Raw genomic sequence first — 288,358 nt, forward strand, 5'->3', positions numbered from 1 at the left:
AAAGTCATTTTCTATAGCAAATCTCTCTTCCCACCTAAGTTCTGGACCAAATAAAAGGAAGTCAGAGTCAGACAGACGGACACCAAAATGCTTTTCTACAAGTGATTACTATTTGACTAATTGCAAATGCTGCCACGATCTCTAATTATGGGTTGACATAATCAGAGTTGACAATTACACGAGACTAAGGAAAAAGTAATCACAATTACAGTTAAACTAAGAGATTGTCAGGCTCTCTCTTACAAATATTTTGCAGTCATCAAAAAAGAATAATCATGTGTGCTGATACAGAATTATCTCCAAGATATTTGTTAAATTGAAAAAGCATGTGTAAATATTTGTGTAAAAAGATATATGTATATATAAATGCATACACATGTATTTGCTTATGTAGGAAACAATATCTCTAAAATTATATAAAGAAAAGAAACCTGTAACAATAGTTACTTCTAGAGAGGGGAATGGATGTCAAGGCAGGGAGGTCAACTAACTCATCACCATACACTCTTTTATGTTTGAATGTGCTGTATAAATGTGTGCATGTGTGTGTGAATGTGTTTGTGTATTTATGTTGAAGCATAGAGAGGTACAATAGTCAATTCCACACCCTACTGAGAATAGAGTTTCAAATTAAGGATTCAAATCTAGTGAAAGTAGACATAGTTATCATTTGAAATTAAAGGGGAAGGAAAGCCAAATGTTATAAGACCTATCCTCAAAATTTTTTAAGTTAATGCTCCCCAATCTAGTTTTGGCCCCAAACACATTGAAGGATCCATATTGTTCAAGAACAGCCACTCCTCTTAAAGGTGAGTCTCAGTTTAGTGCCACATACTTCATAAGTCTGGGACATGTAGCCTTAAACTTGTTCCAGGGGCCATTGGCAGAGAGGGATGGGAGGAGTAGAGCATTCCCAAAAATGTAATCACAGAATGGTTTGCTTTAAAGGAACATATCCTTATAAAACTATTAAACATGCTTTTGAACCATTATTGTTCTGTGTTCCCCTATTATAACTAAGATAATTTTTACATATTATTTCCCCCCCCCAAATATATACATGTTCTGCTTAGTGCCCTCTTGCCAGTTAATGCATTTTGCATTAAAATGCTTCTGATCAGCCTCATCTAAACCCAGCACAGTATCCTGTTTCTTTCCCATCCTAATCTAAAGGGTAGCATACAAAAACCTTGGGGAAGGAGAGGGGTGATACTATCCTTTGGTGATTCTGATACCAAGTCCAATTTAACATCTATACTTACTTATTCAGGCAGCCATTCTTGGTGAATAAATTGTTCAGAATCAAATATCAAACTGGTGGCCCATTGGGTCATTATAGCCTCCTACTTGAGGGGGAAATTAAACTGAATCAAAGGAAAGTTTCACCAGATTCTTCTCAATGTGCTAAAAGGAACAAAAACTACCATAACAATTCTAAGAATTTGTGATCCTAGTATAATACAACATGAGTGAACACTTTATAGAGTGACAATTTCCAAAGATTCCTGTGAGATTTTACTTAAATTTTTTTTTCCTATAAATTTACTAATCACCATTATCAAAAGGAAATTCATGACATAGCTCAATACTAAGAGTCCAGGGAACAAAGTAAGGGCTGGAAATAGTGACCTGGTTTCACTAGAAATTGCAGGAAAGTACTGGTTTATAGGTCACTGTTTTTTTTTGTGCCAGAAATGTCTGACTAAATTAGGTTACATCCTGCAGGCCCTTCACCTGTCTCTCACGTAAATAACATTTCCCAAGGGTATCCTTTCAGCCGTACTCATGACTGGCACAAAGACATTTCAGCCCACATAAATTACCTGTTTTCTGGTTTTGTGAGAAACTTGGTTTCCTCAAATAGTTGTGATACGAAAATTCGCTCAAAGCCAAAGGTGAATGATAAAATAAAATGGGCTCTAAAAGGATACTTCTACATCTAAAATTCAAGAATTCTACGATTCTAGGATATAGTATAAAAATTAATGGAATCTGTTTCACATAAGCAAGCAGATTTAGGATTAGAAGCTTGTCATAACTTGAAGGCAACCCCAAATTTATTTTTAGGCTACATGAATCTTTCAGAGTTCTTGATTTCAAACAATGAAACTCCCTCTAGCTAGTTTAGGCAGAAAAAGGAATTGTATTAAAGATTTTAAGCATTCTTGGAATCTCAGTGAGGGCTAGAGAATAAACCATGGCTGCTCTGAGGCTGGGGGCCATATGAAAGTTACACAGCAGCGTGGTTCCAGGGGGCACGCTATTGCTGCTGTGCCTGGGCACAGACAAGCCAGCTTTTGCCCAGAGTGGTGGACACTGGAAGCTCTGGCTAGAACCTCTGGCAGCATCTCTGGAAGGTAGAGCCTTTCCCTCTATCTGTCATAATGGATTCTGTGAGGTGCCTCACTCACTTCAGCATGGAGGTCTCAATCAGATGGGTCTAATTGGAGGTCTCAATCAGATGGGTCTAAAGTCAGAGAGTTTCTGACTTCTATCTTTGAAGAACAAACTCTCAGAAATCAGGAAACTCTCCAAATATAAAATGGGCTCAAAGGTAATGGGTGGCATTGCCCACTTCAAGTAGTATAACTTCAGTTTCCCCTGGATACCTGGAAAGCCCAGGTCACATCTTCCTGGGGAGTTAATGCCTATGGGCAGACTCTTGACCAGGGCCATATGTAGAATGAAATGGACTGGCAGATAAATTGTTTTCCCATCCTCTCCCCTGATGGGCTGCCTTGAGATGTAGAGTTCATTTGACCTTACTGAACACATCCCATGAGATGGAACATGAGCTATACTTGTTGCCAACAAGAGGCTGACTCAAATTTCCCTCATGTTTGCCCCTTTTCCCTCACTTCTGTTTCCCTAGGAATGTACCTCCCAAAAAAGATGGCAGCACATAAGCCTTTCCTTTAGGCTCTGTTTTCTAAGGGTGTGAAAGCGTCTTACTGCAGATGCAAAGTATTCTTATTAGAGCCTTTGCCTGGTCTCTATGACAAGCTTCAATTATATTTCCTAGAAAACTAGTAATAGAAGCTCATGCCAGTTTGTAAGCCTGCATTTGCCGTAACTGTCATTCATACTAAAAGCCTCTTTTCTACTATCCCTAGTTTTGTCTTATGTGCAAAAAAAGAATTATTCATTGGGGGTTCAGGTTGTGAGAGTGAAGGGTAGATGAATGAACTGGTCAGCTCTCTCAAATTCACTGAGAGTCTCCTAGCTGCTACATCAAATGGCATCATGCTTTGTTATAGTCATGCTGAATTTCTTCTAGTTCCCTAAACAAACTATTGTGCATCTTTTCTCCATGCTCTCCCTCAGGTTTTGTCTCCTGAAAAGTTGTCTTCCTTTCCACTATTACTGCAGCTAACTACGTCTGGTCCTTGAAAACTAAGCTTGGGTGTCAGCTTCTTTAAGGAAGCTCTCCTGAAGCCCCCTCCCACTCTTAATTTATAATAAACTGCATATTCCTATAATACCCTGTACATTGTATTTATGTGGGCCAAACTGGACTTCAGCTATTGGTCTATTGACCTGTCTTCCCTAACAAGATAGCTGCTTGAGAGCAAGGACCATGCCCCATTTGGCTCTGTAGCCCTAGCAGCTAGCACTGTAACTGGCACATAATGATCATCTAATTAAAAGCTGTTTGGATGAATAAACAATGTTTATGGAATAACTGAACTACACCAGTCAGGGTTCCTGTGCCATGTTGTGGCAGTGGCTAAAAAAAAAAAAATCTATTTGGCCGGGCGCAGTGGCTTATGCCTGTAATCCCAGCACTTTGGGAGGCTGAGGGGTGGATCATGAGGTCAGGAGATCGAGACCATCCTGACTAAGATGGTGAAACCTGTCTGTACTAAAAAAACATACAAAAAAATTACCCAGGTGTGGTGGTGGGCGCCTGTGGTCCCAGCTATTGGGGAGGCTGAGGCAGGAGAATGGCGGAGCTTGCAGTGAGCCGAGATCATGCCACTGCACTCCAGCCTGGGCAACAGAGCAAGACTCTATCTCAAAAAAAATAAAATAAAATAAAATAATAAAATGAAAATAAAATAAAAAATCCATCCAAGTCCCTCCCTGGATTGAAGAGCTGTTTCATCCTTCCACCCATCTATGAGATACAGTCAGTAACTACACTGAGCCATCCCAGTTGAAAAATCCTGTAATTTCCCTAGGAAAGAAGAACACCCCATGAAAGGGCTCAACGTCATGTTTTTGGTTGATTCCTGAGTGAGGATGATTTTAAAAAAATTACTATTGAAAAAAAATAAGTGAAATGAATATACCTAGGACTTGCCTTATAGACGACCAGTGTTTTTGTCATCTCCACCTCACTTCACCAATGGAACAAAAACAGTTATTAAGAAATGACATTTAACTGTTCCCATATTTAGAAGTTCTCTGTCACCTATATCTGAAGCTGATCCTCATTTCAAATACTTGTCCAAATATGTCCTAATTTTTAGTTTATAAAATATATACTCATTTATTTATTCATGGATCCATCTAACAAATTCAAATTGGTGCCTAAGATGGGCTGTCTCAGGCATAGATATACAATAGTAAATGGAACAAACATCATCTTTTGTGGAGTTTGCATTCGAATGGGGGAGGAGTATAAACATTATAATCTGTATTCAGGAAGTCTTTCCTTCAACAAATATTTATTAAGTGCACCTATGGACTCCATGCTGAATAGCAGAGATACGGGGTGCCCCATGGAGGTTGTTCTCTAGGAGGGAAAGGATATTAATCAAATCATCGCACAAATAGATAATGAATTATGACAACTGTTATAAAGGAAAAAAAATCAGATTAGATGGGATCCAAATCTAGATGTGGGTGGAGGTGGCCAAAAAACGCTTCCCTAGGAACTGACATTCGAATTGTGTCAGGAAGGATTGTGACTAATAAGATAAAGGGAGGGTTAGAGGCTCCCTCCAGACATAACCATTAATACAGGCTAAGGGATGTTGGCACGTTATAAGAGCTAAAAAAGCCCAGGGTAGCTAGAGAACCAGGAAAGATGGAGAGAGAAGCAGGAAAAGTGGTCAGGAACCATATCATGCAGGCTTTTACAGGTCATTTAAGAAGTCTGTTCAAATATATTAGGGAATAACTAATTACAGAAGGCTGAATGAGATTGCAGGTAAAAATTAGTTCATGAATTTCAAAGTTGCTAGTGTCTACTGATTTGATTTATATTCTGGTATAAGTAATTGAGGTGTTTTTTAAAAAAACTATTTGTATCACATAGAAATTGGTAGCATTAAAAACCATTCTAACCATTTTTGCTAAAAATAATTATTAGATTTAGTATAAAATTTTGGGAACAATCCATTTAAGAAACTAAATGTCAGTTGACTATATTTGTGAGTCTTAATATGAAAGTAAATGTTTTTATTTATCTGCCAGGATTTCAAGTGGTTTGCACTTACTTCTATTACTGATATATTATAACAAGAACATTCTAATTTTCATGCATAAAAGACGAAAATATTTTTTTCTTTTGGAAAGAATCAAATATGAACTGTATGTTTTCTACTGTTGCTCAGATGACATCTGGTGGATAAAAACTGAAATGCAATTTTATACAGTTTAAGAAAGGTGAGATTCTTAAATTCCATTGGTAGGAAGTCATTAAAGAAGTCAAGCCTTATTGATTGATGATTAATTTTGCTTATATTTTTGACATCCTATTATTCTCAGTAAGTAGAAATTGTGATATGAGGTTTGATGGAAAGAACACTTCAGTGCTCTAGTAGATTTGGTAGACTTTGGGTCCTGCTCAAACCTCTGGCAATAAGTAGCTAAATGGCCTGATTTAATTTTGTTTAGGACATTTTAAAGTGAGTAAACAGATTAGCTACAGATGGGACAAGAATCAGATTAATATCTGACTTCTCAGTGACAATAGTAAATGGAAAAAAACAAGAGAACAATATCTTAAATATTCCGAAGGGAATTTTTACTCTGTCTAAAGTTCTCAGCTGAGCCAAACTCTCCAACAGATGTAAAAATAAAGGCATTTTCAGGCATGCGTGGGTATGCAAGTTAACCTTGCATGAATTCTCTTTGAAAGGATTACTATTTAAAATGCTATCTTTATCATTTACTCAATTGTCAAATGTTTCTACTTAGGGAAAGTGTGTGTGTTCCATTAAGTATTTATCAGAACATGTCCCTCACTGTTACTGATTTTTCCTGAAACTTTCTGGGTTTTTTGTTTGTTTGTTTGTTTTTGTTTTTTACTTTTTATTACAAGTTATAGACCAGCTTGTCTACCTAAAATATTTGTTTTTGTTGTATTCTTTCACATACTCAAAAACCATAACAGTGAGCAGGCAGGCAAAGTCCTTTCCAGAATGGAGCTTACATTTCAGGTTTTGGTTTTTTTTTTTTAACTATGTCAAATTGGGTCTTTATTTCTATTATGTTTTCTAACTGCTTTTTTGTACAGATGAAGATGATTCATTTTTGCACACTAATTTTGTACCCATCAGTTCCACAAGTTCTCATATTGTTCACAACACATGTATAACTGAGTATCTTGGGATTTCCAGGTATACAATGATCTGTAAATAGTGATATTGTACCACTCTTCCAATGTTTATAACTCTTATGTCTTTGTCTTGTCTAATTGCATTGGTTAAGCCTCCAGAACTACACCAAATAATAGTGATGACTGTAGATACAATTGTCTTGCTGTTTATTTTAATGGCAATGCTTTTAGTGTTTCCTCATTGAGCAGACTGCTGGCTTTTGGGAAATATCCATCTTTCCTCTTTTATTGGGATTTTTTAAAAAATCAAGAATGGATGTTGAGATCTATTGGATGCCTTTTCAGCATATTTGGAGAAAATCATGCGTAATTTTTTTCTTTTTTAATCACTTTTATCAGGGAAAATTCAGTTGCAAACAACAGAAAGGGGTTTAATACAGGGAATTGGCTGCATGTAAATCAGTAGAAAGCTGGAAGAGCAGGCTGTCTAGTAGTAGCTCCCGGAACCGTACTGCAAAACTGGCCCCACCCAGGGATCTGCCCCCTCTGTCATAGTCAGGAGGTCATGCTCCCATCCCACAGTTCGTGAGCATGTCATCTTAAGGTGATCTAGGAATGAGAGTCTGCCACCACAATTCTTAGCTCCAGGAACACACCTTCTTATCTTTCACCTCTGGATCAGAAAACCGATAAAAGGACTACCAGTCCAGAGTCTCACTGTGTCTGCTACAAGCTACCCCAGCAAAATGGCTGCCTCAGGTGCCACCAATTGTATTCTGAAAACAAGTTTCACACAAATGCATCTATCTGATTCTCAAACGTAATTCACATTGAAGACCCTGGCTGCAAGGGAGCCTGGGAAATGAAGATTCTGAACTTTCCAGCCTTTATGGTATAGGATGGCATACAAAAGAGAGATTGGGGTAGATACTGAATGAACCAGGTTACTGTACCTAACCACTTATTAAAATAGTGAATAATGTTAAATCATTCTTGAGACCATAGGGAAAAAATTCTTTTTCCCTTAATTATTTTAAGGTACTGCTGGATTCTGTTTGCTAAAACTTTGGTGAACATTTTAAAATCAGTATTCATAAGTGATTTTTGTGCTGTCAGTTTCTGGTAACAAGCATATGCTACTTTTGTTAATAGAATTTGGAAGCCTTCCTCTTATGCCTCTGCTCTGGAACAATTTAAAAAGCATTAGATGCCAGGCACAGTGGCTCACGCCTATAATCCCAGCACTTTTGGAGGCTGAGGCAGGTGGATTGCTTGAGGCCCGGAGTTTGAGACCATCCTGAACAACATAAGGAGACCCCATCTTTACAAAAAAAAAAAAAAAAATTAAGAAATAGCTAGACATAGTGGGGCAGTGCTTATAGTCCTAGCTACTCAGGAGGCTGAGGTGGGAAGATCGCTTAAGCCTAGGAGTTCAAGGCTGCAGTGAGCTGTGATCATGCCCTTGCACTCTAGCCTGGGTGACACAGCAAGATCCTGTCTCAGAAACAAACAAACAAAAAATAGCATTAGAGCCTATTTATTTCTTCCATAAAGATTTTGTAAGATTAGCCTGTGAAGCCCTCTGAGCCAGATGCTCTTTGGAAGCCTACCTCCTTAACAACTCTTTTCTTTTTTTCTTGTACATTTAATGTTTAATGTTTAGATTTTTAATTCACTAATTTCAATAAATCATATTTTCTTAGAAAAAGGATTAATTTTACCTAAATGTTCAAATTTATTTGCAGGCAGTGAAGGGAAATAGGCTCCTATGATTATTTTATTTTCCTTTGTATCTTTTTATTATGTATTTTTGTGCTTTCTTAATTTTATTCTTGACCAGGTTAGCTAGTAATTTATCCATCTTAATTTGTTAAATTTATTCATTGGGATTACCATTTCTTTTAGTTTGATTTTATTATTTTCTTTTCTAATTCATTTTTCCTTATCTCCTTTTTGGTAGCTGTTTTTTCCCTCCATATTTTTTAGCTGGGTAGTTAATTCATTTGCTTTTATTCTTTTGTATTTATTTATTTTATTTTATTTATTTATTTATTTATGACAGAGTCTCGCTCTTCTTTGCCCAGGCTGGAATGCAGTGGCGCGATCTTGGCTCACTGCAAGCTCTGCCTCCCGGGTTCACACCGTTCTCCTGCCTCAGCCTCCCGAGTAGCTGGGACTACAGGCACCCCCCACCATGCCAGGTGAATTTTTTTCTTTGTACTTTTTAGTAGAGATGGGGTTTCACCATGTTAACCAGGATAGTCTCGATCTCCTGACCTCATGATCCACCCGCCTCGGCCTCCCAAAGTGCTGGGATTACAGATGTGAGCCACTGCGCCCAGCCTCTTTTTTATTTACTGCAATTATTTATTGCAATTATTGAAAACCACTGTTTCTTCTGAGGGTTGCTTTAATTGTATTCCATGGATATTAGTATGTAGTGTTATCAATGTTTTCTAATTTAGCTGCAATTTTAGTTTTGATATCATCTTTGACTCTAGAGTTTTAAGAGAGTTTTAAAATTCCAGGTAATAGGGTCTTTTTGTCTTCTCAGTTGATTTGCTTTGTGATCAATGAAATATATGTGCATTATTTCTGCTTTTTGGCATTTACTGAGGATTTGGGGCCTAAATTTTTGTGAAAGCGTTAAAAAAGAAGGTATAATCCTTGTTTTCAGTGCACAGAGTCAATATGTGTCAATTAGACCTACCTTATAAAACATATCATTTAGTCTACTCTATATTGAAACCCCATTCTTTATACCCTTCTTCAGGTAGTCTCCCCACAGCCACCTTAAAGAAGAAGATCAGCGATTCTGTGACAGATGTCTAACAGCTATAGCTCCAACCTCTGCCAAGGGAGTGAATACTCCTGCCTCCAATATTAAGAACCAAACCTTGCAGACATATTGATAGGAAGAGAAAAAAATCAACAAGTCATTACGTCTCATTCATTTACACTGACTGGCAGCCAGGTCAAGCACCTGCTTGGATTTGCATATTTATACAAAAACAAACCTCCCCAACTACATGCACTTTTTTGCTTTCTCTTTTGATTCCAGCAAGGTTTCCACCAGGCATTTTCCTCAGACTGACCTGTAATACCCTAAGAAGTCTCAACATGGCCTGCTTCCATGCCCAAATCAGGGTGGGACATCCACTTCTTTGTTGTAGGCAAACTGGTTTGGTATCCGCAGTCTTAATGCTTAGTAACAGCCTAATGTTAGTTGATTTTCCTTCCAACATGAACAAGCTATAAGATGTTTCTGTGCTCCAGGTCACACCCATCACTAGACATTTCCTTTTCGTTATATTTTATAGGTACCAGGTAATGTTAAACTAACAGTATCAGTTGGGATGATTATATCTCAGACTATGTATAACAAAAATCCAAAAGCAGTGGTTGAAAAAATAGTTAATTGCTTTTCTCACATAAAAAGCAGATTAGAGGTAGTCAGTACAGCTGTTAAAATTCGTACATGATAATTGTGAAAAATTCCCAACATTACCTAAGTCCTAACCATCCACTGATGTTTTATCATTTCTTGAAGTACATTTCTTACCTTCTATATTCTTGAAGTACATTTCTTACCTTCTATATTTATTTACACCAAAAGGAGATAATAAGTGTTAATAAGAATGTTTGACACGTAACAGGCAACCAAAAGTAGGAATTATTATTTTTAAAATAAATGTTTAGACTTTTTCCTTTTATTATACCTGCCCTCAAACTATCTTATCTTAACAGCTACACTTGAAGATTCACTGTAGTTGCTGCAGTTACAGTTGCTAAAGAATCCATCTTTTAGGCCCATCCTCGGGGAACTATAGTGTATTAGAGAGTGTCTGCTTAGGGAACTCTAACATTACCAAAGAATTGTAAAATAGAAGCCAAATGATTGGGAATTCTTTAAATAACTTTCTGTTTTTCATATCCAGAAATATAGTTTAAACAACAGAATATTCTATATGGAAATAGTGAAAAGTTGATAGAAGACGTCCAACTGTTTTTACCTGAGAGAGAGAATTGTGGAGGGAGCTTCACTCTACAGGTAACATTGCTTAGCTTGCATTGTGATTTCACTAGTCAGTGAAAAAAAATTTATTCCTGCCTTGCCCATTTATACTGGTGAATTCTAGAGGGCACTGTAAAATCATCCATTTGTTGGTGTATTTGAAAGATTAATACAAATATTTTGTTATAATTAAGCCTTATTTAAAAATCCAGTCCCCAGGCATACGAAGACATTTGATTTTGTGTAACGCTCTGGAACAATTCCACCCATTTTCAGCATATTATTCTGCGAACTTAGAATGAATCAAAACTGTCTCACCATCTGTTCAATTTGCAATAGTGATCCTTATGTAAAACATTTGAAAATCACTAGTTGCAACACTGGGCAACAAGTTCATTAATTGGGTTGAACTCGTTTGGTTATAATTGGAAAGTAGCCTCTTTTTTCCTCTTACTGATCGCTTTTTAAACTTAATCTGATAGCTATCTCTTCCCTCTCTCAGACAGTATCTTAGGTGGAGCCCATATATTTTCTGATGACCTTGACTACTACTCATTTTCAGATATTGAAACGTCAGCGTTGCCTAAATCACAACCATCATATCATGTCCAACGTAAAGCTTTTCCTTATTCCTGACCCAGAATCAGTAACCAGCAGAGGAGAAGAGAGGTAGAGTCTCTCCTTTCACTCTCCTTGACCTACCCACTTTCTGCATTCAACACACTGCTACTGAATACTTCAGGGTCAAGGAAGGTTGCTAATGAAAAGTCAGGAATTGGTGACAGTAAATATAGAGTTTTTTGTTTTTGTTTTTTTTTTTTTTTTCAAAAAGTTGACAATGAAATGGAATAGAAAAAATAGAAGGCTGTGACTTGACTCACATATTGGTCATGAAACAATATTGAGTTATATGGTGCAGATGAGAGCCAGGCCTAAATAAAGTGATTCTAAAATGTTGAAACTACAAGACTGGGCAAAGGCATACCAGAATAAATGTAAACAAAAAGGAATCACCAGACAGTGCTTTTAAATATAAGACTGAATTCATGGCAAAAATAATTAAACAGGAAGTATACTTTACAATAACAACAGGTGTAATCCACAATGAAAATCTAAGTTATATATTCTATACCCTAAATAACACAGCATCAATATTCATTAGAAGGACTACAGGAGATACAAGAAGAAAAAAATAGAAACATAAGTATCAGGAGACTAAGACAGGTTAAGAATTCAAAAAATTAAGTGAAGATTGAGAGGGAATACAATGATGTGCAGTAAAACTGACTATAAAATATTTTCAAATAGTATTTTAATAACAAGTAGACTTAGAGGAAAAATAGGCTTGCACCCAAGCCTATATTTATGAACCTTATGAACCAAGAAACAAGAAAAAGACAGGTTGGTATGGCAGGCAATGCTAGCAACTAACCCACTCATCCTCATAATAACCCCAATAAAGTATATTTTCAGGATGCTTCATAGCTAGGGTTGGCTGTGTGATTCAGTTATAGTAAATGATACCTAAGTGGAAGGCATTGGGTAGGAAGGACTTCTAGGAAAGCTTTTTTAAACGTGGCAGGTCCACCGTCATCCTCCTTTTGCTCTTTGCCTTTGTAGCAACAAACTGTAGATGTCCTGCCTCTGAGTTCACCCATCCACACTGACAGCCTCCACCTGTGTCCATGCTGCTCCGCTTCTTGACCTAACAGTTTTCTCTAGAAGCTTGTTTAGTCATTGTATGGCAGCCTATAATGCTGGTGTTTAATGTCCCCACAGCAACGCTCAACCAGTGAGGTTTGGGATTTGGTAGACAGATAACTCAGCTTTCCCACCCCTTAGTAGGGAAACTCTAAGGAATGTCCTATAAGATTCCTCAGAGGTCCCCAGCTGGAGTGAGGCCCAGTTGCCCACAGCAGTAACCACTAAAACACTCTCTGTTGGCTTTTCTCCCTTTCCTATTTCACTTTGTCGACACTGTCACTTGGCTTCCTGAGATCACTTCCCAAACTACCTACCTCCTGTACCCAAGTCCTTGTCTCATGATCTAATTTCATGGGAAACCAAACTATGACAGCCCTTTTCCTTCTTCCTGTCTAGAATGTAAGTCTGAGGATTGGATAGAAAGAGATAGAATGATATCTATTTTCAGAGAGTATATACTATAAATGGAAACCCTAAGATAATGATTCTAAAAATAATACCAAAATTAAGAAAAGTGATCAAAGTAGCAATAAAGAAAAGTGATTGTCTTTATATATTCAAAGAAAAATAAGCTAGAAGATATAAAGGAAGGGCAAATCCAGCTTACAGTTGCAATAAACATTGTTAAACTCAAGAAAAAAGAGAAAATCTTTAATTTTCAAAGATGCAAAAGTGGACTTGAACAAATGTAAACAAATGTAAATATGCTTTGTTCATGGATAGGACAACTGCACCTCATACATATGTTAATTCTTTCCAAGTTAATCAATTTAATATGATTCCAATGAAAATGCCAAGCTTTTGTCCCCAAAGTAGACTATTGATTCAAAGTTTCTATGGAAAATGAGCAAGCAGGGAAAGCTAAGAAAACTCTGGGAAAGAAGAACAATGAGAGAAACTAGTCCAATAAGCTATTAAAACATTTCATAAAGTCCTTACAATTTAAAAAGTATCTATTCGTTAATACATAAGTAGACAGATACAATGGTAGAGGAGATTAGAAAATTCAGAAGAAATAGGACAATTATATATGAAAAGTTAAGTGACATCAAAAATTACCATTGAACATATACTTTTAAAGAATAATGTTGAAATAACTAGATAATCATTTGGGTAAAAGTAAAAATTGGGTCCATATCTCACACTGAATATCAGAATGAAATCCAAATAATCCAGATATCTAAATGTGAAAGGTGAAATCACAGAATAAAACAGGAATTCACTTCATTATAAACTTAGAGTGAGAAATGCCTTTCTAGAGATGATTACAAATCCAAAAGCATTGAAAAAAATAATAAAAGACTGACAAATTTAACTACATAAAAATAAAAAGAATTTGTTCAAAGCAAAAAAAGGAAAAGTAATAAAACAAATTTAAAACTTGAAAGAAATATTTGCAATTTATAACACAAAGTATATCATAAGCTCCTAAATAATAAACAGCTCTTAAAAACTGAGAAGAAAGGTACTAAATACCAGTTGAGAAAAGATGTAAAGAGACAGTTAAAAAAAAAAAAAAAAGCAAGCAATTGTCCTTAAACTTCTGAAAAAGGCTGACTTTCCTTATAATAACATATAGGCATACAGACATCCCTCAGAAATATTGCAGGAAATATTACACACAAATTTGAGGTTTCCAAGTGCATATAAAAGTTATGTTTACACTATATTGTAGTCTATTAATTGTGTAATAACATTACATCTAAAAAAGCAATGTATATACCTTAATTTTAAAGTACTTCATTGCTAAAAATGCTAACAATCATCTAAGACTTCAGTGAATCATAATATTTTTTTGTTAATGGTCTTACCTGTATGTTGATGGTGGCTGCTGAAGATTGTGGAGGCTGTGGCAATTTCATAAAATAAGTCAACGAAAGTTTGCCACCTCAGTTGATTCTTCCTTTCACAGAAGATTTCTCTGTAGCATTCTATGCTTTTTGATAGCATTTTACTCAGAGTGAAACTTCTTCCAAAATTAAAGATGGAAGAATGGTCAATTGGTGGAGTAGTCAGAATACACACAATATTTATTAAGTTCAACATGCTTCATCTTGCCCCAAAACAATTAAAATAGTAACGTCAAAAGTCATTGGTCACAGATCACCATAATAGGAAACAAGTTTGAAATAGTGTGAGAATATTTTGAGAAATACCATCACGTTACCAAAACGTGACACCAAGATGTAGTGAAAACACACTGTTGGAAAAATGGCGCCAATAGATTTGCTTGACACAGGATTGCCACAAACCTTCAATCTGTAAAAAATGCAGTGCCTGCAAAGCACAATAAAGTGGAGCACAATAAAAACAGGTATGCCCATATTAAAATTACTGAGAGATACCATTTTTCATCTCTTCAGATTTTCAAAAATCCAACAACTTAAATACTAAGATCGCAAGTAATAAAGAAGCAAGCACCCTCACACATTGTAAGTGGGAGTGCAATATGATACAACTCCTATGGAGAGGAATTTAGCAATATCTAACTAGGTTGCATTAGCATTTAACCTTTGACCTAGCTATTCTACTGAAGATAATCACTTTCCCAAATATGAAATACTTATGAATCATCACTTGCAACAACAAAAGATTAGAAATCACATAAATATCTATTAGCAGATGACTGGCTGAATAAAATAATGGAGGATTATGCATTTAATTTTTAAAATTTAGGAAAATTTCTGGGAACTGACACGAAGCAAGTCCCAGTATATATTGTTAAGCAAAAATTTCAAGGTGCAGAGTATAATATATGTGGTATCAGTTGAATCGTGTCCTCAAAAGAGATATGCTGAAGTCCTAATCCCTGGTACCTACGAATGTGACCTGATTTGAAAACTGGGTCTTTCCAAATGTAATCAAGTTAAAATGGGGTCATACTGCATTAGAATGGGCCCTAAACCAGTGACTGGTATTCTTATAAGAGGAAAGTTTGGACACAGAGACACAGATATGTGTTGTGCAATGGTGGAGGTAGAAATTGGAGTAATGCTTCTACAAGCCAAGGAGTCTCAAGATTGCTGGCAATCATCGGAAGCTAGAAGAGGAGCATGGAACAGATTTTCCTACTAAGCCCCCATGAAGAAACCAGACCTGCCAACACCTTGGTTTTGAACTTCTGGCCTCCTACATTATGAGAGAATAAATTTCTGTTGTTATAAACCACCCAGTTTATGGCACTTCGTTATGCAGCCCTAGAACACTAATATAATATGCTAGATGTTTTTGTAAGAAAAAAAAATAATAAAAATGTATTTGTCTATTTACCTTTTTTTGTTTTGTAAATGAAACATTAAAGAACCAGAAATTAATACAATTATTTACCATAGAGGATTAGTTGAAAGGGCATGGAGAGGATATGTTGGGGAGTAAGACTTCTTTAAACATACCTTGTCATAAAGTTTTGACTTTATGCATGTTATACATAATTTACGTATTTTTAAAAAAGTAAATTAAAAGAAAACAAAACAAAAAAGGAAACACTGAAATTGAACACATATGTAATCAAAAGAACTGAAATATATATCAAATTGATTACACAGCACATAGAGAAAAGGGTGATTTCAGAAAACTTTTGAACACAGTACTACTCTAGATATCCTATGCAGGATATACTCTAAAAACAATAGGAAGTGCAAAATGATCTTAGACTTCAGTTTATGTTTAGTGGTAGTATTAAAATTGTAAAAGACCACTCAACTCAAATCGTTGGTTGACTTATTTTTTTCTGAGGCTGCAAGATAATTCTGGACTAACAATTATAGGAATTCAGACAGCGCTATAGTAACAGGGCTCATTTGGATAAAAGGTAATACAAAAATTAAAGAAGTTTTACCTTCTCAATACACCCAGGCAACTTACTTCCTCCTACTTCACACAGGGGTGGGGAGGTGGGGCCAGCCATCTCCTCCCTCCAAATCTCCCAACTACCTTGTGCTGCAACCCACGTGTGCAGGACTCTCCAGCCTCCCCATAGTCCCCACCCACGACCTCCCTGTGTCAGAAACGTCTGTGCTTCTATCAAAGACCAAATCTCCCACTTAGGCTCTGGACTCTTATCAGTCTGACTCTCAAGAGGGTCTGACTGCCTCTCTCCTGCAGCATCAAACTTCTGTCTCCACTAGATAATTCCCAGCAGCATGAAAAACTCCTTCTAGTAGTCCCCACCTTGAAACACAACACAACAACGAAGACCCTCTTTGATCACACATCCTCCCCCAGCTACCACTTCATTTCTCTGATCACCTGCACCACAAAATCGATCAAAATCACGGCGAAAAGGCACTATTTCTACCTCGTCATCTCCATTATCTCCTCAATGCAGTCAGCCAGGCTTTGGTATCCCCACCTCACAAGCCCATGGCCTCCCTGTTGCCAAATGCAACCATCATTTCTTTGTTACCCCTTCATTCAGCCTCTAGGCAGTGAACCACACAGCTTTCTCCTCCTCCTCCTCTTCCTTCTTTCTTCTTCTTATTTCTTATTATTTCTTCTCCTCCTCCTTCTCCTCCTCCTCCTCCTCTACCTTCTCCTCCTCCTTCTCCTTCTTTTTTCCTTCTTCCTTCTTTTTTTTTTGAGAGGAAGTCTCACTCTGTCACCAGGCTGGAGTGCAGTGACAGGATCTCAGCTCACTGCAACCTCCGACTCCCAGGTTCAAGCGATTCTCCTGCCTCAGCCTCCTGCGTAGCTGGGACTACAGGCACGTGCCACCACACCCAGCTAATTTTTGTATTTTTAGTAGAGACGGGGTTTCAACATATTGGCCAGGATGGTCTCGATCTCCTGACCTCGTGATCCGCCCACTTTGGCCTCCCAAAGTGCTGGGATTACAGGCGTGAGCCACCGCACCTGGCCTCTTCTTCAAAAGCTTCCCTCCGCAGACTTCCGGTTTTCCTCCCTTCTCACAGATCTCTCCATCTCGGTCCCCTTCTCTTGTTCGTGGTCACCTTCTTGGAGTGTCCTAGGCTTAGTTCTCAGACTTCAATTTATACTTACCCTGGGTGAGCTCATTCAGTCTTATTTCAAATATTTTCTATAGGAAGGCCAAATTCATATATTTAGCTCTCTCTCTCGTGGGCCCCAGAGGCATTTATCCAGCTACCTGTTTAATATTTCTACCAGGATGGTCTCTGGAGTCAGGCTGTCTAGATAGGTATCCTACCCTCTACTTGTGCGGCCATGTGATCCTTAACTTTATCACCGAAATGGAGATGATAATAGTACCTACTTCATGAAGCTATTTGTGAGAATTAAATGCAAAAGTGCACATAAAGCACTTATAACAGTGCTGGCACAAAGGAATTGCTCAATAAATACCTATTTGTTTACTTGTTTAAACTCTGCACTAGAAGTGAGAGGAGGAAACTTACCTATGTGTCTAATTCAACAAAATTCCCAAGGCCTAGAACAGTGCCTGACATATGATAGGAGATCCATATTGACTGACTGAATGAATCGATTTCTGTAAAGGGGGAAAAGGTAGTACCTACAGAAATCAGCTCAATTGCCACAGGTTGTCTTGACTGGAAGCGTCATCTGTGGCTTTTTTCCAACTTTCCAGCACTGTATTTTTGGAATCTGTCTTCTCATTGACCAAGTCCTAGGAATGCAACTGTGGCATTCCTGCCTCTGATATCTGGTTCTGTGGAGCATGCTGGGTATTTTTCTTTAAAAATGTAAAATATGATTTATTGTTAGATCTCATTGATAATGTTTTTTCATTTAGACTCAGTCTCAGCAGCGCTAAGTAGAAACCTAGAAAGCGGATATATACTAGGCAAAAAATATATATATTGACTACAACACGGATAAAATGTAAGGACGATGTAAGACAATGAATTTTCTTGACAGGTATGGGACTGAGCTGGCAGAGTCGGTTAAGTGCCCAAAGGGTGTACAAATACGCGACAGGGCAGAGCACAGCCCCTGCCCCGCCCCCACACCCGCCCGCCCCAGCACCCCAGACCCGCCCCAGCACCCCAGACCCGCCCCTCCCCTACATCCCTGCTCCGCCCGGCACCCTGCCCCTCCCTCGCCCCGCCCCTCCCCGCCTGAATCCCGGGCCGAATCTCGCATCTCGGCCCCGCCCTGCACCCCAGTCCCGCCCCTCCCGCACCCCCACACCCCTGCACCCCAGCGTCTCAGCCCCGCCCTGCATCCCGACCCCGCCCTACGTCTCGTCCCCGCCCTGCATCCCGGCCAAGCCCGCAGCGCAGGGAGCGGTCTGCAGAGGCCGGGGTGCGCCGGCCACGAATCCCCAGGCACCGGTGGCTGCCGCGGCCCGAGCAGCTCGGCGGGTAAACATGGCCGCACTGACGACGGTTGTGGTAGCGGCTGCGGCCACCGCGGTAGCCGGGGCTGTGGCAGGGGCGGGCGTGGCCACTGGGACCGGCGTGGGAGCAACGCCAGCGCCTCAACAGGTAAATCCGGGAGAACAGAGAGCTGCTGTGGCGGCAGGCGTGGGGTCGAGGGGCTGCAGGCCCTGTCTGAACAGGTGCCTGCTGCAGCGCCAGCGGGAGGCGGGAGGCGCGGCGTTCGCCTCCCCTGCTCGGGGCCTGGCACGCGCCGGGCGTTGCTCTTTGTTGGCTTGTGCGTTTAACAGCTTTTGCAGAGCCGCCTCCATGTGGTTTCGGAGTCGAGGAAGACCTGGGTGGGAACCCGGCTCTGCCGCTTCCTAGCCGCGTGATAAGAACATATGCTCTCGGAGACTCACTTTCTTCTCTAAAAATTGGGAATAGTAACATGCACCTCCCGAGCTTTGGATTAACGTTATGTCTGGGGAGCCCCTGGCACAGTGCTTGGTTGGAGGGGGACTTTGTGTTCAGTAATTGGTGGCAGCTGTGTTACTGTACCGGCGCTGGGAACACAAGGAGAAAGACAATATGGGATGATCGGAGGCAGAGGTGTTTCCAGTGATCGGCTTAGGACCCTTTCTAGGTGGTGAGGACCAGGTATCTTTGTTCAGATGTTATCAGCTCAACGAGACTTTCCATGATCTCCCTCAACTGAATCCCCTTACGCGGCACACCCAGTCCCTGTTTCTGGTTTTGTTTTTCCCCATAGCACTTAGTACCATATATTACATTACATATTTTATTTCTATTGTTTATATTTGTTCTCACACCCCTCACCCTCCCTCGCACCCCCATGAGAATGTAAGCTCCATGAGGGCAGAAAGTATTGGAAATTTTATTCCCAGCACCAAGAACTATGCCTGTTGTGTAGTGCCTGGAACATAGTATGCACTTACTAAATAATTTGTGGATCAATATAAACCTGAAGGAAGGCTGTCAGGAGCTGAGGACGGGTTCCATCTTTTTCCTCCTTTAAGGAAATACAGTGTCTTTACTTGTAGACCTTCAGGAAATTCCACCTACGGAAAATTTTCTCACACATCCTCTATAATTCTCTTTATTATTCTAACTCTGGCCCAAGTATCTCAGGAAAAAAATAAAATATATAAAAATACATAAAGTATTTTTAAGTATTATGCTTAAAAAAATGTGTGACCCCATGTTGCTGGGTTTCTCCATCATTTGTTCTCTAAATTCTTGTAGCAATGTCTTATCTTCTGATCTGCATTTCTTGCAAGTTGCCTGATGTTGTTATTGGTGCACACTTTTGTGGTGTTTGCCTCCTCAGGGGTTGGATCAGATCACCTGTGGAGCTCTTTCAGCCATTTTATCAATCACCTAAAGGATATCTAGCAATGTTTGGAGACATATTTAGCTGTCAGAGTGGGGAGCAGGGGGGTGTTGAGGGGCTGCTAGCATCTAATGGATAGATGTCAGAGAACAGCCACCTACAACAAAAAATCATCTGGTCCAAAAGTCAGTAGGGCTGAGATTGAGAACCATGGTGTATACTTTCTTACCACTTTAGTAGGGAAAGCAGAGCCTCATTGTTGAGAATCTACCTCAGCATAATTAGGTAGAATTCTTCACGTGTGTTTGGGCTTTTTTTTAAAACAACAACAACAATAAAAAAAAAAAAAAAAAAAAACAGAATTACTGCATGCTATATTGTGATAATGTTTAGGAGTTTACATGTTATCCATCTTTATACTTCCCCCAGCATACCACACACACATACCTATACACACAAATTCTACAGCCTGACACTGAACTTGAATATTTGTCATATGATTAAATGAACAAATATTCCTACTGACTTTAACACTGAAACCAGCTAGTATTTTCTTGAGAAGAGATAATTTTCCTGATGGCAATCTCATGATACTAGAGATGTCTACCAAAATATCTAAAGTTCCTGTCAGCTAGGGCTTCTGTAACAAAATACTACAGACTTGGTGGCTAAAACAACAAAAGTTTATTTTCTCACAGTTCTAGAAGCTAGAAGTTCAAGATCAAGTTGCCCTTAGGGTTTCTGGTGAGGCCTCTCTTCCTGGCCTGTAGGCAGCCACCTTCTCACTGTGGCCTGACATAGTCTTTTCTCTCTTACAAGAGGAGAGAAAGAGATCTCTGGCATCTCTTCTTATAGGGTCACCAGTTCTATCAAATTAGGTCCCTACCTTAATGACCTCGTTTAACCTAAAGGCCCCATCTCCCGATAGAGTTATTTGGGGATCAGACCTTCTACATAGGAATTTTGAGGGAACACAATTCAGTCCATCACAGTTTCTTTAAATTACTTTGGAGTAATTATCTCTGAAGTTTTGAAACTATTTTATATTGTATTTTATTTTACAATATCCTCAGGGCGTGGAATCTCATAAATTCCTCACTTACTATGAAAAGTGTGTTACTTTTCTATCTATGCTTTTTAGTATTTGTATATTATTTATTCATAACCCTCTTAGCTATTCCCTTTCAAATCTGAAGACCACAAATTTCTATCCACCTCTCCAATGTTATTTCCCTCTTGTTTCCAGTTGTTCCCTTGATTATTGTAGTTGCTGAATTATGACTTTTTTGAAGTATCTCTAACAGCATCACATTAGTGTGATGCTGGTTTTATACCAGCTTAAGACCCTGTCTTCTGTTTTGTTTCTAAGGACCTTCCCTCTGATGACCTGAATTTTATGTTCCTTGGCTGCCTGAAATAACCCTTCAATAATAACTGTTTTCACCTGTGACTGTGTAATCTTACATAGTAAAAGGGACTTTGCAGATGTGATTAAGATAAATTAAATATCTTAATTATCTGAGTGGACCTGGTGTAATCACAAAGGTCCTTATTAGAGAGACGTGGGAAGATCAGAGTCAGAAGTAGGCGATGTGATGATGGAAGGAAGAGGATGGAGTGATGTGAGGAAGGGGCCATTAGCCAAGGAATGAAGGTGGCTCTAGATGCTGGAAAAAAAAGGTAAGAGGGTGGATTCTTCCCTGAAGCTTCCAGAAGGAATGTAGCCCTATTAACACCTTTGTTTTAATTAACATTATTTTAAATTGACAAATCATAATTATATACTTTATGGGGTTCAATATGATGTTTTGATATGTGTATACAATTTAGAATGATTAAACCAGGCTAATAATTAACATATATATCACCTCACTTATTTTTTCTGGTGAAACATTTGAAATTTATTCTGTTGTTTTGAGACACACAATAATATTATTATTGACTATGGTTAACCTACTGTACAGTAGATCTCAAAATATTCCTCCTGTCTATCTGAAACTTTGCACCATTTGACCAACTCCCTATTTCTTTCCTTGCCCTTCCCACCAGCCTCTGGCAACTGTTGTTCTACTCTGTATTAGATTCCATGTGCAGTCTAAGTAAGATTATACAGGATTTGCATCTCTGTGTCTGGCTTGTTTCACTTACCATAATGTCCTCCAGGTTCACACTTTGATTTTAGACTAGACCTCCAGAACTATAAGGGAATAAATTTCTGTTGTTTAAGCCACTGCATTTGTGGTAAACTAACTTGTGGTGAGTTCATTACAGCAGCAATAGGAGACACCAGGAAAGACCTAAGAAAGCTCTCAGTCCTCATCCTTGTTTGGCTTTGAAGCACTGTGCTGGCAGAAAGTAAAGACTAAGGTAGGGTTGTAAACTGCCTGCCTGCATGTAGGAGGTATGCTTCAGCATGCATACAGACCCCCTTTCCCAAAGGTAGCAAATGCTAGGACACACAGTGGTTCAATGCATCTAAGGAAATCTTTGACCAATTATTGGCTGACAACTGAACTAACCAACCAGAGATTTCACTGCCATACCTGACAAAGACTACAGACTTTACAGAATTCATTTAGGAGTGACCAAACAAACAGCAACAAAACAAACCCTGGTAAGGGGAGAAAATCTCATTTTTAGAGTTGTCACATTATATTATTTTATATGTCCAGTCTTTAACAAAATTATGAAACATGGCAAGAAGGTATGGTTCACACATGGGGAAAACAGTAAAAAGGAACTGTTTCTGAGTAATACTGGCTATTGGACATATTAGACAAAGACTTCAAAACAGTTATTTAAATATGTTCAAAGAACTAAAGGAAACTATGTCTAAAGAACTAAGAGAAAATGTGGGAATGAGGTCTCATCAAATAGAAATCTTTAAAGAAATCAAACACTTAAAAAAGAATCAAGTAGAAATTCTGGAGTTAAAAAATGCAGGAACTTCAAATGAAAACGTCGCTAGAGAGACTCAACACCAGAGTTGAGCTGGCAGAAGAAAGCATCAGCAAACTTGAAGATAGGTCAATTCAGATTATCCAGACTGAAGAACAGAGAGAAGAAAAGAATGAAGAAAAATGAACAGAGTCTGAGATCTGTGAGATACCATTAAGCATACTACCATGTGCATAATGAGAGTCCCAGAAAGAAAGAGAGAAAAAAGGAGGAAAATAGATATTTGAGGAAATAAAACAGAAGACTTCACAAGTTTGATGAAAAACATTAACCTACATATGGATGGAGCTCAATGAACTCTAAATAGAATAAACTCATAGAAATTCATGTCTAGACACATCATAATAAACATACCAATAAATATAGACAAAAAGTCTTGAAAGCACCAAGAAAGAAGCAATTCATTACATATAAGGAATTCCTCAATAAGATTAACAGCTGATTTCACATCAGAAACCATGGACACCAAAAGGCAGAGGGATGACATAAAATAGAAAAAGACTGCCAGCCAGTTGTTCTTTGTACAGCAAAATTATTCTATAAGAATGAAGGAGAATTTAAGACATACTGAGGCAAACAAAAGCCAACATAATTTATCATTAGCATAATTGCCCTACATTAAAAGGAGTCCTTCAAGCTAAAATAAAAGGACACTAGACAGTAACTTAAATCCACATGAAGAATAATGTGAATAGAGTACTGCAAATATATAGGTAAATATGAAAGTCAGCATAAATGTATTTTTGTTTGTAACAAATGTTTTTCAGAAAATAAAGGAGGAAGGAATATTTTAATGAACATTTCTCATTCTGTAAGGCCATTATTACCCTGATACCAAAATCAAACAAAAACATCACACACACACACAAAAATACAGAGTAGTATCTGTTATAAATACAGATGTAAAAATAACAAAATACTAGCAAACATATCTAAAAACATGAAAAGGATTATGCACCATGATCAATTGCAATTTATTCCACACATGCAATGTTGGTTTAATATATGAAAATCAACTAATATATTACAACATATTAATAGAATAAAGGGCAAAACCACATCATCCCAATAGAAGCAGAAAAGCAATTGACAAAATCCAACACCCTTTCATGAAGATAGATCAACTCAGATTTTCCAGTCAACAAACTGTCAATAGAAGAGAACTTTCTCAACCTGATAGCAGCATCATTAAGTAACATATTGTGTAATGATAAAATATGGAAAGCTGTCTCCATATGATCAGGAACAAGAAAAAATTATCCACTCTTACCACTTTACTCACTGAAAGTTCTAACTAGGGCAATTAGGCAAGAAGAGGAAATAAAAAGCATTCATATTGGAAAGGAAGATGTAACATGATACTTACTCACAGATGACCTAATATGTATTAAAAATTCTAAGGAATCCACACACACACACACAAAAACTTACTAGAAAACTAATAAGTATAGCAAGGTTGCAGAATACAAGATCAATATACAAAAGTCAGTTGTATTTCTATACACTAGCAATGGACAATTCAAAAATGAAATTAAGAAAAAAATACCATTTATAATAGTATCACAAAGATTAAAATACATAGGGATGAATTTAACAAAAGAAGCATAAAACTTATGCTCTAAAACCTATAAAAATTATTCAAAAAAATTAAAGGAGACGTATATAAATGAATACTTACTGTTTATGATTTTGAAGACTTCATTTTATTAAGATGGCAATACTCCCAAATTGATTTACAGATTCAGTGCAATCTCTATAAAGATCTTAGCTGCCTTTTAAAAATTATTTTGAAGAAATGTACATGCTGATCTTAAAATTAATATGGAAAATGCAAGGCACCCAAAATAGCCAAAACAGTCTTGAAAAAGAAAAACAAAGTTGAAGGACTTAAACTTGTTAATTTCAGAATTTACCTTCAAAGCCACAGTAATCAAACTGTGGTACTGGCATAGGGATAGACAATAGACATATAGATCAGTGAAAGACAAGACATAAACCCACAGATTTATGGGCAGTTGATTTTCAAAGGGGTGCCAAGACAATTCAGTAAGAAAAGAACAGTCGGCCGGGTGCGGTGGCCCAGGCCTGTAATCCCAGCACTTTGGGAGGCCGAGACGGGCAGATCACGAGGTCAGGAGATCGAGACCATCCTGCCTAACGCAGTGAAACCCCGTCTCTACTAAAAAATACAAAAAAACTATCTGGGCGAGGTGGCGGGCGCTTGTAGTCCCAGCTACTCAGGAGGCTGAGGCAGGAGAATGGCGTAAACCCGGGAGGCAGAGCTTGCAGTGAGCTGAGATCTGGCCACTGCACTCCAGCCTGGGTGACAGAGCGAGCCTCCGTCTCAAAAAAAAAAAAAAAAAAAGAAAAGAACAGTCTTTTCAACAAATGTTTGGACAATTGAATAACCACTTACAGAAGCTGAACTACCTCACACCATATTTTAACGTATCTAATCTGATCAAAGACCAAATGTAGGTCTAAAAACTCTTAGAATAAAACACAGGCATGAGTCTTCATGACCTTTGGTCAATCAGTAGTTTCCCCTGTATGACACCTAAAGCACAAGCAGCCAAAGACCAAATAGATACGTTGGATTCCATCAAAATTCAAAACCTTTTGTGCTTCAGGCCAGGTGCAGTGGTTCATGCCTGTAATCCCAGCACTTTGGGAGGCCCAGGCGGGCAGATGACTTGAGGCCAGTTCGAGACCAGCCCGGCCAACATTGCAAAACCCTACCCCTACTAAAAATACAAAAATTAGCCATGCGTGATGGTATGTGCTTGTGGTCCTAGCTACTCAGGAGGCTGAGGCAGGAGGATCACTTGAACCGGGGAGGTGGAGGTAGAGGTTGCAGTGAGCCGGGATTACGCCGCTGCAAAAGAACATTATTAAGAAAGTTAAGAGATAAGTCATAGAATGTGAGAAAATGCTTGCAAATTATATGTTGATAAGGTTCTTACATCTAAAATATATGTTGAACAAAGTTACAACAAATTTAGTTCAATTTAGATCGAATAGGCTTTTATTTGCAATTCATGAATTGGGGCAGCATCCCATTCTATAAAATAGGTAAGAATTTCCACAGGGCATGACAGAATAGTGGGTTCTCTAAAGTAGGAAAAAAAAACCCAGAAACAATAGAAAAAAGTGGGGATCTCAGCCACTGAGGTGGCAGAAGGATTGGCAACAGCCAGGTAGCCCGGCTCCATAGAGGCTGGCACACCAGGGCTTGTACGCACTGAGCACCGGACAGGCGCCTTTCCTGCTGACAAGAAGCCCAACTGGAAGGTCAGCCCAGCAGAAGGGGAAGTGAAGGAAGAGCCCAAGAGGAGATTCGTGCAATTGTCATCTAAACCTGCTCCTACAAAAGCAGAAATGAAGCCAAAAAAGGCAGTCATGAAAGGATAAATCTTCAGACACAAAATGAAAACCAAAGGCAAAAGGGGAGCAAAAGGAAAACTGACCAAAGTGGCTAACCAAGAAACTAAAGAAGACTTACTGCAGAAAACAAAGAAACTAAAACCAAGGAGAGTCCTGCCTTCGATGAAGGCTGAGGGAAAGAAGCCAAGTCTGTCTGGCAATAAAATGAGTTTGGTTAAAAAAAAAAAAAAAAAGCCAAGTCCTGTTAATATCATCTACTGTGTTTTAGTAGTCCCTGTCTCCCTCCTTATACAATCCAGAGGAATATTTTTATCAACTATCTTGTAAATGCAAGTTTTTTAGTCACTCAGGGAACATTTTTAAGAAGGAGGGAATCCCACCTCATCCTATTTTTTAAGTGTAAATGCTTTAAGAGGTGAAATCATTCACTGGTTGTTTATTTTTTGGTACAACCAGATAATAGTGTGGAATATTGAATTACGGCAGGCTTTGACTGTCTTGAGTGTCAGCTTAACATTCTGTAGATGGGGGTTAGTTCTTATATCCTCTAATACTAAGCATACTAAATGACAATATGGAGTCACGGTCCTGCATTTAATGTCTTGAACATTTTAAATTACTTCCATTCCCGTGTTATTTTTTAGTAGAATTGTTTCCTTATAAAAACCACTCTTTGATCATGGCTTTCCCCGTCAGAATTGTGTGCACTCTGTGACACCTTTGGTTATGGTAGTCCTATATTTTCCTGATAACATTGTTAGTGTGTTGTGAAAGATTGAAAATTAGAGTATGTAGTGTATATAGTATTAAATTGTAAGTTGCTGGGATGTATTTAACAGCTTAACAACACGTGAAGATACTGGTACTTGATCGCCTCTTAAGGAAAATTTCCCTACATGTTTAAGCTGGAAAGTCATTGGAATAACTTCTCAAAGTACATGGTGGCTGGGTGCGGTGGCTAACGCCTGTAATCCCAGTACTTTGGGAGGCCGAGGCAGGCAGATCACCTGAGTTCAGGAGTTTGAGACCAGCCTGGCCAACATGGCAAAACCCTGTCTCTACTAAAATACAAAAATTAGCCAGACATGGTTGTGGGTGCCTGTAATCCCAGCTACTCAGGAGGCTGAGGCAGGAGAATCGCTTCAACTTGGGAGGCGGAGGTTGCAGTGAGCCAAGATGGCACCAATGCATTCCAGCCTGGATGACAAGAGCAAAACTCCATCTGCGGGGGGTGGGGTGGGAAAAACATGGCATTTTAGATTTTTGGTACTTATGTTAAAAATTGTTTGCAAATTGAAATGTGTGTGTACTGATTTTCAACACAACAATAAAATCTCAATTATGAAAGAATATTTCGAAGAAAAAAGAAAAAAGCAGATTGGAGTTGAGCACAGTAGCATGTGCCTATAGTCTCAACTACTCAGGAGGCTGAGACAGGAGGATCATTTGAGCCCAGGAGTCCAACCTGGGCAACATAAGAAGACCCCAACCACTTTAATTTAAAAAAAAAGAAAAGAAAAGAAAGAAAGAAAGAAAAAAGAAAGAGAATTGGTTAACATCAGTTTACTTCAGGTAACTTATGAAGGTAAAAGCAGAGAGGCTTTTCTTATTACTCAGACTCAGGTTGACTGGACCCTTTCTGATTGGTTGCTGTGCATCTCTTGTTTTCAGGAAAAATTGCTCAATTGGGGAAATCTACCTATTTCCTCAAAGTTTCATTTTGATCATGTGGGACTTAGCATGAGTGACTGTTTTTATTTTGTCTGGTCTGTTGGGGCCTACTGCAGGAGCTCTGTTCAAAACAATAGCCTCCCGTAAAAGTTGAGTAACATATGTAAATAACTGTTAAAATTCAACAATAAATGGACAAATAACCAAATTGTTTAAAAGGGAAAGGATTTAAGTAGACATTCCTTAAAATAAGAGGCCAATAAGCACATGAAAAAAATGCTCAACATCGTTAGTCATTATGGACTAGTCAGAACCACTGTGAGAAATCACTTCATACCCATTAAGATGACTGTAATAAATAAGACAGATAATAACAGTTATTGGTGAGTTTGTGGAGAAATTGAAACCCCCATACATTACTGGTGGGAATGTAAAATGGTGCAGCCACTGTGGAAAACAGTCCGGCAATTCTTTAAAAAGTTTAAAACTTTTGGGCTTCAAAGGCATTATCAAGAAAGTGAAAAGACAACTCAGAAAACGGGGGGGAAATATTTACAAATCATATCTAATAAGGGACTTTTACATCCAGTTTATAAAGAATGCTTCCAACTCAACAATAAAAGGGCAATCCTTTTGTTGTTGTTGTTGTTATTGTTGAGACAGCGTGTTGCCCTGTCCCAGGTTGGAGTGCAGTTTTGTGGTCATGGCTTGCTGCAGCCTTGATCGCCTGGACTCAAGTGATCCTCCCACCTCAGCCTCCTGAGGTGGCCTCCTGGTAGCCTCATACCACCATGCCTGGCCTAATTTTTTTTTTTTTTAATTTTTATACAGACAAGATCTTGCTATGTTGCCCAGTCTGGTCTCAAACTCCTGAGCTCAAGCTGTTCTCCCACCTTGGCCTCCCAAAGTGCTGAAACTAGAGGCATGAGCCAGCAGGCCCCGCTATGCCACCCAATTTTTTAAAATGGGAAAGTAAAAAAAAAAAAAAAAATAGTTACTTTATGATCCAGAAATTCTGCTGCTAGGTATATAATGAAGAGAATTGAAAACATATATTCACATTAAAACATGTACACAAATGTTCAGATTAATTTGGCCAAATAATGGAAACAGCCCAATTGTCCATCAGCTAGCGACTGATGAGTAGATAAACAAAATGTAGTAGACCCATATAATGGAGTATTATGCAGCCGTAAGAAGGAATGGAGTATTGATTCATGGTACAACATGGATGAATCTTGAAAACATCACGTGAAGTGAAAGAAGTCAGACAAGGCTACACATTGTACAAGCCCATTTATATAAATTCTCCAGAATATGCAAATCCATAGTCAGAAAGTAGATTAATGGTTGCCAGGAGCTGGAAGGAAGGGGAATGGGAGTGACTTCTAATAGGTATGAGGTTTCTTTTTGGTATGATGAAAATATTCTGAAACTGGATAGTCATGATGGTTGCACAACTTTGTGAATGCACTAAAAACTAATGAATTGTACATTTCAAACAGACATATTTTATGGTATGTGAATTACATTTTGACTTAAAATATATTTCCTAGATTTAGATTTACTACTTTATTCTTTTTTGTTCCTGGAAATGTAAAGCCTTGTTTCCTTTTCCCCTCATCCCCCACAACCCATTTTTGTTGCTCAGCAATCCTTCTTGGTGATACCTCCAAAATATATTGAGTCTTCTTTTATTTTCGATCAGCCCAGTAGTCCTGGACACTGTCATTCCTTGTCTCTATAGCTGTACTAGGCACCTCATTGATCCTCCTGCTTCCAATCTTGCCTCACTGCACCCCCACACCTCCCATTAATTTATTCTCCAAAAAAAAAATAGCCAGAAAATTGTTCTTAAAGAATTAAATGTATCATGGCATTTCCCTGCTCAAAACTCTTCAATAAAATCCAGACCCCCTAGGTGACCTAAAATGCCTGTATGATCTGGCACGTACCTGCCTCTCTACTTTCATCTCCTACCAAGATCGCACCATTACTAATCTCATGTCACAATTGGCCTTTCTCTGCTTGAACTCAACGAAGTCTTTCATGCTCTAGGGCTTTTGCACATGTAGATCCCTTTGCTTAGAACACACTTTCCTACTGCTCCTGTCATGGCTGCCTTCATTCTTCCTTAAAGTCATCCCCTCAAATAGACCTGTGACCATTGTAACTGAAAAAGCAAACCCTTGCTCCGCTTTCTCCATCTGAGCCCTAATATTTATTTTCTTAATAGCACTTATTGCAGCTGGTGGAGTTTTCATTTTATTGCTTGTTTACTCTTCTCTCTTTAAATCTGTTTTTCCTCACTAGACCTTCAGACAGGGGCCATATTATTATAGATCATGATTGTTACCCTAGTGTCTAATGCAGCCCATGTCACTTCGTAGTGTTCAATACATACTTATTAAATGACCAACTGAATGAATTAGATTATTTTGCAAATAATCCTGGGATATTTAACCTTTCTTACTCAGTGTAGCATTTTAAGATAGACATTCCTTCATTTGATAGATATTCCTTCTTCCACAAATGTACTTCTAAGAGTTAAATAAGATTGGCCACAAAATTATCCTTCAAGAAACTCAACTATTGACATTTTATCTCTCTGAAAAAATTCCACATTTATGTTTTACTATTTTCATTACTGTTAAGTTTTTCTTGTTCTCAATGCAGAGTGATGGCTGTTTTAGTACTTCAGGTGGAATTCGTCCTTTTCATCTTCAAAACTGGAAGCAGAAAGTTAATCAGACTAAGAAAGCAGAATTCATACGCACAGCAGAAAAATTTAAGAATCAGTAAGTATAAGAATATTATCTTCAAATAACATTACTAGCCATTTCATAATGGACAATAAAAAATTAATTCTACTCTACCCTACCTAGTCTCACATTAAGTTATAAAATTGTAATCACTAGCCTGTCAAATATAACAAGAGAAAGATGAGAGGTATGAAATGGACAAATAATAGGCTATTTAATATAAAGTTAATTGTAAGTAGAGTAATTTCAGTTTTATTTTTACAATTTTGAATCTGTGTATTTCAAGGGAAACAAAATAGCTGTTTCTTTAGATTTTGTATAACAAATAACAGACAATCTATTTTCACTAAACGCCTGGTAAATGTTTTTGAGGAAGTGAATAGTTTTTGTGTTTTTTTATTATGTATGTATGAAAGTGTTTTATAAATGACAAACATAATATATTTAAATTGTTCTTCTTCCTATTTTACAAATGAGGATGTTGAGGATCATAGAGGATAAACATCTTTCCATAGGTTACATGCTTAATAAATGGTATCTGAGGGACTCCTAGGCTGGCTCCAGCCATTCTGAAAGCCGTCATTCTTACTAACCAGTGCTGTTCACCAGCAAGGCTGTTTGAATACGTGGGTGTGATCTCACTAAGGAAGACAGTGAATCATTTTAATGAAAAGTCAGTACTCTTACTTTTTTTTTTTTTTTTTTTTTTTTTTGAGTGGCTTTTTAATTGATCTCACTTCCTTGGTTTCTGCCCCTTTCAGATCCATTCTGCCCATTATGACCAAGCTATTTGAGAAACTTCCATTTATTTAAAATTTTCAATATATATGAACTTCTTCTTTAAACAACCAGTGATATTTATTGAATGTTCAATGTTGTCAGCAGTACCAGCATATGATAAATATGAGGAATGTTAAAAAAAAATTGGAACTCAAGGCACCTCACTCTACCCTACAGTTGAGAGCTTTATCAAAACATTGCTTTGAACCTACATAGTATCAATTTGCCAAAGAACATGAGAAAAGGAGCCTATTGTAAGGAATGGTCTCTGGATCAGAATTGGTGGCAGTTCTCTATTTAGAAATTCTACCAATGAAAAAGTGTACTGTTAGAATTTTGAAAAGCTATACCATATTGTTGCTTTTGGAGATTGAATTCTCCTTGCGTTTATACAATACTTTTGTCTTTTTCCCCAACTTTATTGAGGTGTAACTGACAAATAAAAATTGTATATATGTTGGCCGGGCGCGGTGGCTCAAGCCTGTAATCCCAGCACTTTGGGAGGCCGAGACGGGCGGATCACGAGGTCAGGAGATCGAGACCATCCTGGCTAACACGGTGAAACCCCGTCTCCACTAAAAAAAAAATACAAAAAACTAGCCGGGCGAGGTGGCGGGCGCCTGTAGTCCCAGCTACTCGGGAGGCTGAGGCAGGAGAATGGCGGGAACCAGGGAGGCGGAGCTTGCAGTGAGCTGAGATCCGGCCACAGCACTCCAGCCTGGGCGACAGAGCGAGACTCCGTCTCAAAAAAAAAAAAAAAAAAAAAAAAAAAAAAAATTGTATATATTTAATGTCTACAGTGTGATGTCTGGATGTACATATACATTGCAGAATGATTACTACAATCAAGCTAATTAACATATCCATCACTTCACACAGTTACCTTGTGTGTGTGTGAAGGGTTGAGAATATTTAATATCAGTGTTCTTAGAAAAGTGAGCTGAGATTTTCATTATGTTAAGTGAAATAAGCCATACACAGAAAGAGAGACAATGCATGATCTCATTTATATGTGGAATCTTAAAAAAGTCAAACTCAGAAATAGAGAATAGAATGGTGATTACCAAAAGTCTGGGGGTGATGAGGTGGGAGTGGGGATAATGGGGCGATGTTGGTGAAAGGGTACAAGTTATAAAATAGAAAAGACCTGGAGACCTAATGTACAGCATGGTGACTGTAGTTAATAATAATGTATTGTATACTTGAAGTTGTTAATACCTATATCTTTAGTATTCAGAATTTGAAAAAAATACAATTATTTAAAATTTCCAAGATGCATTACTCTAGATAGAAGTAGATTCTAGGTTAGAGGTTCCGTTTTATGTTTCTTTCTAGATAATGTCCACCAAATGGTTAATATCCATAGATACAGCAACCAGTGTGTTTTACAGTTCTGAGAAGGCTTCTTCATCTGTTTTAAGGCATTGGAAAAACTCACTAAAGGAATATTAGAAAAACTCATTTTAAGAGTGTTTCTATCTAACAATTCACATAAACACAAAGGAAAAACCACTATCTATAATATCATTTGGTTTTATTTTTAGAATAGGTAATATATTTACATGGTTCAAAAATCAAAATATATCAAAGGGTACCCAGTGGAAAGTCTCAGTTTTACTCTTGATCCAAGCCACCCAGTTCCTTTCCATTCAGTTAACCCACTAGTTTTGGTTTCTTATATATCCTTCCACAGATATTTTATGTGTTTATAAAGAAATATAAATATATATTCAGATTTTTCCTTTTTTGTATAAATGGTAGCATACTGTCCACATTGCTCTGCATCTTGTTTTTTTTTTTTTTTTTTTTTTTTCTTAAGTGTATATCTTAGATAACAAGGAATTGTAGAATTTGCTAGGCACAATAATGGCATTATAGTTAGGTAAGTCAAATATCTGTACTCTCTCGAGGCACACACAAAAGTTTGTTGGGGCGAAATTGCGTAATGTAATGGATTTACTTGAAAATACTTAAGCTAAGCTAAGCAAAGCAAAGGTAGATGTAATGGATTTACTTGAAAATACTTAAACTAAGCAAAGCAAAGATAGATGGATAGATGAAATGAGAGGTAAAACTACTGAATCAGGGTGAGATAAAAGGCATATCATATGATGGGGGTCAATTTACCATTCTGTCCTTTTGAATATGTCTAACATTTTCCTACAAAAACTTTGTTATAAAAAGAGGTTATCTTGGAGATCTTTTTCTGTCAGTACATAGAACAGAATACCACTGTATCATATTCCAGTGTATAAATGTAATATGATTTATTAACCTGCCCATATTTATGGATGTTTAGGTTATATTCAATCTTTTTTAAATAACAAACAGTGCTGCAATTAATTACTATCCCCACATAGGTCAACATTATTTGTTTTTGAGTATATCTTCAGGATAAATTCCTGAAAGGAAATACTGGGTCAGAGATAAATGAATTTGCAATGTGATAAATATTGCTAAATTGCCCTCCGTAGACAACAGTTCCATCAACAATGTGTGAGAAGACATGTTTTCTCACAGTTTTGTCAACAAAATATATTAAATTTGTGATTTTTTTGCTGATATGATAGGTGTGCAGTGTCACTGTGATAATTTTAATTTGCGTTTCTTCTATTGAGGAGGTTGAGCATGTTTTCATTTTTGTCAACTTGTCTCCATTAATTAACATATTTTAAATATCCTTATAGGTTAATATTTCTAATCCCGGAAAATGGAAAGTAAGTTGAGTTTGTCATGAACTAAAAACTGTTGAGTGATATAAAGTTGTAGCATATCCCATGTCCATGGCAGACGTTTCTTTTTATCATAGTAATTTTCCCCATCTGCAACCAGAGCCTAGGTGAACTTCCCAGCCCTCAGCACAGGACTCCATATCTGTCCTCAGTCCATTAGAGTTGCCATGTGGGACTGAAATCTATTTGATATCTTTATCTACCCATTACTTCTTCTCACAAACAATAGAAGTTACCTAAACACACATGCTAAGACATGATCCCCTCAGCCTTTGGAGCAGTGCGGTGGGCTCTGGGGCAGTCTCATCTGTCTACCCCCATGTGTCTTATGAATATTAAATTTTTCTCTATGGGCGGTCAGACGCTGTGGCTCATGCCTGTAATCCCAGCACTTTGGGAGGCCAAGGCGGGAAAATTACTTGAGGTCAGGAGTTTGAGACTAGCCTGGCCAACATGGTGAAACTCTGTCTCCACGAAAAATACAAAAATTAGCCAGGCATGGTGGTGGGTGCCTTTAGTCCCAGCTACTCAGGAGGCTGAGGCAGTGGAATTGCTTGAACCAGGGAGGCGGAGGTTACAGTGAGCTGAGATCTCACCACTGCACTCCAGCCTGGGTAACAGAGTGAGACTCCATCTCAAAAAAAAAATTATCTATGTGTGGCAAAGTGGAAAAGATTGGGAAACTGGTATAGTTGCCTCTCAGGTTGTGTGAATTAAGTCAATGGCCAGAGATGCTCCACCACTTATTAAATCCAAGATTAGTGGAGAAATATTCACATTAATTTCCACCTTCTGGGAGAAAGAAACACGTTAAGAAAATTAATTTTTTCTGGGCATGATGGCTCACGCACTTTGGGAGGCTGAGGTGGGCAGATCACTTGAGCTCAGGAGTTCAAGACCAGTTGGGGCAACATGGCAAAACCCTGTATCTACCAAAAAAAAAAAAAAATTAGCAGGGCATGGTGATGCGCCCCTGTAGTCCCTGCTACTCAGGAGACTGAGGTTGGAGGATTGCTTGAGCCAGGGAGGTCAAGGCTGCCGTGAGCTAAGATGGTACCGTGGCACTCCAGCCTGGGTGACAGAGCCAGACCTTGTCTCAAAAAAAAAATAAAAATAAAAATGTAATTTGAAAATTAATTTCTTTGCCCAATCAAAAAAGTTTCTCAGTAGTGCTTTATTTTGTTTTTGTTTTCTCTTAGGGTGCAAACTAACAACGAGAACTTACTGGTAGATAGACTAAATCCAAGGGGCAGAGACGTGCTGAAAGAAGCTCTGAAGTAAATGTAGACAGTAGTCATTAAATACACGAAATTTCGTGTCTTTGTAGATGGTTAGTCTCTTGAAGTTTTAGTTGTATTAATAATATTAATAACTTGCATTTCCATAGTATACTTGTACTGTACAGAGATGTCCCACATATATTATCTCATTTGATGTGAATAATAGACCTATTAGATAGTGGAGAGCTGTTATTATTCACATTTTAGTGATGAGGAGGTTCATACTGGGAGAGGTTAACCATCTCGGCTAAGGTTACAAAATTAATAGCATCTACTATTGAAAGCAGTCATCAGCAGTAATGGCCATTTTCAGGCTCCAGTGAGATTGAGTTTGAATCAATAATCAAAAGCTTATGCATTTTCAAAGCAAATGTATATCCACATTTTCTTAAATTGTCATTTTATGATTGAAATAGCAGTTCAAATTGTAGCTGTTTTTGATTGAAATTAACTCTTCCAGCAATTATTTTGACTAATGTTTTGACTCCTTAGCCATATTAACCAAAGTAATTATTTTTATTCTATACATGAATTAATCCAAATGTAAAATACTGATTATCAAGTGTCTTCATATTTTAAGCTATTAAAAATGTATTTAAATTATATTTATACTATTTGTTTTTTTTCCTAAAGAGTAATTAACATGGAAAAAGATAAACACAGTCATTTCTACAACCAAAAAAGTGACTTCAGAATTGAGCATAGTATGCTAGAAGAATTGGAAAATAAATTAATTAACAGCAGGAAAACAGAAAGTAAGTTGAGTTTCTGATGAACTAAAAACTGTTGAGCGATATAAAGTTGTAGTTTTACCCTGTGCTTTTTCTTTGTGCTTTGACCGTGTTGTGTTCTCTATAGAGTCAGTTCTGTATTAACTGTGTTATATTCTCTATATTTTATTTGGTAAAATTTGTCTTTTAGGGACGTGTGTTTATTCTTTCAGGTCACTGTTTAGTCATACTAACTGGATTGTTTTCTGTTGTATATTTCTTCAAATTTAACAAGAAAAAGAGGATTTGGGGGATTTTTTTGGTTGACAAACCAGCAAATGCTATTATAATTTTTTAAAAGCAGAGTGATTTCTGGGCTGTCTGATGTTAGCTCATTACCCTGGCATTGTTGACTGAGCCCTGGATTCAGTAAGCATCAACAGATTCAAAGCTATAATTAGTAGTTGTATGAAGTGATCAAGTCAAATAATTGCATAAACCTGAGTTTCCTTGTCTACATTCTAAAACTTGTACCTCAGGAGAGCCGTACTGTGCATCTGATGAGATAATATATAAAAACGCACCTTATAGATAGATTGTACATGACTATGTTCTTTTGTTTGTTATGCATATTAATCATTGTCAATAGTGTACTAAATGTTACCTTTAAAGAATTCTGAGAATGCTTGTTTCATTGTAGTGTTAGATTCTGTATGTTGTAAAATCTTTATAATAAAAAAGCTGCTTAGCATTTCTTAAAGGAAAAATAATGGTTATCAAATAAGTAAGCTTTATAAAATATTAAGCCTTACTGTGAAGAGATGAGACTGCTCATGATACTCCCTTATCATCAATTAAAATAAATTCCTAGTGATTTTTTCTTTCAGAATATAAGGTTACACCATTTTTTAAAAGAAAATATTACACTACTTTAAAAAGTTATCCTTTGCCAAGCAGTGGCAGGAGTAATTTTCCTTCTTTTATTGGAATGACAGCAGGACCTAATATAAACACCAGATTTCTAGTTATCTCTTCTCTTTGATACATTGAAAAACCTAGACACCCCTGATTCAATATGTCTTTATTTCCCTCAGTTATTTTGTAGACAACCGGGAGGCTGATTTTTCTATGTCTCAGTAATGCCAATAAGTAAAATTTTGTGCAAATTTTAGTTCACTTGATTTTCCCTTTATTATGGCAACTTGATTTGTACCAATCTATTTCCCTTTGTTCTACAGTTTTGCTCTTATTTAGTAACACTTTATGTTTTTCCTGTCTAGGAGAGTAAAGAATGCTTGTCTTAGTATAAAGGTAGAGAACTTTTCCCTTCATATAGTACAGCTAAGCAGTAGAAATACCTATTCCTTACCTCAAATATCATGCCGCAATTTTAGCCTGCATTTATGTCATACTGTACTTCAATGATTTGTCTATATAGCCAAATGAATAAATAAAATAAAAAGATTATCAGCCCTGTAGTGATATTTTGGTAGCTGATCAAACTAAAGCTAAAATAAAACAATAAAAAACACTTTCCTAAGTACTAGAGAAGTTTCTTGACCTAAAGTTCAACAGTAAGACCCTACAAAGTAAATTACAAAAAGTTTCTGCCTTTATGGAATTCTTGAATTTTAATGAAAAACACGGAACAAGCCAAAGTTATCATATACATATTAAGAGGTTTATTTTGGATATTCACACTGACTGCAAACCTATACGTAAACTTTTTCCTAAAAAATAATTACTTGTAAGGACTTTTATACAGAGCCTTTGATGCTTCTTGCTCATTTGTGGAAAAGTTGCAAAAACAAAAAAGAGGAGGGTGCATAAAGTACCCTAAGATGATAAAATAATAATATTACTATTATAGGAATGTGAATGTTTTGACATTAGCCTAGTAATTTAGTAAATATTAAAGTAAGATTAATCCTTCAGAAAAGAAAATATGAAAGAAGAATCCTTTATGCTGATAAAGATGATTTGAAAACATCGTTGAGACTCTCACTTACGTTTTAGGCTTTATTGTGGGCCTAATATTTTACTCCAGGCTGGTCCTTTGGTTGAGCTTGGCAACCTGTGGCACAGTATACCACTGAATGATACCCGAGGCACCTTCTCAGGGCCGTGACAGTGATATCAATGAGTATCACCTGCCCCTTTCCTAGAGGATTTGGTTGGATGAAATTAATTCTCAATGGGAAATTTCTCAGTATTCACAGAATTAGCTAGATAGTTTTAATATTCCCACAATACAGTTAACACAAAATTCTATTTCCATAAATTATAACAAATTAAAAAGAAATGAAACACTATTAAAGAACAAAACAATGTTGAAACTGCTAATATTTACATCTAAAACAATGTCCAATAACTCAATCTACACAGAGGGGGAGAAAAAGACATTTCCTTAGCACAGGTTATAGTAAGACTTAACCCATTATGCTTTTCAATATTGGAAGATATCGAAAAATGCTTTATTTAGAGCAAAGGTACTTAAAGTATTAATGTTTTGACATAAATAATTATCTTTTGTTCTTTATTTAATTGCTCTAGGCTTTTACTAACAGTGATCAGTCTTACATGTAGAATCCTGAATTATAACCACATTTGTCACAGAATTATTTTCAAGGGCATACTTCTTCCTTATAGGAGCAAAAATCCAGCAACAATTGGCCAAAATACATAACAATGTAAAGAAACTGCAGCATCAGTTAAAAGATGTGAAGCCTACACCTGATTGTAAGTAAATTTAAATATTATAATCTTTCTTACGTGTTAGTATTTTCTATTTGGCATTAATGGAGCTCTACTTTATTGGGTAGGACTTAATAAATTTATTAATGGAGCTAAACTCTATCAGTTAGGCTTTAGTAGGTTTGCAGTGGAGAACTATAATTGGGCATTTCTGTGTATATCCATTAAAGTATTATCAATCCTTACAAATTATAAGGTAGGCAGAAGACATACTAGTGTCATTTACAGGATTGGGAAATCTGTGTTATAGAAAGGTTTAAAAACAGCTAATTAAGGGGAGAAAAGATTGATTTCCTTAATCCTATCCAGTGTTTTCCCTTCATTTGCTTTTTGAAATAATTATCTTTGAGAGGCATTTCTAATGCATAAGGAAAGGTTAAACAGATTTACAACAAATGCTAGTGTTTAGAACAAAATCCCACAAATTATATTCCTACCTCCTTGCTTACTGTAACATTCATTCCTGAGAATCAAAGCAATAAATTAAAGGGCTCAGGGTGTATGGACTTAGGAATCAGGTGTTGTGTCAAACCCTTGATCTTTCATTTGTTAGCTATGTAATTTTAGGCAAGTTACTTGATATCTCTGAGATTTCATTTCCTCAGCTCTAAAATGGAGATAATTATGATATGAGTGTATAGGGAAAAAATCTGTAATCAGAAAAAATTGCAATCATAAAAATTCACTTTTGAGCACAGCTTTCTTATGCCTTAGGCTAAGAAATGTTTTAAAATTAGGGGAACACTCTACTTTTTCTTCCTAATATTTAACTTTTAGCCATATGGGAAAATGACACAAAATAATTCTCCATGTTTCTTTTACAGTTGTTGAGAAGCTCAGAGAAATGATGGAAGAAATTGAAAATGCAATTAACACTTTTAAAGAAGAGCAGAGGTTGATGTACGTTTTAAACTCGTTTTAATATAAAATTATTGACTTTTATTTTTTAATAACTGGCCCCACTAGGTTTTTGTATACAATGCATTCTGTTATTATGTATTCGAGTCTTACACAAAAGCAATATAATATCTTTCTTGTTTTTGGGTTTAGGTGGCTTTTCATATTTAAAGTGAAATTTTGTTCATATTTAGTTACTATAAAATTCCAAATAAGAATTTGAAAGATTGTTTTTATCTCTGAGGAGACCCTTTTAAGGCTTAGATTTATAAATGGTAATAATGTTAAGTGGAGAAGATGATATAAAGAGTCAGGTATCTTAAATTTGATGGAAAATGAAGGGTTAATATGGATTGTCTTCTTATTCAAACTTTATTTTTAAAATTTTAGATATGAAGAGCTAATTAAAGAAGAGAAGACAACTAATAATGAGTTGAGTGCCATATCAAGAAAAATTGACACATGGGCTTTGGGTAATTCAGAAACAGAGAAAGCTTTCAGAGCAATCTCAAGCAAAGTTCCTGTAGACAAAGTAACACCAAGTACTCTTCCAGAAGAGGTACTAGATTTTGAAAAATTCCTTCAGCAAACAGGAGGGCGACAAGGTGGCTGGGATGATTATGATCACCAGAACTTTGTAAAGGTGAGAAACAAACATAAAGGGAAGCCAACATTTATGGAAGAAGTTCTAGAACACCTTCCTGGAAAAACACAAGATGAAGTTCAACAGCATGAGAAATGGTATCAAAAGTTTCTGGCTCTAGAAGAAAGAAAAAAAGAGGTAATAATTACAATAGCTATTATTCATTCTGTGTTTCCATGTCCTAGGCACTGTACTAAACACTTAACATTCATTAACTTTACAGCAATCCCATGAAGTGTGTTTATAGTTCCCCTCCCCCCACAATCTAATAGAAGATGAAACTGAGTCATTGAAGTTAAGTAATTTTGGCCAGGCACAGTGACTTACACCTGTAATCCCAGCACTTTGGGAGGTTAAGGCGGATGGATCGCTTGAGCTCAGGAGATCGAGAGCAGCCTGGGCAACATGGCAAAGCCCCGTCTCTACAAAAAATACAAAAAAATTAGCTTGGCATGGTGGGACCTGTGGTCCCAGCTACTTGGGAAGTGGAGGTGGGAGGATTGCTTGAGCCTAGGAGGTTGAGGCTACAGTGAGCTGTGATTGCACCATCGCACTCTAGCCTGAGCGAGACCTAGTCTCAAGAAAAAATAAACATGAAAAAAGAAAGTTATTTTACCCATTTAATAGAACGACATTTGCACTTCCTCATAGCCAAACATGTGTCCCTCACAAATAACAAAATGGGACAAAAAGCCTCTGATTATGGGTCCAATCCTCTGTATCCACTTCTCAGAAATGTGAGCAATCCAGATCCACTGAGACTTTTGAAAAAAGTCATCTTACCAGCAAAGGCCACATTGTTTTTATGGAAACATCAAGAGGCAGTAGAAAAAAATGCTTTGACTATTAAACATTTCTTTGAGATTTTTAAACTTCAACCATATTGCTGATTTTAAAGACTCAAAATGTTAGCTACCCCAGAAAATAAAACAACACCTGATTGTGGCAGATACCTAAAAATGTCCATTTTTACAAAAATATTACTCTGGCTTTGCATTAGATCAATATTTCTTAACCTTGATACTATTGACATTTGGAGCTAGATAATTCTTTGTTGTGGGGGCCTGTTCTGTGCATTATAGGATGGCATCCCTGGTTTCCAGTGAGTAGATGCTTATAATATCTCCTTAACTGTGATTACCAAAAATGTCTCTAGCCAGATATCCACTGGAGGGGAGAAATAGCCCCTAGTTGAGAACCACAGTAAATCAGAGTCAATTTTTTTTTTTTTTTTTTTTTTTTTTTTTTTGTGGAGTTCAGTGGTGATGAAGTTTGACTTACCTGGTTTAATAAAAAAGTTGTGTTTATTCCATAGATGGCATACGTAAGGAGTATTAAAGAAATAATTGAGTCCATGTTTAGTCTAAAGTTTTAGAGGGAGTAGCTGCATTTTTGTTGTTCTTATCATTCCCTTCCCTCCCTCCAGCAATAAATTGAATGTAGGGAAATTGACTTTTCAGGTTTTAAGAAAAATGTTTGAAACATAAGTCATTTGGGCTTTTTTCCCCAGGATACTGAAAACATGGGATTCTCAAAGTGGTCCCTAGTCCAGCAAAATCAGCATCACCTGGGACCTTATTAGAACTTAGCAGGCTCCAACTCCAGACCTAATTAGAACTGTGAGGGTAGGGCCCAGAAATCTATGCTTTACCATGTCCTCTAGTTTATTCTGCTAATGAAAACCACCTCTTTAGGAAACAGAAACAGACACACTGCTTCTTGTGATAAAAGTAAACCCCTCAGATTCTAGCTTATTCTCCTTGCTCCCATCTGCTCTATTTCCTGGTATTTGATGACTGATATGTCATCAGTTTGATAGGATATGAGCAGGATGTAGGGGTGAGATAGAAGGGTTTGTGAAAGTGGAGGTGCCATTTACTGAAGTAGGGCATGTTGGAGGAAGAAAGGGAAGTTTGGAGGAAAATATCAGGAGTTCAGTTTTAAATCTAGGGAGTTTTAAGATGTTGAGTAGGAAATTTACCATTTTTATCTCCCACTTCCTTTAATATATCATGTGTTGTTAATAAGTGAAGATATTATACTGACATTTTCAGACATGCGCTGAACTTTCTGGCCTGAATGCCCTTGCTTATCTTGTTCTCACTTTCTGGAACCTCCATTCTTTCTTTCCCCCTCCAATCCCAGCTTATCAAAATTGGCGCAGATCAAATGTTGCCTCCTCCTTGCCCACCCAAACATAAGTAGCTTCCCTCAGGATTTCACTAACACTTACACCTTTTATATGATGTGTTGTGGTATGCCAATGTTGAATTTCATCTAGAACAGTGCTGCTCAGACTTGGTCCATGGACTAAATATGGGTTTGCAAACTGTTACTGGTTTACAGTGGGATAAAATAGTTGTACCAGAATTAACTATGCAGTGAACACTATTTAGTTCAGTTGGCTTTTTTTTTCCATAGAAAATTTTCACATTGGAAGAAGCAGTGCATTGATTTGCCTTTTGACACAAATTCCTGATATTTTTGCAGACTGCTATTTTGAGTAGCACTGTACTAGATGGCCTTTGGTGTAGTTTTAATATTGTTTCATTGTTCCTATCACATTGCCTTGTATATAGTATATATACATACCATAAGGATTTATTGAGTAGAATGAATGATACACCATAAGGAAAGATGAGGAAATAGTTTCTTGACTTGGAATATGCCCTAAATGGCATGGAGAAGCCTGCTAGAATTTGAAATAATTTTTACATACCCATATGTAAAGACAGCTCTGTAGCTATTGTGCTGATTTATTTATTTATTTATACATACCTAGGAAGCACCATGTGCCAGATGCTAACTCATTTAATCTTCGTAACAACACTGTTTAAGAAATACTACCTACCACTTTATAGATGAGCAAAATGAGGACAGAGAAGTTTAGTGGCTCATCCAACGCTACACCTAGTAAATGGCAAAGCCAGGATTTGGTCCCAAATAGTCTGGCTTCAGCACTCGTGTTCTTAACCACCTTACTCTTAATTCTTCTGATATTTGACCAGATAAAGATCACTTAGAAAGTATTCTAAGCCTAGAAAGAGAATTTGGAAGCAGAAATGAGATGATTAGAGGAAAGGGATGTTGCCCGTGAAAATAAAAGAAGCAGGTAGGCCCAGCGCGGTGGCTCACACCTGTAATCCCAGCACTTTGGGAGGCCAAGGTGGGTGAATCATCTGAGGTCAGGAGTTCAAGACCAGCCTGGGCAACATGATGAAACACCATCTGTACTAAAAATACAACAAAATCAGCTGGACATGGTGGCTGGGGCCTATAATCCTGGCTTCTTGGGAGGCTGAGACGGGAGAATCTCTTGAACCTGGGAGGCAGAGGTTGCAGTGAGCTGAGATTGTGCGACTGCACTCCAGCCTACGCAATAAGAGCGAAACTCTGTCTCAAAAAAAAAAAAAAAAAAAAAGGTAAAGAGGAGAAGGATAGTTCATGAGTTGTTGTCCTTGTGAACCTGGTGATTAAGAGAGAAAGAGGAAGGCCAAAAGGATAACCCATGATTCACAGTTTTAAGAGACAGTAATTTTTAAAAAACAGAAGTAGAAAAAAATTGCATTGGTTAAAAACAAAACAAAGCTGAAAAACCTAAGCATCCAGCATCCTGCAATCAATATTTTTTCTAGAAAGATGGAATTGATGTATTTGAAAATACTTTTGGCTGTTAAAAAACTTTCTTCTTTTGCTTTCTTTTTTTAAAAACATCATTTAGTCGATTCAGAGTTGGAAAACTAAAAAGCAGCAAAAAAGGGAGGAAATTTTCAAGTTAAACGAAAAGGCAAACAACACACCTATGCTTTTTCATAATAAACAAGAAGATAATCAAAAGCAAAAAGAACAACAAAGAAAGAAACAGAAATTGGCAGTTGAAGCTTGGAAGAAACAGAAAAGTATAGAAATGTCAATGAAATATGCTTCCCACTTAAAAGAAGAGGAAGAGAAAGAGAAAAAACGTCAGAAAGAACGCCAGCGCCAGTTTAAGTTAAAATTACTACTAGAAAGTTATACCCAGCAGAAGAAAGAACAGGAAGAATTTTTGAGGCTTGAAAAGGAGACAAGGGAAAAGGCAGAAAAGGCAGAAAAAAGGAAAACTGCTGCTGATGAAATTTCCAGATTTCAAGAAAGAGTGAGTAAATCTATTTCCTAAATAATTTTTAAATGCTACACATGGAGGTATTACTTCCAAATTCAGTTCAGCAAAAATTGAGTACTTGTATATTGAACCTGTATATAGCATTAGTATACCAAAATGAGTAAGCCATGCTACCTAATTTCTAGTAGGTTATAGTCTAGTGGGAAAGATATGTGGAAGTAGGAGATTCCAGCATAATATGTTAAAGAGTGTGGTGATTGAGGTATGGACAGAGTACTTAGGAGGGAGTATAGGGAGGGACACTACCACAGCTATGAGTGGCAGAGAAAAGGTAATACTTAGGTTGACTCTTGAAGGGAAGGAAAGATGAGGTCCTTCCTAGCAGAGGCAACAGCATGAATAGCAGCTTGAAGGAGTGAAACAGTATGGTTTGTGATGGAAACTATTAACACTTCAATATTCTTAAGGCATTAGGCAGGAGAGGGGAACCAACAGATGATGAGACTAGAAAGGTAGCCATAGGCAAGGCTGAGTGATTTGTCTTCTTTGCCAAACTGCCCGGCTTTACCATACTGATGACTTGCTTATTTGTTCATTTACCCACCATAATGTAGGCTACATGAGGGCATTAGTGGTGTGTTTGCGTTAGTGGTGTGTTTTTTTGAGCATCCCTGTACCCTAGAGTTAAGTGCATTGCAGATACTTGTCTACTTAAAGGAATCGAGATTATTGCTGGGTGATCAAATTAAAGGTGATTTTAGACAAACATATACAAGAAAAATGCTAATAAGGACGCACTGGCAGAATTCATTCCAAAAAGTATTAAGACAAGGAAGGGGACCTTAAAATGAAAAAGCATGCAAATGAGATATAACTTATGAATTGTTATGTGCATCAAAATATATAGCAGCAACATTTGTACAGCAAAAGCTAAGGGAGGTATAAAGAAAAATAACAGACAAAAATACAGACAAAGCACATTAATACTGAAAATTCTAGTTCATTTATTTTAAAAATCTTCCTAAGTAACAAAAGTTCCCATTCCTTCTCATACACCCCCAAAATAAGCAGGACATGTAATAAAAGAAAAAATAAAACCCACAAAACAGAAAATATAAAATAATAAGAGAGATCTGAAATCAGACATACTTGCATTGATGAATGAAAATGGGCTTAACTCACTTATTAAAAGAGAGTTTTAGGTTGAACCTTAAAGTAAAACAAGAGATGCCTAAAATAAAGTAATACAGAAAGGATGTGCATGTGTTAACGTTTATATTCAGAGAAAATAAAGCTCTTAGCCTTTGTTGGAAAGAGTTAATAATGAAGGAATATTGATAGGTAAGGTAATTTAATTTTACTTGTGAACAACTAAATTTTGAACAAATTCTAGTTCAAATGATATCTTAATGCTATGGGTTTTTTTTTTTTTTAAAGGATTTACATAAACTTGAATTGAAAATTCTAGATAGACAGGCAAAGGAAGATGAAAAGGCACAAAAACAAAGAAGACTGGCAAAATTAAAAGAAAAGGTACTCTGCACTGAGATTATTTTTATTGTTATTATCCTATTTCCTTGATTTGTAAGGATACTGACATCAAATCTATTTCCTTTATATCTCATCTTATTTCTATAACATCTACTTTAAATTTCATACTTATTTACATAGTAGCAAGCATAACTTGGTACAATTTAAGCAACCATTATTTGAATTCTGTCATTTTTCTTTCACTCTGAATTATTGTTCCCCCTACTTGTCGTTTAAAAAATTTTTTCTATATGAACCTCTATTTTAGATAATGGCAGCTATGAGCATTGCCTAATCTCTTGTAGTACTCAGAGCTGAAGATGTTGGTGACCCTCATCGATAAAACAGAAGACTTATTGGTAGTTACTTATCCTAAATTTGTTGTCTGGCTATATCACTAGCATACTTAGCTGCATTACATTTCTCTCATAGTAGAAATAGAAAAATAAGAATAGAATAAAATAATAGAACTAAAAGAAATAAACTAACAGTTTATGAATAGATCGATGTAGTCTAAATTTTCCTTTAGCTCTATGAGCCCAATGAGAAGTTTACTGAGGTTATTAATAGTTTTATTAGCCAATATTAACTATGTATTTTAAAACTGCACTAAGCCTTTTACTTACTTACTGGTACAAACTGAGTTTGTATAATTAACTGGTACTATTTTACTTCTGATTACAGGTTGAAAACAATGTTAGTAGAGATCCCTCTAGGCTTTACAAACCCACGAAAGGTTGGGAAGAACGAACCAAAAAGATAGGACCAACAGGCTCTGGGCCACTTCTACATATCCCACATAGGTAAGAAAGAGAATTGGTGTTCATTTAGTAATTTAATTGCTGCATGTTTATATTTTATGCACTTACTGTGTGTAAATTATATTTTTCATATATATGAAAATATATATAATGTATAAGTATATATAATAAATGTTTTTTACCTAAATCTTTTTACATAAATATATAACATATATTTATATAATATATAAGTATATATAATATATATAAATATACATATTTTTCATATATATGAAAAAATATATATACATTTGCCTTTCAGGTCACTTTTATTTAAAAATAAACAGTAGATAAAAGTAAAAGTAGGTCGGGTACAGTGGCTCACGCCTGTAATCCCAGCACTTTGAGAGGCCAAGGAGGGCGGATCACGAGGTCAGGAGTTCGAGACCAGCCTGGCCAACATAGTGAAACCCCATCTCTACTAAAAATACAAAAAAAATTAGCCGGTCATGGTGGTGTGCACCTGTAGTCCCAGCTACTCAGGAGGCCGAAGCAGGAGAATCACTTGAACTTGGAAGGGAGAGGTTATGGTGAGCCGACATTGTGCCACCTGGGTAACAGAGTGAGACTCCATCTCAAAAAAGTAAATAAATCAATAAAGTACAAGTAGTACCCAATGCCCTATTAAATATTACATTCATGTTAGTATATGCCATTTTCTGCCTTTTTCATGTTAATATTTATTTTTATAAGAAGAGTAGTATTGAAAAAGAATGAATGAAAGATTGATAGATTAATAAGTAGATTAACTGATTGGTTTGTCAGTCAATCAGTTTGAGAGCTAGAGCAAGAAATAAATGAGGGTTGCAAACCTACATGCCCGTATGAACCAGACAAACAACACGCAGGGTAGGTTATATATATATTTTAAAGTTAGCATTTAATCAGATAGGGTTTTTTTCTTTTTAATTTCCTATATATTTACAATTGCTTTTCTCTTTTTCTCCTTAGGGCTATTCCAACCTGGAGACAAGGAATACAGAGAAGAGTATGAGATAATGAAATTGCTACTCAGTTGATAAGAATGTTAACATACTAAGTTATACCAGGGAGAAAGTGACTAACCGTGTTCTTTAAATATAAATAGCCTAGTCAGATTGATTATTGTGCTATATTGTGAATTGAGAGGTATTAAGTTTCATGAGGCTTTGTCATTAGTATTCCTGCTTCTACCACGAAGGTATTTAATATATGTGTTGGCCTATTATTGATGTAAAAGTTATTTAAATAAGTTAATGTTACAAACATTATTTAAATACTCAAAACATTTCAAAGAGATTTTGTTTTTGTCATAGCATAGCAAAATAAATTGGAAAAATCATACAATGACATTTTTTAAACCAAAATTTTGTAACTTTTGTAACTTGGAGTTAAGTTAGCTTGAGTAACAAAAAGGTAAAGTGGTTTTTGTTCAGAGTTATGAAATGTTAGTACTTTTTCTATGTTTAACAAATTGGCAGTTTGTCAGTTATGACATTTTTGTGTAATAAATATTTTGTATTTGTTTGAAGCATGCTTTGTTTTGTATAGAGAATATTTATTTTAAAAATATGTCTCTCATATACCCTATTAATTGTATTATTGATATAATCTTTTTGGTTTCCTTCAGCAATCCCAAATTTTCCTTCAGCCCTTCTGGATTGCACACATTTATAAAATCTTCGTGTCTTTCACATCTTCCTGGCTAATGCAGTTTTCTTTTCTGCTTCTGTTTGCCTCAAAATAGGAAAATTCATTGTTCTGAAACATCATCTGAAATAAGTCAGCTTTAGAATACTGTGATTTCTCTTGATAGCACTTAAAATGTTTTAGGTGGGGCATGGTGGCTCATGCCTGTAATCCCAGCACTTTCAGAGGTCAAGGTAGGAGAATTGAGGCCTGGAGTTTGACACTAGCCAGGGCAACACAAGGAGACCCTGCCTCTATGAAAAAAAAATTTAATTAACTGGGTATGGTGACGCACACCTGTAGTCCCAGCTACTTGGGAGGATAAGGTAGGAGGATCACTTGAACCCAGGAATTCCAGGTTGCAGTGAGCTACTATGGCACCACTGCACTCCAGCCTGGGTGAGAGAGTGAGAACCTGTCTCTAAAATGAAGGAAGGAAGGAATGAATGAATAAGATCTTTTAAAGCTGTTAGATTAACATATTTGGTCAAAATAATTAGTTCTTAAATTTCTAAACTTTTATACATGAAAATACAATGTAATTGAATACAGTTCAACTTTTCATATTATAAAATATTCCTTTCTAACTTTAATTTGTTCTCATAGGAAAGATACTATATACATAAAAACATAGGAAATTTATTCCTTACAATTTTTGTCTTAGATAATCTTTATCTTTCATTGTTAATGTGATGAATTTAGGTTAAATGACTCAGAAATGTACTATGAGTAGTGATCAAAATCTTTTCTTATTTTATAGTTAATATTCAAAGTAGATGGCTTCCAAATTTTAGAAACTGAATTCTGATTTGTACAGTTATTGGGGCAGAATGAGAAAATTGACCTAAAAGATCCTTAAACAGGAGTGCTGGTTTTGTTACTTGTTTTCCAAAACTTTTTTGTAATCATTTGAAGTCGTTTAGAGGTAAAATATAGAGGCTGGGCGCAGTGGCTCAGGCTTGTAATCCCAGCACTTTGGAAGGCCAAGGTGGGCGTATCACATGAGGTCAGGAATTCAAGACCAGCCTGGCCAACATGGTAAAACACCATCTCTACTGAAAATACAAAAATTAACCTGGTGTGGTAGTTCACGCCTGTACTCCCAGCTACTTGAGAGGCTGAAGCAGGAGAATCGCCTGGACCTGGAAGGCGGAGGTTGCAGTCAGCTGAGATTGCGCCACTGTACTCCAGCCTGGGCAACAGAGTGAGACTCCATCTCCAAAAATAAATACATAAATAAAATATAGAGCAAGACAAGGGAATTTAAAAGCAGAACTGAGAAGCTACAAGATACAAAAAACGTTTCTTACGTATTGCTTTTTTACGTGTTGCTTTTTGTTGCACGGAAATGCAGCTTTCAAATTCCTGTATCTAAGGTAAGCATTCTGCATGATGTGATTCTTATGGCTTTGTTTTTTGATTTTTTTTTTTAAATAAAGAAAAGTATGGAAGTTCCTCCGAAGAAATCAGTTTTTTTAGCTGAATCTGAAATAAATGATGACTTTATTATATAGATCCTTTACATAAAAGATATAAGATAAACACAAATATCTTCAGTTACAGAGTTCATAGAAGTTACAGGTTCATAAACTAGATGTCAAATAAACATTTCTTTTACTGGTTTAAAAGTACATTAGCTTCTTCTCCCAGAAGACACCAAATCGCGGATGACGCCAGTGCAGCAGGGGGCCTGGGATAGGGAACTGGGGTCGCAGCTGGCCCTGGGATGGGGAACTGGGATCACAGCCATGGAGTGGGTCGGGGCCAGCCACAGAGTTCCCGGAGGCAAGGCCAAGGCCAAGGAGTAGATGCTTGTCATCAAGCTGGGCCGCCTGGTCAAGGACATGAAGATTAAGTCCCTGGAGGCGATCTGTCTCTTCTCCCTACCCATCAAGGAGTCTGTTATCATTGACTTTTTCCTGGGGCCTCTCTCAAGGATGAAGTTTTGAAGACATGCCAGTGCAAAAGCAGACCCGCACCGGCCAATGCACCAGGTTTAAGGTGTTTGTTGCCATCCGGCACAATGGCCACACTGATCTGGGTGTTAAGCTCCAAGGAGGTGGCCACTGCCATCCACAGGGCCATCATCCTGGCCAAGCTCTCCATTGTGCCCATGTGCAGAGGCTACTGGGGGAACAAGATTGGCAAGCCCCACATCATCCCTTGCAAGGTGACAGGCTGCGACGGCTCAGTGCTGGCCCAGGTCATCCCTGCACCCAGGGGCACTGGCATCGTTGGCCCCCATGGCCAAGAAGCTGCTGCTGATGGCTGGTATGGATGACTGCTACACCTCAGTCAAGGGCTGCACTGCCATCCTGCGCAACTTCGCCATGGTCATTTTTGATGCCATCTCTAAGGCCTACAGCAGGCTGACCCCTGACCTCTGGAAGGAGACTGTATTCACCAAGTCTCCCTATCAGGAATTCACTGACCACCTCCTCAAGACCCACACCAGAGTCTCTGTGCAGAGGACCCAGGCTCCAGTGGTGACTACAACATAGGGTTGTACAAGAAAAATAAAGTGAAGTAAGCCCGGAAAAAAAAAAGTACATTAATAAGAAATATAGAAAAAACACTAAGAAGAAATGTTATAAAGTACTCATAATTCCAGGGTAACTTTTACAAAAAAACATACCTACATATTTTTAAATTGTTACAGTCATATAGTACATATTAATTACTATACCATAATTGCATTACACATTTTCGTACATTTCTACATAATTCAGACATCATCATGTAGTGGCTAAATAATATTCAATTATATAGATGTTCTATCATTCCCATTCTGTTATGCATATGCCAAAAATCTTACATGGCTAAAATCACTCATGGAAACCTTTTACCAACCCAGGAGGCATTCTATATTATCTCTCAATGAGTCCCACATCGCAAATTTTTCCTCCAGATTTGGATCAGATTGCTAGTCCTTGAACTGAGAATCAGATGAAATATTTGGCTTCCCTAACTTAAGGGCCATGTTTATTAGAATTAATTTTCTGAGAATGTATAGAGTGTCCATAGCTGATTCCAGTAAGTTAAACGTGTATAAGACTCCACATTGAAAATCTTCAGGTATTTGGGGGTATGTGTGCTAAGTGAGAGATCTTAATTGTAATAACAGTGAAAACTCCAGACTGGGCATACCTGATGGGCAAAGACTGTGAGCTCCGTATTTGTAGGAAAGTACCGAGGACAACCTAGTATCCATCTCTGGCTGTTTGTTAATGCAGTATTTTGTAAAGACATGCAGGAATACCTGTGAATAGGTAGTTAATAGTATCAAAAATTACTCAGAGCACTTTGGATTGTTGAATAAGTGTAAGATTATCCCAGCCCATAGAGTATAAGAATTATGTTTTCTAAGAAAGCTAACAAAACTATATCCAAAATTTTATTAGTTAAGTTGATTACAGGTAACCTAGTTTAGTTCTATTATTGGGTGGATCCCCCCACCCCGCTACCCAGGAATGCCTCATGAACATTTAAAGGGCATAGTATAATGGCTAAAACAACTTAAATCCCAATTTTGGTGGGGGGGGGGGGACTAGAAGCACGTTTAATTTTTTTAGAATGCAGGTAATTGGAGAAGATGTTGGGCTTATTTTGCTGTTGCAGATTGATGCACCATTGATTCTTGATAACACGTTGACTCAAGGAAAGTAAAATCTAGGATTTGTAAAAGCATGACGCAAGCAGTCACACATAGGTATGAATATGCATGTTGTATATGTTGGGGGGCATTATATACAGATTTTTAAGTGATTTCTGGTATCCAGAAAGGATTAGGATTAGGAAAGTCTCTGAACTTTTGTAGTGTCAATAAACATTTATCTCCACTGTTTTGTTTTTGCTTTTTGTTTCGTTTCCCTAACCGTTCGGCTTAAAACTGGCCCTCCAAAAATGAATCTATTAGTAAGTTTATGGTGATCCATCCCCGTTTTCAGATATACCATCCTCAGGTTCTAAAGAGCCAGCATTGTCTCAAAGCGAACTTGATGCTTTTGACCTTGGGCTTCCCAAGATAAAAATTCTGACGGAGGGATATGTGGACTGGATTTTCACAAGCCTGCGAGGTGTTTACAAGCCTCGAGGGCTTTGGGTAGAAATGGCTGGGTCATGCTCTAGCTAAGGAGATATCGGAGAGAGGAAGTGCTGCACAAGACCCAGATGATAGCGGTTTCAAATACTGGCTTAGTCTGCGGCGAGCGCAGGTCCCCTCACCCGGCACCTCCGGGTCAGCCCAGGAGGGTTCTTTCATTCCGCGCGCCAACTGATTCCGGGTCGCGGCGGACGTCGCTTCCGGAGCAGCATGGCGGCCACTGAAGACGAGAGGCTAGCAGGGAACGGTGAGGGGGAGCGGCTGGATTTCTTGCGGGATCGGCACGTGCGATTTTTCCAGCGCTGCCTCCAGGTTTTGCCGGAGCGCTATTCTTCGCTCGAGACAAGCAGGTAACTCGTGGCACAGTCAGCCAGGCTGGCACAAGGCCCGGGCCCCAGCGGAAAGGCGCGGCGGAGTTGGACCGCAAACTGGGCGCCCGAGGGGGACTGCGCCGCCGCCCACCTGGCACTGACTGGTTTCAAGCCGGCTTGAGGTTACTCTCACTCCCCCGCCGTACGGTGGGAAGGTCTGGAAGGCTGTACATCCAGGGCTGTAGAATCTCCAGTTTCCGCCGTTTTCACTTCCCATTATTTTCTGGCAACTCTGAGCTTCTTTTTTACTCCTTCCCATAGCCTGTCGCTTTGCCTCATTACTTCCGAGTGTGAAAGGAAAAGGACAAAGTTTGTCGTCGTATTTTTAGATGAATACTCCTATGCATCGCTGTCCTCTGTAAAGTCATTAACTCTTAATAGAGTGTCTGTATGGTGTTTTATATGTAGGAGCGGCAGAGAACCTCTAAGGTCTTAGAAACTTCATGGGAACTATAAATCTAATGGTAGGCGAAAGAGGTGCGGTGTTGCGTGAAGCAGCCTGTTCAAAGTATTGCAATAGCTGAAGACTGTGATGCGGCAGAGGCTAAGCGACTTCATTTACAGTAGAAGCCGGGGATGAGAAGAAAGGAGAAGGCGATCTTTGCTCCGCAATGCTGTGTTTTGAAGTGAGGCTCAAAAGCTGCTTGAGACTGGATGGGAGGAAAGAGCAGATTGTTTTTGCTGTGTTCTCTCCCCACGTTTTCTAAATTCTGAGTTACTGGTGTATTTTGAACACTATATGACTGGATCAGTTTGGGGAGCTTTGCAGATTACTTCTGCACACTTGGTCAAGAACTATTATGGTAGGTGCTAGAGTACTGCTGAACAAGACAAGCATTTGTATAGATTTCTGTGCTATATGTTAGTGTAGGGTTCATAAGAGTATATAGACAGGCATGTACATAATCCAGATTTCTTTAGAGAGGCCTTCCTTAAACACCCTTCCCAAAGGGACCACTTCCAAGACCACCTTAAATATTATGTATTTATTGGTTTATTTGTTTAATATCTTTTTATTACACTGGATTATAAACTTCACAAAGGTAACATTTTTGTCTATCTTGTTTACCTCTATACTTAGGACTGGGCTGCCCTGTCCAATCTGGTGGCCACTAGCCACATTTTTAATTAAAATTAAAAATTAAGTTACTCTGTTTGCAGTAGCCACCACCCTTCAAGTGCTCAGTTACCATATTGGCCAGTGGCAATTGTTTCTATTTCAACATTTGCAACATCTTAGTTTGCACTAGATCCTTAAATAGTACCTGGTATATGAGAAGCACTAAGAAATATTTGTTGAATAATGTGACCTGAGCCCTGAAGGATGAACAGATTCTTACAAAAGAGTGAAACGTGTGTATTCCTTCCTTCTCCCATAGTTGTTGATTGATTAGCAGAGCCCATACCTTCACTGAGAGATTCAGATTTCCATACCGAAAGATTATGATTGTAGTGATATGAGATGTTTTAAAATGTTGATAAATCATTTATATCTTAATGGGGATTAATTTTATGTGATTCAAAGCGTTTGTATAAAAAGTCTTCCATCCTGTTTTTGTTATTGATACATAATGTACATATTTATCGTATACATACACTGTTTGGATACATGCAGTGTATAAGTCTTGTGAGCTGATTAAATTGTGATTGTTAAACAGTTGAACTTTGCTTGCAGCTATCACTGTAAGTCTGTGATTGCATTTTCAAGGTGCGAATGTGTTTGGCCTGTTCTATAAAATTCCAGCTTGGACAAATCCAAATAGAATAAATGTACTTTGGCATTAAACTGTGTAATTCCGTTCACAGCATAAGTAAAACAGCACAAATTTCTGACTTATTTAACTTCAGTATAAGCATAGGGTCGACACCAAGTGTTACATATTAGGTAACAGATATATAACACCTTAGTGCATTGGTTAAGCAATATTATATCTTTTTTGTCTAATGTTCGTCACATGAATAGAATTTTTACGTCATTTTGGTTTTCTTATAGCCCACATAACTGCATTTAAGATAACTGCATATATCGGTTTCTGTAGTGTTTTTTAAGTTTTTCTCTTTCCTAACTCACAGACTTTATTTTTTTTAGCACTAAGTTCTTTTGTGGTGCATGTGATTCATAACTGACTTTAAAATGCTTGTGAAGAAACTCCAACCTTTTCAGCAAAGGTGACTGGTCACAAAGTTTCTGCTGATTTTTAAGACAAAACAATACATTGGGCAAGCCACAAGTCTTACCTAGTTAATTTCCACAGTCATTCATAGAGTGCCTCCCCGTGTGTCTAGGTACAGGGATACAGTGTTAAACCAATGATTCAAGTGTTCCTCTGTTCATTTGTTTTTACCAATAGGTATGAAAAAGCTGACTTTTGAGAAGGCTAATATCAGACTGGATATTTAGACACTTATTTTCTGATTCACCATTTTGGCAAAATTACTCTTATTTTCCTGTTTCTTTTAGCCTGACCAATAGGAATAATTTTTACTTTTCTAGTGACGATAACTTTATGAAAATAAAAAGTGTATTGTCTATTGTTTCATCAGGGATTTTTCTTTTATATTGACTTCTTAAAATGATAGTTACTAGTTTAGAACTCAAGTGAATATTATATCTTGCATTGGGAGCTTTATCAGTCACCAGGTTTCTTTTATAAGTAGTTTGGGGAGTTTAGTGTGGTTTATGAGTTATTGTTGCCATATGTATTTGGGTAATAGGAATTAGAGTAGTCCTTTTTATTAAGGAACAAATTAGTGACAATTTTCTGTTATTTTTACAGTCAGCTGTTCTAGAAGAAGGGTTTAAGCAGTTAGCTTTTATTTCACAAGGCATTTACAATCTAGCTAGTCTTCGTATTCTCATGTCCCTCTATTTTCCCCTATGTATCCTGTGTTGTAACCTCTCTGCTGCCTCCCATTCTGCAACTACTTTGTTCTTTCATTTCCTCGCTTTTTTTTTTTTTTTTTTTGAGACAGAGTCTCACTCTGTCGCCAGGCTGGAGTGCAGTGGTGCCATCTCTACTTACTGCAACCTCCGCCTCCTGGGACAAGTGATTCTCCTGCCTCAGCCTCCCGAGTAGCTGGGACTACAGGTGTGTGCCACCACGCTCAGCTAATTTTTTGTATTTTGAGTGGAGACGGGGTTTCACCATGTTGGCCAGGATGGTCTGGGTCTCTTGACCTTGTGATCCACCCGCCGCAGTTTCCCAAAGTGCTGGGATTACTGGCATGAGCCACCGCGCCCGTTGCCTTAAATATATCACAGTCTAGCAGTACATCTTTGAAAGTGTAGTGGTCCGAGGCTCTAAGTAATGACTTGTATGTGCTTATAAAAATGCGCATACCTGGGCCCCTTCCCAGACCTTCACTGGTTTCTGTATGGGCCTTGGGAGTCTGCATTATAACAAGCATCTCAGGTGGTTCTAATGCAGGCTAAAGTTAGAGACTGTTTGCCTTATAGTAGAAACAAATACGCAGTTATTACAGCAGTGATTCCCAACTCTAATGGGCATGTGAATCACTTGGGGATCTTGTTAAAATGCAGATTCTGATTGCATAAGCCTGCGTCATTGTATTTTTAGATGAATACTCCTGTGCATCCCTGTCCTCTGTAAAGTTATTGACTTTTAATGGAGTGTCTGTATGGTGTTTTATGTGTAGGAGCAGCAGAGAACCTTTAAGGTCTTAGAAATTTACTTTATGGGAACTATAAATCTAATGGTAGGCAAAAGAGGTGCAGTGTTGCATGAAGCAGTCTATTAAAGTATATTGCAGTAGCTGAGGAGTGTGATGCTGAATGTGAGCTGAAGATGCTGCATTTCTGACAAGTGCCCAGATGATTCTGATATGGCTAATCCCCTGACTACACAAAATGATTGTGATATTCTGAGGGCATTCTGAAAGTACCTAAGTAGCTCAGCCCGAAGAGAGACAGGCACTAGAGAAGGCTTCTTGGAAGAAGTAACCGCAAAGCTAAATCTTAAAGAATGTGTTCCAGTGTTTTGTTGTTGTTGTTGCTGCAAATGGACAATAAGAAGAATAAAGCTGGAGAAGTGAGTGTTGAGCAGAAAACTTCACTTAGTTCTCTAGTAGTGGTTCAGAATGTAAAGGGATGTGGTAGGAATGTAATCTAAAGAGGTAGGCATGCATCAGATCGTGGAAAGCTTTGTGTGCTTATCTAGAAACATGAGTTGGATATCATGTAAGTGACAGGAATAGTCATTTGTATAGCCATATATCACATGGTACAGGACCAGAACCAAGGAGACCGGTGAGGCCACTGATGTGGTACTCCAGGAGAGAGATGCTGAGGGAGTGAAGTAGGGCTAGAGAAGAGGGGATGAAGAAGAAGGAGGAGTCCCAGGATTCTTGAATTGGAACTACCATCTGGTCTGGAGAATAAAAGGCAAAAGGAGCCAGTTGAGAAAGGAAGAAGATGATTTCTATAATAGCACTTAACATGTAACCTCCTTAAGGTTAGGAAGCTTTATTCATTTTTGTCGTGACATCTAATCTCTAGTAGGTGTTCAGTAGATGTTTCTTACTGAAAAATTATGGTAGTAGAAAAACTATTTTACAAGTTAAGTAATTTCACAGATATGTGACTGTACTTAAAAGTATTTACCAGATGAATCAGCCATTGAAAAACAATTGTAAATGAAGAATAATGCTTCAAATTCCAGAATTCGTGCAGTCTTTCAGTCATTTGTTTCGAAGTATTATGGCAGCATCTATGTGCTAGTGTTTTAACTTCATGATTAAGTTTAATATATCCTCTAAGGCTCTCTCTTCAATGACATGGTTATCAATTTTATTTGTGTTATTTCTTAATGTAGATGCTTGTTTATAATTTTAGAACTCTGCAATATGATGTAGCCATAGGCCCATCTGGTATCTAGACATGAATGTAGTCCATTGTTTAAGACACTTGGAGAGACTGGGAAAGGAAGGGGTTGCACCAGAAAGGGTCAGGACAAGTGATCCAAAGTTTGGGAATCTAGTCAACTGTCATAAATTAGTGTTTTCAATATATTCCTTAAATCAGTATGACTAAGTTCTTTTTTCCACTGTCCAGACTATAGACTGTTTTTCATGCTTTTTTTTTTTTTTTTTTTTTTTTTTTTTTGGTGACGGTGTTTCGCTGTTGTTGCCCGGGCTGGTGTGCGATGACACGATCTCAGCTCACTGCAACCTCAACTCACTGTAACCTCCACTTGCCGAGTTCAAGTGAGTCTCCCGCCTCAGCCTCCCTAGTAGCTGAGATTACAGGCACCCGCCACCACGCCTCGCTGACTTTTTGTTTTTTTAGTGGAGATGGAGTTTCACCATGTTGGCCAAGCTTGTCTAGAATTCCTGACCTCAGTTGATCCACCCACCTTGACCTCCCAAAGTGCTGGGATTACAGGAGTGAGCCGCTGTGCCCAGCTTTCTTGTTGTTCTTATTTTATCTTTGGGGTATGTGTGTTCTTAAGCCTGGAATATTTGACATCTTTTGGAGACACTTAGGTTAACCCTCTTGTCTGTGAATTGATTCTTTGGTGAAGCGACTTGATTGGGGGTTGGGGGATGTTAGTTTTTCATCCTTGTAAGATAAACTTCTTATACATATTGTTCAGAGTGGTAGAAGAGGGGTGAACAGAAAGGTATTGCTTGCTTATTTCTACTTCTTAGGCTGCAGACTCAGATTGAGTTCTAGGGAAAAGAAGAAAGAAAGAGAATAAACAGATATTCTCAGAAAGAAGTAATAAAGTAAAAATAACTTCATTGGCTTGATTTTAGGTGCATGTGTTCGCACAATTACCCCTCTATACACCTGTGCTGAGTCAGGTTGCCCAGCAGTTTATTCCCAAGTAGAAGTCATCTAGGAACCATAAAACCCTACATTATATTATTTCTCTCAGAGGCCCGCAGCCCAAAATTCCTTTGTGTTTTTTGTGGCTTGTTTTAATTCTCTTTCTTTCAGTTTTAGGTCTACTTGAGAATTCTGGTGTGATCGGAAGGGGAATGGTTTCCCAGACTATTTTAAAGGGAGGCCAGATATTTGCCCCAAAGTGACTGATTGGTTCTTTCTGCCAAGCGTTTCTGATGGGACCTCTCTTTATAAACATAAGCCATTCACCATAACTCTGTTAATCTCATAAACCTTATGGTCTCAACCTAAGTCTTCATCTATGAGTTGAAAATGCTGGACTTTCAGGAGCCTGTAATAATTAAGTATGCAAGATTTTAAAATACCATCACATGACTGATTTTTTGTATTTGGTACTTACGTATAAATAGTGCGTTCATATCCAGGAGCAAGTAACATGACAAACAGATCATTCAGATAACATATACAGATAAGAGTATGACTTTAAAGCAGGTTTTCTCAACCTCAGCACTATTGACATTTTAGATGAGATAATTCTTGGTTGTATGATGGGCCTGTCCTGTGTGTTGTAGACATTTAGCAGCAGCCCTGGCTTTTACCCACTTGATGCCAGTAACTCCCTTCTCCACTGTGACAACCAAGAATGTTTGATTCTGATGTGTTAACGTTAGGGGCAGTGTTCCCAGTAGAGAACCACTGTTCTAGAACAGTGCTTCTGAAACCTGCCTGCACATTAAAATTACCGGGGAAATTAAGTACAAAAACAAACCCAAAGGGCCCAGACCCCACCTTACACCCATAGATTTGATTGTGAAGTAGGACCTTGATCTCTATGTTATGTTTGTAGTATTTTGGTCGTTTTTAAGCAGATTCTAATGAGCAGCCAGGTTTGAGAAGCACCCCTGTGGAGAACACCATTTTGGGACCTAGACTTCTTGAGTAGTTTTGATTGTCCAGTGTTGAAATTTCAGGTAAATTACTTGAGTTTTTTGGATTTTATTTTCTTCAGTTAGAAAATTAAAGAGATGGACTAGATCATTTCTGAATTTGTTAATTTGGAAAAAAATCCCACCTTGTTTTTACAGCCTTTTGCATAAATTCTCTAACTACATCGCTTTTACTGACAGGAAGATCTTTGTTTTATCCACTATCCGACCTCAAGTCCTTCATGTTTTCCTCCACTTTTGTCTCTGTCTTCTTTTTGTCCTTTTCCTTAATGACGCTTTAATAAACTACATTAGTAGATGCTAATTGTACCTGACTATAAAGATAATCATTCACTTTATATGTTACATCAAACCCAAAAACCCTGTTAGAGCTCTCCAGGAGGGTTAGATATAGTATTGCAGAGCCTTTATTAGTTCAGTAAATATTTGAGTGCATACAAACAAAGTGGACCTTATCTCATGAGACATAATTACCACCAAGGGCAGTGATTTTCAAACTTTGTTGCTATTATGTAGAGGTTTTTCCCATGTCTAAAGTATCATTGTGTTTGGAGAAGCACATTCCTCTGGGGAAAATGGTTACAACCGAGAGTCTGTAGAAAAGGCCTATAGTGTTATAGAGTGTAATTAGATCCTAAAGTCATTGTTACTCCTGTCCCTCCAAATTATGGCAGACCAATGATAATGGCTTCCATGTATTGAGTGCTTATTGTGAGCAGGTAAGCACAATAACTGTATAAGGTATAGTAATGATTGAAATAATTATCAGAAGCTGATTAGAAAAATTTAGGTATCCTCCCCAGAGTCACGTGGTCAGTCTAGTGAAATTGGCCAACTTGGAATTTGAACCCAGGTCATTTGACTGCAGAGTATGAGCTTTGAACTACTGTGCAACACTGCTTTCCACATAAAGGAGTTCCACTGCCCTTAATATAATCCTGATCTTACCTAGGTAAATTACCTTTCTAATTCAGATAGATCTCAGTGTGTTGTTAGGATTAAACTGAGATAATATATGAGAAATGTCCCAGCTCTTTGACTAATACATAGTAATAGTCTCTCAATAATATGTTTCCCAAATATTTATTGTTCTTAAGTGTACCCAAATCTCTTTAGTTTTACTTTTTGTCCTTAAGCTTTGGTTGGAATTAAATTACTTTCTGATATCTCCTCCTGTTATCTGATGGTTGCTAGTCTTTTTCCACCAGGGATCATAGAGATAATTATGCCCTAAAAAAAAAAAAAAAAAAAGAAAGAAAGAAATCACTATTTTCTCATTTCTCCTAAAGTTGGTACAGATTAAACATCCCTAATCGAAAACTCTGAGAGGCTCCAAAATCAGAAATGATTTGAGCACTGACATGATGCCACAAGTGAAAAATTCCACACATAAGTACTGAACACAAACTTTCATGCACAAAATTATTAAACTATTATATAAAATAAGCTTCATGTGTGTAAGATGTATATGAAATTTAAATGAATTTCATATTTAGACTTGGGTCCTGTCCCAGTGGGATATCATCCATTATGTATATGCAAATATTCTAAAATTTAAAAAAATCTGAAATCTGAAACAGTTCTGGTCCCAAGCAATTCAGATAAGGGATACTAAACCTGTAGTACTATTCTGTCTATCTATAGATAATACTATTCTAGATGCATAGGAGAGAAGTAAATTTGTTACATACAGTGGATACCTCAGGGCATTAAGGCTTCATTCTTTCTTAAAATCTTCATTGAAAAAGTTACAGAATAGATCAGGTAGCTCTGCTGTAAAATTTTAGACCAGATAATTTGAAATATTAATTTATTACTATTAGTCATATGAATTGTTAGATTATGGAAGTGATATAACAGTACTCAAGCTATACTAGAGACTGCTTCTCAACATGAAAAGAATTATGTATAACAGATTCTGTGTGTTCAGAGCAATCAGTAAGATACTGATTTTTATATGAAAGTACAGGTTTAGATTTCCAATTTATAGTGTACAGTCTTAGAGGGGGAAGGTTTTGCTCTATAGTTTTTCATTCCACCAAAGAGTGCTCCTCTCTGGGAAAATAGACTGTAAGTACATTTGTATTTTTTTTAAATGTTTTGTATTTTTCAAAACTTATTATAAATCTTTTCCCAAGGAGTCATATTATTTGTTAACAGCTTTGAATTAAGATACTATTCTCATATTCCTCCAGAATTTAATATAAGCTATAAGTATAATTGATCCTGACAAATTAGTGAAAATTGACATTTTCATATATTTCTAAGCCCTGTACTATTTGTACTGATTAGTTGTAGAGAATCCTTTTTTAAATCTACTTTAGCCTTCAGTTTGCTGATATTCTGGCTTTAGTGGGTCATGTTTGTGTCAGTGGGGTAGGACTGGTTTCTTAACTCCCAAATGTCCCCTTTTGAAAAATTGAAACAAAGGCTTGACTGATAATATTAAGTTACAAGAATATATATACACACACACACACATATATATATGCTTTTGTAAGGTGGAAGTATTGTTTAAATTATTGGAAAATTAGAATGATTTTATTATTTTTCTAGACCAGAAAGACTTCAGACTTAAGTGGTTTGATAGTTAAGGTGGAATTTTACATTTTTTTCTTTTAGGTTGACGATTGCATTTTTTGCACTCTCCGGGCTGGATATGTTGGATTCCTTAGATGTGGTGAACAAAGATGATATAATAGAGTGGATTTACTCCCTACAGGTCCTTCCCACAGAAGACAGTGAGTGAGTTTTTAGCATTTTATTTTTAGTGTGACTAGTTGTACCTGACATAACATGCGTTGGACTAGAAAATCTTAGTACTTGTAAACTGTTAACATATTTTATTTATCTGTGATTTCCTTGTAATGCAGCATTGCCATTCTGTTGAAATATAGTACTTAACAAATCTGATCATGATCTCTTAAGAAAACAATTTAGAATTATCTGGAATTTAATAGCGATTCACACTTGTGGCACTGTACTATGCTTTTCCATGTTGATGACTGATTGTTGATTATTTATAGTCAGTATTTATTTTTGATTAGTTCTGTGGCATTAACTCTGTTTTTCATTTCCAACAACTCTTGTCTTTTCAGTGAAAAACTCTTTGCCATCAAAAAGTTTTCTTTCAGTTTCCTGGTTGTTTTCCCTCCAGTGTTTCATTAGCATTTTTAATGGTTTCTTAAAGCTCTTATGTATGCTTCAGTCATTTTTATACTTCATAACACTTTAAAATTTTTTATTAATTGAATTCTCAGAGTTCATAAATTACATAATCAACTACAAATATGTACGTTTTATAAACTGTATTACTCTGTTAAGTATAAAATATCTAAGATAGATATAACTTACACATGTTATATATTCTAACCTTAAAGACATCAAACAAATAAACTCCTAGAACATCATGCTTTTTTTTTTTTTTTTGAGGTGGTCACCACTTACCTGTCTTTAAAGAGTTAGCATTTTGTGGTTCACTGGTTGGAGTAATCATATGTAAATCTCATCCAGTGAACTTTGGAGAAATAATAAGCTAAAACTTTACTTAGAAAGAAAGATTTTCTCTGTTTTACAGATGATCTTGAACATAGTTTGTGGCTATTTTATTCTTGAAGTTCATAGTGTTTGTTTTTATATAATTTTTTAATCTATGCCTGTTTATAAAGTCTTATTAAAAATTGATTAAGCATTTTGAACTAGGTCTATCAGAATTAAATATATAAATACCTAATCACTTTTTTTAACCAGCTCCATGAAAAGCATATATAAGAGTTTGGTCAATAGTTACAGATCTACCATGTTGACGAGTAGGATTTATTGAACTTTCTGCTAAGAGTTCTACTCTTCTAAATCTGTAGAGAAGGGCTGTGATAAGTTGCAAGATATGGTCCTCATTTTCCAGGAGCATGTGGCTGAGGCCACATCTTAGTCCTGGTCACTTGCAAAATAGAAGTCATTTGTTGTTTTCCCTTTTTGCCAGGATGTTTTTTAGTAGTTTAAGGGAAAGCCTGGGATTTTTAAACAGTTAATTATTAGACTGATGTATGGTAGAATTATTACAGATTGTGCTTGGTATTTTTTTTTTAATTATAAGTACATGCTTGGTTTTTAAAGAAATGTATCTTCCATGGTACGGATAGGAAATTATATACATACTATGGCACATAGGAAAAGCTCTGTTCTTGCTGAAATATATTTTTATGTTATTTTTTAATTAAAAATTTACTGAAACTCATACTCCTGAAATAAAATAGCTATTGTCTTTATAGAAAAGGATGGACCATAACATTTAATGAGAGAACTCAAGATGTAGGTTATAGTTTCCAGACCGTTGGTCACTTACTCACCATGCTTCCTACTTTCTGTCTTTTCTTCTGTTTCCCCCCACTTTTAAGGACTATTTGGTGGCTCCATGATTGAGCAATTTTTTGGTCTGTTCTTTAATAAGTGTTTACTTCCCCCATCATTTTATTAGTGAAATGAGTTTTTTATAACACTATTATCTCTCTGTTGTTCTAAAAAGCTACATACTTCTCATTATTTAATCTTGTGTTGTGAGAGATTTGCTGTTATCTGGAGTTTCATATTATCCATAATAATTTTGTTTGTTATGTAATCACCAGAATGGCTAAAAATGAAAAAAGTGGAAAATAACAAGTGTTCACAAAAATGTGGCAAACTGGAACTCTCATTCACTGCCAAAGGAGTTTTACACCTGCTTTGGAAAACTATTTAGTTAAATTTGCTAAAGCTGAACATGTGTATATTCTACGACTCAACAGTTCTAGTGTATACCCAGCAGAAATTAAAACATGTTCCCCAAAAGATATGTTCTAGGATGTTTATAGCAGTATTTTTTATAAGAGCCTAGAACTAGTAATTATACAGACTACCCATCTTCAGTATAATGGATAAAGGATATATTAGCATATTCACACCATGGAAAATGATACAGTAATGGGAATGAACAGTCTACAACTATGTTCAGTTCTTTGAGTGTCACAAGCATGTTTTTGAGAAGAAAGAAGTACATTCTATATTGTTCCATTTTTACAAAATACAAAAGTAACTAAAACCAGTCTGGGCTTTTGGGGAGTACTAGAAGGAAGTGGGAGAGACTTCTGGAGTGCTAGTCATGTATTTTTTCTTGAGCTGAGCACTGGTTATACAGGTGAGTTTATTTTGCAAAAGTTCATGGAGCTTTTTAATTATTATAGGAGTACTTTTTTTATGTTTTTTACACTTCAGGGAAAGTTTAAACATTTTTTGGAGGTAGAGTTGCAGCTCACCACCCCTTTTGAGACCCATCAGAATTATCTTTCCTAGTAAGCTGTCAACTCCATGGACTTCATTGGCTTGAAGCCCATTGCCAGTTTTTTTCTTCAGTCATTACTGCTTAAAAGTTACTTAAAAAATTTTGGCTTCCACCTGAATTGCAAACTTCTGGAAGGCAGATGAGTGAATGTGTCTTCTATTTCTTTTCCCTCTCAGTGCTTAAATCATTGTTGTGTATCAGTAGTTGTTAGACTGTTGAATCACCTTCCCCTTCTCCAACTTTTTTCTGTTCGTCTTTTATATATTTTCTCATTTAGCCTAGGACCTCGTCTGGCTCCTCAAATATTTTCTAATTCGTAAAGCATTTGCAAACTGATAGAATATGCTTTCTGCAACTCATAGGTCTGTATTTGTCCTACTTTGAGATACCACGTAAAATCTAGGCAATTATAATATCTAAAAATGTTAAACAAAACCGGGGGTTATAAAGGAAAAATTTGATAGATTTGACTAAAGAAATATTTAAATACTTTATGTAGTAAAAGATAACAAATAAGTGATGAATTTGCAGAAAATTATGGCATGTATAATATTAACATTGACTATTAAGAATTGTTAAAGATTCAGAAGAAAAAGATACATTGTCCTTTAGAAAATGACAAAATTTATTGAGTAAGTAGTTAACAAAAGAAGTACAGATAGTCAATCAATACATAAAAAGATGATTAACCTTACTAGAAATCAGGAAAATTCAATCAAAACAATGTTACATTATTTTTTTTTTAACCTAACATGTCAGTTTTGCTAAAAGTTGCCAAGAATATGGGAGAGGGAGTACTTTAATATTCTGTTGGGGGGGGGGGGCGGAGCAAGATGGCCGAATAGGAACAGCTCCAGTCTCCAACTCCCAGCGCGAGCGACACAGAAGACCGGTGGTTTCTCCATTTTCAACTGAGGTACTGGGTTCATCTCACTGGGGAGTGCCAGACGATTGGTGCTGGTCAGCTACTACAGCCCGACCAGCGAGAGCTGAAGCAGGGCGAGGCATTGCCTCACCTGGAAAGCGCAAGGGGGAAGGGAATCCCTTTTCCTAGCCAGGGGAACTGAGACACACAACACCTGGAAAATCGGGTAACTCCCACCCCAATACTGCGCTTTAAGCAAACAGGCACACCAGGAGATCATATCCCACACCTGGCCGGGAGGGTCCCACACCCACGGAGCCTCCCTCATTGCTAGCACAGCAGTCTGTGATCTACCGGCAAGGCAGCAGTGAGGCTGGGGGAGGGGCGCCCGCCATTGCTGAGGCTTAAGTAGGTAAACAAAGCTGCTGGGAAGCTCGAACTGGGTGGACCTTACAGCAGCTCAAGGAAACCTGCCTGTCTCTGTAGACTCCACCTCTGGGGACAGGGCACAGTAAACAATAACAAACGCAGCAGAAAGCTCTGTAGACGCAAACGACTCTGTCTGACAGCTTTGAAGAGAGCAGTGGATCTCCCAACACGGAGGTTGAGTTCTGAGAAGGGACAGACTCCCTGCTTAAGTGGGTCCCTGACCCCTGAGTAGCCTAAGTGGGAGACATCCCCCACTAGGGGCAGTCTGACACCCCACACCTCACAGGGTGGAGTACACCCCTGAGAGGAAGCTTCCAAAGCAAGAATAAGACAGGTACACTCGCTGTTCAGAAATATTCTATCTTCTGCAGCCTCTGCTGCTGATACCCAGGCAAACAGGGTCTGGAGTGGACCTCAAGCAATCTCCAACAGACCTACAGCTGAGGGTCCTGACTGTTAGAAGGAAAACTATCAAACAGGAAGAACACCTACACCAAAACCCCATCAGTACATCACCATCATCAAAGACCAGAGGCAGATAAAACCACAAAGATGGGGAAAAAGCAGGGCAGAAAAGCTGGAAATTCAAAAAATAAGAGCGCATCTCCCCCGGCAAAGGAGCGCAGCTCATTGCCAGCAACGGATCAAAGCTGGACGGAGAATGACTTCGACGAGATGAGAGAAGAAGGCTTCAGTCCATCAAATTTCTCAGAGCTAAAGGAGGAATTACGTACCCAGCGCAAAGAAACTAAAAATCTTGAAAAAAAAGTGGAAGAATTGATGGCTAGAGTAATTAATGCAGAGAAGGTCATAAACGAAATGAAGGAGACGAAAACCATGACACGAGAAATACGTGACAAATGCACAAGCTTCAGTAACCGACTCGATCAACTGGAAGAAAGAATGTCAGCGATTGAGGATCAAATGAATGAAATGAAGCGAGAAGAGAAACCAAAAGAAAAAAGAAGAAAAAGAAATGAACAAAGCCTGCAAGAAGTATGGGATTATGTAAAAAGACCCAATCTACGTCTGATTGGGGTGCCTGAAAGTGAGGGGGAAAATGGAACCAAGTTGGAAAACACTCTTCAGGATATCATCCAGGAGAACTTCCCCAACCTAGTAGGGCAGGCCAACATTCAAATCCAGGAAATACAGAGAACGCCACAAAGATACTCCTCGAGAAGAGCAACTCCAAGACACATAATTGCCAGATTCACCAAAGTTGAAATGAAGGAAAAAATCTTAAGGGCAGCCAGAGAGAAAGGTCGGGTTACCCACAAAGGGAAGCCCATCAGACTAACAGCAGATCTCTCGGCAGAAACTCTTCAAGCCAGAAGAGAGTGGGGGCCAATATTCAACATTCTTAAAAGAAAAGAATTTTAAACCCAGAATTTTATATCCAGCCAAACTAAGTTTCATAAGTGAAGGAGAAATAAAATCCTTTACAGATAAGCAAATGCTTAGAGATTTTGTCACCACTAGGCCTGCCTTACAAGAGACCCTGAAGGAAGCACTAAACATGGAAAGGAACAACCGGTACCAGCCATTGCAAAAACATGCCAAAATGTAAAGACCATCAAGGCTAGGAAGAAACTGCATCAACTAACGAGCAAAATAACCAGTTAATATCATAATGGCAGGATCAAGTTCACACATAACAATCTTAACCTTAAATGTAAATGGACTAAATGCTCCAATTAAAAGACACAGACTGGCAAACTGGATAAAGAGTCAAGACCCATCAGTCTGCTGTATTCAGGAGACCCATCTCACACGCAGAGACATACATAGGCTCAAAATAAAGGGATGGAGGAAGATTTACCAAGCAAATGGAGAACACAAAAAAGCGGGGGTTGCAATACTAGTCTCTGATAAAACAGACTTTAAACCATCAAAGATCAAAAGAGACAAAGAAGGACATTACATAATGGTAAAGGGATCAATTCAACAGGAAGAGCTAACTATCCTAAATATATATGCACCCAATACAGGAGCACCCAGATTCATAAAGCAAGTCCTTAGAGACTTACAAAGAGACTTAGACTCCCATACAATAATAATGGGAGACTTCAACACTCCACTGTCAACATTAGACAGATCAACGAGACAGAAAGTTAACAAGGATATCCAGGAATTGAACTCATCTCTGCAGCAAGCAGACCTAATAGACATCTATAGAACTCTCCACCCCAAATCAACAGAATATACATTCTTCTCAGCACCACATCGTACTTACTCCAAAATTGACCATGTAATCGGAAGTAAAGCACTCCTCAGCAAATGTACAAGAACAGAAATTATAACAAACTGTCTCTCAGACCACAGTGCAATCAAATTAGAACTCAGGACTAAGAAACTCAATCACAACCGCTCAACTACATGGAAACTGAACAACCTGCTCCTGAATGACTACTGGGTACATAACGAAATGAAGGCAGAAATAAAGATGTTCTTTGAAACCAATGAGAACCAAGATACAACATACCAGAATCTCTGGGACACATTTAAAGCAGTGTCTAGAGGGAAATTTATAGCACTAAATGCCCACAAGAGAAAGCAGGAAAGATCTAAAATTGACACTCTAACATCGCAATTAAAAGAACTAGAGAAGCAAGAGCAAACACATTCGAAAGCTAGCAGAAGGCAAGAAATAACTAAGATCAGAGCAGAACTGAAGGAGATAGAGACACAAAAAACCCTCCAAAAAATCAATGAATCCAGGAGTTGGTTTTTTGAAAAGATCAACAAAATTGACAGACCACTAGCAAGACTAATAAAGAAGAAAAGAGAGAAGAATCAAATCGACGCAATTAAAAATGATAAAGGGGATATCACCACCGACCCCACAGAAATACAAACTACCATCAGAGAATACTATAAACACCTCTACGCAAATAAACTGGAAAATCTAGAAGAAATGGATAATTTCCTGGACACTTACACTCTTCCAAGACTAAACCAGGAAGAAGTTGAATCCCTGAATAGACCAATAGTAGGCTCTGAAATTGAGGCAATAATTAATAGCCTACCAACCAAAAAAAGTCCAGGACCAGATGGATTCACAGCTGAATTCTACCAGAGGTACAAGGAGGAGCTGGTACCATTCCTTCTGAAACTATTCCAATCAATAGAAAAAGAGGGAATCCTCCCTAACTCATTTTATGAGGCCAACATCATCCTGATACCAAAGCCTGGCAGAGACACAACAAAAAAAGAGAATTTTAGACCAATATCCCTGATGAACATCGATGCAAAAATCCTCAATAAAATACTGGCAAACCGGATTCAGCAGCACATCAAAAAGCTTATCCACCATGATCAAGTGGGCTTCATCCCTGGGATGCAAGGATGGTTCAACATTCGCAAATCAATAAACATAATCCAGCATATAAACAGAACCAAAGACAAGAACCACATCATTATCTCAATAGATGCAGAAAAGGCTTTTGACAAAATTCAACAGCCCTTCATGCTAAAAACGCTCAATAAATTCGGTATTGATGGAACGTACCTCAAAATAATAAGAGCTATTTATGACAAACCCACAGCCAATATCATACTGAATGGGCAAAAACTGGAAAAATTCCCTTTGAAAACTGGCACAAGACAGGGATGCCCTCTCTCACCACTCCTATTCAACATAGTGTTGGAAGTTCTGGCTAGGGCAATCAGGCAAGAGAAAGAAATCAAGGGGATTCAGTTAGGAAAAGAAGAAGTCAAACTGTCCCTGTTTGCAGATGACATGATTGTATATTTAGAAAACCCCATTGTCTCAGCCCAAAATCTCCTTAAGCTGATCAGCAACTTCAGCAAAGTCTCAGGATACAAAATTAATGTGCAAAAATCACAAGCATTCTTATACACCAGTGACAGTCAAACAGAGAGCCAAATCAGGAATGAACTTCCATTCACAATTGCTTCAAAGAGAATAAAATACCTAGGAATCCAACTTACAAGGGATGTAAAGGACCTCTTCAAGGAGAACTACAAACCACTGCTCAGTGAAATAGAAGAGGACACAAACAAATGGAAGAACATACCATGCTCATGGATAGGAAGAATCAATATCGTGAAAATGGCCATACTGCCCAAGGTAATTTATAGATTCAATGCCATCCCCATCAAGCTACCAATGAGCTTCTTCACAGAATTGGAAAAAACTGCTTTAAAGTTCATATGGAACCAAAAAAGAGCCCGCATCTCCAAGACAATCCTAAGTCAAAAGAACAAAGCTAGAGGCATCACGCTACCTGACTTCAAACTATACTACAAGGCTACAGTAACCAAAACAGCATGGTACTGGTACCAAAACAGAGATATAGACCAATGGAACAGAACAGAGTCCTCAGAAATAATACCACACATCTACAGCCATCTGATCTTTGACAAACCTGAGAGAAACAAGAAATGGGGAAAGGATTCCCTATTTAATAAATGGTGCTGGGAAAATTGGCTAGCCATAAGTAGAAAGCTGAAACTGGATCCTTTCCTTACTCCTTATACGAAAATTAATTCAAGATGGATTAGAGAATTAAATGTTAGACCTAATACCATAAAAATCCTAGAGGAAAACCTAGGTAGTACCATTCAGGACATAGGCATGGGCAAAGACTTCATGTCTAAAACACCAAAAGCAACGGCAGCAAAAGCCAAAATTGACAAATGGGATCTCATTAAACTAAAGAGCTTCTGCACAGCAAAAGAAACTACCATCAGAGTGAACAGGCAACCTACAGAATGGGAGAAAATTTTTGCAATCTACTCATCTGACAAAGGGCTAATATCCAGAACCTACAAAGAACTCAAACAAATTTACAAGAAAAAAACAAACAACCCCATCAAAAAGTGGGCAAAGGATATGAACAGACATTTCTCAAAAGAAGACATTCATACAGCCAACAGACACATGAAAAAATGCTCATCATCACTGGCCATCAGAGAAATGCAAATGAAAACCACAATGAGATACCATCTCACACCAGTTAGAATGGCGATCATTCAAAAGTCAGGAAACAACAGGTACTGGAGAGGATGCGGAGAAATAGGAACACTTTTACACTGTTGGTGGGATTGTAAACTAGTTCAACCATTATGGAAAACAGTATGGCGATTCCTCAAGGATCTAGAACTAGATGTACCATATGACCCCGCCATCCCATTACTGGGTATATACCCAAAGGATTATAAATTATGCTGCTATAAAGACACATGCACACGTATGTTTATTGCAGCACTATTCACAATAGCAAAGACTTGGAACCAACCCAAATGTCCATCAGTGACAGATTGGATTAAGAAAATGTGGCACATATACACCATGGAATACTATGCAGCCATAAAAAAGGATGAGTTTGTGTCCTTTGTAGGGACATGGATGCAGCTGGAAACCATCATTCTTAGCAAACTATCACAAGAACAGAAAACCAAACACCGCATGTTCTCACTCATAGGTGGGAACTGAACAATGAGATCACTTGGACTCAGGAAGGGGAACATCACACACCGGGGCCTATCATGGGGAGGGGGGAGGGGGGAGGGATTGCATTGGGAGTTATACCTGATGTAAATGACGAGTTGATGGGTGCAGCACACCAACAAGGCACAGGTATACATATGTAACAAACCTGCACGTTGTGCACATGTACCCTACAACTTAAAGTATAATAATAATAAATTAAAAAATAAAAAATAAAAAATAAAAATAAAAAATAAAAATAAATAAATAAATAAATAAAAATATTCTGTTGCTGGAGGTGAAAATTATTACAGCCTTTTGAAGAGCAGTTTAGCAGTATATATATATATATTTTTGCCCTATCTAACATATTCTCATGTATGCTGTAATGGGTCGAATAGTGGCCCCATAAAGATATATCCACTCAGAACCTCAGAATTTGACCTTATTTGGAATAGTCTTTGCAGAAGTTATTAAGGATCTTGAGATGAGATCATACTAGATTTAGGGTAAGCCCTAAATTCAATGACTGGTGACCTCATAAGTGAAAGGAGAGGGAGATTTGAGACACAGGGGGAAGGCTGGATGAAGAAAGAGTCAGGAATTAGATTCATGAAGCTAAGGAATGCCAAGAGTCCCACAGCCATCAGAAGCTAGGAGGGAAGCACAAATCGAATCAGATCTTCCCTCAGGGTATCCAGAAAAGCAACACTCCCAACACCTTGACTTTGGACTTTGGACTCCAGAACTGTGAGATAATAAATTTCTGTTGTTTTGAAGCATCAAGTTTGTAGTAATTTGTTGCTGACCTCTGGAAACCAATACATGTGCACAAAAATATATGTAGATTTGGTTTGGGCATTGTTTGTTACAGTAACATATTAGAAGCAAAATAAATGTTCATCAGAAGTGAAAGTTACATAAACTATATGGCCCAGTAAAGAATATTATGCAGTAAATAAGGTAGATCTCTATATATATACTGACATGAAACTGTCTATCATATATATTAGGTATGAGTTTTAAATTTCTCTTCAAAGAATCAATATGTCAGTATGTTCAGTTCTTTGCCTCCTACTTTTAAACTTAACTTCCTCATAAAGCAACCTTTTTCCATCACCTGCCCCACCCTGACTCATTCCAATTACCTGCTCCTCCCTGACTCATTCTGATTACCTGCTCCACCCTGACTCATTCTGATCTACCCTGACTCCCGCCAAACCACTCACCGTGTCTCTCTCTTTAAATTAGCCAATCAGAATTAGTTTAGCCTGTTTGGTCTAACTCTAGCCAATAGGGGAACCACACAGCAGCAGGGGCCACGTGCGTCAGGGATAAGAACCCCTTCCCCTCACTTGTCCAAGTATGCACTCACCATTGCTCCATCTGTAAGGGTGTACCCTTCTATAGAAGTAAATCGCCTTGCTGAGAAGAAAAAAGAAAATTCTATATTTGAGTGCTATTTCTTTTGTGGCACCGAAAGTTTACTTATAATATATGTTATTAAATGATAAATTTAAAACATATACAGAGGTGCTTTAACAATCTATGTATGTAAATGTACAGGAAAAACTCAGAAAGGATACATAGAAAATCTTTGTGGAGGGGGAGGTAGGTGGAAACAGAGGTGGGGGATAGCAAGATAAGATACTTTACTGTTTTTCTATGTATCTGAATTGTTTGAATGTTTGCCATAAGTAAATATGTTTCTGTATTTAAAGCTTTAAACTAGAAAAATACTTAACTTCTCTTCAAAACATACAAAAATAAAAACTAAAAGTTCATAGTTATACATAAATACTGGTATTTTTGCTAATGGAAGAAATAAGGCAGTACATTATTTACTATTTTATAATTTTCAAAGCACTGCCAAATACATAACCAGATAGATTTGTTCTTCACCTAATTGGCCTGTCCCAGAAGAGGAAACTGAGAGGCAAAGTGATTCAAAGACCTGCCTGAAACCTCACACAGATGGTAAGAGATAGAATCGGATTGACATCCGGCACTTCTGACTCCAAGTTTCAATGTTGTTTTACTGTTTAAGTATATGGGTCCCTAGTGGAAACAATCGTGTTTGGCATGTAAGGACATTGTGAATATTTAATTAAAATTAACCCTGACCTCCACTTAACTCCAGGATTATAAAGACCCTAGTGATTTCCTAGTAATAAGTGTATGGTGAGACCACTGGAGGATCGGGTCCTTCTCCTTAACTTCAGGAATGAAGTATTAAGGAAACACAAGGGGTTGGGTTGGGAATTGTGTGTGCCCTTCTTTGAGGGCACAACCAGAGAATTTTAGACTTAGAGTGAGGACTGTTACAGTCCATCATTTTACAAATGAGGATATTAAGGTTCAAAGAGATTAATAATTTGTTCTCAGTAATACAGCTAGTTAATGCTAGAGACAAGATTAGAATACAGTTTTCTAGTCCTTTGGATATTTTATTTATATGTGCTGATTCAGGACAATAGGTGTTCTGTTTACCATGCATGTTTTTCTGTGAGGTACAGATTTTTCTCATGGGAACTCGGAGACTGTCTTATAGCTTTAAAGGAAAATCTAGTATCTGTTCCATAATAGATCCCATAAAGTATTAGGATTAAGTGTTTGGAAACATAGATAAGAAAGTTTAATATTAAAGGGTAAAATGTTTAATGCTTTCATTTTTTCAGTGGATTCTTCAGATTGCTCACTTTAAAAAAATAACATGGGGGAAGTAAGTATGGTTTCATGTGGCTAAGTCAAGCATGTTGCATATTTTAAAAATTATAAGTCATCTGTTTTGGGAATATTATAGATCAAGACATTTTGGCAAAAATAGTTTTATAGTGGTCATTTATATATCTAGCTTTCCCAGGTCAGATGTCTGGTAGACGATTCCACAGACCTTTTCACAGTTCAGCTGCAATTCTGAATTCTCAATTTGCTATCTTGTTGAGGGAAATATTTTCAAGTCTCTAATATCTGTGAAAGAATATCTCCTGTCTGCCTTTTCTTTAATTGGTGTAGGTTCAATTCTAAAACAAATATGTGAAATTTGGAAAACAGGTATATTTAAAATTTCTTTTTAGCTATAGAATGTTTCATTTACTTTGTCTGGTACTTTCTTGATATCCTTAAGGAGTTGTGTAAGGCATGTCTTCTTAATAGGAAATTATGTTTCTTGAGATTTATGCGAAATTATTTCTCTATCCATAAAATATAAATGTTCATTTTAAAATCAGAAAGTAGCCACATTCCTCACTTGAATTCTGTTTACTTAAGGCAAAAACTTTTAAAATGAGGATTAGAAAGTTAAGAACATGATCTAATCAGTTTTGAAATATATTTAAGAAGCATAATTATCGTTAACAGTATGGTGATATTTTGGCCCAAGAGCTGTCCTTTATTATACCTAAATATAATTTTGAATGTAATTTTATATTTCACAATACAGTTTATCACTTTTTATGAAAAACAACTCCCCTGATGAAAATAAACCTCTTTATACTCTCAAACTTTTATATTCCATAAGTTTATAACCATTTTTTAAAGAATATCTAAATGTACTGTCTGTCAGTGCTTGACATAAAGTTGGTTTTATGAGCTTAATAGTAAAACACTAAGTTTTAAAATGAGATATAACTCAGTCATCAGGCAAGAGTCAGCTTAATAAATTTCTTCCCTGTGCGAACGTGCAAATAAATGAATTATTCTTCCTTACAGTTGATAACTTTAAATACATTATATTATCTAATAGCATACCTCCTGCATACTTACACATAAACACACACATAGTACATCCATGTACATATTCCCATTTTTGCTACCTCTCTCATCTACCCAGTTTTCATTTTTCTTAAGTAACCTTAATTTTTATGATACACTGCTATCTAAAGTACTTCTGTTTAACAGCATAAACTAGTTTGACTCTATGGTTCTACAAAAGTGGAGAATATATTTACCAAATCAGTAGTTCTTTACTGTGACTATGTGTCAAACAGGGATTGTTTTTCTTTTTAAATACAGTTTTCTAGGCCCTATCTTCATGTTTTTATGCAGGCATGGGAGGGGAGATGCAAGAGGCATCTCTGTTTTTTCAAAATAAGCAGTTGATTCTGATGGCCAGCCAGACCACACAAAGAATTTTCAGTTTGTTTTGCAACTGTTAAATAGGAACACTAGATGGTGCTGTTTGACAACCTGGAAAGAAATTTATGCTGTACCCAGAGTATGCATTCAGTGATAAATTTCCAATGAATTGTGTGTGTATACGTTCTTCATTATCATGAAAAGGTATGCTTACTAGAATTCTAAAGGAAAGCACAAGAGCAGACAAATATTGACAGAAACCACAAAAGAGTACCTAATAAATTTTTTTAAGTGGTGATTTTTTTTGCTTTTTTTTTTTTTGAAATGGAGTATCATTCTGTCGCCCAGGATGGAGTGCAGTGGTGCAATCTTGGCTCACTGCAACCTCCATCTCCCGGGTTCAAGCAATTATTTTGCCTCAGCCTCCCAAGTAGCTGGGACTACAGGCGTATACCACCACACTCGGCTAATTTTAGTACTTTTAATAGAGATGGGGTTTCTCCATGTTGGTCAGGCTGGTCTCGAACTCCTGACCTCAGGTGATCCACCCACCTCGGCCTCCCAAAGTGCTGGGATGACAGATGTGAGCCACTGCGCCCGGCCTAAGTGGTGAAAAATTTTAAGTGGTGAAAATGTTACCTTCTAATGAGCATCATTTTTAAAACATTAGGATTTAAGTGTGTGACTGATAATTCAATTTAGTGAATGAGTAATTTTCTTGATTTCTTAGTTACTTTATCTTAGCTTTCCATAAGAAACAGTAAAACCTCTTACTATAGAATAAAGTATACACTTTAAAATAAATAAAGAATAAACTTTATCCAGCTTTGTAGTCCACAGGTGATTAAGAAGAGGGCAAGAAATATTACATTGTCTTTTCCCTATACTGTGACTGTGGTGCTTAAGATCCAAACACTTTTTACATGACAATATACAGTCTTTCTGGAATAAAAGAAAAAAAGAAAAACATTTTTACTTTAAAAAAACTTTCCTTGATAAGTTGCAACAAAAGCTATTAATTTCTTCCCGTTTCATTTTTGATAAAATATAATTAACTGATTTTGAATGGTTACTGTTTATTAAGCCTTGTTTCACTTTGGTAAGTACAATCTAAACATGTCCTTTAACCTTTACAAGAAGCCTGAAATATATTACTTGCAATGTGTTATTGTTACTAGTTCAAAAATGGAGGGAACTGGCTCAGAGAGGTTGTTACTTGCCTGTAGAACTCATTGATAGGAAGAATAGGATCCTGAGTTTGATTCCAAGTGTCCGTGCCATAATCTCCTAACCTTATATGGTACTTTTCAGTATCGATATTTCTGCTACTTTTCAGAAAAGTTATTTATTTAATCAGGCTAAAAACAGAAGTGAGCAAACGGAAATGTCATTTATTGATTTACCTCTAAGAAAATGAATAAATTCATTTATTTCACTCAGAAGCAGATATTTGATTGAACCACTACTATATGTCTGCCTCTGTGTAAAACGCCTGACAGAATTGTTTAAGTTGGTGGGGGACTCAATAAAGGTGTCCAGTTGCAAGTATAAATTCAGAACTGACAGATGGTATCAGAGCTGTCTTCCATCAAAAGTAGAAATGAGATCACATTTTTATGGAGGACTGTTAGCAAATTAGTAACTTGAAAGGATGCCCTTTAAAAAAGACAATCCCAACAACAAAAAGAGAAAAAAAAAGATTTTAAAAATTTTTAATCAAATAGGAAAATATGCCTTTTGATACTGCCCCTCATCCAACTAGAGAGGGATTAAAAGAAATGATGATAAAAGGATAGGCTGGGTGCAGTGGGCTCATGCCTGTAATCCCAGCACTTTGGGAAGCCAAGACAGGCAGATCTCTTGAGGTCAGGAGTTCGAGACCAGTCTGGCCAACACGATGAAACCCCGTCTCTACTAAAAATACAAAAATTAGCTGGGCATGATAGTGCATGCCTGTAGTCCCAGCTATTCGGGAGGCTGAAGCAGGAGAATTGCTTGCACCTGGGAGGCAAGGTTACAGTGAGCCAAGATCATGTCTCTGCACTCCAGCCTGGGCAACAGAGCAAGACTCTGTCTCAGAAATAAAAAGGATAAAGGAATTCATAACTTGGTAAGAGAAAGATAACTTTTTTTTTTTTTAAGTATGGCATTACGTACAATTTGGAATATAGGGGTTGTGTTAGGTAGAATTCTAAAGATGTTGCCCCAGGATTTCTGTTCCCTGGTAATTCAGTCAAATACTAATCTGGGTACTGCTATCAAGGGACTTTGTAGATGAGAGTTAAAGTTACACTAATCAACTGACCTTAAAATAAAGAGATTATCCCAGGTCACGTGTGTACAGGTGGGCTCAGTAAAATCACATGAGCAGCAGCAGAATGCAGAAATGTTCGTCATGGTATTGCAGAGAAAGGGAGCAGAAGAGAGAAGGGAAAGTCAGAGAGGGTCTAATGGAAAGGATTTGAGTGCCATTGCTACTCTGAGATATGGGGCCCACATATGAGAAATGGCAAGAGAGGATCTAGGAGCAAAAAGGGATACCTACCAGCAAAGAAATGGAGAACTCAGTCACACAACTGCAAGGAAGTTGATTCTGCCAGCATCCTGAATGAGCTTGGAGGCAGATTGTTCCCCCAAAGCCTCCAAGTAAGGAAGGTAGCCCTACCTACACCTTAACTTTAGCCTGATGATGACTGTGTTAGATTTCTGACCTTAACGGAACAGTAAGGCAGTAGGTGTTTTATGTTGCCAAGTTTGTGGTAATACGTTATGGCAACAGTGACTAATACAGAGAACAAAATTCAACCTTATTCATATTATCTCACACCATTAATATTATTTTGTTTATTCCCTTCCTATCTTTGTTGATATGTGCTATTTGCTTAATTATAAACATAATAGTGCACATTTATTTTTGGATCCTACTTTTTTGCTCAACTTGATCAAATACTTTTCTCTGTGTTGCTACATAGTTCTAATGATTATTACTTTTAATAGGAATATAGTATTTCTTTCAGTATATGAGGCATGATATGCTTAACCTGCTGGACTTTTATGGTGCTTCTAGATTTTCACTGTTATTAAACTGAAGTGTGCATTTCTTCTCATACTTGAAATTATTGGAATAGATTCTCAGATATATCATGACTGGGTCAAAAGGATATGAGTGTTTTTGTAACTTCTGTTATATATTGGCAAGTTTTAAGTAGCTTACCAATTTATAAGTCCTTAGGATAAGAGAACCATAATCACTGAAATTATAATCACCATTAGCATCTTTTTATTTTATTTTTATTTTTTTGAGACACAGTTTCACTCTGTCACCCAGGCTGGAGTGCAGTGGCACAATCTTGGCTCACTGCAACCTCCATCTCCCGGATTCAAGCAATTCTCTTGCTTCAGCTTCCCAAGTAGCTGGGATTACAGTCAGGTGCCACCACACCCAGCTACGTTTTGTATTATTAGTATAGATGGGGTTTTACCATGTTGACCAGGCTGGTCCGAACTCCTGACCTCAGATGAGCTACCCTCCTCAGCCTCCCAGAGTCCTGGGATTATAGGTGTGATCTACCAGGCCTGGCTGCTAGTATCTTTTTAAAATACATTTTTTTGCCAGTAGGGAGATGATAATTGGTGGAGAGTTTAAATTTAGTGGTTCCTAATTTGTTCAAAGAATTAATGTATAAACTACTATTTTAAGTATTTTGGGGGGATAAGAAGCTGAAAAAGTATAGTACCTAATGAAGAAGTAGGAGAGTGAAAAACAGTTATAATGAAGTTAGTCATACACAAGTCATAATCTCTTATGAAGGTAGTTCTTCATATCAGAGACTAGACCAACTCAATTTTTTTTTATCAGCAGTGCATTTACAGTCTGCTGATACTGCATTGTTATTTTCAGCATCTATCATACTGATTTTCTAATAGCTATTAAAACCCTAATTATTGTATAGTTGATTGTTCTTTTAAGTTCCCAACTTACATTCCATTGATATCTTGAGAAATGAAAATTTTTAGATAGCAAAAAAGTATGCATAAACATATTTTGATTGAGTCGAGAGAGACTAAGTGCTAACTTACAGTATTCTACATACTTCAAAGCCAAGTGGATTACTGGACTCAGAACGAAGGTCTAGCTAATACAGAAATACAAAGTACATATTTTCTCTACAACTTTATACCTTTAGCTTGCTGCAGTGTAAAGGAGCAGTGAGTTAAAGTAAAAAGACACTAAATGAGTTAAAGTAGAATGACACTAGACCCTATTGTGTTATTAACTGTTACCTTGAACATTCGCTTAACCTCTGAGCTTCTGTTTTCTGTTCTATAGAAAGGGGGATTGAATATGTTGATCATGTAAAAATTGATCTTACAGGAGAATTATGAAAGGACTTTATAGGCCGTGAGGTGGGCTATTAATAAAAGGTACATGATAGAAATCATCATGTTATCTGTGACTCGTATGGAAATTAAATGAGGAAATTCCCATAAGCACCTAGAACGGACCTGGCACGTGGTAAGCATTCAGCATTAGCCAGTATGAAAATGGAGACTAGAATAGTCTGTTTCTGAAAGATTGTGTAATTAAACTGCTTTAGAATCTGTGCAAAAAATAAAGCGTACTTTAAATAAGCACATGCTTTTATTTTCTAGGATCAAATCTAAATCGCTGTGGTTTCCGAGGCTCTTCATACCTGGGTATTCCATTCAATCCATCAAAGGTTGGTTCTGTTTGGGTCAGAAGGAAGCAGAAGGGATGTAGGGATATTTTAGTAAAAGAGGAAGCTAAGAAATTACACAGAAAAAAATAGGCTTCCAGGTTTCAGTGTGGCTAAGTATTATCTAATAATATATATATTATAAACTGAAACCCTTTAAAGGAAGCCTATACCTACTTTAATTCCTCAAAGAAGTGCACTTTCTTCCAGGAAGAATATATGCAGTACATAAACACATAGAAATTTCTATTAATTGTTACAAAAAATTGTCTCAGTATCATGTATCTGTGTGTAAAAGTTATTAGTGATTTCCTGAGTAAAGGAAAGTAGAGCACTGAAGTGTTTTGATACTTGCTCTCTAAGAAGCCAGTAAACTTCACTGTGTTATAGAAAGACTCTACATTTAACTCACATTTCTTAGGAATAAAAGAAAAAGTCCTTCTAAAGGTGGTGATTGAAGACCTAGGTAGTGATTATTTTAATGACTTTTATGAGAATATGCAGAACTTCTTCATGGTTATATCCAAAGGCTTTGATACCAGCACATGCCAATATAAAAACAGTGAGTGTGAAGAGTGAGGAGCTTGCTTTCTTCAAAGGAGCAGACCCAGAAGAAACTTTGTAGGTGTTCCATATGTACACAAAATATCAATATTTTTCTACAGTATAAAGTGGAGAAAAGCATCATTTTTTTCTAAAGAGGCCTCACAACATAGAAACTTTTTCCTTGATGGGGCCAGCCTGCTTATATAATGGTTGTTATTATTTATATTATAATATAATGGTTATAATAATAACCATTGTTGGACTGAGTATATCAAGATTTATATCCACTTGCAAAGTAAATGGAGAGCTACCAGTTTTTCCACAATCAGCTTCAAATTTTTGGAATAAATAGTAGTGATTTTGGAGAAGATGACATACTTTGATAGAGGTACTACTTCAGCTTTCTTCCTCTGTCTTAAGCTGTAAACCAACTTACCTGTGTTAAAGTCATATGTATTTACCAGCAGGACTCCAATTATGCGTGCCTCCTGTATTTAGCAGGGAATGAGAAAACAAAGGATTCAGAAAATTTGTCCCTTTTCATGCCTATCATATTTTCCAACTTAAGCTAGTCCTGAATAAAGGTAATGTCTTCATTTAGTCATAATGAACAGAATATCGTGCCGTTGGTTATGATAACCATTGTATAGTACTATACTATATATAGATGTCTACCTATATTTGTTGCAGTGCTTTAATAACATTACTTTTAAAATATGATCCTTCCCCCAACCGATGCCTGCACCAAAACATTTTCAAAATAACAGGAGTAAAATTGAAGAAGAAACCATTATTGCCCTTGGTTCACAGACTCTCCTGAAACTCCTTTTTGGACCTTCATTCACCTGGACCCTGATATCTTCTAGGCAAGCTAGGTCTCACTTCATGCTGTATTACCTTCATCTGAATTCTGGGTGGTAAAAGAAACTAGATATTCCAAGTGGTATCACATAGAGCTGTCAGAGTGGTGGCCGAGAGTCTAGGAGACAGATTAGGCCAAGAGAATGTGAGGAGGCACATTGGTTTGTCCAGTACAGTATATGAATAAAATATTGTCACTGAGTTTTCTTCTGAAACCACCAAACTATGTATGGACCATTCATTGACTTACCTGATAAATGCTTGGGACCTTCAGTGGCTGTAGAGCACTTTTTGAGAAACTGATGGATCCTCCCACTATTCTCACGATTTCCTTTCACAAATCCTATGCTCTCTATCAAATTTTGTATTGTCCTTAATGTGCACCCCAGAATTTTCTTTCTCTAATTTGCTTTTACTTTTTCTTCTACCTGTAATGCCTCCTCTTCATCTATAGCTGCCCAAGCTCCTCTTTTGCAGAAAAGAATTTCTTTTTAAACCTATGTATCGTTATCCCTCCCTTATGACTGCTCATTACATTTTATTGTAATTATTTGAGTAGACTTACCTTCTGCCCTTAAGGTTAAGGTCCACATTTAATTTATGTTTGGCTTCCCTGCAGTTCTTTTAACATAGCAGGTGTTTACTTTAAGTATCAAAAAGTTAAATATGCAATAGGAATTCTAAGAAGTCAATTGTAAATGTGGAGTAGGATAGCCAGGAGAACTGGAGCTTGAGTTCTGAGGAGGAACTTAGAATGAAAGATGTAAAGGTGGAAATTTGCTTGGTACATTTGTGAGACCATATAAAGAACTGTGTATCTGGCCAGGCACGTGGCTCACACCTGCAGTCCCAGCACTTTGGGAGGCTGAGGAGGATGGATCACTTGATCTCAGGAGTTTGAAACCAGCCTGAGCAACATGACAAAAACCTGGTCTCTACATAAAATACAAAAATTAGCCGGATGTAGTGGCAAGTGCCTGTAGTATCAGCTACTTGGGAGCCTGAGGCAGGGCAGGAGGATTGCTTGAACCTTGGAGGCGGAGGTTGCAGTGAGCTGAGATTTGTGCCACTGCACTCCAGCCTGGGTGACACAGCAAGATCCTATCTTAAAAAAAAAAGTGTGTATCTAAACTTGGGTAGGTGGGGTGGGTTCAGATTATTATAAAAAGAGTAGTGAACACCGTTCACACTCATTCTGTGAGGAGCCACAGAAGGTCAGTATGCAAGAAAATCTTACAGTTAAGTCATGGGTGGTTTCAAGACCCTTGAATCCTGACTCCAAAGAACTAGTGGCCCCTTTGATATTTGCGTTGCACTTAATCATCATTAAGATAACAGCTTTTTAGACAGTAACTTATTTAATCGTCACAATAACCTTGTGAGGTGTAGGTAATAATATCTTCATTTTCTAGAATTAGGAACATTAAGCAAGCCAGTGAGAAATAGAACCAGGATTTTATGCCTTTCAATGATTGTAAAAGTTTACATTTATTATAGAAGGCAGAGGAATTTATTTTAATTGTATCGTTTTTTAGTTTCTTATGTGGTGATCACTACTGTGGTATTTAACTTAAGTTTGTGCTATATAAAATAAGTTTTGTTTCAGAAATCTTTTTTTCTGGAAGGCTATATGCTTTTCTGACTTTATAAGACTTAAATTATAAGTGATAGAGTTGATTATCTCTGTCATTACTTTTAAAATATGATCCTTCCCCCAACCGATGCCTGCACCAAAACATTTTCAAAATAACAGGAGTAAAATTGAAGAAGAAACCATTATTGCCCTTGGTTCACAGACTCTCCTGAAACTCCTTTTTGGACCTTCATTCACCTGGACCCTGATATCTTCTAGGCAAGCTAGGTCTCACTTCATGCTGTATTACCTTCATCTGAATTCTGGGTGGTAAAAGAAACTAGATATTCCAAGTGGTATCACATAGAGCTGTCAGAGTGGTGGCTGAGAATCTAGGAGACAGATTAAGGATTAAGGATGAGGTTTAAGTTATTTAGCCAGATATGGTGGTTTGTGCCTGTTGTAGTCCCGGCTACCCAGGAGGCTGAGGTGGGAGAATCACTTGAGCCCAGGAATTGGAGGCTGCAGTGATCTATGATTGTACCACTGCATTCCAACCTGGGTGACAGATAAGACCCTGTTACTAAAAAAAAAAAAAAAAAAAAAGTAAGAAATAATTTGGTTTACCTGAATATCATCACTACTTCCATAATGCCTGAGGTATCAAAGATTAGGTAGCCTGGAATGTATTCAATCATATTCATGTTGAGATATATATAAAATGGAGATTTGTTTTTCTCAATAAGATGTCTATACAAATCAGTATAAGCCACATTTAATTTTACTATTTACTAAAACCTTATGTCAGATTTCTTAATGAAATAAGTTTTCATATCACTTCATTAATTAGTGCTATATTAATTTTGTATTTAGGCTCCTGGAACAGCTCATCCTTATGATAGTGGCCACATAGCAATGACTTACACTGGCCTTTCATGCTTAGTTATTCTTGGAGACGACTTAAGCCGAGTAAATAAAGAAGCTTGCTTAGCAGGCTTGAGAGCCCTCCAGCTGGAAGATGGGAGGTATGAGTGATTCTTTGTTACTTTTTTTGTAATAAAAAAAATATTTTGGAACTAAAAAATGGATACAATACTATACTAGATCTTTAGAGGATCATACTCTTATTGTTAGAACTCCACCTAAAGCTTACAAGGTACATGATAAAGTGCGTAATCAAAAAAGTGACCCAAGATTTCTTCTGTGAGTGAAAATAAAAATAATTACAATAGCCAAACACTTTTCTCTTCCTTCTTAACAACAATGGGTACATAAATAAATGGTCGAATAATTTCAGGATTGGAATCTAATTTACATTCTAGATGAAAAATTGATATTTTGAAGGACGTATATGTTTAGTCTGAACTTCAGTTCCTTGCTTTATGCTGATTAGGGAAGAAAGGGGTGAACATTGAATATTATATTCCAGAGTAGGTAGGGTAGTTTCTGTGACGTTTTTAAAGGATAAAAAAAAGGAGTTCATATGTTCATTAATATTTGGTGATTCACGTGGTATGTCTACAGATGAATCTTCCTGGAGCTTTAAGGTAGAAAAAGATTTTTAAGTCTGAGAAGGGATAAAGCAGTAGTGAAAAGGCTAAGGAAAAGACTGCAAACAAATCCTGCTGTGCTTTTAACTCTTTGTGTTCCATCTACTAATAGCTCTGTTTTTCTGTCAGTGTTTTCAAAACACTGCTCTTGATGAGGGAAAAATAAATGTAGACAATTAGAATAAATTGACATTAATTGGAAACACTATGAAACTAAATATTTACTTCAGCCTGTACATATATGGCTTATGTCTCAATATTTCAGAGTAGCCTTTGATTATTGGTTCCTTATTCTTGTTTATAAATACATACACAACATAGATTGCTCCTTCTATACAACTAATGTGTAAAATTAAAATACAGTATGATCAATCGATTAAATGGTTATCTGTGTATACATTTAGAAGAAATTTCACGTAGAAAAACTTGGGCTTGGAAATTTCTTACTACTTAGAAATTTCTTACTAAGTGGGTCTTAGGTTTTACCTTTTACATTTTCTGCCATTCTCAAGCCAGTGTACTGCAGCTGTCCCTGGCTGGGAGCAAATAAGCATGTGCTGAGTAAGCATCTGGGAGGGAGTAACATGGTAGTGTGTAAAATGACCAAGAAATCAAAAGTTTGTACTAGAATGATGATTTAGAGAAAGTTTTATATTATTCAAGTTAGTAGTCCTATTCTTTATTGAATAATAAAAGTGGAATAATCAACAGATTTTTCTGTAAGTAAAGACACACAGGAGGTGTTTCTAACCCCCATGCAAAAAAAATCAGAATCCATTGTTAATAGAAAATCATACTGTTGTTATTATTTTCAGTTTTTGTGCAGTACCTGAAGGCAGTGAAAATGACATGCGATTTGTGTACTGTGCTTCCTGTATTTGCTATATGCTCAACAACTGGTCAGGCATGGATATGAAAAAGGCCATCACCTATATTAGAAGAAGTATGGTGAGTTCTATTGATAAAATTGACTATTTAGGTTGTTTTTGCTGGTACATGAGGGCTGTATTATAGTGTATGTCTCATCTCTTCCACCAACAATCTGTAAATGAGAGCATTAAGATTGCTTTTTAGGTAAATTGTGTATCAGACCACAATAAAGAAATGAAGTACAGATTGACTCCTTGACCATTAAAATTTAATATGATTTTATTTAAAGAAGCAGTATCTTTGTAAGAAAGGGATTGATTGACTTAAAAGAAAAAGAAGTAAAATCTGAAAGTCAAATATTGACAGCTTATTCTAGCAGGAGTTAGTAGAGAGTCCTGACAAGCAAACTGGAAGATTATGTTATCTTTGATGAGACTTTTTATTGGCATTAGTAAGGAAAGCTTAGTCTCAGCAGAACTATCCTTTGCTGTACTGTGTCATCTCTGTATAAAAGGAGAAATAAAACTACCGCTTCACAGGTTTATTATTTTCCAAATGAAGTGTTTGATTTTATAGATTATTTTGAGGCTGTTAGAATATTTTAGGCTGTTAATTCAACTTTTCGTAGGCAGTATTTCAAAGTGAAAATGTCTATGAGTTCCTAAGAAGAATGGAGTTGCATTTAAGTGAATGTGTAACTGTGGATCAGATTTTTGTAGAATCTACAGCAGCACAAATTTTATTTTATTTTATTTTATTTTATTCTATTTTTTTTGAGGCGGAGTCTTGCTCTGTCGCCCAGGCTGGAGTGCAGTGGCACTATCTCGGCTCACTGCAAGCTCCGCCTCCTGGGTTCACGCCATTCTCCTGCCTCAGCCTCCCGAGTGGCTGGGACTACAGGCGCCTGCCACCACGCCCGGCTAATTTTTTTCTATTTTTAGTAGAGATGGGGTTTCACCGTGTTAGCCAGGATGGTCTCGATCTCCTGACCTCGTGATCCACCCATCTCGGCCTCCCAAAGTGCTGGGATTACAGGCTTGAACCACCGCGCCCGGCAGCAGCACAAATTTTAAAAAGCCTGTGGATACAGAAAGAAGAGACCATTAAAGGAGTTTTAAGAGGAAAATAGGTTTATGTTTGATAGGAGGGTGGGTGATAAGAATTTTTGGTATGAATGGTACAGAAGTAATACTGGCTTCTCAGTGCATTGTATTTGGAGGTACAGCAAGTTGATTTGCCCTATGTCTGCTCAGTTGGCTAAGATGGCATATGCCAGAGTTTTCTCTGTGAAGTTAATACTTTTCCCTTTGTAATTACTGAATATCTTGTAGTGAGATATCTGGAGACTGTAAATATTCAGTGAGTCCCTAATCAAATTTTTATCCAATAGTGTTGTTAGTATGCATTGAACGTTTTCCAGCTCTCGCATCCTTCCTATAAATATCAGTTAAAATTCTACTGTTTGAAAAAAACTTTCCCTTTGCCTTCATTTATTTATTTACTTGTACTTACTTATTTATATCTCTATGGACTCTAGTTTCTAATTTTATTCAGTGGGTTGTTATCTGTTACTGTCATTATTTTGATGCTCAGATTGCCCCAGATCAGGCCTGGGGGAACCCCTTTAAGTAGGCTCTATGCCCTTTTGACATAGGGCATAGAAGACCTCCTTGCTTTCTGGCACAAGATATTCCAGGTTTATCTTCTACTTTTCCCTCCTTAGCTCTGGAATCAGTCATTTCTTTGAGGAGCCTTGGTTATTCTTGTTGGAGGATAGAGTTTAGAAACTTGAATCTGGGTACTAGGTATGCTCATTGGTATTGAGATGTCATTACTTCTAGGCCTTTTCTCAGGCAGAGATAGAAAATGTATGCATACATAGGCATCCCCTTACAGACACACACAATCTGTATTTCTGTGTCTATTTATGTATCTATATATTAAAACCATGAATATCGTGATGCCTCAAATTTCAGTCTAACACCACAGGGCTCATTTTAACTTTCGTCCTTTCATTTGTGACTCCATTCTCCGAAAGTGACAAGCAATCCCGGTTCCTATTACCCAGAATACATTGGTTCTTTTTGTTTTGAGTCTGAGGGCATATAGTCAGAATACTATATTTAAGAAGTACTTCAGTTACTTATTTTATTTCCCTCCTTTAATATGGTTATGTTATCTGCTTGAAATACAAGTAGGTTATTTGTTTGTCTTTGATTTCCATTTTAGGCTTTTCCTTCACTTTTAGCTCTCTGCTGCCCACAACTTTGACTTTATTTATTTACTTAATATGTGAAAAATTAATTTGGTTCTTAACTTCAGAACTATACAAAAAGATACATACAGAGAAGTATGACTCCTTGCCCCTCACCCTCCCTGTCTTCCACCCTCTTCTTAACTCCCATACTTAACATCTTGTTCCCTGTCACCCTGTAGGTAACCATTCTCATTAGTTTTCAGTTTATCTTTCTTCCATTTCTTACTGATGAGAAGATACGTATATTTTTAATGCTTTTTCTTTCTTCATAAGGTAGCATACCATACTCTTTTTTTGCTGTTTGCTTTTTTCACTTAACAGTATAGCTTGGGAGAAAAAAACACAAAAAACCACCAGTACAATGTGAAAATTACTCCTTATCAGTTCAGAGAGATTTTTCTTTTTTTCTTATAGTTTCCTATTATATTACTCCACTGTGTGAATGCACCATGGTTTTTTTCAGCGATTCTATATTTAGAGCATATATTTTGCAATTACAAATAATGCTGTAATTAATAACTTTCTGCATATATATTTATATATTGTTATAGATACATCTTCAGAGTAAATTTCTGGTAGTGGAATTGCTTGATCAAAAGGTAAATGCATATGTAATTTTATTAGAGATTTCCCATTTTCTCTCCAAAAAGAATAGACCAGTTTGTTTTCCCACCAATATAAGAGAGTGCCTGTTTTCACATAGCCTCACCAGTAAAAAGTGTTATACTTTCTTTGTTTTTACCTTTTTTTCTGGTGGTCAAAAAATGTTATTTCAGTATATTTTTAATTTTGCTCCCCTCCTCTCATGATTTTTCATTTTATTATTTCCTTTATTATGAGTGTAATTGACCATTTTCTTAACTCGAGGGCCATACAAATCCAGACTGCAGGCCAGAGTTAGCCTTTGGGCCATTGCTGACCCCTAGTTCTAGTCCATTATTTTACATTTGCTTTTTTTCTTCTTCTTTTTTTTTTTTTTTTTTAGGAATTCCATTTTAGTGTCTGTTCTTTTTTTTGTCTGACCTTCTTTTCAGCCACTTTCTCTTTGACCTTTTTGACTTATTTATCTCATTTTTATTCTCTTGGCTGTTTTCTGCTTTTTTCAGTGTCCCTTGTTGTATTTTCATTTGAGATTATTCTTCCTTAGTCATCCTGTAATTTAGAATTTATTTCTTATTTTGTCTTTTTCTTCTATTTCTTTTCTAACACTATTTCTCTTTTTATTTCTGTTGTTTGTTCATCTGTTTTTAACTTTTAATTTCCTTTTTTATTTCCAAATGCTTGGTTGAAGATATATATTTGAGTGTGGAGTGCTACATTACAGTTTTCTTCTGATTCATGCCTACTTCTTGGGAGTAGAGGCAGATTTTTATATACTTAGGTGTTTTCATTTCATTTGCTGTGTTTTCATCTCAGAGTTACTTTGTATTGTTAGTAATTTTATGGAGTTTTTTTTTTTTTTTTTCTTAGAAGAATTCCTAGTTTAAGATTGTTCTCTTCATTGTAATGAAGTATGCTTTCTTTAATGGGTGGCTTTTCTTTGTAGCTGGGATTGTTCCATGATTTTTATGGTAGGAAAACGGTTCTCTTTTGTTTCTCAGGTATCTGAATTTTGCTCTTTTGAGTTATCCTTTATTACCTGATTTTCAAAGGGCTTCTCCCTCCGTTTTTAATTTTCTTCAGCAAAATTTGAGCCCTGCCGCCTTGACTTGCACATTCTTTTAAGTGCCTTCCATATAGCCAGTACTGTGTTTGCCAGGCCTCTTTCAGAATAGGCTATCCTCATTTTGCATGATAGTGCCATACTGTGATAACCACACAAGCTGAAATGATACACAGTGATTTTAATCGATGGGAAAAATTATGATTGTTTTGTGACCTTTAAAATTTTTGCCAAAACATTGAAAATTCTTCCTGTCAGTTATAAATGTATAATGTTTTAAATAGTAAAATCAGCATATAGTATACTATAATGTTTTAAATAGTAAAATCAGTATATCGTATACTATAATTTTAAACATTGGAAATACTGAGAATATTGCCCTCTTCTCATTATATAAGTTATAAGATGGAGTCTTTTTTCTGTGTGTAGGCAAATGACCACAATCTAAGCTTCTGTCAGCTTCCAACGTATGTTTTGTGTTTTCAGTGTTGTGAAACCTCTGAGAATTCCTTTTATGTGAAGTTTTTTTTGCCCATAGCAATTCCCTAGAACATCTTCATCTTTTTTTATCACAAGCCCTTCCCTTTCTTATAGATGTTTCACCTTCACTTAGTTCTTCTGACTGTATATCTAGAGTCTCAAACAGCAATATTGTCAACTTCCCGGTAATAGCTATTTCTTCTATAACTCTAATTTTAATTTCATACCCAGTGTTAATGCTTTTTATTTCTTTGCTGCACTTTCATCTTTGTTGGCCAAGCCCCTCTTTCCGTTATGCCTTTTAATAAAACATCATGTGGGTTTATCACTAAGAGACAAAGAGCACAACCACATCTGCTATGTGTGTGTGAACTGAATAACATGTGCAATGACCAGTTCCTAACAGACTTTGAAAAAGGTGGTGTGATTGATAACTGATCATGATGCACATCTCTTATTTATGTAGTCATCTGCAGACTGAAGAGCCAGTAACGGAGTTTTGTACTTTCTGCAATTGCAGTTAATATGCTGCTGTGGTTACTGAAGTTTGTTGTGTACTTAGCTAAACCATGGCAACTGGAATATGTGCATAAGAGAACTGTGCAAAGTGAGAACTGCCTGTATTTCTCATATTTAGGGTGGACTTTCTCTTTTAGGCAGTGATTTTAGATCAGTCTCGGAACTACTGTTAGCTCCCCTCCTCATGATTTTTCATAAATCACCCTTGCTCTCTGCAAAGGTGTGTCAGAGTTGCAATAGATGGCTTGCTGGGATTTGATGTTTCTTTTTCTGTAGACAGGTAATCTGAAGCTTGAGTGTGTCTTCTTGCTTTGCTAAGGTTTGATTTTCAAAGTTTTACTGTTCTTCTGTTTTGATTTTGGAGTGTATGTGGGGAGATTCAAATAATGGTACCCAGTAATGGCTATCATTATTCTCAGTGACCCCAGACTGCCTCAAATAGACTTGTTTCATGTTTATAATGTTCTATCAGTGTGAAATCCTTACATTTTCCTCCAACTCATGCATACTTGCAATGGTAAAGGAGTAAGGTTTGGAGCTTTTATTGAATTGAGATTGAATATGTAGATAACTTTGAACAATCTATTCTCAGAATGTGCCTAGTGTATGCATTTAGTGGTTTGGCTTGGTGAATAAGAAGACAAAATCAGGTGTTTGAAAATGCCTAATTCTATTCTCCATGGGGAAAAACACATATTTTGGAAGATGTAAAGGAGAAATAAAATTAGAAGAGACCACAAACTTAGTGCAATGGCAACTTATTTATTCATTTATTATTATCATTATTATTTCCCTATTAAACTGAACATTGTTTTTCTTTTTCAGTCCTATGACAATGGACTGGCACAGGGAGCTGGACTTGAATCTCATGGTAAGACATCTTAAATAAGTGAACATGTAGTTTTGTTCCCTTAGACAACATCTTGGTGTCTTCAGTATGGAGAACCTCAAAAGTTTTTCTCAACCCTTGGTGCAGCATAATTTTCTTCTTTGTCACTTTCCTGATTCTCTTTTGACGCCATTTTGTATATTTGAAGGCTCTTTGGTCAGTTATCATTCAGGTATTATTCAGGCTGGGATGTTCATATGATATTTTCTAGTAGTCTATTCAGGTGTTAGCTACATGAAAATATCTTGGGATTGTTTCTTACTCTATTGTTAGAAAACAACAGGTTTTCTTTGGCATAACTCTAAAAGGCTAGACCAAATATAGAATATTAAATATGAATGAACAAGTTCATGAAGAAATGAAAATTTTTATTTACCTTCCTTAATAAAATTATTAGTCATAATCATAAAACATTTTGCTGCTTAGCTTATATTTAGTGCAAACATTAATACAGTCTTTTCTTTCGTGTTTTTTTCCACTTTTGGAAGAACTAGAATAATGTGATAGTCACTAAGTTTGTCAGCACATCAATAGCCTGAGTTCTCTCAAGTTGAAATTTCCATTTGGAAATAAATAAGCTTCCATTCTTCTTTTCTAAAAAGGAAGTGGCCAGGTCATGGAGCCTCTCTGAGTGAATTTCAGTTTCCTCCTCATCACAACAGTTTTCTGTATGATTATTTGTTATCTCTATCCCTTTGCTAGCATAATGGAGCAGAAAGAACAGAGCAGTGTTCTGGTCTCGGCCCTGACACCAACTGAGTGACCTTGGCTCCTCACTTAATTTCTCTAAGGGTTTCCTCATCAACAGAGTAGAAAGGATTGTATCTTTCTTTAGGATTGTTGTTAGGATTATAAGAGATGCGGGGAAAAGTGATTTGTAAATCATAAAACCTGTATAAAAAGATATTTCTAATAAATATTCCTTAACCCCATAGCCTTGTATACACTCTGGGATTTTGTCCTATCAAGTATTTCCTCCTCTTCTCACCTCTTCACTCCCTCCTTAAATTTAGGTAGTTGTAGACTATGTGTCTCTAAGGGGTATATAGAACACTGTCCTGGAGTTTCCTCTGAAGCCATACTATAATTATGACACCGTAGTTTTTGTATGTGCCTGAGTCTATGAGATGGAGGGTGGGAGGAGCTGGCTGTAACAATTATGTTATAGTCATCGCCACATGATCAAGAGGGATGTAGTTATAGTTGTACAAAAAGGAAATCTGGTGGCTCTAAGAATTTCTGAGAAGACAGGAACTGGTGTTTAGTGTTGTAGGTGGTATTAATGTACACTCTGGCTGAGGAGTCACCTCACCTGTAATACAGTTGATATTCTTTCCAAGACATTGGGATTATATTCTCTGGAATATGAAACAGAGGGGCTTCCCAAACATGACACTGTCTAATGGGTCCTGTCAGGAAAAAATCTTCCTGAGTTATACAAGTCATGATTTTGAATTGGTATGACTTGAGTAGGCTGTACCCATTAGGATCATTAGTGATGGACTATAGTTCATGCCCTAAAGCTTGTATCTTCCCTCTATCTATAACTTTGGCTTGGTAGATTTGAGGCCTAAAAACCTTAGAGGAAGGCCTTTTAATCAGAGTGTCACAGTGTATTTGTATATCTTAAATAGGTTATTATACCAAAATAGAGCCCCTTCAGCCTTTGGAACAACCAAGCAGCACCTGGGTATCTGGAGTCCCTGGTAAGGTTGTCTCTGTCCAGGAGCGTCTTCCTCAGTATTACAGTATGGCCTACAAATACCAAATATTTTAATTTTCTTTGTGTGCTATGAAGTTAGATAGGCTGGGAAGTGCTACCCTAAAGGATTTTGGTTTAGTTTTCTTTCCCCCTCTCATCACTATCTATACTAGCAAGTGAAACCTCTTTCTAAAAAGTCCTGCAATTTGGCCACCCCATCAAGTCACTGTGTTCTCTCTTTTTCTTTTTTATTGTTACTGTCTTTGGAAAAGTGGTCCAAATGTACTATTCACTTTTCTTCACAAATGACTTGTTCTGTCATTCTCTGTGTAAGCCTTCAGGAACTTAGGAAGTTTGTCTTTGAAAGTCATGAGTGATCTGTATTTCAAATCCAGTATCTTTCTCATTCCTCATCTTATATTTATTGAAGCATTTGAGCTATTAACCTCCCCCCTTCTTTCTTAAAACATCACATTCCACTTATCCTACTTCCTCATGAATTACTTCTGGTTCCTTCACCATCTTTGTTTCTTCCTCTCATTTCTTTACCTCAGTTCAGCTTTCTTTTCTTTTGATAGTTCTTCCTAAATCTCAAGGCTTTTGTATGTGCTGTTCCTTGTATGTAGAATCTTCCTCCATCATCCTCCACCCCCAGCATACACCTGGTTTTCTTTCACATCCTTCAGATCTTGGTTCAAGCTCCTGATTTAAAATTGCAAACCACCCAGATACACCTGCAGTATTTATAATAGAATTCCGAACAAACTACACATACACATCCCATTCTCTAACCCCCTTACTAGATTTATTTTTCTCCATATCACTTATTATTTTATAAATGACCTATGTTTTATCTATTTGTTTTTTGTCTGCTGCTTCTCACTTAAACCTCATGAGAACAGAGATTTTTGCCTGTGTTACACACTGATGTATCCTCTGCACCTGTAACATGCTTGGCACATAGTTGAACAAACTAACAGATGGTTCTTTATTAATTATCTTTGTGTTGATGGCACCCAAAACTGTGTTTCCCAATCTGTACTGTTGCTTCTGTGCTGCATAGCCCCCTTTCCATTTGCTTGCCAGGCATCTTTCTCGATATGACTTCAGTATCTCAAACTGCGTATTTTTAAAACCATCATTCTCCTCTTCAGCCTGTTGTTGCTATTCAGAACTAACATAGATTTATTGATTTTTTAAAATATTTTTTGGCCGAGGGAATCCAGCAATCCAGAATTTTGAGTTTAATTTTAATCTTCTTTTCTATTTTTATTTTTAATTTGCCAGTTACACCAGTTGTCGTCCATAAATTATCAATTTATAATCCCTGATCTACAGACTAAGAGGAAAATAATGTATTTATTAACCAGCTGCTGTGTGCCCACTGCCATCTGATACTTTACATACAGTCTCATTGAATCCTCATATCAACCCTCTGAGAATAGACATTTTTGTTTTAGAACTCAGAGAAGTAAAACCACTATGAGTATTAAAGAATAAAGACTGTAATAGAAATATTTTATACACAATTGTGGAAGAAGCTAAAAGGGGTAATTGGAGGCTCAGGGAAAATCATTGACAAGCCTCCTGAAGCAGTGGCACGGGTGGACAGGTCAGGCCATATAGGGAAATCTAGAAAGCCAGACACAGTCACCTGCCAGATTGTGGATAAGTCTGTGAAGGGCTGGTGCTCCTTCACAGTATGTGGGCCTGACGTAACCAGGGCAAGAGTAAGAAGAATTTGGATGCCAAGTTTATGGGAGAATAAGGGCAAGCTGGACTTAGCACCACTGCCTTTGTTGCTTATCTCCTCTAACCATAACCAGGGTAATGAGTGCTACTTAACTTCCACCTTACAAGTCTCACACAGATTTCTCTAACTTTTGACCACACAGGGAAGTGGATCCTGGGAAACAGAATTCTAGCTTAGCCAAGTTGACACAGTACAAAACCACAATAATTACTGTTATTTCACTCAGAGAAGTCACTTGCTTAGTAGGCTCACATATCAGGTAAGTGTCATAACCCACTTTAAAACCCTGTGCTTGCTCAGTAATCTCGTCCTGCCTGCATTTAAGTCCCTTAGTTTATTTGTCTGTAATCTGATTTCAGTCTAACTTTGTAGACCCACATCTGAGTGACCCCTTCCATGCACTCTAGGTTGTAAGAAAACATACTCTCCAAACATTTATACGTAGTTTTTCACCTCTGGACGTTGCTAATATTCCTTTTCCTTTGCTTGAAATGCTTCCTTTCCACCTGTTTCTGCTTGTTTCTCTTTTCATAACTGTCAAGAGTTTAATCTATCTTTCTATACCTGGTTCCAGGGCTTCCAGTGTCACCTTCTCTGTAAAACATTTCATCATCTTTTGTCCCCCTTAGTTCTGAGCAATATTTCCCTTTTCTGTATTCCCATAATACTTAATTCATGCCATTTTTATGGTACTTACCTCTGTTTATCTTTGCTGGATTGTAAGCTGGTCATTCATGTCTTATTCCATATGCCCTTGTACACTGTACTATTTGATGAATTAGTTATCCTGTATTCCACTTTGCATCTCTTGCTTGGAAAGTTGAATTTGGAAGGTGTATTTCTGTTACAGTTTGTTATTAATTTAGTTTCTTCATGTGCCTTTCTCATTCCCCAATTTAAATATTATTTTATGTGTATATATATATTTTAATTCAACTACTGTTCTCCAACTGTTGCTTAGCTTGGAGCCCATTTTTCATGAAAACTAAACGATATATTTTATCCTTTTAGGCCATGATCATCAAATGTAGTGATTCTCTTTATCCCCATGATTCCCTTAAGATAGTACATGTTGAGTATCCCTTATCCAAAATACTTGAGTCCAGTAGTGTTTTGGATTGTGGAATATTTGCATTATGCTTACCAATTAAGCTTCCCTAATCTAGAAATCAGAAATTTGAAATGTTCCAGTGAACATTTCCTTTGAGTGTCATGCAGGCGCTTAAAAAGTTTCAGATTTGGGAGCATTTCAGATTTCAGAATGTTGGATTAGGGATGCTCGTCTTGTACAGTTTTAGGGTAAAATGTTCCTTTTGTTTTGGAAGAATTGAATTTTCCTGCTTTATTAGAGATAAAACTATTCTCGCTGCCCCCCCTACCCCCGCCAACTGAGGATTCATAATGCAGAAGTTCAGATAAATTAATTTGGTTCCATGATTCTTTTAAAATATCTCTACTTCTTAATTATATAAAGATAAATGTTAAATCTAAATATTCAACGCCCTTGAATTTATATCACTTGGCCAGGTACGGTGGCTCTGCCTGTAATCCCAGCACTTGGGAGGCCGATGTCTGTGGATCACTTGAGATCAGGAGTTCAGGACCAGCCTGGCCAGCATGGTGAAACCCCATCTCTGCTAAAAATACAAAAAAAATTAGCCAAACGTGGTGGCACACATGTGTAATCCTAGCTACTCGGGAGGCAGAGGCACAAGAATCGCTTGAACCCAGGAGGCGGAGGTTGCAGTGAGCTGAGATCACGCCACTGCACTCCAGCCTGTCTCAAAAAAAAAAAAAAAAAATTACTTCATCTTTTTAATATGGTGTTTAATTGTAAAATGATGTGCTTATTTATGTGCCTATTTATTTAGTTTTCTACTTTAGCTATATGATTGTTGACTACCTTAAGTTTCAGAGGACATGGATTCTTTTCTGATAACTTAGTATATACAAGTACTAAGAGAATGTCTAAAACTGAACTGGAAAACCTGTGGGAGCAAAATAAGTTACAACTGTTACACTGTTAAAATATAAGTAGATCATGACATAACAGAGCTGAAGTCAGGAACACCTCCTTTACCCTGCACTTGGTAGAATTGGAGTAGGTTAAGAGAGAGTCTCTATGGTCCCTTCCATCTGTGATGTTTTATGACTGAGGTATTCTGCATATGCTAATTCTCCTTGTAACTGAAGCACATCACGTAGGTGGCAAACTTTTAACCATTTCAGATGAAAATCTTTCTTATTCTTTTATTTGTATTTGCTTCAATATTCTTACTATTATCCTTAAAGTTTTGTTCATACTGTGTCTTCAACTAAGGCCTAATGAACACAGTTTCACCTTTTCTTGATGAACTCAAATCATTATAAAAAAGAACAATTCTAGTATTGTACTTTTAATATAATGATATAATATGCTTGAAGTATTTTGAAGTGTGTACAGATCATTGATCTAATGACATCTAGCCCCAAAAAGATACTCCATTTTAGTTCTTGTGCCTGTTTTTAAATAGTATTTTGTAGTCTACTTCTTATCAAGATGTCACTTCTCTTTTCTTCTTGATTTTATGTCTGCCTTTAACACTCTTCTAACATACTACTATTTTTTTTTTTTTTTGAGACATGGCCTCACTCTGTCGCCCAGGCTGGGGTGCAGTCAAGCGATCCTCCTACTGCCACCTTCCAAGTTGCTAGGACCACAGGTGAACACCACCACGCCTGGCCAGTTTTTTAAATATTTTTTTGTAGCGACGGGGTCTCCTTATATTGCCCAGGCTGGTCTCGAACTCCTGAGCTCAAGCAGTTCTCTCACTTTGGCCTCCCAAAGTGGTGGGATTACAGGCATGAGCCACCATGCCCAGCCTAACATACTACTTTTTATATGGGGTTTTATAACTAGTTTTTTAGAGATTTGTATAAAACAAGAGACTTTAGGAGCAACAGGCTTACCTGTTGGTAAATGAATGTTAGTTTAATCTTAGACTTTGTAAATGTTTCTGGCAACCCAGAGTCCAAACTTCTGTAGTTACTATTTTCAAAATCCATTAGTTTGGACAAAGTAAAGAGTGTTTTTTCTTTGAGTTGTGCCAGCTTGCATTAAGTAGTCTTAATGGGTAGTTTGGAGAGTAATTCTTAATTGCCTCTTTTTACTTTTCGGGAGTTTTAAAGGTTACTTACTGTCTATTAGAGACTTTATATTTAATGATGTAATAACACTTGAAGTCATGACTTGGTTATGAAAGAAAAATTGAAACTAATGAGTCATTTGGAAAGGAAATAAGATTAATAGTTGCTTAATAGAAATTATTTTAAAAGGTTGCCATAAATTTTTTTTAGCTTTTCTTTTGATTCACTCAAGACTAACATAGATGTCCCAGCTAATTCTGAAGATTAAATAGTTCCTAGCTGACAGTAACACTTCTAATATGATAGCTACCTTGAGTTTTCTAGAGGGAATGCTCACCTTTCCTTTGCCAGAGAATACATTCAAGATTTGTAACACCAAAAGGATAGTTAAGGCATGAGATATATTAGGAACAAGACATTTAAATTGCTAAAATTATTAAAAATCACTAAGTGAAGTCAAGTATAAGTGTATTCAAATTGTTTGGAGTTGACAACAAATAGTGCCAGTAAAAAGTGTTGTTTCTTTTCTTACATGGAAAAATACTGACTTTTCATTTCCTGAGGAAAGTACCTTTGTGAGTGTATTAATTAGTTTTCTATCGCTGCTGTAACATTTTGGCACAAATATAGGGGCATAAAGCAACCCAAATTTATTCTCTCCACTTCTGGCCAGAGCTATACATCTGTGACAGCCTGAGCCGAGAATTACAGGGCTCAAATCAAGATGTCAGCAGGGCTGGCTTCTTTCGCCAGCAGTGGCTCCAGGGAAGAATCTGTCCTTTGATTCTTCCCAGCTTCTAGTGGCTGCTGGCATTCCTTGCCTTTGGCTACAACACTCAAATCGCTGGCACCATAGTTGCATTGCCACCTGGCAGTGGTACCCACTGCCACCTCTCTGTTAGTCTGATCTCCTTCTCTCCTCTTGTAATGACTCTTGTGAGTACAATTAGGGCCCACCCAGATAATACTGAATAATCTCCCCATTTCAAGATCATTTAACTTAATCACATTTGCAAAGCCTCTTTCTCCATATAAAGTAACATTCACAGGTTCCAGGGATTAGGACTTAAATATTGGGGAGGCATTATTCAGCCTACGCAGTGGGTATGGATACGTTTTGAAGTAATGCTATGCATCTGCTTTCATATTTGGTTTCTCTCTTTCCTACCACCCCCATCCCCCACCATTCTTTTCTTCCTTAAAATTCTTTTTTTTTTTTTCTTTTTTATATAAGTTCTGGGGTTCAATGCACAACGTGCAGGTTTGTTACATATGTATACATGTGCCATGTTGGTGTGCTGCACCCATTACCTCGTCATTTACATTAGGTATTTCTCCTAATGCTATCCCTCCCCCAGCCCCCCACCCCACGACAGGACCCGGTGTGTAATGTTCCCCTCCCTGTGTCCAAGTGTTCTCATTGTTCAGTTTCCACCTATGAGTGAGAACATGCGGTGTTTGGTTTTCTGTCCTTGCAATAGTTTGCTGAGAATGATGGTTTCCAGCTTCATCCATGTCCCTGCAAAGGACGTGAACTCATCCTTTCTTACGGCTGCATAGTATTCCATGGTGTATATGTGTCACATTTTCTTAATCCAGTCTATCATTGATGGACATTTGGGTTGGTTCCAAGTCTTTGCCATTGTGAATAGTGCTGCAATAAACATACATGTGCATGTGTCTTTATAGCAGCATGATTTATAATCCTTTGGGTATATGCCCAGTAATGGGATGGCTGGGTCAAATGGTATTTCTAATTCTAGATCCTTGAGAAATCACCACACTGTCTTCCACAATGGTTGAACTAGTAAATAGGAACACTTTTACACTGTTGGTGGGACTGTAAACTACTTCCTTAAAATTCTTAAGCTGACTAGTTGTAATATCTGTATATCAGCTTCTAACTTGTTTATGTTATGTGTGAAAACTTGTCTATAGCTTAGGGGTGATGGAACCTCAATTCATCAGCAATATACTGTCTTTAAGGGACTTAAAAATCAGTTTCAGGTGATTGGGTTCTGGACAGGGAGTTAGTAGTCCCAGATTTTAGTTCCAAATCTACCATTAACTGTGTAATTTTAAACAAGTCCCTTAGTCTTGTTCCAAGTCTTACTACTTTTTTTCATAAGTAAAATGTTTCTTATAGCTTTATGTTATTCTCTGTTTTATCAAATATTGAAGACTGGTGTATAGTGGTTATTTTAAAATCTCGTCTTTTAAATTTAAATTTTATTTCACTATTTTCTAGAATTACATAACCACTTTTTCCCCTCGAACATTCTGTACTATTTTCATAAGCATCTAATTTGAAATTTAAAACATTCTGTGGTTTTGATTAACAGGAGGATCTACTTTTTGTGGCATTGCCTCACTGTGTCTGATGGGTAAACTAGAAGAAGTTTTTTCAGAAAAAGAGTTGAACAGAATAAAGAGGTGGTGTATAATGAGGCAACAAAATGGTTATCATGGAAGACCCAATAAGCCTGTAGACACCTGTTATTCTTTTTGGGTGGGAGCAACTCTAAAGGTAAGAGAAATAATAAAAAATGAGAAACCTATATTCTGTGTTCATATAAATTGTGCTAAAAAGTTTTGGTCTTTGTAATGTGTATTAAATATTGTTAGGTTTGGGGTACTGGATTTTCTCTTTTGCTCTGCCAGAGCTAGTTTTTCTATGGTTTTTCCATAGAATTCAGTGATCTCTTGTGCTGCTTGAAAATTTTCATTCTTAGAAAACTCAAGTAACTCAGAACTTGAGTTTTATGCCTACTTATACCTTACATAGAACATATTAAATACTTACTTTCTTGTAGATGTAAGGTAATAAAAAACTTGTAACTGGAACTGACTAGTTCATGTAAATCAGAAATCTGTCTGAAAATGATACCAGTAAAGGTTTTATGGGAAGGTGTTAATCTTAAAAGACAAACCGTGGGTCATTTCTTCAAAAACCATGTAAGGACTTTTTTTTTTTATTTATTTGTTTAAACCTTCTGAAACTCATCAATTGACACGCCAGCACATTTTTTCCCATCTCTATTACCTTTTAATATACCTAATTCTGTAAGGTTACTTAGTCACTAAATACACACAAGTTTTCTCTATTTTAAAGTTGCCTTTTTATCTTTAAGAATTGTCACCTTGTTCTGATATTCTGCAATCTAACAGGAGTCTGTTAGAGGAGTCCATGTTTGTCTTCTCTGTAATATCCTAAATTTTTCTCTTAAAATTTATGTATAAGGTTGAAAAACATTGGGAAAAGAATGATTTAAAATGATGACAGTAGTCTCCCTGTCTCTCCTCACTTGTAGTACTATTTCTCAGGTTCATCATTTCAATTTTTTTTTGACTGTGGGAAATTTCAAGCATATTCAAAAGCAGGGAGAATGGCGTAATGAACACCCATGTGTCCATCAACCATCTCAACAATTATCAACCCAAAGCTACCCTTTCTTTATCTACACTCTAACTAATTCCCTTCCATTCACTGAATTATTTTAAAGCAGATCCCAGATAGCATTTTTTATATTCTTTGGAAATTTTTTAATGTAATATCTAAATGAAAATAACTTTTAAAAAAAAACAGAACCCTAGTGTCATCACATCTGAACAATTAGCCATAATTGTTTATTATCATTAAATATCCAGTGATTTCCTATTGTATCACATATATTTCCTATTGTATCACACCAAGAGGCATGTAATATCCAATTATCTCTCCTTTTAATTAAAGAGCTCCAGAGTTGAAAATATACATAGCACATTATACTTATCACTTTAAACATTTGTAAGTTTGCAATTCACTAGTATTAATTCAATTTACAATGTTGTGTAATCGTCACTACCATGCAAAACTTTCTCATTTTACCCAGCATAAATCCTGTACACATTAAACAATAATTCCCTATTCTTCTTTCCCCTCAGCCTGGTAACCTCTACTCTACTCTCTGTCACTATGAATTTGTGTATTCTAGGTACCTCATATAGGTGAAATCATACAATATTTGTCCTTCTGTTTCTGGCTTATTTCACTTAACATAATGGTTTCAGGATTTATTTATGACATGGCATATGTCAAAATTTCATTTTTTTAATGGCTGAATAATAATATTCCATTGTATATAAATATCACGTTTTCCTTCTTCATTTATCTGTTGATGATCACTTGAGTTGTTTTCACCTTTTGGCCATTGCAGATAATACTGCTAAAAACATGGGTGTATAAATATATTTTCAAATCCCTGCTTTCATTTTTGAGGGGTATTACATGTATATAGAAGTGGAATTGCTGGGTCATATGATAGTTCTTCATTTAACTTTTTCAGGAAATGCCAAACTTTTCCACAGCATCTACAACATTTTATGTTCCCTCTAGCAATGTATGAGAGTCCCAATTTCTCTACATCCTCACCAACATTTGTTTTTTCTGTTTGTTTTATATATAAAATAGCCATTTTTTATATGAAGTGTTATTTCATTGTGGTTTTGATTTGCGGTTTTCTAATGATAATGAGTGTCTTTTTATGTACTTATTGGTCATTTGTATATCTTCTTGGGAGAAATTTCTATTCAAGCCCTTTGCCTATTTTTAAATCTGGTTTCTTTTTTTGTTATAAGGTTGTGGGTGTTCTTCCTATATTCTGGATATTAATCCCTTCTCAGATATATGATTTATAAATGTTTTCTCATTCCTTGAGTTGCCTTTTTACTCTGTTGATGGTGTCCTTTAATGTACAGAAGTTTTTTGATGCAGTCCAATTTTATCTAAATTTTTCTTTTATTGCTTGTGTTGTTGGTGTCATGTCCGTAAAACTATTGCTAAATCCACTGTCATAAAGATTTTCCCCAGTGTTTTCTTCTAATAGTTTTACGGTTTTAGGCCTTAATGTTGTGCCTTTCATCAATTTTGAGTTAATTATTGTATGTGATGTAAGGTAAGATCCAACTTCATTCTTTGACACGTGGATATCTAATTTTCCTAGCACCATTTGTTGAAAAGACTGCCCTTTTCCATTAAATGGTTTTGGCACCCTTGTCAAAAGTCAGTTGACTATATATGTGAGGTTTGTTTCTGGACTTCCTATTTTATTCCGTTGTTCTGTATGGCTGTCTTTGTGCCAGTACTATACTGTTTTTATTACTGTGGCTTTGTAGTAAGTTTCAAAGTCAAGAAGTTTGAAACTTCCAACTTTTCTTTTTCAAGATTGTTTTGACTATTTGGAGCCCCTTTCAATTTGATATGAATCTGGTAATTGAGTTTACCATTCCTGCAAAAAAAGTCTTTTGAAATTTTGATGGGAATTGCATTGAATCTGTAGATCACTTTCGGTAGTAGTGATATCTTGACACTGTTGAGTGTTCCTATCCATGAGCACAGGATGCTTTTCCATTTATACAGGAGGTCTTCAGTTTCTTTCAGCAATGTTTTGTAGTTTTCAACATACAAATCTTTCACTTTTTTATTAAGATTTAATTCTCAGTATTGAATCATTTTAGATGCTGTTGTAAATGAAATTGCTTTCTTAATTTCCTTTTGGATTGTTCATTGCTAGTCTATAGAAACTATCAACTTTTTATAGAATAGTTTTAACAAGCATTAAGGATCATTGCTTAAATCAGTTGTGGCATTAAGAGGTTATAAAACAGTGGTATTCTTTCATTCCATCTCAATTTATTAACTAGCATTGTTTTTTAAAGAAGAATTATTTTACCTTCCCCTGAGATATACTTTGTACAGAGAAGGACAGATAAATACCGAATTCTTTCCCTTAATAGTGTTCAACAAAATGAGTTGGTTCCCTACCATCCCCTCAGCCTTTCCAATGAAATATTAGATTTTAGAGTTTGGGGTTTTTTTGGTTTGTTTCTGTGTTTTTTTTTTGTTTGTTTGTTTGTTTTTTTTGGAGAATCATTGTGAATACATAGATTTTAACATTTTTTAGTCATATGTAATACATATAATATATATTAGTCATATATGACTAAAATATATATATATATAATGCTTAAATTGTCCCATCTTTAGTCGATAGGAACCCTTTCAAGTTGTCCCAAGTCTTTTTTATTTGACGTCAGTAGTCTTTGACAGCTTTCTGAAAGCAACCACTTTTAAACTTTTTAAAAATGTTTTAATTCTTGTGGACATTTCCGTAACTTTAAATCACAGACTAACTTCTTATCACCTTTAGATATTATTGATGATTCCCAACTAAGAGAAATTAAGATTTAGCCTCTCACTTTTCCAACAAATTGTTACTCATTATGTTTAGTTCTGAATCTTTTCCTCATCTTCTACCTTCCAATGCTATATAAGTTACCTTTATTTTTATAATGTCAAGTTAGGAAGCATTCATATTTTTGTTCAGCATTAATAATCACATCTTTCAGGCTTTGCCTATAGGTTGATTCTAAAGTTTGAAAACCAGTAACCAACACTTATTATGATAGTGCAAATATTGTTTATTGCTAAGCCAAGTGTAGTGTTAATATTATCCTTTTTTCATTTTTATTTAATGACCAATGTGCCACTGATGGAAAATGTTCCTAACATCAAGATTCAAAAAAGCCTTTTTCCTTATAGTCTATTAATTAAATCAATGTAAATGAATAAATTTGTTTCTTGTTTGTACTATAACTTTCTTATGAGTTTAGCTTTTCTTTTTGAGAAATAATGCTTCTTCATCAGTCACTAAAAGCTGTGGCTCTCTGGTTCATTGACATATATTAAATTGTTTTGTATCTTCAGAAATTTCTTGATCCCTCTTACCTACTGCACACCTCATCTTGAACTTCACAGTGTTATTTACTTATTTGTATCTTACTTTTATGGAATCTTGAGAGAAAAACCAAGTACATGTCCTAAATCATTAAAAACTATATAGTTTTTTATGTTGCAATCATTTTTGTCTTACCTTTTTCTTTCCTAATTAAAGAGCTATACTTCCTTACTATTTTCAAAACTGTCTCTAGCATCTGGTTAGAAATTTTTGTTTGCTCTTTTTTTAAAAAATATTTTTAGTTCCAATTACTACTAATTTATAACTAATAGCTAAAGAGCTTATCATAAGAGTTAAAATATGGGTAGATAAAATTTACTTTTTAAAATGACTGATTATGTTGAGTGGATTGGAGTTGTCTTTTGAATTTAGCTTAATGTGCTTCAAAGGGTACAGTTGGCCTGATTCAGAAGAAGGAAATAGAGGGTCAAGAAAAGGAGAGTAGATTTGATAAGAAAATAAAAAAGATAATGTGATTGACTCATTTCAAGTGCTCAAGGCCCCGTAGAGTTGGTCTGAGCACCTTAGCTAAAGAAAAGCATATCTAAATGACAAACATCTGAAATTTGAGCCAAAGGTTGATATGAGTTTTGTCATGTCATTTCAGCTTCTAAAAATTTTCCAATACACTAACTTTGAGAAAAATAGAAATTACATCTTATCAACTCAAGATCGCCTTGTAGGGGGATTTGCCAAGTGGCCAGACAGTCATCCAGGTAATTATTTTCTTTGTGAATCCAGAACAACCTTTATTTCCTGAATAGATCTTCAAGCATCTTTATCAGAAAAGGCGTATGATAGAAAATATATCCACAGTTGCAAAGTTACATTAAATATTATTTTTAAAAAGGTATATTGTGTAAGCTTAGCATAGATTTAGGGTATTGGGGAGTATAAAGGAAAGAGTTTATTATCAAGATGCATGGGTATAGTGTGCATTTTTTCCCAAATATTTTACTTAGTAATGTTTTATTTCATTTTCAGCAATAACATAGATGGTCTGAATGGGTCCTTTCCAAAGAAGAGAATTATTTAGCCTATCCAAAACCATTAGGATTATTAGTCATGACTTGAGCTAAGTATAGTAAATTACTCCCGATCCTGAAGGAAATCAATTCTTACTCTTTTCAGAAGTCATTAAATAGACCGGGTGCAGTGGCTCATGCCTGTAACTCCAACACTTTGGGAGGTTGAGGCAGGTAGATCACTTGAGGTCAGGAGTTCAAGACCAGCCTGTTCAACACGTTGAAACCTGACTCTACTACAAATACAAAAATTACCAGGTGTGATGATGCATGCCTGTAGTCCCAGCTATGTGGGAGTCTGAGGCAGGAGAGTCACTTAAACCCAGGAAGCAGAGGTTCCAGTGAACCGAGATTGCACTACTGCCCGCCAGCCTATGTGACAGAGTAAGAGTCTGTCTCAAAAAAAAAAAATCATTAAATAAAATATTTCAAATCCTGAATATGTGTTTCTCACTTCCCATACTCTTGTTCTCCAAATTTCAACAGATTCAGACAATATAAATGGTATGGCACTCAAGGCCCTCCCAAAATTTGGCTCCTCTCCCACCTCTACCATCATTTTGTAGCCTACACCTCACCCGACTTACGTTTTCACCTCCAGCAAAATGACCGAATATACAGCTTCCCTATAAAAATCCATTTAAGAGTGTGTTAAAATAATTTCAAACACTGACACTTGATAAGCAAGTAAAGAATTAGTTACAAATATGAAACTAGACACAAGGAATGATTATTTTTGCCAGTATTGCAATAGAGTCGTGGTTTTTATTATCAACCTAGAAAGTGCCATATCAACGTTCATCTTCCATCACAGAACTGCTATAGTTGGAATGTGTACTTGAATCAGAATATAAATAAGGAGCTCATGAAATCATATTTTTGTATTTGAAATGAGCAGGAATATTTCCTTACACCCCTACTTGCCTGTATTTTCATATAAAACATGCTTCCTAGGCCAGGTGCATTGGCTTCCTGCTGTAATCCCAACACTTTGGGAGGCTAAGGTGGGCGGATCACTTGAGGTCAGGAGTTTGAGACTAGCCTGGACATTTGGTGATGAAACACTGCCTCTACTAAAAATACAATAATTAGCCAGGCCTGGTGGTGAGTGCCTGTAATCCCAGCTACTTGGGAGGCTGGGGCAAAAGAATTGCCTGAACCTGGGAGGCAGAGGTTGCAGTGAGCCAAGATCATGCCCTGCACTCTAGCCTGGGCAACAGAGCAAGAGTACATCTCAAGAAATAAAATGAAGTAAAATAAAATAAAAGACCAGGTGTGGTGGCTCAGGCCTGTAATCCTAGCACTTTGGGAGGCTGATGCAGGTGAATCACTTGAGGTCAGGAATTTGAGACCAGCCTGGCCAACATGGTGAGACCCCGTCTCTACTAAAAATACAAAAAATTAGCCGGGCATTGTGGTGCGCACCTGTAGTCTCACCTACTCAGGAGACTGAGGCAGGAGAATTGCTTGAACCCAGGAGGCAGAGGTTGCAGTGAGCCAAGGTCGTGCCATAGCACTCCAGCTTGGGCGACAGAGCGAGACTATCTCAATCAATCAATCCATAGTAAAACATGCCTTCTTTTTTTTTTTTTTTTTGAGACGGAGTCTGGCTCTGTTGCCCAGGCTGGAGTGCAGTGGCCGGATCTCAGCTCCCTGCAAGCCCCGCCTCCCGAGTTCACGCCATTCTCCTGCCTCAGCCTCCCGAGTAGCTGGGAGTACAGGCGCCCGCCACCTCGCCCGGCTAATTTTTTTTGTATTTTAGTAGAGACGGGGTTTCACCGTGTTAGCCAGGATGGTCTCGATCTCCTGACCTCGTGATCCGTCCGTCTCGGCCTCCCAAAGTGCTGGGATTACAGGCTTGAGCCACCGTGCCCGGCCAAAACATGCCTTCTTAGAGAAAGTGTACATTGCTTTCAAAGTTGTAAGCCAAAGTGTGTTTTCAGAAGTTAATTTCTCAAGAAAAATAATATTTTGAAATTTTTTGTATCTCTAGTGCCTGAAGAAAACTGAGAATTATTTTGGACTTTATTCCATTTTTTCAATCAGTGCGGGTACTGTTTTAACAAATAATGGAAATAGGGAAATGACAATCTCTTAGAAAACATTTCTTATGTAAACATGCTTGAAATATATTCAGTGTTTGCAATAGCTTTTTAAAAAGAAAGTTCTTGAGGCTTTTTCCGGAGAGATCAGTTGCTAACTTTAACATTTGTGTAAATATTTGGATGTACTACTTACTTTTTACAGATACATTACAATGTTTTCAGAGTATGCACTAGAAAGCATCGAAAGTCTTTGCTAAATTGAATTTATATGTAAAGATCTGGTCCCAGAACCTTTACAATCATTTTAACAAGATTCTTTAAGCTTATTCTTGGTTCTAGTAAATTTAGTAGCAAATTTGACACAAAGGGATTTTATATACATTTATGAAAGAAATTTCTAAAGAATGAGCTTTTGTTATGGAATATATATATATTTCAGCATCTAAAGTGCTTTATTATGGAGTAAACGTATTTCCACATGTAAAGTGCTTATACATTGCCACCTACAGATAAAGAGTTTTTTAAAAAAGCAATTTGAGGCTTGAAACAATTGAGTTCTGATCTCATTGGCTGTTACAAAAATCTTTTTGAGAGAAAAATAAGTTTTATTTGTTACTTTACCCAGAGAGATTTTAGTATTACACAGTTCTATTTTATGTTATTATGGATGTATATTTTCTGTTGTAATTTTTCCTAGAAAAGGTTCCTGGTTTCTAGAAAACAGCTTAATGTTGCTTTGTACCCTTTGTAGTTTTAGAATAATTATATGGAATGATGTAATATTACAGGCGAAATCAAATTTATTTTTTATAGTCTGAAAGTCAAAGGAAAGTGAGCCAGAAGAAACCTAAGTATTTTCTGAAAAGGCCTAAAAGGTGATCAACATGGGCCTCTATTAGTGAAATAACGTTTTCACAATGGCATTGAGTAAGCACAACTATTTGTCGTTTCTGTTTTGAAAAAATAAGTGATACTCTTGTAAGTAAAGCTTTTCCTTTAACCCTTTTGACAAAATTTGATGTGGTAAGATGTTTTGAACTTTTTGTTGTTTTGAGACAGGGTCTCATTCTTTTGCCCAGGCTGGAGTGCAGTGATATAATCATACCTCACTGCAGCCTCAACCTCCCTAGGCTTAGGTGAGCCTCCCACCTCAGCCTCCGGAGTAGCGGGAACTACAGGCACACACCACCATACCTGGATAATTTTTGTATTTTTTGTAGAGATGGTGCTTCACCATATTGCCCAGGCTGGTATCAAACTCGTGTGGCTCAAGCAATATACCCTCCTCAGCCTCCAAAGTACTGGGATTACAGGTGTGAGCCACCACACCCAGCCTGTTTTGAACTTTAATAGCTCTTGAGGCCATAAATGTTGGCCAATTCAAAAATAGAAAAAAATTTTTGACTGGTACAAAACTGTCTTTGTAGTGTTCCTATAACTGCAAAGCTCTGAGCTCTTCAGAAGTCTACATAAGACTCCTAGGCAAGAATGACCATGTGATTTCATTGGCCACTTTAATAGAAGAGGATTACTGCCCCCTGAAAGATGGGAAACTAGTGAGCCAGTGCAGAATTATCATGATATGAGCACTCATGTTATTTCAACCAAATAGAATGTGAGTTTGTTTTTATTGTCAGATCAGATATTTTTACGATGACTGACATTACCCTAAATAGGAGGATTAAATATGGCACAGCATTCCAGAATGGATTATTTTTGCGTAAGCTCCTTTTATTTAACACAGTGTTAGGATAGTCCTGCCTATGGTTTAGGAACTTTCAGAGGCAAAACATGGAGCAAGGGGTATTGCAACTTAGATTCAGAGTTTTGTTTTCATTTTAAAGAAAAAAAATTTAATGATACAGCATTGAAGCTACTCATTTCCATGTTCTGTAGTAAGCAAAAAGGGAAACTCCCTCAAGTGAGAAGTCTTACATATGACTGCTGCTCCTCCTGTCTTTTCATCACAGAGGTTCTAGATAGTATCAGCTCTTCAGTTGGAAACTCTTTTCCTTTGTTAATGATATTTTCATGAATAAAATATTTTATTTTGATCATCTGGGTTTTTTTTAAATTGATGTTTGAGACTTTGAGAAAGCAAATATTTTAAAAACTATAGCATTTCTCTAAACTTTTAATGGAGTGATGGGCTGGTAAATATGTAGCTGAAATATTTTGTAGAATGTACAAGTAGGAATACCTGTTATGATGTTTTAAATGCCTTCTTTTCAGATGCTTTGCATGCATACTTTGGGATCTGTGGCCTGTCACTAATGGAGGAAAGTGGAATTTGTAAAGTTCATCCTGCTCTGAATGTAAGCACACGAACTTCTGAACGCCTTCTAGATCTCCATCAAAGCTGGAAAACCAAGGACTCTAAACAATGCTCAGAGAATGTACATATCTCCACATGACTGACTTTAGAATGGGAGGGTGGGGGGATTTGTAGCATAACTGTAGCTCAAGTTTAAAAGCCATGTATAACCAAGTGTGCTCTTTTTTTAAAAGGTAGAGTCTTACAATCAAATCTTCTGCTGATGTCACTTTGGGATATGGTCTTGAGCCAGTAATCTTTGTACTGGGTTTCGAGAAAATCTTTGTTGAAGTTTGAACCACAACTTTGTCGTGGTTCTTAAATGTTTATACTGTATTTCTAAGAAGTTGTTTGAGGCAAATTAACTGTATGTGTGTAGGTTATCTTTTTAAAAACTCTTCAGTGCAAATTGTATCTTATAAAATTGACACGAATTTTCAAAACAAGTTTGCACTTCATATAGCATTGATAATCTTCAGGTGAACACTTAGTGATCATTTAAAAAGCTCACTGCTGATGGTGGAAAATTTGCTTTAATGAATTAAGTATCTGGGATTATTCTTTGAAAACAGATTACCATAATTTTTTTTAAAGAAGAGTGACTTATTTTGTCTTATTCTTAAGTAAAGTGTGCCAATTAAACCTTTGTGGCCTATATAAATGAAATGAATAACTTCACAGTGAGAATAAATAGGTTTAACTAATATGATAGTTTTCTAAAAGGAGATTGTTTGAAGACAACTATTATGTAACTGAGGGAAAAGCAACTTAACTATATGTGATTGTGAATGAGAAAGCTTTGTGCTATGTGGGTCATTTATTTAGACATTGCTGTGGTGAATACCAGTTATGTTTGATTTTATTCTCAAATCATTAGTTGCCTTTTTTTTTCTTTTTTTGCTTTCTAGGAAGAAAACAATCTTTTTTATCTAGAAGGAAAGATACTTTGTGTTTTTATTTTTAGCCTTTTGAATTTTTTAGTTCGTTGCCCCCGGTGTGTTAGCTGCTCTAATTTCAAACTAATGCTTTTCTAATTTTTTTCAAACTAAATAAGTGAAAAATACAAAAACAGAACCATTCAAATAGATTCAGTGGTGCAACTCTCTATACATGGTCATTTTTATTCTCATATTTTCAGGTAAATGAAAGGCAAATGTAACCATTTAGAGGGTAAGAAATAGGGTTTTGTTTTTGTTCATTGTTTTGTTTTCTTAAGTTTATGAACTAGCTAATTATAAAGGAGATAATATAAAAACTCTTCATTAGTAATTAATTAATCAGTAACTCATATCCATTACTTGCTTAGTGACATTCAGAACTATGAGTCTAGTACTGAAATGGGGAAAGAAATCTCTTCACTAAAGGAGTTGGGTTAAGTTAGTCTTGGTGATAATAAATGTTGAAATACAAACATCAGTATAAAAACTGTATTACTGGTATCACTGTTTAGGCATCGTAATATTTTAAATGTTATCTTTTTTTCTAAATTAGAGAAAAAAATGTTGTAAAATAACAGTCCTTCCCAAGGGAAACAGTATGTACTTGGAGAAATGATTCATTTATTATTGGCATGCTTAGTTTTAAACCTGAGTTTGCCAACTGTGTGTTTTTAAATTAGAAATAAAAAAATCTTCTGATGGTGGGGGGAAAAACTAAGCTTACTAACAGATGTTATCCTTCTATGGGTTATTCCAATTGCTACTATTTAAATCCTGGCAGATTAAGACATCCATATCTCAAACTAAGTCATCTCTTAGACATTGGAAGTTGAAGTAGCATATATATAATGGCTTTAGTACTATATAAAAAGCCCAAATTGTTTTTTCTGTATCACCAAGAAAGGTTAGGAGGTAATAAAGGTAGTAACTGTATGACTGTATTCATAAATGTAAGTTACAGGAAAATTCCAATCTAAAAGTATTTCATAAGGCTAAATATTTTCTAACTCCTTATAATTTAATACCGTAAGATTATAAATTTTAGTATGCTTCTAATTGATATACCTGTGGGAGACTTTCTTGTGAAACGTTATGGACTAGTAAATGTTCACATTCCATAGCAACTTAATTGACCAGAAAATAGCAGGCCAGTGTGAATTGTGGAGAAACTATTTCTAACTTTTCTAAATAGTTATTTACAAGAAAAGTATTTATCAATTAAATAAATTATAAGCAATATTTCACATATATACTTTATTCCTTAACAGGAGTGATATAATGAGGGGAAATACGAAGTCTGAAATCTCAAAAAGCTCTATTTTCCTACTCCCTAATTGTCTCCTTCCTGCCCCCTAATTTTGTGGTATTTTTTTTTAGAAAGTAGAAGGAGGAGCTTTGTTTTGAGCATCTGCATACAAATAAGATTAGTCAGATCGTATGGCATAATTTAACCTGTTTATCATTTCAGTGTTTTTAGATTTGATCTATAATATATATGTGTTATTAGATCTTTAAATAGTTATTTGTATTTAATCTAAATTCATATAGAAATCTTGCTGATGGTGGTATATAATTTGAAAACTGTTGGACCTGATCATTTTTGAGGGACAGTTAATGAGGAGGTGCTCTGGAATCAGATGACCTGGGTTTAAATCCCAGATTTGCCAGTTCAGTGGCATGATCTTGGACCCTAACTCTCCCATTGATAAAATAAGGAAAATAGGTAAAACCTAACTCACAGGGTTTAGGATTAAATGAGATAATACAGATAAAGCACTTAGGATAGTACCTGGAATATAGCAAATTTCAAATTATAGGTTCTTTATAATGATCATAAAATTATTTTTCTAATTAAAACCTCTCCTACAACAGAAAGAGGTCTTAACAGTTTAACCTCAGGGAAAATGATGATAACAGTGTTGTTTTCTAATCTCCCCATAAAAATACAGAGCAACTAGGACACTATAGACACTATTACAACACTAGATGACAAGGTAGCTCTATGAACTTCAAAATACAACTAAGTGAGGACAAACCACTGACCCACATAGTTTCAGTATCTGTGGGAGGAAGTAGAAGGAAGGCAGCTGGTTTCTGACAGCTCTGCAAATTGGAGAACTACAACACTGCCCACAGTTTCTCACTACAAAGTGCAGTGGGCCAATCTAAGAACAGACACTGAAACTGGGAAGTGACTACAGAATCCCATTTGCAGATGAATGTTAAAGCAATATAATAAGGTCTGATGACTGCATTAGAGCAGTCTGGGTTTTTTGCTGTGTACGTCTTGAAGCTTATGAGACAAAGCCCAGCACTGAGGACAAACTTCTAGAATTAGAATTCAAATGGGCAGGATGGGTAAAATAGGACAAAAGAAATATCTAGATAAGTATTGGGAAGAAAGGCCAAGATACAGAGACATTATACATATGTATTTTCATATATATACACATATATATATTCTTTTAAATCACTGTGAAAATGGGAGCTCTAAGGCTGTGAAGTCATCCTAGAACCACTCCTCCCACTTAAAAGTACAGAAAAACTCGTTTCAGTTAAGGGGAAAAAAAGAGTGAGTGAGCCAGGATTACAGTCCAACTCCATTCAAAGTTAGTATGAGAAATAATAAATAGATCAACATCCTCACGGACAATGAAAGCACACCAGAAAGACATGACGCAAGACAGATAAAAACCTAATACTTGCCAAAAAATAAAATGCAAATATGACAGGAAATTTATAGTAATTAATGCAATTATCAGTAAAAGGAAAAGGTGAAAATTAACCAAGTACCAAACACTTGGAGTAAAAAGCAAAATAAAGCAGAAGGAAGGAGTTAATAACAATAAAAACAAGAAATAATTACTAGTAGCAAACCAAAACAATAAAGGCAATAAATCCAAGTTGGTGATGGATAGTGCGGGGAGTTGAGTGTGATAAACTACCAGCTAATCTATTTAAGAAAAAAAGGAGGAAGCACAAATACAAAAATTTAAATGACAAGGGGGAAATAGTAAAAGAGGAAATTTGTTTAAATTGACAACTTTGAGCAATTTTACACAATAAATTCGAAAACTTTAGAGAAAAATGCAAATTGCCAAAATGTAGGTCACAACAAACCAGTTGCCATAGAAGAAACAAATAGTTAAAAGTACTCCTTACCAAAGGAAGCATCAAGCCCAGATTGTTTCAAGGGGATTTCTACCAAACCTTTTAAGATTAAATAATCCCATTCTTGCTTAAACAATTCCAGAGACTAGGAAAAGAATCTTGAACCTCAAAGTGCCAAAAAAAAAAAAAAAAGAAAGAAAAAAGAAACTGCTAAATTCATTTTATAAAGTGAATGTAATAGCATTGATTCAAAAACCTGACAAAGATTGTACCAAAAAGAAAATTATAGAGCAATCTCATGAATATTAATAAAAAGTTTTGGCCGGGCGCGGTGGCTCAAGCCTGTAATCCCAGCACTTTGGGAGGCCGAGACAGGCGGATCACGAGGTCAGGAGATCGAAACCATCCTTGCTAACCCGGTGAAACCCCGTCTCTACTAAAAAATACAAAAAAAACTAGCCGGGCGAGGTGGCAGGCGCCTGTAGTCCCAGCTGCTCAGGAGGCTGAGGCAGGAGAATGGCGTGAACCCGGGAGGCGGAGCTTGCAGTGAGCTGAGATTCGGCCACTGCACTCCAGCCTGGGCGACAGAGGGAGACTCCGTCTCAAAAAAAAAAAAAAAAAAAAAAGTTTTAATGATACATTAGCAAACAAATCCAACAGCACTTTCAAAAGGTAATCATGACTAAGTTGGGTTTATTATAAGAATGCAAGGGTAATTCAATACTAGATAATCTATTAATATTCATCATATTAAGAGTTAAGAAATATCTTCATCTTTGCAGAAAAGACATGATAGAATTGAGCACTCACGTTACATATGCTAAGTAGAAATTGATGAATAATTAATTAACATTGTACCTCTACCTAAAAACCAGCATCTTAAATTTCAAAGCAAAAAAGACTTTCCAACTGAAGTCAGGAACAAGACATGCCCACTAACCCCTCTACTACTTAATGTGTTGAGAGTTTTAGCCAATGAAATTAGACAAAATAAAGATGTGAATTGCAAAGGAAGAGTTAAAACTATTTGTAGATATGAATATGTATCTAGAAAGCCCAAAGGAATTTGTTGAAAAACTAAACAATAAAAGAACTTAGTAAAGTAGCTGTTAAATACAATTTACCTACAAATATCAGTAGGCTTCACCAGAAGAAAAACTAAACAATAAAAGAATTTAGTAAAGTAGCTATTAAATACAATTTACATACAAATGTCAGTAGGCTTCACCAGTGCATACTTTGATTCCATTTTGAATCATTTCATTCAAAACAGCATTTATGTATGGTGTCAGAATCAGCACCCCCTTTCAGTCACTACCTCTCTTCCCAGAGGTAAGCACTATCAAAATCACCATCAATTAGTTTTGTCTGTTTTTGAATTTTATATGAGTGGAACCATATAGTATACATTAGTTTTCAACTGGCTTTAACTCAGTAGGAGTGAAAGAGGGTACAAGGGGACTCTGTGGTGCTGGTAATGTTCTGTTTCATGATCTAGGTGCTGGTTACATAGGTGCATTCACCTTATGAATATTTATCAAGCTGTATATGATTTGTGCACTTTTCTGTATGTATAATTATAGCTCAATAAAAATGTTTACTAAAAAGAGTAACAAGACTATACATATATATATATATATATATATATATATGCAAACCTAAACTAGTTAGAAGATACTTGAAGAGAAGACCACCTTTGTGATGGCAAAAGTAAAGAGAAAACTTAATGTGTAAATTTAAGACACATTAAAATCTGTATGAGGAAAACTAAAAAAAAAAATCTCTTGAGTGGCAAATATGTAGATTCCAGCAAATGAAAAGATATATGATATTCTTAGATAGAAAGACAACATCAAAACATGTCTTTCCCCACTTAGGTTTATTTATAAATTCAATGCCATTTCAATAAAAATTATATTGTCCTTTGAGAGAACATACTAGAAAAACCGTGGAAACTGAAAAGAATTAGAGAGGACCAGCCATATCCGACACTAAAACATACTCTAAATCTGCCGTGGCAGAAGCTATCAGAATTTTTAAAAGTGTGCACACTTTTTGGCCCAGATACTCTGTATCTACAGATTTAGCATAAAGAAACATGCAAATAGGCAATGATACATTTTCAAGGATCTCACAGCCACATTTTTGTAATTGTGAAAAGACACTGATTATGATACATTTATGTAACTCAATACTATGCAACTGTTAAAGTATGGATATTGGAAGGCATTCCTAATGTTGAATGAATGAAAAGTTTTGTATTGGCCCTTTAAAAATAGGAAGTTCAATGTAACAGAAGAGGAATTCCAGAAATAGACTCAGTGGCATTTAGAATACAGTAAAGGCAGCATCTCAAGTTGGTGAGAAAATGAACTTTTATGTAAGTGCTATTGAGATTACTGGTGCTTAATTATTCAGATATTTACATTTTTAAAAAATAGGTTATTTCACTTTGAACCTTTTATTTTTAAAATCGACGTTTAGTTTTATAATTTAAAGAAAAGGTGATAGTTCTCTCCCTATCCCAGCCTATACTATACCCACAGCCTATACTTCCTGGAGGTAAACACCACTGTTGCATACATCTTTCAGACCTTTAATCTCTCGGTATACAGAGATATAAAAATAGAGAATATATATTCTTTAAATATCTGTACATTTAAGTATTACTCATCCCAATATGATATATACTTATACAAATAGATATATGTGTGTATACTATACATAAAGATCTGAGGTACTAAATATTCTGTGGTATTTTTTTCATTCAACAGTATATCATGAATGCCTTTCAGTAGCCATACTTTAATAGTTGCGTAGTATTGCATTGCATAAACCTATTAGGTCAGTATAAAAGTAATTGCACTTTTTACCATTTTAATGGCAAATGAGGCACTGATTAAATATAATTGGTGCCTTATTTTTCACAACTATAAAAATACTGCTGTGAGATCCTTGAAAATTGTATAATTGCCCATTTGCATGTTTCTTTAAATTTATAGATAAGAACTACTGGGGCAAAAAGTGTGCACAATTTAAATTTGATTTTTTTTTTTTTTTTTTTTTTTTTTTTGCCAAACTGCTTTTTAAGAAGGTTGTACTAATGCACACTTTTATCTTGGCACTAAGATTTTAAATATGATCAGAAAATAGGTTCCTGATAGTAAAACACTGTCTAATTGTAATAATTGTGGCATTGGAAAAGAGCTTTGTGGCTTAGTTCCTCAAACTCATTTACAAATTATAAATCTGAGCTCCAAATATGAATTAACTCACACAAGATCTTTAGTAATTAGTAGCAGTACTGTAACTAGAGTGCATGTTTTCTGTCTCCAGAAATAACATTCTTTTTATACCACATTTTTTTAACTGAGGTGATCATTCTCCAACCTCTTCTTTCCACGTTTTTCCATGTTTGTTCTAACTTTTCATTAAATATCTTGAGGCTCTAACTAAATTAAGGGTGACCATTAAAAGTCTATGTGGGATTCCTTGAACCAACTGGTAATGCACTACCAGCATATAAGGTGTCCTCATTGAAGCAGTTGGTGATTGGTATGTGGGACCTCACTCAGGTATGTTTGCATCTTCTTGTGAGTATAAATATGTCAAAAAGTTTTCTTAAATTATGAGTGGGAACATGAAAGACATATAATTCACTGGGGAAATTGTGAAAAGGTAAAAGATTATGAATTTAGGCTCAAAGCCAATTTCCCTCTCATTTAATCCTACATGAGCAAGTCAAGGAGTTTGGTAGAGCTTTATGAAATCTCTAAGGAGTGAAGGAACACAATCACTAAAGTCAATTTGATAAAGTGCAGCTAAGTAGTATGCTAACCGATTAATGGATTTTCATCTTGTCATGTAAGTTTCAGCAATTGAGTACCACACTAGAACACCCACAAATGAGATTCTATTACAGAATATCTTTCTTCTACTACAGAACATATTGTAGACAATCATTCAGTGGTTAAACTGTAGAAATAATCAGAAGATGCTTTTCACTTTTATGACTCAATACTTTTTAATATTTCTCATATTAAGAGAAACTTAGGTTATTTACAACTCATAAATGTTGCTGTGAATGTCATTTAGTCACTTAGTTATTTTTATGGGGTTCCTAGAAAGAAATTCCTGTACTAAAGGATTTATGCTTTAAAAATATTGGTAGTTACTGCCAAGAATTGCCATCCAGAAACAGTAGCCATTTATAAACTCAACAACAAGGTATGAGAGTAGCTGTTTCCTCATATCCTTTGCGACACTAGGTTTTATCAAGCTTAAAGTTTTTTCATTCTATGTGGGTGAAAGTGGTATTCCGTTATTGATAATGTGTGGACAATCAAGTTCTAATAAGTCTGGGGGGAGGTTAATTCTTTATATGTGCTGTATGAATTAATGCCAACTGTATGCCTGTGAGAGTGAAATCAGAATAACGTCTGTCCACTAAAGCAGGACTTAGAGCACTAGTTTTCCAAGTGTGGTCTACAGATGGAAACATTAGCATCACCTGGGAACTTGTTAGGAAGTGCAGATTCTCTGGCCGTACCTTAGACCTCCTGAATTAGAAACTTTGGGGGTAGGGTTAGACATTTGTGTTTTAAACAAGCCCTCCAAGTGGTTTTGATGCACACTCAAAGTTGAGAACCAATCACTGATATAGAAAAAGCAACTTGGGTAGAAACAGTAGTCGAGAGCCCCATAATTATTTGCAAATTTATATTTTAAAAAGATAGGATTCTTAACAGTAAGCTCAATATAATTCAACAATGTGATCTTTACTCCTACCCCCCAAAAAGTAATATGATCTTAGTCTGTGGTAGCAGGATCGAAAACATAATAAATGCTCAGATATGAAAAAGAAAATATAACATTTGTTTCCTCAAATGGATTTCATGTTTATTTGCCCATATGTTCGAATATTAAGGGATTGGGGGGAGGCTAAGGAAAAGGGCCATTTGAATGTGTTAGCTAACAATCTGAGTCTCTTCCAATTTCAACAGTGACTTTTTTTCCTGCTACTTGCTGTCTGGGCATATGTGAGTCTTTCTGGGGCATGGGAGGGTCTCTGTTGCACACTGCTGCCCTGGTCTGTTCCCTGGACTGGTGCCTACTAAGGTGTCTGCTACTAGTGTGACTTTTTTTTTTTTTTTTAATTTAAGTTCTAGGGTACATGTGCACAACGTGCAGGTTAGTTACCTATGTATACATGTGCCATGTTGGTGTGCTGCACCCATTTACCTGGTCATTTACATTAGGTATGTCTCTTAATGCTATCCCTTCCCCCTCCCCCCACCCCACAACAGGTCCCAGTGTGTGATGTTCCCCACCCTGTGTCCAAGTGTTCTCATTGTTCAGTTCTCACCTATGAGTGAGAACATGCAGTGTTTAGTTTTCTGTCCTTGGGATAGTTTGCTGAGAATTATGGTTTCTAGCTTCATCCATGTCCCTACAAAGGACATGAACTCATCCTTTTTTATGGCTGCAAAGTATTCCATGGTGTATATGTGTCACGTTTTCTTAATCCAGTCTATCATTGATGGACATTTGGGTTGGTTCCAAGTCTTTGCTATTGTGAATAGTGCCACAATAAACATATGTGTGTATGTGTCTTTATAGCAGCATGATTTATAATCCTTTGGGTATATGCCCAGTAATGGGATGACTGGGTCAAATGATATTTCCAGTTCTAGATCCTTGAGGAATCGCCACACTGTCTTCCACAATGGTTAAACTAATTTACACTCCCACCAACAGTGTAAAAGCGTTCCTGTTTCTCCACATCTTTTCCAGCACCTGTTGTTTACTGACTTTCTAATGATCACCATTCTAACTGGTGTGAGATGATATGTCATTGTGGTTTTGATTTGCATTTCTCTGGTGGCCAGTGACGATGAGCATTTTTTCATGTGTCTGTTGGCTGCATAAATGTCTTCTTTTGAGAAGTGTCTGTTCGTATCTTTTGCCCACTTTTTGATAGGGTTTTTTTTGTTGTTGTTGTTGTTGTAAATTTGTTTAAGTTCTTTGTAGATTCTGGATATTAGCCCTTTGTCAGATGGGTAGATTCTAAAAGTTTTCTCCCATTCTATAGGTTGCCTGTTCACTCTGATGGTAGTTTCTTTTGCTGTGCAGAAGCTCTTTAAATCCCATTTGTCAATTTTGGCTTTTGTTGCCATTGCTTTTGGTGTTTTAGTCATGAAGTTCTTGCCCATGCCTATGGCCTGAATGGTATTGCCTAGCTTTTCTTCTAGAGTTTTTATGGTTTTAGGTCTAACATTTAAGTCTTTAATCCATCTTGAATTAATTTTTGTATATGGTGTAAGGAAGGGATCCAGTTTCAGCTTTCTACATAGGGCTAGCCAGTTTTCCCAGCACAATTTATTAAATAGGGAATCCTTTCCCCATTTCTTGCTTTTGTCAGGGTTGTCAAAGATCAGATGGTTGTATATGTGTGGTATTATTTCTGAGGGCTCTATTCTGTTCCACTGGTCTATTATCTCTGTTTTGGTACCAGTACCATGCTGTTTTGGTTACTGTAGCCTTGTAGTATAGTTTGAAGTCAGGTAGTGTGATGCCTCCAGCTTTGTTCTTTTGACTTAGGATTGTCTTGGCAATGCAGGCTCTTTTTTGGTTCCATATGAAGTTTAAAGTAGTTTTTTCCAATTCTGTGAAGAAAGTCATTGCATGATGGGGATGGCATTGAATCTATAAATTACCTTGGGCAGTATGGCCATTTTCACAATACTGATTCTTCCTATCCATAAGCATGGAATATTTTCCATTTGTTTGTGTCCTCTTTTATTTCGTTGAGCAGTGGTTTGTAGTTCTCCTTGAAGAGGTCCCTCACATCCCTTGTAAGTTATATTCCTAGGTGTTTTATTGTCTTTGCAGCAATTGTGTATGTGAGTTCACTCATGATTTGACTCTCTGTCTGTTATTGGTGTATAGGAATACTTGTGATTTTTGCACATTGATTTTGTATCCTAAGACTTTACTGAAGTTGCTTATCATCTTAGAGGAGATTTTGGGCTGAGATGATGGGGTTTTCTAAATATACAATTGTGTCATCTGCAAATAGGGACAATTTGATTTCCTCTTTTCCTAATTGAATCCCCTTTATTTCTTTCTCTTGCCTGATTGCCCTAGCCAGAACTTCCAACACTGTGTTGAATAGGAATGGTGAGAGAGGGCATCCCTGTCTTGTGCCAGTTTTCAAAGGGAATTTTTCCAGTTTTTGCCCATTCAGTATGATATTGGCTGTGGGTTTGTCATAAATAGCTCTTATTATTTTGAGGTACGTTCCATCAATACCGAATTTATTGAGCATTTTTAGCATGAAGTGCTGTTGAATTTTGTCAAAAGCCTTTTCTGCATCTATTGAGATAATCATGTGGTTCTTGTCTTTGGTTCTGTTTATATGCTGGATTACGTTTATTGATTTGCGTATATTGAACCAGCCTTGCATCCCAGGGATGAAGCCAACTTGATCATGGTGGATAAGCTTTTTGATGTGCTGCTGGATCCGGTTTGCCAGTATTTTATTGAGGATTTTTGCACTGATGTTCATCAGGGATATTGGTCTAAAATTCTCTTTTTTTGTTGTGTCTCTGCCAGGCTTTGGTATCAGGATGATGTTGGCCTCATTAAATGAATTAGGGAGGATTCCCTATTTTTCTACTGATTGGAATAGTTTCAGAAGGGATGGTACCACCTCCTCCTTGTACCTCTGGTAGAATTCGGCTGTGAATCCCTCTGGTCCTGGACTTTTTTTGGTTGGTAGGCTATTATTGCCTCAATTTCCGAACCTCTTATTGGTCTATTCAGGGATTTAGCTTCTTCCTGGTTTAGTCTTGGGAGGATGTATGTGTCCAGGAATTTATCCATTTCTTTCAGATTTTCTAGTTTATTTGCGTAGAGGTGTTTATAGTATTCTCAGATGGTAGTTTGTATTTCTGTGGGCTCAGTGGTGATATCCCCTTTATCATTTTTTATTGTGTCTATTTGATTCTTCTCTCTTTTCTTCTTTATTAGTCTTGCTAGCGGTCTGTCAATTTTGTTGATCTTTTCAAAAAACCACCTCCTGGATTCATTGATTTTTTGGAGGGTTTTTTGTGTCTCTATCTCCTTCAGTTCTGCTCTGATCTTAGTTATTTCTTGCCTTCTGCTAGCCTTTGAATGTGTTTGCTCTTGCTTCTTTAGTTCTTTTAACTGTGATGTTAGGGTGTCAATTTTAGATCTTTCCTGCTTTCTCTTGTGGGCATTTAGTACTATAAATTTCCCTCTAGACACTGCTTTCAGTGTGTCCCAGAGATTCTGGTATGTTGTGTCTTTGTTCTCATTGGTTTCAAAGAACATCTTTATTTCTGCCTTCATTTCGTTATGTACCCAGTAGTCATTCAGGAGCAAGTTGTTCAGTTTCCATGTAGTTGAGTGGTTTTGAGTGAGTTTCTTAATCCTGAGTTCTAATTTGATTACACTGTGGTCTGAGAGACAGTTTGTTATAATTTCTGTTCTTTTCCATTTGCTGAGGAGTCCTTTACTTCCAACAAGGTGGTGAATTTTGGAATAAGTGTGATGTGGTGCTGAGAAGAATGTGTATTGTGTTGATTTGGGGTGGAGAGTTCTGTAGATGTCTATTAGATCCGGTTGGTACAGAGCTGAGTTCAATTCCTGGATATCCTTGTTAACTTTCTGTCTCATTGATCTGTCTAATGTTGACAGTGGGGTGTTAAGTTCTCCCATTATTATTGTGTGGGAGGCTAAGTCTGTTTGTAGGTCTTCGAGGACTTGCTTTATGAATCTGGGTGCTCCTGTATTGGATACATATATATTTAGGATAGTTAGCTCTTCTTCTTGAATTGATCCCTTTACCATTATGTAATGGCCTTCTTTGACTCTTTTGATCTTTGTTGGTTTAGAGTCTGTTTTATCAGAGGCTAGGATTGCAAACACTGCTTTTTTTTTGTTTTCCATTTGCTTGGTAGACCTTCCTCCATCCCTTTATTTTGAGCCTGTGTGTGTCTCTGCACATGAGATGGGTCTCCTGAATACAGCACAATGATGTATTTTGACTCTTTATCCAATTTGCCAGTCTATGTCTTTTAATTGGAGCATTTAGCCCATTTGCATTTAAAGTTAATATTTTTTTATGTGTGAGTTTGATCCTGTCATTATGATGCTAGCTTGTTATTTTGCCTGTTTACTGATGCAGTTTCTTCCTAGCATTGATGGTCTTTACATTTTGACATGTTTTTGCAGTGGCTGGTACTGGTTGTTCCTTTCCATGTTTAGTGCTTCCTTCAGGAGCTCTTGTAAGGCAGGCCTGGTAGTGACAGAATCTCTCAGCATTTGCTTGTCTGTAAAGGATTTTATTTCTCCTCACTTATGAAGCTTAGTTTGGCTGGATATGAAATTCTGGGTTGAAAATTCTTTAGGAATGTTGAATATTGGCCCCCACTGTTTTCTGGCTTGGAGAGTTTCTGCTGAGAGATCTGCTGTTAGTCTGATGACATCCCTTTGTGGGTAACCCGACCTTTCTCTCTGACTGCCCTTAACATTTTTTCCTTCATTTCAACTTTGGTGAATCTGACAATTATGTGTCTTGGAGTTGCTCTTCTCGAGGAGTATCTTTGTGGCGTTCTCTGTATTTCCTGAATTTGAATGTTGACCTGCCTTGCTAGGTTGGGGAAGTTCTCCTGGATAATACCCTGCAGAGTGTTTTCCAGCTTGGTTCCATTCTCCCTGTCACTTTCAGGTATACTAATCAGATGTAGATTTGGTCTTTTCACATGGTCCCATATTTCTTGGAGGCTTTGTTCGTTTCTCTTTGCTGTTTTTTCTCTAAACTTCTCTTCTCACTTCATTTTATTCATTTGGTCTTAAATTACTGATACCCTTTCTTCCACTTGATCGAATTGGCTACTGAAGCTTGTGCATACGTCACGTAGTTCTCCTGCCATGGTTTTCAGCTCCATCAGGTCATTTAAGGTCTCCTCTACGCTGTTAATTCTAGTTAGCTGTTCGTCTAATCTTTTTTCAAGGTTTTTAACTTCTTTTCAATGGGTTTGAACATCCTCCTTTAGCTCAGAGAAGTTTGTTATTACCGATCGTGTGAAGCCTTCTTTTCTCAACTCGTCAAAGTCATTCTTGGTCCAGCTTTGTTCCGTTGCTGGCAAGGAGCTGTGTTCCTTTGGAGGAGAAGAAGTACTCTGATTTTTAGAATTTTCAGCTTTTCTGCTCTGTTTTCTCCCCATCTTTGTGGTTTTATCTACCTTTGGTCTTTGATGATGGTGACGTACAGATGGGGTTTTGGTGTGAATGTCCTTTCTGTTTGTTTGTTTTACTTCTAACAGGACCCTCAGCTGTAGGTCTATTGGACTTTGCTGGAGGTCCATTCTGGACCCTATTTGCCTGGGTGTCACCAGTGGAGGCTGCAGAACAGCAAATATTGCAGAACGCAAATGTTGCTGTCTGATCGTTCCTCTGGAAGCTTCATCTCAGGGGGGCACCCGGCCGTATGAGGTGTCAGTCAGCCCCTACTGGGAGGTGCTTCCCAGTTTGCCTACTCAGGGGTCAGGGACCAACTTAAGGAGACAGTCTGTCCATTCTCAGATCTCAAACTCGGTGCTAGGAGAACCATTACTCTCTTCAAAGCTATGAGACGGGGATGACAGGGATGTTTAAGTCTGCAGAAGTTTCTGCTGCCTTTTGTTAAGCTATGTCCTGCTCCCAGAGGTGGAGTCTACAGAGGTAGGCAGACCTCCTTGAGCTGCGGTGGGCTCCACCCAGTTCGAGCTTCCCAGCCGCTTTGTTTACCCACTAAACCTCAGCAATGGTGAACACCCCTCCCCCAGCCTCGCTGCTGTCTTGCAGTTCCATATCAGACTGCTGTGCTAGCAATGAGCGAGACTTCGTGAGCGTGGGACCCTCCGAGCCAGGTGTGGGATATAATCTCCTGGTATCCTGTTTGCTAAGACTGTTGGAAAAGCAGAGTATTAGGGTGGGAGTGACCCGATTTTCCCAGTGCCCTCTGTCACTGCTTCCCTTGGCTAGGAAAGGGTATTTCCTGACCCCTTGTTCTTCCCTGATGAGGCGATGCCTCTCACTGCTTCGGCTCATGCTCCATGGGCTCCACCCACTGTCCTGCACCCACTGTCCTGCACCCAGTGTCCAACAAGCCCCAGTGAGATGAACCCGGTATCTCAGTTGGAAATGCAGAAATCACCCGTCTTCTGTGTTGCTCACGCTGGGAGCTGAAGGCTGGTTCCTGTTTGGCCATCTTGGAACCACCTCAATAATAATAATTTTAAAAGCAAACTCTTGTTTATTGGTATGTTGCTGGCAGTGTTCTAAGTTTACATAAATTAATAAATTTACCTGAGATTTCAAAACTTTTTATTTTCATTACAATTAGTTTCCATTTATGATGACTCTCAATTCTTATAAATGGAGCAAAAAGATGGACAGAAATCAAAGTGATTGGCACACAATCAAATGTGGAATGAGAACAGTAATATAGCTATGACCTGTAAGGGGGTGTGGTGGTCAGGGCTTTCCAGAGAAACAAGAAAAATAGACATATTTGTACAAAGACAGAAACAGATTTATATAAGAAATTGACTTACACCATTATAACGGCTGAGAAGTCCGATGATCTTCACCTAGTAAGCTACAGACCCAGGAGAGCTGATCTAGGCACCCCATGGCCCAGTCACCTTGATGCATAAAGTTAACCATCACAAGGAGAAAGAGCTTTGAACCTGTCCTGAATTCTAATTCAGGTTCCATCACTAAGTAGCCATGTGATCTTGGCAAAGTTAGTTAACCATTCTAAACCTAGAAACCTGACATCTGTCATCTGGTGTTGGGAGGTTTGTAAGATGGTATATACAAAGTGCCTAGCATTGCTAGGCCCATAATGGACAGTTATGGAAACCTGGCTCCTAATTAAATGTGCCTTCTCTAGCCACTCTAAAGCTTAATTCTGTATGACTGTCTTGAGTCCTTCAGGTGTGGTGGTAGCTGAGAAGAAAGTATGAGAGGAAAACTACAGTAACCCCTTTGATGTGATCCAAATGGCAGAGTGCATTTTCAGTTCAAGTGAATTCCCACTGTATCTCCTAACTTCTTTTAAAACTAAGTAGCTATTCAAAGAGTTTTCTCAAGAGACAAGAAAGTAGGTATTTATATTTAAAAGTATTGTAAGGAGTTAATAGCCCTTTGAGTTACTGATTTAATGGCACCTTATTTAATTAAGGAGTAGAGAAACCCATTGAGAGAGTCACAGATTAGAGCTTATAATTAAAAGATAGCTCCAGGCAAGAATTGCCTTTTTGCCCTGTTATCTCTGCCATACTCCTTGAAATTTATACTTAAACATTATGAAAATGTGTATACCTAGGAAAAAATGAAAGATCAATATCAAAGTTCTTAGTTTAAATAGAGAGACCAAATTCACTCAGGATCTCAGATGTGGTGTTCTTAGACCATGTGGAGACAAGAAAGAGAATAACCAAAATGTAAATAGCTTAGCAGAAGGGTAACCTACATCTGCTGACTAGTCATTACAAACAAAACTATCATGGCCATAATGTAATTTAGTGACCTGAGTCTCTGCAATGAGGTTGTTGCCTGGAAACAATGGGGTTTCACAGCTGGGGGTGACCATAGAAGCTGAGATCTAGTAGTCCCCCCATCTAACAAATGAATTAAAATAAGAAAGATCAAATTCAAAGTCACATGGAAACGGCAGAAATTGGGGACAGAAAAATATCCAGATGTCTGATGCCATATGCATTTCAATATTCAGATAAAAAGCTCTAAAAAGTGGAAAGAGGCTGGGCGTGGTGGCTCGAGCCCATAAGCCAGCACTTTGGGAGGCCGAGGTAGGTGGATTTTAGGCTACAACAATCAATGGATACTGAAACCATCAGGAGAAAGGTTGAGGGAGAACTTAAAAGTGGAAAGCTCAAGCTGCTACCACCTGAATCCACTAATCAATCCTACCATCTCTAAAAGTGACTCAAGACATTGCATGCCTCCTGCTATAATGCAATGTGAGGTACATCTATAAAATATCCTTATCAAAAAAGTTGAGACTGAACCTAGTCAGTCTGATAGATCTAACATCTAAATCAGGGGTGTCCAATCTTTGGCTTGCCAGGGCAACATTGGAATAACTGTCTTGGGCCACACATAAAATATACTGACACTAATGATAGTTTTCTTGGGTTTTACACAGGGATGCCTCTCACACTTCTGTTAACTGGCTGGCCCCTGAAGGCATTTAAGTTAATGTAACAGCTAAATTTTTGAACTGATTATTTCTAAATATCTATCAGCACAATGAAAGGTTAGTTTGATTAGAATCACCTAGTAAATTTATAAAACATACAGATTCCAAGGTTTCACCTCTGAAGCTTTTTATTCAGAAGGCTATGGTGGAGAAAAAAATTTTTTTAAGCTCCGCAGTTAATAGTGATAAGAAGCCAAGTTTAGGAGTCACTATATTAAGAGAAGATGTTTTTATTGAAAACAATTATGAAGTGGGGTTGGTTCAATGTTAGTTATATTGAAAACATTTGTTTGTTTCTTTGTTTGTTTATTTTTTGAGACAGGGTCTTGCTCTGTCGCCCAGGCTGGAGTGCAGTGGTGCAGTCTCATCTCACTGCAACTTTGACCTCCCAGGGTCAAGCAATCCTCTTGCCTCAGCTTCTTAAGCTGGGACCACAGGTACATGCCACAACACTGGCTAAGTTTTTGTATTTTTTGTGGAGACAGAGTTTTGCCATGTTGCTCAGGCTGGTCTCAAAATCCTGGGCTCAAGCAATTCACCCACCTCAGCTTCCCAAAGTGCTTGGATTACAGGCATGAGCTACCATGCCTGGCCAAACATTTATATTTTATCTCTACCTTCCTTATAAATGAAACCTTAAAAAGTAATTTCTAAATGGGAGGATTATAGTATATATGTAGAAAAATGAATTTCAGGAAACACTGCTTTTAAGTCTTTTCAAACAACTTCGGATGTGAGGTAACATTGAATTCATCCTGCTCTTTGTTGCCTGTGTATCTTTGTTTTTTTGTTGTTGCTGTTATTTGTTTTTCCTTTTTGTTTATTTTTGTTTTATAGGTCCTGTGTGATTTATGCTTTAAAGGGGTTCTGTTTTGATGTGTTTGCAGGATTCGTTTCAATTTAGAGCTCCTTTTAGCAGTTCTTTTAGTGGTGGCTTGGTAGTGGCGAATTCTCTCAGCGTTTGTCTGAAAAAGACTATCTTTCCTTCACATATGATGTTTAGTTTAGTTTTGCTGGATACAAAATTCTTGGCTGATAATTGTTTTCCTTGAGGAGGCTGAAGATAGAGCCCCAATCTCTTTTAGCTTGTAGGGTTTCTGCTGAGAAATCTGCTGTTAATCTGATAGGTTTTCCTTTACAGGTTAGCTGATGCTTTTGTCTCACAGCTCTTTTTCTTTCCTTCATCTTAACTTTAGATAACTTGATGACAACGTGCCTAGGCAATGATCTTTTGCAATGAATTTCCCAGGTCTTCTTTGTGGTTCTTGTATTTGGACATCGAGGACTCTAGCAAGGCTGGGGAAGTTTTCCTCAATTATTCCCCCAAATAGGTTTTCCCAACATTTAGATTTCTCTTCTTCAGGAACACCAATTATTCTTAGGTTTGGTCATTTAACATAATCCCAGACTTCTTGGAGGCCTTGTTCATATTTTCTTATTCTTTCTTCTTCGTCTTTGTTGATTGGGTTAATTCTAAGCTCTTTTCTTCAAGCTCTGAATTTCTTTCTTCTACTTGTTCACTTCTATTGCTGAGACGTTTTAGAGCATTTTGCATTTTTTTGTGTGTCCAACATTGCCTACAGTTTTTGTTATATTTTTCTTCATGCTAAGTATCTCCTTGAACATTTCTTCCTTCACTTCTTATATCATTTTCTGGATTTCCTTGCATTGGGCTTTGCCTTTCCCTTTTTTTTTTTTTTTTTTTTTTTTTTTTAATTATACTTTAAGTTCTAGGGTACATGTGCATAACATGCAGGTTTGTTACATATGTATACTTGTGCCATGTTGGTGTGCTGCACCCATCAGCTCGTCATTTACATCAGGTATAACTCCCAATGCAATCCCTCCCCACTCCCTCCTCCCCGTGATAGGCCCCGGTGTGTGATGTTCCCCTTCCAGAGTCCAAGTGATCTCATTGTTCAGTTCCTACCTATGAGTGAGAACATGCAGTGTTTGGTTTTCTGTTGCAATAGTTTGCTGAGAATGATGGTTTCCAGCTGCATCCATGTTCCTATAAAGGACACAAACTCATCCTTTTTTATGGCTGCATAGTATTCCATGGTGTATATTTTCTTAATCCACTCTGTCACTGATGGACATTTGGGTTGATTCCAAGTCTTTGCTATTGTGAATAGTGCCGCAATAAACATACGTGTGCATGTGTCTTTATAGCAGCATGATTTATAATCCTTTGGGTATATACCCAGTAATGGGATGGCTGGGTCATATGGTACTTCTAGTTCTAGATCCTTGAGGAATCGCCATACTGTTTTCCATAATGGTTGAACTAGTTTACAGTCCCACCAACAGTGTAAAAGTTTACAGTCCCACCAACACTGTTCCTATTTCTCCACATCCTCTCCAGCACCTGTTGTTTCCTGACTTTTTAATGATTGCCATTCTAACTGGTGTGAGATGGTATCTCATTGTGGTTTTGATTTGCATTTCTCTGATGGCCAATGATGATAGGCATTTTTTCATGTGTCTGTTGGCTGTATGAATGTCTTCTTTTGAGAAATGTCTGTTCATATCCTTTGCCCACTTTTTGATGGGGTTGTTTGTTTTTTTCTTGTAAATTTGTTTGAGTTCTTTGTAGGTTCTGGATATTAGCCCTTTGTCTGATCAGTAGATTGCAAAAATTTTCTCCCATTCTGTAGGTTGCCTGTTCACTCTGATGGTAATTTCTTTTGCTGTGCAGAAGCTCTTTAGTTTAATGAGATCCCATTTGTCAATTTTGGCTTTTGTTGCTGTTGCTTTTGGTGTTTTAGACATGAAGTCCTTGCCCATGCCTATGTCCTGAATGGTATTACCTAGGTTTTCTTCTAGGGTTTTTATGGGATTAGGTCTAACATTTAAGTCTCTAATCCATGTTGAATTAATTTTCGTATAAGGAGTAAGGAAAGGTTCCAGTTTCAGCTTTCTACTTATGGCTAGCCAATTTTCCCAACACCATTTATTAAATAGGGAATCCTTTCCCCATTTCTTGTTTGTGTCAGGTTTGTCAAAGATCAGATGGCTGTAGATGTGTGGTATTATTTCTGAGGACTCTGTTCTGTTCCATTGGTCTATATCTCTGTTTTGGTACCAGTACCATGCTGTTTTGGTTACTGTAGCTTTGTAGTATAGTTTGAAGTCAGGTAGTGTGATGCCTCCAGCTTTGATCTTTTGACTTAGGATTGTCTTGGAGATGTGGGCTCTTTTTTGGTTCCATATGAACTTTAAAGCAGTTTTTTCCAATTCTGTGAAGAAAGTCACTGGTAGCTTGATGGGGATGGCATTGAATCTATAAATTACCTTGGGCAGTATGGCCATTTTCACGATATTGATTCTTCCTATCCATGACCATGGTATGTTCTTCCATTTGTTTATGTCCTCTTTTATTTCACTGAGCAGTGGTTTGTAGTTCTCCTTGAAGAGGTCCTTTACATCCCTTGTAAGTTGGATTCCTAGGTATTTTATTCTCTTTGAAGCAATTGTGAATGGGAGTTCCTTCATGATTTGACTCTCTGTTTGTCTGTTACTGTGTATAAGAATGCTTGTGATTTTTGCACATTAATTTTGTATCCTGAGACTTTGCTGAAGTTGCTTATCAGCTTAAGGAGATTTTGGGTGGAGTTGGTGGGGTTTCCTAAATATACAATCATGTCATCTGCAAACAGGGACAATTTGACTTCTTCTTTTCCTAACTGAATACCCTTGATTTCTTTCTCTTGCCTGATTGCCCTAGCCAGAACTTCTAATACTATGTTGAATAGGAGTGGTGAGAGAGGGCATCCCTGTCTTGTGCCAGTATTCAAAGGGAATGCTTCTAGTTTTTGCCCATTCAGTATGATATTGGCTGTGGGTTTGTCATAAATAGCTCTTATTATTTTGAGATACATCTCATCAATACCTAGTTTATTGAGTTTTTAGCATGAAGGGCTGTTGAATTTTGTTGAAGGCCTTTTGTGCATCTGTTGAGATAATCATGTGGTTTTTGTCTTTGGTTCTGTTTATATGATGGATTACGTTTATTGATTTGCATATATTGAACCAGCCTTGCATCCCAGGGATGAAGCCAACTTGATCATGGTGGATAAGCTTTTTGATGTGCTGCTGAATCCGGTTTGCCAGTATTTTATTGAGGATTTTTGCACTGATGTTCATCAGGGATATTGGTCTAAAATTCTCTTTTTTTGTTGTATCTCTGCCAGGCTTTGATATCAGGATGATGTTGGCCTCATAAAATGAGTTAGGGAGGATTCCCTCTTTTTCTGTTGATTGGAATAGTTTCAGAAGGGATGGTACCACCTCCTCCTGTACCTCTGGTAGAATTCGGCTGTGAATCCATCTGGTCCTGGACTTTTTTTGGTTGGTAGGCTATTAATTGCCTCAATTTCAGAGCCTGCTATTGGTCTATTCAGGGATTCAGCTTCTTCCTGGTTTAGTCTTGGGAGAGTGTAAGTGTCCAGGAAATTATCCATTTCTTTTAGATTTTCTAGTTTATTTGCGTAGAGGTGTTCATAGTATTCTCTGATGGTAGTTTGTACTTCTGTGGGGTCGGTGGTGATATCCCCTTTATCATTTTTTATTACGTCTATTTAATTCTTCTCTCTTTTCTTCTTTATTAGTCTTGCTAGTGGTCTACCAATTTTGTTGATCTTTTCAAAAAGCCACCTCCTGGATTCATTGATTTTTTGGAGGGTTTTTTGTGTCTCTATCTCCTTCAGTTCTGCTCTGATCTTAGTTATTTCTTGCCTTCTGCTAGCTTTTGAATGTGTTTGCTCTTGCTTCTCTAGTTCTTTTAATTGTGATGTTAGAGTGTCAATTTTAGATCTTTCCGGCTTTCTCTTGTGGGCATTTAGTGCTATAAATTTCCCTCTACACACTGCTTTAAATGTGTCCCAGAGATTCTGGTATGTTGTATCTTTGTTCTCATTGGTTTCAAAGAACATGTTTATTTCTGCCTTCATTTCGTTGTGTACCCAGTAGTCATTCAGGAGCAGGTTATTCAGTTTCCATGTAGTTGAGCAGTTTTGATTGAGTTTCTTAGTTGTGAGTTCTACTTTGATTGCACTGTGGTCTGAGAGACAGTTTGTTATAATTTCTGTTCTTGTACATTTGCTGAGGAGTGCTTTACTTCCAATTATGTGGTCAATTTTGGAATAAGTGTGACGTGGTGCTGAGAAGAATGTATATTCTGTTGATTTGGGGTGGAGAGTTCTGTAGATGTCTATTAGGTCTGCTTGCTGCAGAGATGAGTTCAATTCCTGGATATCCTTGTTTACTTTCTGTCTCGTTGATCTGTCTAATGTTGACAGTGGGGTGTTGAAGTCTCCCATTATTATTGTATGGGAGTCTAAGTCTCTTTGTAAGTCTCTAAGGACTTGCTGTATGAATCTGGGTGCTCCTGTATTGGGTGCATATATATTTAGGATAGTTAGCTCTTCCTGTTGAATTGATCCCTTTACCATTATGTAATGACCTTCTTTGTCTCTTTTGATCTTTGATGGTTTAAAGTCTGTTTTATCAGAGACTAGGATTGCAACCCCTGCTTTTTTTTGTTCTCCATTTGCTTGGTAGATCTTCCTCCATCCCTTTATTTTGAGCCTATGTATGTCTCTGCATGTGAGATGGGTCTTCTGAATACAGGAGACTGATGGGTCTTGACTCTTTATCCAGTTTGCCAGTCTGTGTCTTTTAATTGGAGCATTTATTCCATTTACATTTAAGGATAATATTGTTATGTGTGACCTTGATCCTACCATTATGATATTAACTGGTTATTTTGCTCGTTAGTTGATGCAGTTTCTTCCTAGCCTTGATGGTCTTTACATTTTGGCATGTTTTTGCAATGGCTGGTACCGGTTGTTCCTTTCCATGTTTAGTGCTTCCTTCAGGGTCTCTTGTAAGGCAGGCCTGGTGGTGACAAAATCTCTAAGCATTTGCTTGTCTGTAAAGGATTTTATTTCTCCTTCACTTATGAAACTTAGTTTGGCTGGATATGAAATTCTGGGTTGAAAATTCTTTTCTTTAAGAATGTTGAATATTGGCCCCCACTCTCTTCTGGCTTGGAGAGTTTCTGCCGAGAGATCTGCTGTTAGTCTGATGGGCTTCCCTTTGTGGGTAACCCGACCTTTCTCTCTGGCTGCCCTTAAGATTTTTTCCTTCATTTCAACTTTGGTGAATCTGGCAATTATGTGACTTGGAGTTGCTTTTCTCGAGGAGTATCTTTGTGGCATTCTCTGTATTTCCTGAATTTGAATGTTGGCCTGCTCTACTAGGTTGGGGAAGTTCTCCTGGATGATATCCTGAAGAGTGTTTTCCAACTTGGTTCCATTTTCCCCCTCACTTTCAGGCACCCCAATCAGACGTAGATTTGGTGTTTTTACATAATCCCATACTTCTTGCAGGCTTTGTTCATTTCTTTTTCTTCTTTTTTCTTTTGGTTTCTCTTCTCGCTTCATTTCATTTATTTGATCCTCAATCGCTGATACTCTTTCTTCCAGTTGATCGAGTCGGTTACTGAAGCTTGTGCATTTGTCACGTATTTCTCGTGTCATGGTTTTCATGTCTGTCCGTTCATTTATGGCCTTCTTTGCATTAATTATTCTGGTTATCAATTCTTCCACTCTTTTTTCAAGATTTTTAGTTTCTTTGCACTGGGTGCATAATTCCTCCTTTATCTCTGAGAAGTTTGATGGACTGAAGCCTTCTTCTCTCATCTCATCAAAGTCATTTTCTGTCCAACTTTGATCCGTTGCTGGCGATGAGCTGCGTTCCTTTGGAGTGGGAGATGCGCTCTTATTTTTTGAATTTCCAGCCTCTCTGCCCTGCTTTTTCCCCATCTTTTTGTTTTTATCTGCCTCTGGTCTTTGATGATGGTGACGTACTGATGGGGTTTTGGTGTGGGTGTCCTTCCTGTTTCTTAGTTTTCCTTCTAACAGTCAGGACTCTCAGCTCTAGGTCTGTTGGAGATTTCCTGAGGTCCACTCCAGACCCTGTTTTCCTGGGTGTCAGCAGCAGAGGCTGCAGAAGATAGAATACTGCTGAACAGCAAGTGTATCTGTCTGATTCTTGCTTTGGAAGCTTCCTCTCAGGGGTGTACTCCACCGTGTGAGGTGTGGGGTGTCGGTCTGCCCCTAGTGGAGGATGTCTTCCAGTTAGGCTACTCAGGGGTCAGGGACCCACTTGAGCAGGCAGTCTGTCCATTCTCAGATCTCAACCTCCGTGTTGGGAGATCCACTGCTCTCTTCAAAGCTGTCAGACAGAGTCGCTTGCATTCTGCAGAGGTTTCTGCTGCTTTTTGTTGTTGTTGTTGTTCTTGTTGTTGTTGTTGTTTAGCTGTGCCCTGTCCCCAGAGGTGGAGTCTACAGAGACTGGCAGGCCTCCTTGAACTGCTGTGAACTCCACCCAATTTGATCTTCCCAGGGCTTTGTTTACCTACTTAAGCCTCAGCAATGGTGGGCGCCCCTCCCCCAGCCTCGCTGCTGCTTTGCGGTTAGATCAGATCGCAGACTGCTGTGCTAGCAATGAGGAAGGCTCCGTGGGCGTGGGACCCTCCCGGCCAGGTGTGGGATATAATCTCCTGGTGTGCCCCTTTGCTTAAAGCTCAGTATTGGGGTGGGAGTTACTCGATTTTCCAGGTGTTGTGTGTCTCAGTTCCCCTGGCTAGGAAAAGGGATTCCCTTCCCCTTGCGCTTCCAAGGTGAGAGGACGCCTCGCCCTGCTTCAGCTCTCGCTGGTCGGGCTGCAACAGCTGACCAGCCCCGATTGTCCGGCACTCCCCAGTGAGATGAACCCAATACCTCAGTTGATAATGCAGAAATCACCTGTCTTCTGTGTCGCTCGCGCTGGGAGCTGGAGACTGGAGCTGTTCCTATTCGGCCATCTTGCCTGGCCCCTGGGCTTTGCCTTTTTCTGATGACTCCCTGATTAGCTTGATAACTAACCTCCTGAATTCTTTTTCAGGTAAATCAGGTACATTTTTGGTTTGGATCCATTGCTGATGAGCTAGTGTGATTTTGGGGGGATATTAAAGAGTCATATTAGCAGAGATGTTTTGCCATATTACCAGAGTTGTTTTTCTGGTTCCTCCTTATGTGGGTAGGCTTTGTCAGAGGGAAAGTCTAGAACTGAAGGCTATTGTTCAGATTCTTTTGTCCCATGAGGTATTCCTTTAATGTAGTACTCTTCCCCTTTTCCTGTGGATGTGGCTTCCTGTGAGCTGAGCTGCAGTGATTGTTATCTGTCTTCCAGGTCTAGCCATGCAGCAAGTCTACCCAGCTCCAGGCTGGTACTTGGGGTTGTCTTCACAGAGTCCTGCAATGTGAACTGTCAATAGATCTCTCAGCCATGGATACCAGCACATTATTTGGATGTCTCCTGGGTCCTGCAGGAGCAGTCTATTTTCTTCAGAGGTTCTATGGGTCCTCTCTGGATTTCTGGTTTGTTCTTACAGTCATTCTGGAGCTAAAATTCACTGTGAGAGCCTCTGCATGCTGTTCTGAGTCGGAACTGCAATCTAGTCCTACCCTCCTGTCTGCCATCTATTTTCACTGCAATTTATTGAGATGAAATTTTATGTAAGTCATAGGAGATTGCAAACTGGGTTATGACTGTTGAATGTTTAATACTCATAGTATTTATGGAATAATGCTTCTTCTAGGCTTATAAATTTATAATAGCATAGTGTAAGTTATCAATTAAATGTTGCTAGTCTATACAGCGTGTGTCTGGAATGTGCTTCCCTTCAGTGTTCTATGATATTATAGTTGGGGGAGAGAGAAGGTGGAGAGAGGGGAATCAATGAAGATACTTGACTGCATTTAAAGCAAATGTTTTTCCCTCCAATTCTTTTCATTTTGTAATGCTGCATCTTATATTATGTTTCACTATTGTCTAAAGAGAGGGCAAAAATCAACTGAGGAAACAATTGAAAAAATTCTTACGGGGAATTTTTTTATTTCAAAAATTGATTTCCTTACTAACCAACTGTAGGTAATTTAGCAACCTGGGCTTAAACTTCAGACGTAAAGCCATTAATCTTTTCCCCTTAAACACAGTACAAAAAGAGTCTCAATACTAGATGACCCAGAGGAAAGGGATTATATTACCCAAACCTGCAAGTATTATCATACTTTTCAGTCATTGAGACAGTTCTTTCTTTTTCTTTTTTTTTTTTTTTTGTGTTTTTTAAGTTAAGCCATCATATTAGAAAAAAAATTTAAAACAGAATAAAAGAAGTACTATTGCCTAGAAGATCTCACAGAGCTGACTCTTCTTCCATTCCCCACTTCTCTCCAGAGGCAACACCTGTGAGCAGTTTCTTTTCTAGAAATTGACCTGCTGGTACAATCTCATATGTGTGACTGTGTTCCTACACACATACTTATATACAATGTTAACCTAAAGACCAACTGACTCCACAGAAATTCAAATGTCTTTCATTTGATACAGTCTGACATTTTTCTATTCCAAATATCTATTATAGGTTATTAGGAAAAGAGACCAAGTTAATAATCATTGTCATATTTTGAAAAAGGGCTAAGGAGTGACTTGGCAAAATGACTTATAATCTCATAAAAATAATTAAACAATAATAGCTGAAAGGTCATAGAACAAGAGTTTTATGTTTTAATTCTGCTCCTCCTTTGCTGCCACTGCATGAGAGAATCTTTGGACTTTGAGCCTTGGCAGAGTTGGACTGCTACAGAAACCACCACAGTCTGGCATGAATTAAGTCCCACTGCAGAGGTGAACTGGAGCCAAGATTTCAACCTCCAAATGATTACTGCTGGGGGGAAAAGGCTCTGGGCAATGCTGACAATGAATATCAGCTGCATTGGGTAACTGGGACTGTTTGCACTCCACCCTGCAGCCAAAAAAGCCAATTGTGGTTCTTATAGTACTGACTGGATTATTTGTGTTACGTTGCTTCCCCACTATCTTCACATCATAGAACATGTAGGAAAAAAGTATTGCATTTGTAGGGCACCCACAGTAAACCCAGGAGGCAACTTATATGCAGAATTCACCATCCTGGAAGCTCTAGTTGAATCGTGTCCCAGTTCCTCTCAAGGGCTGAAGGTATGTCTTAGTACATAGAATTCATTTCAGGTAATGGAATTTGTAATTTGTAAATATTTGCTACTTATCACACGGTCTGTAGACCAGCTTTATTGTAGCAGCACATCATCTGGGGCATTTTAGAAAAGCTGACACTCAGGCCCCACGTGAGACCTATCTGTGCTGCCTAGGCTGGAGTGCAGTGGCTGTTTACAGGCATGATCATAGTGTAATAAAGCCTTGAACTCCTGGGCTCAAGCACTCCTCTTGCCTCAGCCTCCTGAGTAGCTGGGACTACAGGTGCAAGCCACTGTGCCCAGCTAGCATCTATATTTTAACAAGTCCCCAAATGAGTCATATGAGCATTAAAATTTAAGAAGTGTTGGTCTACAGGGTAATGTCTACCTCCGTGGCATGCTTTAAAAGACCCTTGGAGATCTATGCCCTACCTGCTCTTCCAGTCTCATCTTTGGTAACTGCCTCTCTCCAACCCAATGATAGTAAAGTATCTAACACCTGAAGGCACTGTACTCTCTACCCTACTGCCTTTGCACAGGTGGTTCTTAGCCTAGAATTAATTCTCTTTACCTGCCCTTTTGAACTCTTACTTATCATTCAACTCTCAATTTAAAAGTCAAGCTTCACCTGCCCCAGCAGATCTAGGCAGAAGGAGCGGCCAGCCCATTATAAAGCCTTCCTTCCTCTTACTTCCTAGTTCTGACTGTGTGCCTTTATTACAGTACTTACCACATTGTACCATAATTCTGTTTGTTCTCTATTTTCCCAAGCAGTCTGTGAGCTCTTGGTGTCAGTATCTTTGATTTACTCATTTTTTAATTTCTAGGAAGTAAACACAGTACATGTTAGATACACAATTCATGCTTCTTGGAGAAATCAGGTAATCTTGTTGGCCATTTCTGCTGGAAAATTACTTCCTCTTAAAAACAATAATGTATATAATATTTATAAGTCATTTCAAAATAATTCTGTTTGTACTCCTCTGATTTGTGGCCAGTTTCACAAAATGCAGGAGAGCATATAAATCCATTTCTTATCACTCAGACCAGATATAAAATCAAGGTCCATCTTTTCAAGATTTAATGTAATTTAATGGTCATTTATATAATAAAGTGATAGCAATGAGACACTAAACCATGTCAAAATAAGTTATGGAAGAAAACATCTTCTGATATGAACACTGTCTAATAAATCGTTGTTCAGTGCTTTTTACCCACCAAAAATGTAGATATTGGGCAGTTGTAGATATTGATCAGTTACTGTCTTTTTTTTTTTTTTTTTTTTTTTTTTTTTAAGATACTAAGAAGTTCTTCCTAATTCCTAGCTAGTCTATGTCCACTTTAAAGATCATGTTCTTGGCCAGGCGTGGTGGCTCATGCCTGTAACCCAACACTTTGGGAGGCTGCAGCAGGCAGATCACCTGAGGTCAGGAGTTCAAGACTAGCCTGACCAACATGGAGAAACCCCGTCTCTACTAAAAATACAAAAAAATTAACTGGGCACGGTGGCACATGCCTATAATCCCAGCTACTCAGGAGGCTGAGGCAGGAGAATCACCTGATCCCAGGATGCAGAGGTTACGGTGAGCCGAGATCGCGCCATTGCACTCCAGCCTGGGCAACGAGAGCGAAACTCCGTCTCAAGAAAAAAAAAATCATGTTCTTGCATTGTATCCTTTTTATTTTTTTGGAGACAGGTACAGGGTCTTGCTCTGTTGCCCCAAGTTGGAGTGCAATGGCATGATCATAGCTCACTGTAACCTCAAACTCCTGGGCTCAAGTACCCCTCCTGGCTTAGCTTTCTCAGTCGTGGAGTATCCTTTTTCTTCCCCAACCATTGTAAACTTACCCCCCAGACTCCACTTTTTAAATCCTTGTCTGGACACTAGGGCCTTTTCATTGTGTTAGGGAGACTCAGAAAAGGAAAATGTTATAAAAGACCAGTTTTCCCTGATGGCTAAACAATTAGTGGTGTAATTTACCAAAGAATTGCAGCCTGCGAGACACAAGGTGCTGAATAAAGCCAAGCAAATAGTTTCTTTACTCTTCTTAGCTTAGGAAAGTGGATATGAAGGGAAGGATGTTAACTGTCTCAGGATATGTTGTGGGCATTTGCCTTTGACAGAAGGACCTCCTAGGATGAGGGAAGGGGAAGTGGTGCTGACAGCAAGCAGGAGAAGAGGACCCAACAGCTGGCTGCTCTTCATCCCTCAGAGAATGGCATGGAAAGAGAGCAAATAATTTCAAAATATCTGGAAAAACATTTAGACAGCACAGACAATTTATTTGGAACCTCCATATCAGGAAATTACTTCTCTAATGCAGTGACTTACTACCGAAAAGAAAGAAAAAAGTCTCTTATGTTTGCAAAATGCACTTTGCACAGTGCCTCAAACTTAGACCTAGCGGTCTAATGAGAATGTGGCTCATTAAATTTCTCAAAGGGAGGAAAGGGACCCAGGAAGTGTCCCCCAGATCTAGTTCACAGCCTAAGGAAAAAATGCCTATGCCTTACTATCAAAGGGTATAAGAAAATAGCATTAATCTCCATTGTCCTGATTAATGATTAATCACTCCTAAAGGTATAAACAGAAAATTTAGGCCCGTTACCACCCTCCTAGGAGTGCCAGCATATTTTACAGTCCACAAAATCCTGCGCAAATCTCCCTTCCCCATTCACACCTCAGAGGCACAAGAGTAAGCCAAGTTATTTGAACCATGATTTTGCTATTCATATATATCGAAGCGCTTTCGTGTTCTCACAAAACTTGAGGCCTTGAAAGTAAGATTTATGCCCTGCCAGGAAAACTGGTTTTAATGTAGTCCCACTACTGCTATTGAGTAAACTCTTCAGAAGAGCCATCAAGTCTTAAGAAATCAGACATAGCAGAGCCCCTACAGAACTAAAACACATTTCCCCCTAACCAGGATTCACCTGCACTTCAGGCTGAGACTTTTTTCCTAGGGCTCAATACCCATCTCCTGCCTGGTGAGGTATCTTTCCTCCCAAGCGCCCTCAACACCTTTTACACATCTGCCATGATACGTAACTTCTTGTACTGAAATTGTCTAATGATATATTTGTCTCTCCCCAATTACACCACACTGTCCTTGAGCAGGAAACAGAATCTTTTTCAGTTTTATTAGGTTTGTGCAAAAGTAATTGCAGTTGTGCACTGCAATTACTTTTGCACCAACATAATAGTTTCCCAGTGCTTACAATACATAGTAGGTGCTAGTTAATATTTTTTGAATGGAATGGAATTGAATTCATCTGAGCCAGTTTCCTGCCCAGCCTGGAATGGCACTGGGACAGGTGCCATACAAGGCTCCACACCCAGCTATGGTGCCATTCTGGTGACCTTTAGTAAGCCATTCCCTATGGGAGATATCATTACTGTACAACCCAGGAATCATAAAAGTTGCCACCTGGATCAGTAGAAACAATAAAAACATATATCCCTTTCTATAAAGTACCCTAAGCTCTTCAGAGGAGAGAAGGATGTGTTTGGTTCAAGGTTTTTACAAAGAAGATGGTATATTAGCCAGCCCAGTAGAATCTCACAAATAGGACAGGACTTTACTACATGGCATATACTTTTTTAAAAAAATAAACTTTTTAATTTAGAAAAGTTTTAGATTTACAGAAAAATTGCAAATATAGTACAGCGAGTTCCCAACCGTTCTGCACCAGTTTCCCTTTCATTGACATCTTACATTAGCATGGTTCATTTGCCACAATTAATGAGCCAATACTGATGCATTATGATTAACTATATTCAGATTTCCTTAGGTTTTACCTGGTGTCCTTTTTCTGTTCCAGGATCCCATCCAGGATACTATGTTACAAATAATTCTCATGTCTCTGCTTGGTGGTGACACTTTCTCAGGTTTTCCTTGTTCTTGATGACTGTGACAGTTTTAAGGAGTGCTGGTCAGGTATTTTGTAGGATGCCCCTCAATTGGGATTTGTTTGAAGCTTTTCTTATATTAGACTACATTATGGGTTTAAGGGAGGAAGATTACGGAAGTAAAAGTCCTGGAGAACTGGCCTTGGAGTCACGAGCCAGAGGCTCTCCTGGGCGTTTGATAGTGAGCTGAGATGAAGGAAGGACCAACCAAAAGAAACAAGCCTCTGGCGTGGAAGACAGAACAACCTGGGTGGCTGATGCAGTGGAAGACATCACCTAAGGGATTTTATTATCTTTTGTGAGTAATGAAAGACTGGCATGTGGAATAACAAGATTGAAATATGACCACAATCAAAGGCACCTGAGCAAAGAAACACACCCAGGCCCTTCTGAGTGGTTGAGCCTTGAAAAGTAAAGGCAGATAGTGGACAGTTTTTAAATACGAGACAAGAGTAGTGGGTGGTGGCTAGGACCATGGAGTCACCTGGCTCTGCCACCTTCCCTCCTAATGACTTTGAGTAGGTCACTCCACCATTTGTGCCTCAGGGTGATTATCTCTAAAAGGCAAATACAACAGTACCTTGCAAAGTTTTGTGAGGATTAAGTAGGATGATATCAGTAAGCACTTAAAATGGTGCCTTGCCTATAATGAGTGCTTAAAAAATATTAGCTGTTATTATTAAATTAAGATGTGAGCAGAGCTCACTGGGGAGTCATCCTAAAGTTAAGACCCAAAGGCTCAGAGGCTTTTAAATAAATTAGCTGGGGGAAAAATAGATTTCTCGAAAAAATTCAGGAAATTTCCCTTTAAAAAAACAAAAAGACTTAGTTACAACCCCTACACACCTGCTGGCAGGTGGAGCCAATCACAGCAGGAGAGGGCAGATGCCTGGAGTTTCTCAGGAGCATGGCTCAGACCTCCTCATGTCTTATCCCACACGATTTAAATTTAGAATCCTATTCAGAGGACAATTAACCAAAACTAAGTATACTGTACTGTCTAGGGTCATGAACTAGAACCAAGCCAACTTGGCCTTTATTGGAACAGTGAACTTGGGACTCCAGCTCTTGAACCAGCCAGCAAATGACCTGTTGACTCAAGCAAGTTTTGACTTGCACCCTCATCTCAGAGCTCTGGTAAGGATTAGAACAACTCAAGTATCCTTACAGAATGACTTGTAATCTGCAAAGTGCTTTTAATTGAGAAGTATGATGTGTTATGTGTTTCGTTATGCTCTTTACCCAGGTCTTTCATCTCTGAAGAAGATGATGGGAAACAAATGTGATTTCTCCTCTTCATACTCCTTTTCTCATTTATTCTGCGGGTGTTATATTATAGGTGGTACAAGTGAATAATAACAATAGAGGATTCACTGAGCCTTTAGTCTGTGTTGGCTACAATTCTAAGCTCTTTACATATATTAACTCATTTAATCCTTGTAACAGGTCTCTGAGTCAATACTGTTACCGGGTCCATTTTTACAGATGAGTAAACTGAGGTATAGAAAAATGAGTTGCTAAAAGTCTCATAGCTATGACATGGCTATATTAGTTGTGACTAGGCTTGGTTGTATGAAAACTCAAATAACATGGTTTAATCAATTAATCAAGTTATAGTTTAATTGTCTCTGGAGTAAATGAAGATAGAAGGTAGGTAGTCAACAGTTGGAATGGAAGCTCCACCATCCTTAGATTCAGGCTCCTCCCTCTTTCCTCTCCAGCCATTTTAGTGAATGACTTCTATCCTCAGGTTCTCCTCAGTAGTCCAAGATGGTGGTTGGATGTCAGGTATCAGAACGGTATTTCAGTTAGAAGGAAAGGAAAGAGAGGGCAATATGGCTCTCCCAGAAGCTGGACATAAAAACTTCCATTGATACCTCATTGGTCAACCCTTTCTGCAAAGAAAGCTGCAAAGCGGCTTTTCCCGTTTTTTTTTAAGTTGGGCACATTTCTCAAAGTTCTGTTACAAAGAAGGAGGAAACGTAAATATTGAACCCATGTACCATAAAATACAGTTTCTTGGACTATAACTGTGGTGTTGGTTGGCAGGTGAAGACATAACTGTGTCACCGTATTTATTTCCCACTAGGAATAGTCATTTCAAAAATATAAATAAGGTGGTGCACATAATTTTAAAAATTAGAACCTTAGTAAAGCTTCCAGGTTTCCCTTAAGCACAATAGATTTATAATTAAGAAAATTCTTTAACTTCATAGTATTTAAATGGTTATTTGAGACTCTTGAATTTAAGAGTAAAGGAAAGGCAAAGTGGTGTTTGAGTAAAATTATTTTTCTCCTTATTTTTATTCTGAAATTTTAATTTGAAGCTTTTCTCCCCACAAGGCATTATTCCCAGGTTTCTCTTTCAAAATATTTAGTACTAAAGCTTTCATTTGTCTTCTAAATAAAACAAGGGAAAACAACATTTGAATTAGATGGTTAGATAGTTTTTAGTTGGATTATAGTATACCAGATTGTGGCTAACACTTTTGACCTCAGTTTCTCCCATTGTAAAGTAAGTATATTTATTCATTTGTTCATTTATTCATTGAGTAAACACTTTTTGGACTCAATATGTGTTAGATATTAATACTTTATATTTGATAGTCATTTTTGTTTCATTGCTAACCAAAAAATGGGATAATATGTAACAAATTATTTAAAGCTTGTTACTCTTACTCAATGAGTAGTTTTACAGTTAAATAAAAAGTGTTTTTTTTAATAAGGATAAACCAAATTTGTCTTAAGAGAATACTGAAAAAGAAAGGTACAATTCCATTTGGAATTACATGAAATTCAAATAGTTCAAATAAGTACGTATCACACTGAGAATATTTTATATTATAAATCTTTAAAGATAAGCATATTGGAAGGAAAACGTCAACAGTTTTCCTTTTCAAGAGTAAACAAATGCCTTGTGAAACACAAAGTTCTCCCCTAGCAAGCTGGTGAAATGCTAAAATAGATATATTTGCAGAAAATATGCTTATCACTTATATTAATGTATCCATATTGTTTCTCTAAGGGAATATTTATAAATATTGCTACTGCATTCCAGAAATGTGTTGAGAAGAAAATCATAGTAGAAGATTCTTCTGCAACAGAAAATATAATAAAAATATTTTCCCTGATAGCATTCAAAACCATGCATGTCACAGTAAATGAAGAGGTATAAATTCAGAAAAAGAGCCTCAGGCTGTGGCTGGGCTGTTGTGGGTTATATTTGGTCTGTTATTAATTCTGATTACCTTCTGACCCTAGACAAGCCTTTCAAACTATTGAGCTCTTCATCTTTGTTTGCCAGAGTGCACAGCCAACAGAGCTGTGGGAGGAAATTCAGAACACCTAGGAGCTGCAGAGCACCAGTCAGAGATGTGCTTAAATGTTGTGGGCATTGGGAAAAGGAGCCACAAAAGTGGTTTGAGTCCTTAAAACAGAGTATATTCACTTCAAATCACAAAAGACACAGAAGCCTCCATATCAAATATGGATTCAGAAAAGAAGTTAATGAAGGAAAGCAGAGTCCATGAGAAGGGAAGCATCAAGAACACCAAGACTTGGAAAAAGATAGCTCTCTAGGAGAAGAATATGGTAGTTATTTTTTTTTTAGGCAGAAAATCAGTTAACAAATACAATTCTCAACATACTTTCCCCTTTGTGGCCTTGATTTTACTCAGAAAAAGGTGATTTAAAAACAAATGACCAGGCGCAGTGCCTCACACCTGTAATCCCAGCACTTTGGGAGGCTGAGGCGGGGGGATCACGAGGTCAGGAGTTTGAGACCAACCTGACCAACATGGTGAAACCCTGTCTCTACTAAAAATACAAAAATTAGCTGGGAGTGGTGGCAGCCATCTGTAATCCCAGCTACTCAGGAGGCTGAGGCAGGAGAACCGCTTGAACCCGGGAGGCAGAGGTTGCAGTGAGCCAAGATCATGCCACTGCACTCCAGCCTGGGTGACACAGTGAGACTCCATCTCAAATAAATAAATAAATGAATAAATAAACAAACAAACAAATCACAGCTCCCCTCCTTGCATTGGCTGATCAGTGTGTAATTTAGGGACAGATGAAAAGATGCCGGCCTCTCTGCCAAGAACTTGTCCTTCCTGCTCCTCAAAGTCAATGTTATTTGTGTGTGTGTGTGTGTGTGTGTGTATAGATGTGTGTATATGTGTGATGTGTATAGACTCCTTTCTTAGCACCTTTTTTCTACTTTGTGAATTTCTTCCCAGATATTTTCCTCTTTTTGGTAGAGCTAGAACAACAGTGCTCAAGCTCTACCAAATACTCAGTTTAATCAATAAGTCAGTAGCATATATTGGTGTTATTAACATTTTAAATTTCAATTTAATGGAGATAAGAGCTGTGCCTTTTATTGAGGAACCCTGGCACAGCCAGACGATTTTTAAAATATGTGTTAGTGGCAAAATAGAAAAATAGACCTGATTTATCATTTTGCTAGAGCCAATGAACTCCATGTTTGATCATCAGACAGTAGCCAACCCTATACTAATTACTACCTCCTAATATACCCTATCTCCTCACTCATTGCCCCTAAAAGTAATACTCGAACTGAATCTGAGATGCTATAAAGTATCCCTCTTCCTCTCTCTAGCTTGCCTCCCTCTATACCCACAAAATAAGCAATCTTCTAAAATAAATAAAGAACAACAGGATGATAGCTCTTAGGGTCAGCCTAATAAGAAACTTCATTTATTTCTGGTTTAGAACATTTCAAAGCAGCAACCAGGAACCTTCAGGATGGTAAAAAACGTTGATGCTTACTTAGCTATGAGGCATTAGGCAGGAGGAGTAATACAAAGTGGATCTTTGCCCCAGGATGATGACTGAGGTATGACTAGAAGGTTCTTCATCCTCTCAAAGAGCAAACTTTTATGGCAGTAACACAACCAGGCATGATGAGAGAAGCAGATCAAAGAAACTAAAAACAGAGAAAGTGATTAAATTATTTATGATGATGATGCAGCTGTATTGATCAGAGGTAGATTTCTCTCTCAACCCTACCTTCCTTGTACCTATAGAAGCTGTCATCACCCGAACAATTTTTGACCTAATGTGAAAGTGTGGGGGTTGATGGAGAGAGAAGTGGGGAGAGGGAGTGGGTGAATAGCTAGTCAGGACCTTAGTTAAGAGAACACTGGTTATCCAATATAGTTCTACCATATCTAATGACAAACAAGCTGATGATCTCCACATATCTCATTTCCTAGGAGAGAAATGGTGTATCATTTCACTGTGTACCCCGCAGGGAAATAAAGGTTCTGCCCTACCTACCAAGATCATATTGCCTTAGCATCAAAAAGCCCAATACGAAATAAAAGCTTTCAAAACACAGCATGTTATTAAAAGGACATTTATATTTTAAAAGTCTTGTTTGTTTACTGTTGAATCTCCATTGCCTGACACTGCCAGGCACACAGTAGGTGGTCACTTATATTTAATGGACTATTTAATGAATGAATACTACTGGCATATTGGGATTCCATAGATCTAGTTGGGATTCAGGCACAGAGGACCATGAAGCCATGTACTCAACAGCCTGACTTAGGAGGCCACTGGCTCCTGTGATAGCCTGGGCTGGCCATCCTAGGCTTCTTCCTGGGCAAAGTTTTGCTTGCTAGAGAAATATCATCCCCTGCGAATGAGGATGGACTTAGGATATGTGCACACTGTTCTAATTCTACCATTTGAGCAACTCTAAGACAAAGAGTGATCCATTGTTGTGACACAAACAATCCCAAAGAATTTTGTGGCTCTCTTTGGGCCAAAGATTGTGTGTAAAAAAAATTTTTTTTTTTTTTTTTTTTTTGAGACGGAGTCTCGCTCTGTCGCCCAGGCTGGAGTGCAGTAGCCTAATCTCAGCTCACTGCAAGCTCCGCCTCCCGGGTTCACGCCATTCTCCTGCCTCAGCCTCCCGAGTAGCTGGGACTACAGGCGCCCGTCACCTCGCCCAGCTAGTTTTTTGTATTTTTTTAGTAGAGACGGGGTTTCACCGTGTTAGCCAGGATGGTCTCGATCTCCTGACCTCGTGATCCGCCCGTCTCAGCCTCCCAAAGTGCTGGGATTACAGGCTTGAGCCACCGCGCCCGGCCTGTGTGTAATAAATTTCTGGAGAAAACACACTGTTAAGGCTGGGCATGGAGGCTCATGCCTGTGATCCCAGCACTTTGGGAGGCCAAGGTTGGAGGAACCAAGGCTCCTGTTTGAGCCCAGGAGTTCAAGACCGGCCTAAGCAACATAGTGAGACCCTTATGTCTACAAAAAAAAGGAAAACTAGCTGGGTGTGGTGGCATGCACCTCTAGTCCCAGCTACTCAGGAAGCTGAGGTGGGAGGACGGCTTGAGCCCAGGAAGTGGAGGTTGCAGTGAGCTATTACTGCACCACCGCACTCAACCTGGGCAATAGAGCAAGACCTTGTCACAAAAAAAAAAAAAAAAAAAAAAAAAAAGGAGAGAGAGAGAGAGAGCAATAATCACTGACGTTTGTAGAATACTTCACCCAACAACAGCAGAATATACACTCTTTTTAAGCACACATGGAATATCATCCAAAATAGGTAATATCCTAGGCCATGGGTTAGTAAATTAGAGCCCAAGGGTCAGCTGCCTAGTTTTTTTTTAAACCATTTTTAAGTGTTCAATTGAGTGGCATTAATTATATTCAAAATGTTGTGCAAACGTTACCACTATCTATACCCAAAACTTTTTTGTCACTCCCAATGTAAACTCTATCCATTAAATAATCCATTCCAGACTCTCTCCAGCCCCTCTACTTTCTGTCTCTATGAGTTTATCTATTCTAGATATTTCATATAAGTGGAACTATACAATATTTATCCTTTTATTTCTGGCTTATTTCACTTAGCATAATGTTTTCAATGTTCATCCATATTGTAGCATATGTTAAAACTTCATTACATGTTATGGCTGAAAAATATTCCATTATATGTATATATATTTTGTTTATCCATCTATTGACAGACACTTGAGTTGTTTCTACCTTTTGATTATTGTGAAAAATGCAGCAATGAATTACAAGTATCTGTTTGAGTCCCTGTTATCAAGTTGTTTGTGTATATAACTAGGAGTGGAATTGCTGAGTCATATGGTAATTCAAAATTCTAAGAATTCTAAGAGGGTTCCAATTTCTCCATATTGTCATTAATACTTGTTATTCTGTTTTTGATTCTAGCCATTCTTGTGAGTATGAGGTAGTATCTTATTGTGGTTTTGATTTGCATTTTCCTAATGACTAATAACGTCGAGCATCTTTTCATGTGCTTATTCAGCTGCCTATTTTCATATATAAATGTTTATTGAAACATGTCCACATTCATTTCTGTACCTATTGTCAATAGTTCCTTTCATCCTGTAACAGCAGAGTTGAGTAGTGATACAGTTTGGATATATATCCCCTCCTGTTAAGATTTGATCCCCAGTGTTGGAGGTGAGGTCTAGTTGGAGCTATTTTGGTAATGGAGATGGATCCTTCATGAATATCTTGGTGCTGTCCTCGTGGTAATGAGTTAAGTTCTTGCTCCATTAGTTCTCATGAGAACGGACTGTTAAAACGAGCATGACATCCCTCTCCTTTCTTTCTTGCTCCCTCTTGCCATGTGACATGCCAGCTTCCCTTCACCTTCTGCCATAAGTGAAATCTTCTTGAAGCCTTACTGGAAGCATATGCTGGCACCATGCTTCCTGTAAAGTCTGCAGAACCATGAACCAAATAAACCTCTTTTCCTTATAAATTATCTAGCCCCAGGTGATCTTTTGTAGCAACACAGACTAAGACAAGTAGTAACAGAAATTATATGGCTTCAAGTCTACAATGTTCATTAATATCTTACCCTTTAAGAAAAACTTGCTGACTTCCACATTAGACTATTGAAAAGCTGAATATATTTTAAAACATTAAAATCATTCAAAGGATGATCTTTGCTCAAAACAGAATTGGATTAGAAATCAATTCTAATTCAAAAATCAATTCTAATAACAAAAATAGAAAATCTAAACGATTTGGAAATTTGAAATAATTTGGAAATTAAACAACACATTTGTAAATAACCCATGGGTCAAAGAAAAAAATCACAATAGGAAATTTTAAAAATATTTCTAACTTAATTTAAAAACATATCAAAAGTTATGGAATATAGCAAACCAATCAGTACTTAATGGTGAAAGAATGAATGCTTTTTCCCCAAGATTGGGAATAAGGCAAGGATGCCCACACTTGCTGCATGCATTCAATGGAGGTTCTACTGGAGGTTCTAACCAGAGCAATAAGGCAAGAAAAATAAAGGCATACAGATTGGAAAGGAAGAAATAAAATTGTCTTTAATTACAGATGATATTATAAGGAATCTGAAAATAAAATCTGGAATTGATAAGTGAATTTTGCCCCATTGTAAAACACAACCTTATGCAAAAATCAGTTGTGTTTCTATATAACAGTAATTAACAATCCAAAAAATGACATTAAGAAGTCAGTTTTATTCACAATAATATTAAAAGGAGTACCTTGCAATATGTAATACAATAAGTACAATATCTGAACACTAAAAGTGATAGAACATTGCTGGAAAAAATTAAAGAAAATCTCAATAAATGAATATTCTAATATTGTAAAACCGGATTATGAGATGGTTTTACAAATCCATAATTTAATAAAAATAACTAAGCAGTACACTGACAATTAGTGAATTTTATGGTATATAAATTGTACCTCAATAAAGCTTATTCAAAAAATAAGATTTTTTTAAAAATGACCTTTTTGAGTACAGTATCAGTCAAATTTTAGGTTTACGTTTTTGAAATAAAAAACTAAGAAAATGTGAGATTTTATTAAAAGTAAGATATTTTAGGTTTCTTCAGTCTCTACCTCTTAAAAAGCTGAACATTCATCATCATAGATTTTTAAATTCAAAACCTTCAAAAATACAATTTATGTGACATCATTAAAAAGAAAACTTGGATTGTGTATTTTGTTGATGTTATTTGTTAAAGCTATTATGTATTATGCTGGTTACCATCAGAAGGAGAAAATATAATGTTGTGAATATAAGTTATACTTATTTCAATAATTGGCATGGCAATAGAGCAGTTGAAGAATTTTCTCCATTTGATGAAAGTTGGCAATTAGCAGATTTTCCACAGCAAGGGACCCTTTAATATTGCTGGTCTTCTCAGTGTGAAAAATTCACACATCACATAATCCCTCTATTAAATAGCTTCCTCTTAGGTGGGAAAGTCCCCTGTGAAGCAGCACCTGTCATGTTAATTTTATACTTATTTTTAGAGAAATATGAATTAACATTTTTCTTAATTTTGGTTCTTTTAGGGAATGAAGTTTTAAATTTGCATGATTTTAATCTTTTTTTTTAGAAGAAAGAGAAATAATAAAGCAACTTTTGACATAGGTACTTTTGTCTGTCCCTCTGTCTTTGAAGTGCATGCATAGAATTTCAGAAGAAATTTAAATGTTGTCTTCATTTTTGTATGCCTATCTTCTTTGAAAGATCTTTAATGCTCCAGAGTGCTCTTCACACAATGACAATAAAGAGTGGTAAATACCACCAGGTATTGGAGTAAATAAATGCTCAGGACCCAACTTACATTTTCTAAAACTCTTGCCCCCACCACTTTCTTGGTCTTGAGTAGGAATCTAGGCAACTGATAAGGATATTTTGCCTGGAATATTTTCTAGTAGCAAGTGATCAGGTGGACAGCCCTTTTTTAACAGCAGTTTTTTCAGGGAGGATAATGGCAGCTAATGCTGCCAGATAGCAAAGGGATCCTCAGATCAGAGATCTTAGGGTTAAGAACAGGAAGGGGTTAGAGACCATTTAGTCAAAAGCAGTCATTTTATAGAAGAGAAAACTGAAACTCTGGAAGTTGAATGGACTCACTCAAGGTTAGTAGAAACTAACAACTTTCTACCTGGTATCTGTCCCCTCTTCTTCCTTACGAACAAATCCTTGATTTTGTTTAGAGTGGCAATGTTCCCAGAACAAAATAATCACCTCCCCAGCCTTCCTTGGAGCTAGGGGTGCATATTACCCATTTCTCACAAAGGTGTAAGTGGAGGTCACTGGATGGGGTTGGGGGAAGCTTTCTAAGGGGTAACAAATGCCTTGTGTGCTTTTTTGTCTCTCTCCCTCCTGCTTGTAATGCAGACATAAGATTAGTTGTTCAGCTCGAACACTGTGGTTTTTAATCAGGTGCCAGAATCCATTCTGGGTGTGAAAAAATGTTCACATTTAGAGCAATATCTCTTTCTGGTAATCCATCAAGTGTTGCTAACAGTAGGCAAGGACCCATTTATGGATGCTACACACCTTAATTGAATTCTACTAGTTTTCCTGTGGATGCAAAGAGTATACACGAAGTTCTACAGAACTTAAGAGGGACAAGAAGCTTCCAGCTGTATATCCAAGAAGGATTATGATTGTGTCTTGCCTCCTACAGAGCCCTAACTGTGAACATCAGCATGTTAACTTTTGCTGCTTGTTCTAAGAGGTTTTCAGCACCAGCTCGTAAAGGAAGGTAACACACTGAAGAAGCAAAGTTCTGGTAGAACAACAGTTACAGAGCAACACTATTGGAGCTTTACGGAGAGGTGTGTTGAAAAAAGACGTGTATACTTCTGGATTTCTGGACCAGAGTGGAGAAGTTAGAAAATGAGAAAAGGAAGAGGCAAAGAAGAAAAACCCCTATGTCTCTTTAAGCCTGCAAAACTTTTATACACTTACCTGTAAAATAGGTCATTTCGACACACCACCCTGCCCACTGTTGCTGAGTGCAACGCAGACTCTGCCAACTTGCTTAAGGAAAGTGGTTTCAAGAACCTTGTAGTAAATCTTATTCGTGTCTAATCTAATTATTGCTGGCAGCGTTTTTCTCTTTTTTTTTTTTTTAAGAAAAAAAAAATCAAGCCTTTAATCGCAAAGACTGCCTAGAGCAGAGTGATAGACTGGGACTGACTTTGTTCAGCCAAGTTTTCTTTTGAAGAGAAGCAAAGATATGGTACAATCTGAGGCCATTTCGGCTGCAGCCTCCTAGGGAAGCTGCTGTTATAAAAAGAAGTACAGAAATATAAGAAGCATGCACTGAACGCTTTAACTCAACCAACGAAACAAATAATTTAAAAAGTGGGCTTGTGGTAACTAAGGGTGAGAGTGTCCAGGAACCTGGCTGACAATTTTTTTTCCTTTTCTTTTCTTTCCTCTTCTTCTTCTTTCTTCTTTTTATTCTTTTTTCTTTTCTTTTTTGTTATTGTTAAGGGAAAGCTGAGTATCAAAAGGATATGGAGATACAATTGGCCTTACACACTTAAGTGTTTAAAATACAGTCCCTGTATTTGTTCTCATCTCAGAAGCGCGGGGCTTGGTCTTTATTACCTATTGGATTTCAGGAAGGCTGACTTGAGATGCACCGTTGCCATTTCCTGGCCTTCACTTATGTATTTATTTATTTTCCGGCGCTGGCAGTCAGCCCCTTTGTTGCGCCTCCTCTGCATTCATTTCTGCCTGCCCTCGCACCTCCAGACAGTGCGATGGGGCTTTTTTCCAGATCTTCGCGCCGAGAGTCCGGGACGGCCAGCCTCCAGGCATGCGATAAAGGCCGGGGAACGTCAACCTGGGGCCGCGCTGGGCACCCGCTTTGTGTGCGCGTTTATTTGTCTCCGCTGCGGTCCGACCGCGGCCGCGACCCCCCGAGGAGGCGGGGCCTCCGCGCGCCCGGCTCCGCCTGGTGAGGGTTTCAAGGCCGCCACCGCCGCCGCCGCCCTCGTTTGTTCCGTTAGATCGCGCAGCCCCGATCGCTGCACCCAGATCCTTAACAAGCCGGGCGAGACTGCCCAGGAGCCCTCGATGGCTTTCATTCCACCCAAGCCCGCTTCTTACTTTCCCCGGCGCTTTCTCACTTTTCCCGGTTAACAGCTTATGGGCGGGGAGCTCGGCAAAACTCAGACTAAAAACAGAAAAAGAGAAAAGAAAAGACAATTTCGATACACCCGCGTCGGTCCTCCAGAGTTTGTGAAGGGGCGTAAACATGTCGGAGTCTGGGGAGATGAGTGAATTTGGCTACATCATGGAATTGCTAGCTAAAGGCAAGGTAAGTGATGGGACGCGGGGCGCCGCGGCCTGGGCCCCCGACTCCGGCACTACCTGGCCTGCCACTGTGGGCGTCCGTGTTCATTCCAGCGCCTGGGAAGGGCGGGAGGCTGGAATCCAGGGGCCGCGCTCGCAGCCCGGGTGTCCCAGCAGCTGCGGAATGCAAAGTAGCCGCCTTTTCTTTATTGCGTGGCATCTCTGAAATAAGCCAAGAGGGGACTTTCGGGCGCTTTGGGGGCCAGCTGGGCAGCAGTAGGGGCTCCCGGACGCCGAAGGGCGAGAGCCCAGCGTCAGAAGATGGAAAGGAGGGCGGGGCGTTGGCCAAGGGGGCGCTCCCCCACGCAACCAGGGCTCCCCAAGCGTGGTGACTTCGAGTGGGTGACCTCGCCTGTCTGGGCGCGGAGCGTGGAGGGAGGGTCCGCCCAGCGAGTGAATAGGCTCGGAGTGTGGCATCGGGGTCAGCCTGCAGTCAGAGCGTGTGGCCGGTAAATAGGGACAGCACCTTCGTTCGCCCTGCCCTGGCCTTTTCAGGCCTCCTTCCAGGTCCTTAGCTTCTGCTGCTCCAGGCCGGGAATATTTAAAGCAGCCTTCTTTTGGTAGGGAGGGGAAGATGCTGGAGGAGCGGGATTTCAGCCCCGCACCTGTCCTGGAGCCTTTAGGAACCCAGGCTGGCGCCGTCGGTGGCGCCCGCGACCACGCCCTCAGCGGGCGGGGTGGTGCCGGGCCTGAGCCGGTGCGGGAGGCTGGGCTCCGCGCTGCGTCCCAGAAATTGCCGGCAGAAGCTCCTAAGTGGTTTGCAGGCGGAACGTGTCGGGAAATACGGAGGCTGCACAGCGCACTGCCCTCCGGGACTCGCAGGCGGAGAGAAGGCGGGAAAGGGCGTCAGCGTTTGCTCTCTGCGCCTGGAGCTTCGAGAAGAGGTGATGGCACAAAGGAGCACTCGACTCCCTGCGCGCGGTTAACAGAAAGGAGGATGATTCTGTAGCTCTGATGTGAGCACCTGAAACCCTGCAGTCCCACACCCCACTAACTCCAACGCCGCCTATATAGCATATGGAGTAGTTTTAGCTTCATGCCGGACAGTCCTACGGCCCCAGGGCTGGTGAGCTGGTTTAATGCATTCTCAGCCTAAAAAGTCCCAAATGAACCGTACGCCTCTCTGAATTCTCTTGTTCTACAGCTACTGAATACGTTCATCAGAAACAGAATATTCATTAACATTTCTAAAGTGGAGCTGTGTCTTGGGCCTCCCCTACCATTTACAACCCCGGGTCAGAAGTACCAATGGAGAACCCTCGTTCCACATTTCTTCCAAGCCCAGGCTCCGTCCTGTACCTCGAGGGGCATTCAGCACACACTGACCAGTGTATCCGAGCTCTTTGTTGCCCCAGCAGCAGCCCCTTGACCACCCTTCGGGCCTAGGGTGCATGTTGCGGTCCACCCTTCCCTCTGAAGAATGAACAGTGGGGATAGAAGTCCCCGAGAAAGAGCTGGCTCTGAGCAAAGAGGCAGGCAGCCAGAGGAGGGCCAGAACCAGGGCCTCTAAAGAGCGAGAGGTGCAGCAGGGCCCCGACTGCCCAGGTCTAGGAAAATGCCTAACAGGGACATCTATTTGGGAATGATGAGGGGCTGGGGGGCAGGGAGGAAAAATGCCTTTGGTTGAACCAAATAAATGGACTACTCTTGATAGGGTGGAGAATAAGATGATAGGTGAATTTCGTCCCATGGTGCTCAGACATTCTTCAAAGTAAACCAGAATTGTATTAGTTGGCTATGCTTTCCTTCAATGACAGACAAATCCTGAAATTCTGAGAGAATAATTTCGGGGTAGGACCCAGGGATTTGCATGTTAAGAACAGCCCAGGTGACCATGAAGCCGACTGATGGATGTCCCATGAACACGAAATGGGGAAGTAGGGCAGAACCATTAAAACTGCTTATAATCAAGTCAGGTAAACAAAAACAAAACCCTCTCAGAATAGCAATGGGTTCATCACAGTATGTTCACTATAATGAAAAAACACTAACTTTCTGGCTTCATTTACTGGATTTCTCTGCTCGCTCTCTCTGCCTCTGTCTTCACTAGGCTTCAGCAATGGGCCTGCAGCAAACACATGAGCATTCCCGGTTGACTTCTAAAGGTGGAAAGGCCCGGCGGGTGTCCCTTTGAAATCTCTGAGGTTGGAAAGCAGTCTCTCCCAAGAAGAACTTAGGACAGTTCCTCTGTCTGTTTTGTGGGCGTTGGAGCGGGAGAGTTGGTCAGGAGTAGCCTCCTAACCATTTCAACCTAAGCTTATTTCCTACCCACGCTCCTCAGGCTCAAATCCTGCCCCACCCTGCAGCCCCAGTCCTAGCCCATTTAAGACCCCTGTTTTTGTGTGTGGTTATACAGGATTTGAACACTGAATATTAACCATGGAATAGCAGACGTTTGAGACTGACTTGCTTTATTTTCCTCTGCGGAGTTAGGTTCCACTTTGTAGTTCGGGTTTGTAATGTAACGAATAATGGGAAACTGGTCTAGTTATGGGAGTTAAAGGAGAGCAGAGGCCTGTAGTTGGCCTGTGCCCCCCTGCCCCACCATCCCTCAAAGTTGAAACCACTGAGTTGACCATCCTCTTAATTTCTCTCACTTTTCCCCCAGATTTGTTTCATCCTGTACTGGACTTCTCAAACTGTACATAATTAAAAATACATAGCTTTACCTTTTTACAAACTTAATACCTGAATATATGCTTGGTGTCAAATATTCAAACTTCACAGAAAGCTTTACAGAGTAAAAATTGGAAGTTCATGCCCACATCCAATCTCATTCCTTCCCCAGTGGCAGCAGTTTGTGTGTCTATTTCAAATTAAATTAGCATACCATATGTTCTCTGAAATGTGGGAAGTGAGCCTTTTTTCTTAGGGTAACCTAAAACCTACAGGACAAACTGGATCGGCTTATTTACTCTATTGTGATGGCTACTTTAATATTTAAAGTACATAGTGATATGTGCCATTGTGACCTTTCTGCTCATCAAACAATACTGCATAAGTGTAGTTAATACTTATGATCATTCTCAAGAGGCTTAAAAATGTAAATGTATTTCCTTATATTTCACTAACAGTGAAACTTTTACCATTTCTGAATGCGGTCTTTCTGTTTATTTTGCAGCTAATCTCTTTGGATTAAAAGAGGTTTCCAAATCTGTGGTCAATATCTAAGGTTACTCAAAGCAGTATTTTCAAACTGTTTTGGTCTCTTGAAAGATTGGCCTCACTGATTTTTTTATCACCATCACACTCTTCTGGAATCATATAATGAAGATATGATGACAAGGAATATAGAATTCAAATTTTAGTATATCTGTTTGTATTTTGTGTATGTAGCATATTTACATTTATGTGTAAATAAACAGATGGTATATTCGGTTCCCATAATTTAATAATTACTGCTCAGGCATATCTAAGGAGTAAAATAGTTTCAGCAAAGTAAGAGAGGCTTTGTAAATCTTATATTTAATTTCGACAGGGAAATAGGCAATGATACCATTACTTGCTGAATTATTATTTTAACTTTGAACATCTTTGAGGCACAAAAAATTCAAGAATTTTTACAAACACAAACTTTAAAAAAAGAAGACACACTCTGAAGGAATTAGGCTTGGAAAGTCCTCAAATCTAGACTAATAAAAGGTCGTAAATATCTCCTGGGACCAAAACAAAAATACCACCAAATGATCTGTTTCAGAAGGATGAATAGATAGTTGCTCACACAACTAAAATCTAAACCAGGGTGATAGTGGTAAGGTTGTGCCCACTGTGTAAGTATTTTTATTTATTTATTTATTTTTGAGAGACAGTTTCACTCTGTTGCCCAGGCTGGCATGCAGTGATGCAATCTCGGGCTCACTGCAACCTTCACTTCCAGGTTCAAGCGATTCTCCTGCCTCAGCCTCCCTAGTAGCTGGGACTACAGGCACACGCCACCATGGCCAGCTAATTTTTTGTATTATTAGTAGAGACAGGGTTTCGCTATGTTGGCCAGGCTGGTCTCGAGCTCTGACCTCAAGTGATCTGTCCGCCTTAGCTTCCCAAAGTGCTGGGATTACAGGGGTGAGCCAAATGCGTCTGGCCTACAAAGTATTTTTTAAAGGTTTTTAAAATATATATATTGAAATTGGGCAAAATGTATGTGCTGTGGAGAGTAGGGAAGGCAGGCAGAAGATTTAGATTTTTACAATATTATTTGAAAAGAGCTAATTGCATAAATATAATTTTCCTCTTTTTTTTTTTTTTTTTTTTTTTTTACTATATTGTGCTAAAGATAATTTGGAAAAGAGGTGTCTCCTAAACTACTTTGTAAAAGGATGTTTAAATCCAATTTTTAGTGAAATCGTAAATTCTGTGTTGTATACTTACCTGTGGGCAGTGCAATAAGGATGCTGGACTGAGACCCAGGTTTGAATCCTGGCTTTTTAGTATATAGCCATGTAATCTTAAGCATATTACTTAATCTATGGGTGGAGGTGGAGAGGAATTTTACTTGTTACCTGTCTTCTCTGAAAAGAATTATACCTATTTCACAGGGTTACTACAAGAGTTAAATGAATATTTTATGCAAGTTTCCTAATACTGTTATTGACACATCATAGGCCCTCAATAAATGAAAGCTATTACTTCTAGCTTTTATGACAACAGGGTTGGGCCTTGAGACACCTTATATCCACACTGTGATCATTAAGAAGTGGAGGTAGGGTTGACAGATAAAATACAGGATGTGTAGAGTTGAATTTGAATTTAAGATACTTTTTTTTTTTTTTTTTTTTTTTTTTTTTAGAATATGTGCAATGTGATATTTGGAACATATACTAAAAAATTATGTATCTGAAATTCCAATTTAACTGGGTGTATTGTGTTCTTATTTACTAAATCTAGTAACCCTGAGGGGAAGAATAATGAGATGTGGTCAACAGAGAGGGACTTGCTAGATTGCCTCAAAATACTACCAATTTTGTTTACCTCAAGTTGGCCAAAAAACCTCTTTGCCCACTAGTTATTCAGCCAATACACTCATCATTAATGGAAAAGTGTCTGTGAGAGCAGCACTGGGTTCCTCTCATCTTCCTAATTGCAAATTGTTGCTCTGGTGCTACTGTTTAGTAGATAAACGCTTACTAGATTTTGTCTTAAATAAAAGTTTAAATGGTCGAGAAGACAAAACACAGACATCAGTGTACAAAGAGTAGGTAGTTGTGTTAAACTGAGTGCTAAAAGAGTTCAGAATAAAGGGAGATAATCAATGAAATCAAAACTAATAAAGGAGGCTCCAGAAGTGCAACTTGAAAGATGAGGAGGATTTGGCCAGGTAATGGAAATCTGAACTCGCTGGCTCTCTGGACTCCTCTCCCCTGACTTTGTTCCCATAGAAACACTTTATGACTGGTAAGCTTGGCCTGTCAGAAGCTTGAGTCAATAACTGATAGACAATGCCATTCATTATCCCTTCACTGGTAACCTCCTGATACCCAGTAGTGCAGGTGGTCTGTGTGCCAATCTACTCTAAAACCCTGTAATTTACTTTATTTCCGTACTTTTTATTTTCTATACGTCCAGGGTCTCTCTTGATTTTATATCTATGGTTGCTTAATGATTAGGGGTTCCCAAAAGGGGGCAGGGTTTAGAGAATATATGGCCATATTACCTTGTTTCTATTTCTTGTTTAGTATATACTAATAGAATGGTGGTACCCTGCCTGTCTGATCTCAGATCTCAGATCAAACCAATTAATATGCACCATGGTCATTAGGTCCTGACCCAGCAATTTAATCTCTTGTTGGGTATTAGGAATCAATATGGAAGGAGACCATGTCAGCTTATATGGTTTATAGGGTAAGGGGTTTATATTTTAAATATCAAGCAATGAACATTGATTGAGGCTTTGTTTTATCAAAGACTGAATTGTGTGTGTTTGGAGAGGGGAGACCGTTGACCTTTTGGACTTCATGAAGTAGATGGATGTGAGACAGCTCATGCCCCTGTGATAGAAGAGCAATTAAGTGATACCAGAAGTGGAAAATAAGATATCACAATGAAGGCAAGAGTATTGAAGGTCTGTGAACTTAGGGGGATAAGAATGGAATAGGTTTTCTTGTTTTGCATTTTAACCCAGATTTTAAAATAAACTATTGAAAAAGGAGGTGCTAGGATACTCCAAACTGGGGAGGAGTAGGCACCAAGGGATAGCATATACAATGGAGAATAGGGGAATAATGATTTTTTTTAAAGTTCAGATATTTCATGCCATTCCTGCTAAAAAGCCTTCCAAAGCTGCTCAACATCTACAAAAGCATAGAGGCCTTCCATACTTTACCAGACTTACTTTGTTACCACAAGTTTATCACCCTTCCTCTAATTCCTGCTCCCCAACTCATGCGCGTGCACACACACACACACACACACTCAAATACATGTGTCCACACACCCCCTTGCCCCATTATGTTCCAATACCAAGCTGCCTGTGGTCCAGGACTGTAGCTTATTCTGCTCCTTGTGCAAACAGAGGCATGAGGACAGGGCTATACATATGGAATGTCATCTGTAAATACTGAATTGATAGGCTGCTAGGCATGTGGAGAGGGGGCTTAGAGTGGGCATGGCAATCGGTTGTGAGGATGAGAAAGAACAGAATCTGACAACAACCTATGATTTAAGGCTGACCAGAGATAGGGAAGAAGAAAGGAAGATAAAAAGCAAGCAAACAAAACCCACTAGGATTTTAACTTGAGGAACTGGGAAGGGTCTTGGTATCCTGGGAGGCTGGGATGTTTGGATGTTGCAACAGAGAAGTTGATGACTTGACACAGAGCACGGCAGCCCAGTGAGACAGAAATGATCAGGGAACTGGGAAAGCAGTGGTTTAAAATGGCAGTTTTCGTATTTGTCTTCTTCCCCCCACCTTTTGTTTTTAAAAGTGTATGGATAGACCGGATTAACATTAAAAAGTTTTAGAAGTATAACATGTACCTATAAGATGCAAAGATAATACATGTGAGTGAAGAGTAAGTCTTGTATACCTGACTCTATCTCTTGCTTCTCCACAATGGTTATCATTTTTTGTGCTCTATTCCAGATGCTTATTTTTGTTTGCCTATAATTTTAGTTTGCCTCATCTTTTGGCCAGAGTGGCAGTATATAGAATCCATATGGTTTTGTACTTTTTTTTTTTTTTTTTTTTTGGAGACAGAGTCGCGCTCTGTCGCCAAGGCTGGAGTGCAGTGGCACAATCTTGGCTCACTGCAACCTCTGCCTCCTGGTTTCAAGTGATTCTTCTGCCTCAGCCTCCTGAGTAGCTGGGATTACAGGTGTGTGCCACCACGCCAGGCTAATTTTTGTATTTTTAGTAGAGAAGGGGTTTCACCATGTTGGCCAGGCTGGTCTCGAACTCCCAACCTCAGGTGAGCCACCTGCCTCAGCCTCCCAAAGTGCTGGAATTACAGGTGTGGACCACCACGCCCATCATATTTTAGAAATCCTTTGTCATCAGTACATTGATTTTAACTGCTGCATAGTATTCTATGGTATGAATGTACATTATGGATGATGTTTAGTTATAAATAAGGTCTCAATAAGCTCTTTGCACATGCTTTTGTGCACACATGCAAGTATTACAGTAGAAACATTCTTAGATGTGGAATTGCTTAGTCAAAAGGTACAAATACTTAAAATTTTTGATAGGATTTGTAAAATGTCCCTTCAGATAAGCTGTACCAACATATGCTACCACAAAAAGGTTTGAGCAAAATAAGAGAGGCTTTGTAAATCTTATATTTAATTTTGATAGAGAAATACGCAATGATACCATTACTTGGTGAATTATTTTAACTTTGAACATCTTTGAGGCACAAAAATATTCAAAAAATTAACACACACAAAATTTACTTTAAAACAAGAAGACGCTTATACTCTGAAAGAATTAGGCTTAGAAAGTCCTCAAATCTACACTAATATAAGGTCTTAAACATCTCATGGGACCAAAACAAAAATACCACCAAATGATCTGTTTCAGAAGGATGAATAGATAGTTGCTCACACAACTAAAACCTATACTGGGATGATAATGGTAAGGTTGTGCCCACTGCATAAGTATTTTTATTTTTATTTTTTTGAGACACAGTTTTGCCAAGTGTATTAACATCATGTTTGAATTTTGTGGATCAGGTAGAAAATGATAGCTCAGTGAAGTCTGATTTGCAAAAATGGAAGGCCATAGCAATGTATTTTCACCGAAATATTGTCTATACCGGTTTTAATTCCTGTTAATGGAGCCTTCTAATCACTTTTACTGTGTCAACTAATAAGTTTTGGATCAAAGCAGGTGTGCTGATGTGAAATTACAGCCCGAGGGGAATTATTTCGCTCAGAGGCCAGTGTGAGAAAGACTTATAATGCTTTCTAACGATTGAGCCTTTAAAAATATATATAGGCACCTAATTCACGCAGGCATTTGTTATTCTCCTCCTGATTAGCACTTTTCAGAACCTGTGGGAAGGAAGCCTTCTCAAGTCTAGCACCTGGGGCCACGGAACAGGCATTAATCCGGATCAGAACAGCCCAGGCATCATTACCTGGCAAAGCTTTCATCCTCTGTTCACCTCATCTGTAAATGGAGGGTGTTCCATTAGAGAAAATTGCTACAGTCCCTCAATGTTCTTAATTCTACACTCCTTATTCAGATGCCGGATTGGAGACAAGGCTACCACTGCAGACAGGGCTGTGGGAAGACGGCGGAACTTGCCACAGCGAGAGACTTCTCCCAAACAGGAAATAAAAGTGGGAAGCATTTTAAAACCTAAACGAGATGACTCGCTACAGCTCTGTAGTCCCTACTTACCCAGAAGTTTAGGGCATCTGTTCTTAAAGCCTAATACATAGGAATGAATTATTTAGCTAGCCAGGAAGGCAGTGGCGTGATCTAATAATCCTAAGTTAATTTGTTCTCCGTGTGTCCTGAAAACAACACAAGAAACACACTTGGGCCGTGGCAGGTGGAATGTGCACAGCCAGTCCCTGAGGTGGTGCGCGCCTTAAGCGGGGGTGCCGGAGCCACTCAGGACCCTCTGTCCTGGTCCTCAGGAGAGAAAGCCTAGGCCCGGGTGGCGGGGGGTCGCTCCCTTTCCGCGGCCTTTTAAATTCAGTCCCTGGCCAGCATCCGGGAGAGGAATCCCCACCCTGCAGGCGGTCCCCGCGCCACTGGGCAAGAACGTGCCGTGACATCGCGACTTGGGGTATAGAAGCAAAAAGCGGGATACAAGTGTTCAGTGCCCAGTTAGGGACGATGAAGTTCACCCAACGAGTGAAGCCAGGAAAGAACGGGGATGAGCCGGGCGGGGACAGGGAACCCCAGGCTGCGCTTGGCTGGGGACGGCGGAGGGGGCGGAGGGGGCGGAGGGGGCGGAGGGGACGGGCGGGGTCTCACTCTGGTCGCCTCGCGCAGCTCTGCCGTGCTCGCCGCGGCCATTCAGGGAAGGTGGCTTAGGCTCGCCCTCGCCCGCACCGTCCTATGCTGAGCCTGGAAGCGGGGCTTCGAACCGCGAAGGAAGAAAGCGCAGTGGGAGCAAACTGAAGGGCGGAGGGGCAGCGCGGGGCCAGGGGCCAGGGCTGCAGCCGGCTGCTCTACCGCAGCGGAGCCTGCCCGCCCAGGCGCCGCCCTCGGCACCCGCCCACCGCTCCCGGCTGCCCTCACTTCCCCTCCTCAGAGGCCCCCCAGCCTGGCATCGGGAGACGGGCAGCAGCCCGGGTGGGAGTGAGGGGCTGCTGCGTAGGGAAGAGGTGGCGGCGGAAGGCGCTGATCCCTAACCGCATGCCACACCCGCGCCGAGCCGAGTCCGGCTGAGCCCAACGCTCAGACACCCGGACTACCAGCCCCAGGCGGCCCCGCCTCTTTTGTGCGGCTGGCGCTGTTGCCTGGGCAACGGCCCGTCCACGCCCCGGCCACGCCCCGTCCACGCCCCGCTGTGCCACGCCCAGGTCTGTGCGCGGCGCCCCTCCCAGCCGCAGTCCGCAGGAGCCGCTGCCGCAGCCGGACGCTGGGCGGGATTCCCGGGGCCGTCGCTGGGAGCGAAGCTTGCTTCTCCCGCGCCTGTGTTTTTGCTGGCCCCGGCTTACTTCTCCCCGCGTCGGTCCGCTGGCCAGGTCCGCCTGACCAGCTCGTCTTCCAGCTTCGGACCGAGGCTCCACGGCCGCCGCAGGGACCCGCCCACCAGACCCTGCTCGGGGTAGCCGGTGTGCCTAAGTGGAGCGTGCTGCTGATGACACCTGGCAGAAGGCAGCCATGGAGGGCGATGGCTCAGACTCGCCGGTGAGTGCGGAGGGGGCCGCCGCCCCCCATTTCGAGGGCGGTGTGCCGGCTGCGGCTCTTTCTCTTTCCTCCGCAGGGAGCCTCCTCCCGGGAGAGCAGGGGCAGTCGTGTGGGGATCCTGCTTCCTCTTCGCCTTCCCCCGCCCGGGGCTAGGTTCTGCAACCCGGGGCGTCCCCTTTCTATCCCCGAGAGCCGGACGTGGGGTCCCCAGGGCCAGAGAAGAGCCCAAATCCGGTAGTTGCCCACCTGAGCACCTCGGGGAATCATGGAGGGTCTCTCTAATAGAGCTCAGGCTGCAGAATTAATTAGCGTTAGGGAGTCTGATGCGGGCAGAAAGCTGGGGCGCGTGCCTTGCGCTTGCGGGACCGCCCTTTGTCTAGGCGTCGTGACCCCCGCGGGCCCGGCCGGCTGCCGCCGCCTGGGGCAGAGGCTCCTCCCCGGCTTCGCCAGCCCGCGCGGGGCGGGCCCGGGCCCGGGCAGCTGTCAGCCTACAAGTGTTTTTGTTTAAAGGTGTTGAATGTGCAATTCTTCTGAAGTTTCCCGAGGAACCGCTTAATTGAGGGAGCCGCCACGTTACACTTAATCAGTTTGTTTCTCCCTCAATGACTGATGAACTAAATTTTCTTTTGGCACTTTATGTCCATTGTGATTAAAACGTCAGATTCAAGACACTGCTTCATGCACGAGAAAAATGGAAATGATTTTAGATCCTCCCCCAGTGAGAAGTAAACCGTAACTGACCATATTGATACATAAAATAGAATATAAGAACCTATTTTGGACATCCCGGACAAGATTTTCTTTTGAATTAGGTGCCAAACCCTTTGTGAAATGAGATAGGATGTGAATATTCTGTATTCTTTATGTGAATTGTGAGATTTGGTTATCTTATTTCCAAATCTATGAACAATTGGGAGGTAATATGGCTCTTCATCACATATTTGAGTGATGCAGCAAGAGACTGCATTGAAACACCCACTAACAATGATAAAACCAGTTGGCTCTAATGCGATTAAATTGTCAGAGATTATTAGGGAGAATAGGTTAGCATACATTTTTAAATTTCATTACATTAAGTCAATTTTAATTTTCTATGTGTTTCTAGTAGTTGAAACGATTGTGCAAGGTTATAAGTGCTTTGAAGTTGGGCTGTCTTTAAAATTGCAGGGATGCTGACTATAGGATTCATATATTTGAAGTCTGGGATACATGGAAAAAACGACATAGAGAAATGATGGCGAAACTGAAGGAGGTCATCAAACTTTTTTAGTTGTGATGAATCTAAAATGCTTCTCACTTAAAATAATGAAAGCCTGTAGTATTGAGAGCATTTGTAGTGGTGCTAATACACCTTTTTAAAGGGTCCTCTACACTCTTTTAATATTCTGTTATGGTTAGGCTTTGTGTCTACACCCAAATCTCATCTTGAATTGTAATCCCCAGGTGTTGAGGAAGAAACCTGGTGGGAGGTGATTGGATCATAGGACTGATTTCCCCCATGCTGTTTTCGTGATAGTGAATTCTCCCAAGATCTGATGGTTTTATAAGGCAGTGTTGTCTGTTCTTTCTCTCACCTGCTGCCATGTAAAACGTGCTTGCTTCCCTTTCTGCCATGATTGTAAGTTTCCTGAGGCCTCTCCAGCCATGCAGAATTGTGAGTCAATTAAATCTCTTTTCTTTATAAATTAGCCATTCTTGGGTATTTCTTTGTAACACTGTGAAAATGGGTTAACACAGAGAATTGGTACCAAGGTAGTGGGCACTGCTGTAAAGATACTCAAAAATGTGGAAGCGACTTTGGAACTGGGTAACAGGCAGAAGTTGAAACAGTTTGGAGGACTCAGAAGAAGACAGGAGGATGTGGGAAAGTTTGGAATTTCCTAGAGACTTGTTGAATGGTTTTGACTAAAAGTCTGCTAGTGATATAGACAAAGAAGTCCAGACCAAGGTGGTCTCAGATGGAGGTGAGGAACTTGTTGGAAACTGGAGTAAAAGTGACTCTTGCTGTGCTTTAGCAAAGTGACTGGCAGTGTTTTGCCCCTGTCCTAGAGATTTGTGAAGCTTTGAACTTGAGAGAGACAATCTGAAATTGCAACTTATGTTTAAAAGGGAAGCAGAGCGTAAAAGTTTGGAAGATTTGCAGCCTTACCATGGAGTAGAAAAGAAAAACTTATTTTCTGGGGAAGGATTCAAGCTAACTGCAGAAATTTGCTTAAGTAAAAAAAGACTCAAATGTTAATCACCAAGGCTATGGGTACAATGTCTCTAGGGCATGTCAGAGATCTTGGCAGCAGTCCCTCCCATCACAGGCCTGGAGGCCTAGGAGAGAAAAATGGTTTAGTGGAGTGGGCCCAGGGCCCTGCTGCAGTGTGCAGCCTCGGTATCACAGGATCCTTAGGGTGTCGTTTCGCCAGCCTGAAACGTCCATGGCAAGTGTTGCCTTTGTCCAAGTTTTGCTCAGGCCCACTGGACTTGTTCTGCCCACTTGGCCTGACAGACTATGCTTGGCTTTCACTACTGGCCCAGACCCCACACCTGCCAAGGGCAAGCCCAGGTGCAGAGCAGCAAGGGGTGCATGAGTGAGTGAGCCCGGGGTACAGTGTGCGCACCCAGGCATGCTGGCCGTGGCAGGGCAGTCAGGTCCAGGTGCCAGCATGGGTGCCGGCTCCTTGCTGTGGCTGGAACAAAGGTGTACCACAAGTGGCTTCCACTACAAGCACTGTGGAACACGGTGACACCCAGAAACTTGGAGATGCCAGGAACTGCAGAGCCAAAGAGGGTGTCACAGCCCTGGCTTGGAGAGCTCGTAAGTCCAGGCTCCCTAAAGGGCTGCAGCTCTTCTCTCCTCTCTTGTCTCCTCCTCGTCACCCACAACATGGCGAGCAGTGGGGTATATTTTAGCCCTGTTTGTGTTACAGCTTGTTTAGTCCTGCCATTTGGCAGGTCCAGAGTTCCTGTACTGTGTCCAGGAAGAATGAGCTACATGAGCAACTGGAGGGTAAACAAGGTGAAGAGGTGCTTTATTGAGCAAAAGAATAGCTCTCAGGAGACCCGTAGTGGGTAGCTGCTTTCTGCAGGCAGTTCCTCCCAACAACTGCAACTCTCAACAGAGAGGTGACCCAGAGTGGGTATCTCCTCTCTGCAGGCAGGTCATTTTGTTGAGTGTGCAGCCCTCAGCGGACAGGAGACCCAAGTGGGTAGCTCTTACCTTCAGGCAAGTCGTCCTATCATCTGTTAGAGTCTGGCTGAGTTTGTGGTTTATATGGGCTTCAGAGGGGAGGAAGTGTGTGCTGATTGGCCAATGGGTGGCCATGGGTGGGCCTGGAAAATTCACTGTAAGTTCTCACTCCAGTCAGTGGAACTGGCAGCCTGGACCCTAGGCTTCAGGCTATCCCTTGCTTGAAAGTGGGATTTCAGCAGGGATCTGTCCCTCTTTCCTCCCAGGAACCTGTCTGCCTCCCACTGCCATTCGTGGTGCCAGACTATTTTAGCTGAGGGATGCATGCAGTACCATATTGAGTCACCCTCAGCCCTGCACTTGGCCTCTCTCCCATGTTCATCAGCTCCCAAAGTCCAGAGGGGGCTGAGGTGGCAGGGGGCTAGTGTGTCAGCATCTCCTCAAGTACCCACACACCTGGCCAGGTCATGACAGTGCCCGGGCTTGGCCACAGCTTTTCTCCAAAATCAGAGTGGGCACTGGGAATGGGGAGAGGCCAAGCAGCAGGAGCAGGCATTTCTGAGCATGCAGGGGAAGAGGGGCATCCTGGGCCATCAAGAGCATAGGAATGCCCTAGTCCACAGCTGGGTGGCTGCAATGGTACCCAGGAGCGTGGGGCTCCCTCCCCACCAACTCGGAATGGGGAAGGGCTCCTGCCTGTTCCTGGATCCTGCTGGCTCTGCAGAGTAAGCAGGTCCGGCTGTGCCTTCCAAGCTGCAGCCAGCATCTTTGCAGCAGCTGTTCCAGATGGGCTGCAGCTGCCATCACTGGGACTTGGTGCCGTGTGTCCCAGCTGTTCCAGTACCAGTTGTGGCTAAAAGGGGCAAAGGTACAGTTCAGACCATTGCCTCAGAGGGTGCAAGCCCAAAGCCTTGGTGGCTTACACATGGTGTTGGGCCTACCGGTGCACCAAAGTCAAGAGTTGAGGTTTGGAAACCTCTGCCTAGATTTCAGAGAATGTACAGAAACACCTGGATGTCCAGGCAGAAGTCTGCTGCAGGGGCGAAGCTCTCATGGAGAACCTCTGCTGGGGCAGTCCAAAGGGGAAATGTGAGGTATAAGCTGCCACACAGACTCGCCACTGGGGCACTCCCTAGTGGAGCTCTGAGAAGAGGGCCATGGTCCTCTAGACCCCAGAATGGTAGATCCACCAACAGCTTCATTCACGTATCTGGGAAACCTGCAGACACTCAACGCCAGCCATAAAAGCAAGTGGCATGGGGGGCTGTACCCTGCAAAGCCACAGGGGTGGAGCTGCCCCAAGGCCATGGCAACCCACCCTTTGGATCAGTATACCCTGAATGAGAGACATGAAGTCAAAGGAGATCTCACTTGGGAGCTTTATGACTTAATAACTGCCGTTTTGGGTTTCAGACTTTCATGGGTCCTGTAGCCCCTTTGTTTTGGCCAATTTCTCCCATTTGGAATGGGAGCATTTATCCAATGCCTGTACCCCCATTGTATCCTGGAAGTAACTAACTTGCTTTTGATTCTCCAGGCTCCTAGGCAGAAGGGACTTGCCTCGTCTCAGATGAGACTTTGGACTTGGACTTTTAAGTTAATGCTGAAATGAGTTAAGACTTGGGGGAACTGTTTAGAAGGCATGATTGGTTTTGAAATGTAAGGACATGAGATTTGGGAGGGGCCAGGGCCGGAATGATATGGTTAGGCTCAAATCTCATCTTAAATTGTAATCCCAAGGTGTTGAGGGAGAGACTTGGTGGGAGGCGATTGGATCACGGGTAGATTGTCCCCATGCTGTTCTTGTGATAGTGAATTCTCACAAGGTCTGATGGTTTTATAAGGCAGTTTTCCTGCTCTTGCTCTCTCTCACCTGCCTCCATGTAACACAGACCTGCTTCCCCTACTGCCATGATTTGTAAGTTTCTTGAGGCCTCCCTAGCCAAGTGGAACTGTGAGTCAATTAAATCTCTTTTCTTTATAAATTATAAATTATATAGAAATAAATTTCTATATAAATAAATATATAAAATTCTTTATATATAAATTAAATCTTTTCTTTATAAATTTCTTTATAAATTGGTAATTTATATAGAAATATCTTTATATAAAGAAATATCTTTATATAAAGAAATACAAAAGTATTTCTTTATAGCAGTGTGAAAATGGACTAATACATATTCATGAAGTGCTTTTAAGATAATTGCTTTGATATACAGCATTAGAACCTCAGGCATTTTGGCTGCATTACAGTTGCAGCATATGAAAAATGGTCGCATTTAATATAGAAAATTGCTGATAATTCGGCTTGTAAATAGATACCAACTGGGGTTCCATGAACATACTGACTCAGCTAGTGTTTAATAGCTCCTGTTATTTGCCAGTTACAGCATTAATTCACTAAATAGGAATATAGTCTTACTGTTAGTGCTGTATTCAAAATTTTTATTGACATGATCTACTTCTGGGATTTCACTGAAGTCCTAAATCAGTGCACTGGTGATGGAGATTCGAATGATGGCTTTGTAATTTTTGATAGAATATTATGGTCCTCTAATATTTTACATAATTTTTCTCATTTTTTCATTTTTGCCCTTTACTATCTCATGTTCCTTCAGTTCTGGGTTATGGGTGTTGAGGGCAATTGATGGTATCAAATTTTATTGGAGAAAAGAAATTTAAAATTAAAAAAAATCATTTTCTTAATTGTTTTTAGAAAAATAAACATATGTACTTATTCAAGAGGTATAAGAATGTTAATATATTTACCCACTAAGAGCCTTTAACTTGGATTGTTTTACTCTCAATTTAAGGTTACCATTAAGAATATCGAAAGGGAGCTCATTTGCCCAGCATGCAAGGAGCTGTTTACCCACCCATTGATTCTCCCTTGCCAACATAGTATCTGTCATAAATGTGTAAAAGAACTCCTGCTGACTCTTGATGATTCATTCAACGATGTGGGATCAGACAACTCCAATCAAAGCAGTCCTCGACTTCGGCTCCCCTCCCCTAGTATGGATAAAATTGACCGAATTAATAGACCAGGTATGTGTTAGAACTGTGGGCTGGGGTGGTGGTGGAGGTAAGCTTATAGATATATATTCAGTGGTAACTGGAAGGAAAATTATTTTTGTCATCTTGAGGGTTAATCTTTCCAGATGAGTAAATTAAAACTATAGTTATAAATGGTCCTCCCCCACTGTTGAAATGTCAAAATGAACTCTTGGCTTTTGATTCATACTTAAAGTAGATATTGGATATTGAATATGAACTTTGTGTTAAACTCCTTATTAACTGTGTTTGTAAGGCTGGCATGGTGGCTCACACGTATAATCCCAGCACTTTGGGAGGCCGAGGTGGGTGGATCACCTGAGGTCAGGAGTTCGAGACCAGCTTGACCAACATGGAGAAACCCCATCTCTACTAAAAATGCAAAAATAGCTGGATGTGGTGGTGCATGCTTGTAATCCCAGCTACTTGGGAGGCTGAGTCAGGAGAATCGCTTGAACCTGGGAGGTGGAGGTTGCAGTAAGCTGAGATTGTGCCATTGCACTCTAGCCTGGGCAACAAGAATGAAAGTCTGTCTCAAGGAAAAAAAAATCCTATGCTTGTCTTTAGGAATTTTTCTGACTGTGTGATGTCCTTGATACATAAAATAATGGACTACTGAAATACTAACTAGGAAAACATTGATAATTCGTATATGGTAATAGGTAAATAAAAACTGCAGAGTTAAGGAGTGGGACTACCTAATGGCTAGTCCTAGATAACTTTTAAGGGAATTATTTTTTGTCGTTTTGTCCCTTCTGGTCCCATTTGGGCGTTTTATTTTCTTTATCCCTTATCCGTTTTTTTGTTTTGTTTTGTTTTGGTTTTGTTTTTTGAGACAGTGTCTTCCCTGTCTCTCAGGCTGAAGTGCAGTGGCGCGATCTCGGCTCACTGCAGCCTGCCTCTCCTGGGCTCAAGTGCTCCTCCCACCTCAGCCTCCTGAGTAGCTGGGACTACAAGCGGGTGCCACCATGCCCAGTTAATTTTTATATATTTTTGTTTCACTATGTTGCCCAGGCTCGTCTCAAACTCCTAGGCTCAAGCAGTCTGCCCACCTTGGCCCCCTAAAGTGCTGGGATTATGGGCATGAGCAACTTATTCCAGCCTCTCTCCATCCATTTTTGTCTGTTTTTAAAAGAAGGATTTTGAACGTCATAAATAGTAGTAGAATTCTGTAGTACTGTATAGAAAATGAAATTGATGTACAGCACGTATATCTTTATTACATGGCCAATGTTTACATTGTTTCTTGTTGGGATAATGTTACTTTTTCTCTGGACAGATGTTGCAGGATTAATGTAGATCAAAATTAAGTTGAAATCACTGGAGACACTGAAATTCAGGGCCAAATACTAGTACAGAGGTCAGCTGCGAGGACTAAAATGAGTGGAAATAGTACAGGCTCATGTTAGGCATGTCCTTATGGAGGAGAGTCAGTAGTGGTCCTGAGTATCAGACTTTCAGAGCAGCGCTTCCTATTTTGGGCTTTGAAGTTTCAAGTTTAATCTTTTTGTCCACTGTGTCAGTTTCTCCCTCTTAAAGTACAGGAGTAACTTTTTAATCTTGTAAAAAAAAAAAAACTTTGCAGAAAAGAGTCTAAGTTACATTTTAGAGAATGTTATCTTCTTTTGGTCTCTCTGTGATAGGGAGTCTCCTTGGGTGATACTTATGTGTGCTCCATCAGAGAGAGTGGAGAAGAGTAGATATGCTGCTATTAAAACATATTTTTTTAAAAAGATGGCAATCACTAGTTACATGGATATTTTGCACATATGGAAGTTGTATGTATATACAAAAAAACAAGCAGCGTCACATCAGGCAAACAGAAAATTCAGAGAGTATGATGTTATAAAGGATCATGATCCTTGTGAGGTCATCACCTTTATGTTTCCTCCCTTGCTACCAATCTGGCATACTGAGGAGGGAAAGACAGCATCGCTTGAAATCAATCCTACCAGCTTAACAACTTGATATTCTGTTGGTACATCTTCATTGGCTGATTGAGAACCCCAGCTTGATTGACCAAAGAAAACTTTTTGTATATTAATATTTAGCACAAACGACATTTTAGTTATGTACTAGATAGTTCTACTTATAATTAGTTTGCGCTTATATACATATTTCACAAAATTCTGTAGGCTTTTAATATTAAGATTTGGCTAGTTTTTTGTGTGATTCATAGGGAGAACTAGACGAATGATTTTCTGTTTTCAGGAATTTACCTAGCATGGTACTCTAGATGCTTAATAAATATTTGTTAAATGGATGTTGAATGAGAAACCTCTGCCACAGGGTTTGTACAGAGCATGCCACAATGGCTTATATTCAGTAATAATGACTTTTGTCTTTTGGAATATGAGCTCCATTACACCATACATTTCACTGTCTAGATACGAAATAGAATTACTGAGATGTTTCTCCCTCTTCTTTAGGAAGAACCCTGTGAAGTTAGATTATGTCCTGAGAGGGGTAAAGAGCAATTACAGGAGATGAGAAGGGATGACTGCGGAATATGATAGCTTTCTTATGGATAGAACGAGTATGCTGGGTATCTCTGGCAGAGGTCCCAGGTCAATGAGTAGATGGAATAGGAAAGCACATTTAACTTAGCATGAAAGAAGACACACACACACACACCACCCCACTACTAAGGCTGTCCCCAGAAGTGAAATGGGCTGAGTATATCAGACTCTTGCCACTAAAAGTGTTTACATCTGGTGTCAAATTTAGATGCTGCAGGGCCAAACAGGTGTATTAATGAAGAGAGCCCCAGGCATAATAAATATAGGACTCTCCTTCATTTTAGTTTTTTTGCTGTAAATATGGAGACAATAAATATTGGATTTTCCCTTTATCTCAACTACTATAAGAAAACCATCAGCCCAAAGGGACAGCAGCCAACTGATTTTAGGACTCCCTGTTGGAGAAGTAGGGTGTGGTTTGGGACTGTGGAGTCTAAAGCAGATGCCTTGTTAAAGGGGGCAGTAACCACTTGGCACTATCAGGGTTGAAGATGCCAGATTGTCTGATTTATTGGTTTTTCACAAAAACTTTATAGTGGTTTCCATGTGAAATCTGGTTTTTAAATATTTTCAATTCAGATTATTTAAAAATACCACACCAGCTCAGTAGGGCAGGACAGCCAAAATGTATCTTTTGGCTGTGACGCAGACAGCATTTGGGCCATCAGTATTTGAAGACTTTGTTTAAAACAATGGGTGGGTGGCCACTGTCTGCAATATTGTGGAGGGTATTTCTGCTGTGGGTGGTAAGTTGGGCCAGTTGTTCTGTCGCATGCCATATCTCCAGCACTAAAGTTCTATGCCTTATTGAATACCAGTGGAATTCATTCATTCAACAAATATTTGAGTACCTGTTGGTTACCAGATATGGCTAAATAGTTAAGAACAATGAACAAGATAGACCCACCTTCTTTTTTTTTTAAAGACACGTACCCCTTAGCATTGCACAGAGCTTTATAACAGATTTATTACTGGAGCGTAGTCCTTTATCAACAACACATACAGAACAAGTTAATAAAGAGAGAGCACCCAAAGGGTGAGAATGCTGTAAGTATGGAAATCATTCCTGGAGGTTTTAATGCAAATTTTAGGATTGTCTTTTACCAGTTTTAAACTAGTAGAAGTCATTGCAGTACAAATGTGATGTTACTTGCCCTCTATTTATTGGGCATTTGCCTATAATCCTTTTTCTGATAGATTCATGAGTAATATTCCTTTTTTTCTGACAGCTTTCTTTTTAAATTTTTATCCTTTAGACATTTATTTGAGACAGGGTCTCACTCTGTTTGTTACCTGGGCTGGAGTGCAATGGCTTGATCATAGCTCACTGTAACCTCTAACTCTGAGGCTCAAGTGCTCCTCCTGCCTCAGCCTCCTAAGTACCTGAGACTAGAGATGCTTGCCACTCACTCTCTCCCTGCTAATTTTAAAATTTTTTTGTAGAGATGAGGGTCCCACTTTGTTGCCTAGGCTGGTTTCAGACTTCTGGCTTCAAGTGCTCTTTGTGCCTTGGCCTTCCAGAGTGCTGGGATTACAGGTGTTAGTCACTGTACCCAGTCTAGTTTTGTCACTGGTCTAATAAAGGGATTAATTAAACCTGGATTTTCCAGTATGGTAGCCACTAGCTACATGTGGCTATTGAGTGGTTGAAATGTGGCTAGTCTGAATTGAGATATGCTGTGAGTTAAAATACACAGAATAAAAAAGACTGTGAAATGATCTTTAATCATTGTTATATTGTTTACATTTTAAAATCATAGTATTTTGGATATAGTGGGTTAAATAATGTTATTAAAATTATTTTCAATTGTTTTTTAATATATTGGAAAATTTAATATATACTGGAAAATTTAAACATAATATATTGTAGTTTTGGCTCATATATTTCTTTTGTATAATGTTGCATTAGAGTTTGACAGTTTTTTTTTTTTTAAGGGTACCTTTAAAGGAGAGTGAGATTTTGTGCATAACACAGTAGCATATTAAATTATGTACAAATAAATGCCATATTACTGTATACTTTTGATCATATATATGTAAGCTTCCCCCCATTTTGTATTTTCCCATTGTCTAAACTGATATATTCAGTTTTAGTTTTTTTTTGTTTTTTTTTGTTTGTTTGTTTAACAGTTTTTAGGTCAGTAAAAAGTCAAAGGATGTTTGATTTCATTTTGTATTTGCAGCATTTACTGTAAGTATGATTGTTTAAAAATACAAATCTATATAGGACAAAGTATTGTCTCTTAAGTGCTATATCACAATGATTCTAATAAGATTGCTTGATGGATGTTTTATACTACTGGCTTCATAAATACCATGTGTACCAGGAAAAACACATTTTTACTGTTAATTCAATAATTGTATTATTTTCAGGACACAATTACCGCTTTCTCTTTTGTTAACAAGTTGTGAATCTTCTCTTTGAAATTAAATTCTAAATCCAGCTTTCTGTTCATTGTTCACAGCATCACAACGGAGATCTGTGGGGTGGAGAGGTAGAAAATGTTTTATTGCTTTTGTGGCCGCAGGCAGTATGGTGTTAGATTTAAATTAAATAATCTTGTGTAAGGTTCTTAAACATCAGTGGTCAAGTCTTCAAAATTGTGTAGAGAGTGAACAAATTGGGCTGAAATGACTTAAAGGTCAACGGGACTAAATTTCCAAGCAAGTTCTGATGTGTTTAAAGAGAACACTGATTATTGGTGCTTGCATTTTGTCAATATACATGACAAAATATTTTTGAAGAAAATGATCTATACCGCTTTTGTATGTTTTTTTTGTATATGGTATCTTAAAAATCCTTTACATTTGCTTAGTGGAGCAAAGCTTGATATTGCTATATGTAAAAGGTTAAATAAGCTAATGCGTTCTTATGTATTGAAAAATGTGATTAAAGATATTGATTATTTTTCTATTTAATGATATCTTTGCTCATTTTATACATATAGAGTCTTTGTTGGTGTTTTAAAGTACTTGGCATCAGAGTTTTAGCGTTGAGGTCTTACCCACTTGTGGGTAAATGTACACTCCTTTTTTAAACTTTTGAAATATTTGATTCTGTGTAAAAGATGGGGCAACCTATCTTATTAAAATTTATTTTTACTCCAGTTGACCTTTAAAAATAACATTGACTGCTTTTTTATGGGATGCTGGTGATACCACCCTCTATTTCATGGGAGAATAATTAACACCTGAAATTTATCCCCTTTCTGTCTTTTTCTCTTTCTTCTGCGTTTCTTGACTTAAAGATCTTATAACCACGATTAGAAGTCACGTATAATTCTTTCTTTTACAGGCTTTTGAGAATATAAATTTTAAGTGTTGAAATTTAGTAATCAGGAGAGATAGGAGCAGTTTGCTTTAAAAAAGCTACTACCCATTTTTGATTCAGAGGGTAGCTGAGAAAAATAATTTTTACAGGGTGAAGAATGCTGATATAATACCCAAAAGGTAAATGTAACTCATAGGCATCAAATAGAATGTGCCAAAAGAAGCATTAAGGTGGCAGCATAAGATATCCAGCCACTGCCAAACACCAAAAGCCCAACAGTAGTGTCCACCATTGGGAGAGGTAGTTCATGAATTGTCGGGGATAGCGATGGGGAAGTCGCAGCCAGAATATGGGAGAGGATGCAACTGGCAGAAGTTTGCAACCTGTTGGTTATGAACTGACTCTCTTCTCTTTGTTTTGAAATACTTTATTTTCTCTTTGATATTTAAACGGTTAAGTGAACGAATGAAAGCTGATTTTTTTAGGGGATTTGCTATAAACCAATTTGAAAATTTTTGGAGTCTTTATTTTAAAATTATGCTGACTTTTTAATCTATCTTTGAAGGAAAGATTTGTGGGAAAAAGAATAGATTCTGCAAGTTGCTAGTATTCACATAATTTGGAAATATCAGATTGAATTTGACATATAAAGTTGCATTTCTTGCTCTACATTACTTCCTTACCTTTCCAAGCCATCATTATTTTTCTTTCTTTATTTTATTTAAAAAAATGTTTAATTTCCATATGTTATTGGAGTACACGTGGTGTTTGGCTACAGGAGTAAGTTCTTCAGTGGTGATTTGTGAGATTTTGGTGCACCCATCACCCGAGCAGTATCCACTGCACCCTATTGGTAGTCTTTTGTCCCTCACCCCCTTCCTACCCTTTCTGCCTGAGTCCCCAGTGTCCGTTGTGTTATTCTTATGCCTTTGCATCCTCATAGCTTAGCTCCCACTTATGAGCGAGACCATATGATGTTTGGTTTTCCATTCCTGAGTTACTTCACTAAGAATAATAGTCTCCAGTCTCATCAAGGTCACTGTGAATGCCATTAATTCATTTCTTTTTATAGCTGAGTAGTATTTCATCGTGTATATATAACACCACAGTTTCTTTATCCACTCAATTGATAGGAATTTGGGTTTTTTCCACGTTTTTGCAACTGCTAATTGTGCTGCCATAAACATATGTGTGCAAGAATATTTTTTGTATAATGACTTCCTTTCCTCTGGGTAGATACCCACTAGTGGGATTGCTGGATCAAATGGTAGTTCCACTTTCAGTACTTTTTTTTTTTTTTTTTTTTTGAGATAGAGTTTCACTGTTGTCCCTCAGACTGGAGTGCAATGGCGTGATCTTGACTCACTGCAACCTCCGCCCACCAGGTTTAAGCGATTCTCCTGCCTCAGCCACCTAAGTAACTGGGATTATAGGCAAGCATCACCACACCTGGCTAATTTTTCTATTTTTAGTAGAGACGGGGTTTTGCCATGGCAGCCAGGCTGGTCTCGAACTCCTGACCTCAGGTGATCCACCCACCTTGGCCTGCCAAAGTGTTGGGATTACAGGTGTGAGCCACCATGCCTGGCCTCTACTTTTAGTTCTTTAAGGAATCTCCACACTCGTTTCTGTAGTGCTTGTACTAGTTTGCATTCCCACTAGCAGTGTAGAAGTGTACCCTGTTCACTGCATCTATGCCAACATCTGCTTTTTTTTTATTTTGCAGGAGTAAGGTGGTATCACATTGTGGTTTTGATTTGCATCTTTTTGATCATACAGTGATATTGAGCATTTTGAAATACATTTGTTGACCATTTGTGTATCTTCTTTTAAGAATTGTCTATTCATGTCCTTAGCCCACTTTTTGATGGGATTTTTTTTTCTTATTGATTTGTTTGAGTTCATTGTGATTCTGGATATTAGTCCTTTGTCAGATGTATAGATTTTGAAGATTTTTTTCCCACTCTATGGGTTGTGTGTTTACTCTGCTGACTATTCCTTTTGCCATGGAAAAGCTCTTTAGTTTAATTAAGTTCCAGCAATTTATCTTTGTTTTTATTGCATTTGCTTTTGACTTCTTGGTCATGAACTCCTTGCCTAAGCCAAAGTCTATAATGGTTTTTTCAATGTTATCTTCTAGAATTTTTATAGTTTCAGGTCTTAGGTTTAAGTCTTTAATCCATCTTGAGTTGATTTTTGTATGAGGTGAGAGATGAGGATCCACTTTCATTCTCCTACATGTGGCTAGCCAATTATCCCAGCACCATTTGTTGAAAAGGATGTCCTTTCCCCACTTTTATGTTTTGCTTTGCTTTGTTGAAGATCAGTTGGCTGTAAGTATTTGGGCTTACTTCTGGGTTCTCTATTCTGTTCCTTTGGTCTATGTGCCTATTTTTATACCAGTACCATACTGTTTTGATGACTATGGCCTTACAGTATAATTTGAAATTAGGTTATGTGATACCTTCAGATTTGTTCTTTCTGCTTATTAGTTTTGCTTTGGCTATGCAGGCTCTTTTTTGGTTCCATATGCATTTTATAATTTTTTTTTAAGTCTGTGATGAATGATGGTGATATTTTGATGGGGATTGCATTGGATTTGTAGATTGCTCATGGCAGTATGGTCATTTTCAAAATATTTGATTCTACCCATCCATGAACATGGGATGTGTTTCCATTTTTTTGTGTCTTCTGTAATTTCTTTCAGCAGCATTTTGTAGTTTTCCTTGTAGAGGTCGTTCACCTCCTTGGTTGAGTATATTCCTGTTTTTTATTTTGTTTTTTGTTTTTTTTTTGTAGCTATCGTAAAAGGGGTTGAAGTCTTGATTTGATTCTCAACTTGGTCACTGTTGTTGTATAGAAGAGCTACTGATTTGTGTACATTAGTGTATCCTGAAACTTTGCTGAATTTTTTTATCCGTTTTAGGAGCCTTCTGGAGGAGTCTTTAGGGTTTTCGAGGCAAACAATCATATCATCAGCAAACAGTGACAGTTTGACTTCCTCTTTACTGATTGGGTTGCCCTTCATTTCTTTTTCTTGTCTGATTGTCCTGGCTAGGACTTCCAGTACTATGTTGAAGAAGAGTGGTGAGAGTGGGCATCCTTGTCTTGTTCCAGTTATCAGAGGGAATACTTTCAACTCTTCCCCATTCAGTATTATGTTGGCTGTGGGTTTGTCATAGATGGGTTTTATTATATTGAGGTATGTTCCTTGTATGCTGATTTTGCTGAGAGTCTTAATCATAAAGGGATGCTAGATTTTGTCAAATGACTTTTTTGCATCTATTGAGATGATCATGTGATTTTTGTTTGTAATTCTATTTATGTGGTGTATCATATTTATTGACTTGCATATGTTAAACCATCCCTGTATCCTGGTATGAAACCCCCTTGATCATGGTGGATTATCTTTTTGATATGTTGTTGGATTTAGTTAGCTAGTATTTTGTTAAGGATTTAACGTCTATGTTCATCAGGGATATTGGTCTGTAGTTTATTTTTATTTTTGTTTTTGAGACGGAATTTCGCTCTTTGTTGCCCAGGCTGGAGTGCAGTGGTGCGATCTCGGCTCACCACAACCTCTGCCTCCCCGGTTCAAGCAATTCTCCTGTCTCAGTCTCCTGAGTAGCTGAGATTACAGGTCCCTGCCACCATACCCAGCTAATTATTTTTGTAAGCAGTGTTTTGCTCTTGATCCCCAGGCTGAAGTGCAGCGGCGTGATCTTGGCTCACTGCAACCTACGCCTCCTGGGTTCAAGTGATTCTCCTGCCTCAGCCTCCAGAGTAGCTGGGCTTACAGGCATGCGCCACCACACCTGGCTAATTTTTTCGTATTTTTAGTAGAGACGAGGTTTCTTCCATGTTGGTCAGGCTGGTGTCAAACTCCTGACCTCAGGTGATCTGCCCACCTCAGCCTTCCAAAGTGCTGGGATTACAATCGTGAGCCACCACGCCCAGCCTGGTCTGTAGTTTTCTTTTGTTATATCCTTTCCTGGTTTTGGTATTAGGGTGATACTGGCTTCATAGAATGAGTTAGGGAGGGTTCCCTCTTTATCTCCTGGAATAGTGTCAATAGGATTAGTACCAGTTGTTCTTTGAATATCTGGTCAAATTCTGCTGTGAATCCATCTGATCCTGGACTTTTTTTGTTGGTAATTTTAAAATTACCATTTCAGTCTTGGTGCTTGTTATTGGTCTGTTCAGGGTCTCTAATTCTTCCTAATTTAAGCTAAGAAGGTTGTATCTTTCCAATAATTTATCTGTCTCTTTTAGGTTTTCTAGTTTATGCATGTAAAGGTGGTCATAGCAGCCTTGAATGATCTTTTGTATTTCTGTGGTGTCAATTGTAATATCTCCTGATTCATTCCTTATTGAGCTTATTTGGATTTTCTTCTTGGTTAATTTTTCTAATGGTATATCAATTTTATTTATCTTCGAAGAACCAGCTTTTTGTTTGATTTATCTTTTGTGGTTTTTTTTTCCCGTTTGTTTCCATTTCATTTAGTTCTGCTCTGATCTTGGTTATTTCCTTTCTTCTGCTAGGTTTGGGTTTGGTTTGTTCTTGTTTTTCCGGTTCCTAGAGGTGTGTCCTTAGATTGTTTCTTGGTGCTCTTTCAGACTTTTTGATATAGGTGTTTAGAGCTGTGAGCTTTCCTTTTAGCACTGCCTTTGCCATGTCCCAGAGGTTTTGATAGGTTGTGTCACTATTGTCATGTAGTTTGAAGAATATTTAAATTTCATCTTGATTTCATTTTTTTTTTTTTTTTTGACCCAGTGCTCATTCAGGAGCAGGTTATTTAATTTCCATGTATTTGCATGGTTTTGAAGGTTCCTTGTGGAGTTGATTTCCAGTTTTATTCCACTGTGGTCTGAGAGAGTGCTTGATATAATTTCAGTATTTTCAAATTTATTGAGGCTCATTTTGTAGCCTATCATACCGTCTATCTTGGAGAAAGTTCCATGTGCTGTTGAATAGAATGTATATTCTGTGGTTGTTGGATGGAATGTTGTGCAAATGTTAGGTCCATTTGTTCCAAGGAATAGTTTAAATCCATTGTTTCTGGCCAGGTATGGTGGTTCACGCATGTAATCCTGGCACTTTGGGAGGCCAAGGCGGGAAGATCACCTGAGGTCAGGAGTTCGAGACCAGCCTGGACAACATGGTGAAACCCTGTCTCTACTAAAAGTATAAAAATTAGCCAAGCCTGGTGGCTCGCATCTGTAATCCCAGCTACTCGGGAGGCTGAGGCAGGAGAATCTCTTGAACCTGAGAGGTGGAGATTGCAGTGAGCTGAGATTGTGCTACTGCACTCCAGCCTTGGTAACAGAGCATGACTCCATCTCAAAGAAAAAAAAAAAAATCATTGTTTCTTTCTTGTCTTTCTGTCTTGATGACCTGTCTAGGGCTGTCAGTGGTGTATTGACACCTCCCACTATTACTGTGTTGCTGTCTATCTCATTTCTTAGATCTGTTAGTAATTGTTTTATAAATGTGGAAGCCCTGGTGTTAGGTGTATATATGTTTAGGATTGTGATATTTTCCTGTTGGACAAGGCATTTTATCATTATATAATGTCCTTCTTTGTCTTTTTAAATAGGTTTGCTTTAAAGTTTGTTTTGTCTGGTATAAGAATAGCTATTCCTGCTGACTTTTGGTGTCCATTCACATGAAATGTCTTTTTCCACCCCTTGAGCTTAAGTTTTTGTGAGTCCTTATGTGTTAGGTGAGTCTCTTGAAGGCAGCAGATGGTTGGTGAATTCTTACTTATTCTGCAATTCTTTATCTTTTTTTAAGTGGAACATTTAGGCCATTTACATTCAGTTGGTATTGAGATATGAGGTACCATTCCATTCATTGTGCTATTTTTTGCCTATATACCTTGTTTTCTTTGTTTTTTTGAATCTTATTTTTGTTTTATAGGTCCTGTGTGATTTATGCTTTAAAGAGGTTCTGTTTTGATGTGTTTCCAGGATTTGTTTCAAGATTTAGAACTCCTTTTAGCAGTTCTTTTAGAGGAGGCTTGGTAGTGGCGAATTCTCTCAGCATTTGTTTGTCTGAAAAAGACTCTTATCTTTCCTTCATAAATGAAGCTTCATTTCGCTGCATATGAAATTCTTGGCAGATAATTTTTTTTTTTTAGGAGGCTGAAGATAGGGCCCCAATCCCTTCTAGCTTGTAGGGTTTCTGCTGAGAAATCTGCTGTTAATCTGATAGATTTTCCCTATGGTTACCTGGTACTTTTGTCTCACGGCTCTTAAGATTCTTTCCTTTATCTTAACTGATAACCTGATGACAATGTTCGTAGGCAATGATCTTTTTGCCATGAATTTCCCAGGTGTTCTTTGTGCTTTTTGTATTTGGATGTCTAGGTCTTTAGCAAGGCTGGGGAAGTTTTCCTCGATTATTCTCCCAAATACGTTTTCCAAATTTTAGATTTCTCTTCTTCCTCAGGAACACTGATTTTTCTTAGGGTGGGTCATTTAATGTAATCCCAGGCTTTTTGGAGGCTTTGTTCATATTTCCTTATTCTTTCTTCGTCTTTGTTGGATTGGGTTAGTTCGAAGACTTTGTCTTCGAGCTCTGAATTTCTTTCTTATACTTGTTCTATTCTGTTACTAAGACTTTCCAGAGCATTTTGCATTTCTATTAGTGTGTCCATTGTTTCCTGAAGTTTTCATTGTTTTTTATGTATGCTATGTATTTCCTTGAACATTTCTTCCTTCACTTCTTGTATCATTTTTTGGATTTCCTTACATTGGGCTTTGCCTTTCTCTGATGTCTCCTCAATTAGCTTAATAACTAACCTCCTGGATTCTTTTTCAGGTAAATGAGGGATTTCTTCTGGGTTTGGGTCCCTTGCTGGTGAGCTAGTGTGATTTTTGCTGGTGTTAACCTTGTTTTGTCATATTACCAGAGTTGGTTTCCTGGTTCCTTCTCATTTGGGAAGGCTCTGTCAGAGGAGAGGTTAGGGCTCAGGGTTGCTTTTCCATTCCTTTTGTCCCACAGGTTGTTTTTGATGTAGTACTCTTCCGCATTTCCTATGGATGTGCCTTCCTGGGAGCCGAGTGGTAGTGATTGTTCTCTCTTCTGGATCTATCCACCCAGTAAGCATACCAGGGCTGGGCCGGTATTGGGTGTTGTGTGCCCAGAGTCCTGTGATGTGACCCATCTTTGGGTCTTTCAGCCGTGGGTACCACCAGCACCTGTTCTGATGGAGGTGGCAGGCAGTGAAATGGACTCTTTGAAGCTTCTTAGCTTTGGTGGTTTAATGCACTATTTTTGTGCTGGTTGGCCTCCTGCCAGGAGGTGGAACTTTCCAAAGGGCATCAACTGTGGTAGTGGGAGGAGGAACAAGCGGTGGGCAGGGCCCTAGAACTCCCAAGATTATGTGCCCTTTGTCTTCAGTTACCAGGGTAGGTAGGGAAAGACCACTGGGTGGGGGCAGGGTTAGGCATGTCTGAGTTCAGACTCTCCTTGAGCAGCTCTTGCTGCAGCTGCTGCGGGGATTGGGGTTGAGCTTTCCAGGTCAATGGAGTTATGTTCCTAGGAGGATTATGGCCACCTCTGCTGTGTCACACAGGTTGTCAGCGAAGTGGGGGAAAGCCGGCAGTCACAAGCATCACCCAGCTCCCACACAATCTGAAGGGCCAGTCTCACTTCCACTGTGCCCCTGACAACATTACCAAGTTTCTTTCCAGGCAGTGGGTGAGCAGGACTGAGAACTTGACCTAGTCTACCCACCTCCCAGCTGCAAAAGCAAGTATGGTTTTCCTTCCCCCGCCTGTGGAGTCTGCACACTGGATTTACACGCTCCTCCAAGTTCTGGCCAGAAGGCTTCTCCATCAGTTCAAATTGTATCAAACTTCAGCTGGAGATTTCCTTCTCCCTATGGCCTTTTCCCAGAGCCTCTGGCTGTTCTCCAGAAGGATCCCTGCCTGTGAGGCCAGACAAAAACGACTTGGTGGGGGCCCAGTGAGCTTCCAGGGGTTTTCCCCGCTGCTTCCTCTACCCTTGTATTTCACTCAGCTCTCTAAATTGACTCAGCTCCAGGTAAGGTCAAAATTTTCTCCCGTTATCCAGGCCTTCAGTTTCCCCAGTGGAGATGTGTTTGGGGGCACACAATCTCCCTTTCCCACTTCCACAGTCTGGGCCCTTGCAGTATTTAGGGTGTCTCCCAGGTCCTGTAGGAGCAATCTGCTTCCTTCAGGGGCTCTGTGGGCCCTCTCAGCTTTCCTAGTTTATTTTTGTAGTCATTCTGGGGCAAAATTTCACAATGCTAGCCTCCACATGCTGCTCTGTCAGAGCTGCAATCTAGTCCTTCCTCTAGTTACAGTCCTTCAATCTAGTTTGCAATGATCCCTCTATTTTTCTTTTTCATTGTCTAATGCAATTGAGCAATACTATGCAATATAACTTTCTATTATAATGGAAATGTTCAACCCTGTATCATATAATATGGTAACCGTTAGCTACATGTGTCTCTTGAGAATTTTAAATATGGCTATGGTAACCAAATAAGTGAATATTAAATTTTATTTAATGTTAATTAAATTTTAAAAGTCACATGTGGCTAATGGCTACTGTATCAGATAGCACAGCCATGGAAAGTAGAAAGTTGACACTTCCATTTTGTTCTTAGTTCCATTGCCTTGATTTTTTCATTAGGTTTACTTCCCAGAATATCCTAAGATTCTCATTTTCTTTATTGCTCTGAACATCTACTGTTTGTTTTTATGAAAACAATGAAAGAAGTATAAGACAGATGAAATAAAAGTTCTTTAGCATTTGTAAGAAATATTTGAGAGCTTTCAAGATCTGTTCAGAAAGATAACCAAGATATCTATTTGAATGAGTTGTGAAAAATTACATGTCTTAATTTAATGTCTGATTTAAGAAGTTTAGTGTTTCACACTTTTTTTTACTGTAAAAATACATTAGCAGAGGTATACAGAAAAGGGATGAAACTTTTTTGTTTTTGTTTTTGTTTTCAAATTTCTGAGGATCCAAGTCTAGGTGTCACCAGCATACATGTTAAAGCTTGATTTTGTTGTCATTATTTACTTTTCATTATCCCATTACTTTAATTGGTCATAATCTTCATAAAACCAAAAATAACTCATTTTTTAACATTTTTGATATTAGTTTTCTATTTATCTAAATTTTCATCACCTAGTTCATGTATGGAAACCTGCAATTAAATATGAATTTCCATTTTTTTAAACTTGACCACTGCACCATACCATTTCCAGAATTGTTTGGCTTGTTTTATTTCCTAAATGAAATTTTCATTGGCATGTGATTTCAAAGTAGCTTTGCTGCTTATTTCATTATATGCCTGCTGTGGTGTGAAAGATTTTGGATTGTATTGCATGTTTTTAGAATTATTATCTGAATATATTTTAGGATTTTCAAATTTTTATTGGGCAGCTTTTTTGTATGCATTAATGTTTAAAAATGTAAAGGTTAAAATATCTTTAAATGAAGATACTAAAATATTCTGCATGTTTGTTGTATAAGTAGATTTTGGGGCCCAGTGCCATATAGCATGCTATAACATCACTTCCAATAAGTAATATTGTGGGCTGATTGCTAAATTTTACCTGAACTGATATCATGTCAGACATCTTTTAAGACATTCTTTTGAGTGATGACAGTTATGTGGTATACCAAATTCAGCCATTCATTTTTGATATTGGATACATGGTAGTATGAAAGAATGTAGGTTAAGAAGTTTGTGTTTATGTTAAGGGAGTTATTTTGTGGGCAAGTAAGACTACATACTCTTAAGAACAGATTTATGGCCGAGCACGGTGGCTCACGCCTGTAATCCCAGCACTTTGGGCGGCTGAGGTGGGTGGGTCACAAGGTCAGGGGTTCAAGACCAGCCTGGCCAGATGGTGAAACGCCATCTCTACTAAAAATATAAAAATTAGCCAGGCGTGGTGGTGGGTGCCTGTAATCCCAGCTACTCAGGAGGCTGAGGCAGAGAATTGCTTGAACCTGGGAGGCAGAGGTTGCAGTGAACTGAGATCACACTCCAGGCTGGGCGACAGAGTGAGACTCTGTCTAAAAAAAAAAAAGGACAGATTTACAAATGGGGTAGCCTGTGGTAAATGGATAACCCTGGAGTCCTGTGAACCAGTGAGTAAGGACTGTCATACATTGGTTTCTTGATTTATTGAAATTGGGATAATAATACTAAAAAGTGTGATGTTTAAGGTCATTCATTGTTTTATATATGATTTTTGGGGTAACTTTTGGCTTACTGAATTAAGTAATCTTAATGATTCTTTGTTTCAGGTCATAAGAAGATATTAAATGGTTGGTCCCTCTTAAAAATCACTGAATTATAGGTCTACGAATGCATTTTTCACTCTTCTGTAGATTGCACTCGGTTAACTAATGATCTTCCCTACTGAATTTTTCCAGATAAAACAATACTACAGTGGGAAACCCTCTATTGTTGTGTTTTTAAAAATTCTGTGGTCACGTCACATACTCTTTTGGAAATCTGATAAAAGCTGTGGGGTTTTACCAGAAAATATGCATATGTATATAGATGAAAGATTTCTAATAGTTCATGGATCTGCCTGGCACCTCTTCATAGGCCTTGTGCTAGGGACCCCTGCTCTTTTATGTGTCGACTCATTTCCTGTCAGTCAGCAAAGACTGTTCATTTCAATGCCTTTGGATATAGTGTATAAAAGTAACTATAAATGCTAATTATATAATTTTAAAAGATCTTGACCCCATGTAGTATTGTATTATATGTTTTATCTTTATGATTTAATATGGGTTTGATGTGGGTTTACTATAGAATATTTTCCTTTTTGATTTGATAACTAATAACTTGGGCTTGTCTTTTGTATACTAAGGAAAAATTTTAAAAAACATTTTCACAATACAAATTTCATGTGGAGCCACTTCAGATACTGTTTTTGTGATATATTTGTAGATATGTCTCTAAGACATGACTCCTCTTTCCTTCATTTTAATCATTTTCCTACAGCTGTAACTAAACAAAGACTTACTAATTACACAGGGTGGAAGCGCAATTCATTGACCCCGAGGACAACTATTTTTCCTTGCCCTGGCTGTGAGCATGATGTGGATCTTGGAGAACGAGGAATCAATGGTCTGTTTCGAAACTTCACTTTGGAAACTATTGTGGAAAGATATCGGCAGGCAGCTAGGGCAGCCACAGCCATTATGTGTGACCTTTGTAAACCACCACCTCAGGAATCCACAAAAAGCTGCATGGACTGTAGTGCAAGTTACTGCAATGAATGCTTCAAAATTCATCATCCTTGGGGTACAATAAAAGCTCAACATGAGTATGTTGGTCCAACTACTAACTTTAGACCCAAGGTAAGTGAAGTTTTTATTAGAGTGTTATTTTAACTTAATGTTGTGAAATGTTTATGTAACTTAATGTTATGAAATAAATATACTGAGTCTAGAACTTGACAGAAAGGAAATAACTTTTAAAGCAGGTGTGAGAACTTAAGGCCTAGTTGGCTGGAGTTACTTACTATGGGGCTAAACATCCCCACCAATAGAGGGCAATATTGTGGTTTATTCTATTATAATCCAGTGTGATATACTACAAGAAATGGATGTTTGTAATGATAACTCTGATTAAAGGTTATCTCAGATATACTCTTTAAGATTGAAATGGTTAAAGTTAAAAAGCCTTTTTGTGCTTTAGTGTGATAAATCCATAATTGCTTAAAAGGTTTGACTGCGAAACGTATTTTTGTTTTTAGTTAGCTAGAATTGTACAATGAATAAAAGTAATTACAGCCTAATATTTTGTAGCTTGTAGCTTGTGATATAATGGTTATATGTTATCTACAGTAGAATTTGCATTTCTTAAACGTTCTAATTTTTTTAATATTGCTCAAAAGAAGTTTATGTGTTGTTTGCCCTGCTCTGTGCCTGGAAATAAACTGATCTTTTGATATCTTCACTTCTTTCTGATTTATATCAATTTTTAAAACCTGTGGTTGAGTTTTTCAAAGTTCTTATTCCTTATAACGTAGTAACCTGTGTATGAAAATCTATTTGCATTCCTAAGTGTAAAACCTTTAATTTGTAATAAAAAAATGGGAAAAACTCAAAAGTTTTTTTGAAACTATGAGCTATTTCTTATATTAAATAGTGAAGGATTGGTAGATTAAGGCAAAAACAATCTGTGCTATCACATTTTGAATGACCTTTCTCAAACTGTGTCAGTCTGACAGTAGATTCATCAGATAGCTTTTAATCCTCTACTATGTTCCTCATTTTAAATGCTCAAGGCCATCAATTTTTAAAAATTTGTAACTTCAACCTGATGTTTTAATCTTTCTTTTAAATGATTAAATTGATTTCTACCATGAAATAACCTTTGATTAAATGACTTTTATTAAGGTTGGGTCTTTGTGAATTAAAGATTTAAGGAAATTTTAAGTATAGCCTTACAGTTTCTGTCTACAAATATAATAAAACATTGATAAGACCAAAAGAAATACAGATAGATTATACTGAGAAACATTTCATTTGTCAAGTAGTTAGTGCTACTCAATATAGTAAAATTCTAAAACGGTGTCCAAAATGGTGTTCCTTACTGCTATGGAATATTTGCCTATAACGTTGAGTTCTTTTGATCATTTCTTGCAGATAGACAAACTTTTTATTTTATTTTAAATGTAATGGCTTTGGGGATGTGGAAGCTTGGACATGCTGAAAAACTTGAAACATTTTCCAATTGTTTTTCTCCTGAGCCTATATATTGGTATTAGGACTTTCTATATTGTACTTTTTGTTTGTTCCTTTTAAATGTAAGTTACAAAATTAGCTGGGCATGGTGGCACATGCCTGTAATCCCAGCTACTTGGGAGGCTAAGGCAGGAAAATTGCTTGAACCCAGGAGGAGGTGAAGGTTGCAGTGAGCGGAGGTTGCGGTGAGCCGAGATCGCACCATTGCACTCCAGCCTGGGCGACAAAGCGAGACTCCGTCTCATAAATAAATAAATAAATAAATGTCTGTAAGTTATCAGACAAGTTACAGTTGCTTAAAATGTAATCTATTGGAATCTTTAACAACTTTTGATTTTATTAACATACTAAAAGGAATTTCCCCTTTCAAATGAAAACAGTTACTTTACATAAAATTTCATATGTTATTTATCAGATAGCTTTTAGTCCTCTACGATAATAGTTTACAGAGTAAAAAGGTAGACAAATCAGAAAAACAGTTCCAAATTTGGTCATTTGGTCAGTGCATTTGTAATTAATTTGTAAAAGGAAACACATCTAGAAGCTTATAAAGTTTTCTGAGACTCTTTTAGTAACAGATTTCTGTTACTGAGGCCATGAGTTTCATAAATTGTTATGGTACTTCATTAAAAATATTGACTATGATAGTTAAGAATTGCCTCATCAGTGTGGTCAGATGGCCTTTCTAACTTGGCTAAGTGTTCATTCCATTTGAATCTGATAGGAATGAAACTCTAACTGAACAAGTTTTGGAGAAATAACATTTACATATTAGGAAGAGATCGGGCACGTTCAGAGGGGTATGGCTGTAGACAACATCTACACATTAATCATTTGAACCCTCAAATTGAAAAATAGTAATTCCGATATAGAGAATTTTCATGCGACGCATCAACCATTTTTCTTTTTACATTCGTATTCATTTAAATAGCTTTATTTAGTGATTTTGTAAAGGAAATCTTTGTATTTTGGTAGTTTGTCAGGTTACTTGAAACCTAGATCCTTAATCACACTTTTAATTCTTTACTCAATAGATTTTAATGTGCCCAGAACATGAAACAGAGAGAATAAACATGTACTGTGAATTATGTCGGAGGCCAGTTTGCCATCTATGTAAGTTGGGTGGTAATCATGCCAACCACCGTGTAACCACCATGAGCAGTGCCTACAAAACCTTAAAGGTAGGACTTATTTTTGGAACAGAATTTTGATTCTTCGTAACTTTACTTTATGCCTTTAACTTTTAATTTATAAAATCATGGTGTGTTATATGCCCTTTTTGTACTAAACTGAGTTAAAGTGTTACTTAATGATCTACTAATATTAGGTTGTTAGTATTTCTGATGAACAGTTATTTGTGGTACTGATAAGGCCTGGCATATATTGTCACCTACATTGCATTAGCTCTGAATTCTGAGGGAAGAAAGAAAGATGAAGGACACTACATCATGATACCCAAATGAGCCCAATGTCTATAATAATGGATGTCTACATAGGATTGACATACTTTAAAGGGTTGTGGCTGTTTTAAGACACTTGATTCTTATTTCTTGCCTATAGAATCAGTATTTTGTTCATTCTGATGGCACCTTTACGATTTAAAACTGAATTACTTCCTTTCTGTTAGCTTTATTGATGATGTTTAAAACTTTCAAATTTGATAATCAACAGCAAAGCAGGCAGTGGTAGAAAACTTTTTGTTTTATTCTTTTTCCCTTTAAACAATATTTTTAAAAGAAATCGTCTGTATACCTACTACCCATTTTGTTTCCTTCCTCTCTAACAATACGTGTATGCATTTTTTGCCTCTATCTAATTGCATATATGCAAACTGTTTTGTGTTTTGCATTTTATATTTATGTTGTGCTCTATCTTCTCTGCACATATGGAATACAGGTATAATTGTATAATTGTTCTTGCCTACTAATTCTCTCATCTGTTTCGCTACTAGGTCAATTTTGATTGATTTTTTTTTTTTAATTAGAGTTTATATTCCTCTGCTAACTTGCATGCCTGCTAATTTTTGATTGGCTACCAGTTATTGGATATTTTTGTATTCCTACAAATGCTGTTTTCTTTGAGTATGTGATTAAGTTACTTGGAAACGTTTGGATCTTACTTTGTGAGGCAGGACAGAACAGCATTTGGTTCTAAGGGCTAATGTTACCTGACTATCGAAGTAAAAGCCTTTGATTACTTTTTTCAATGCCCTGTGAATTTTGAGGGTTTTTTTTTTTTTTTTTTTTTTTCCAATCTGACTGGTGGGGAACAGACACTCTTCCCAGCCTTGTGTAAGCTCCTGGCATTGTTTCCTCAGGGCCTGTAGGGTAATTCTTTGCCTGGGCTTGGGCAGTTTCCTCACACACAAGAGTTGATGAGGACTGCTGAATATATAAGGGGGACTGTTTGTGTCTCTGGAGTTCTTTCTCTTTACAACAGTCTCTTCTTAGGTGCGTGCCTTACAACGTATGGCCTCCCCAAGGAGGAGGCCTGCATCTCAGGCCTCAGCTGCATCTCCTCAGGGTTCTTGGTTTGCCCTCAGGAGACTCTGATATACACTGGTGTTTGAGAACCACCGATCCAGAGGAAAGCTTCTGAGCAGTTTTGAATTCCCTGAGAAATTAGCCTCTGATTAGTGCCTAAAGAACTGGGGTCCTGATTTATCTAAAGGAGTTAGTGGTAACCTTGTCTTTTTACATTTTAATCTTCAGTGCCTATTTTCTGTGTGGTGCATATACTTTTTGGAGACAAAACTAATCTAGTCTTTTAAAACAAACTGGCTATATTTGAGGGGACTATTAAGACTGGAGCTGTCTCACATAAAAGCTGTTCTCAGATAAACATGTAGTTGGCCAGATACTTTGAGCATTAAAACTCAGAGAGTGTGGTGCTTTTAGATCATGCGTCTGAATTCTGCCCTGTATCCTTCTCTGGTCCTTACCTCTTTGAGTCAATTAACTTGTCTTTTCCTATCTTGTAGTTCTAATGTAAGCTGCTATCATAGAACTAAGCCTTACTTAAATTTAAATGGCCAAATTTGTCTCATTGCTACCGTAGCTAAAAAAGGGAACCACCACTTGCACCTAGTACTTCTGATCTCCACATGGGCCTGTTAGGGATGGTATTGTCAGAATTGCCATTTTACTTTCAGCTTGGTGGTAAGAAGTACTGCGGAATAGTGTTTAGTGTTTAATAGTGCCCTCTTCTTGAGCACCCTTTTCCTTTCAAGTCATTGGTGGTAACTGAGCCTGAAATGCTCAGATCGGCCTGTAAGGGCTACAGCTTGAAAGGCATTTTCTGGATGTTCTTGTTCTTATTTAGATTCTGAATACATTTTTCTGTTACAACTTTTTACCCCATGGTGTTTCATGGCTTTTGTGTTTTGTTTTTTGTGTATTTCAGAGTAGGTTTTCTGGGCAAGACCAGGGATCTCACCAAAACCTATGACGGTATTTCTATGGGAAAGAAACTATACTTACTTCAAAATGTCTGCCTTACAGACAGACCACTCAATGAGCTCTGGAAATTGCCTGTTTTTATAAAACTATTTTCATTATTGTGTAATTATTTCATAGGCTGGGATGGATTGTGAATATTATTTTGGAAGGCTCTTTGTTGCTATTCCTATTGTGTATAGGTGTGTGTGTGTGCGCGTGCACGCACGTGGGTGTTTGTGAGAGTAAATTGTAAAATCTGAAGACAAAACTATTTGAATTGCTGCTCTTCCATTTACTTAGAAGCCTTAGGAGCAGGAGCTCTAGGAATGACAATGAAACAATAAAAATGTATTATTTTTATATTCAGAAGTTTTGACTAACCATTATTACCTTGTTCTTTTTTTCCAACTGATTCTAATATTTCATACATCCTTTGGCCTTCTGTGCCTAAGGCCATTAATTGTTTACTCTGGGTTAATAATGATAATTGCCATAGTTGATTTTATTATCTGTTTATCAGAGGCTGTAGAAGAGGATGAGTCCTGTGTAATTAAAAAAAAAAAAACTCTGCAAGGTCTTTGTTAAACTCCCGTTTTGTCCATTTGTGTTATGAATGTGTTTCAACAGGAAAAGCTTTCAAAGGATATTGATTACCTTATTGGTAAGGAAAGCCAAGTGAAGAGTCAAATATCTGAACTAAACTTGTTAATGAAAGAAACAGAGGTAAGTGATAAACTATCTTACATATTTTAAATTATTGTTATTTTATCTAGACATTCACTCATTTGTTCATAAAATCCTGAGAGTATTATATGAGCTGGGAATACAAAGTTGTGTTAGATTTCACCCCTGCTTTTCTGGGGCCCTGGAAACAAATACAAAAAATGAATTACAATGTTGTGCGGTCACTTCTGTGATAAAGCTAGTGATTAAATGATACTGGAACACAGAGGGAAAAATGACTATTTGTGTGGCAACTAACAAGATCTCAAAAATATGTAATAGTAATATAAGGGAAATGATAGGTTTTACTTATTTTTATTATATTTTTTAAAATTAATAGATCACTTTTGGAAAATGTGCTATATGCAGATTAGACCAGGTTTATTTTAAATTTCAGGTATTCCTGAGTGTATACCCTATATATGTTCCCCAAAAGACATATATTAGAATGTTGGTGGCTGCCTTGTTTGTAGTTGTCACAAAGTGGAATCTACCCACATGCCCATTAACAGTAGAATAAAAACAGCAATAAGAATGAATGATGTGCAGCTGCACACAGCAGTGTCGATTAATCTTGCAATAATGTTGAAAGGAAGGTGCCAGACACAAAGGAATACATACCATGTGATTACATTTATAAAAAGTACCAAAAAAGGTGAAACTAGATGATGATGTTAGAGTTGAGGAGGGGTGGATCAGTGTCTGGAAAGGTTATATGGAGGCTTCTGGAATACTTGTAATGTTCTTTTATCTAATCTGGATTTTCTGTTGGATGCTGGTTATATTGAGTGTGGGGGTAAAGATTCATTAGTCTTTATACTTACATGTACATTTTTCCATTTGTGTATTATGTTTTAATAAAAAATTGGAAAATATAACATTTTAAAAATATAGTAAAAGGGGATTGGGTTGGGTTATTTTAAAAGTCCAGATATTCTTCATTGACTTTGTTGTACACTTGTTTTTCTTCTCCATTTGAAACAAAGTTGAGCCATTACTCCTGATTTTTGGTAACTAAATATAAAAATATCCCAGCTAGTATGACTCTGTTACTTGAAGAAATTTTTTTCCAATATAGGGTGAAATTATTGAGAAATCATGTAAATTAACACCCTTACCAGTAGTGCTTTTGTTTTTAATATTATTTTCCTGATCTTTACTGATTGCATTCACCACCCTGTCCGTCGTTTTTCCATGCAGTTTGGGGTTTTCTTTTTCATATTTTTGTTGGATTAAATGACAGACTGTCTCAACACAAAGCAGATGATCACCTCGGTAGTTTGCTTCAAGTGTTGCATCTTTGGTCATTTTATTAGTAGCCTTGTTTGTTGGTCCTCTCGGTCCTGCTGCCCTTCAGTTCTGAAATAAAGACCGAGAGTCTGTTTTGGGATTTGTCATCAATAGGTTAAAAATTGCAGAACTTAGGTGTCAAGTATTCATGTAGACACCGATTCCTTGTGATCGTGGGGACATTATTGAGTTGTTTTGTATCATTTGCCTATGCTGTATCTGCAGGCTTATCAATAAGGATTTTTTTTATGGTAGATAATTTGCCTCCATTCTTGACCTTTACTCAGTGATGGTGGTGATACTGTCTTTTTATCTGTAATTATACTTAGCTGGAAAAAAATCTCTCTATAATATTATTTCTGAGTTTAATGTTGTGATTTGTCACTGAAATACTATCAAAATATCACTACCTTCTGCTCCCTCTCTTTTAAAAATATGTGGTTTTCAGGGTTAGGAAACAGGAGATCTGGAAAAAATTTCCTTTCATTATGTTGGTGTTGGCTGGAAGCCATTGGAAAATGCACAGTACACTTCTGCCATATATTATCAGCTTTTAAGAATGTTCTTGGCCAGGTGCAGTGGCTCACGCCTATAATCCCAGCACTTTGGGAGGCCGAGGCAGGTGGATCACGAGGTCAGGAGTTCGAGACCAGCCTGGCCACAAGTTTCACATAGTGAAACCGTGTCTCTACTAAAGATACAAAAAAATTAGCCAGGCATGGTGGCGCGCACCTGTAATCCCAGTTACTCGGGAGGCTGAGGCAGGAGAATTGCTTGAACCCGGGAGGCGGAGGTTGCAGTGAGCCGAGATCACACCATTGCATTCTGGCCTGGGCAACAGGGCGAGACTCCGTCTCAAAAAAAAAAAAAAAAAAAGCCGGGTGTGGTGGCTCACACCTGTAATCCCAGCACTTTGGGAGACCGAGGCAAGCAGATCATGAGGTCAGGAGATCAGACCATCCTGGCTAACATGGTGAAACCTCATCTCTACTAAAAATGCAAAAAATAATTAAATGGGCATGGTGGCAGGCGCCTGCAGTCCCAGCTACTCAGGAGGCTGAGGCAGGAGAATGGCGTAAACCCAGGAGGCGGAGCTTGCAGTGAGCCGAGATCGCACCACTGTGCTATAGCCTGGGCAACACAGCGAGATTCCGTCTCAAAAAAAAAAAAGTGTTCTCGAAGACTTTTTTCTGTTGGCTGCTGTGAGTCTGTTATAATAACTGCTTAGGAGTGCTTTGCCAGTCTTCTCAAATCATGAGCTCTGATTTTATAGGAATTCAGAATGTTTAACCAATACTAGGATCATTTTCTGACAGTTTGTATGAATGTTTATTTATAGTATGTGACATTGTGGTATGTACTTTATGTAAATAACCTTTTAAAGTCTCTTCACAAAAACCTAAATGGTTTTTTTCTTATCCCCTGTTTTCAGAAGAGAAAAACAGAAAGAGAAGTGAAATGATTAGCATATGGTCACACAGCTAAGTCAGGATTTAATTATAATTATATTATTGTGAAGAGGATACTTTTATTTTTATATCTTAGTAAAGAATGTCATATTTTAGAGTTTTGTGGGTAAAAACTTTTTTAGGCCGAGTGCGGTGGCTCATGCCTGTAATCCCAACACTTTGGGAGGCCAAGGAGGGTTGATCACAAATGAGGTCAGGAGATCGAGACCATCCTGGCTAACACTGCGAAACCCCATCTCTACTAAAAATATGAAAATAAATTAGCCAGGCATGGTGGCACGTGCCTGTAGTTCCAGCTACTTGGGAGGCTGAGGCGGGAGAATCACTTGAACCGGGAAGGCAGAGGTTACAGTGAGCCGAGATCGCGCCACTGCACTCCAGCTTGGGTGACAGAGAGAGACTCCATCTCAAAAAAACAAAAACAAAAACAACTTTTTAAAAAGTTGGAGTAGCATAGAAAGGGTTAAAACATTTCTGAATTTGAAATGAATTCGAAGCTCTGGACTTGTGTCTTCCTGTTTTTGGTTAAATCAGTTCATTTCTCCTTCAAATTCCTTTATATACCACTGAAAGATTGTTCTCTTATTTAATTGACTAAATTGTCTATACTGGACTTTGGAGACGAAAAGCTTAAGGAAGTACAATATTATAAAATTACAAAGTAAATCTGAATAAAAGTTGTCATTTGTTCTTTGCTGAATGTATTTGATGCCAAAATATTGTTCTGAAAATTTCAGAGTCAGATAAAACTTTTTTTCTTTATAATATCTAGGTTGGTTTTATTGAATTTTGATAATGTTGTCATCACATAGATGAAATATAGTTATGTAGAACTTTGTGGAAAGCCATTTGGGTTTAACAGAAGAGGCAATACTTTATCTTAGTGTAATGGAGATATTGTTTTTTCATAGTGTAATGGAGAGAGGGCTAAAGAAGAAGCAATTACACATTTTGAAAAGCTCTTTGAAATTCTGGAAGAGAGGAAATCATCTGTTTTGAAAGCAATTGACTCCTCCAAGAAACTAAGATTAGACAAATTTCAGACTCAAATGGAGGAGTACCAGGGACTTCTAGAGAACAATGGACTTGTGGGATATGCTCAAGAAGTGCTAAAGGAGACGGATCAGTCCTGCTTTGTGCAAACAGCAAAGCAGCTCCACCTCAGGTATTCTCTTTTACTTCTAACTTCAGAACCTCTTGAGCAATTTTATTAAATGCTGCTGTATATTCTCACTGTAGCTGTGAGTGCTCCATAATGCTGTGTTAATGTGAGGTACATCTTGCCTCATTCTTAACTTTAATTTTGAATGAAGTGTGGGTGTTATTTTGTTAATCATGTTGCAGATGTTTAGTTTGATTTGCCTTCTTGAAGAATCATTTTTTGTATAAAATATCTGTCTGCAGAATACAGAAAGCCACAGAATCTTTGAAGAGCTTTAGACCTGCAGCTCAGACTTCTTTTGAAGACTATGTTGTTAATACCTCTAAACAAACAGAACTTCTTGGAGAATTATCCTTTTTCTCTAGTGGTAAGTCTTAATGAAGGCAAAAACCTCATTCTTTTTGTCTGAATTTATATAGTGTGGAAGAAAACACAAGTTCTCTTAAATTTGACATTATAAAGCAGCATATCTCTTGCCCAGGACTGTCGTAGCATCCTGAAATCATATCCTATTTATGTTTTTATAACTGTATTTTTATGCACAAAAACTATGTTCCATTAGTTTGTGTGTTTTTAAACATTGCATAAATAACATTATGTTGTATGTATTCTTTTTGTAAATTCCTTTTTACAAAATTAACGTAAATATTTGTTATGTGAAATTTTGATTTAAAGTGATATTTTAACTGTTTACAGTATTTCATAAATAAATAAATCATTTTCCTACTAAGTTTTTCTGTTTTTTTTTTCCTCTTTTATAAAGCAATGCTGTATTGCACATCCTTGTCAGAATTTTTGGGGCAAGTGTATGTGAGTTTCTCAAACAGAAGCCTAGAGATGGAATCTGCAGGCTGTTTACATTGCTGTATTAGTTTGCTTGGGCTGCAGTGACAAAAGTACCATAGACTGAGTGGCTCAAACAAATTCATTTTCTTACATTTCTGGAGACTAGAAGTCGGAGATCAGGGTGTTGACAGGGTTAGCTTCTTCTGAACCTCTCCTCTTGGTTGATAAGTGGCTGTCTTCTCCCTGTGTCTTCACATGGTCCTCCATTTGTGTTTGTGTGTAATCTCATCTTCTCTTTTTATAAGGACACTGGTCATATTGGAGTAGGGCCTATTCTAATGACCTGATTTTAATTTAATTTCCTCTTTAAAGACCGTATTTTAAAATACAGTCACATTCTGAGGTATGTACTGGGGTTTAGGACTTCAACTTGTGAATTTCCAGGGACGAGGGGTGGGGTCTGGGGGACTGGGGAAGGATGCAGTTCAGCCCATAACACTTGCTTATGTTTCTATTTTGCTACTCCCTAGCAGGGAGGTCTTCCTTGCCTGTTTTTCTTCTGCTCACCTCATTCCTCTCCCTAAGGTTTCTCTTCTAGTGATGGTGAACAATTACAGTCCTTAGAAAGATATGCTTATAGTGTAATTACTTTATAGGTACAGATTTGTAGATTTGTATGTTAATGAAAGGAAATTTGTCTTGTTAAAAGTTTAAAACTCTGAAGGATTAACTGCAACCCCTTTTTCAAATCTGTACCTGAATCTGATACTTATTTATTATGACTATCTTATTTTTTCAAAGATATTTGTCGTCACTTAAAATGCTGTTTGTATTTCATACACTATACTGTGTTTCCAAAATGTATACTTGAGTAGTATATATATACAAATATATTTTTGCTTACTTGTGAGTCCTAGGTCCTCCCTCCCTTTGGATCCCAAAGTGGTTGCTGGAAAGGTGAGGTTGAGGGTGGGTGATCCTGGGTTATACCATTGTATAGCAAGGAAACAGATGGATGAGAATGGGATAGTAGTCACCTAGCTTCTGGCTGATGGATCTTCCCCTCGCTTTTTGCTACATGCATTTTTTTTTTTTTTTTTGAAAGCTATCTTTCAAAAAAAAGAAAGAAAAAGGATATGGGGTAGGGGGTATACTATTTGTGTTATTTTGTAACTTTTTTTTTTTAATTTTAAAATGTATTTAGGATAACTTTCCAGAACTCATTATGGCTGCATAACGTTCAGTTGTATAAATGCAGCATACACAGACATGCTTACACTTTGGGGAATAAGGAGAGGAGAGAGACTTCTGCTTCTTATTCATGTCCTTCTCTGTGATTTGACATAAAAGTGTGTGTGTAGCTTTTATAGCATATTGTTCTTAGCATATGATTCCAGCAGTTAAGCTTAGGAATTGGCTCTATACAAAGGACTATGCATATGAACAAAGATTTAGCTTTTAATCATTTTATTTTTAGTGAAAAACCAGAAACCTGTTTCCAAAACTCAACAGTTAAATGTTGATATATCCATGTAGTAGTATGCCATTGAGGGGGAAAATACTGGCAGGATCTATACAAAAAGGTTATAGTAAAATCTTTTAATGTGTATTTTTTAGTTTCTGATTTCCTTACAAAAATATGTATCATGATTGTATTCAGAAAAATTAATTTGCTTTGCAACTCTACAGAATAAAATATGAAAAGAAATGATATAATATTCATTGAGAGGCCGGGCACCAGTGGCTTACGCCTGTAATCCCAGTACTTTGGGAGGCCAAGGTGGGCAGATCACGAGGTCAGGAGATCGAGACCATCCTGGCTAACGTGGTGAAACCCCGTCTGTACTAAAAACTCAAAAAATTAGTAGGGCGTGGTGGCACGTACCTGTAATCCGAGCTACTTGGGAGACTGAGGCAGGAGAATCACTTGAACCTGGGAGGCGGAGGCTGGAGTGAGCTGAGATCATGCCACTGCACTCCAGCCTGGACAACAGAGCAAGACTCTGTCTCAAAAAAAAAAAAAAATTCGTTGAGAATTTGATATTCTTACCAGACTTAGATTTTAAAATATTAAAATAATAGTTTGTTTAGGGAAGGACATAGGTAAAAAAAATTTCAAGTCATGGGCTATTATTCAGTAGGTAGAAGGCATGTGGTTAAAAAAAATTTACTTGTGGCTTTGAGTCAGTTTTCTTTTTTATTATTTCTCCTTTCAGTTATAAGTATAGATATACCTTTTAAATATAAAATATATTAAAAATTTTAATATATTTAATTTTGTGCTTTCTTATAGTATTATAAATATAGAAAATTATTGGACAGTATAGAAATCAGTAAATAGCCAGGCGCGGTGGCTCACGCCTGTAATCCCAGCACTTTGGGAGGCTGAGGTGGGCGGATCACGAGGTCAGGAGATCGAGACCATCCTGGCTAACACGGTGAAACCCCGTCTCTACTAAAAATACAAAAAATTATCCGGGCGTCGTGGCGGGAGCCTGTAGTCCCAGCTACTCCGGAGGCTGAGGCAGGAGAATGGCATGAACCCGGGAGGTGGAGCTTGCCGTGAGCCGAGATCGTGCCACTGCATTTCTGCCTGGGAGATAGTGAGACTCCGTCTGAAAAAAAAAAAAAAAAAAAATCAGTAAATATTGTTTATATGTTATTTTTTGAGGAAAAACACTGGTTTTCAAATGTCAGTATTTTAATGTTGTTTTCTATTTCATAATTCTTTCAGGCATCGATGTGCCAGAGATCAATGAGGAACAGAGCAAAGTTTATAACAATGCCTTAATAAATTGGCACCATCCAGAAAAGGATAAAGCTGATAGCTATGTTCTTGAATATCGGAAAATCAGTAGAGAAGATGAAATGTCATGGAATGAGATAGAAGTGTGTGGAACAAGTAAAATAATTCAAGACTTGGAAAACAGTAGTACCTATGCTTTCAGAGTAAGAGCTTACAAGGGTTCAGTCTGTAGTCCTTGTAGCAGAGAATTGATTCTTCATACTCCTCCAGCTCCAGGTATGGTGAATATCAGGAATAAAAGATGCATAGAGTTGCACGACACCTTGATGAAATAAACTAGTCAATATCTCCATGTAGACCTGCATTGAAACCAGCTCTTGTTTTTAAAAGACTCCAGAAAAGTAGCTTCTGTCCCAACTGGGATTTAGAAATGAACTGAGTACTCGAATTTTACCTTGTAGGCTGAGAACAGGATTAGGTTTTAACTGATATCAGATAGAGAAAAACATGGAAGAAATTCGGGTGAGCAGAGCTGTTAAGTTGGGATTAAAATAACATAAATGGTACTTTAAAAGTTTTAAATACATAATTCTGTATTTTTGGTTAGTTTATGGAAATCTCTAAAGCACAAGATCTAGGTAGGTATTTTTAAAATTTATTGGTGTAATATCCTAAAATATAATTTTGATTTAACCTAATTCTGATTTGTCTGGATTTTTTATCTAACTTGGCAATTCTCAGCTAATAGGGATGGAAGCCATATATTAGAACCACATGAATAGCTTTTCCTCCCGTGCTAAAAGCTCCTCATGCCCAGTCTTCGCCCCCTCCCTTCCCAAGTTAAAAACCACTGATACTACATATAGAGCGCCTGAAGATTTTTATAGAATGAGAATGACTTTAAAGGTTCATTGATGTTCACTATGATGTCTCCATGAACAAGCAATATTTAGAACCAAAGTTGTGCTCAGCCTGGTTAGCAGGAACACATTTTCCCCTTTCAGTTGCTGCCTTACAGATACCTTTAATTGGATTTTAGGTCCACTGCTCCCTGCCTGTTTTTAGTGTCTTATGTACCCATATTTTCTGCACTCTCCCCTTTCTTCCTTTTTTCTTCGAAATAGAAAAGCACAATTTGTTTTTCATGCACTTTGTGGCTTTTGAAAAATTGGAATACAAACTTATATAAGATTGGCTAAAATTATATTTCTTAAATTTTAATAAAATCCAATAGAGAGTTTGGGGATGAATTCGCAAGTATTAAGTATTTTATGGTTTATGCTATTTCTGCTTCCTTTTCTAGTCTTTCTGCCTGAAAGTGGTAGAAAAACCTGGACATAATCGCTGTTTTCAGTCACATAGTGGAGGGGGAGGGAGGAGAGGAAGTGTTAAGGGTTGTCTTCCTTTTTATGAGAAAAGATACATGACTAGGGTGACCCTTTAAGTTTATTTTGCAAACTGGGAGACTTTTGAGATTGAGAGCAAACACAAATAATCATGCCAGGAAAATAGGCATTAGCAGGAAGAATGGTCGGCTCACATGTTGGTAATGGTTGTAGTTTGCTAGCAGTTTTTTTTTTTTTTGGAGGTGGAATCTGGTGGCTCTGTCACCCAAGCTGGAGTGCAGTGGCACCATCTCAGCTCACTAGCTCACTGCAACCTCTGTCTCCTGGGTTCAAGCTATTCTTCCGCCTCAGCCTCCTGAGTAGTAGCTGGGGTTACAGATGCAGGCCAGCATGCGTGGCTAATTTTTGTATTTTTAGTAAAGCCAGGTTTCACCATGTTGACCAGGCTGGTCTCAAACTCCTAACCTCAAGTGATCCGCCCACCTCGACCTCCCAAAGTACTGGCATTATAGGTGTGAGCCACCACGCCCAGCTGCTAGCAGCCTGTTTAAAAAATATATATATAGAGAGAGAGAGATGGGGTCTCACTGTGTTGTCTATACTGGCCTCAAACTACTGAACTCAAGCAATCCTCCTGCCTCCCGTGTAGCTAGGACTAAAGGAGTGCACAACGATGCCTGGAGGTCATTTTTTAAAATTGGGATGTAAGAAAGATAAAATGTATCGTCTTAACAGTTTTTAAGTATACAGCTCATTGGCATTAAGTACATTTACAGTATTGTTCAACTATCACCACTTGTATCTCCTTACTTCATCATTCTAAACTGAAACCCTGTACCCATTAAACAGTTACTCCTGTTTCCCCTCTCCCCAGAGGCTGGTAACTTCGATTCTAATTTCTGTCTCTATGAATGTGCCTATTCTAGGTATCTCATATAACTGGAATAATGCAGTATTTGTCCTTTTACATCTGGCTTATTTGTCCATGTTGTAGCATGTATCCAAATTCATCCATGTTGTAGCATGTATCCAAATTTATCCATACATGTTGTAGCATGTATCCAAATGTATGTATCCACATTTATCCATGTTGTAGCATGTATCCAAATCTTTCCTTTTTAAGGCTGGATAATATTCCATTGTATGTATATACCACATTTTCTTTATTCATCTGTTGATGGACTTTTGGTTGTTTCCCCATTGGCTAGCAGCAAATGTTATGCTTAATATATTGAGTCGATATAGACCTATGGAAGTAGTATCCTCATTCTGTAGATGAAGAAATTAAAGTTTGGATCAAACTCTAGTTAAATGTTTGAGCAGGATTCAAACCCAGGTCTCTCTCAACCCAAAAGCTATGTTTTTGTTTTTGGTTTTTTTTTACACTCTCCCATGTTTCTTACGTCTGCCATGTTGGTTGATACAGAAAAAGCTTTATTAAAATAGCTAAAGTGTCCCAAATTAACAAAACTTACAATAAGAAAATATAGAGCTATTTATGAAAATATACAACTCTTTATTTTTTATCTTTAATAAATATAAAAGAACAAATTCCGTAGTGTGAAATACTTGATAGATTTGCTATCTCTTTTCCAAAGAGCTGTTTTTATAAATTTTCACATGTATTTAAAATATTTTCATCTGCTTTTTGAGATTTCTGAAGATTTTTAGGTAGAGAATATACTGGGTAGGATATATTGCGAAGTTGGGTTTGGTTTGTCATAGTTGTCTGGTGTAGTGTGACACCTCCTTCCCGCTTCCTGTCTCTCTTCAGTAATTTCTGTAAGAAAACCTATCAGATTTAACAAATTAGAGCAATGATAATTTTTAGCCTGATATTAATTTTAAGCTCTATTTAGTTTTCAGCTTCCTCTTTGATGAAAAATGTGGCTATAATAATGAACACCTCCTGCTGAACTTGAAGAGAGACCGTGTAGAGAGTAGAGCTGGATTTAATCTTCTGCTTGCTGCAGAACGCATCCAAGTGGGTTATTACACAAGCTTAGACTACATCATTGGAGATACTGGCATTACAAAAGGAAAACACTTCTGGGCCTTCCGTGTGGAACCGTATTCATACCTGGTAAAAGTGGGAGTTGCTTCTAGCGATAAACTACAAGAATGGCTCCGTTCTCCCCGGGATGCAGTTAGTCCAAGGTAGGTTTTTGTATTGATCTAGAACTTGATAATTTTTTGAAAGTAAGCCTGAAAATAGATTTGGCTTTATTACATTTGGAGTATACATTTCTTATTTCTTAGATTCTAGTATTTTGGCTGTGGCTTGATTGAGAAAAGGAGCCGGGTGGTCTTGTAATCACACATTGAATAAGGAGAGTTAGCAGTTACATTTTAATATCATGAGGAAATCTGTTTTGGATATCTCTTGATTATGATATAGCTTCACAGTTTTAAATTTTGAAAGTCTTTTGCATTTTACCTAAATTATGTGATAAAAATTACCCAGGTGTATAATACAATGCCTCTAATTGTCATACTTCACAAGTAAGTTGTTCTTTTCTTATGGGACACAGTTTCTTTAAACTTTCCCTTAAGTCCTTTTCAAAACTGGGTCATGGTAGACATATTTCCACAGCAAAGACTTCCAGTTTCTTAAGAGATTGACTAATGAAGATTGTGCAGTTTAGTTCTTTTAGACGGAGTAAGGTCAACTAGCTTTGAAAAATAATTTTTGACCACTCATGTGAACAGTATCCCAGCTTAACAATCCGAATGATTGGAAAAACTTTTTGCAGAAAGGTGAAAAATTTATATAATGCTGAAAATTGTAACAGTAAAACATAGTGGCATGTCCACTCGATAGAAAATTCGTATTAACGTTTAAAAAGTTCATAACATGAGAAAGATTAGAAGTGGAGAAACCTAATAAACATTATTGATGCAGTATTATCCAAAATATATAAAAAGCAACATAGGCATATTGAAAAAAATGGGGAACATGTTTCAAAATATTCTATAAGTTTTTATTGTTTTATGATAAAGGCGAAAAAGCTTCATAATCTTTGTTTGCCTCATACATCCATGTTGAAATTCCAACCAGGAAATAGAGTTCTTGGGACGAGAATGAAACATGCTTTTTTCTCTTACATTGTTTTACAGTGCTCTTATATTTCACTTAGCCTGGTAATTCCTTTAGGAATTACGTTTAGGGAATACATCTCATCTTTGTATTTTGTTTTTTTTTCTTTTCTTTTTTTTTTTTTTTCTTTTGAGACGGAGTTTTGCTCTTGTTGCCCAGACTGGAGTGCAATGGCGCGATCTTAGCTCACCGCAACCTCTGCCTCTTGGGTTCAAGCGATTTTCCTGCCTCAGCCTCCCAAATAGCTGGGATTATAGGCATGCACCACCACACCCAGCTAATTTTTTGTATTTTTAGTAGAGACAGGATTTCTCCATGTTAGTCAGGCTAGTCTTGAACTCCCAACCTTAGGTGATCCACCTGCCTCGGCCTCCCAAAGTGCTGGGATTACAGGTATGAGCCACCGTGCCCAGCCTGTATTTTCTTATACAGTTATGTATTAGCTTAGCAACAGGAATATGTTCTGAGAAATATAATGCAAGGCAATTTCATTGTTGCGAGAACATCATAGTGTGTTCTTACGCAAACTTAGATGGAATGGTCTGCTACACACTTAGGCTATATGGAACAGTCTTTTGGTCCTGGAATACAAACCTATACAGCATGTACTGTAATACTGTAGGCAATTTTAATACAACGGTATTTGTATATCTAAACATAGAAAAGGTACAGCAAAAATAACTTATAAAAGATAAAAGATTGTATGCTTGTGTAGGGCACTTACCATGAATGGAGCTTGCAGGACTGGAAGTTCTCTGGGTGCATCCATGAGTGAATTTGAAGACCTAGGACATTGCTGCACACTACTGTAAACTTTATAAACACACTATACACTTAGGCTGCACTAAATTTATTTAAATATATTCTTCTTTAAGAAATTAACCTTAGCTTTATAAACTTTCAATTAAAAAAAATTTTTTTTAACTCTCTTGTAGGCACACTTAGCTTAAAACATGAACACATTGTACATCTATATACATTTTTTATACATCTATATACAATTTTTTTTTTTTTGAGATGGAGTTTTGCTTTTGTTGCCCAGGCTGGAGTGCAATAGTGTGATCTCAGCTCACCACAACCTCCACCTCCCGGGTTCAAGCAATTCTCCTGCCTCAGCCTCCCGACTAGCTGGGATTACAGGCATGCACCAACACGCCCAGCTAATTTTGTATTTTTAGTAGAGATGAGGTTTCCCTATGTCAGTCAGGCTGGTCCTGACCTCAGGTGATCACCCTCCTCAGCCTCCCAAAGTGCTGGATTACAGACGTGAGCTACCACGCCTGGCCCCAAAAAAATTTTTTATAGCCTTGTTCTACAAGTTTTTTTAAAATTTTTTAAATTTTTAACATTTTAAGCATTTTTGTTAAAAATGAAGACACAAACATAATAGCCTATCCAGGGTCAAGATCATCAATATTGCCGTCTTCCACTTCCACGTCTTGTCCCACTGGAAGGTCTTCAGGGGCAGTAACATGCATGGAGCTGTCATTCCTAGGATAAGAGTGCCGCCTTCTGGAAAACCTCCTAAAGGGCTTGCCTGAGGCTGTTTTACAGTTAACATTTTTTTTAATAAATAGAAGGAGTAAATCTACAATAACAATAAAAACATTGTATAATAAATACATGAGCCAGTAACAGTCACTTATTAAATATTGCATAATGTACATAATTGTATGTGTTACTTTTGGTTAACAACTGGAAGCACAGGTTTGTTTATAACAGTATCACCACAAACATGTAACGGGTTATACTACAGCCTTACAGTGGCTACCACGTCACTAAGCTATAGGAATTTATTTATTTATTTATTTGTTTATTTATTTATTTATTTAAGACAAGGTCTCACTGTGTCGCCAAGACTGCAGTGCAATGGCACTATCTCGATCCACTGCAGCTTCCACTTCCTGGGTTCAAGTGATTCTTGTGCCTCAGCCTCCCGAGTAGCTGGGACTGCAAGCATACACCACCATGTCTGGCTAATTTTTGTATTTTTAGTAGAGAGAGGGTTTTGCAATGTTGGCCAGGTTGGTCTCGAACTCCTGGCCTCAAGTGGTGCACCTGCCGTGGCCTCCCAGAGTGCTGGGATTACAGGCATGAGCCACTGCGCCCAACTGAAATATTTTAGTTTCATTATAATCTTATGGGACCACTGTGGTATATGAGGTCTGTTGTTGACTGAAATGTTATGTGGTGCATGATTGTATATGATTCTGTGCTATAAAAATTTAACATTTGACCAGTTCCTTGACTGCCCGCTGCTCCCTCACTGTTTGGAAGGCTAAATTATTTTCTAGGGTTTCACTTTTGTATGTAACTAAAGCAGTGTTTAATGACAGGGAATTTGGGGCTGAGTCTGCGGTATAATTCTAAATTGCAATGTGTCATTTTTATGTTTTCGATTTTGTTTTAATAGAAAGCTTTTGATGTAAAAATTATTTTAACTTTATATCAGTGTATATTATCCTGTGAAAATGTTTTGAAGATACTTAGATCTATGGTTGAAGATACAGATAGTTTGTGTATTGTGTTTCAGATATGAGCAAGACAGTGGGCATGACAGTGGAAGTGAGGATGCCTGTTTTGATTCTTCACAACCGTTTACCTTAGTTACTATAGGCATGAAGAAATTTTTTATACCCAAGTCACCTACTTCTTCTAATGAACCTGAAAATAGAGTTCTTCCTATGCCAACAAGTATTGGGATTTTCCTTGACTATGATAAAGGCAAAGTAAGTTTCTATGATATGGATCACATGAAATGCCTTTATGAGCGCCAAGTGGACTGTTCGCATACACTGTATCCAGCATTTGCATTAATGGGCAGTGGAGGAATTCAGCTTGAAGAACCCATCACAGCAAAATATTTGGAATACCAAGAGGACATGTAGTTGAAACATCTGATGTGACTCAGGACAAAAACTGTGAACAAAGCAATGCCTTAGCGTTAACCTTCGTAACTAATTACATATCACTGAGTGTTCTGTCACCACACTTGTGTTTGAGTATGATTCTTCTTGAAATACAGAAAATTTAGACAGTCTTGTGTCTTCCATGTCATTGTTCTGCCTTTCACAAATGATGAAAGTGAAGGTGTTCTTTCCAAGTTAATACTGAAATGGTTAGCTTTTACTTTATGTACAGGATATCTAATTTATTTCTGTCAGCTGGTGTTGCTGACACTTTCCTGATGGTGGGGGGGTGGGGATACAAAAGTATTTATTATGCTTCTCTTGTGTTTGATTTTTCATTTTTATATCATGTTTATATCCTAAGAGAAGATATTTTTTAAATGCCTTATGGATAGGAATTAGTACTAAGCAATGTGTCTTGCATCTGTTTTCAATAGGAAAACAAAGCTTTAGATAAGTAAAAAGAAAAACACCATAAAAATGGTAGTATATTTAAGTGGAAGATTATGTATTTTAAAGTGTGTAACTATTAAAAGTATATTGCCTGGAAAAGGAATACTACTGTTTTGTTAAGACCACAAACTGTATTGTTAAGGACATTTTAAGAGTCTGCTTAGCTGTAACACTCATTTACCAGCATGGGTAGTAAGCATGGTTTCTTGCAGAAAACACAAAGTTCTCAGCTAACACATTAAACTTCTCACTTTATATACTTTTTTTCAAAGAAATTTATCTTCAGTTTTTCTTCTGTGAAAATATTTGTTCTTATATCAAAGAATTATTTTTCAGATATATTGGTAAAGATGGACTAATATTAAAGTCATATGTATTCTTTTACCCCCTTACTGTGTTTTGTGATTTTCATTTTTGGCCCAATTATTACATATCAGGTTTTCCTGGTTTATATTTACATGTTTGAAAAGTTCATTATATATTTTAGTAGCGTTACCTATATTATAAATTTTTATAACATTGTTCACTTGTGTGGCATTTTCTGTTTCTCATTGGTAATAAGCATTTCTAATATAAGCCAGTAAAAATACAAATTTAATTACTTAGAAATGATAACTAAGATCACAATGACTGTGTATCCTTTAAAATATCTTTTAATTTGAGGAATTACATTCTATCTAAATTGTGTGTTTTTGAAAGGTGTTCTTACAAGTAGGTGGTTTTTATTTAAACTACTTATTTTTTTGAAGTTAAAATGTTCAGAAACTACTGTTATGCATTATAGCAGTAATCATTTATGGAATGCTTTTGACATGTTTTAGCAGAGTAACCAAAACTTTTGGGCCTGTTTTTTTTGGTTGTCCTTGTTGTTATATTTTTAATGAAAATCTGTTACTCAGGCTGGTAGCATTAAATTAGCTTTTTACCCTCAACTCAAGTAGAAAATATCATGGAGAATTTCAGTGTTTAGCAGGCTGTTAATTTCCCATCTATGAATAGCACTTTATGACGTAGGCTAAACTAAGCAAATAATGCAGTGTTATGTGGATCGTTGTGCAATAAAGCTGCTAAAGTCACATTTGTGGTTAAGTTTGATACTCAAGCCTTGTACAAGCACATATCATGTAGACATTTTCAAATATGAAGCTTTAACAGGAATAGGATAGCCGTTTCAAACATTGTACAGTTGTAAATAAATTGTTGTGTTTCTTTCATTTTTAATAAAAAATTAAAAAGAATTCAAGTGTAATTATTCAAATCTGCATTCCAGGAATTTTTAGTATGTTTACATGAAAAGTTGAAAGAAATTGATTATGGAAACATGATTAGCTGTACATGATAACTCAGAGCTACAGTTTTATATGAAATCATTTTGAACATTTATTAGCTTAATTTCTGTGGAAGTGATTATTAGAGAAGCTTAACATAAAACTTCAATTGTTTCATATATTAAATTGTTTAATATTTCTTCTCTGATACATAATAGATAAGGTTTTGACCAGATAAGCGGTCCTTTGTTCACATTCGTACTCTTTGATCTGCGATTCTGGTAGTTGTGGTGGGTTGTGGATCACAATGAATCGTTACTAATGCTTGATAGGTCTTAAAGTTTTTTCTTTCAAGGCTATCCCTATGATTCTCAATAATTTAATTGTCATGTGCACAGTTGCTGTCTTGAAAATAGTAGGAGTCAGAGCTATCTCCTTTTGGGGACTGAACATAATCTGGGCCTGTTAAATCTTTTGCCACAGCCCATAATCTGATAAGGCCCTGGAAGTGTGTCTCATGTGGAAATATAATCAATTGTATTGCTACAGTATTATAGGCAAAAATACTCTTAAGAAATTATGTTCTACCACACAAGATTTGCATTCATTTTAAAGGAGTTTTATATGCTTGTTTATGGGAATATCCTAAAATTAGAGTTTTTCTTGAGACTCTTCTGCTTTAAAAATAAACTTTAAGAAATTTCATTTTATTAAGTTTGATTTGGAACTATTTCATTCATTTCACAAAAAGTTTTTAACGCCTGCTGTCTATAAAGCATAGTGCTCTGCAGTGGGCATGAAGTGAACAAGACAGCCTGCTAGGTGGCTGTTTTCATGGAGTTTACCTGCTAGCAAGGAGAGATGATAAAAACAGGGAAGGGGCTACGGACTGCTGGAGGTGGGACTTGGCATTTAGTTTGGTGGTTAGGGTAACCCCTCTAAGGAGGATGTAAATTTGACACCTGATGGCTAAGGAACTGCCATGCAAAGATAGGTGTGAAAAAGGCTTTAGGCTGGTGAATTGTTCAGAGTTCTGGCAGGAAATAGAATTCACGGGATATGGTTCAAAGGAAAAGTTCATGAAAGAATTGCCTAACAATATGGGCAGCTGTAAAGAAGCAGCAAGCACTGCTGAGGCACTTAAGACTAGCAACGGCCTGGAGCCATTATTGCCTCTAGCAGTGATGCGAGAATAAGGACAAGAGGAAAAAATCGTGTTTCTTGGATCTCAGAAGATTAAGGAAAGATTTCCTAGCAGGAGCTGAGGTCGCCATGAAAGGCAGCTATTGTCAGAGATGTGGTGTCATCCTCCACCTATTCTACTGGTGCTGTTTATTGGCCAAACCCAACTGGTAGCCAGCCAAAAAGGGCTCTCTAGGGATGCAAACAGCAGGATTTATCTTCCTGGGGGAGAGAAGGGGAAGAATAGATATGGTGGTGGCTGAGGGGGTACTGTAAATGGAAAAATGGACATTGTGCTGACTGTTTAAATAAAGGTATTTATAATGTTCCAAGATGTTAGAACAACTCAAAAGGAACTGTTTTGAAGACTTGGAAAGCTATTGCAGCTTTTTGTTTCGACTTTCTGGTATTTCTGTTCCTAGTTGGCCATTCCATGCTGAGATAATCTGAGACTATAGGAGTTGCTGCTTCTCTTGAGTTTATACCTCTTATTTGAGTTCTTCCCTTTGCAATAGAGAAGAATAATTGTTACAATTAAAAAAGAGTAAACTTAAAGTTCTGGCAAGACTCTGACCTGAAAGATTGTAGAATATTGTCAAAATACAAATAAATTGAAATATGCCATACATGAATTATAGACTATAGTTTGAATACCTATGGATAACTTTAAAATGCTTCAAAATAAAATTCTTTTTCCCTAGATTCCTTTTTGTAACCTATCTGAACTCAGTAGTTGGCTTCTTTTTATTTATTTTTGTAATTTCAACTTTTATTTTCAAGTTGGGGGTAGGTGTGACAGATTTTTTACATGGCTATGTTGTGTGATGCTAAGGTTTGTGATATGATCTCGTCACCTAGGCAGTGAGCATAGTACCCAACAGTTTTTCATCCGTTGTCCCCTCCGTCTCTTCTTTATTAGTCCCCAGTGTGTGTTGTTGCTATCTTTATGTCCATGAGTACCCAATATTTAACTCCCACTTGTGAGAACATGCAGTTTTCTGTTCTTGGGTTATTTCACTTATGATAATGGCTTCCAGCTGCATCCATGTTGCTGCAAAGGGAATGATTTTGTTATTTTTTATGATTGTATAGTATTCCATGGTGTATATGTACCATATTTTCTTTATCCAATCCACTGTTGATTGGCATCTATGTTGATTCCATGTCTTTGCTGTTGTGAACAGTGCTGTGATCAACATATGTGTGCATGTGTCTTTTTAATAGAATCATATATTTTCATTTGGCTATATATCCAGTAATGAGATTGCTGAGTCAACTGTAGCTAATTTCTTTGAGAAATCCCCGAACTATTTTCTTCAGTGGCTGTACTAATTTACATTCCTACCAACAGTGTTTAAGCATTTCCTTTGCAGCCTCACCAGCATCTGTTATTTTTGGACTTTTTAATAACCACTCTGGGGCCGGGCGTGGTGGCTCAATGCCTGTAATCCCACCACTTTGGGAGGCTGAGGCGGGTGGATCATGAGGTCAGGGGTTTGAGACCAGCCTGACCAACATGGTGAAACCCCATCTCTACCAAAAATACAAAAATTAGCTTGGCATGGTGGCGGGTGCCTGTAATCCCAGCTACTCAACAGGCTGAGGCAGGAGAATTGCTTGAACCCAGGAGGCAGAGGTTGCAGTTAGCCGAGATCGCGCCACTGCACTCCAGCCTGGGCAAAAGAGTGAGACTCCATCTAAAATAATAATAATAATAATAATAATAATAATAATAATAATTGACATTCTGACTGCTGTGAAATAGTATCTCATTGTGGTTTTTGATTTGCATTTCTCTGATGAATAGTGATGTTGAGCCTTTTTTCATATGTTTGTTGGCTGCTTGTATGTCTTCTTTTGAGAAGTATCTGTTCATGTCCTTTGCCCATGTTTTCAATGAGGTTATTTGTTTTTTGTTTGTTCAATTACGTTTCTTATAGATTCTGGATATTAGAACTTTATCAGATGCATAGTTTGCAGATATTTTCTTCCACCCTGTAGGTTTTCTGTTGACTCTGTTGATAGTTTCTCTTGCTGTGCAGAAGCTCTTTTTTAGGTCCTATTTTTCAACTTTTGTTTTTGTTGCAATTGCTTTTGAGAATGCAGTCATAAATTTTTTCCCAAGGCCAGTATCCAGAGTGGTGTTTCCTAGGTTTTCTTCTGTAGTTCTTACTGTTTGAGGTCTTATATTTAAATCTTTAATCCATCTTGAGTTAATTTTTATATATGGTAAAAGGTAGGGGTCCAGTTTAATTCTTTGCATATAGCTAGTTATCCCAGCACCATTTATTGAATAGGGAGTCTTTTCCCCATTGATCATTTCTGTAAACTCTGTCAAAGATCAGATGGCTGTAGGTGTGTGGCTTCATTTCTGGATTCTCTATTCTGTTCCATTGGCCTATGTGTCCAGTTTTGTACCAATACCATGCTGTTTTGGTTACTGAAGGTTTATAGTATAGTAAGAGGTCAGGTAATATGATGCCTCTGGCTTTGTTATTTTTGCCTAGGATTGCTTTGGCTATCTGGGCTCTTTTTGGTTCCATGTGAATTTTAAATGCCACCAGTGCATGCTTTGGGAGGACCTTAAAAAGTTCCTCAGTGGTTATGTTGACATGTGGTTCACATGCAGTCTGACTTTATGCTGATTGGGCAGATTATATGACTGCTTATGGATATCTGCATGCTTTTCCTTTTAATCTTTCAAGTCTTGATCTCCTAAGACAAGAATCTTCTAAATGCAAAGATAATATCCTTCAGAATAGTATGCCTGTCTTATGATCTTAAGACAATTGAAGTAACTCTGTTTTTCCTTCCTTGTAGGGTGATGAACAATGTTAGCCACTATAAAAGTATTTTATAATCTCTTAAAAATAATAATATGTACATATATCTGCAAATCTCCAAGAAAATAAATGCAAGAGTTTATAAAGTCAAATAAGACACATAAAAACAGATTTCCAGTCCCCCATCTCTACCCCCAACAAGCCCCTCAGTCAGCAACATTGTTCTCCTGCATTGACATCTATATTAATACTATTCATTTTTTGCTAAATATTAGGCATTATTTATCAACATTATGTAATGTGAAATGAGGATTTTAGCATCTAAGTATTGTTTGATAGTCAGCCAGGTACGTGTATTTATGATTACATTTCTTTCTTTTTTTTCTTCTTTCTTGGAGTTAATGAATACCTATTTCTCTTACTTAGTTTTCTTTGAATCTCTAAGTAGTTCTGTGCTTTCCAAAAGCTCTGTAAATGCCTCTAGTAAGGCATTTCTACAGGGTCAAACATATTTCTATTTGTTTTTCCTGGGGAATCTCTCTTATAACTGTCATCCTACTTCAGTATGACTGGTTGGTTCCTGGGCCTGCTACATAGCTCTTGGGGCTTTCTTTTGCCTTTATTCTAGGGATAACTTTTCCTTCTCTTCCAAATTAAATCCTATTTCCTGGATCCCATGTCTGTGTTTTAGTTAGTTTATGTCCTTGTCTTAGTAAAGTATATTCTCCAGTAAGTATTTTGAGAGAAGATTGAGAGAAGGTAGAATTTTTGAAATTTTGCATGCTCTAAGATTTCTTTGCTCTAGCTTCCACTTAACAGTTCAAAATTGGTTTCTTATTTTTCAAGGCGTTGTTCTGTTATCTACTAGCAGCCAGTCTTGGTAGTGAAGTCTGATGCCATTTTAATTATTGATTCTTTAGACATGAACTGTATTCTTCGCTGGAAACTTTTAGCTTCTATTTTTATCTCTGGTGTTTTGAAATTTTATAATATTTCTTAGTGTGAGTTATTGTTCTGCATTCTATTATTTTGGGCATTTGGTCCTTCCCTTCAGTTCCAGGAAGTTTTCTTATTTCTTTGGTGATTTCTTTCCCTCAAGTCCACTACCTTTTTGAAACTCCCCTACTAGTTAGATATAGACTGCTTCATGTTCTTACCATTTTGAAGCATGCTGTTTTTATTTCATTGATGCTGCATTTTTTCTTACCACTCCTAGACTTTATTGTATTTCTTTGATTTTTTTTCTCCCTGCATTTCCTTTAAGTATTCCTGTAGGTTTTCCATTGTTTTGTTTTTGCCTTTGATGTTAGAGAATTTTCTCAAGTGCTTAGTCTGTTTTTTAAAAAAGAGATTTTATTTTTTAAGAGAAGGTTTAGGTTCACACCAAAGTTGAGCAGAAGGTGCAGAGATTTCTCATATATCCCCAGCCCCATTCATACCTCCCCCATTATCAACATCCCTTACCAGAGTAATATATTTGTCACAGTGACCTATCATCTCTCAGAGTCCATAGTTTACATTAGGGTTCACTCTTGTACATTTTATGAGTTTGGACAAATGCATATGCACATATGCATTCACAGTAGTACCTCACAGTAGTTTCACTGCCCTAAAAATCCTCTGTTCTCACACTGATAATAAAGACATACCAGAGACTGGATAATTTATAAAGGAAAGAGGTTTAATTGACTCATGGTTCCACATGGCTGGGGAGGCCTCACAATAATGTCAGAAGGCAGATGAGGAGCCAAGTCATGTCTTACATGGGTGGCAGGCAAGAGAGCTTGTGCAGGGGAACTCCCATTTATAAAACTATCAGATCTCATGAGACTAATTCACTACCATGAGAACAGTGTGGAGGAAACTGCTCCCATGATTCAATTATCTTGACCTGGCCCCACTCTTGACATGTGGGGATTATTACAATTCAAGGTGAGATTTGGGTGAGGACACAGCCAAACCATATCATTCCACCCCAGCCCCTCCCGAATCTCATGTCCTCACATTTCAAAACCAATCATGCTTTCTCAACAGTCCCCCAAAGTCTTAACTCATTTTAGCATTAACTCAAAAGTCCACAGTCCAAAGTCTCATCTGAGACAAGGCAAGTCCCTTCTGCCAATGAACCTATAAAATGAAAAGAATGTTACTGCCTAGATACAATGAGAGTACAGGCATTGGGTAAACACACCCATTCCAAATGGGAGACATTGGCCAAAACGAAAGGGCTACAGGCCCTATGCAAGTCCAAAATCCAGTGGGGGAGTCAAATCTTAAAGCTCCAAAATGATCTCCTTTGACTCCATGTCTCACAGGTCATGCTGATACAAGAAGTGAAGTGGGCTCCTACAGCCTTGGGCAGCTCCACCCCTGTGGCTTTGCAGGGTACAGCCCCCCACCCCAGCTGCTTTCATGGCTGGCATTGTCTGAAGTTCTTCCAGGCACATGATGTAAGCTGTCAGTGGATCTACCATTCTGGGGTCTGGAGGACAGTAGCCCTCTTCCCACAGCTCCACTAGGCAGTGCCCCTCTGGGGGCTCTAATCTCACATTTCCCTTCCACACTGCTCTAGCAGAGGTTCTCCATGAGGGCACTGCCGCTGTAGAAAACTTCTGCCTGGACATCCAGGTGTTTTCATACATCCTCTGAAATCTAGGCAGAGGTTCCCAAACCTTGATTCTTGTCTTCCATACACCCTGCAGGCCCAACACCACGTGTAAACTGCCAAGGCTTGGGGATTGTACTTTGTACTTTGGCCCCTTTTAGCCACAGCTGGAGCAGAAGCAGTTGGGACACAAGGCCCGATGTTCCAAGGCTGCATAGAGCAGGAGTCCCCGGGCCTGGGCCATGAAACCTTTTTTCCCTCCTAGGCCTCCAGGCCTGTGATGGGAGGGGCTACTGTGAAGGTCTCTGACATGCCTTGGAGACATTATCCCTATTGTCCTGGTGATTAACATTTGGCTACTTGTTACCCATGCAAATTTCTGCAGTCAGTTTGAATTTCTCCCCAGAAAATGGGTTTTTCTTTTCTATCACATCATCAGGCTGCACATTTTCCAAACTTTTATGTTCTGCTTCCTTTTGAATGCTTTGCCACTTAGAAATTTCTTCCACCAGATACCCTAAATCATCTATCTCAAGTTCAAAGTTCCACAAATCTCTAGGACAGGGGCAAAATGCTGCCAGTCTCCTTATTCTAGTTCCCAGCAAGTTCCTCATCTCCATCTGAGACCATCTCAACCTGGACTTTATTGTCCATAATCACTATCAGCATTTTGGTCAAAGCCATTCAACAAATCTCTAGGAAGTTCCAAACTTTCCCATCTTCTTCTCAGCCCTCCAAGCTGTTTCAACCTCTGCCTTTCACCCAGTTCCAAAGTCGCTTCCACATTTTGAGGTATCTTTACAGCAGCACCCCACTACCTGGTACCAATTTAATGTATTAGTCTGTTCTCATGCTGCTAATAAAGACATACCTGAGACTGGGTGATTTATAAAGGAAAGAGGTTTAATTAACTCACAGTTCCACATGGTTGGGGAGGCCTCACAATCATGGTGGAAGGTGAATGAGGAGCCAAGTTACATCTTACATGGTGGCAGGCAAGAGAGCTTATGCAGGGAAACTCCCCTTTATAAAACCATAAGATCTTGTGAGATTTATTCACTACCATGAGTATGGGGGAAAGCACGCCCATGACTCAATTATCTCCACCTGGCTCTGCCCTTGACATGTGGGAATTATTATAATTCAAGATGAGATTTGGGTGACGACACAGCCAAACGCTATCAGTGTGCTCCCTATTTATCCTGCCTCCCCCAACCTCTGGCAACCACTGATCTTTTACTGTCCACATACAGCATGTAGCCTTTTCAGATTGGATTTTGTATTAGTCTTTTCTCACACTGCTATAAGGAACTACCTGAGAGTGGGTAATTTATGAAGAAAAGAGGTTTAATTGACTCACAGTTCTGCAGGTGTACAGGAAGCCTGGCTGGGAGACCTCAGGAAACTTACAATCATGGCAGAAGGGTGAGGGGGAAACACGCACCCTCACATGGCAGCAGCAGAGAGAGAGAAAAGGGGGCAGTGCTATCCACTTTTAAACAACCAGATCTTGTGATAATTCACTATCATGAGAACAGCAAAGGAGAAATCCACCCCCATGATCCAATCACCTCCTACCAGGTCCCACCCCCAAAACTGGGGATCACAACTCAACATGAGGTTTCAGTGGGGACACAGAGCCTAACCATATCAGATTCTTTCATGTAGTAATACGCATTTAAATTCTGTCTTTTATGGCTTGATAGCTCATTTCTTTTTAGCACTGAGTAATATTCCATTGTCTGAGTGCACCAGTTTATCCATTCACCTACTGAAGGACATGTTGGTTGCTTCTGGGTTTTGACAATTATGAATAAAGCTGCTGAAAACATCCATATGCATGTTTTTGTGTGGATGTAAGTTTTCAACTCCTTTGGGTACAGTACCAAAGAGCTCAACGGGTGGTGGATTGTATGGTATTTGTTTTTTACCAAATTGTCTTCCAAAGTGACTGTACCATTTTGTGTTCCCTTTCTAGGCTTTTCGTTTGTTTGCCATTTCTATTAAAGATTAAAGCACTAATTGCTGGTTAATAGCTATATGTGTAAGTAGGGCTTATTGACTATTGGACTTCACCATGGCATAATAAAGGGATAAATGGTTTTTGTTGGATCCTCCCCACAAGTCAGTGTCTGTTCTTTTCTCTGGAGATACTTATTTTCTTTAAAGGAAGATGCTTCAATCTTCTGTCTGTATAGTGGTCCTCAGAAATTTGACTGGGAACTAGGCTGGTGTTTCTCCATTCAGTAAGTAAACTCTTCTTATTCTACTGATTTCCTCTATGTACTTAGTGTCCCTGAATGAGAAACTTTTCCAGTTTTCTTCAGAAACTCCACCTCCTATCTTGTTTGGAAGTTATTGGTGGTGGTGGTAGTAATGAGTCAGATGGAGAGGAGAGGTGGGAGAGAGGGTAATCACCTGATAATGTGGGGTGGGTGGAGCTGGGAAACTGGAGGGGTGGGATTTAACTGCTCCTTATCAAACTGTCTCTTTTGGCTCTATTTTCAGAATATATCCAGAGTTCAGCTTCTCCCACGTGTGATGCTATCACCAACATTCCAATATCATCATTGTAATAGCTTCCTAACAAGTCTCCTTTCTTCTTCCCTGTATTAGCTGTATTATAAGTTCTGTTAACAGACCCTGAAACCTGTGGACATAACCAAAATGTACTTCTTACTCTCACAAAATTTACTGTAGATCAATACATGCTGCTCCACCAGGGATGAACGGATCCAGACACCCCACATTTTGTGACAGCACTTTAGTACATGGTTTTTAAAGTTACTACAACAGAAAAAGTACAGAGGAGTCCCAACAGCTGTTAATACCTATTAGGGCCTCAGCACATCTCTTCTATCCACATTTCATTGGCTAAGTCTAATTACCTGAGGCTAACTCACAGGCATCGGAATGTTACCTTGTGAGTACCCAGGAAGAAGAGAACTAGATATGGTTGAACACTAATGATTGCTACCTCAAACCCTTGCACTATTAATTTCCATTTTCAATTTGAAAGCCAGAGTGATCCTTCTGTAAATATGTAAGTCACTTCATATTGCCCCTGCTATTCCAGATATCCACATAATCCCTTACCACCTTTGTGTTTTTTTAGATGGCACTTTCTCAATGAGAACCATCTAACTACTGTGTATGTGTTTTTTTTGTTTTGTTTTGTTTTGTTTTTTGAGATAGAGCCTCCCTCTGTCACCCAGGCTGGAATGCAGTGGCACGACCTCAGTTCACTGCAACCTCTGACTCCCAGGCTCAAATGATTCTCCCGGCTCAGCCTCCCAAGTAGCTGGGACTACAGGCACTGACTACCATGCCCAGCTAATTTTTGTATTTTTAGTAGAAACAGGGTTTCACCATGTTGGACAGGCTGGTCTCGAAATCCTGACCTCAAGTAATCCACCCGCCTTAGCCTCCCAAAGTGCTAGGATTACAGGCATGAGCCACTGCGCTGCCCAGACCTAACTACTGTATTTAAATTACACCTCCCTGCCACAAACATACTCTCTATTTCCTGCTTCGTTTTCCATAGGACTTCTAAATTTCACTGTCGTCTGCATCCTATAAAATGTAAGCTCTACAACAGCAGAATTTTTACCTAGTTTTTATCACTGCTGGATCCCAACATCTTGAATCTCCCTTGGTTACTAGCCTGTGACTTACCTCTGCCTTTGGTGGTACTTGAGTACCTGCAGTTCCTGAGCCTGACAGAGGATCTGTATTGGTAAATTGACTTGCTTCTCCTGGGTTTCTCCCCCTGCAAGCTTTTGGACTTGACTTTTCCTTACTAAGTCTTTTGCCATTCCCGCATATGCTCTCCTTTCATTATAGTTTACTGTTATAAATGTCTCCTAGTTGCATTTTAGTTGGAGTTTACTTTTGGTTTCTTGTTCAATTTGTTTTAGGATGATTTTTAAAAGGAAGAAAAAGTTGGATAGAATTTTGCCATCTTGAGACTGAATGAAGTAGTTTTGGAATGATGATTTTAGCTAGAAGAAATGACATTTAATATTTATTCATTGGATTCATAATTAGTATCTTTTCTAGATCTTCATTTTATAACACCCTAGGAAATACGTCCTTGACTCTTCAAAAGCAATATCAATGGTTTTTTTGTTGTTATTTTTTAAATGATGGATACAGTACAGGGTGTAGATATCACAACAGACATTTTCTTGGAAAATCAATTATAAAATTATTTGTGAAAATAAATAAAATTGAAAAGCTGCTGAAACAACCTCAAACACTTTAAACCTTGTGATTGTGACCTGAGTCACATATGGTTACAACTTCTGTTCTCAGATTACAGATTAACTTGTCTTCTTATTTTTCTTGTTCTGTACAATGACCAGAGAGAATTAAACGATGTCAGGGACAAAAACTTCCTGTCTTTTTAATGACTGTTATAGATGCCCTTTATTGTCCTTTGTTTAGACCAGATGACAGAAATCTCGTGACTATTACACCCTCTCTAAAAAATGTTAAGTGTACCCTTCCCGAAAAGGAACACTGCCTGTAACCAAATATTCCTATAACTATGCACCAACCTTGTGTAAATAATGTAATAATCCTGCTAAAAACTCCTCTGTCTCTGCCTACATAAATGAACCGTAACTTCTCTACTTTAGATCTCTGATTCTATTCCTTTGGAGTTGGTGTTTCCAGATGAGTCATCCTCTCACATTTTGCTTGAATAAACCTTTAAATTAGATTCTCACCCTTTTGATTATTTTAGGTTAACATATTTGGTGAGGGGATTTAGTATTTGATAACATTTGAGAGTTTCAAGGTGCTGCATAACACTGTTATTTGTATTATCTATACCCTAGATTGTCCTTGCATTTCTTAAGCAAAGCATATCTGTACTATGGAAATATTTATAGTCCAGAAATTATTTTCCTAGTAAAATTTCTTGTGTTACCAATTCTGCCTGTAGCTTTTACATACAAGTATTTAAATTCCTTTTTGGAGTACATCGTAAGTGCCTTAAAGTCGTTGGGTGACAGGGAATTCTAAAAACTTCTTAAAAAATTGTGAAGGTGGCCGGGCATGGTGGCTCACACCTGTAATCTCAGCACTTTAAGAGGCCGAGGTGGGTGGATCACTTGAGGTCAGGAGTTCGAGACCAGCCTGGCCAACATGGTGAAACCCTATCTCTACTAAAAATACAAAAATTAGCCAGGTGTGGTGGTGCGTGCCTGTAATCCCAGCTACTTGGGAGGCTGAGGCAGGAGAATTGCCTGAACCTGGGAGGCAGAGATTGCAGTGAGATGAGATCACGCCACTGCACTCCAGCCTAGGCAACAGAGGGAAGCTCTGTCTCCAAAAAAAAAAAAAAGTTGTGAAGATTAATACATTGTAGTACATGTCGAAAAGGTTGATCTCAGTATTATACAGGTTTTGAGAAAGGGAGAGGATTCCATGAGCAAATAAATTTGGGATGATATTCAGCTAGGCAAATTAGATATTTCTTTTAGTTTTGACTGCAGGAATTCTTACAGCATTTAGTGCCCATTTGGCTTTAAATCTAACAGAACAGTCCATGGAACAGATTGTAGAAATATAACAGTAGTAGTGGTTTATACACTGGGAGTTAGGCATCCAAGACCCCAGTGGATGCTTGAAACTGTGAATAGCACTGCCATCAACTGGAAAACATTCAAATGATGTGTTTGAATGTCAGACATGAATTCATACCTAAGTGTTTTGAATTTATATCTGAGCTTTGTTTCTTAATAGTTGTGGGAACTTAGACACGTTATTAGCCTCTGAGCTCCATCTTAACTGAAAAATAGTTCTACTGCTATATACTTTAGGTAAATTAGATAATGTATACAAAGCATTGTGTCGTGGATACTAAGTAGTCACTACACGGTGGCTTCACATAAATATTCTGTTTTCAAATAGCATTTCTGGATCTGGGTGCAATAGTACCCGACTGTAATCCTCGCTACTCAGGAGGCTAAGGTGGGAGGATTGCTTGAGCCCAGGAGTTTGAGACCAGCCTAGGCAACATAGAAAGACCCTATTTCAAAAATAAATAGCATTTCTGAAAATGGGATGTAATCCCCATAAGATAGCTTTTTTGCAAATGATTTTATATTTGAATAGAAAGTTGGGCTAGGGAAATCGTTAGTATATTCAACAACTATTTTTAAGTTTATCATGACCAAAACAAAAACGGAGCTATATGAATAATTACTTTGAGGTGTAATTTAATCCATCAGGTAAAATTTAAATCCTGTTTTCTGAGAGATCAAGATACTATGATCCAGGTGTGTTTTTAGTATTACATAACAGTGAACAAGACCTCATAAAATGCAAAAGAAAAGAATTTACAGAATCTGTGTCAAGTATTAGTATTTAAAGTAAACTTAGTTCATGACAGATTTCTCTAGTGGCTCCTAGAAACTGCTGATATTCTTGTTAAAAAGCAGTATGTATTACAGAGCAGCGCTTTTCAAACATTAACATGCATAGAGATCATCTGGGATTCTTGTTAAAATGCAAATACGATTCAGTTGGCCTGAGGCAGGCTCGAGAGTCTGCATTTCTAACAAGCTCTATCCAGGTGAAGCTGGGCTTTATAGACCAGAAATGTTGCTCTGCGCATGTGTGGAGGGGGAGCCAGACTAGGAGGTATACGAGCATACATTTTAGTTTACTCGGAATTTTTTTTTTTTTTTTTTTTTTTTTTTTTTTTTTGAGACGGAGTATAGCTCTTGTTGCCCAGGCTACAGTGCAATGGTGAGATCTCTGCTCACTGCAACCTCCGCCTCATGGGTTCAAGCGATTCTCCTGCCTCAGCCTCCCAAGTAGCTGGGATTACAGCCAAGCACTACAACGCCCGACTAATTTTTGTATTTTTAGTAGAGATAGTGTTTCTCCATGTTGGTCAGGCTGGTCTTGAACTCCCGACCTCAGGTGATCCGCCTGCCTCTGCCTCCCAGAGTGCTGGGATTACAGGCGTTAGCCACCACGACTGGCCTACTCGGAAAATTAAGTGGATCAACTGAAATGAAAACTGTCATCTGAGGTAGCCCTTGTGATATTTATAGGTAAGGCCAAAGTTGTTTCTTAAGCTTTGAATCGGCTTGGATTTTTGGGCAAACATTTAATTGACTCTTTTAAGATACTATGTCATACAGCATAAAGGAGAGAGTGTGGACTTCTCAAATTAAGCGCAGGGATTATAAGTCACCTCAACTGTATGAAACAAACCAAGGAATCTCGGTATGGATCTTTCAGAATGTGTCTGAATAGAATTTAAGTGATTCTGACCCTTTGTCTTTGATAATACTAGAATGAGTTAACTGTGGAATACGTCCACAATTAGCTGAAAGATTTGTTAGGGGTTTGTTGTTGTTGTTGTTGTTGTTGTTGTTGTTTAAAGGCAGGGAGTTAAAAAAACTCTTTGCCCAAGCTGGAGTGCAATGGCTATTCACAAGTGCTATCATAGCATCCTTCAGTCTCAAACTTCTGGGCTTAAGCGATCCTCCTCCATCAGTCTGTAGCTGGGATTATAGGCCTGTGCCATTGTGCCTAGTTTAGGATTTATTATGTCAAAAGTTTACTATTTGTTGAGTGCCGTATTCCAGGAACTATGCAAATTGCTTTATGTAGATCTTATTTTAATTCTCATATCTTAAGTGTATCATTGTACCCATTTTACAGGTGAGGAGACTGAGGATCAAAGGGGTTAATAACCTGTCTAGGGTCTCGAAGCTTGTAAGTGGGATTTGAATCCAAAATGTATCCCAAAATCTAAACTTTAAACAATTATCCAACCTTCTTTTTAAAACCATTTAAATATTGAGGAACGTTTGCCAAATATAACAGTAATAATAATTGGAAAAATGGTTTCTAAGATTAACTCTTAGAAGAAAAGATTTAAATTACTGCATGGGATTTCATTGTTGGATAGTAAGGTTTTTAGAATTTGTTTTTATAAATAATACTTTAAAGAGTGTCCTTGGTATAGGAATTTCAAAGTGGCTACTCTAGGAGGAATATATCTGTATATGTTTTGTTTCCTCACTTATAAATGGAAAAAATACTTACCCTGTAAAATAAAAAATAAAAAATAAATAAAACTTGAATTTGAATGCCTTTCTACTTTCTGGCAGGACATGCCCTCTTCAGCACCAGGCTCACGTCATGCCTTTTTTTCACTTGCCCTGCCTCTGAAAGCCTGAGTTTCAAACTCACATAGAGTTTGAAGAGATGTTCGGTAGTTCCCCCTTATCCTCAGGACGATGCGGTCAGAGACTCCCAGTGGTTGCCTGAAACTACGAATAGCACTGCCATCAGTTGGAAAACATTTCTGTTCACATCCTCCACAAACTTACTGCCTTTTTCATGTTAACTAAGCACTTATTGCTCACTGTGGCTGTAACTTCTGCAGTTTGAACTGCAACAGCAAAACTAGCATGAGTTTCTTTTTCCTTCTTCACAGTGACATACATTTGTTCTTATTGTAGATCTTAGCAACCTCAGCATACAGTTTTTTTCTTTCCTTATAAAATCGAGAGCTGTCACCTTTTTACTTAAGGGAAGGACTTTACAACTTTTCTTTGGCATATCAGCCAGCATCACTAATCTTGCCCTTTGGAGCCATTATTATGTAAAATAAGGGTTACTTGAATATAAGCACTGTAATACCTCAGCAGTTGATCTGATTACAGAGATGGCTCCTAAGTGACTAAGGATGTGTAGCGTCTACAGAGTGGAAATGCTGGACAAAGGGATGATTCAGTCCTGGACGGGACGAAGAGGAATGACACAAGATTTCATCTCACTACTCAGAATGGCAAGCAATTTAAAACGTATGAATTTTTTATTTCTGGATTTTTCCACTTATATTTTCAGACTGAAGTTGACCGTGAGTAACTATAGTTGTGGAAAGTGAAACCACAGATAACGGGGACTACTCTATAGCTAGCTGGGAAAATGAGAAATTCTCCATCTTTTCAGTAGCTTTAGTAGACTTAAGCATTTTCAAAGGAAACTTGTAAAGTGGTAATGCAGATGAATTGACAAGGAACCTGGTGATCAGAAGTCATCTTCATGGGCCATTTTCAGATTTAGATGATTCATTCTAAAATGGGTAGAGTTACTGGATTCTAGCTAGGAAAAAACAAGGTGTATCTGCAGTATCTACAAGGTGTAGAACTGTTCTCAGTAGCACCTTGTACTGTTCTCAGTAGCACCTTGTCCACCATTAGTAGAGATGTGTGGCACTTTGGTGACAGTGCCCCCAAATCTGTCATAATTATCAGCTTAGTTTATTACACTCTTCACTGTTTTCCTTTGTGCTAACATAGAAATTAATTAAGAATGGATTTTACTGTGGGAATAGTCTCATTTGAAGTCTGTTTGAGATAATTTTCCTAAGTTCCCCAAAGATATTTTGCTTTATCTGTTTTTTTTTGTTTTGTTCTGTTTGGAAACAAGATCTCACTTTGTCACCCAGGCTGGAGTGCAGTGGCACGATCTCAGTTCACTGCAGCCTTGATCTCATGGGCTCAAGTGATCCTAACACCCTAGTCCTCCAAGTAGCTGGGCCTACAGGCACGCACCACCATGTTCAGCTAGTATTTTTGTATTTTTGTAGAGATGAGGTTTCGCCATGTTGCCCAGGCTGGTCTGGAACTCTTGAGGTCAAGCAATCTGCACACCTTGGCCTCCCAAAGTGCTGGGATTAAAGGTGTGAGCCACCATGCCTGGCCTGCTTTGTCAGTGTTAATTTAACCAAGAGCCACAGTAATCTCTCTCCAGAATTATTATTTTGTTTACTTCAGAATCCAGGTAAAAAAGAGAGAATTAAGTAGACATAAAAGCCTTCAAGGCTGATTTGAGCCTGTCCACAATTTATGTGTAGTTTGAGAACAAAAATTATGCAATGCTTTAAAAGGTTGTTTATGAAACTACAAAGGTTTTCAGTCTATATTGACCTGCTTATTTCTGTATCCCAACATTCCACCTCATTCTATTTCTATTGATTTAGGGTCAATAGAAATGTAAGAAGCGTTGATTTCAAAGAAGTAATCACACTGAACATGGTCCAAACTATTTTGTTAATGCAGATACATGAAATAAAGTTTAATTGTGTAAATGAATTATGTTAGTTCCTAAATTAATCTAGAAATTAAATTCACTCATTTAGATTCAATTATGACTTTTTACCATTCTTACATTATGATAATCAATTACTTGGTCCTTTTCCCCCAATTGACGATTTTACTAAAGATACTTCTAAGTATTTGCAATCTAGAACGCCTGTGAATAAGGTCATTAGATGACCTTTGACATTTGGATAGTTGTTATCTTGGATCTAGACATCTGCGGAATCTAAAATAGCATTAATAGAAAAGATGGATGCAGTATGACAGAGTGTGACTCAGAAGGATTAGGTTCCTACATGTGCTGTTAACATATTAACTGAAATTAGCTGTCTATCCTCATCTCCTTTACTAAGAGATTAGATTGCAAATATGAGGAAATTTGATATTTAAAGATCAGATCTCTTATAAACAGATGAGTTAAGTCTTTAGAGGAAGATTAGAGAATCTGAATCATTGCATTTTTCTCATCTTGACATTCTGTGAGAGAATTTTAAGTCATTTCACACCATCTGTGTTTGCTTTTGGAGTTTTAGGATTTCATAATTCCAGTATATTAACTAACGCTACCAACAGTGTAGAGCCCTCACTCTTGGATGATCCCAGTCCCTTGGATGCTCCTATCCTTGCACATGCCTTCACCTATTTGCCAATTGGTCTACAATTTAATGTTTCCAGCCTCGACTTCTCCTCTGAGCCCCAAACGCATTTATGTAACCACCAACTTTGCATGGACACTTGGACGTCTCAATGGTGCCTCAAAATGAAACTTAATTCCCAGGGCTCTTGACCTTTCCTCTCAGCCAGGCAATTCATTTAAAAGAAAATTTTATTTCAGTAGCTTTTGGAGTACAAGTGGTTTCTGGTTACATGGATGACTTATATAGTGATACATTCTAAGATTTTAGTGTACCTGTCACCTGAGTTGTGTATGTTGTACCCAATATGTAGTTTTTATTTCACACCCCACTCCCACTCTTCTCCTTCTGAGTCTCCAAAGTCCATTGTATCACTGTGTACCATTGCATATTCAAAGCTTAGCTGCCATTTGTAAGTGAGAATATATGCTATATGGTTTTCCATTTCTGAGTTATTTCACTTAGAACAATGGCCTCCAGCTCCATCCAAACTGCTTTAAAAGATTATTTCATTCCTTTTTATGACTGAGTGATGTTCCATTGTGTATATATTATATGTGTGTGTGTATTGTATATAACACACATTTTCTTTATCTACTTATTGGTTGATTGGTACTTAGGTTGGTTCCATATCTTTGCAATTGTGAATTGGGCTGCAATAAACGTAAGTGTACATGTGTAATTTTAATATAATGACACTTTTGCTTTGGGTTGATACCCAGCAGTGAAGTTGCTGGATCGAATGGTAGATCTACTTTTAGTTCTTTAAGGAATCTCTAGATGGTTTTTCATAAAGTTTGTACTAATTTGCATTCTCCCTAGCAGTGTGTTCTCCCCTTTCACCACATTCATGCCAATGTTTTTTGACTTTTTAATGCCATTCTTGCAGGAGTAAGGTGGTATCGAATGGTAGTTTTAATTTTCAAACAATTCATTGTTAAAAGAAGAGCTATTAAAAATCTTGTAAGAGTTGGAATAGTGGGTTGAAAAGATAATTTTGATAGAGGGTCATTTTGGTATCCTCAGTCGCTCATCAAAGTATATCAGAAAATTGTGTCAGCAATTTGCCGTACCATTTCTGAAAGTCTAAAGAATAACAGCATCTGTGGTAGATTCTCTCCCCTCCCCCACCTCATAAGTGTCATTTAAATTCTGGCTTAATTGTTCCCCTGGATTTTGCCAACTTTGCATTTGGCACTCTTTTTGAATCCACTGTCTAGGGATTGTGGTACAACATAGAGAACTTTGACACAAGCTAGACTTGAGCTCAAATTGCAGCGCCACTATTTATTAAGGAATAACCTTGGCAGCTTCGTAACCCCTCAGAGCCTTGGTTTCCTCATCTGTAAAATGGGAAAAATACCTTTCTTGTGGGATTTCTGAAGATTAGATTAATAATGTATGCCTGGCATATAAGTACTCAGTGAAAGTTAATTCCCTCCCACCTTTTCTTTTTTCTTTTTTTCTTTTCTTTTCTTTTTTTTTTTTTTGAGACGGAGTCTCGCACTCTCACCCAGGCTGGAATGCAGTGGTACAATCTTGGCTCACTGCAACCTCCACCTCCTGGGTTCAAGCAATTCTTGTGCCTCAGCCTCTCTAGTAGCTGGGACTACAGGAGTGTACCACCACGCCCAGCTAATTTTTTTTGTATTTTAGTAGAGACGGGATTTCACCATGTTGCCCAGGCTGGTCTCGCAGTCCTGAGCTGAGGCAATCCATCCACCTTGGCCTCCCAAAGTGCTAGGATTACAGGCATAAGCCACTACACCCAGCCCCCCTCCCACCTTTTCAGTCTGAGAATAAACTTCACAAAGCTGCGATTCCTCTAGAAGCCTTTGAGTTTCTTTACAATTCTCTCACAGGATGGAATTTATTTGTTGGTGTCTACCAATAATATGAAGATTTCCTTTGACTTTGTTAGATTTGAAGAGTGTTTTTCTGTTTTTTGTTTTTTTGTTCTCTGGTGGTAAGTGTCCTGTTAATATGGATTATGCCCAAAGCAGCAACAAACAATACACTTTTCTAGTAAAAATGTATTTTTTTAACTACACAAATTTTATCTTTTGAACGACACCAATATATTGGATTAGATGATTAAAAAGTTGCCCTTAGGTTGTTGTGTTGCTTCTATTGACAATTACCTTGGAGCTGGTTTTTGAAGTACATGCTCTTGGTAGCTTGTTTGGCATGGTTTCTGGTATACAATAATTGCTCACCAAATACCAGGTCTGATTAGCCTATGGTACAACTATCATCATGTCAATATTAATGACTAAATTATAATGACTTTTTTTTTTTTTTTTTTTTTTTTTGAGACGGAGTCTTGCTCTGTCGCCCAGGCTGGAGTGCAGTGGTCCAATCTTGGCTCATGCAAGCTCCGCCTCCCAGGTTGACGCCATTGTCCTGCCTCAGCTTCCCAAGTAGCTGGGACTTCAGGTGCCCGCTGCCACGCCTGGCTAATTTTTTGTATTTTTAGTAGAGACAGGGTTTCACCATGTTAGCCAGGATGGTCTCGATCTCCTGACCTCGTGATCTGCCTGCCTTGGCCTCCCAAAGTGCTGGGATTACAGGTGTGAGCCACCGCACCCAGCCTATAATGACTCTTAACCATAGACTGGGAGTCCCCAGAAGTATCAGACACATCCTCAGGATTGAATTTGCTTGTGTCCTTGCACTATCACCCCTGACCACCTTTGTTGTCAGTGACACCAGAAAAATGCTGTGTTCCTTGCTGGGCTCAGCTACTCTGCACTGTAGCTTTTAGCAGAGTGCAGCCAGTCCTCTGTCCACCTTTTGTCATATTTGAGTATGTGGGTACTGAATCATTGCTACTTGTGTCCAGGCTTAAGACAATCCTTCAGTCGGGGTTAGCAGGGAAGGAAATAGAAGAAATATATTACATATCCCTCTTTCTCCTCCCCCTGCCCTCAAGCCAACCATCCATTTACTTCCCTCCTTATACTTTCAAAAGTCTAAAACCCTCTGTATTTGTTTCCTAGGGCTACTATAATGAAGTACCACAAATTGGGTGGCTTAAAATGACAGAAATTTGTCAAAATCAGGGTATCAGCAGGGCTATATTCTCTCTGAAATCTGTAGGGGAAGGATTATTTTTTGCTTCTAGCTTCTGGTAGCCCCAGGTGTTCTTTAGCTTGTGGCAGCATCACTCCAGTCACACGGCACTCTTCTCTCTGTGTCTCTACATCATCTTCCCTCTGTGTACGTCTGTATCTGTGTCCATATTCCCCCCTGCTTTTTTTTTTTTTTTTTATAAGGACACCAGTCCGTGGATTAGGGGCCACTCTAATGAACTCATTTAACTTGTTTACCTTGGTGAAGGTCCTATTCCTAAATAAGGTCGCATTCTCTGGTACTAGGGGTTAGGACCTCGTCATATCTTTTGTGGGGATCCATTATTCAATCCACAATAGTCCTCTATCTTTTAACTCAGGAGCTCCTGACAACCACATTCTCTAACATCTATATTTGGGATCTTGAGCTCTGTAGGGATATTTGTGTGGACAGGTAGAAGACTAAAACAATGATAAAGTGTTAACAGATTTTTTAAAATGGTGACTCTCATTAAGACTTAGGCAGCTTAGCAGCAGGGCTTGCTCATGCTTGTAATCCCAGCACTTTGGGAGGGCGAGGTGGGCAGATCACTTGAAGTCAGGAGTTCGAGACCAACCTGGCTAACATGGTAAAATCCCATTTCTACTAAAAGTACAAAAAATTAGCCAAGTGTGGTGGCACACACCTGTAATCCCAGCTACTCAGGAGGCTGAGGCAGGAGAATTGCTTAAACCCAAGAGGCGGAGGTTGCAGTGAGCCGAGATGACGCTATTGCACTCTAGCTCAGGCGACAAGAGTGAAACTCCATCTCAAAAAAAAAAAAAAAAAAAAAAAAAAAAAAGACTTAAGGGGGCTTAAATTTTTCTCTTAAAATTTTCTAGTAATCTATCTTCCTCAGAAGTCTCGTAAGAATCCCAGAATGAGTTACTTTGGCTTGAAAACCAATACTAGTTCACTCATGTAAATGCCACAGCATTTAACAGACTAAAAGAGTACACAGAATTTACATGTATAAATCATCTCGGAACATACCATGGCTTTCTGATCAAAGCTCATATTACCAGGTAAGTTTCAAATGTCTCTAAAGTCATAAATAGGAATACACTATCTCGAAACACATTGTCATGCTCCATGACTAGAATTCGAGGAGGTCACCCCAAATCCTTATTCCTTCAGTGTAGATGATTCTTCCTAGTAGTAGTTTGTATCTAGAGTGGTGAGGGTCCAAACAACCATGCCTTCGCAGTTACTATGTGAGGAAGTGGAAATCTCAGCATTAACTACCCTTTGAAATCTTGAGAAGGATTTTGTTTTCAAATAAAATAGCTGAACATTCTTTCAAAATGATATTATCAAGTTTAGAGTGGCTTCACCTCACTTCATCCAACTCAGTGGAGAAACCTGAGCCTAGTGGAAAAATTGCAGCACAAAAATATATATTAAATCGATTTGTAGGGAAAAAGTCACACTGAAGAGGTAGAGCATTTCTTTTGGCTGGTACACAATTTTGTATACCATGTATCAAAGCTGTAAACATAGTAAGACAACCCATACAATAAAGAACAAAAGACTTGAGTATATCACAAAAGAGGAAATTCAAAAGACCAATAAACATTCAGAAATATGCAAAATAAGATTACATTGAGATATCAACACACCAGATTGGCGAACATTTTAAAGTCGGACAATGCCAAGTGTTTGGAAGAATTTGGATCAATAGGAACTCATACATTGCTGGTAGGAGTATAGATTGATACAGCCATTTTTGGAAAATAGTTTATCCTGTAAATTTGAAGATTTGCATACCCAGTGTGATGGTTAAAACTAAATGTCAACTTGATTGGATTGAAGGATGCAAAGTATTGATCCTGGGTGTGTCTGTGAGGGTGTTGCCAGAGGAGATTAACATTTGAGTCAGTGGGCTGGGAAAGGCAGACCCACCCTTAATCTGGGTGGGCACCATCTAATCAACTGCCAGCAAATCTAATAAGGCAGGCAGAAAAATGTGAAAAGGCTAGACTGGCCTAGCCTCCCAGCCTACACCTTTCTCCTGTGCTGGATACTTCCTGCCCTCAAATATTGAACTCCAGGTTCTTCAGTTTTGATACTCGAACTGGCTTCTTTGCTCCTCAGCTTGTGGATGGCTTACTGTGGGACCTCGTGATCCTGTTAGTTAACACTATGTAATAAACTTCCCTTTGTATCTATATAACTATCTTATTAGTTTTGTTCCTATAGAGAACCCTAATACACCCAGTGACCCAACAATTCTACTCATATGTATATGTCCCAGGGAATTTCATACTATATTATTTAGAAATGTATTTGTAGGTACAAAATATATTTGAAAAGCCCCATTACCATAAAAGTCAAAATAGTGTGGCTGGGCGTGGTGGTGCATGCCTGTAATCCCAACTACTTGGGAGGCTGAAGCAGGAGAATCGCTTGAACCTGGGAGGCAGAGGTTGCCATGAGCTGAGATGGCGCCATTGCACTCCAGCCTGGGCAACAAGAGCAAAACTCCATCTCAAAAAAAAAAAAAAGAAAAAAGAAAAAAGAAAAGAAAAGTCAAAATAGTGTTAGTGTTTTTTCTAGGGATGAGAAAGAAAGCTGTGTCTGGGAAGCAACTAACTGGGGAGTATCTTCTGAGATGCTGGTAATTTCTTAATCTGGGTCATGATTATAGGAGTGTTCACTGTAATTTATTCCTTAAAGTATGTATTTGTTTTTGTGTGTTTTCCTCTGTGTAATATTTCATAAAAAACAGCTAATGCAATTGACTTCTATTTTATTTTATTTTTTTCTGAGAGGGAGTCTTGCTGTGTCACCCAGGCTGGAGTGCAATGGCACGATCTCAGCTCACGGCAACCTCCGCCTCCCAGGTTGAAGCAATTCCCTGCCTCAGCCTCCTGAGTAGCTGGGATACAGGTGCCTGCCACCACGGCCAGCTAATTTTTGTAGTTTTAGGAGAGACGGGGTTTCACCATGTTGGCCAGGCTGGTCTCGAATGCTGACCTCAGGTGATCTGCCCACCTCGGCCTCACAAAGTGCTGGGATTACGGGCGTGAGACACCGTGCCTGGCCACTTGATTTTATTTTTATATGCTTATTCTGGAGCATAAGTGAGAGGAAGGTGCCTATGGGACTTTGGAAAGATTACATGGCAACTGTTCTCACTGGGACTCTATGTGCACATGTGACATTGGTGACCACAGGGCTGTTCATTGTACCAGGACATCCTGGTAGTGGCTTAGGCAATAAAGACACCTGGGTTCAATTTCTCCTTTTTTTCCCTTTACTACCATATAACATGGGAAGCCTGGAATTAGGCAATTTCCCCAACTGTGAAATAGGGCTCAGATGAGCCACTTCACAGGACTGTAGTGATTAAATGAGGACCAAAATAAGATAACGCATGAAAGGCATTTTCACCACCAGGGCCTCAGTCTGCACCTGTGGTGCTTTTGTGTGAATTAGAGAGGCACCTCCTCCTGCAAGACACTGTTGGTCTTGAGGGCACACAGCTTGGAGAACAGACAAAGCCACTGTCAATTTAAAAAGGTACACCTTCCAGGCAGAGGCAAAAGCTGAGTTTTAGGTCCCTGTCTCATTCTGCTGAGATGAGTACTGCTGTGTGGTAAATTGCAGAACCATGCGGCAGCCTTGACATTAGGCATACAGTAAATGTTTAATGTAATTGCCATGATATGGATCCAAATTCCTATCCACTCAAAAGATGAGCTATGTACTAGGAAGCAGATGAGCTTCCAAGGTGAAAATATACAGAGCTTCAATTTTTCCTGTTGGAGAAGTTTAACTTTTTGTACCAGCCTGAGGAATCATTTTCTGTTGATTCTACTGTGTTTTTAAATACAACATGACTGGAAAAGAGCAGTTTCCTCATCTTCAAAACAGGAGTTGAGCTGAAACTACACTTTATGTAACTTGCTGGCAAGAAGCCCAGGGATGCTTCAGGGTTAGCAGAACAAAATGATTAGGAAGGGGGAGGTGGGGCTGCTGCTGAATGGGTGAGGCCAGGGGTCTCCTCCCTCACCCGCTCCAGCTAAGAACATTACCTTTTAATTTTTTTTTTTTCATTTGAGATTATGCACGAGAGTTCACTTGAAGGCAAAATTTCGCTAGACCCTGCTTTCAGAAGTCCCTCTGCTCTAGCATTCTGTCTCTTAAGACTTCTGGATGACAGCATAATGCAGAGATTAACATGTGAGTTTTGGTGTCAGACTGTGTTCTACTCACTTATGCATTCAACTGAAATGACCTTGAGCAAGTTATTGCCTCATGGAATTTACATTGCTCTGAAGGTAAAATGAGTAACATGTTTAGTAGAAAAATAAGTGCTCTGGTATTGATGCAAAAACAGACACATAAACCAATGGAACAAATAGCCCAGAAATAAAGCTGCATCCCTTCCACCAACTAATCTTCAACAAAGTCAACAAAACAAGTAATGAGAAAAAGACTCCCTATTCTATAAATCGTGCTGGGGTAGCTGGCTAGCCATGTGCAGAAGATTGAAGCTGGACTCCTTCCTTACACCATATACAAAAATCCACTCAAGATGGATTAAATACTTAAATGTAAAATCCAAAACTATAAAAACCCTGTACGATAACCTGGGAAATAGCATTCCGGTCAAAGGCCCTGGCAAAGAATTCATGACAAAGGTGACAGAAGCAATTGCAACAAAACCAAAAATTGACAAATGGGACCTAATTAAACTAAAGAGTTTCTGCACAGCAAAGGAAACTATTAACAGAGTAAATAAACAGACAATCTACAGAATGGGAGAAAGCGTTTGTGAAATATGCATCTGACAAAGGTCTAATATCCAGAGTCTATGTGGAACTTAAACAAATTAAGAAAAAAACCCATAAAAAGTGGACGAAGGACATGAACAAAAGACATACGTGGCCAATAAACATATGAAAAAATGCTCAACATCACTAATCATTAGGGAAATGCAAATTAAAACCACAATGAGATACCATCTCATGCCAGGCATTTTTAATAATGGCTATTATTAAAAAGTCAAAAAAAAACAAAAACAAAAACCAGATGCTAGTAAGGTTACAGAGAAAAATTACTTCCATACTGCTGGTGGGAATGTAAATTAGTTCAACCATTGTGGAAAGCAATGTGGGTTATTCTTCAAAGTACTTGGAATTACCATTTACTGCTAATGGAATTACCATTAGCAGTTCCATGACTGGGTATATACCCGAAGGAATACAAATTGTTCTACCATAAAGACACACGAATACGTATGTTCATCATAGCACTATTCACAATAGCAAAGACATGGAATCAACCTGAATGCCCATCAACGATAGAATGCTGAAAGAAATTGTGGTACATATATGCCATGGAATACTGCACAGCCATAGAAAACAATAAGATCATGTCCTTTGCAGCAACATGGATGGAGCTGGACGCAATTATCATAAGTGAATTTAGGAACAGAAAACCAAATACTATATGTTCTCATTTATAAGTGGGAGCTAAACATTGAGTACACATGGACACAAAGAAGGGACAACAGGCACCAGGGCCTACTTGAGGGTGGAGGGCTGGAGGAGAGAGGATAAAAAAACTACCACTGGGTCCTGTGCCTACTACCTGGATGACTAAATAATCTGTGCACCAAATCTCCATGACACACAATTTATATAACAGACCTGCATGTGTACCCCTGAACCTATAATAAAAGTTTTTAAAAAAGGAAAACAAATGCTCAAAAAACGTTAATTTTGAGAAGTGGACAAATCCCTCTATCATAAACTATGACTTTCCATAAACCTCATAATTACTCTCCCAAGACAGTTTTTCCAAAGAGCAATCTGACTTTGTTCAGTTGTTTGTTAGGTAACCTGTATATGTGCAATTTTAGATATGAGAGAGGGCCTTTAACTTTAAAAAAATATACAATCTTTCCCAAGCATTTGGGAGGTAGACTGTTTTCATGCTTTTCCCTAATGAAGCTTAATTAACAAATTCTCCATCCTCCCTCATTCCCCACCCCTGAATGAGTGTATGTTTAATCAAGTCTAGAAATGTCAAGGAAATTACCTCTCCCTTTTTAAATTCAGCATCTGGGTGAAATTAACTCTTGAAAAAAATAGTTTTGATTTGATGGCTGGTTGATAGGCAGTGACAACAGAGGCTATGAGAGTTATGGGCTTTGCTTACAGAATCATTCACATGGAAAATGACAAGCTCTAACTGCCCAGGTAAAAATCAGAATTCAGCAACTACTGTTGAGAGTTTTCAAAAATAATTGGAGAGCAAGTTTTCCACAGCCCCCAAGTGAATTTCAGATGGCATTTTATTTTATGTCCTATTTGGATTCTTTAATTGAGAAATCCCCTAGTTGGGAGGAAAAAAGCAACAACAGAAATGTGTTAGGCGTGTGCAAGTGGAGAGTAGATTCTAAGTGAGGATATTGCCCCCTAGTGTTGAAATGTAACCCAACCAGGAGCACCCCACAAAGCACAACTGAATATGGTTATGCAAAAGACTCAAATTATTGATCTGATTTGACATATTTGTGGATACTCAAAATAATTAACATATTAGACAGTGTTAGGCAATCTGCAGCTAACGATAACTCTTGCCCTTTTGAGTGCCAGTTGGAAAACTTCCAGGGATCGTGATCTTATGTAAGTATAAGGTAGAGGTGATGACACCTTTAGAAGTGGCAGCTCATTTTGGTGAAGAGTTTTCGTTCATGACGATTTTCTTTCACATTTGTGGCAAGTGGTTAATAATTTTACTGTTTGAATCTTGCCAATAGGATATAGAGCCAATTGTCTTTCATGAAAGATAAGCTTGTTATACTTTTTATATAACTTGTATTAAGTATTGCTAGTATTAAATTCTGTATACAACATCAGGATATTGAATTCAGTTTTTTAAATTTGGCCAACATGTGAGTTTGTCCTATGTATCAGGCAAAAGTCTTATGTGGGTTTTGTTATCAGGGAGAGAAAGTTAAAATGGCTTCTTCATCTGACAACCTGTGTTGGTCGGGGCCAATCAGGAGACAAAAACCACACAGTAACTTGAAAAGGAAAAACTAAAGTATTAACTCTGACCAAGGATTCGAATAACAGGGAATTGGCTGGTAAGAAGGAAAGAGAATGTTAAAGAATACAGAAATCGTAGTTACAGGGAACAGCTACTGTCCCTCGCACTGAGAGAGAGCACCAACAAAGGTGCAAATTTCAAAAAAGCATCCCCAAACCCCACCACCTCTACTGCCTGTCAGGTCTCCAGGCTGAGATCCAGACCTCAATGGAGATGGTATGGGTGTGGCCATGGTGCTGAGATGCCAGGATGGTGGCGCTCCTTAGAAATGCTAAGGGAGGCTGGATGCTGTGTCTCATGCCTGTAATCCCAGCACTTTCGGAGGCCAAGGAGGGTGGACCACTTGAGGTAAGGAGTTCAAGACTAGCCGGGCCAACGTGGCAAAACCTTGTCTCTACTAAGAGTACAAAAATTAGGCTGGGCACAGTGGCTCACACCTGTAATCCCAGCACTTTGGAGGCCAAGACAGGCAGATCATGAGGTCAGGAGTTGGAGACAAGCTTGACCAACATGGTGAAACCCCATCTCTACTAAAAAAAATACAAAAATTAGCCAGGCATGGTGGCATGCACCTGTAATCACAGCTGTTCAGGAGGCTGAAGCAGGAGAATCACTTGAACCTGTGGGGAAGAGGTTGCAGTGAGCTGAGATTGCGCCACTACACTCCAGCCTGGGCGACAGAGTGTGACTCCATCTCAAAAAAAAAAAAAAAAAAAGAACTAAAAGTACAAAAATTAGCTGAATGTGTTGGCAGGTGCCTGTGATTCCAGCTACTCAGGAGGCGGAGGCAGGAGAGTTGCTTGAACCTGGGAGGTGAAGTTTGCAGTTAGCTGAAATTGTGCCACTTCACTCCAGCCGGAGTGATAGAGCGAGGCTCCATCTCAAAAAAAAAAAAAAAAAAAAAAAAAAGAGGAAAGAAATGCTAAGAGAGCTGTTCAGAGGGAGGTATTGTGCCTTAGGGCCAAAGTGGGTGTCAGAGAAAGCTGCCTACAGGGAACTGCTATAGACTGTGGGCTGCCAGTTGCCTGCTGCCACATGCTGCATGAGCCAAGAGTGGTGGAAATTGCGTGCTTCAGAAGCCTGCTGAGAGGAGCACACCATAATCTGAAAAGCCATGCTGTCTCCTCCTCCTGTGTTCCTTCCACGTGCTCTACTGACAAAGCTTAACAATGCACCAGCTGGCAAAAGGAAGATACAAGTTCTTTCTCTTTTATTATGGAGCAGGCAATGAAGAGTGGATTTGGACCCCATTCAATAAATGAATAACTGTACAGGATATTTTTAATATTATTCAGTATTGGAAACATGCATTTTTTTGTTGTTGGTTTGTTTTTTGAGACAGAGGCTTGCTCTGTTGCCCAGGCTAGAGTGCAGTGGCATGATCATGACTCACTGCAGCCTCGATCTCCTAGGCTCAAGCCATTCTCCCACTTAAGCCTTCTGAGTAGCTGGGGCTACAGGGATGCACCACCATGCCCAGCTAATTTTTGTAGTTTTTGTAGAGATGGGGTCGTGCCATTTTGCCCAGGCTATTCTTTTCTAATGTAAGCACTTAACACTATAAATTTCTCTAAGCACTGCTTTAGCTACATCCCACACATTTTAACATGTTGAGTTTGATTTTCACTCAGTTAAAAATGTTTTGTAATTTTCCTTGTAATTTCTTTTCACCCATGTACTATTTAGAAGTGATTTCCTTAATTATCAACTACTTGAAGATTTTCCAGTATCTTTCTTTTATTTGCAGTTTATTTCTGTTGTGGTAAGAGAATAGACTCTGTATGACTTTACTCTTAAGTATACTGAGACTTGTTTTATCATTCTGAATATGATGTATCTTAATGAATGTTTCATGTTCGTTTAAAAGGAATGTTGTTGGGTGAAGTATACTACAAATTTCAACCAGGTCAGGTTAGTTGATGATGGTGTTCACGTCCTTATATCCTTGCTGATTTTTTATCTACTTATTCTGTGAATTACTGAGAGGGGAGCATTGAAATCTTCAGGTTATAATTCGGATTAGTTTATTTTTCATTTCAATATTCTCACCACTATGCAACCTCAGAAAATGCAAGTTCTGATTCAGGAGGTTTAGGGTAGAGTCTAGTAGTCTGCATTTCCAACAAGCTCCTTGGTAGTGCTGCTGCTGTTGCTGATTCCCTGGTTACATTTTGAGTAGCAACATTCAAAACTACTATTTTATAATTTCCTTGATGAGAAGAACTGCTTGGTTATTAAAATGCAAATTATTGGGCCTCATTGCAGGCATGCCAAATCAGCATTTCCAGGGAAGGGCTCTGGAAAGCTGGATGTCCGATCAATATTCGTCGATTTATATCAGGTAAGTTTTGGGTGGGTGGGAGAATTGAGCATGTAGGGGATAACTATCAGCTTAGTTCTTATAAGCACCTATCTTCCAGTAGTTATTTTCTTGATCATTCAGCTACCAGGTTTCCTTTGGCACAGAAATATTCTCAGTTAATCACACATTTTCTTTGTTTGCTTCGGATATTCTAAAATTTGTCTATTTTTCTGTGAGGTATTTGTGTAGCTCATGAAGGTAGGTAGGCAAGGCCAAACTTAACTTAGGTTTAGTCTGCCCATCTGAAATTTGGAGTCCAAACCATTCTCCTTTTGCTCTAATAGTGTATGTAACTGTGATGCAAGTTAGAGAAATCCAAATGCCCACATTAACAGTTGTCAAAGTACAGTCCTTAGGGGCTGGGTCGGCTACTGGGGAACCAGGATGCATGAGGCCCAATTGACTTTAAAACTGCTTTTGTTTCTGACAAATAATGAGTGATCCTGTAAGATTTTAATTGAATAGTCTCTTCTATTAAAACCAGATACCAACAAAAATAACAATGGGTAAAACTTTTAAAACCTGTGCCCTAGCTGATTAAAATACAATTTCTGATGAACCCCCCCTTTCTCTCTCATGTCCACACGAGAATAGAACGTAAGGCAGGCACCAGGAGAAACTCTTGAGATACAGATTCTTTGGTGACACTTAGTGGCATTTGGTCTATTTTCCAAGCTCCCATCTCCCTTACTATAAATCATGGAAAACTCCAGAAGATGTGATAACCAAAGATCTCACATTCCAGAACAACTGATAATAACTATTCTATATGAAAGTGACCATGAATCATATAATATACCCTGTTAAACACAAAATAAATGTATCCCCAACTCAACTTGCCCTTAGCCAGATTCCAAAAGTGCCCTTGGCCACATCAGTGCCTTTTGACAGACGGGAAGTCAAAGTGAAAAGAGAAATGTAATAGAAGTCTTAGTTTTACCTTTGCAAATTTTACAAAAACATATGAACTTGTGAATATCTTCCTAGTGCCCTTTCTGGGAATTTTAATGCTCCTGTGTAAGTGAGGGGCCTTGAAATTAAGCTTCATTAGCCTTATGGTAAATCCAGCTCTGGCCACTAATTCACCAAATGATTCCAGGTGCAGGTTACCAACTCCAGTGGTCACGTCTTGGTCCTCCTCTTACTCTATCAGCATTGGGTTATGACCTTCTTATGGAAACACCTTTTCTCTTGGTTTCCACAGCTTTTATTCTCCTGGGTTTTTCCTATTTCATAGGCTGTTCCTTCTCTGTCTACTCTGTGTGCCTCAGGGCTCAGTATTTGGGCCATGAGAGTGAGTATTTACACTCACTCATGATCTCATCCAGCCCTATTATTATACATATTGGTTATAAAAATATACTTTTCAAATTTGTACCTCTGTCCTGGACATCTCCCAAGGCTTGAGACATGTAAGTTATCTGCCCACTCACTACCCCACTTGGATGTCTAATGGGAATCTCAAAGTAATTGTGTTCAAAATGAAATCCAATTCCAAACCTATCTTCCCATTTCAGCAAATGCTTCCATTCAGTAGGTCAGTCTACAACCTAGGACTTACCTCTTGATTTCTCTTTGCCTCTCATGTCACATCAGTTCATGAGCAAGTACATCAGTACTACCTTCAGAGTGTCTGAGTCCGACCATTTCCCCACTTTCCAGCACAGCTGCTCTCATTCTAGACCATCACTATTTCTTGCCTGAACTCTTGTAATGGCTTCCATTCTGGTTCCATGTTTCTACCCTTGCCCCATTATAATTTTTCTTCATCCTCTGCTCAGAATCTGCCAATGCTTCCAGTCACATTTAGAACAAAATTCAAAGTCTTATCAGGACTTGGAAAGCTCCCATAGTGTGGTCCCCAGGCCAGCAGGATCAGTATCACTTGGGAACTTGTTAGAAATGCAAATTCCCAGGCTCCACCTATTGAGGCAGAAACTCTGGGGGTAGCCAGCAAAATGAGTTTTCACACACAGGGTATGCTAGTAAGACCGAGACAGGCTAAATTTTGAGAAGCACAGTCCATATTACCTGTCCCATAGCTGGTTCTCTGGCCTCCTCTCCTACCAGTCTTCCTCACTCATGGAACTCCAGGCTCACTGGCCTGGCTGTTCCTGGAACAGGTCCGATCAACTCCTCAGAGTTTTTGCACTTATGGTGCCTCAGCCTAAACTTTTCCCTCAGCCCTGTGAATGACTGAATCCTTTGCTTCAGGTAGGGCTCTTGCTCAAGTGTCATCTGTTTGGAGAGGCTTTCCCTGGTCACCCTTTCCAAAATCACACCAGTTTTCCTTGTTTTTCTTCATAGCCCATGCTTCTGTTACCGGGGGTCCTTGTTCTTAAAGCTCCCAAGATGGTGGCTGACTGCTTCCAAGATGGCAGCAAGCCTGGGGTTCTTGGCCTCAACTGTTCAAAGGAATGGAATCTTGGGCCATGTGGTGAGTGTTATAGCTCTATTCAGCTCGATTAGGATGAACCCTGGGCACTTAGCCCATGCAGGAACAATGGTGAGCCTCTAGCCTGATTGGGAGTGGCAATGGGTGCCACCTCGCTGGATCAGAAGTGCAGTGGACACCCTGCGATATCTGGAGGGGTGGAAGTCAGTGGCGGCATCTGCAACAACGGCAATCAGCAGCAGTGGATGATGAGCGAAAGCTCAGTTCAAACTGGAACAAACACGGACCAGAGAGTGTGCAGTTGCAAGATTTAATAGAGTGAAAACAGAGCTCCCATACAGCAGGAGGGGACCCAAAGGGGGTTGCCATTGCCAGCTAGAATGCCTGGGTTTATATCCTGATCATTGTCCCTCCCCCTGCACTCTCAGACAATAGATGATTGGCTATTTCTTTACCTCCTGTTTTAGCCTAATTAGCATTTTAGTGAGCTCTCTTTACTACCTTATTGGTTGGGTGTGAGCTAAGTTGCAAGCCCCATGTTTAAATGTGGATGCGGTCACCTTCCCAGCTAGGCTTAGGGATTCTTAGTTGGCCTAGGAAATCTAGCTAGTCCTGTCTCTCAGTTCTCCCTCTCAACAGGAAAACCCAAGTGCTGTTGCGGAGGTTGGCTGACGACCGCTCTAAATGCTTCCTGCTGAAATGGGGCTTAGTAGGGGTCGTGCAGTTGAGATTTCCTTGGGAGGGGTGCCTTTGATGTCATCAACATTGGAGCATGGGCTAGCAGGCCAGTCCAGGGGTCTGCAGTAGATTTTAGTCATGGACTGCATCTGGGGTTCCATTTGAAGAACCATTTGTAGCTTTACAGCTTCGATTCTGGAATAGACAAACTTAACAAGGACGTTAAAGATGCAGGGTCCAAAGTGAAGCAACAATCTTATAGCTGCTAAAGGCCCTAAGAAGGGGAGAATCCAGGACATCCATTGGCTGAGGAGGCCTCAGGGTCCAGTCTTTTGAAACTCCTCTGCTCTACATTGTATTCGATCTTTAATTTCTTTAACTTTCTCAGTGACAATTCCAGATTGATTAACATAATAGCAGCATTCTTCCCCTAAAAATAAACACATTTCCCCTCTTTTGGCCATTAGCAAGTCTAAAGCTCTTCGATTTTGAAGGACTTCTGCTGCTAGGGAGTTAAGTTGATCTTACAAGGTGATCAGTGAGTTGGTGACCCATTCCATGTCACCATTTAGTTCTTGAAATAGTTTATAGTAGAACTGAGTAGAGGTTGTGATACCACCAATGCCGCCAATGCCAGTACCTAGTCTGCCTAGCACTCCTGCTCCAATAACAGAAGGAAGAATGGGTACTCTTTTGTTGTGGGGCTTAGGTATGACATAATTATATAAATGTTGTTCAGTGTAGATGGTCATAGGGGCACTAAGAATGAGAGGAAGCACATAGATTCTGAAGGGCCATTTAAACAATGATAGGCTGAGGTACTACAAACAAAAAATTATTCCTGAGGGTAGGCAGACCATTCCTGTGGGAGGAGTTACCCAACTGATGCACTGGGAGTTGGTTGTTTCTATATTATTACTAAAATTTACACAGGTGAGGTTTGAGGTATGGGTTATCTCCAGATTGGAAACAAGAAATCCTACTAAAATGGAAGTGGTGTTTATTTCTGTGCTGAAGTTGTTCCGTTGTTCAGGTACAGGGGTTGATATGTATGGCCTGAAGTGCAGGGGGAGACACATCCAACAGTTAGTATGGTTTTGGGATAAGGATAAGCCAGTGTAGGCTGGATAAGTTCCTCACTGAGGGCTTTGGTGCCTTTGGATAATTTTAGCCTTAAGTATTTAACCTGCTGTGAGCAGAGCTGAGCCTTTGGTTTGGAAACCTTGTAGCCAAAGGTGGTGAGGAAGTTTAAGAGCACTTGGGTGGTTTGATGGCACAAGGTTTCTGAATGGGCAGCTAAAAGTAAATCATTCATGTACTGAAGGACAATAGTGTCCAGGTATAAGAACTGGCTCAAATCTTGGGCTAATGCCTGGCCAAATAGATGGGGGCTATCCCTGACCCCTTGGGGTAAAACGGTCCTGGTGAGTTGAGATGTTGGGTTCGAAGGATCTTCAAAAGCAAACAAGAATTGAGAGTCAGGATGTACAGGGATGCAGAAAAAGGCATCCTTAAGGTCCAGGACTGTAAACCACTCTGCTTCCTCTGGTATTTGGGAAAGCAGAATATAAGGGTTAGGTACAGCTGGGTATAGAGGGACAACGGCCTCACTGATAATCCTGAGATCTCGCACTAACCTCCACTGTCTGTTGGGTTTCTGTCCTCCTAAAATTGGAGTATTGCAGGGACTATTGCATGGTTCTACTAGGCCTTGGGCTTTTAGGTCCTTAACAATCTTTTGGAGTCCTTGCTGGGCCTCGGGTCTAAAGGGGTACTGCCTTTGGTAGGGAAAAGAGGCAGAATTCTTTAGTTTAACTTGAACAAGATGGGCATTCTTTGCTTGTTATATTGTCCTTCTGTTGCCCAGACTTAATTCCTTCCTCAAGCAGGGGGCAACAAATGGGTGTTCCTTCTCCTATGTTCAGGTGTATTATGGCCCCTGCTTTTGCTAGAATGTCTCTCCCTAACAAAGGAGTGGGGCTTTCAGGCATAATTAGAAAAGCAGGTGGAAACAGTAAAGTTCCCCAGTCACAACTTAGTGGCTGGGAGAAGTATCTAGTGACTGGCTATCCTAGAACCCCTCGGATAGTGACAGATCTGGAGGACAGTTGTCTGGGACAGGAGAGTAAGACTGAGAAGGCCGGGCCAGTGTCCAGGAGACAGTTAACCTCCTGGCCCTCAATGGTCAAGCATACCCGGGGCTCCGTGAAGGCAATGGCATGGGCTGGTGCTTGCCCTGGGCACCCTCAGTCCTGCTGCTGGATCACTAGGTTAGTGGCTTCGGACTCAGAGGACCTTTGTCCCCTGGGACAGTGGGACTTCCAGTGATTCCCTTGACATAAGGGGCATGGATGAGGGGGCAGCTTATTTCTAATTGGACAATCTTTTTTAAAGTGTCCTTGTAAAACATCAATATAGCCATTGAAAAACATCAATATCGCCATCAGGGTTATATGAGAATTTACCTAGATCTATTTTAATTTGCTTCAAGTCTGAGAGAGAAAAAGGTACATGCACTCTGGCTGGGCCAAATTCTCCTCCTCCCACCACTTGGAGGTGGCATAATTGGGGAATATTGGCAGTCTTTGGTTCATTGTTTACGCCTTTGTCTATCTCCTTTTGGACTATTTGGGTTGAAGGGGGGTCCTTATTAGTTGGGGAAGGAGTCGGGGGATGCTGGGGTAGGAAGGTAGACTCTGAGGGCTTCCTGTAAGGCATAAATCACACTTTTTACATAACTGTGAGTTGTCCTCTTAATGAAAAGAAAGTTTGTACATATGGCACTTCACTCCATTTGCCTTCTTTTCTACAAAAGCGTTCTAGATGTAAGATGGTGTTATAATTTATACTTCCCTCAGAAAGCCAGATTTCTCCTCCTTGAAGAGGATATTGTGGCCAGGCGGTACTGCAGAAGAATATAAGTCATTTCTTTCTTAGCGTCTGTGGGTCAGATTGGTCCCAATTCTCCAGAATACATCTTAGGGGCGTTTTTGCCTTGGGGGAAACATTCCCCATCTGAAAAAAGAACATAGGGATAACAGCACCCCTAGTCATATTCTGATGAACATTAGTGCTAGAGCATCCTCTATGGTCCTAATGCTTATTTCTTTTCAGCGTGTGTAACCACCCATGGACCTCTGCTTATCAGATTAGTTACACTCACTGATGTAGCAGTCCTGCACCACTTTCCCCACCTTTCTTTTTTTTTTTTTTTTTTTGAGACGGAGTCTCAGCTCTGTCGCCCAGGCTGGAGTGCAGTGGCCGGATCTCAGCTCACTGCAAGCTCCGCCTACTGGGCTCACGCCATTCTCCTGCCTCAGCCTCCGGAGTAGCTGGGACTACAGGCGCCGCCCACCTCGCCTGGCTAGTTTTTTTTTGGATTTTTTAGTAGAGACGGGGTTTCACCGTGTTAGCCAGGATGGTCTCGATCTCCTGACCTCGTGATCCGCCCGTCTCGGCCTCCCAAAGTGCTGGGATTACAGGCTTGAGCCACCGCGCCCGGCCACCTTTCTTGACCACAAAGAAAGGGGTCCAGACTGCTGGATTCCAGTGGTCCTTTACCAGCATGCCCAACGTTGCCTTTGTGCTTAGGGGTGAGTTCTAGACCTGGGCTGGGTTCCTGAATATTTCATAACAACCCAGTTACCCCATCAAGATGCATTCCCACAAACAACAGTTCTTCTGCAAATTCATTTCAGAGAGGGTGTGGGTAACCTTTTGAGTCAGAATTGAGATAGTTTTTTGATTCTGTAAGTACTTTAAGGATTGGCTGAGTGCAAACATCTCTCATGTTTGAGCAGACCAATTGTTAGGCAGTTTTCCTAACTCTGCTTCTACAAGAGTTTCCCTCAATTACTGAATGCCCATTGTGTGTGTGTGTGTGTGTGTGTGTTTCAATCACCTAGGAGGAACCATCTATCATTCTGTCCTGAAGGGGGTTCCTTCTACGTCTGGTTGGACCTTTGTATGGTAATCAAGATATAAATCTCCTGTTAGGAAATCGGCTGGGTTAAGGAAATTTTCAGTGATTAATGTTAAATTATCTTTTTTTTTTTTTTTTTTTTTTTTTTTTTTTTTTTTTTTAACAGAATAGCCTTATAGTTCAAGGTTTTTGAGTTAGTAAGCTACCCCCTTTTTCTTTTTTTGACTTAGGATAGTTCTGAACTGTGAAATGTGCTCACAATGAGGTTTCCTCTAAAGACTAATTTTCTACTTTCTTCTGTTAGCAAAGCAGTTGCTACTACTGGGATCTCTCTCTCTCTTTCTCTCTTTGACTTTCTCTCTCTCTCTCTCTTTGACTCCCTCTTTTTCTCTTTCTCTCTCCTCTCTGTCTCTCTCTTTCTCTTTCCCTTTTCTTTGTAGATGGATTTTAGGAACACAGTGGAAGGACATTCACTATACCCCCATTTGCCACTATAGGAATATGTGCCTCCCTTTTAATTTACTCAATTCGCTTTCATCTTGATCTATTATGTTGCTGTAGACCCAGTTCCAGTTGTTAGAGTACTGGGTTGTCAGTTCCAAGGCCCTGGCCAAGAAGCCAAGAGTTGGAGATTGTATTGTGTGGCTGGGAGTCGGGGGGTAAGCTGGGTAGAAAATGGGGGAGGAGAGCATCTACACAAAGGGAGAGCAATCTTACTAGCCATTTACAAACTTGGGGCCCTGGCAAGGGTGGTGAGGGACGGGTGTCACATAACTGTCCATGTCAAGAGGTGTATACCTAAATTGGGAGGGGCACCAGGGACAAGACTCCCTGGGTTCATAGCCTAGATGCCTAAGGATGCAGCATCGAGCTTCCCTAGATCCCTTTGGAGATACAACTTGTTCTAATGCTTGGGAGAGGAAGTGAAAGTCTGAAGCATTAGCACCTAGGAGGCAGGGGTTGGAGGAAGTAGATTCAGAGGTAAGGAGAATTTTGGGGCTACACTTTCAAGAAAGTCGTTGTTGGGACCCAGGAGGTATGGATCAGAAGGAAAGGTAGCAGCACACGCATGGGCAACTGTTGAGTAGAAACTTCTGGCTGCACCATGATCTCAACTGGCTAATGCCAGGAGTTTTGGATGACAGCTTTCTGCCTCTAGTTGGCCCTCTGCTTTCCCAGGAAAACTGAAAGCAGAAACTGGTTCCAGGCAGATCAATGCTCCCAACACTGAAGGGTTGGGAGTTGTTAGAAAGCCCTTTCCCAGACAGCCTCACACCTAAGTTTTAAGTTCGGGGCTACACTAATAATTTTTTAACTGGCCAACAGGTGCCTGGTATTTTCCTCCATTCTAAGGAAGGACAGAAAGAATAGCAAGTGAAAGTGGTCCAGTATCACTCATCACTTTGGAGAGTTCCTTTGTGGTCACCAAAATGTTACCGGGGGATCCTTGCTCCTAGAGCTCCAAAGAAGGTGGCAGGCCACTTCCAAGATGGCGGCGAGTCTCTTGTTCTCTGACCTGGGGTTCTTGGCCTCACAGATTCCAAGGAATGGAATCTTAGGCCATGCGGTGAGTGTTTTAGCTCTATTCAGCTTGATTAGGACAAACCCCAGGCACTTAGCCAGTGCAGGACGAATGGCAAGCCTCTAGCCTCATTGGGAGCGGCAATGGGTGCTGCTTTGCTGGATCAGAAGTGCAGTGGACACCCTGCCAGATAGGGAGGGGTGGAAGTCAGTGGCGACGTCTGCAAAGACGACAATCAGCAGCGGTGGATGGTGAGCGAAAGCTCAATTCAAATTGGAACAAACATGGATCAGAGAGTGTGTAGTTGGCAAGATTTAATAGAGTGAAAACAGAGCTCCCATACAATGGGAGGGACCCAAAGGGGGTTGCCAGGCTAGAATGCCTGGGTTTATATCCCATTCGTTGTTCCTCCCCCTGTGCTCTCAGGCGATAGATGATTGGCTATTTCTTTACCTCCTGTTTTAGCCTAATTAGCATTTTAGTGAGCTCTCTTTACTACCTTATTGATCCGGTGTAAGCTAAGTCGCAAGCCCTATGTTTAAATGTGGATGCAGTCCTCTTCCCAGTTAGGCTTAGGGATTCTTAGTTGGCTTAGGAAATTCAGCTAGTCCTGTCTCTCACTGCCAGCTGCCCTGTTATATGTCTTCATTATCAATCAAAACTCTATGAGGTTAGGGTTTGGTTTGTCCCCTTCTAGTCCATCTCCCATGCTCAGAACACTGTTTAGCACATAGCAGGAGCTCAATAAGTACTTGCTGCGTGAATTACTGCACTGATGATATTTAAGTAGTGGAGGAGCCACATCTTACCTCCCTTTCCACTTTCCCCAGTAAAGCTCGCCCAGGTATTTCTAGCTCCTTTGTTCAATTGACCTTTGTAGATCTTGGCCGAGTTTAGGTGCGCTTTTTCCCCATATTGGTGAATCTGAGAGTAGAGTGCGGAAGGGGAAGGGCTCCAGCTGTAGTGTCAGCAGGCTTTTCTTTTTACTTTGCTGTCTGGCTCTGCCCCAGTTGCTGACTTTGGGCAGAGGTTTGAGCTCTGTAAGTACCAGCTCCTACATTTGCAAAACAGGGATAATAATCCTCATACCCAAAATAGAGGTGAGTTGAGGATTAAATGCATGAAAGTCACTTTTATCGTGCCTGACATTGGTAAGTGCTAAAGAAATGTTAGATTTCTTTGGAATTTAGTGACCTTATGACTAGGCATGGGGGCTCATGCCTGTAATCTCAGCACTTTGGGAGGCCGACATAGGAGGATCTCTTGAGTCCAAGAGTTTGAGACCAGCATGGGCAACATAGGGAGAGTCCCATCTCTATTAAAAAAAAAAAAAAAATTAGCTGGGCAAGGTAGCATGCCTGTAGTCTCAGCCTCTCAGGAGGGTGAGGTGGAAGAATCGCTTGAGCCTGGGAGCCTGAGGCTGCAGTGAGTGGTGATCCTGCCACTGTTCTCTAGCCTGGGCAACAGAGCTCCCTGTCTCAGGGAAAAAAAAAAAGAAAAGAAAAGAAAAATTGTGATCTTGCTTTCTAAACTATGGAGATATCCCCAGAAGGTAATGAGAATGACCTGAATATCTGGTTTGCTGGGAGGTGGTTTACAACGAAGGAGAACCTCATCTGCTTAGGAAGCTCATTTCAAAGCAGTATTACAAAGTCATTCTTTTTCTGAGGTATTCAGCATCTGGTGACTTTGCAAGCTTTTAGCTTTTTATTTTATTTTCTCAGAAAAACATTCTTGCTTTTCCTGAGCTGTTAATTCACCTGTGACCAACTCTTTTTCTTGTTAAAACCCAGCAAGATATGCAAATACAGAGAAGGCAGGCACTGACTGCAGGGAAGTTGGAAGCCCACCACTGGGGCAGTTATTCATCTTGGGGGAAACTTCTTTGAAATGGTTCATTTGTGGCCAGGCACGGTGGCTCAAGTCTGTAATACCAGCACTTTGGGAGGCTGAGGCAGGTGGATAACCTGAGGTCAGGAGTTCCAGACCAACCTGGTCAACATAGTGAAACCCTGTCTCTACTAAAAATACAAAAATTAGCCAGGTATGGTGGTGGGCCCCTGTAATCCCGGCTATTTGGGAGGCTGAGACAGGAGAATCGCTTTAACCTGTGAGGCATAGTTTGCAGGGAGCTGAGCCAGTGCCATTGCACTCCACCCTGGGCAACAGAGAGAAACTCCATAACAACAACAACAACAACAACAACAACAACAACAACAACAACAGGTGCAGTTGTGAAATTCTGAAGAAGCCCAGAAGGCTGAGGCGGTGAGTGGGAGGAGATCTGCTAAGAAGCTGACATCTGCAACCCTGTGTCTTTGCCAGTGCTTTCTAAGCCAGCAAGTTACACCTTAGCGAGCACTTGCTCTAGAATCTATGCAGGTTTCCTTGTCAGTTCTCTCCCTTTCAGATATGCCTGTGTGATGTGTGTGCCTGGGACATATGCTGACCTTGGTAGAAACAGAATGGTTAGAAATGTGTATTTGCCTCCTCCCAGGTTTCCCCTTTTTAGAGTTCTCACCTCAGTTTCTAGTCTCAATTCTCTTTCCACTGGGGCCTTGAAAAAGATCCTCCCCAAAGGGTGATAGTTGGAAATGACTTTAGGTTGATATCCTTGTCCTTATTTGCATAAGAAACCAAAGGCATTGGAGATCTTAACGAATTAAATTTCAAAGGCTGAATTTCAGTGGAGGAAATGAGAGGAATTATCTCCACTGGAGCCTTTCTAGGGCCCCTCAAATTACAGTATTGGTAGCTATCTCCTTCTGTGTGGCTATCAGTCCTTAAGAAATGCAAGGTATTGAATTGATTTCCTCTGCTCTTAGTTCAATCTGTTTTTGTTGTTTTTATTTTATTACAATAATGCTTTCATATTATATCTTGTGATTACTTCTGAGCTCACCACAAAACAAAAACCACACAAACCTCATAAAATTGTCAAAACATTAGCTTCATTAAAGACAGAGCTGTTGTTGAATGATTCTCCTGTTATTTATTTCCCTTGTAGCTTGCTAGATCTTTGTTAACTTTCAGGAAGCCCCACATCACAGGGTTATAAGTTGTTCTATATTTTAAATGTGCCAGTTCAGCCCCAATATAACACTTTCCTTTCCTTGTTTTGCTCAGAGTAAAAACATGGAAATGAAACCAGCTTTTCCTGGATTTCTCTACAGTTTCTAGCAGTTCTACTGCCACTGACAAATGCTGACTTCTTTTTACCAGTAGAGCATTTGAATTTTCCTCCTAAGTCAGCGTAGAGTTCCAGATATCTGCTGAGAGCCGACAGTCCTGTTCAGGGCAAATATGTTGGTGAAGTTGATGAATAAAGATTATTCACCATCTGTCTTCTTTTTTTATTTATTAAGGATATTAACCCTTTACCATATTTATTGCAAGACTTTTTCCCCCCTGTTTCTTGTTTAGCTCTTGAATTTTTCTTTTTTTGAGATGAGGGTGTCCCTGTGTTGCCCAGGCTGGTCTCTTATCTCCTGGACTCAAGTGATCCTTCTGCCTTAGCATCCCAAATAGCTGGGATTATAGGAGCACACCACCACACCCAGCTCTGACTTTCTTTTTTGTAGTATACTTTCCCACCAAATGCTTTATATTTTTATATGGCAAATAACTAAATCTTTTTCATTTATGGTCTGGCCATTGGCATAGGCTAATCTGTTTTTTCTCAGTAAAAAGGAAAATTTCCAATGCCGGAGGCCATATAAGGTCATTCTTGTGGCTTAGTCATGCCCCCTTAGACTCAGAAGACAGGTTATACTTAATTGTAGTTTGTGGGGTACAGGGTTTTGCTACTGAATATCCCAACCTGTAAGTCAAGTTTTTCTTCCAAACCAAGGTTAATTTATGAGGATTGCACATTGTTAGTCTGGCTTCTCTAATCTAGGCTTTCTACAGTCACAGCCAGAGACAGCTGAGCTTTCCCATCCTTTGTGAGTAAATGGGCAGCTTTGGGGAAAAGAATTGGCAGTACCCAGGATGGTGGTGATCTTGCTACAACCAGCAGATCTGTGACTGCCGAGAACAATGCTGTGCACAAAAGTCCAAACGCAACAGGGGGTAATGGCACGCTTATCTCACTTGAACCCTGGGCACTTTAACACTCTAATTTCTCCCTCCTTAAAAAATGTTTTTCCTCGGCCCCAGCAAAGTGATGATCATCCCTGTATATTTCCATCCACAAGGATCTGTTTTTACTTATTTGTAGTTGTAATGAGAATAGACAAATTATTGTTTTTCAGTTAACATTGTAATCCACGTGTCTTTCTGTATTTCTATGTACATATTTTCATTGGCCACATATTATTTATTAATTAGAAAATATGATAATTTTCTTTGTCTTTTTATCTTAGCCTGGGTTTCCCCCCAAAGTAGACTTTAGTCCAGAATTTGGGTGTAAGGAGTTGAATAGGAAGGTGATCCCAGGACGCCATGGGTGAAAGTGGGGAAGTGAGTCAGGAAAAGGAAGAAAGCCATTGAAGCTGCATTAATAATGGGTAACTTTTGAGAGTGACTGGAGCTCAGTCTTATTAATATCCCTCTAAGAAACTGTGGAAAATAATCTGAACATTTCCCATCAAGAGGTGAGAAAGCTGGGTTATTATTAACTCCAACTCTGGTTGACAGTCTCTGAGACATTAACTCCCTGGTACTTCCAGCCTGCCCCGTGTGTGAGCCAAGCACAGTCCTGGGCTGGAGAGTGCCCATGGACTGAGAGGCACAGGAAGCCAGTGGACAGTAAGGGAGTTATCTTCAGATGACCTCCAGGGTGTGTCAAGGGGATACGGGCAGGGCATGAGTGCATCTTTCACAGCACATCCTTTGTATTGCTTATCATGTGCCCATGTTAAGTTCACTCTGTCATTAATTTATGGCCTTAATCATACCCCTGATGGAAGGACCTAACAGCAGGGTGGTTGGTGGGATGCTGCTGCAGTTGTTCCCAGGCTGTGGGGATATTCATCCTCTTCTTCACAGAATGTTCATTCTGGAATCCCCTCCGCTTCGGTTAATGCTTCTACTGGTCTAGGTTGCTCACCTAATGGGATGACCAGACCTTCTTCCCTGGTGAGTCTGGCTCCCTGGTGATCTTGCACTTGGAAGGCTATGGAAGCATTAAGGGGCAACCCACTGAACCACTGACATTCTCCCTGCTCCCACTATGTGGCAGCAACCATGTCTGCTTATCACAATCCTCATCAGTTATGCCTGCTAGTCTATTAACTTCTTTAGAGGATCCCCAGATGATCAGGAAGCAGTGGTAACTTTAGGTTTAGTAGAACTCTGTTGTGTGTATTCCATGCCCATAGACTAAAATTTCTAATCCTGCAGAACCTAAACTTGTAAGGACAGGAATGCCAAAAAACATAAGTGGTTCACTGGAAGTGATGGTGAGAAGATTTGTCCATTTGGGTTTGGTCCAAATCTTGGTCCATTTGGACTATTATAACAAAATACCACACACTGGGTGGCTTACAGACCACAGAAATTTATTTCTTACAGTTCTGGGGGCTGGAAGTCTGAGATCAGGGTACCAGCATAATTGAGTTCTGGCAAAGGCCTTCTTCTGGTTGCAGACTGCAACTTCTACTGTAAACTTGCATGTTGGAAGAAATGATCTGGCTTTCTTGGGCCTTTTTTTATAAGGGCACTGATCCAATTCCTGAAGGAGTAGTTTAAACAAAACAAATGATTTCGACTCATTAGATTATGATCACCATACTAACCAAATGTCACCTATCATGACCATGAAGGTGCCACTCTCATGACCTAATCACTTTGCAAAGGCCCCAACTCCTGATACCATCAACTTAGGGTTTAAGATTTCAACATAGGAGTTTTTGGGGGACAAAAACATTCAGACTATATCAGGGGTTATTCCTACTCATACCCCTTCATTCCGAGTCCTATGTATTTTAACTACTTGATGTCTGTTGATTCAATGTTTATATCTTATCTTGAAGGACTATACCTCAACTGGCTGACATTCACAAGCTGGAACCATAACTGTGTCTTTAACAGGTCATTCCAATGTTCTATCACATTGGCAACCTTCCGGGTGGAGTGGTAAATGACAGGACCAGTGGATCCTGTGAACATGTGCTCATTGTTACATTGCTATAAAGTGGGTCCCTTAGTCCAAGTAGATGTTATATAGGATCTCTTACTGGTAAGTCACATACTGTATGAACCCTCCAATAATCGTGTTGATATAGGCAGTATAGGCAAAGAAGGCAAATCTTACCTGGACAACACATCCATCCCGGTAAAGATGAATCACTGCTTCTCTAGTGTGTAAGGAAATCAACTTGTCACCAAGTGATTTGTTGGCTTCCTTGAGGGAATGAATGCCATATTTAGGCCTCAGTATTAGTTTCTTTTCCCTCCCTCCCTCCCTCCCTCCATCCATCCCTCCCTCCCTCCCTCCCTCCCTCCCTCCCTCCCTTCCTTCATTCCTGTCTTATTCTGTTGCCCAGGCTGGAAAGCAGTGAAGCAGTGATGCAATCACGACTCATTGCAGCCTCGACCTCCCAGGCTTCCCAGTAGCTGTGACCACAAGTGTGCCACCACATCCAACTAGTTTTTACTTTTTTGTAGAGATGGGGTTTCCCTATGTTGCCCAGGCTGGTCTTGAACTCATGGGTTCAAGCAATGCTTCTGTCTTGGCCTCCCAAAGTGCTGGGATTACAGGCATGAGCCATTGTGCCTGTCTGTTTCTTTTTAAAATTTTTATTAAAGAAATTGATTATTCTTGAGACAGGGTCTCACTCTGTTGCCCAGGCTAGAGTGCAGTGTGGCACAATCATAGCTCTCTGTAGCCCTGAACTCCTGGGCTCAAGTGATCTTCCTGCCTCGGCCTCCTGAGTAGCTGAGACTACAGGTATGAAACACCATGCCTAATTTTTTTTTAGAAATGGGGGTCTCACTATGTTTCCCAGGCTGGTCTCAAATTCCTAGCATCCAGTGATCCTCCTGCCTTGGCCTCCCAAAGTGCTGGGGTTACAGATGTGAGCCACTGCACCTGGCTGGTATTGGTTTCTGATATTGACATTTAGCAGTGGTGGTAACTAGAGTATCTCTGATAAGAAGGGCCTGTGTTATCAGGCTTCGGCATAGCTTCCATCCCTGCCACCATGATTACTCTAGTCACAAACTTACCGTGAAAACACCGGAGTGCCTGAGAACAGAGGCTGGATACCAGCACAGGATGAGCCTTCCTGTGTAACCCCTCTGTGATGAATGATCTGGTAGGCACTGACCTGAATCACAAACATCAATACATGTGCTCCTTCTCCAGACTTCCTTGATCCTATCTTCTAATATTTCTCCCTTTCTCTTTTCAGGCCCTGACCAGCCAACAGAGCTGTTTACCACTTCTCAGGAGTTCTTGAATATCTCTACCTCTGGCCACTTTTTCCTCCCCCCACAGTTAATGACTACATGTGCTGCTCAAAGCTCTTTATACTGGGAGAGCTTTATGTTTTTCTCTCTCCACCAGCTGATCTTAGGAAATCCCTCACAAGGTCATAGGTAAGAACTAAGGGAGAGGCAAGAGTGCAAGAATTTGGTAACTTAGCATCTGGGTCACCCTTCTGTGTAACTTAGTTGTGTCTCCCAGACCTCCTTAGGCCTAATCCTAAATGTCGTGGTGTGTTGGTCAGGAAGCAAAGGTACAACATTCATTAGAGTGGTGAGCAGAGGAGTGAACTCAAAATCTGTCCTTTCATTCCAAGCTCTTGGCCTTCATTTTAAAATCAAATCAAATTGACCAGGCACAGTGGTTCATGCCTGTAATCCTAGCACTTTGGGAGGCTGAGGTGGGCAGATTGCCTGAGCTCAAGAGTTCAAGACCAACCTGGGCAACATGGTGAAACCCTAACTCTACTAAAAATACACACACAAGAAATAAGCTGGGCATAGTGGTGCACACTTGTAGTCCCAGCTACTTGGGACGCTGACACATGAGAATTGCTTGAACCCAGGGGGTGGAGGTTACAGTGAGCCAAGATCATGCCACTGCACTCCAGCCTGGACGACAGAGCAAGACTCTGTCTCAAAATAAGACAAAAAACCAAATCAATAATGGGCATCTGTCAGTTATCTAGATACGCTTAGTGTTACAGCCATTCTTAAAGACTTGGATGTCAGGCTTTCTGGGGAGAACATGGAGAACCCCCAAATACCCACGGGTCATTGGGAATGTTGGTCATGCTTCAAACTAGCTTCTTTTCACAGGGAACCTTAGCCATCGTGTGAGGCTGGGAAGAGTCCTGAAGTAACTAAGAATTTCTGGCTGGGGCACACCCTGGTGTTATTCAAAGGCTTCTTGACTGTACTCAGCCTCCGACAGCCTGCCCGGGTGTTGTTAAAGGATCCCCAGCTATCCTGTCACAAAACTTTCCTTCTTTTTCTATCTGTAGTTGCTATGTCTCATTCTCTCTGTGTATTGAATATGTGTGAGTTTTTACAGCCTGGGGAAGTAATCCTGTTAGGCAAGATCAGGAAATGCTGTAATAACTGGGGATATAGCTCAGGTGAATGCCACTGCGATCTTCTAGGAACAGAGGTCTTCCCTTTCCCCCATAGTGAGGTCATTTGCTACTAGTCCTCTGGTGAGCACGTGGTATTTCTAAGCCAACAGCACCACCTAATGGAAATATAAATCCTCTTTATAAGACACATTGCTGGTACTCTGCTGTACACTGCAGCTTCCCAATTTTTCCTTTTTACATCTTTCTATTGGAAACCAGGCTTTATACTGCTTCTGGGAATGCGAAAGTTCTGGCTTCAACAATTAGGAGTAAGATGTCCTCTGAAGCCAAATTTTAGTCCTGATACTGTCCCATTAGCAGGAAAATCACCATTAGGTCCCCAGGTCCCTTTAAGACACTTATTCTGTCTCTGATTAAAACAGTACTTAATTAGTAAGGGGATTTTTAAGGTCCAGAAGTTAAACAGAACCATTTTTCTAAGGGTAAATGCTTTAGCATGGGCCTTAATAGCAGACAATCTATCACATTCCCACCACTGAAGGAGCCTTGCCTTTTATATAGTCTTTCCCAAGATCCTTTTTGTGAGGGTTGGGGTGGCAAGGAGGCACACAGGTCACACAAGTCTAGGAAGTCAAAGGGAAATCACAGGCAGAGGACTAGAGCTACTTGGGTGAGCATGACTAGCCCAATAGCTTAGTATCTCTGTTGCCATGGCTTGAAGGGTCATTCCTACAACCATGGGTGACACATTTAACAGGGAGCCAGGAACCAAGGAGTTAAAAAACAGTCAAGGGGGACACTCCCACTGTCTTCTTCTCTACCCTGGGTCACACACAGAAAGGAAGAAGACTTCAGGGACACCTTTTTCTCACTTCTCTTTCTAGATGGGTAACAAATCATCTTCAGCATGCACTCCACTGGAGTGCATTCTGAAGCACTGGGACTCCTTTAACCCTGAGACTTTGAATAAAAATCACCTCATATTCTCTTACACAAGGGCATGGCCTTCTTACCTTCTTGGGGACAGACAAACCTGGCCTGCTGGGGGGAGTCTTGATTTTAATATTATCCGACAATTAGATCTTTTCTGTAGACAGAAAGGCAAATGGTCTGAGGTCTCCTATGTACAGGCTTTCTTTGCCCTGCAACACAACACAAACCTTTACAAGTTTTACATGATCAACCTAGTTCTCTTAGCAGCCATGGCAGGCAAACCCATGGGGAATAGTTCCCTAGAGCTAAAGCAGATTCCACAGGAGCAATTTGAGAGAACTATTGAATGTCCCAACCCTCCTAGTACGCCTTATCCAGACCCCCCTCCAGTCATACCATCAGCTCCTCCAGCTCTACCATCTCCAGTATTACCCACTTTCCCCACTTTTTACCTCTGCGGGAAATGCCTGATGGAAATGGTGCCATGAGGGTTTATGTTGCCCTCTCATTACAGGACCTTAAGCAAATAAGGGGAGATTTAGGCCAATTTTCTGATGACCCCAATAGGTATATAGAAACTTTACAAAATTTAACTCAAGTGTTTGACCTCACATGGAGGGATGTTATGTTCCTCCTAGGTCAGACCCTTACTGCAGCTGAGAAGCAGGCAGTTCTGCAGCCAGCAGAAAAATATGGAGATGAGCAACTTGTCTGCTATAGCAGACCAAAGAGAAAAAAGGGGATAGGGAAGGTGAAGAAGTAATGGAAACTCCATTCCCACCAGGAGGAGAAGCAGTTCTGGCAGACAACCCTGATGGAACCCCCAATGAATCAGTAGATGAATGGAAAAGGAAGCACTTTTTAATATGCATGTTAGAGGGCTTATGAAAAACCAGGGCCAAACTTCTGAATTAAGCTGTCCATGATAGACTAAAAAGCAGATGAGAATCCCACAACCTTTATGGAAAGGCTGAGAAAGGCACTAATAAAACACACTTCTTTATCCCCCAATTCAGTTGAGGGACAGCTCATCCTGAAGGACAAGTTGATTACATAGGCAGCTCCTGATATTAGAATGAAACTACAGAAGCTAGCCATAGGACCAAATAGCACCCTAGAAAACCTCCTGAGAATAGCCACTTTGGCCTTTTACAGTAGGGATTAGGAAGAGGCCCAGGAAAAGGAGAGGAAACCAAGAGAAGGACAGAGGCTCTAGTAGCAGCATTGCAAGCTTGCAAAGTCCAGGATCCCCAGAGCACATCCACTAGCTGTTATCAATGTCGCAAGTCAGTGCATTTTAAGAAGGAATGCCCAGGCAGCAAGAAGAAGCCACCTCAATCCTGTCCAGTCTGTGGCGGAGACCACTGGAGATCAAACTGCCCCTGGAGATGGAGGTCACTGGGTTCAGAACCAGTCTGATAGTCCAGCAGGACTGACAGGTCCCGGGGCACAAACCCCTGGCTCCAACAGCCCAGACTGCCATTACAGGAGCCCTGGGTGATTCCGGAAATTGAAGAAAGGAAGGTAGATCTTCTTCTGGATACTGGAGCCAGTCTCTCTCTTCTCCTCTTGATTCCAGGCCTCCCCTTTTCCCATAGCACAACTGTAAGTGGTGTCTCAGGAAAAACTCTAATCCGGTATTTTTCTCAACTCCTTAGCTGCAGATGAGGTGGGACCTATTATTTACACATAGATTTTTAATCATGCCTGAAAGTCCCACTCCTTTATCAGGTAGAGATATTCTACCTCACATGGGGGCCAGCATCCGTATAGCCCCAGGACAAACTCTTTGTCTCTCCCTGATGGAAGCTAATATTAAGAAGTGTGGGCAACTCAAGGAAGAATAGGTTGAGCTATAATCTCTAGGCCAGTACAGATCCATCTTCTTTTCCTAACTAAAGACAATATCCCCTAAGGCCAGAGGCTAGGAAAGGACTAGAAGCCATTATTAACCTAAAGATGCAGAACCTCCTCAAACCCTGTAATAGCCCATGCAACACCCCAACATTAGGAGTGCAGAAACCCAATGGAGAATGGAGACTAGTTCAGGACCTCTGCTTTATTAATGAAGCTGTAGTTCCAATCCACCCAGTAGTCCCTAATCCCTATACCTGTTAACTGAAATACCTGAGGGAACTAAATGGTTTACAGTGTTAGATTTAAAGGATGTCTTTTTCTGCATACCATTACATCCTGATTTTCAATACCTGTTTGCCTTTGAAAATCCCTCCTGCCAAACTGCCCAGTTAATATGGACGGTGCTGCCTCAGCGAGTTCGAGATAGTTCTCATCTGTTTGGACAAGCATTGTCAAAAAATCTCTCTGAGACTTCCCACCCTCAAGTTATGGTCTTGCAGTACATTTATGATATTCTGTTCTTTGCCCCAGCTGAGGAAGCTTCTCATGAAGGCACTGAAGCTCTTTTTAACTTCTTAAATAGCAGAGGATATAAGATTTCAAAATTCAAGGCCCAGCTTTGCAACATCTCAGTGAAATACCAAGGTTTAGTGCTGTCAGAGGGGACCAGAGCATTAGGGGAAGAAAGGATCCAGTCTATTTTCTGCTTCCCCCTCCCCAAAACCCTCAAGCAACTATGAGGATTTTTGGGCATTATAGGATTTTGTAGACTATGGGTACCTGGGTATGGTGAAATAGCTTGTTTGTTATTTAACCTCATAAAAGAAACTCAGGGAGCTAAAACTCATCTTTTAACCTGGGAACCTAACAGTCAAAAGGCCTCTGACCATCTAAAACAAACCTTGCTTAAGACACCAACTCTCAGCCTTCTTAGAGGGAAGGCCTTCAACCTGTACGTATCAGAAAGTAAGGGAATGGCCCTGGGAGTTTTAACACAGGCCTGAGGACCAGGTCAACAACCAGCAGGTTATCTAAGTAAGGAACTTGATTTGGTGGCTAAAGGATGGCCAGCATGACTCTGAAACATTGCCTCAGTGACCCCACTGGTCCTAGAAGCCTCCAAATTAACCCTGGAAAATGACTTAACTGTTTATACCCCACATAACATGGCAGGACTACTGTACGCTAGGGGAAGCCTTTGACTAACAGATAGCTGACTTATTAAATATTAGGCCCTTCTGTTAAAGGATTCCAACATCACATTAAAAACTTATTCTTGCCTAAATCCAGCCACCTTCCTCCCTAAGAAAACTGGGGAACCTGAACATGACTGTGAACAGGTCATAATACAGACCTAAGCAGCCAGGAAAGATCTCAGGGAAACTCCCCTAGAGAACCCACTCTGGGCCCTCTTGACAGATGGGAGGTCTTTTGTAGAACAAAGAATCTGCAGGGCAGGATATGCAGTAGTCACTCTAACTTGATGTCATTGAAGTGCTTCTCTCTCTCCAGGCATAAGCTCTCAATTAGCTGAGCTAATAGCTCTTAAAAGAGCACTTTAATTAAGCAAGGGAAAGGTAGCTAATATTTACACTGACTCCAAGTATGCTTTCCTGGTTCTCCATGCTCCTGCTGCCATTTGGAAGGAAAGCTATTTTCTTAACACTAATGGATCTCCTATAAAATATCACCAGGAAATTAACAGATTATTATCCTCAGTCTTCCTTCCATAAGAAACAGCAGTGATGCATCGTAGGGGACATCAAGAGGGAACAGATAAAGTAGCTGAACAAAACAGATTAGCTGATCAGGCAACTAAGTCAGTGGCAAGGAAGTCTCAAGACATCAACACACTTCAAACCCCTCTAATTTGGGGATGCTCCGTAAGAGAAATTAAACTTCAGTACTCCCCTGCAGAAATAGAATGGGCCAGTTCTCGAGGGTATACTTTTCAGCCCTCAGGATGTCTACAGTCAAAGAATGGCAAACTCCACTTGTCAGCCTCTAGCCAAGGTAAAGTCCTTAAAATCCTTCACCAAACTTTTAACTTGGTAAAGGATAAAACTTATCAACGTGCCCAGAGATTGTTTTCAGGAGAGAACATACTAGAAACATTCAAACAAGTTGTTAATGCCGGTGAAGTCTTTTTCAAAAATAGTCCCCTGAATAGGACTCCTTCCTCAAACCAAAGAATAGGAAGTTATCCAGGGGAAGACTGACAGATAGACTTCACCCACATGCCGAAGATGAAGGGCATTCAATACCTTCTGGTGTGGGTAGATACTTTCACTAATTGAGTAGAAGCATTTACATGCTGCACAGAAAAAGCCTCTGAGGTAATAAAAGTGTTAGTTAACGAAAAAACTCTCTGCTTTGGCCTACCTAAGTACCTTCAAAGTGACAATGGCTCCGTGTTTAAGGCAGCTGTCACACAAGGGGTCTCAATAGCACTAGGCATAGAATATCATCTACATTGTGCTTGGAGACCCCAGTCTGCAGGAAAGGTAGAGAAAACTAATGATATTATCAAGAGACACCTCAGAAAATTATCCCAAGAAATTCACCTTCCTTGGGCCACTCTTGTCCCCAAGGCCTTAATACAAATCAGAAATACCCCTTCAAAAGTAGGTCTCAGCCCTTTTGAGATGCTGTATGGACAGGCTTTCCTCACCAGTGATTTTCTATTAGATCAGGAAACCTCTGAGTTAGTTAAGCATGTCCTCTCTGGCTCACCTCTAACAGGAATTAGCACAATTAGGAAAAGTCCAACCCCAGGAAATAGGACCACCTCTTGTTAACCCAGGAGATTTGGTACTGTTAAAGGCTCTCCCTTCTCTCTCTGCTTCCCTAAGCCTAAACTGGGAAAGGCCTTACGCTGTTCTTCTTTCAACCCCCTCGGCAATAAAATTTACAGGAATAGACTCCTGGATACATTGCACTTGAGTCAAAGCCTGGAGAGCTGAGGGAACAACCCCTGACAGCCCACAGGAATGTCCTGAATATCAATGTGAAGAAATAGGAGACCTTAAGCTAAAAATCATGAAAGAGAAGTCATTGAGTGAGAACTACTCCTCTTACTCATTTCCACCCCTACCTCATCAAATACTTTTTGTCATTTCTGCCTCTCCTTTTGAGATTTACTGCCAAATATTAGAATTTCTTTTTGAGGCATATTTGCAAGGACATTTTTAATTATCCATGGAGTTACATCTGTAACTTCATAGAACTCTAAAGATAAATTCTATGTATCCTGGCAAATAATAATTTTAGATGGAAATTACTTACCATGCCTCCCTTGTGGGAATTGTTATACTCACTGTATTATTTGCAGTAGGAACATGGTATGGGAGCACTTTCAGCTGGGCAACTAACTCCTCTGAGAAAAACACTCTGCCCCCAGTGCCAAAGACCACTCTCCTCCAAAATAAGCTTCACACCCTCAGGCTGGGAAAAGTTGGCTGGATAATACAAATGCCTCCCTCTGCTTTAATTTTATTTATTTATTTTATTTTTGAGACGGAGTTTCACTCTTGTTGCCCAGGCTGGAGTGCAGTGGCACGATCTTAGCTCACTGCAACCTCCCCCTCCTGGGTTCAAGCGATTCTCCTGCCCTAGCCTCCCGAATAGCTGAGATTACAAGTGCCCGCCACCACACCAGGCTAATTTTTGTATTTTTAGTAGAGATGAGGTTTCAGCATGTTGGCCAGGCTGGGTCTTGAACTCCTGACCTCAGATGACCTGCCTACCTCAGCCTCCCAAAGTGCTGGGATTACTGCTTTAAAAGCAACAGGGAAGGACCATACTTGGGATATCTCAAACATTGTCAAATCACACTTGTAATTGCTGATAGTTCAAAGATTTGGGGAGGAAAGTGCAGTAAAGGTGATCTAAAAGGATCAGAAGCCCTACTGGGGGGCTTTCAGAATCTGGCCTCTCTTTCTGGTTGGAAGTTCCAATAGAAATGGCATGCTCTAACTAAGCACTTTGACTATAATGTAAAGAATAACACATGGGCCTTTCCAAACATGCTCCCTCATGGAATTCCAGACCCTTGTATGATGTTTGCTAATAGTAGCAGCCTACAAATTTGTGGGCAAACCGGAGACATTTGGACTGACAGCCCTTACCACAAGGATCATCGTAGATATTGGCCAGGGCATATTATGTCTGTAATTTTTCAAAACTCAATTTATCAGGTTGACCTTCTCACTTGGCATATCCAGTTCCAAATGGCATCGTAAATGACTATCCTGAATATTGATATCCTTATCCATATCCAAGGGTACCCCTATTATATGTAAAGAGGGGAAACTTTTAATATATGAGAAAAAACTGCTGGTGTCTCTATCAGGCCACAACTTAGAACCATCCCTTCAAAGAACAGGGGTATATTTTCTTTGTGGTTCCTGACTACACTTAATCCTCCCAAGGCCTTGGAAGAGAATATGTACTATAGTAACAGTAGTTCCTGAATTATTTTATTTTATTTTAAAATTACACTTTAAGCTCTGGGATACATATGCAGAATGTGCAGGTTTGTTACATAGGTATACATGTGCCCTGGTGGTTTGCTGCACCCATCAACCCATCATCTACATTAAGTATTTCTCCTAATGCTATTTCTCCCCTAGGCCCCCACCCCCTAACAGGCCCTGGTGTGTGATGTTCCCCTCCTTGTGTCCATGTGTTCTTATTGTTCAACTCCCACTTATGAGTGGGAACCTGTGGTGTTTGTTTTCTGTTCCTGTTAGTTTGCTGAGAATGATGGTTTCCAGCTTCATCTATGTGCCTTCAAAGGACATGAGCTCATCCGTTTTTATGGCTGCATAGCATTCTATGGTGTATATGTGCCACATTTTCTTTATCCAGTTTACCATTGATTGGCATTTGGGTTGATTCCAAGTCTTTGCTATTGTGAACAGTGCCACAATAAACATATGTGTGCTTGTGTCTTTATAGTAGAATGATTTATAATCCTTAGGGTATTTGGCATTGCTGGGTCAAATGATATTTCTAGTTCTAAATCCTTGAGGAATCACCACACTGTCTTCCACAATGATTGAACTAATTTACACTCCCACCAACAGTGTAAAAGTGTTCCTATTTCTCTACATCCTCTCCAGCATCTGTTGTTTCCTAACTTTCTAATGATATCCATTCTAACTGGCGTGAGATAGTATCTCATTGTAGTTCGGAACTGCAATTCTCTAATGACCAGTGATGATGAACTTTTTTTCATATGTTTGTTGGCTGCATAAATGTCTACTTTTGAGAAGTGTCTGTTCATAGCGTCTGCCCAGTTTTTGATGGAGATGCTTCTTTTTTTTTTTTTCCTTTTCTTGTAAGTTTGTTTAAGTTCTTTGTAGGTTCTGGATATTAGCCCTTTGTCAGATGGATAGATTGCAAAAATTTTCTCCCATTCTGTAGGTTGCCTGTTCACTCTGATGATAGTTTCTTTTGCTGTGCAGAAACTCTTTAGTTTAATTAGATCCCATTTGTCAGTTTTGGCTTTGCTTACCATTACTTTTGGTGTTTTAGTCATGAAGTCTTTGCCCATGCCTATGTCCTGAATGGTACTGCCTAGGTTTTCTTCTAGGGTTTTTATGGTTTTAGGTATTACATTTAAGTCTTTAATCCATCTCGAGTTAATTTTTGTGTAAGGTGTAAGGAAGGGGTCCAGCTTCAGTTTTCTGCATATGGCTAGCCAGTTTTCCAAACACCATTTATTAAACAGGGAATCCTTTCCACATTGCTTGTTTTTGTCAGATTTGTCAAAGATCAGATGGTTGTAAATGTGGGGTGTTATTTCTGAGGCCTCTGTTCTGTTCCATTGGTTTATATATCTGTTTTGGTACCAGTACCATACTGTTTTGGTTACTGTAGCCTTGTAATATAGTTTGAAGTAAGTTAATGTGATGCCTCCCGCTTTGTTCTTTTTGCTTAGGATTGTCTTGGCTATACAGTCTCTTTTTTTGATTCCATATGAAATTTAAAGTATTTTTTTCCAGTTCTGTGAAGAAAGTCAATGGTAACTTGATGGGAATAGCATTGAATATATAAATTCCTTTGGGCAATATGGCCGTTTTCACAATATTGATTCTTCCTATCCATGAGCATGGAATATTTTTCCATTTGTTTGTGTCCTCTCTTATTTCCTTGAGCAGTGGTTTGTAGTTCTCCTTGAAGAGGTCCTTCACATCCCTTGTAAGTTGTATTCTTAGGTATTTTATTGTCTTTGCAACAATTGTGAATGTGAGTTCACTCATGATTTGGATCTCTGTTTATTATTAGTGTATAGGAAAGTTTGTGATTTTTACACATTGATTTTTGTGTCCTGAGACTTTGCTGAAGTTGCTTATCAGCTTAAGGAAATTTTGGGCTGAGATGATGGGGTTTTCTAAATATACAGTCATGTCATCTGCAAACAGAGACAAATTGACTTCCTCTCTTCCTATTTGAATGCCCTTTATTCTTTCTTTTGCCGTAGGAGCCATAGAGTCACAACAGTAATCTATAGATGCTTTAGCTTCAGTAGTAGTACCAAATAGACAAGCATTAGATGTTCTTACAGCCAAAGTGGGAGGTACCTGTGCACTTTTAAATGAAACATGCTGCTTCTGGATTAACACCTCTAGTCAAGTAGAAGAAAACCTACAGGTACTTAAAGATCACATCGAAATCATTGACAGGCTAAGAGAAAATGTGGGCTTCAGTTGTGGGTGGCTACAGTCCCTCTTTAATGAATTTCAGTCTTCCTCATGGAATTGGTTAGCTCCTTTATTAAGTCCCCTTTTGCTTACATGTCTTGTATTAATATTTGGACCTTGTACACTCAAATTGTTTTCCCTTGCCTAGAAGCGATCAAATTCCAAATGGTGCTACAAACAGAACCACACGTGGAAAAGCCATTCTTCTGAGGACCCTTAGATTGACCCCAGGAGGAACCCTAGCTGTTGTTTCCCACTCAATGCCCCTTTTCAGCAGGAAGTAGCTAGAAAGAGTTGCAGTTCAAAACCCCCTAACAGCAGTTGGGCTGACATCTTCTGAGGGAGGAAATATTACAGGAGTTATTAAGAAATTATTTTAGGTAGCTAGAGAGAGTAAAAGAGTCCTTGGTAAGGCTTTTTGTTTAATAAAAACAGTCCCCAAAACATTTCTTTTCTAACAGAAAGCAGCCTGAAAAACTAGATCTGCAAGCATTGATATGCAAATGCTGGTGGCTAAAAGCCAGGTCCACTCAATATGGTGGTTGGTTCCCCCCACTTTTTCTTTGTTGCCACGTATGCAGGACATCATGGCGACCAGCCAAGTAGAGGCCACATGTGCAGGACATCATGGTGACCATCCAGGTAGCCACATTTGCATATTAAAATTCCAGGGTGGGAAGGTCAGTCCTCTCACAGGCTACATGAATGACACACCTGGTCAAACTGATCCCCTGAGCCTTATGTAAGTCACACACTGCTTCCTCTAGCCTCCCAATATAACCGACTGCTTTCTGCCACACATGGAGTTTTTTGTTCAGAGCCCTCCTCCATCTGTATGGGGGTGCTGTTTTCTTCTTTCTTGCCTATTAAACTTTCTGCTCTTTAATCCACTCCATGTGTGTTTGTGTCGCCAAGGACCCTGGGTGTTTCTCTAGACAATGGAGCTGTATCAGTAGCATTTCCCTTGTGCTGGGTATTTATGTTGAGGCTGCCTGACCTTGGCATTTAGTGATCTGGCCCTACCCAGCTTCTGAAGGGGTAGCTCTGGTCACGTGGTCTCGTGATTTTTCTGTGGTTCACCATTTAGTCTCTAGCAACATGTTAGAAGCTGCTTTTCAAATGGTGAATAACTGTTGGTGTTGCTGTGATATTTTTTTCTCCCACTGGACTTTTCCAGAGACTCCATATAACAAGTTGCTTATTTGAGGGGTGGTTGCCAGAAGTACTATGAGAGAATCGGGGAGTAAGGCAAGAGAAACCATTAATGAATGATAGACAACCAGATCTCCATCCTGCTGACACGGTATTTGGAACATAGCTGTAATCGTCCCCATTGAGGGGCAGGAAGCTTAGGGTATTTATCTACCAACTCTCCTCCTTCATTGGAGCATTAACTCCTTGCCCCTTTGGCCTGTTGTACACAATAGGCAGACACACTCCTGTGGCCAGATGACCTCCTCAGGCATAGAGATGCCAGAAGTCAGCAGGAGGAGTAGGAACCACCTTGTGTGACCTTTGGGAGGCTGAGGTCATAAGTACAGTTCACCCATAACATCTGCTTTATACTTCTGTATTTCTACAAACTCTTACCGTTTTTAATAATGAATAAAATAGTTCTGCCTCAGAAGGGAGTTAGAAAAGGCACAGGTCACGTTACAGTAAAAACAACAGAACCAAAATGTTTATTGGACACCTACAGTACAGAAACTAAATTTCACTATGTTTCCCCAATTCCCAGAAATACTGTAAGGTTGAGATTTTTCTCAGTTCACGATACTAAGGAAATTAGTTGGCAGTGTTATTAGATGATTTGGAGATGAGTGCTTTGGTGTGCATGTAAAATTACATTGTAAGGTGCTCTAGCATATACTTGATTTGTTTGGTTTTAATGGGTAGGTATTACATGTAGTATTTTGCTAGAAAGCATGTTTTTGGTGTGTGACATATGGAGGTTCATCAAAACCAAAAGCTTGACCCTCTCTAGGGAATAAATATCTTAAAGATGAGCTCTGAAACTAGCAAAAGAAAGTGGTCAATGCTACGTATATGTCTCTTTTCTAAGCCCCTGGGTCTCTTTATGAATTGTCTTGTTTGCTACTGCTGGGTGGTTTGCAAATCTGAACATTTTCCTTGGGCAGGAGTTTTTTGGTTGGTTTAAGCTAGGGAAAGGTGAGTAAAGCTGAAGTGTAATTGCTTCTGGATGGCAGGAGCAAGAGAATTGTAAAATACTGGACTGTTGATCAACTCCCCCCAACCCCAATTCTGCTCATGCCCTTGTCTTCCCTGCCAAGCATCAAACTGTCAGATGCTCTCCTTTAAGGGTGACATATTGTCAGAGAAGGCGCCATTTTTCCTACAAAGTCATTGGTTGTAGATTTCATTTCTGGCTCTGTAGGAATAGGTTATACCTGGGTTCCAACTACTCTGTCTCTAGACCTTCAATCAATTCTTTTTTCTCCAGCCGCTCAGCCTCCCCCTGCCTTTGATATTAGGTGCCTTTTGATGAGCGGAATCTCAGGCACATGTTTCACATGCTTCTTAGCAGCACTGCTCTCTGTGGGCAGTGAGGTAAAAATGCCATCACTCTAAAGTCTACCCTTACTCAATTTTCTGCAAATGAGTTTAAATCCCTTGGCTGCTGTTGCGTCCTCTCCTGTTCTCTTTGTCCTTGTGAGTAATATATATATATATTTGTTGTTGTCATTTTGAGTGGCAGGAGAGGAAGGAAATGGCTATGTGCGGTCAATCTGTTATGATTAACTTGAAATTCATCTGCACTTTAAACAGAGAAAAGGTCATAAAATCTAAAATTTTTCTAAAACCCATCAGGCTTTTTTTTTTTTTTTTTTTTTTTTTTTTCCTCCAATTTCTGACAAGTGAGAAGGAAGGAAAATGAGAAGGACTGGTCAGTTTTTCTTCCTTATTGTCATCTTTTCTCAAGAGTTAGAGAAAACTGGGGCACAAAATTAAAGCGTGAAAAAGAGTCAGTTTGGAAGGGGTTGCTATTTGTGAGATGTTTATGATGGGAGGATGTGGATATAAGACATTGAAATCACATTTGCATGACATGATTTTGATATGTTTAATATTTTTAGAAATTTATAATTTTATATGAGCTAGGTAAAGATATCATTTTTAAGAAAACCTTTCAGTTTGAAGGTCATTAAAAATGTTAACGTAAGAGGTTAGTTTAGGCTTTTACATTTGATTGGTGTTTGTTCAGTTGAGCTCACAGATTCAAGTTCCAGGGAAACAGAAAGAAGCTGCTTTATCATGCACTTTGTTCACAGCCCTACTGCGGTGGGCCCTGCGTTCTTGATGATGTCTGCTGATAGACTGAGCTGGGAAACTCCTCCTTGGCTGTCTTTATGAATTTTCTCTGGGAAGTTCAAATTTGCTCCTTCTCTCTGATGCTATTCTTTTTTTGTGCAGTTTCTTCTTTTTCTTTCTTAAAAACTCCCAAACTCTTCTCTTCTTCCAGCTTTATTGAGGTATGATTGACAAATAAAATTGTATATATTTAAGGTGTACAAGATGATATCTACTATACACATACATTGTGAAAAGATTACCACGACTGAGCTAATTAACATATCCATCACTTCACTGGGGTGTGTGTGTGTGTGTGTGTGTGTGTGTGTGTGGTGAGAACACTTGAGATCTACTCATTTAGCAAATTTCAAGTATGCAAAACAGTATTATTAACTATAGTCACTAGGCTGTTCATTAGGTCTCCAGAACTTATTCATCCTGTAGTGTCTTAACAAAAGGAGATCTTCTGCTAATAAAGGGCATAAAGACCATTGATTTGTTCATATTCTTTTTTTCAAGAAGACACAGATGTTAACAGTGACTTAGAGGAGAAAGCCTTCTTTGACTGCTTCCAGTCTTTCTGTAGGTGTCTGGCAGATCTGGGCCTTGGGAGATCTAAAGCTAGAATCTAAGTTCTAGAATATTTAGCAGAGGCATCGTGTTCAATTCTTGTCATTCCTTTTCTGTCCTTGCACCTGGATTCTCGCTCCTGTTTCTTGCCAGTAGGTGGCAAGCTAGGCCTGGGAAAAACAGCAAGAACTTGAGGGTTGCGTGGAATTGGTTTTGATCTTGCAGGGTTATTGTATGGGATTGTGAAGAATTCCCTGAAGGAAGCAAACGGTTTCCTTGTAGGAATCTCCTCAGTCTAGACAGAAGGTCATCTTAGTTTTAGTTTTAAAAAAAATGATATGTGCATATTTATGCCTAACACATATAGAAACATACACTAAAACACCTTTATTATGAAAATGTTATTAGCTCATGCATGTTAATTGTTCCAGGCATCCAGTTTATGACACGAGGTTCCACACAGATCTACAAAAGGGAAGATTGATTGAGTTGATGGAGTTCCATACTGATGGAACTGTGGAAGGGCTGACTGGGCTCAAATCAGAGGCAAGGACTTAGGATAATGCAGACCCCCCAAATAGAAAATGTGGTAAAAAACGAAGAGATTGGAGTCAGTTTGAGGGACTAAGTGGCTAAGTTGGCTGAACTTCCTGGGTCAATAGGGACTTCCCTAAAGGGACTTTCCCCTAAGCCAAAATGAGTCACAGCTGTAAGCTAAGGGATTGAAACTTCAACCAATCATATAGGGAGTTTAAGCTCTAGCTGCAGCTGACGTTTTTAGCCAATCAGGCCCACCAACCCACAAGCGGATAGAAAATAAGCTAATTCTATATGACAGAAAAAGGAAAAGAGGAGGGGTCATGAGGGGATATAAGCATAAGACATACAAGCCAGAAAGGGCAACCCTTCCGGGTCCCCTCCACCACTTGGAAGCTTTACTTTCTCTTTCACTTTAATAAATCTTGCCACTGCACACTCTTTGGGTCTGTGTGTTTCTTTAATTGAGCTGTGACACTTGTTGCAGTGGTTCACAGCTTCATTCCTTGAAGTTCGTAATACCACGAACTCTTCAATGGATAAAAACCTTCGATCGGAAGAAGACTTCTCATCTCAAGTTCACTAAGTCAAAGCCAGGGACTGTGGTCAATGAAGGCAGCTTAGGTAAGCCAGAAGTAGGAGACAGAGAGAAACATGGGACATATGAGCTGGGCATGAGTGGACAGGAAGGGCTGTATCTGGTGTGTCCTTAATGCTGGCTGCCATAATCCCATTTGCCCTGGGCCTGTTGGTCTGATTCTTGGCAGATGTCTAATGAGATGGTTAAGGGCATAGGTTTTGAAGTTGGAGTGACTTGGGCTTGAATGCCAGCTCTGCCACCTCATAGGATTGTGACCTGGGGCATGCTACACAACATCTCTGAGCCTTTGTTTCTCATCTTCCCGATGTGATGATTGACAGAGCAGGAGCACCATCACCTCAGACAAACAAATTCCAGGTGCCTTTCCAGCTTCATGCATTTCAAGGAAATCACTTCTCTTCTAACTACAAGCAGCCAGAAAAGAGCAGACACTAAAACACAGATAAGACAGCTCAGGCACAGAGGAAGGCAGAGGGGAAGTCTCTTGGGTAACTGCCAAACTTCACCCTCATACATTGGGGTTCCAGTAAAATGGTGGGCCTTAATCACATTCCTTTCCCTTCAGGTGCACTAAGATACAGAAGCTAAAGGCAAACGCGGGGGATATGCCTGCAGCTGCAGAAAGATGTGTGGGAATAGACTCACGACTCTCCCTCCCAGATAAGCACAACAAAGAAGCACAGAAGCAGTCCAAGCCTCTGATAAACTCTCTCACCCTGAATCCTTAAAAACTCTTAGTCTATAAGAAACTGTAGCTTCTGACCTAACTCTGTCAGTAGTCCCTGCAAAGTTGGAAATAAACCTGTTGACTGTTGAGCCACCCTTCTTGTTTCTCTCCTCTTTCTTCAATTCTTATAAAAATAGCACTTAGTTCAAGGGCTGTTTTCAAAGTTAAAGGAAAAGGGCATATTACTGTTCCTGGAATCAATGAGGTGGTTAACAAATGGTACCTTCTGGTATAATTATTCATTTAATAAAGGATAATAAAAAGAAAAAGGAAAAGGGAGAGGCATCTCATAAATTTAATTTTCGGTCACGAGGGGAAATCTTTATAAATACAGATTATGAGACTTCTCATAAATATAATCTTTAGTTACAAGTGGGAAGGGAACACTCCAAGTGCCTGTCCTGCCCTAGGTGCATAGGTCACATCTTTCTATAGACAACACAGTATCTTTGATTTGTTTGTGATGGATATGAATACTCAGAGCAGATCTCAGTAGCCCACCAGGTACATCATCTAGGTTGATGAATGCAGACAGCCTGAGCACAGAATACCTTGAAGGTAGCACTAACAATGCTGTTTAGCTTATATGGAGGTACACTTTCTTTGATATTCACTATCTATTTTTGTTTTATTTCTATTCTAATAGCAATTATTTTCTAGCACAGTCATATTTAGCCTCATTTAGGAATCAAATAAATGCTCAGAACATTCCCAGATATGCTTTTTCTATTTTTTATTATTATACTTTAAGTTCTAGGGTACATGTGCACAACATGCAGGTTTATTACATATGGATACATGTACCATGTTGGTGTGCTGCACCCATTAACTTGTCATTTACATTAGGTATATCTCCTATTGCTAACCCTCCACCCTCCCCACAATAGGACCTGGTATGTGATGTTCCCCTTCCTGTGTCCAAGTGATCTCATTGTTCAGTTCCCACCTGTGAGTGAGAACACGTGGATTTGGTTTTCTGTTCTTGCAATAGTTTGCTGAGAATGATGGTTTCCAGCTGCATCCATGTCCCTACAAAGGATACAAACTCATCCTTTTTTATGGCTGCATAGTATTCCATGGTCTATATGTGCCACATTTTCTTAATCCAGTCTGCCACTGATGGACATTTGGGTTGATTCCAAGTCTTTGCTATTATGAATAGTGCCACAATAAACATACATGTACATGTGTCTTTATAGCAGCATGACTTATAATCCTTTGGGTATATCCCCAGTAATAGGATGGCTGGGTCAAATGGTATTTCTAGTTCTAGATCCTTGAGGAATTGCCACACTGTTTTCCACAATGGTTGAACTAGTTTACAATCCCACCAACAGTGTAAAAGTGTTCCTATTTCTCCACATCCTCTCCAGCACCTGTTGTTTCCTGACATTTTAATGATTGCCATTCTAACTGATTTGAGATGGTAGCTCATTGTGGTTTTGATTTGCATTTCTCTGATGGCGAGTAATGATGAGCATTTTTTCATGTGTCTGTTGGCTGTATGAATGTCTTCTTTTCAGAAGTGTTTGTTCATATCCTTTGCCCACTTTTTGATGGGGTTGTTTGCTTTTTTCCTTGTAAATTTGACTGAGTTCTTTATAGGTTCTGGATATTAGCCCTTTGTCAGATGAGTAGATTGCAAAAATGTTCTCCCATTCTGTAGGTTGCCTGTTCACTCTGATGGTAGTTTCTTTTACTGTGCAGAACCTCTTTAGTTTGATTAGATCCCATTTGTCAATTTTGGCTTTAGTTGCCATTGCTTTTGGTGTTTTAGACATGAAGTCCTTACCCATGCCTATGTCCTGAATGGTATTTTCTAGGTTTTCTTCTAGGGTTTTTATGGTTTTAGGTCTAACATTTAAGTCTCTAATCCATCTTGAATTAATTTTCGTATAAGGAGTAAGGAAAGGATCCAGTTTCAGCTTTCTACTTATGGCTAGCCAATTTTCCCAGCACCATTTATTAAATAGGGAATCTTTTCCCCATTTCTTGTTTTTCTCATGTTTGTCAAAGATCACATGACTATAGATGTGTGGTATTATTTCTGAGGACTCTGTTCTGTTCCATTGGTCTATATCTCTGTTTGGTACCAGTACCATGCTGTTTTGCTTACTGTAGCCTTGTAGTATAGTTTGAAGTCAGGTAGCGTGATGCCTCCAGCTTTGTTCTTTTGACTTAGGATTGTCTTGGCAATGCGGGCTCTTTTTTGGTTCCATATGAACTTTAAAGCAGTTTTTTCCAATTCTGTGAAGAAAGTCACTGGTAGCCTGATGGGGATGGCATTGAATCTATAAATTACCTTGGGCAGTATGGCCATTTTCACGATATTGATTCTTCCTATCGATGAGCATGGTATGTTCTTCCATTTGTTTGTGTCCTCTTTTATTTCACTGAGCAGTGGTTTGTAGTTCTCCTTGAAGAGGTCCTTTACATCCCTTGTAAGTTGGATTCCTAGGTATTTTATTCTCTTTGAAACTATTATGAATGGGAGTTCATTCATGATTTGGCTCTCTGTTTGTCTGTTACTGGTGTATAAGAATGCTTGAGATTTTTGCACATTGATTTTGTATCCTGAGACTTTGCTGAAGTTGCTTATCAGCTTAAGGAGATTTTGGGCTGAGGCATTGTGATTTTCTCAATATACAATCATGTCATCTGCAAACAGGGACAAATTGACTTCTTCTTTTCCTAACTGAATACCCTTGATTTCTTTCTCTTGCCTGATTGCCCTAGCCAGAACTTCCAACACTATGTTGAATAGGAGTAGTGAGAGAGGGCATCCCTGTCTTGTGCCAGTTTTCAAAGGGAATGCTTCCAATTTTTGCCCATTCAGTATGATATTGGCTATGGGTTTGTCATAAATAGCTCTTATTATTTTGAGATACGTTCCATTAATACCGAATTTATTGAGAGTTTTTAGCATGAAGGGCTGTTGAATTTTGTCAAAGGCCTTTTCTGCATCTATTGAGATAATTATGTGGTTTTTGTCTTGGTTCTTTTTATATGCTGGATTACATTTATTGATTTGCGTATGTTGAACCACCCTTGTTGAACCAGTTCTAGCTTCCCGGAGGCTTTGTTTACCTGCTTAAGCCTCAGCAAGGGCGTGCGCCCCTCCCCAGCCTCGCTGCCACCTTGCAGTTCGATCTCAGACTGCTGTGCTAGCAATGAGGGAGGCTCCAAGGGCATGGGACCCTCCGGGCCAGGTGTGGGACATAATCTCCTGGTGTACCATTTGCTAAGACCCTTGGTAAAGTGCAGTATTAGGGTGGGAGTTACCCAATTTTCCAGGTGTTGTGTGTCTCAATTTCCTTTGGCTAGGAAAAGGAATTCCCTTCCCCCATGCACTTCCCAGGTGAGGCAATGCCTCACCCTGCTTCAGCTCTTGCTGGTTGTGCTGCACCCGTGGACCAGCACCAACTGTCCAACATGCCCCAGTGAGATGAACCTGGGTACCTCAGTTGAAAATGCAGAAATCACCCATCTTCTGTGTTGCTCACGCTGGGAGCTGGAGGCTGGAGCTGTTCCTATTCGGCCATCTTGGGTGTGCCCACTCCCCAGATATACTTTTAAATAAGATAATGATACACAGTATAGGGCAGACCCTAGGAAGAGGGCAGGGCCATTATTCCTCCTCCTTCTCAGCTTCCCACTCAAAGCATCTCTTCTGGGATGAACAGCATCATCCCTTAGACCCACACACCAACATTCACAGTGGAAAGTTTTGGATATCTCAGTGGATGGAATTTCTTTTGTGTCCAAGTGTGTTGAGTGTCGTGGCTAACTTTTAAATCATTGAGTTGGAATATAGACATTCTGACTTTAAAATCTCACACTTCTAATGTTACTGTGGTTCAACTTGTTCGCGCTGTTCAGTTGAGAACAGACAGTTATGGTAAACTTGTAAGCTTATGTGTGTAAGGGGCACCTGTGGTCTTCTCCTCCCACTTTTATGTTGAAGCTCTGCTGGATAGAACAGGTAGGTAGCCTACTTCCGACACCAACCAGTTATGCCCCACAGAGGTAAGCTCTATTCCACAGCCTCAAGAGCCTCCTGAATGCAGACAATAAAGGTATGAAATTTGATCAGAGGGAGATATAAAGATAACAGCATGGGAGGTGAACCAAGGCCTTACTAAAAGTAACTGCCAGAACCAGCATCCCATTCAAGATATGTCAGTTGTGTTATTTATTTATACAAAGTCTAGCACCCTCAGTTAAAATACATGATTTTACATTTTCTATTTATTTAAAAAATGTGATCTAATCAAAGCAGTTCTTTGAAAATGTCCCTTCACATTTACAGTATTTTTTTTTTTTTTTTTTGAGACAGAGTTTTACTCCGTTGCCCAGGCTGAAGTGCTGTGGCACGATCTTGGCTCACTGCAACCTCCACCTCCTGGGTTCAAGCAATTCTCCTGCTTCAGCCTCCCGAGTCTGGGATTACAGGCATGTGCCACCATACCTGGCTAATTTTTTTATATTTTTAATAGAGACAGGATTTCACCATATTGACCAGGCTGGTCTCGAACTCCTGACCTTGTGATCCACCCACCTTGGCCTCCCAAAGTGCTGGGATTATAGGCATGAGCCACCATGGCCAGCCCACATTTACAGTATTTATGATTTGAAAAGAAGGCAATTGCTGATTTGATGTAAGAGGAGCTTGGGGAGGATTTGTGAGAGTGGCATTTCCTTTGTTCCTTGGATCAACAACTCAAAAGGCAAGTTTCTAATAGGCTTGATATTCCTAGGTAACTACTTGCCTCGCTTTGGTACAGAAGCCATTAGGACTTGATCTGAAATGTTGGTTTCCAGGTTTTCCAGCACCAAACACCTTTCTGCTACTCTCTTTGCCAGGACTTCAATGACAAGCTATATTTATGAAAGTGTTTCTCATTTCTTTTTTCATGTCTTTGAACTTCTCTAAATATGCAGTAAAATAGCAAAAAGCATTAAATATACTTGTTGAATATATTGGTCATATTTTTGCATCTATCTGTATGGCTGATGTCTATTAAGATTTTTCATTTACAAAAAGATTGCTCATATTAATCTCTAAGGAGTTCAAGAACCCCAGTTTGGGGTTCATGTTCAATAAATCCTGTATTCTCTCACTTTGTCCCTCTTTTCACTTCCTCTCCCTAAACTTTCTCCATTTCAAACAACCTACAGTGACGATCAATGAATACCCTGGTTACTAAAACAACACGTTGTATGCATGACCATAGGATATTTGAAATAGAGATTTTCCTGGAAATTCTAGGACACATGATCTTGTTAACCAATGTCATAATTTTCACAACAATATCAAGATTTATAGAATCTTAAGCCAGGTGCAGTGGCTCATGTCTGTAACTCTAGCACTTTTGAGGCTAAGGTGGGAGGATTACTTGAGGCCAGAAGTTTGAAACCAGCCTGGGAAACACAGTAAGACCTCATCTCTACAAAAAAAAAAATAAAAGTAAAAACAAAATGTAAAAATTCAGAATCTTAACCATAAGCCTTATGAACAATTTATTAATAAAAATAACTATTTCTATAACATTAATATGTATTTCTAGTATTACTGAGAATTTACTCAGACACTGAACTAAGTCCTTTGTGTGCATTAATCTTACATCTTTTTTTTTTTTTTTTTTTGAATCCGAGTCTTGCTCTGTTGCCAGGCTGGAGTGCAGTGACGTGATTTCAGCTCATTGCAACCTCCGCCTCCTGAGTTTAAGCGATTCTTCTGCCTCAGCCTCCCAAGTAGCTGGGACTACAGGTGCACACCACCATGCCTGGCTAATTTTTGTATTTTTAGTAGAGTCCAGGTTTCACCATGTTGGCCAGGATGGTCTGGATCTCCTGGTCTCATGATCTGCCTGCCTCAGCCTTCCAAAGTGCTGGCATTACAGGCGTGAGCCACCACACCCGGCCTGATCTTACGTCTTACAACAATGCTATGAAGTAGATGACAACTTAATTTTACTGTCCAGGAAACTGAGGCTCAGTCACTTGCTAAGAAGAGGAAGAAGTGGAACCCAGTTCTGTCTGATTATGGAGGTCATGCTCTGAGCCATGGTGTTACTCCTTCATACACGGAAGTTTGGAGAAATCTCAGGTTATGAGGGGGTTGTTGGTTTTCCTTTGAGCTTATTTCCTTCTAAAGAGACTAAGAAGGGAAAGAACAATTTGTAGTCAGTGTTCTTAGCTTTTGGATCTGCTTTGCCTGCAGCAATACCGTTTGGTCTGCCAATACAATGCTTTGAGGCCAACAAAAGCTTGCTGATGGGAAACTGGATTGCTGTAACCAACTGGGATTTTTCTAGTGTGGCTGTTGGACTTTCCATCTGATAATATTTGAGAAGAAAAATATTTTTCCACAAAAACCTCTGGGAAGCAGTTTAGTGCTATTTGGTTTGGCTTAAACTGTTCTCCACCTGATAGTATTTGAGAAGAAAAATATTTTCCCCTGAAAACCTCTAAAAAGCAGTTCTGTGTTATTTAGATTTGGCCTCAAAAATGTTGCCTCTTATTTGTCTATAAACTTTCAGTAACTGTTTTCCAATTATTAACTGATATACTACGATTAGGGATATATATATATATTATAAACATATAGAAATATAAATATATAACATATATGTTTAGCTGTACTTCCTCACTGGAAAAGTATAACTGTCTCCTTTCTCCCAGAGAGGACTAATTTAGTCTCACTTCCCTTGACAGAGTTTATTTGCTACTCAGAGAAAAAGGTAAGAAAAGCAATGCTGAAGCCTGGATGATTCCAAACACTCATGAAATTACTCTTATTTGGATTAAAATGGCTTCTTCCTTTTAGCTATATTCATCAAGTGTCACCCATCTGTGTTGGTCAAGGGAAGGAATGAAGTTATGTGATCTTGCTGCCTGAAGAATTGAGTTTGATTGTCCACCCTCACATGGCCCGACTGATTCTCTTTCTTCATGAACATCCATTCTGTTTTAAGGGACTCTGGGTCCTTTGTGCATGGGAAGGAATGGCAAACTGAAGGGTCAGGGAGGGAATTGTGGGAGGAGGAAGAAGAGAGAGAGGGGGATGTTATCTAAGAAAAGTAGACAAATGAATTATTTTCTGTAAGACATCACTTCTTCACTCCTTGAGCCAACAGGGTTTTATTGTTTTTGTTTTTGTTTTTAATAGGGAGTAACAAAGTTTCAAATGACTTTGATTTTGTAAGAGTTGCATGGCTCCTTTCACCAAATGAAGGATCTAATTCTCAGTTCAGGGAGTTATTTTGGGTCCTGGAAGAGTGAATTTGCCAAATGGCACCAAAACAGCCAGCCTACCCAGCATTGTTCCTAATGAGGAAAACTAGTGAAAAGTCCAGACTCTAACTATAGGGCAATTGCTTTTACTGATTTTTGTTATTTTTCTCTTTGCAGTTTTTGCTTGTGGATCCCAGATATTAAATTTAGGGATAGATGATGGACTTAGCATATAGCTTTAAAATCATATTACAAATTTCACTTCCAGGCAAAATAAAAGCACATTAATTATAATAAGAAGAGAAGTAGAAAGAGGCTATGAAGAAACAAGATGGCTCCAGTGGCAGGAAATGGAGTCTGTGGCTCACTTTGGGTAGAAACAGAAATGGAAGTTCATGTTCCTTGCAACATGAAAACAACCAGCAGGTTGAAGAACTATAACCTTCTTGTGGCCTTTTTGCATTTTGTATGCCCAAGCTAATTGCCAGGCTTTTTCATCACTGCCCTTTTGGGCAGATTAGGGTGGGAATCAGATGCATTGTTAGTTGCCTGAGAACATCCCACTAATATTTTATGAAAGCAAAGTGTGCTGTACTTGGAGTTGGAAGATGCTTTCTACCCACCTCGAGCACAACTTGTACTTTGCTTCTCCAGTCATGGTGCTGATTTTGTAGAGATCCACCCATGACCTTCTTCTCTCTGCCTCAGTACCAGTGGTTTCTAAGGGCAGGGCTGTGAGCTGGGTTATGGGTACAGTGTGCCCTCATAGCAGCATGGAGAGCTCCAAAGAGACTGAGCTTGTAGCCTTGGTCTCCAATTAGGCCACGTGATTCAGGCAACTTTATAACAATTGATACCCAAGCTCATAACATCACTGGAACACACCTGTGAGTGGAGAAGAAAACACAAAGGGGCTTTTGTATTTTAGGGGCCTAGGAATGTTGATGGCGGTGTTCAAATGTCAGACTCAAATAGAATTTTTGATGCCATATCTAGGTAACAAATATGTCTTCATGAAACTCCCATTACCTAAGACTTACGAATTGCATTAAAAAATTTTTATTTTGTCTTGCACAAATTACTTTTGAAGGCAAAGAATATAAACAGAGTATAGATTGTCTCTGTGATGCCAAATCATCTGGATAAAAAGTAAAACAAATCAGACGAGCAGAAAAATTTCAGTCTGTTTCAGGGCAGATATTGTTCTTTTTATTTTTGTAATTTTCCTTGTGGCTGGCCAACTACTGAGTTCATTGTTCTTCAGGGAATGAATGCTGAAAATGATACTGATTTGAGTCGAATTGGTCTTAATCTGTTTTTATTTGTCATTCACTGAAGGGAGAGAGATTTATCAGTAAGTAGAATGTTCTTAAATTTTAAGATAAAATGAAATGAAACATATGACATCTCTGGGAAAATGTAGAAACCATTCCATGAGTATCCAAAGGTCTATCTGTCCCATGGCTTTCTGCTATGCTGCAATACCCAGAGAGACAATTGAGGCCCAGGATGGTGTAACTAAGCTTTAGAGCTACACGGATTTAAGTTTTGCCAAGTCTTGAGGCTTGAGAGGATCTCAGTAAGTCACAAAGTAATTTACTCAAGGTCTTATAACAAACCATCAAGCCCAAGCAAGCTGGTTTATCACCATATCTTCTCCACCTTGAGGGAAACTGCCCCACCTGCGTAAGAATCAGCCAGATGGCAACAAGAAACTTTTTCCCAAAAGTCTGATGTGTAGAAAGCACTTGCTGAGCACTGAAGATTTAGAGAACAATTCAGCATGGCCTCAGCTGTTAAGGGAGCTACAATTCAGTGTGGAGTGGGAATAATAATAATACTACTACTAATAATACAAAGTCACAGGAAAAGTGTCAGATAAAAAATACAGACAAAAATAAGGTTGGTGCCTAGCACATAGTAGGTATTTGGCAAACCTTTATTGAATGAATGAATGAGTGCAGAATTTAGGTCATCATCAAAGTACAACCCCGTCATAGGTTGAGTCCACTGGGAAAACAGACCTTTTGGAGGAAGCTTTAAGGTAAAAGTAGGACTTAGCTAAGTAGAGAATGAGAGACTCTCATCATGATATATATACATACATCAGTAAGAACTGACTTTGCAGCATAGTTAAAATATAGAAAAATTCAGGCCATTTCTCTTAAGGGGCAATTATTTATCATGAGGACAACTTAGAGCAACTTACTGTTTGGGAATAGATTTTTTAAAGTTTTTATGCCAAAGTGGATAATAATCTTTGCTCTGGATGAAAATTCAGATGTTATGTATACAGCAAGCAAATTTAGAAACCAGAAATAAAAAATGGTTTAGCAGGAAGTGACGAGGCAAGGCCAGTGCTAATTAAAAAGCTGAGTAACATTGTCTTCATAATTCAAATAGAAATAGAAGTGCCTAATTTTTATGGAGTATTGATTATATGCAGATGTTGTGCTTCGTTTACTCATTTCATACAATAACCCTACAAACAAGGTTTCATGATTACTCTGTTTTATGGGTGATGAAGTCAAGACCCAGAGAGTTTAAATTGTGTGTCCAAGGATACATAGTAGTAGAAGGAGGACTTGAGCCCACCCAGATCTTTCTGTTTCCAAAGTCCATGTTCCCAACCACTCCACTATCCAGCCTCCTGCAGGCCAGCAAGTAGAAATAAAGAGAGCACTCTCATATCCACCACGTAGTCAGGGCCGGGATAATGTAGTCTTCTGCAAGGTGGATTGGGATCAAGACCTTTCTCAGTGATTTATTCAGAGGATACACTTACTTTTCCTCATTTCAAGTCTGAAGTTCCTTAAAAAGGACAGTCTCAAAAAAATATAGCCAGGTCTGAAGTGAACTTGTTCTTTTACCTTTATTTAAATTCCAAATAAGTCTTCTCTATTAGCACATTTATTAGCACGTTTGAGGCAAGGGAACAAGCCATTAGCTTCTGCTGTGCTGGCAATTTTATTCAAAATCATCTGGCTTTTGAAAATAATTGTTAACTGGCCCATTTAAATTTAATTTATATTCTCTCAAGGATGATTTTCCCATTGTATTTTATTTTTACTTAAAAAAATCTGAAACCATTAAACATTCATTCAAACTTGGAAATGGCTTTCAAAACTGTTACACTGGTGTAACAATTTGAGAGCCTGGACTGTTGCTGTTTCCCAGACTCCTCTGTTCCTAAAGGACCTACAGTCTTTGCTAAAAACATGCATGTCCAGGACCCTGAAAACTCAGATTCAGTAAACGTATAGTGAGGCCTAGGAGTCCATATTTTTAAAACAAGTTCCCCAGGTTACCCTATGCTTAGGCAAGTGTGGAAGTTGCGAGGTGGAGGCTCTGGAGGAGACATCCCAAGAACGGGCTTCTCAGCACGTTTCTCGCACTGACTTGGGTGAGCTCAGGGGAAGACCTCTGTCTTCTTTTCTCTCAGTTTCCTAAAAATGCTGCCATTTTATGGGCCTAATTCTGGTCTAGAAACTTGGCCAAAATTCCTGCTGTAGGCCAAAATAATTTTAATAATCAACCTTGTGAGCTGCTTTGAGGCAGACACATCCAAGGTACAACGTCTTGTTTGCTTCTGTTCAGTCCTTCATAGGTATCTGTTGAGTTCTCCCTACTCTGAGAAGAGTTCTTTCTGCCACCACTGTTGTGTCTCCCTTGGCCTTTCAGGGCCCCGTCTGTGCTACCTGACTGATACGGTTTAGCTGTGCACCCACAAAATCTCATCTTGAATTGTACCTCCCGTAATTCCCACCTGTTGTGGGAGGGACCTGGTCCCAGGTAATTGAATCATAGGGTGGGTCTTTCCTGAGTGGTTCTCATGATAGTAAGTCTGACGAGATCTGATGGTTTTATAAAGGGGAGTTTCCCTGCACCTGGTCTCTTGCCTGCTGCCATGTAAGACGTGCCTTTGCTTCTCCTTTGCCTTCTGGCATGATTGTAAGACCTCCACAGCCATGTGGAACTGTGAATTCATTAAATCTCTTTTTCTTTATAAATTACCCAGTCTGGAGTATGACTTTATTAGCAGCCTAAGAACATACTAATACACTGACCCTGTGCATCTCCCAGGAGAATGCAGCTCTGGCAACAAGTGGTCATAACTAGAGTTATAGGCCCCTGAGCTCTACCCCTCCTTAGCTCATCTTCCTTTATGGGCTCAGACAATCCAGAAGTGCGGGTGTGAAGACTTCGCATAGAGAGACTCTCATTCTTCCCTTCATGGTGTCACAATTTCTGCCGTGGCCTTTAGGAGTACCACTCACTGTGCAGGTATGACAGCTGGAACCTGATCCTACCCTCGAAGTCTTTTTTCTGCTCTACCTGAGTCTGGAGCCCCTTGGCCTAGGCCTACTCGCCCTTCAAACAGAGGAGGCCTGTGTTCCCTTATCCTCTGCTTATTTTCATGAGCCAGCAGGTGGGAAACTGGCGCCAGTTTGGGTAGGATCATTTCAGTTCATTTTTGTTTACTGACATTCCTCTACAGTGGGGTAGGCTGGACCAACAAACAAGACATGTTCCCTGTCCTTGAAGGGTTGATGACAGAGATAAAAAGCATAGGCTTTTGGGGGCAGGTAATCCCGAGTTTGAGTGTCTGCTTTTTCTGGCTGTGTAACCTTGAGAAATTTATTTAATCTCTCTGAGGCCTGGTTTCCTCAGTTGTGATATGGGTGTCATGAAAGTAACTACCTTGTGGGGTTATGGTGAGAATTAAATGACAACATGCAGGTAAAGCATTTTGAGTTCTGTGTAGCATACAGGTGGGGTTTGATAAATGAGGACCATTAATATCAATATGTGCTGAAGAGGCTGGCCCTCCATGCCCCTGTGTGAATGCCATAAGGTCGAATCGGAGCTCAGAAGCCTTGCTCAGGCTAAGCAGGGTTACTTTTCTTTCCCCTCTCCTAGATTCTCTTTCATCTGTGAAGGACCGCCTTGGAGGCTCTTTCCCTTGAACTTCCTTCGTAATTGCAGATGTCATTCACTGTAAAAAAGAGTCCTTCACATTTATTTTAGTTATTGTTGGCAAAGCTCCATATTTATTTTAGCCCTAATACTGAAAGCCACTCAAGACATTAAAAAAAAAAAAAAAAAAATCAGATGCTCAGAGGTCTCTGTCAGTGGTGTTCTGATCTGGGTTTACCAGCAAAGGAGAAGTAGTGTCTTTCAAGAGCTTTTATGTAATTTACCCTAGGAGAGGAAGGGACATGATTCCTAGCTTCTTGATGTGGACTGCTAATTGTTATCAGTAGAAAATGTCTGCCTATGGTTTGACTACTACTTGTGTTAATGTCTTCTGCCCTTCCTGTTTATGATCTGCACTTCTACCATTACAGCACTGTGCACTTTGCTCTGTATTTATAATTTATAATAAAATCCAATCTCAGTGAATACCAGAAATTGAATGTAGTTGAAATGAGGATAGGCCCAATCGGAGATAATTAGGTTTATAAGTCCAGCCTGACCTTCCAGAGAGAGGTGGGCTGTGCCTTCTAGGGGTGGCAGGGGTCAGGCAGGAAGTGGTGGCAAGGAAGGTGCCTGATGTCTTTGGCTCTGTGTGCTCTGGCTCCAGGTCACCTCCAGCACTGTTTCCCATCATATTCACTTGACTTTGTGTTCCAGCCCTGTTGACTTTCTTTTAATTCCTCTAATGTTTCATGCTGTCTTGGCCTGAGAATCTTTGTACATGCCTGAGCTCTTTTCTCTCCTTTCCTCCCACCCTTCTTCTTTTTGTTTTCTCTATGTACATGTCTTTACTCCACTCCCCACAGGTCAGATGCCCTATTGTATGTCGTCCTCACACCACATGCTTCCTCATTCTTGCCATTTAGCCTGGTTGATAAGTACATGCTTATTTGTTTGGTTATCATGTCTGCAATTCCATGAGAGCAAAGTTGCATCAGCTTCACTTACTATTGCAGATAGTGGAGTGCTTGGTGCATAGAGGGTGTTCCATATGCAATTGTTGAATTTGTGGGAAGAAAGAATGGCCCACTTGGTAGCTGCAGTTCCCTTGACAATGGAGACCCTTATTTTACACCTGTGTCATTTCCATGGCATGACTGCCTCCTGCCTCCTGCCCCCATGTTCCAGCCAACCACACGCTGCTGGCCAGGGTTTGTTGCAGCATCTTTGACAACAGTGAGCTAAGCTGGAGAAGGTTATGTTGTAGAAGGAAAATATATGAACTTAACATTTTGTTTAAGATACTCTTGCAGGCCTCCCCATGAACTCCTGTGAGACCTGTTAATTTAAAGTTTCACTGATAGCAGAGCTAAGGCTCAGAAGAAGTTAAAAGGGTAAGGGCACTTATTTCTCAAATTTCAGATGGGATGATTCCAAAAAGAGAGTGCTTTTAATCTCTGAATGTCCTTTTAATCTCTGAATTAAGGACTGAACGACTAACATTCTGAAGCCAGAGGGTCTAAACTGCAGGACCCCAGAGCTAGACCTTTGAGGGGCTGAAGCCTTAAACTCCAGGATCCCAGAGACCTTTGAGAAGGCTATCATTCTTCCTCCAGCACCCAGGAGGGGCAAGATCATTCTTGGGCTGTGTTTCCCAGAAGCAGACCCTGAGACAGGGGCCCATGTGCAAGAGGTTTATAAAGGAAGTGATGCCAGGAGAAAACTGGTGAGGAGGTGAGGAGGTGAGGAGGCAGGACAGGGAGTGGGAAGGGGTCAAACAAGGTGACATTTCATCCTCAGCTTGATTCCACAGGGGCTCTCTGGTGTGTACATGATGCTGCAGAGTTTGTCCCCACTCAAAGCAAGGGAGTTGTACTTTCATGGTACTGTACCACTCATCCATCACAAAGAGCCTCCCTAAGCACCTCTGGCTCCAGGAGCTGCAGCCACCTTCTAAGAGAGGCACAGGCCCAGACTGTTGAGGGCAAAGAGCACTGAAGCTAGAGGAAGGGTGCTCTGCTGGGTAAAGTAAAAGGAATGTGAGAGCTCCAGAAGGAGCACCGACAGTGTTCACTATAAGACTTAACTAAGGTAAGAAATAATGCTAAGGGTTGTAGATAGACCTCAAATAGAATCACATTTTCTTATTAAATTAATTCTAATAAGAGACACTATTTAAGGCCTACTCTATACCAAGCATTTTGTAAGTGCTTTGCACATACTATCTCATTTAATCCTTATAACATCCCTATAATAGTAAGTTATGATAATTGCGATTTTTTTTATGAAAGAGGAAATTGCAGTTTTAAAGAATTTAAATGGTTTGCTCACATTCTCACAGATAGAAGGGGCACAACCGGTATTCAGACCCAGGCTTGTATGAGTGTAACACTCCATGCTTTAAAGCAGTTATTATTTTCCCAAGCAAATTCAGAAGGACATGGATGGATATAGGCAAGCCTCTAGAGGATCAGCTTAATCTAATATCTTCCTCCCCTAATGGTTTTGCAGACCCTCTCACTGTCCATTTATTGAGGGCCTGGTTTTGGAAGAACAGGACAGAGGGACAGTTAGGGGAGATTATCTAGATGACAGAACTCTCCTGTAGACAAGACCTTCATCCATCCTCCTTTCTCCCTCCTTCCATTGCCATCCTGGTAGATCCTTCTGGTGCTTTTTACCAGTTGGGGCTGAGAGCCGCTCTTCAGTTTCCAAGGAGAATTGAGCAAGGAAGGTTTTGCTTTTTATAACACTCACACTTTAAGCAAAAATCCAGATTATCCAGGAGAATCCCAGAAATATTGGGCAAGTTTTCCATGGGAAGTCATGGTATGTAACAAAAAGAGCAGAGGCTTTGGAGCATGGTGGACTTGACAAATCCATGAACTTCTCAGTTCCTTCTCATGTGTGACAATGGTTCTTGTTAGAGTTAAATGAGATGATGTTGGAAAGGGCAGACCCTGGCACAGGGCAGGAGCTCAGAAACTGCTCACTGTTATTTTTGGACTTTTGGGTTTTTGTTTAGGGAAGATGTTTGCTATGGCTGGCTGCCATAACAGAGTGTCACAGATTGGTGACTTAAACAACAGAAATTGATTTTCTCACAGTTCTCGATGCTGTAAGTCCAAGATCAAAGTGTTGGCAGGGTTGGTTTCTTCTGAGGCCTCTCTCCTTGGCTTGTAGATGGCTGTCTTCTTCCTGTGTCTTCACAGGGTCTTCCCTCTGCATGTGCCTGTGTATTGACCTCCTCTTCTTATAAGGACACCCAATATACTGGATTAGGGCCCAGCCTAGTGTCCTCATTTTACCTTTATTACCTCTTTAAAGAACTTATCTTCAAATATGGTCACATTCTGAGGTACTTAGGGTTAGGATTTCAACATGAGCATTTTGGGGGACAAATTCAGCCCATAACAGAGGAACATTTCCCAAAGACAGGAATCACCTAAGATATGCATACCAGGGGCTGTGCCCCCCAATCATATGCCAACACTTATATTTCTTGTTTTCTTAGGAGAAAAGTATCAGGGGGACCTTGAATCTGCTAGTTCTTGGGGTACCTCCCTTTTCTGAACTTTCTTAATGTAATCCTTGGTCTTGGCAGACATTATCTTGAAGTTAATTCTCCATCCCTATGAAGCAATGGGGTGGTCTTAGCCTCTCTGAGTGCTTCAAACCAGTATGAAGCAGGAGGCTTAGAAAGAGTAAGAGGAGGGGGAAAGAAGACCTCTCTTTTTCAGGAAAGTTTACATTTTTTAAAGAATTGGTGTGAAATTTCTTAAAAGGGAGAGATGTTTCTTCATATAATTGCTTGGAAGCAGTGCCAGGTACACTCTTTTACTGGGCTTTGCAGAGACCAGAAAGCAGGCAGCTGTAGATCTAATGTTTGTGTCCCCCAGACATTCATATGTTAAAATGCTAACCCCAGGGCCATGGTATTAGGAGGCGGGGCCTTTGGTAGGTGATTGGTCAAGAGTGTAGAGCCTTCATGATTGAGATTCAGGCCCTTATAAAAGAGGCCCAAGAGAGCTGTCTTGCCCCTTCCAATGAGAAGTTTCGGTCTACAACCTAGAAGGCCCTCACCAGAACTCAATCATGCTGGGACTCTGATCTCAGATTTACAGCCTCCAGAACTGTGAGAAATAAATTTCTGTTG

The 288,358-nt window shown here is 38.9% G+C and overlaps 3 protein-coding genes, 1 long non-coding RNA gene and 1 pseudogene across 9 annotated transcripts; all 5 read left to right on the top strand.

The window, feature by feature from the left end:
• The first annotated feature begins 18,274 nt into the window (after nt 1–18,274).
• CCDC112 (coiled-coil domain containing 112) lies at nt 18,275–48,390 on the top strand. Its single transcript, XM_008014178.3, has 10 exons — nt 18,275–18,649; nt 30,564–30,685; nt 36,075–36,196; nt 38,801–38,890; nt 39,730–39,805; nt 40,193–40,583; nt 44,167–44,580; nt 45,985–46,080; nt 46,762–46,880; nt 47,829–48,390. The coding sequence occupies exons 1-10, from the start codon at nt 18,533–18,535 to the stop codon at nt 47,869–47,871; spliced, it is 1,590 nt and encodes a 529-aa protein (XP_008012369.3). The 5' UTR covers nt 18,275–18,532; the 3' UTR covers nt 47,872–48,390.
• A 1,736-nt stretch (nt 48,391–50,126) lies between these two features.
• LOC103244359 (small ribosomal subunit protein uS5 pseudogene) lies at nt 50,127–51,046 on the top strand (annotated as a pseudogene).
• A 1,772-nt stretch (nt 51,047–52,818) lies between these two features.
• On the top strand, nt 52,819–139,292 carry PGGT1B (protein geranylgeranyltransferase type I subunit beta). 4 transcript variants are annotated; one of them, XM_073010750.1, is made up of 10 exons: nt 52,819–52,997; nt 62,454–62,572; nt 80,628–80,695; nt 84,546–84,697; nt 86,038–86,170; nt 91,837–91,882; nt 100,824–101,008; nt 105,865–105,973; nt 110,560–110,642; nt 136,223–139,292. In XM_073010750.1, exons 1-10 carry the CDS (start codon nt 52,858–52,860, stop codon nt 136,226–136,228), a joined length of 1,041 nt encoding a protein of 346 aa, XP_072866851.1. In that variant the 5' UTR covers nt 52,819–52,857; the 3' UTR covers nt 136,229–139,292. The 4 variants fall into 4 exon arrangements, with proteins under 4 accessions (XP_072866851.1, XP_072866850.1, XP_072866852.1 ...); XM_073010749.1 differs by lacking the exon at nt 136,223–139,292 and adding an exon at nt 110,836–116,299; XM_073010751.1 differs by lacking the exons at nt 110,560–110,642; nt 136,223–139,292 and adding an exon at nt 109,141–110,534.
• A 63-nt stretch (nt 139,293–139,355) lies between these two features.
• On the top strand, nt 139,356–149,032 carry LOC103244357 (uncharacterized). The gene is made up of 2 exons (XR_501543.3): nt 139,356–143,096; nt 143,206–149,032. It is a non-coding gene; the product is annotated as an uncharacterized lncRNA (long non-coding RNA).
• Nucleotides 149,033–152,940: 3,908 nt separating this feature from the next.
• Nucleotides 152,941–209,987, top strand: LOC103244356 (E3 ubiquitin-protein ligase TRIM36). 3 transcript variants are annotated; one of them, XM_008014173.3, is made up of 10 exons: nt 152,944–154,096; nt 170,429–170,663; nt 187,502–187,827; nt 190,254–190,400; nt 193,284–193,379; nt 197,050–197,303; nt 197,543–197,667; nt 200,821–201,108; nt 204,038–204,335; nt 207,809–209,987. In XM_008014173.3, exons 1-10 carry the CDS (start codon nt 154,034–154,036, stop codon nt 208,161–208,163), a joined length of 2,187 nt encoding a protein of 728 aa, XP_008012364.1. In that variant the 5' UTR covers nt 152,944–154,033; the 3' UTR covers nt 208,164–209,987. The 3 variants fall into 3 exon arrangements, with proteins under 3 accessions (XP_008012366.1, XP_008012364.1, XP_008012365.1); XM_008014174.3 differs by lacking the exon at nt 152,944–154,096 and adding an exon at nt 164,130–164,437 and having other exon boundaries at nt 207,809–209,986; XM_008014175.3 differs by lacking the exons at nt 170,429–170,663; nt 187,502–187,827; nt 190,254–190,400; ... (4 more) ...; nt 204,038–204,335; nt 207,809–209,987 and adding an exon at nt 162,813–163,145 and having other exon boundaries at nt 152,941–154,096.
• The last annotated feature ends 78,371 nt before the right edge of the window (nt 209,988–288,358 follow it).

This window comes from Chlorocebus sabaeus, chromosome 23 (assembly GCF_047675955.1).
Source record: "Chlorocebus sabaeus isolate Y175 chromosome 23, mChlSab1.0.hap1, whole genome shotgun sequence".
Taxonomy (NCBI): Eukaryota; Metazoa; Chordata; class Mammalia; order Primates; family Cercopithecidae; genus Chlorocebus; species Chlorocebus sabaeus.

Bases quoted from the DNA above. Each gene is read 5' to 3' on its own strand.
- CCDC112 (XM_008014178.3), top strand. From the start codon at position 18,533: ATGGCCGCACTGACGACGGTTGTGGTAGCGGCTGCGGCCACCGCGGTA. The intron at 39,806-40,192 runs GTACGTTTTAAA...TTAAAATTTTAG, and splicing joins AAAGAAGAGCAGAGGTTGAT to ATATGAAGAGCTAATTAAAG. The intron at 46,081-46,761 runs GTACTCTGCACT...TTCTGATTACAG, and splicing joins TGGCAAAATTAAAAGAAAAG to GTTGAAAACAATGTTAGTAG.
- PGGT1B (XM_008014176.3), top strand. From the start codon at position 52,858: ATGGCGGCCACTGAAGACGAGAGGCTAGCAGGGAACGGTGAGGGGGAG. The intron at 62,573-80,627 runs GTGAGTGAGTTT...TTTATTTTCTAG, and splicing joins GGTCCTTCCCACAGAAGACA to GATCAAATCTAAATCGCTGT. The intron at 80,696-84,545 runs GTTGGTTCTGTT...TTTTGTATTTAG, and splicing joins TTCCATTCAATCCATCAAAG to GCTCCTGGAACAGCTCATCC.
- LOC103244356 (XM_008014173.3), top strand. From the start codon at position 154,034: ATGTCGGAGTCTGGGGAGATGAGTGAATTTGGCTACATCATGGAATTG. The intron at 170,664-187,501 runs GTATGTGTTAGA...CTAATTACACAG, and splicing joins TGACCGAATTAATAGACCAG to GGTGGAAGCGCAATTCATTG. The intron at 204,336-207,808 runs GTAGGTTTTTGT...ATTGTGTTTCAG, and splicing joins CGGGATGCAGTTAGTCCAAG to ATATGAGCAAGACAGTGGGC.